Below are 288,358 nucleotides of genomic sequence, written 5' to 3'. Positions count from 1 at the left end.
AGTATAGAGCTAATTAAAGAGAATAAAATGGCTGAAGGTAAACCAATGTCAATCTTGATTCCAGGAGTCAGAAGAAAAAGGACAGAGAGAGTAAATAAGAACACACATGTGGTCGGTCAACTTTGAAGCCACTCATGAGTGGTCAATATTATAAGCCACTATAACAATAGTTTATAAGAGTTTACAATAAACTGTTTATAATATTCTGAGTTTACAATGCTCTATAGAGAAATGATGTGTGTGTGCGTGTGTGTGTGTTGTGTGAATTAATCATATTACAATCTTTGACAATCACATTTAGTATGGACAGAAAAAACAATCCAAATTAAATGGGCAAAAGAAAAGGGAGGGCTGTGTTACCATAACGCCTCTATGTGATTAGCAAGGCATGGATTTTACCTTTCTTGGGAAATGTGGATATTTGTAAATGTTATGGACAAAGTATAGAAGACAAAAATGAACCAAAAGAAACACAATGCTCCCCACATTGGCTGCCTGTGAGAATTGCAGAGACATAAAGCTCTAACAAATGAAGACAAGCAAGATAGGAGTATGGCCTTGGGGGAGATAGGAAGCATTATGTTTGTCTAGAGGATGATAGGTTTGCAGGCTGCGAAACGTGTGGGCAAAAACATCTGAAAGCTTAAAGTGTAGGTCCAGACAGGAGGAAGAGTAAGGTTGACTTAGAAAGGTGGATCTGGGAATGATTTGCAAAACGATGCTGTTGTAGCTGGAAGAGTGTAGGGGTCTGCCTGGGAGAGGGAGGTCTGGGAGCCATGTAATCCAGGAGCTAAGCCAACTTGGAGCTGGTCCCAGACACAGGGAGAGGAAGGCTAAGGTGGGAGTGCAGGCAGTACTTTCCTAGAGGCTGGAGTTTCAAGATTCCGCATCTGTAATAATCCTGCCTCTCCCTGTGGCTAGAAGTTTTGCAATTCAGAAGCTTAAAACTAGCAAAAATTTTTTTAAAAAATCTAAAAGCAAAGAGAAGACAAATCCCTGCGAGAATGAGGATAAGCAAACAGAAAATGGAGATGTTGTCATAGACCAAGCACGGGGAGGATGGGCAAATGGAATGTCCGTCAGATATGTTTAGGTTACTTTACTTTTTCTATTTTAGGTAGTTTTCTACCACATCTTACTGTGCCACCTGAAAACGTATGTTTCATTCAGGCATTAATTGTACTTGCTTTCATTGTCATTATGGATCAGCACTTCAGAATCTAATTCTCCTAGCCTGTGAGAACACCTTGCTAATTTCCTGGGTAGCACAGAAGACATGTTGAGGAATTGGCAGTCTGGCTGAGAAACTAAGACTGATGAAGAAACACTGCGCAGGGGTCAGAAATATGCATAGTTAAGGACTAAACTGTGAGTTATTAAGTCAATTGCGGTTACACGATTTCACAATTTGCAGGATCCTTGCAGGCTTGAAAAATACAAGGAGGGTTCCAGAAAGAGGATTCTGAACTGGGCTTTGAAGGATGGGTAGGATTTGACTTGACAGGGAAGGAGAAAGGCATTACTGGTATGAGAAATGACATAAGGTGGGGCTAAAAATGGCATATTTGAGGTCTGGTAAGATAACCAGGCTCTCAAAAATAAATGCTGTATGTTTAAAAGTTGTGGGAACTAAAGTTAGCTGGATGAAAGAGAAGCTGGAAAGCTGGGAGGAAGAGTTCAGATTTTAAGCTATGTCTAGGTAACTGGCCTTTGCATTTCGAAAGTGAGGTCAGTTTAAGGCTGCTAAAGTTCCTGATATAGAGGACCAATGGGGCCTGGAAGAGGTGGCAGGGGATGAGTGTCCCTTCCCACACCACAGCTAATGAAGAACCAGCTGTGCTGAAACTCCATTCTCTCCAGTGGAAATGTTCCACTGCACCAACAGCTGGTCCCAGCACTGAACACCGACCTGTATCTCTTCTTCTCCTCAAGAGGCTATTAGCTGCGATTCTAACACTCAGCCAACACTTATTGATATAAGCCAATATCAAAGCCTTATGCTTAAGACTTGGCAATTGTATAGTTTAAGTATGATAAATGAAAGCTGGAAATTTAGCTCTTAGCTCAGAATGCTGCCCCTAGTAAATGGATGATGTGCCCTCGTTTCCCTGCAACCAGCATACCCTAATTGCTCCAGCCCGCCTTGGATTTTCTTTCTATAATTTAAATGCTATCATGGTCTTTATTTTTTGAAACTGCTTCTGGCTCTCTATTAGCGACACCAGTGGTTTGCAAAGTGTGATCATCTGACCAGCAGCATCAGCATCACCTGGGAACTTATTGGAAATGCACATTTTTGTGCCCCACCCTAGACTTTCTGCAGGTGGAACTCAGCGATCACTATTTTAAACAGCCATCCAGGAGATTCTTATGTGTGCTACGGTAGAGAACTACTCACTTACAGGTTGCAGTGATGACTCCTTAGAATAGCATGTAAGGCTCTTTATGATCTATTTCCAAATTACTTCTCCAGCCATGTTCAGCCTTTGCCCCAGCCTGCAACCCAACCCCAACACTGAGCAGACGTGTATTAGATACACATGCACAATTTTCAGAGTCTCCCGACCACACCAACTCTTGAATACGTTCTTGCTTTTGTATTATCATTCCTAAGACCTTGTCTAGGTTGCACTTCACTCCTTGGTAAACCCTTACTTTTCAAGTCCACCCTCAATATTCCTTGGCCACGGCCAGCAGTTAGTCTCTCTGACGATTCCAAAGCCCTTTGTTTATCCGGCTAATACAATAATTGTCACAATGAATTGAATGCTCTGTTTATGTGTCTGTCTAGGTTGAGGACAGAAATTTTGTTGCATTCAACTCTGAATCCTTCCCCACCAGGATTCTACTCCCAGCTCTGCTGACCAGAGCACATGGCTTGGCCCTCTGCCTTCCCTGCCCCGTATCTGCATCTGTAAAATGAAGAGGTGGATTAAATAATCTTCAAGGGCTTGATACTAGAAATCTGCATTTCTAACCAGCAACCAGATGAATCTTATGCACTCTTTTGGCCTCCCTAGCCTATAAAAAATGAAAAAGCCCTCAGCTATGTATTTGGGAAAATTTTATCTTCTTTTGTTCTTGCCACTTTGTTCAAACTCCTAAATTCCTGCCCCCGCAGCAAACTGTAATGAGTAAACTAGCCCAGGCTTCCTCTCTGCCATTGACTGGGACTCACCTGCAGGAACTTTCTCCTGCTTCAAAACTCTGTGGAGGCCCAGCAAAGAGCTTAGCTGGAAGCTCCTTAAACTTATGGCTAACTTGGAGAAGCAGCTGAAGGCCTGGGAAGGAAGCAAGAAATTTTAAAAAATAATGTGTTGGGCCGGCCCGGTGGTGCAGTGGTTAAGTGCTTATGTTCCACTTCGGCGGCCCGGCATCCACCGGTTCGGATCCCGGTTGCGGACATGGCACCCCTTGGCACACCATGCTGTGGCAGGCGTCCCACGTATAAAGTAGAGGAAGATGGGCACGGATGTTAGCTCAGGGCCAGTCTTCCTCAGCAAAAAGAGGAGGATTGGCTGCAATTAGCTCAGGGCTAATCTTCCTCAAAATAATAATAATAATAATAATAATAATGTGTTGACATATTTGTTTGATCAAACAAATTAAAGAAATTATTGAACAAATCAATAATCATATATTCAAATAATCAAATTAGTCCCCAATTAGAGATAAAAAGGCATAGCCTCTCCAGCCTGAATTTCTCATAAGCTGGTTGTCACAGTTTCTGTAAAGTGGTAAACATCCAGGAATGTGTATATATGAGCTATAAGTATATTCTTTTTCTTATCGGCAGTGGCTGACTCAGTGGCAAAGGCAGGCCACCCACAGTACATTGGCTCAGCAGCAGTTTGCTACCAGCAATGATTTGGTTAACCTTTGATTAAACACAGGAATTTAAAGCATGAAAAGGTCTGGAACCTGACACAACCCTTTGACACTACGCTGTCTGTCATTAATGATAATCCACCATTAGATGTTCAGCTTTGAAAATGGAATGAGACGCCTTCAGTTTTCAGCCCTAACCCTGCGTACTGTAAACTGAACCCTGCTGTGTTTGGAGACTTCCTGATTCACTGCTTTGCCTTTTAACTATTTTCAGGCAAATGGGAGTTGGGGGCAGGGGAGGAGTCCAGGGATCAAGTGAGTACAAACAAGGCATCTCAACTACCACCGAGGGAAGCAACTCTCTGCTTAGATAAGTCAGCAGGTCAAAAGAGCTTTATTCCCACAGTTGATTTAATCTTTCTTTCTTTCTTTCTTTCTTTTTTTTTAAACTAGGTGTAAGAATTTCCTTGCTGGGACATCATGCCAGAAATATTCGGTATCCTTTTTCACTTCCTTTTAAAAATAAGAGCAATAATGTTAGAGTTCTCTCGGGTCCCTCTTAGGTCTCAAAGGTTCTTTTCCTTTTTAACCACAATATATCTGTGTGTCTGAAGGCTTCACATCTCATTTCACATGGAGAGTAGTATTCAGAGAAGGGCACAATATATGTCAAAATGTTTGTTGACTGAACAAATGACTGAATCTGCCTCTTAGTTCTGTGGCTGCGGTTTGTACATAAAAACAATTTTTAGACAACAATAAAATTACAGGCACTTGATCCAGACCTCTCCCTGTTAATAGCTGACTTGTTATTCTTATGTTCATTTTTTTGGCTCTTGAGTCCGTGGCTATCCGTCTCAACTCCCACCCCATAGATTTTGTCTAATTAGACTTGGGAATCTCTCTCAGCTCTTAGCTCAGCTGACTCCTGGGATTTCAACTTGAAGACCTCCTCCTTCAGTCTCCACCCTGTGGAACCCCTCAGGAGGACCACACTTTAACTTCCCCATTCTCTGAGAAAAGAGAGATTTGGGCGTCATTTTCCATCTAAGTGAATTTCTCCTATTATTTGAGGGTATAGTCCGTGTTCTTGTATGTATTATACCAGTCACAGTTTTGACATTTATTTTAAAATGAGATTATTATTTTTTACTATGATACATAGGCACTATAGTATTAGTATTTTTTCTTTTTATTGTGATAAAAAATATGTATATAAAACATAAAATTTGCCATTTTAACCACTTTTAAGTGTACAATTCAGCAGCATTAATTACGTTCACAAGGTGTGCAATTATGACCACTATCTTTCTCTAAAGTTTTTCCTTACTCCAAACGGATACTCTGTACCCATTAAGCAATAATTCCCTATTACTCCTATCTGTAACCGCGAATCTACTTTCTGTCTCTGTGAATTTGCCTTTTCTACATATTTCATATAAGTGGAAGCATATTATATTTGTCTTTTTGTGCCTGGCTTATTTCACTTAGCATAATATTTTCAAAGTTCATTCCATACTGTAGCAGGTATCAGAATTTCATTCCTTTTTATGGCTGAATAATATTCCATTATATGTATATATAGCACATTTTGTCTATTCATTCATCTGTTGATGGACACTCGAGCTGTGTCTACTTTTCGGCTATTGTGAATAATGACCCAATAAACACTGACATGCTTGTTTCTGCTAGAGTCATTGTTTTTAATTCTTTCAGAATTGCTAGGTTGTGTGGTAATCCTATGTTTAGCTTTTTGAGACTGTTTTCAACAGCAGCTGCACCATTTTACGTCCCCACCAGTACTGTATGAAGGTTCCAATTTCTCCATATCTTCAGCAACACTTGTTATTTTCTGGGAGGTTTTGATTGTTTGTTTGTTTAATTACAGCCATCCTAGTAGGTGTGAAGTGGTATCTCATTGTGGTTTTGATGTGCATTTCCCTAATGGCTAATGATGTTGAGAACAGTTCAAGTGCTTATTGGTCATTTATATATGTATCTTCTTTCAAGAAGTGTTTATTCAAGTCCTTCGCGTGTTTTTTTTTTAATTGCAGTAACATTGGATTATAACATTACATAGCTTTCGGATGTACATCATAGTATATCTTTAATTCTGTGTAGATTACATCATCTTCACCACCCAAAAACTAACTGTAGTTATAGTCCAACCCCTCACACTTGAGCCTGATCACCCCTTTTGCCCTCCCCCCTTCCCCTATGGTAACCACCAATCCAATCTCCAATGCTATCTGTTTGTTTGTTGTTGTTTTTATCTTCTTTGGGGAGTGAAAACTGGTGCAGCCACTATGGAAAGCAGTTTGGAGTATCCTCAGAAAATTAAGGATAGATCTGCCATATGATCCAGCTATCCCACTGCTGGGTATTTATCCAAAGAACTTGAAAACACAAAGGCATAAAGATACTTGCACCCCTATGTTCATTGAAGCATTATACACAATAGCCAAGACTTGGAAGCAACCTAGGTGCCCATCAAGGCACAAATGGATAAAGAAGATGTGGTATTTATACACGATGGACTACTACTCAGCCATAAGAAATGACGAAATCCGGCCATTTGTGACAACATGGATGGACCTTGAGGGTATCATGCTGAGTGAAATAAGTCGCATGTTTTTTAATTGGGTTGTCTTTCTGCTGTTGAATTGTATGAGTTCCTTATATATTCTAGGTTCCTTATATATTCTACCTTTGTCAGATTTATGATTTTCAAATATTTCTCTAATTCTGTTGGTTGTCTTTTCACTCTTCTGATAGTGTCTTTTTTATTTTGCTGAGGAAGATTTGCCCTGAGCTAACATCTGTTGCCAATCTTCCTCTATTCTGTATGTAGGTTGCCACCACAGCATGACAGTTGACAAATAATATAGGTCTGCACCCGGGAACCAAACCTGGGTTGCTGAAGTAGAGCACACTGAACTTAACCACTAGGCCACGGGGCTGGCCCCTTGATAGTGTCGTTTGATGCACAAAAGCTTTTAATTTTAATGAAGTCTAATTGATCTATTTTTTCTCTCATCACCTGTGCTTTGGCATCATATTTAAGAAACAATTGCCAAATCAAAGGTCTTGAAGATTTGTTCTATGTTTTATTCTAAGAGTTTTATAGTTTTACCTCTAAAATGTAGCTTTTAATCCATTCTGAACTAATTTTTGTATATGGTGTAAGGTGAGAGTCCAATTTCTTTCTTCTACATGTGGATATCAATTTTCCCAGCACTATTTACTGAAGAGACTACTCTTCCCCATTGAATGGTCTTGGCAAACTTTGTAAAAAAATCATTTGACCAAATATTCAAGGGTTTATTTCTGGGCTCTCCATTCTATTACATTGGTCTATATGTCTATCCTTATGCCAATATCACACTGTTTTTATTACTGTAGAAAGTTAATATTTATATTACTATATTCTAATCAGCCACTATAAGGTTTGAGGGTCAGCAGCTTTGCATAGGTAGGTAATTTGTGTTCCATAAAACACTGAGTTTAATTACCTAAAGTTAAGTATTCTAAACATATAATTCCAATATTAGAGAATTGGAGTTCACTAATAGCCAATTTCCTTCTCATTCTGGGTAGAACAAAGATTTTGGAGGTCTTATGACTAGTTCTGGCCAATAAGCTCTGAGCAGGCATGATGTGTGCCATTTCTAAGCCAAACATAAAAGAGTAGCTATGAGATTTCCAAGACTGTCTTTTGCTTTGGCGAACAAGGATGTGGTGGGTTCTAATGGTGCAGCTACAGAGATGGAGCTCAACCTATGTCCGTGAGTGACTATGTGGAGCAGAGACCTCCCACCTCCACCCCACCCCAGGTGGTCTGTGATGGACAGGTAGTATGTGTGACAAATGATCTTTTGTTGTGATAAACAACAGGGATTCCGTGGCATATTTGTTAAAATAGCACAGGTGTTCTCAAAGTGTGGCCCCTGGACCAAGAGCATCAGTTTCAGCAGGGAACTTATTAGAAATGAAGACTCTCAGGTCCCACCCTAGAATCCTGAGTCAGAATTTCTGAGGGCGGGGCCCAGCAATCTACACATTGAAAATCCCTCCAGGATATTCTCATGCAAGATAAAATTTAAACATCACTGCAGTAGCATAATCTAGCCTAAACTGTCTAACACTTGGTGATGGGTTTTTTTGACTTATTGAGTAATTAAGTCTAGTCTGTGCATAGCAAATGGAAAAAGGAAAACTGCAAGTGCGCATTTTTCATCATGATCTTCTTTACCATTCCTACTCTGATCACCTTAGTTAGAGGGGTATTGAGTTTAGCTGCAGTGTAGGACATGTGAAGAGGAGTAATGGAAAAGAAGATTATAAATAAAGGTTTGGGCCATATCAAGCATGATGTATGCACAATTCTTGCTCAATAAGAGATGATTATGTTCCTCTGCCTTTCAGCTCCTTGGTATTTCTTAATGTGAGTAATGCAGAAACCCACTAACTCTCTCCCCTGTGTTTAGTTTTTCTCCGCTCTAATCCCATCTACACTAAATTTGCATTAAACTTTCAGAAGTTCAGCTTTGATTACCTCATTCTTTTTTAACAGCTTTATTGCAACGTCATCCACATCAGGGAACGTGGATTTAAGGGAAGGTTTCCACCATTACTACAACTGGTTAGATCAGCTCACTGTGCCCACACTGTTTGCACAAAGAATGTGGTTTCTGATGAACTCCTGCTTTCCTGTTGAGATTCTGGAATTTTCACCTATGCTAGGCAGAGTGCCTAGGTGATCAGCCTCCAATAAAAAACTGCCTAATGAGCTTCTCTGTTAGACGGCTTTTCACAGTCTTATCACAACATGTGATGGAGGAATTACGCATCCTGTATACCTCCACCAGGAAATGACTCTTGGAAGCATGCACCTGGTTTCCTCTGCACCACACCTCATTCACCTCTTCTCTTTGCTGACTTTACTTTGTAGCCTTTCACTGCAACAAATCATAGACTTGAGTACAACTGTATGCTGAGTCCTCTGATTTGTCCTAGTGAACTGTGGGACAGAGGGGGGTCTTGAGGATCCCCAACATAACCTCCAACTGTTATCATGCACTAACTGATTGCTCTATTATTTTTGACAATGTCCTGGGGCATAAATTGCTCCACAGTCTCATCCAATGAGTGTCCAGCCCTTTGTAGGGTAATATATTGCCAGCCTTTGAGACTTGCTACACCCCAGCAGGGCTCCTCTTAGCTGTCTCTTTCCGTTTCTTTCTGTTTAACTTTTAGCTGGTCTACCATTTTGTTTGTTTCTACTAGCATCATGGAACTACAAGTTTCCCCTCAACTGCTCGTGACCAAGGTCATCGTTTGTGACAACACTTCCAGGCATGAGTTTCCCCACGCTTTTTTCCAAATGAAGTCTGTTTCCTTAGAGAAACAGAGAAATTCAGAGCTCTCTCATTTTTATGGCCCACCTAACCCAACCCATGGACAGAACTTCTGTTCCACTGCAATGGAGCTGGGACTGGGGACAGAACACCTACTTCTAGAAAGACACCTGCTCTACCAGTGGAGAGTACTGAGTGGGGAGGTTCTTTCAACTTGACACTCTGGCATGAATCCTTCACCCTATGAGTGAACTGGGGCAGGGACAGCTGAGGCCTAGTCTTCTTAGCCTACCACATCTGAGGTAGAGTTCCTGCCCTATGAGTGGGGGTTGGGTGGGGGAAGCAAGCCTCAGTCCTCCTAGCTGTGCCAGCTTGGAATAGCTTCTGCAAACAAGATGGAGGGGATGAGAGACGGCAACAGCCTGCCCCTCCTGGGGTGAAATCATAGTCCTAGACTAGGAGTTAGGGGATGAGGGAGCCCCATCTTCTTGGTGACACCTGTCTTAGGGTAGAGCTTCTGTTACACTGATCAAGGGAGAGGGTTGGGAGTCAGTTGTGATGAAGGTGCCATGGGCTCTCACTGGAGTTAGATTTCCTCAGTAAATATTTCCCCACTTAAAATTTCCAGAAACAAGGGTTTTTAAAAAAATGATTATTTAATTTATAATTTTTATTAGTTAAATTTCATCAGCTAAATGGAGAAAGAATTCTTCACTGGAGAAAGAATTCCCTGAGCTCCTCACACCACCATTATGGAAGTCTTGCTTTTGATCATATCATTATTATAATCTAAATTGTCAAAGACTCCATTTTCTGCTAAAATAAAATCTATACTTCTTATCTTGATTTTCAATGCCATGTACAGTTTGGCTCTGCATGGTATCACCACAATTGTGACAGAACAAGTCCAGTGTCTCTTGAACATATCTCATGCTGATCGCTTTGTCAAAATTTTCATCTCCTTTCACATCGTAACACATATCCATGTTCTTCATTACTTCAATATAAATACCTCTTTTTGTCTCTTTTGCTAATTTTCCAGCTCACAGTTGTCTCTCCCCATAAAATGTGTTGGAATTTAAAGATACCAATGACTATCTCATTTTCCAATTTTGTGCAAGTATTAACAGATGCTATCATTCACTGCACGTAGCACAACAGACGACACATAGTAGGCACTCTAGAAATATTTCTTGTTCCATCAACAAAAGGTTGGATGAGAATAAGTCATAGCAGAAAGCGTGTCAGAAATAAGGGCTTTGCCGTTTAAAGAGGACTTTCTCACACATGCGTCCCATTTGCTTGTGCCTGCAACAATGTTAGTCAAGGTTGTTTTTTATTGCTCCCATGAGGAAACTGAGGCTTTTAAGTTTGAGATTCCTATCTAAGATCATAGAGATACTGAGTTGCAGATCCGTTCACAGCTTGTGCTCTTTTCAGAAGCAAAGTCTACCTATACTAAGAAATATCAGGAAAAGAAAGTGCTTTCTACCACTAGGGCCTGCTCATTTTTTAATTAGAAAGGAATAAGGACAATTAAAAAATAAGAACAAAATAGATAAAGGAATTCCTTTCTGAAATTTTTGCTTAGGTATCTGAAATGTAAACTAAAGGCTTCAGTAATGAATGTTGGTTATATAAGAGAGAGGAACAAAGTAGGTCTATTCTTTACAAAAATGCTCTGTGCTAACCTAACCCCATGGCCATTTTATTACAGTGCCTATGTTGTTTTGAAAAATAACTCATTCCACTGGAGATGAAAGATAAGTGGCTGCAGTATGTGGAGCAAAAAGGGGAACTTTTGTTGTATGTATGAGTAAGGCTAAGGTTGGGTGAGAGCCTCTGAAGAAAAGGATTTGGGAAGGAATTAACTTCTGGGTGCTATTTCACTCCTTTCTTTTAGTCACCGAATCTCCTATGTAGTCATTTACTGAGGGCTACCATACTCCAAAAAAGTCCTGTTAATTGACACTCAGATTTTGTTCACAACCACACCTGGCATTGTGTCTGATTCCTCCACTTAGACAGGTAGTTATCAGCAAAGGGACCTTTCCTACAGGTATTGGTTAAGAGATTGAGAATATCTCTTTATCCAGTATGTTGGAGAGGCAGAATCAATACCATTACACTGTACTCCGTATCCTGAACCCGAAACCTTGGTCATCATTTTTCTCCATCTTTAAAACGGGCATAGTATTTCTACTTATGTGCTGCCCTAAAGATTAAAAAAAGTATATGTGGACATTTCTAGCAAAATGCCTGGCATAACATATGCTCAAGAAGGTTCTACTTGCCGGCCTTGCCTTTCCATCTCTGCTGCACTCTAGACATGGTTGTAGATCCCCTGATTAGTTTTACCAAAATGGATAAAAACATATACAAAAAGAATGTTGATGATGCAATACATTAAGGAGGATTGAATTTCCCCATTATTCACTTATTTTAATCATGCCATTATAGTGGTGGGGAGTGGATGACTAATGAAGGAAACTGTGAAAATGGCCTATTTAAAGGACATCATAAAAATAACAGATGATTTAACCTGTGTGCTTTCCAGTTTGAAAAATATTCTTATGTACATAATCTCGCCTGATTCTCCCCAAGCATGCTGATGTAGATGCACTTATCTTCACTCTACAAATGAAGAGACTGACATGCGCAGAGGATGGCTAATACATCAAAAATATAAGAATGAAAACATTAATGTGGGTTTCCAAGATTTTCCTGGAGAGGAAAAAAAGTCTTCATCTTATAATACGTTGTAGAAAGAAAGTATACAATAGACAGGTAATTGTAGATTAGGAGTGAGGTGTCACAGCTATATTTATGCTTGGGGGAGATGAACAAAATTTATTTGGGGACTGCATTTGCAATTGTGTAACTTCTCACCTCTGGTATCAGACATCTTCTGGAGAAGAATTTTCATCCTCCTTTCTTTGTTGTTCTTACAAAATTTCTGATGAATGCGCATCACATTTGATAGTGAAAACATATACACTTTCACTTATACATTCATCCACACAAAAAGCACTTATTGTATAACAACAAGGGATCTGGAACGATACAAAATAATTTGATTTTATTGACTATTGACTTCACTTTTAGTTCACTTTTAATGAATGGGTTGAAGAGTTCAATTAATGGTTGAAATGCCATATTTTGTCAATATATTTTTATTCTCTTTCTTTTAACTTTAAGTCCCTCTGAACATTCTGACTTCCTGCCACATTATTTTTAAATCCTAAGACGTCTCATTATTTTCTCTATCTACGATTTGATGAGGACCAATATTTATGTGGCTTGTTTCCAGTTAAAACAAGAGGTTTATAATAGTAAACACTTATTTTTAGTATTCGCTTTAATAAATATGGAAAGGTTTCAATAAGAAAACACTAAAGAACCAAAATAAGTGAGTTCAAGAAAAAAAGTTTGAAAGTAATTTAGGCAAACCTGAGTTTTGGGGAAATAAAATGAAATAATGTGAATATTTTTGGTTTATGGTCTTCTATACTAATAATTGAATTATTTGGAGAAATTATTTTCTTCACATTGTACAGTATTCCTATTATTTAATTAACATAAAAACATAATTTTGAAGTGCATTCCTATAGATAAAAGAGATTTAACATGAACTTAATAGAGTTTTATTCTTCTTTAAAAATATATACTAAATTGTGTTCCAGGTTCACCTAAAAAAAATTTAAAACTTGATTACTTTTAGTCTGACTTTTCCTAAAAGATTGAAATCCCTTTTTAAAAATTATCTCTGATAACATTGCCCAGAACACTTGCTGAAGAGAAACACAATGGAATCAACACAGTAATATGATATTTCCTCATGGAATACCAAGCTTATCCCCCATGGGACAAAAAACCCATAATCAACTGGCAGGGTTGTAAAGGCGTTTCTTACACACTAGATTGATCTGATAATCCATACCGTGTTTGGACATATTTTATGTATTACATCTTATATTCTTTTGCTTCTATGGCAACTGATAGCTTTGTAAACTTCTGAAGCACTAGGGAAAAAAATACATTAGCAGAATGCTTACGTTTTCATTTTTCCATAAGATGGAAAAAGCAAGATACTCAATGACTAGCTGTGATGATGTGACAAGAGATTATTTAATTATTCTTGACATGCTCCTATGTAGCCAAGAAGTAATCTTAACTTTGTTAAAGGCTTGCATTGATTTAAAAACAAACAAATAACAAAATTTATTTTTCTTATTTTAATAAAATAATATTTTTCAGCACAACAGCATGCATATGAGACATATGTACTATTTTGGTACAACCGTGAAAGCAAAACACTGCAATTTTGAGTGCTCAAGTGGATTTTAGTTTTTAGCCATTGCGTTTTAATAATACAAAATTAGATTTTTAAAAATCTCAAGTTTCTTAAGTGTACTTCCACATGAGAAAATTTTCTTAAATATTTGCAGTCTTTTGGTGAAAGCATTTTAGTTTTATTAACTGGCTTATGATTTCTATTATAGTAGGTAGGAAAATGGTAACTATTGCCTATGAGCCAGATCCAGTCCATTGATGTGTTTGTACATTTTATGAGCTAATAACGATATTTACATTTTTAAATGGTTGAAAAAACTTTTTAAAGAATATTTAATAACATATAAAAACAGTCTAAAATTCAAATTTTAGTGTTTATAAATAAAGTTTAATTGGATCATAGCCATGCCCATTCATTTATGTATAGTCTATAGCTGCTTTTGCACTATAACAGCAGAACTCACATGGTCTCAGTTGGGACAGAGACCATATGGCTCACAAAGCTGAAAATATTTACTATCTGGCCTTTTACAAATAAGCTTGCTGGCCCTTGAGATAGTTACCTCTAAATCCCAGGTGGCTACTAAAATGCACACACACAGACGCACATATACATGATGCATCCTGAGTGTGTGTCCTGTGAAAATGTTTTCATTCCAAACACTTTGATTCGTGGGAACTATCATCCCATATTTTGAATATTCTTTTCAAGTTTTAAAATTATTAAGAAAATAATCTCCTATCTTTATCATCAGTATCATGACAGTTAAAAAAAACTAAAGATAACATATTGTACAAATATAAATCCCATGGATTAAATATACTTACATCCTGTGGTAACAAATATATTGGGCTGATATGTGAAGCATCCATATTCTTGTTCCTTATTCCCCACCATTGGATTGAAATATTGATAAAGTCATTATAGGACATTTGTTGTCTGCATTGTTGACACTATTATTCAGAGTGTCATGTTGGATCATTACTGAAAAATGATGGAATCTAGAGTTAATTAGATTTTAACAATTTGTATTATCTTGACTGGAAATTCAACTATGTGTTACCTAACAGTCTGACGCCTAATTGACATTATATCTCTATGATTTGGTAAGACATATCTAACATTTTACACATTAATCTGTATTTTCCAGAGAAAGAGAGCTCAACTGAAAATAGCTTTCAAACTGTGCAGTCCTGGGGAAGAGAGAGCTTGTGGGAGAGATATAAGGAAGAAGCCAGACGGTTTACGCTCCTTGACCTTTGCCCTTTTCAGCTAGAATAGTTGTGCTTTTGTTTTCTGACATTGCAGGTCCCACATGAGGATTTTTAATGCTTCTACTGTTGCAAAATGCAGTGGTTTTGTATGTATCAACGTAGCCTAACTAGAACTGCATTTTCCAGACATCCCTTCTCTATGTGGTTCTAGATTAGGGTTGGCCACAGGGAAGTTTGCATTAGATTGAAGTTTAGTGTAGGGGTCAGCTTGAACACGTTGTCACTGATCTGCCAGAGCACTTTATTTGCGTGAGACAGCAACTAGTTCCACAGCTCCTCCAGCTTCTCCATGTCCTGAGCCAGTCAGGATGCAGCTCTGCTATGGTAAAGGATGTTTAGCTGCTTCTGCAGGTCATCCACATCATCACGATTGCAGCTGGTGAGGAGCGGAGGCACATTCCAGTTTGACCTCCTGGATTTCTCTTGTCCTTGAGAATTTCAGTTTGTCCATGCTCTCATTGCTTCATGTTCAGGATTTCTTGCCAGATGTTGATTCTGCTGACGTACAGCAACTTCAGGCCTCTACCAGGCATAGATGCAACAACCTTCCTTAGACATCTTCAGAGCCCCCACTTCTGTACATGGTATAAGACAAAAAGTCCCTTGTTCCAAATCAGTTAAAGAGATTCTGCTTCTCTAATGGAACCATAACAGGTATTCTAAAAGTGTTTGAAAGCTACACATCATCCATACACATTGTTTCATAAAGGAGGAAATTGCACTCTGGACAAAATAGCAGTAGTAGTCATCATCATTGTAGTAGTAGGAGGAGGAGTAGTAAATATTTACTGAATACTTACTCTGCAAATACTTTTACATGTAAAATCACCTAATCCGAATTATAACCCTACGAGTTGGCGTTACTGTTTTTCCCATTTTAAAGGCAAGGAAAGTGGAAGCAGAGAGAATGTAAGCTTAAGGCTTGAGGTCACAGTTATTTATCTATTCATTTTAATTTTTTTGTATTGAGGTGACATTGGTTCATAACATTATATAAATTTCAGGTGTACATTATCATATTTCAATTTCTGTGTAGACTCCATCATGTTCACCACCCAAAGACTGACCACCATCCATCACCGTTGTTTAAATGGTGGAGCTGGAATTTGAATCAAAGCAGTTTGACTCAGTTCAAGTTCTTGATCAAAGTTTATCTTTGATGGTAGAGTTTTATAGAGAAGTAATGAAAAAAAAATTTTTCCCAGCTCTCTATTTTCCCAGGCAACTGCTCAAACAATTCATAAATATTTATTGAGCACCTACTATATGGTCTGTGTTTGGCAAGCAAGACAAATATCGTCCTGCCCAGATGGAACCAGCATACATTTTGCTCTACCTGCATTTGTGAAAGGAGAACTCTGCTCCTGTTTTAGGATACGTCTCTCTCTCTCACTCTCTATCTCTCCATGTACTATATTTCATTGCATTCAAAACATAAATATATTAGAGGTGGTTTGAAGAAAGTTATTTAGGCCAAATATTTGGAATGTCATGGGTTAATAAAATTTTTATAATTTCCAAAATATTTAAAATAGCATTTGTATTTGTGTGTGTGTGAGGAAGATTCACCCTGAGCTAACATCTATTGCCAATCCTCTTCTTTTCGCTTGAGGAAGATTAGTCCTGAGCTAACATCTGTGCCAATCTTCCTATAGTTTTTGTATGCAAGTTGCCTCCACAGCGTGGCTCATGAGTGGAGTGGGTCCGCACCTGGGATCTGAACCTGAAAATCCAGGCCACTGAAACACAGCCTATGGAAATTTAACCTCTTGGCCACAGGGCCAGGCCACTAAAATAGTATTTGTATTTTTTAAAGTGTATTCATGTGTCATGAAAATCATGAAACACATAATTTGGGAAGAAAATTGGATAGGCATATTTTCTAATTCGCAAATGAATAGACAGGTTGAATATGTACTGAGGTTGACCATATAGTATCATGAATAATCCACAGTAGTAGACACTCTTCAGACACTTACAGCTTTTGGAGAACCCTGCTCATGCTCACTCTGAAGATTCTTGATAACATGTGTAATCGACTAAGAATTAGAGTCCACATTAACCCTGGCTGTAATGGGGAACTACAGTTATCCAAGAATTATGTTTTCAGAAAGCTCGCGCTTCTGTAACAAGATCTCACCTTTAAGTATTCTCCTAAAATGTGCCTTTCTTTGCTTGTGAAGAAGATGACCTAAATGGCAAAGAAAACCTGTGGAGCCCATCATTAGTCAGGTTGTTATGCAGAAGGTCGCTTTCTGTTGGCTGGTGCTGTCAATAAATGTCATTCTGCCATTCATTAATTGGGAAGTTTTTGAAAGAAGTGACAAGAGATGAATGAAGCAAGAAGAAGAAAAGAGAAGTTCAGACAAGGTAAGAAAGCAGTAGAATTAGATTCCACACAGAGGTGATTGCCATTAGAAGTAGCAATAAGAAGGGTGAATGGCAAACATTGACTCAGAGGAAGAAGCACAGATAGGAGGACGATGGGGGAGGGGATTCAGCACTTGTGTTTGATTAGCCTTTAAAGGCATAGAACACCGTTAAGTCTTAACTCTGTGTGTGTTGTTGGATGAAGGAATTGCCTTTCCCCTGCTTTCTGTTTCCATTTGTGTAGAATCTCATTCTCCCTCTGCTCCTTCACTCACTCTTCGCCTTGCCTGGTGTGGTGACTTATCTGAAGAATTTTCGAGAAGGACGGGCTCTCTGTGACATCCTTTCTGCTCCCTTTTCTCTCTGGGAATACCTCAGCTGTTGAGAGCATGCAGTCACCAGCAATGGGATAGGTTTAGAGGAGAAGCTTTCTGCCCCTGTTGTGGGGGAGTTCTGAGGTTGTCCAATACTGCCTATGACTGGAGGTAAACTTGCCTAATTCTGAGGTTCTCCGTTAGGAAGTCCACTGTTCCTTGCTCAGGTATCATTATGTCAGGTAATCCTGTAACTTGGATGGAAGTATATTCTGTTCTTTTACTGACAGGCCAAGAGATATGTGAGAGTTCTGAGGAGGTGTGGGAGATGTGGTTGTATCTAAGTAATTTATTCCCATGCACCTCACAGGAGGTAGAGTCTGCCCAGTCTATGATACATCCCCTGTCTGATGTCACATATTCATACCTCAGGGATCCCATCAGTGCTGGAGAGTGATGGTGGCATCATCTTGTCAATGGAAGGGGCCTCCCACTCTTCCATCTAACCCTTATAATATCCACGACAGGAAAGAAGGCATGTAAAGGAACTTGGACAGCTCTCTTCTAGGCTTTAGGAGAATATCTTCATTTTTCTTTGGGTGCATCTTTCTGTGTCTCTTACCATTTACAGTGATGGGACTATAAGGACTGAGTTTGGATTTGAGACAAAAGTGCTAGCAAGACTGCTTAGGCAAACCTTAGGCACGCATATCAAAAGGACACCATGTGTCTCTCATAGGAGCTAGCCTAGTTCATGGAATAGAAGATCAAAGAAGGACTTGGGGCTAAGGCCCATCAAGTAACAGAGAATTTTGCCCAGAATATCAAGTGGGCATCCCTCTCCAGACTAGCATAGGCAAAAGGAATCTAGTCTAGGATGGGGCATTTCTGGATTCTGGCTATATTTCCTGGTTTGTCTCAGAGATGGTTCTTATAAAACTGCTGCCTTATTCTCACAAATAAATTAGCAGAAGCCCTAGGTCAGTACATTTAAGAGAATAGACCCTGACCCAAAATGTGTTAATCTTTTAAATTCTGCTAAACCTTTTTTTGTGACATGTAACATTCTCAACTTGCAAAGTATCATCACCATCTAGGTTAACATTGTAACTTCTCTCTTTGGGACCCTTTATTTTCAGGCCTCATTTATATACTTGCAAAAAGTCCCTCAGTCTTTATCAATTTGTTTATTCAGACTGCTACATTGAAAATGTTCTGCAAAATGTTGGATTGTGCCAGTTAATCCTAGACATGGAAGTTGTCTGTTTGTATGGTTCTGTAGCTCTCTGTGGCCTGAGTTCTCTTTTTCCTCTTTTATTTTCTGGAGGTACTCTATTGACACAGGTTATGGTTCTCCTTTCTTAGATGGGAAGGGTTTCTCACTTCTTTCTCAGGGTCAGTGTTGAAAACTAAATCCCCTATTGCATAGCACCACACATAGATTTTTGTGTAACACCGTTACAGTCAGGTTGGGGTCACTGCTGCTAAGTGACTTCACACCCACTATAATGTAGGATTTGGGATTTGGGAACTTGGCTCTCTGTATTTCACTCCTGTGGCTGTTGAAGGCATTAGAAACATTAAGATACGCTAAAACATGGTTCACAGCACATCTATGAGCATCACAACATTGGTTGTGCTGTAGATGCTATATTCTACAATATGTAGTATTTTCTTAAATGTGTTCGAGGGAGCTTGAGTTTTGAGACTTTTGGATAATAGTTCAATGAGAAAAGAGTTTTGATACTGGAAAATGCTGCATATTATAATTACCCCATGGAAAATTACAACTATACCACCATATTAAAAGCAGGTAATTCTGCAATAAATTTACCTATTTAATTTTTTAATCCATTATTTATGAAATTTATTTGAGTATAGACTTTTCTTTGTTCTCGTCAAATCCCTTCTTCATTTGGAAGCTGATATTGAATGAGAAGCAGAACCATATTATTGGCTGTGCTTACATAAAGAAAGAAAATGGACATCTTTTTTTACCCAAAAATGTAAGAACAGGAAGAGTCAATGAGGTGATATAATATGGATTCATGCCCCCTGTTTAATACCAGGGTTAAGAAAGGACAGTTATTGAGTCTCTGTAGACCTCAAAGACTCAGAGACTACTTGAGTAGAAAGGATATGATTAAACACCTCATTGAGTGATGTGTTATAACTGTGCTCTGAGGATCCCTTCAGGTCACCTTGATATTTGTGGTGGACATTGCTGGATTTCATCAGTAATTGCTTCTCCTATTCTGCCAGACACATGAAACACTGTATTTCTCAGTCCTCTCATTGTTGGCTTGGCAATATGACTAGTACTGACCAATGAAACATGAGCAGAAGCGCCACATTTCACTTCCTAGTTAAGACAAAAAAAGACTCTATGCAATTATCCAGTCCCTCTCTTTCCCTGCCCTCATAACCAAGAAGCCCATGAGCTTCTGAAAGTAAAGCAATGAGATGGAGGCATCTCCTTTAACTTGGGGCCCGGAGTGACTGTGTGGAGCTGAATCCACCACTTCCACCTTTCACATCCCATCACCTCCCACTAATCTACTTTAGACATATAGCATGGGCAAGAAAGTCTCGTTGATCAAAGTGACTGAGAATTTGAGATTGCTTATTATTGCAGCATAACTAATCCTCCCCAAGTCTGTGTGTGTGTTGGGGGGGATTGTAGCCCAGGCATCTCTACTCTGTATTTCTCCTCTTTAAACCCTCCACCACTACAGTCAGAAAAGCTCTATGTTGGTTTGTTTACTAGATTGGACTTCTAAAATAAATTTTCTTAAAGAATTCCATTGTCCAAAATATTGAAAGTCACTGTGAAATATCATCTCTATTTTGTATTTAAGAATACTGAAGAACTACTCAGGTGAACACCTCAGTAACGTTACTTCTTACAGTGGTGGAAGCAGAAATAGAACTCAGATTCTTGATGTGTCTTTATCTTATTTTAAGTTTATTTTATTTTATTGCACTATAAAGTTGAGAGTTAATAATAAAAAATTTGAAAAATAATACAGAACCATAGAAGAATAAAAATAGTAACCGTAGGCCCACCACACAAAAACAAACACTCTATTTTCTCATGTGATTCTTTCTGATCTTTTTAATTAATAATAATAGCAATAATCCTCTGTATTTATTGAGTCTTCCCAGATGCCAGGTCCTCAGCAGCTAAAGGCAAGGCTTTTGGAGTTGGTCTGCCTGGTGAGCATTCATGTTCCCGCGCTTGTCAGCTCTGTGACCTTGCTAAAGTCTCTGTACATTAGATTCCTCATCTTTAAAAGGAGGATTTTACTATGGTTTTATGAAGATTAAATACATTTAGGATATGTGTAAAATATTAATGCTTGGAAGAGTGCCTGGATTATTGTAAGCACTCAATAAATGTTAACAATTTTACTTTTTGTTTTTCCTCAGCTAATGCTCACAGCAAGCCTATGCAGTAGGTATTACTATCCCTTATTTATAGATAATGTAAGGAAGGATTAGGGAAATTAGTAATTTCCCACAGTGACACAGCCACAGGCAGCCAAGATTTATTCCAGAATCTGTTCTTTTAATTACTGTAATATAAAAATATGCCATTTTTGTGAAGCTAATTAATATTAATTAATGCACAAATGACAAGTATTTCTCTTTCTGATTTTTTTCACTATTATAGATAATATCTTGAATATAGTGAATGTTACTGTGAATTAAATGTCCTTTTATTAAATGCTTTCATGTGTTTCTATAATTGTACCTTAGGAGAGATTACCAGAAATGATATTAATTAGTAAAATAATTTTGTCTTTTTAAATTGTTCATTCATACTGCTAAAATTCTGTCTCAAATTGTTTTACCAAGCCCATCAGTTGTAAATAAGGATGTGCTATCAGAAAAAAATGTTTGTTTTTCAGATTTAAAAGGAGAGGTGGTGCTAGTTAATCACAGAAGTTAAAGAAAAAAAGGAATCTCATTTTAATTTGCAGCGTTGCAATGTGCAATCTTCAACCAATAACTATTTACTGTGATACGTTATATGATTAGAAGCTCAAATTGAAGCATTATATGGCCCTGTGCTGTTCTTTGAAGCAGAAATTTAAAGCCGTGTTTTTGCATGGCTCTCTCCTCTGCCATCTTTTCTCCTCACCGCACACTTATTCCGGGGGAGTCGTCCTCTCCTGAGACTTGTCTATCATCGATATCCTGCTGATGTCCAGATTCTATCTCTCCAAGTCCCCAACCCAGATCTTTCTTCTGAGCCCCACCCCAGACATCCACACATGCTCTGAAAATGCCATCTGGCTGTTCCTTGTGCACTTTGAACTCAAATTGTCCAATGCCTCATTCATCTTCTTTACCTCCAGACAAGTTCCTCTTGTTTTGTTCTGTATGTGGTGACTTGATGAGTGGAAAAGCCATCTATCAGATTGCCCAAACCTGAAATGAGTTTTTTTTCTTGACTTTTCTCTTTCCCTCACACTCCCAGGCACATGGGTTCAGAGCCCCTAAATATCTCTCAAATCCATCCCCTCACTGCACCCCATTGGAGCATGTATCATCCCTTGACAGGAATCAATAAACTCTGGTCTCCCTGCTTCCTGTCTCGTTCCTGATCAATTCAACCTTAGCACTACCTGCAAAGTGACAGAATATGTCCATCCTACCATACTACCCCTCAGTTAAAAATTCCTAAAATCTTCTCTGCTTTGCTTACATGATGAGACCTAATTTTCATGATCTGAAAGGAGGATGCCCACCTCCAGGATCCCTCTCTGCTCTCTCTGCACCCTTTCCCCCTCCGCCACATATGCTATGCTGGAGCAATAGTTTTGAAGTCTGACTACATCAGAATCACCTTGGGAGCTTTTAACAAAGACCAATGCCAAGACCCCAGGCCTAGAGCCCATGATTTAATTGGGTCCAGGTGAAACCTGAACATTGGTATTTTTTTAAAAACCCATCAAGGGATTCTAAAGTACTGCCAGAATGAGACCCTTTCTTCTCACCAAATTAAACTATTGTAATTTCCCCAATTCTCTTTTTCTTTTCTTCCAGGGATGCCCTTACTCATCATTTCAATCTTGCAAACCTGTAGTCATCTTTAAGTAGTCAGCTGAAATTAGTTATGTCACAGAGGAGAGAGAGACTTGGAGCAACTCTGGCATGCCCTCATGTTTGTCATGTCCCATCCACATTTTCTCTCTTGTGAACAACTGACATTTTATCCGTCTTATATAAAGTGCCTTGCAAATCAACTTCAAGTCAGCCACTTGTGACCAGATTGCTGCCCCCTAGACTCTCTTAGGCAGTTATTCCAAAGCCACTGGTTCAAGTGTCACAACCTCAGCAAAACCTTTTCTGTCCCTTGGGGAGACTGGATTACCCCTTCCTGTAGGTGTACATGGCACCTTGCATTTTGGCAGCTCTTTGATACATCTTGTCTCCATGCTTACAGGCACTCCTCATTTGCATGTTTCTAGGGCCACTGGATGCTGTAGAATTCTAAGGTGACTGCAGTAGAAGCATCTTCGTCATCCTCGTGTCTCTACAGTCTGGCATAGTATCTGGCTACATAATAGATACTCAATAAATGTTTATCCAATGAATGTCTTTGATCACCAACCCAGCTGCTGCCGGTTGACTACTACAAGCTCTGCAGGTCCCTAAGGGACATAGGTAGGTGAGGAATCAAGTCATAAGGAAATAACTCTCTGACCTTGTGAATCTTGGCTTACCTACCAAGTTCACCTTAGGGTTGTGTTGCATTTCTGTGATCAATCTTTATTTTCAAGTCTTTGCAGTGTATCTGGAAAAAATTCTTTCCATGTGTTAGAGTTTAAGTGAAATAGTTTCAACCCTTAAAACGTTGATTTCTTCGTCTGGAGTATGGACTGTATGCTTACTCCATTCTTTCTGCAGTTCAGGAGTTTGAGATTTATAATAGGTCCAGGATGTGCATCTCTCCAGTTTCTTTACATCTAAATAAATCAAATTAATGAAAAGCCATTATTTACTCTGTTTTTAATAAGGCTTATAGTCTTTAAACTGGAATAGTCAAAAAAGTCCAATTTATTTCTGCTTTCCTTAAGGGAAAATATGATCCTTAATCTTAATTACTTTGTAGGAGTATGTTTCTTTGTTCTATAATTACAAGATGACTGAAAATGTCTGAGTTTGTTGGTTGACCATCCTTATCCGTGACTCTATGCACTCTGATCAGGCTCCATTAAGCAGCAATCTTCCCCTTGGGTTGCAGGGTTAATAAAAATAATAGCAATGCTACTACCACTATTACTACACTGATTGCCTACTATGGACCAGACAACGAGCTAAGTGCACGTAATGCATTATCTTATTTAATACTAACTACTGAAGTTCAAAGAGGTGAAGTTATTTTTCAGTGTCACATACTTACTAAGCCCTGGGGCTGGCATTGCACCAATGCGCTGAACACAGAGCTGGGCTCCCTGAAAGTTTGTCAGATGTATGACTAATGCATAGAAACATGGTGCTGCAGCACTCTAACGTATGCGTGTAAGCTGCTGAATACACCCAAGGGTGACTCTGGGGAGTTCTCACAGCCACCCCTACCCCCTGTAACCATGAATCACTCAATGTAAGAAGGTGTCTGAGCTTTTCTGGCACAAATGTTTACAACCAAAATATTTTCCTGTGTTTTGTATTGATTATTTACAAAGCATGTAATAAGATGATACAGAGATGTTTTTTAAGACATGATATGAATCATTGTACCTGGTAAACTTGACCTTTGTATGTTTGCATTCTGGAGAGGATTGTCCTTCAACTAAGAAACACAGATAGAGGGTTTGTGATTACCAATTTAGGACTGCGTTTGTTGAAAGTTCACCCCTTAAAGGCAGTACACAAGGTTTCAAGAAAAATTTGAAAGGAAATTTTAGTTTCAAGGCTGGTTGCTCTATAATGAATTACACTTTTAATTGTTTTGGATATATTAGTTAGTTAATTAGTTAAAAGAGGCTTACCGAGTGTTGTCTTAAGTCCACATAGCTGCCTGTTCTGTCATGTCCATGTCAACTTCTATTTTAGGAAGTCCAAGGAAAATCATTATTGACTAACTTTTTCAAGAAAACCTAAATTTTAGTGTTACTTATTCTGCAAAATAAAGAATCTCTCTTTGGCAGTCACATCTTCGGTGGTATTTACTTGCTCTAGCAAATAAAACGTCACACACTGTGTTAACACTTGGAGAGTTACGTATGATTAGGGATTTTCTGATCATGGCGTCGGGGGGTGTAAACACTATATATGGACTTATAGCATGCACTTTATTTTAATTAAAAGTGGACTCACTCTCCCAATGGAAATCATTTTATAGCACTGTATATAAGGAGATGAAATTGCTTTTCATTTATCAAAAAGTTTTCCCCCAAGACAGCTTGATTTCTGTAACCAGTGTAATAATTATCCTTTTGTTTAAGTTTCACACTATGAAAGAAACTGAACTACATTTCCCAAGGATGACTAATTCTTTGATAAAGATGTTAGTGAAGGATTTTTCTCTCTCCTCCCACTTTCCCTCCTTCCTTCCCTCTCTTTCTGTTTTTTGGGGGGCTACTATCTGAAATTCTCATTGAATGCATACAGTCTATGAGTCATCTCTGAATGTCTGTGAGCTCAACATATACCTAAAATCAGGCTTACTGTCTTATATCCCAAGGCTACAATTTGAAAGAAAATTTTAATTCAGCCCATATCAACAACAATAAGAGCAACAACAACAATAAGTAATTGTATTTTGCCAATAGAGTATCAGCAAATCCTTTATCTGTTTTATTAAACCACTTCAAATCATTCCATGTCTTGTGGCATTCCCTTCCTCTAAAATTAAATACACATGAAAGACACCTGGTTTCACATTGGAAATGAAATACAAACCAGACTGATTTTCTTGAAAATGTGGTCCTCAATTCTTATGATGAAATGGGAAGTTGATTTTTTAAAATGATATCTACAAATACACGCTTAAAAGGAAGGTTTCATTGTTCAGATTGTTCAGATATTAGGGCTCTTGGGGTTTGGCCTGCCCCAAGATGTTGTCCTGTAGAGAATTTGGCCTCTTGCATTGGAAGATAAGAAAACATAGCTTCTATTGATACACAGTATTTAAAGGTACAAAAAACATTACTTTTTTCCCCTAAATTTTGAGACAGCATAAGCATGCTAATTTAAGTCATAAAGTGGCAGGGAAATCTTAACCTTAATATTTTTTTCAAGTTAATGATATAATTAAAATGTTATAAATTATAATATAAACTTATTTTTGAGTGCTTACTTTGTGTGAAGCCCTGGATGCATAACGGTCAACAGCCAAATTTGGTTCTTACCCTCATGCAGCTTAGTTTTGTGAAACAATTTTGTTCATTGTTTAAAAACAAACAAAGAAATCAAAAATCAATTAGTTGAAGACAGGAAAACCAACATATAAGACAGTAGCTGGACTGAGCTGGGATTTTTCCCTCTCATTTAAACTTCCTAATAACCCTGCAGGGTAGTTTCCTTTATCCTTATCTAATAGATGGGAAAACTGAGGTTCAGAGAGGTGAAGTAACTTGCTTAAGGTCACACAGCTAGTACATTAGTAAATGGCAGAGTGGGCCCTTGAACCTAGGTCGGATTCCATAGTTAGATGCTTCTCCTGAGTTTAGTGCCATCTCCGCTTTACAGAATTCTGATGCAGCAGGGCAAATTGCCCTTTCCTCTGCCCCACCAAATGATTTAACTTTATCATAAGAAATAATATAAGATATTACACAATATACCAGACTGAAAACATGGAATTCTGCACTCCCAATATTGTCATTGGCCATTAGATCTTCAGTATTTTTTTCCTTGACTCTCCTCATAGGCTGAAGTGAGTAAATGTACCCAACAAATTTTAAAACTAAAAATCCATATACATAGGAGGAAATTTTTTTCTGTTAAGTCTAGAGAAGAGGCCAATACTTAACAATTGCATTTTGATTGTTTTGGTTATTTGGTGGTGTCGCCAAGCTGGGGTCTCTGCTGGGTAAGATGGGAGTTTGTGAAAACTGATTTCCACTCATTTCTATTTTTTCCTCCAGAACCTCAGTGCAGGCTCAGATCCTTCCAGGTTGGATAACATAAAACTTAAAGCTTATTTTTTTTCATATCTTTCCTGAATTCTCTCTGTACCCTACCTGTCAAGTATCTTCTAGCTTTTCTTCTGAGTAGCTCTAATGAGAAATCTCACTATCTTCTGAAAGCGCTCATTCCATCTTTTGCTTAGTTCTAGTAATCAGGTCATTTTTCCTCAAAGTATGTCAGTGTAGTTTCCAGATACAGAACGTGTTTATTTCCTATTCTGTGGGGCAATCATTTAAATCTATTCCATCCAAGACATGTCTAATCTGTCTTCTGTGTGGCAGCCATTCAAATTGATAACTACTTAAAGATAACTATCATGATCTCAGCCCGTTACTTCTGTTAAATATCCACAGTTCTTTCACCTCCTCCTGGAGTAACAGAACTTTGAGTTTCTTCACTTGGAACAAAGATGGTACCAGAATCAGCCCCACATATCTAATGTAATTTTATAAGTAAATAGAAGACCAATTCTAAACCCTTTCTCCTTATTCTAATATAGTCTCTATATTTCTATAAATAAGGTCTAAGTTCACGTTAGTTTACCTTGGAAGTCACTTCTTAATTTTGGCTGAAACTGAGTTTACTCTCAACTAAAAACCCTGGGCTTTTTCACTTGGGCTGTGTTTCAATCCTCAGCGTTGCCTTCAATGCTGCTCTTTGGGTGTTTACTGTGTGTCTAATTCCACTTTATTTTTATATTATCTATCTTTTCTCCCTACTTGCTTTTAAAATGTCTTAATTTTTACTGTTCTGTTATTTTATTATGATAGCCCCAGCCTAGATTTATTGTCTTTCCATAATCTAAGCATTTATATGTTTCATTGGTTCTGTAACTTTCTCAGCCATTTTCTCTTCAGATTTTGCCTCCCGTATTTTCTGAATTTTCTATTTCTATTTCCCTTATAAGATATATTAGACTATTTCATTATATCCTCTAGGTCTTACTACGTCTACTATATATTTGTGTTGTGTTGTATTCTGAGTACTTTATTCAGATCTATATTTGGTCTGTTGAATTTTTTTTTGAGCTGAGTTTGAATTTGGACATTTCTAGGGATTTCCTAGTCATTTACATGCTATTTTTAGCCTTGACCCAATATTTCCACTTTTGAAAGCTCATATAAATGCATAAAGATCTGTCTACAAGGATGTTTGTTTCAGCATTATATATAAACAACCTGAATTTCAATTTATAGGAAATTAGTTAAATAGATACTGCTTAATATAATATAATATATTTACATTGATATAAATATACTTAGTGCAATATAATACTTACATTTACATAGAAAATGTCTGAAAGGACAGGTAAGAAACTTTGAAGAGTGATTAAATTTAAGGAGTGGGCAGGAGTCTGGAAGGATGGGAAAGAATCCTATAATTTTTGCTTTATAGCCTTCTGTCCTGTTGGATATTTTTCTAAAGTTGTTTTTTACAGTGAGCATGCCCTTCTGTATTTAAAATATAATTTTAGAACATTCCATTAAATTCATCTCCTCACCACATTTATCTTTTTTTTCTTTTTGATGGGGAGAGCTCCTGACAGGTGGTCAATAGGTTAGATGGTCTCCTCTACTTCATGTCATCTGAAAATTGGTTAAACACGAATTCTATAACATCATCAGTCTTTGGTAAAACTTTGGAATGCCTTTCAGAAACCTCCTTCGAGGGAGGTCTTATGGACTGGTAACCCTGGCTTCTGAATCCTTATTTTCTTTCACCTTTCGTTTCTCTTTCTTTCTTTCATATATGTTTATTTGTGTGCGTATATAAAATATCAAGCCAAGAATATTTACTTCTTTTATAAGATAGAATATGAAAATATCGACATGTTCATTCCTTTTGTATCAGAAAATCTACCGTCATCTTTTCTCTATATCAAAATTACTTGGGATTACTGAATTGTAAAATTCATGTCTTGATCATTTCCCAAATCTTTTAAGCATCTCCTTTTATTACGTCAGCTACAAAAGCATTCTTGACCTACTTTTTCCTTCTTGACACTCATAAACTTCAAGATGTAAGTCTAAGAGAGGAGACCATCTTGAATTAAAAAGAATTGTTGCTACAGGCCACGTAGTCTTTGGTTTGAGTTCTTCCTTCCATCACACTTTCTCAATGTATCATCAAGTGAAGAGCTCAAATTAAAGATGAAATTTAAACTGAATTTTGCCAAATCTAAAGAGAGAAATGAAACTGCTTGGTAGGAAATAAGAGTTTTCTGTAGTGATTAAGTTTGATTTTTCTCTTGGGTAATGCTGCATCTGAATATATTTCTGTGAGGTATCAAAGAGGAGCTTCACACCTCCTAAGCTTTTCAACTAAATTCTTGAAGCAAAATGGGACTTTCTGCAGTCATTGTTTTGATTCTGTCCATTCCTAGATACTATGCAAGATGTCAGTTTGAAACCACACATCTTTGTGTTATTATAACTTGTTACCTTCGGGGTCACTTCTACTCCCCCTCCACGTTTTATGAAGACTAATCATTTTTCTCATCCCAACTGGATTCAACTATTTTCGAAGGTCTGGTGTGAGGATATTGTACTTTGGAGTCAGTCCCCTGGTTGACGTTCAGAGAACAGTGAGCATGTCATTTTAGGTCCCCTGTCGCTAGGAAGTCCAGAGAGTTTGCCTCTTCAGAAGTGTGTTTTTATTTCCTTCATGCCTTTTAATATATACAAATTTCTTAAGACATGGGAACTCTTTACAAATCAATTCACCATTTTTTTCTTGGGTGAGTAAACCAATCTGAAGAGAGAGAATTAATGAGGGGCCAAATAAAAATTAATGTTGTATTATTTTTCTTATGTTGGTAGGTCTTGGTTCCCTGACTGTTATTGAATTGAGATTCAGAAACAAACAACAAAATTATGTGATTTCAGAATCAAGTCGGCCTCAGGTACTATTTATCAACAAGATTGGTCCAGCCCTTTTCACTGATTTGAGTGCTGAAATACATACACTCCACAAATTAAAACTAAGTCATATTTGCTGGAAGGGATCAATTTTTTCCGGCTAAACTACCCTATGAAGAAATTAAAATTGTGGACCTGGTTGTATATCTAACCCAATGTGCATAAGTAAAAACAGCATTTTCTTTCTTCTAAACTGACAAGGCTGTAAAACAATACAATTGTGCCCACTGTGATTAAACATTTTACATGATTTATTTTATTTTATCCTTGGTATAACCCTAAATTGGAGGAATTAATCTTGTTAGTTCCATTTGCAGATGAGAAACTGAGGCTTGAAAAAGTTAACTGACAAGCCTGAGGTCACTCAGCTGATAAGTGAAAAGTTTGTTATTAAAATAGAAGTCTAGATCAGTGCTAGAGTCCAAGCTCAGAACCATTATCCCAAATAGCTTTTCAGGATTCTCGCCTTTCACACATTAGGTGCGTATGATATCCACTCCATATTACGGAAAAAGTCAAGTTTGCAATTCAATCCTAATCTATCTGATATAGGAAGGGTTCTTAAAAGGCAAGGGCCTGCAAAATAGCGGCCCACAGTAGAGATCATAAGTGTGCTACAGGTCAACAGTTACCGAGGAAAATTTCAGAGATGCTTATAGTGGGTCTGGTTCCAATTAGTAGTCATTGTGAAGAATACTAAACACAGACAGGCATTCAAGATTAAATGAGAAAAGAAAAGGCCATTTTATCCATTGGAAACCTTTGGAAAATTGTCCTGAATAAATTGTTGCATACCTAACAATTTTCTCCTGGTGTTTATTACAGGATGTTGCCAAAGCTTGCCTATTTGGTGCATAGCCAAAAGTTTTGCAATTTCCCTCTGATCTGAAAACATTCTTGTCAGATTTTCTTTTGAGTCATCAGCTTTTCCAGACATCACACAGTTGAGTCAATTAAAATAAAGTTAATTGGCATTTTTGTCCTTTGTCAAATTAAATCATTCCATATGGAGGAGTTTGCAGATTGCTGGAGATGTCTTTTGGGAAGGTGAGAGTTCAGAGGTGAAGGCCAAGAAACCGTTTTACTCCTTTGGAAAAAAATAAGTGATCCCTTTGTAAAAATAAGAAATGTCATTTAAAAATAATCTAGATGCCAACCCTTGGAAAAATAACCTCTTGATTTCTTAGGGTTTTACTTAAGTGTGCCCACAGAGGAATATGGGTAAAACTAATTGTCACAGCGAAATCACCCTGAGAGAATGTTCGTTTTCATAAACGTTTAATCATCCTATTTTACTCTTTACTTTACATTCTTTGTTTAACCTTAAAACATACATTTGGAAGTCAAGCTATTATGTAGTAAATTTATGTAAATTTTAGTTAAAAATATTCACATGTTAAATACCTTCTTGACCTTTCTTACAAGCCCTCTCACGTGGTTCTCTTGAATTTCTTAAGGTGGCTAAAGGACCAGAAATGGTTCTAGGTTCACTATGTTCTTTCTTTCAATCAAAATACTAGGCTGCACTGTCAATTGTTATTTTAACAACTCATTAATAATAAAAGATACCATTTATTATATCTACCATGTATATGGTGCTGGGATGTGAAATAAGTTTATTTTGGATGAAATAAGTTTATTATCTACCTTTTTTTCCTTATTATAATACCCTTATGAGGTAGAAATTAGTCCCATTAGGAAACTGAGGTCCAGACAGGTTAGGTAATTTGCTCAAGGTCACACAGCTATAAGTGTCAAGGATTCAACTCTTTCTCTGTGTGTGAAGTAGTTGTTTTCCAAAACCTGTCTATTTATCTTGAATATAATTCTTAGTATAAGCACAGAGGTGATCAGAAGATTATATTTATTGGTAGTGAGAACTAACTAGGAGTTTTGACAATACAGAGATACAGCCTAATGATTGACCTGAATGAAAAGGAAAAAAATATGTAGAATGGGACTTTTTAAACAAATAATTGTGCCTGTCTTAGTGGCAAATACATCCCTGGCTGCAATAGGAAATGTGCAATAGGAAATATGCAATAGGAAATGTACAATAGGAAATGTGCCAAAAAGAACGCGGCAGTCACTGAGAGAACACTGAGGAGCAGATCCGGAATCAGGAAGCATTCATCTCCTGCCAGAATTATGTTCCAATGAATTATTTTGATTCTGATCATCATTTAGGAATTTTTGGCACTAATTTTTTTTAAAGAGAAAAGTAGACTCCATTGTTACTAGATGCTGCACCAACAGAAGAACTTTACTCTCTTTGGGAACATTTTAAACCTGGAAAGTTTTGCTTCATGGAATCCATCTTTAAGGATTGTTTTTATTTATTACCTTCCTAAAATTTTCCTCAGTACAGATATCCTCTAAAGAATGTAAACCTCTAACTGGCAGACAATTCTGGAATAATGCTTAGGATAATATTTGGCCTGTGTGCTGTAGTAGTATCAGCGATAAGAAAGGGATGTTGGATATCACAAATCCAGCTGTAGAACTCGTCACGCAGCAAAAACATTGAGATGATTCTTAAGAATTAAATCAGATCACATTGCTCATTGCTCCAGACCCTCCACAGCATCTCACAGTAGCTGAAAGAAAACCTAAATCCTTCAAATACACTATAAAGACCTCCAGAACACAGTTGCTGCTGACCTCCACAATCTCCTTGACCACTCCCAGCACTGACTCCCTGGCACTGACCTTCTTTCTTTTCCACACCAAGTGCATGCCTGCCTCTGGAGCTTTTTATTTGCTGTTTCCTCTTCTAGAACATTCTGTCCTCAGAGCGTTTGCCTGTTCACTTCTTCACATTAAAGTCCCCTTGAAGTCTTCTTCTCACTATGGTCAGACCACTTTCCCTAAAATGGCCCCCTCATCTCCTGTCCCTTCATTCTCTTATCTTACCTGCTCTATTTTCTTATTACTGTCTTTAGTTATCTACAATTATATGGTTAAATTATTTATCTATTCATTAGTTCTCCCCCAGAAAAATACAAACTCAATGTAGAGAATATGTCAATCTTGCCCCCAGTCTAGGACTGTACATAATATTGACTCATTGTATTCACTCATAAACAAACAAATGTTGCAGGAGGTGGCTTCTAACTCCCTTTCCACACTCTCAGTAGGGCTCTAATGTCTCCATGTTTGAGAGTCAAGCCCCAGGAGAAAGGGGAAGACTTGCCTCATCTCAGCTTGATGTTTGCCTTCTAAATCAGCATTTTTCCAGGGGTTTTTTCCTTCTTCTCCTTCTTCACAGAGTCCCCCAAGTACATAGTTGTATATTCTAGTTGTAGGTCCTTCCGGTTGTGCAATGTGGGATGCCGCCTCAGCATGGCCTGATGAGTGGTGTTAGGTCTGTGCCCAGGATCCAAACTTCCAAAACCCTGGACCGCTGAAGTAGAGTGCATGAATGGGGTCAGCCCTTTCTCTAGGATTTTTGACATGATAATATCCTCTGCCTTCAGGGGAATCGCCAACCCCAATTATCCATTATTTATTATCCATGACCACTTCCTAAAACTACTTTTCTATCTTATTATTGGCTTCCCCAGCCTCACCCCCTACCCTTCTCTGGACTGAGCTTTGCTATTCTTCTGCCTTGTTTACAGTCAGACTTCCAAAATTAATTTGGGGTGGTTTACTATTTGTCCCAACTCCACCAAAATGTTAATATGGTTACCTCCTTCCCCCCAGGCCACAGATCAAAGAAGTTCCCTCAAACAGGCTTCCACACACCTACCTAGAAATATACTCATATTCAAGGTCTTCTTGGAACACTAGTGCAATTATTGATTCTGTTTTGGGATGTACATTTAATTAATGCTGGTTCTGTGACAACCTTGTCTTCCTAGACTGGGTCCTTCATTACTCCTAGCATCCTTGTTAGTGATATTTGCTGTTCAGTGATGCATATTAACATCCAGTTGGGGATGACCCTTTCACTTATCATTGGTTATTCCTTTTATTATTTTTATTTTTAATTTTTTTTTAATGATTGGCACCTGAGCTAACACCTGTTGCCAATCTTCTTTTTTTTTTCTTCTCCTTCTCCCCAAAGCCCACCAGCAAGTAGTTGTGTACTCTAGTTGTATATCCTTCTGGTTGTGCTATGTGGGATGCTGCCTCAGCATGGCCTGATGAGTGGTGCCAGGTCCGCACCAGGATCTGAACCCTGAGCTGCTGAATTGGAGCATGTAAACTTAACCACTCAGCCATGGGGCTGGCCCCTACTCCTTCTATTTTTGAGACACCCTACCAAAAATGTTGGAACAGCTCTCATTTACCACTCTTTGGTTGAAAGTTTCAAACTGCTATTTGAGAATCAGGACCTAGTTCCTGTTCACTGCTTTATCGTGGGGGGGGGGGGGGGGGGAGGGTTAGGGTTGGTACTTAGTGCCTTCATGCAAATAGAACCTGGGAAACTTGTCTTAGCATCCCAATGACCTGGGGAGCAAATGATGAACAAGTTTTTGGATGCTTAATATAATGCAGTCAGCATTCAGGGTGTGACAGAATCGTGGGCAAGACATTAGTGTTATAGAAAAATAAAAATAGTTGTGTGAATTCACTTATTGATGTTCTATTTAATTTCATATCAGAGTGACTAGTATGATATTGAGAGTTTAAACCAGTAGTATCCCTACCGAATTGTTCATTCCTTGTAATAAAAAGCTTACTTTGTTTTTAGCTATCTGTGGTGCCACTACAGCATTTTCCACACAGTGGGTGCTCTATAAATATTGACTGGTTGGAATTTGGAATTTCAAGGGTCATAACTTAGGGGGTTATTGGCTCCTTATAATTACATCTATGAACTCAAAATGGAGCTAGAATTGGATCTCTACCTTGAAGCATTTCCATTCAGCTTCTGGTCCATGTTACACAGCAAACCCTTAAGGTAGAAATTATACTTTTTTATAGCTCTATTATTTAAGGCCAATAAATAGTGGTTAATAATGGAGAAGTCTTAAATTTCAGGCATGTTTCTAGAGACTAAACCCAATAATATTATTAAGTGGAGGCAAAGAAATACTATTTGTTTTGGTTATAGTCATTAAGTATCCAGGAGAAGCACACATATCATGCCTCAGTAATGGCTTTGTGGTTTGACTTTTGCTTCCTTAAATGTAGGAAATGGCACTGAGAACGGTACCCAATTAAAAAAAATTTTTTTTTAATACCTTGAGTCTACCTTTTAAACATAGCAGATGCTTGTAACATTCTAAAACAGATTTCAGCTACTGGGGAGAACTTATTTTTAAAAACTGTGATAAAATATAGCCCACCTTAATAAAATTGCTGTTATTGTTAAACACTGATATATCTACAATCAACGTCATTAAAAGATGAGTGAAATGGACCTTTGATAATAAACTAAGTATAGTGAACTAGACGAAATTTCCTCCTCTGAAAGAATAAAAACATATATAACTTAAGACCTAACATTTCAATTCTTTTCATCTCCGTAAACATTATTTAGCTTGTCCCAAACACTGACGGTGGATCTAGGTTTATGAATATGAATAAAATCTACTCCCTACACAGGAGGAGCTTGTAAAAGAGTGCTTTCAAAGTGGGGTTGCTACATCAGGGGCAAGACAGGCATTTGATTACAGGAAGAAATGTGAAAACTTCTGTTTCTGTTTATAAAATTAAAAAATTAAGAAATAATAAAGAATTAATCAGTAAAATCCAAAGATTTCCAATACAAAGAAACTGAGACTTACTAATCATCACCCTGGCCCCTGTGCCTTGACTCTCTCACATTCAGTATGAGGAATTTTGAGGGAAGTAGCAAATATAAAAACAATAGCTATACCTTCATGTAATGTTTACAATCCTAAGTCACTCAACCAGACTTTACTACAAAATTCTACTAAATAAACAAGCAATGTTTAAAGGACCTTTTTGAGGTTTGTTACTTAATGATGAAAAACAGAAAGCCAAATGCTTTATGGGTGTGCATGTTCTTCCTGCCACAAGACAAATGGCTAAAGTAATACACAGAAAATAATATAAAAATATAGTTACATATTTAAATGCATGGCTTTGTCATAAAGTCATTGAAAGATGAACAAGCTGCATACAGACGGATAGACGTGAGCGTTTGAAAGAAGCCACCCAACTTGGGAACTTTTCACTGCAGTTGGAAGAAGGCACAAATGTCACTAAATGCCTCAGTTGATGGCATTTTCTCAGTTCTGTTTCAATAATGAAATACACAAAGAACTCCTTATTTTTATAAACCACCAAAGGAAACATGTAGCAGAGATGATGCACTCTCAGCAGAAAATTTACTTTCTTAATAAAACAACGTTTTGTGGAAACAACTATGAAGTGTAACCACTGATGAAGCAGTGGCTCTGCACTGGAATTTTTCAAAAGGATTCCAGGGAAATGTTGCGTGGAGAACGTCATTTCCTGAATCCTTCATAGGTAAGCTATTTAGGCAAAAAGGGTGCGTAAATCCAGAAATGCTTAGAGTGCGTAAACTCTTGAAGAATATCCTCTATGTAAAAACAAGGCATCTAAGATACAGGCGAATCTTTAAAATACTTTGTATTGAGATAGAGAATAGTCATGAAAATCTGTTGTATAAACATGTCACAATTGGAGAGACAAAATACTTCAAAGGAACTTTTAAAAAAGTGTTATTGGACTTAAAGCTAATCTACACACTTACTTTAATCCCCTGCATTAGGTGCTCCCATAGATGTTAAAAAATATTATGGACTCAGAGGCATGGGAACAAGGCCACTGTGGATCAAGGAAGATGTAATAGAAGAAATAATGTTTGAGCAAAGTCTTAAAGGCTATTTCAGAGATGTTCAACAGCCCTGCGCACAGGGTGGAAAATGAAAGGCATTCAGACAGTGGGACCGAAATGCACAAAGATGCAGGATGTGTGGGAGAAGGGAACTTTTGTATTTGAGGCATCACATTTAGAACAGTCTGGCTGGGATGTATATCTGGTCCAGTCACCAGCCCTCATCCCCACCGTGCGAGAGCCATCTTTCTGATAAGCAGATCCCTTCGCGCATACAATAGAGTAGGAATAGAACATCATTTGAGATAACTTCAAATGGTAAAACATGTAAGGTAAAATTACACCTTGCAAAGTAGCGGAACCTACCCAGATCATAAAACATAGTCATTCTGTATTATATATAAAAAAGGCTTTTGTTGTAAAAAATATTAATTACTTTTCCCAATTTTTGGTTTTTTAAGGTCATATGAATGTCTTCCAATCTTTGAGTAAACATTCAGTAGATTAAAACTATATGGTGATGTTGATATTTATTGACATTCACATGCAAAATTAGTATAGGAAAAGTGTTTCAACTTGTTTTTCAAAATCTGCACAGAGAATATAGGTGCTAAGAAATGAACCAGGAAGTCTGCACAGAGAGAAGAAATGGGTGGAGGCTTGTAAAACAATTGTGAATTGATCTGTGTTAAGCTTACAAAAGTAATTTATGAGTGATCTTGTAAAGCTATTCCTTTGGAAAACTGAATTGCTTTATCAAGGTTAGCTTGGAAAGCTAGAAAGCATGACATATTAAAAGCATCAAAGATCCCCTCCGGCATGGTTATAGGTTATAAGAATGTTGCATAAATGCAGAATAAAGAGCATTGGACCAGCAATCAGGAGACCAAAGTTTCTTCACTGCATGGTCTTTGACAACGACCTTAATGAATGCATCTCAATTTCTTTACTGGTAAAATGGGAACACTAATACTTTCCTTTAAGAGTTATTGGGAGCCTAAATGAACTAGTATGTACAGTGCATTTAGTGGTGTTGCTGATGCTACGCTAGAGAGTAATATTTAAAAGACTGCTTTCTGGAGCAGTGCCATTCAATAGAAACAGAATGCATGCCACATGTGTAATTTAAAATTTTCTAGTCACTGCATTAAAAAGAATAAAAGGAAAGAAGGAAAATTTATTTCAGTAATATATTTTATTTAACCCAACACATTCAAGAAACTAACATTTCAATATATAACCAATATACGATTATTAGTGAAATAGTTTACAATTTTACATCCTTTTTTAAAATACTAAGCGTTCTAAATCTGGGGAGTATTTTACATTACAGCACATCTCAATTTGGATGAGCCATATTTCAAGCACTCAGTAGCCACATGTGGCTGGTGGCTATTGAGATGGACAGTGCAACTTTGGGTCACACTGCTGTATTACCTTGGACAAGTCCTTTACCTTCTCTTGGACAAACCCCTCAGTTTTCTCATATATATAAAGGATATAATAATGATGATGATGATGATGAGGGACCCATCATGGTATCATAAGAATGAAATTGCATATAGTAAGTACTAGTAAATATTAGCTAAGATTAGTAGTAGTATTGCTAATAATAGTATCAGTATTCAAGATCAATGCCAACTATTACAACATGGTTATGATTGTTATATTATGACTATCATCACCAGCATCAGCACGATTGTCATCATCGTGCAAATGGTGCAGTCTGATGGGTAGAGCTCTGTAATACATATGTCAAGTCAGAGGCAAGTCATAAGATTTCCAAAGGTATGCAGGGGACCATCCTGTGAGAAGCAATATCTCAGCTAGTGTGTATGTGTGCACGAGGGCACAATTCAAACCTCAGGAAGAGGCAGCGGCAACCTTAGGCGTACTGTCAAGGCCTTAGCCAAATAGTTCAGGACAGGACCTTAGCCTCAATGGAAAAAATTTAGTGGAAATCAAACAATCATATTTGAAACCCAGGTTTATCAACCGGCATGACTGATCGAAGCTGGGGGACTTTGGGCTTGGTGGGCATACGAGTATTAAGGGACTCCCCCAGATGGGCCACCAAACTGGGAGCAATAAGGTTAGTTTCAGATCTCCTTGTTCTTTATATAGTCCTGGCTTGTCTGGAATTGACTCAGGAACAGAGTGAAGTCTACCTATTTGAAAAGCCTGATACAGGCATAGCATCCCCACCTCCGCCCCTAAAAGAGTTAAAGTTGTGAAAATTGAGTGTGTCAGGATAATTTTTGACATAGTAACGTGCATTTTTCTCCATATATTTTCCCCTTTTACTTTCCCCATTCAAGAGGTAGACAAGCTTTTTGTTCCTTTACCTTGGGTGATGTTTTTGTGAAAAGAAAAGTAGAAATTAATTCCCCAAATTTTTTCTTTCCAAGATATTGTGTAAGGCCCTAAGGCCATTGAGATTATGCGAGGTTTCCCGGAGAGCCATCCAACAGGGAGCGCCTCTGAGCAGATCTGCTCCTTAGGTACGGGAACTGGGGGAGCTGCCCTGGACGCCAGGGCTTCGAGTAGATGGGCTTTCAGCACACTGCTTTTTACTCTTTTCTTAACATCAGTAAAATGTAATATTTAAATTTCTGTTTTTAACAATATCTCAATGGCCTATGAAAAAGGTCTTCCTTCAAGAATGATTATCTTGGGCAGCTTTGCACTTGTTGAGTTGCCCGGGCAGCGTGCCCTTCCAGGGAGACCCAGGCCTGGAAGGAAACTCAAAGAGAGAGAAGGGAGGGATTTCCCCAGACTTACAAGTAGGGGTTCCTGGAGACTGAGAGTGGGCTAGAGGACCTTGAGTTCTTCAAATAGCAGAAACCCACACCCTATTTGCAGATAATGCCCCAAAGTGCTGGCAAGCCCAGGTATTAGGCTGGGTAAAGAGGCTCTGTGGTGCCTAGCCCAAAGTGTAGTATGGAATTGGCAGGGCCAGATGAAGAAGACTGGGATGCGAACAATGGATGTCTCAGGGGTCAATGATGTAGAGTGATGACTAGAGATGTGGGCTCCACAACCTGGACTCTGCATAAGACGCTAAGACTGTTACACAGTGCGGGGATAAGGAAGCTCCCAAAATGACTGAGGTGATTTCCTTACTAGCTTGATGTGGGTTTGAAGATAAAATTAAATTGATTTAAAACATACATATAATGTACTGTATAATTATATTGTTATAATATAAAGTACTATGATATTCCTTGCTTTTCTGGGCTTATAAAATTGAGGTTTATACTCACACTATGTACTTAAATTATCTCATTTAATTCGGACAACAGTACTGAAAAGAAGCAGGGGAAGCAGGTAAAGATTATTACTATCAATATTTAATAACTGAGGAAATAATAGCAGAGAGATTGAGAATTTTCCAAGGTAAATATCAGTGCTAACATTAAAAAACGTTTCACTAGACCCTTTTCCTGATATGCAGACTGTCAGTATGACCTTGGCTTGTCATCTATGGTAGGCAGAATTCTATCATGTCCCCCAAGATTCCCTAGCCCTGCTGTAGTTGCCCTGGATAATCCCCCAGTCTATGAATGTAATAGATTTTACTCTTATCTCTGACCTTTAGACCCCAGATTAAAAGGGCTCATGTGATTAGGTCAAACTCATTCAGATAATCTGCTCTGAGAGTGGCCAGGATATGAGTATGGCCCCCAGCTCACATGCACCAAGACAAAAGGACTTCACTTCTAAGACCTTGGGAACTTAATGCTGCCAACAATGAGCTTGGAAGAGGGTCCAGAGCTCCAGAGGAGAATGCAGCCTCTGAAGCCTTGATTCCAGCTTCACGAGACGCTGAGCAGAAAGCTCAGTACAATAAAACAGAAGGACATTGACAGTTTGAAATAAATATTTTGATAAAATGTTTTTTGGAGCCAACAAATAAGGTTTTTATGTCAGAAAACAATAAAACATGCTGAAATATTTTAAGGCAGATACATGTTTCTCACTGAAATTGTAATGCTGAAAAACAGCTTGAGTTTGCATTTATCACTTTTAAGAGCATGAATGACTGAGTTATATGGTCGATAGGACTAAAAATGGTGTGGGTCCACATAATCAGGAAGGAATGGGGTTGGAGTGGTAGAAAGAAGCAGGAAATGGAGATGGGCAGTGAGAGGCACACCGCAAGGGACGAGCAGAGGAACAGCATAGAAGTAGGCACTGGCTTGGGTCAGGGCCAGTGCAACCACTACACATAGGGGGCATTAAATGGGGGGCACTCTAAAGAAATCTGATGACTTCTTTAATCGGCACTGTTCCAAGATTACAATGGTGGAAGCATCTTCTCATGAGGAAGGACAGTGTGACTTGGCTGCTGTAATTCATATCACTTCAGGCTCACCTCCCCCTTGGAGAACTTCCCAGTCCCCATGGCTATCCCCCAAATTGCCTCAGGGATGATTCTTTTTAACCCTCCTGCTCTAGCACAGAGTATTCGCATTTGAGTGGGCACAAATCCCTCTCTCAATTATCCCTAGTATATTTGATTCTTGCCTGGCACAATTAACAAAACTTTATAAAGGGAGGCATAAGAGGAACAGAATAAAATGCAATTCACAACCGGTATTTAAATGACTGTATTAGAGACCACCGGCTCCATCTGTCCTCACGGAGTCTCCTCTGTGCCTGTTCTTATCCAAGTGGCCTTTATCTTACTGGAGGCATTTCTGTTTCTCAATAGTCAAGAACACACCTGACATGTATACATGTCTCTAGTTTGGATTCTGCCAGAAGTAGAGCATGAGAAAAGGGTTTAAGGGCAAGTAGTTTATTTGAGGGACAATTTCAGAAAACACTGGTAAAGGACTGGAGATAAGACATGTAAGAGAATAAGACATGGAGAGAATGAACAGTGTGCTACAAAACTAGCTGCCAATGTGAGCAACTGGAACTCATTTCTGCTGGGGAATCTGGAAGACAGCGTAGAACACACCTTGATCAAGGGGAAAAGAAGCTGAGGTGTTTGTCTACAGAGATCTGTCCTCTGCTGAAGACTATTTCTTGAGACTAACCGTCTAGCACCTCTAGCTCACCCTGTGCAGGAGCTAAGCATACTCTTCTGACTGAAAAAATAACATCACCTCTTGCTAGAGAATGGCAGGTTTTTCCTGATAAACAGCCTTTCCTATGTAGAGATAAATTCCCAGGGGCACCAACAGTATCTGCTGTGAGACTTCTCAGAATCTTGAGGCCTGGAGATAGTCAGTCAACAAACTTTGACTGATCCTTGTCTATACAACAGGCACTTTCTCCAAGCAGCTCATTCCTACTCTTAACCTACAGTCTCACATAAGCAATAATATCGGAACCTAATAGTCTAAGAGAGACTACAGCAGAGGCTTTTGTCTTTTTGTACAACAATGGAAATTTCCGTGTCTTTCTTCCCCTACTCCACTGCCCCAAGAAATGCCATCATCTGCTGTCCCGGTCTCCCCTCCTGCGGTGGGCTCAGACAGTGTTGCTGCTCTCTGAGTACTGGACTCACTGTTACTGGTTCCCAGTTTGGACGTAGGTAGCTCAAATATTATCAAAATAGTTTTGTTATGCTAGGATCCAGTGCTTGTTTCTGGTTTTTCCTTACACTTAAAAAAAAAATCTTTATTTTTGAAGATATGTAATCCACTTGATTCTCATTAGCATATAAATAATGTTCTTTTTCCATGAACTCTTTGATGTTTGGGAAAAAATGTGTCATTATAATCTTTTTGTTGAAAGCAGGAAGGCAGTTTTCCTAAATAATAAACTCTCAGAAAAAAGAAAAGACTTGGTAGATTATTTTGAGTTCCTGCTGTTTTCATTCATGTGTCATGTGTCCATCCATCCATCCACTTATCCACCCACCCACCCAACATTTACTTACCACCTAAGCTGTCTCAGTATTATTCTGGGTCCCAGAAACACAAAGTAAATTAAGACACAAAACAAGAACTCAGGGAGTTTATAGTCTGGAACAGAAAAGGACAGTGCAAATCACCTGACACTTATTTGAGACTTAAGAACATTTAGGCATATTGTTATGTTCTAATAACACAAAAACTAATTAAATTTGATCTCTGCCTCCAAATGCTCATTATCTAGAGAGAGAACAAGTATGTTAACGGCTGACTAGAACACAAGTCAAACTATGAAAATCCTGTAATGCAAGGAGAAGTAAAATACCATTGGAACACAGAAGAAGGGTGAGCAATTGAGTTTAGGGATATTGGGGAGGACTTCAAGGAGGAGGCAATTTTTCCTAGGTGTGAACATCCACAGGCATGAATGTTGTAGACTGAGCTAGGTACCAGATGTTGTGAAGTGACCCAGGGATCGTAGAGTGAAGCTTTTAAGCTAGGTGGTGCTATTCATTTCATTATTTTCACACGTATGAAAAACGCTGGATAAAGTGGATTTAGTCTGTTCACATTAGTAATTTCCAATCTCGATTAAACCTTTAATAGTACTTGGTAAAGTTGTAATTCCTCCGGACAGTTAGTTATCCCATTACCTTAAGTGCTATTCCAAACCTATTTCAAGCACTATTGAACTGCCTACACTCTCATACTCTCATACCCTTCCACTTCCACTATAAAATAGAGGCCATCAGCTAGCTGTTCCTCCTACGGCATTTCATTCCCTCATAGTCTCTTCTCTTAGAGGAAGAAGTGTTTCCCCTACTGGCCAAACTAAGCCTCCTCTCACTCCCTCTACTCTTAATCCCATGCTCTTAGCCACCTCGAAGTACTTGCTCCATCAAGGACCTTTCTCTTTCTTCTTCCAGCCTCAGCTCTTCTAAAGGCTCGTTTTCCTTAGCCTGCAAATACATTCACCCATCTCTCATCCTTAAAGAATCCCCATCCTTGTTTCTGTCCCTCTATTTCCCTTCCTGTCTCCTTCCAGTCCCAGCCATCTTCTTGAAAGTATAGTTTAAACCAAAGCCTCTTAAACATTAATGTCCCTAAGAGTTGCTTGAAGATCTTGTTAAAATGAAGAATCAATTCAGTACTCTGGGGTGGGCCCCTATATTCCGCATTTCTAACCAGTCCTTAGTCTATCATGCTGTTCTAGAAGTCATTCTAAATAGCAAAGTTCTGAGCTATTCTCCTCATTACCCGATGTCCCGTTTATTCATAATCCTCTTGCTATCTGGCTTCTACCCCTTCACTTCTAATGCTGATCTCATAAAAATCACCAATTGGCCCTTGAATGCCACATCCAATGGCCATTTTGCAGTCATAATGCCCCTGCCCTCTTCAGTGAGTGAGGCATTTCTGATTCTTGATGCTCTCTGCACACCCGACCTCTATGACTCCATTCTCTTTGGTTTTCCTCTTGTCTGTCTAGCCAAGACATCTCCCTTTTGAATTCTGTTTACCTGATCCTTAAAATTTTTATATTTCATGGAGTTTTTCACTAAGATCTATTTCTCTTGAAATAATCTCATCTAGTAATTTTAATTTCTGCTTAGATGCTATAGAGTCCAAAATCTTCCTCTTTCGTCCTGCTTGAGCTCAGACTCATATATCCAATTGCCAAACTTGAATTACTAGCATCTCAAAGTCAACATGCAAAACCTAACTCATTATCCTCTCCCCCAAACCTGTGTTCCCTATTTTGGACATTTGCACCTCCTTCTATCTAATTAACCAAGACAAAAATCTGCAATGACTTTGACCCCTTTCCCATCTTCCATCTAACAGACTTGTATAATAGTGTCCTCACTTATCCAAACTTCTCCAGTCTTATCCGCTTCCAATGCATCTACTAATTGCAGCAAGCAAAGTCTTTCTAAAGTGTACAAAACCCTTTATTGTCTCCCTTTAAAAGAAAATAAAGCTTAAGTTTAGGAACATGACATAAAATCCTTCATTATCTGGCCCTATCTCCAGCCTCATCTTCTGGTCCCCCTCCCTCAAATAAACTTTACAGTCCATTCATACTGAATGACTTAGAGTTCCCCATAACTCCATGCTCTCTGACATCTTTATGCCTTTGCAGTTCCTATTCTGGCTCTCTGCAAACTCCCAATAAACTTTCAAAATAAAGTTCAGGCGCCACCTTCTATGAAATGTATTGTGCAAAGTGAGGGAGGCCTATATGTTTCTTTAAATTTTCAAAACATGTACATATAAAATTTACTATTCAGCTGTAGTTACTCATTTTTTTCTTTACACACATTATTATTTTTATATAGAACTATACACAACAGAACCTCCAGTAGACTTAGTCACTCATCTCAGTATTCTCATTGCAGCTTAAACATACTTACATTAATTTTATTAATTTAAATTTTTTGTGCTGTTCCTTAATGTCTATTTGCTTATTTTTCTCACTAACTGTGAGATTCATTATGCCTTAATCCTCTGTATCCCTACTACCTTCCTAATGCTTCATCTGAATGCTAGTAATTGTCCACTATGTTTGTTAAAAATGACTCACACTCAGCCATTAAACCTATACAATAATTTCCCGAAGGGAGAGCTATGTAACTATATCCAGCATCCTATTATGACTATTATGTTTGTACCTTCCTCCTAATGGCAATATTTGAGTTAATTTAGAGCCTTAATGGTATTCTTCTCTAACCTTTTACATGTTTTAATGTTTAGACATTGTCTTAAAGTACACGCAAATGAATATTCCCTGCTTATAATATTTTCTTTTAAATTCATTTTTAATTTACAATGTTTTAGGACCTTCTTTTCAGTTGATTCTGGTTCCTTACAGCATATCTAGGGAGCAGATGCATATATTTTCTAAAATTTAATTTATGTAAGAGGAACTTAGGTAAGGTAGTCTCCGTTCTGTGGCAGAACTAGCTGGTAGCATTACTCTCCTGACTCCCACCATCACAACATGCACCTGGACTCCCCCTGAGGGCCAGATAGAGTGGATGGATGGGCAGGAGGTGGACAGGTCTTACAAGTGGGTGAAGTAGGCGCTTGCCTGTAGTGGACAGTATCAGCAGTCATTCTCTTCTCCACCAAAACAAAACAAAATAAAATATCCTTTCACATTTCGCTGAGAGTTGTCTGTCAGAATTTGAGACTGGATTTCCTTGGTTAAAAGGCAAAACCCTGGGAGTTATTCAACCTTAACCATTATCCGTCATTTGGGATGAGCCTACTGCTTTCTTCCTTGAAAGAATGCAAGAGATGTAATGACTTGTTTAATGTCAGTTTTCCCTAACAATCCTTTTATGTTCTCTATCTTAACGTGAAAGGCTGATATATTGTAAGTAATCGATAAAGTAATGATCAGATGAATACAGAAGAAAATATTGACCTTGAGTTAGAAGAGGCTAACTTTTATTAAAAGAGCCAAATCAACTAGAGAAAAGGCTGCAGGTGAACCTCAAATCCTAAGGCTGAAAATAAGCTGCCCAAATATATTTATCTAAATATAATACAAATATAAGACAAAGCTCAAGCAAAATGTGCTAAGAGCTGTAAGAGTATGTAAGTAAACAGAGTCAGCTAATAGAAGGCATCAGAAAAAGTGTTATGAAGTGCTAATATTTTGATGCACTATAGACGATTGTTAGAACTTTTGCCCATCTGAAGGAAGAGAACACCATTTTAGGGCGTGGTTCTGTAATCTTAGGATGCATAAGAATCTCACGTGTGTGTGGGGTGGGGGGCTGTATTACTTTGCGATTGCTATAATCATGATGTTTCACAAAACACCTCAAAATGTGGTGGCTTAAACAATAACTCATTGTTTCTCATGATTACACATGTTAGCTGGGCAATTCTGCTGGTCTGAGCCAGGCTCAGTTGATCTCAGGTGAGATCACTCCTGTATCTGGGGTCATCTGGTGGATCAGCTGAGGGCTTGCTGGACTACAGTGGCCGCATCTGGTAAACTCAGTCTTGCGTCCTGTGGTCTTTAATCCTCCATTAGGCTACCCTGTGCTTTTTATCCTGGCAGAGGTAGGGTGGAGCTGAACGCTCTTGAGACCTAGGCTCAGAAGTGGCACACAGGCACTTTTGCATTCTATTGGCTGGAGCAAGTCTCAAGCCGGCCCTTCCGGGCATGGGGAAAGACTCAACCTCTACATGGGATGAGCTGCAAAGTCACACTGTAAGGGCAGCACAGAGAAAGCAGAAGGACAGAGGTCATTTGTGCAATTAGTCTATCACAGGCTTCTTCATTTCTTCATTTGGATCGGAATTCTGAGTAGATGGAATGGAACTGTCTGGGAATGCAGGCTGGGGTTAACCTAACAAGTTTGTTTCAACTTCAGGCAGTAGTAAGGAAACACTGAAGGATTTTGAGCAGGGAAGAAACAGGTTCAGAAGTCTGGCTTTAGGAATAAGCTTGTGTGATTAGGGATGAATAGGAGCAGAGAGTAGCAGGAGAAAGAGTATCTTTTTCAGTGATATAGGTGGAAGTTAATGAAAATTCGGATCAATCTGGAGGCAATGGGAGCAGAATCAAGGGGAAAGGTAAAAAATTTCCTTCTAAGAACTGAACTGATAAGACAGCTGATAGACAGGAGGCCTGAGGGGCGAGGAGCATCTCCTTCATGCTCTTTCCCTTTGATAACTCAGATATTCAGCACACATCCTATTATTCCACATTCAGAGTCCTCAGGATTTATTGTCAACTGTCATATGCTAATACAACACTTAATAATTGGCAGGACATAACCAGCATACAGTAGAGATCTACCGTTCTAATAGAGCTAAGATATCTTACATCCCAGACTGAACATTTTCCAAAGATTGAGGCTTTAGTTCATTTAGTAGTCTTTTTTTCAGTGATTCTATACTCCCATAGATCTCTAATTTTAAATCTGTAAAACATTTATTTAAAATGAGATGAAGTTTCACAAATACATTGTTTTCAATTTTATTTATATCAAATAAAGCTGTGATTGATGTGAAGAAATTTGCATAGAAGCCACATGAATTTTATTGAAAGGAAAATTTAAAGACAAAATCCTAATACTTAGCTTACCACAAAATAATTAAATGCAAAGGATATACATGTTAAGTGGCCATAAACATGTAAGCATCACACAATGCACGTAATGGAGTCATAAAACATTTTATACTGCTTTATTATAAATAATTGGAAACAATATTTCATTTTTCAAACCCAGATAACAAACCAGTAAATGTCATGCTTTCTTTTTATTCATTATTTCATTTTATTTTTATAATATGAGTTGGGAAATAGTATTATTTATCAAAACACTGGTAAAAAGAATCTGTAGGAATACAAAAGAACAAAACACTCACTTTCATTCACTTAAATGAAAACAAGCAAGAAGATTTTTAGAGGGAGAGGCTAAATAGTGCTATGAAGGAGTCACCAAGAAGAGAAAAACTGCGGAATACCTGCAAATATCACTTGTAAGGCAAAACAGGTTGTATACAGATGCATAAATATAAAGACTTAATGGTAAACTTTAAAAAATATTTTCTTAAAAATGCAAATAGCTTTTACCTCTCAAATGGAGGAAAGCCACAAAGGGATAATAACAGATCAAGTCACCAGGTCTGAAATTGGTATTGTTGCTTTGAAAAAACATTTTTTTAAGAAAGGAAAGCCAATAAGCATTTCAATTTTCTTATCTCATAGAAACTCATGTTTTGATAAAAACTGTGCTCTATTGTAACCTTGAAGACGTAGAGGCAGAAAGTACTTCTTGATAAAATATTGTGCTAACTTCAAATTGCCACAAAAATCTGTGTCCCCAAATTTACTTAAAATAGATTATCCCATAGGAATATTTTCACTAAGAGATTTATAGCAGCTAACAGTCAGAATTTTCTTAGTGAGGTAACTATGATTAATTTTCTTTTTTGTGTGTTTCCTTTATGTATAACACAGAGTTTTGCCAATTTTCTCCACAAATAATAAGTTTTAAAAATGAGAAACTGCCTAAGAAAACAGAGCCTGCGTAGAAAAATGCGAAGAAATAATGTATTTCATAAAGTGGTATAGTGGATTTCTTTGAAAACTTGTGTTTATTTTCATCAATTAAGGACAACATTGTGTATTCCAGATGAAACAGCTATTAGGTTTACCATGGATATTAACATACTATGTACAATGGTATTTATAATTCCTTTTTTATTTTTCATAGACTTCAAAGTGTATCTTTTACAGAAACTGGAACAGAGTGAATCTGGAAAGCATGTTTTAGTTAATCAGCAAAAATTAAATTAGCATGAAATAGGGTGAAGAATTGAAGATCATTATTTTTAAAATAATGAAGTTACACTTAAGTATACACATGCAAGAAGATACTGTAAAATAAACTGTTCCAGTTTACTTGGTTTTACTTCAACTTAATACACTCTAAAACACTGCTTTAATGTATAATATCAAAGAAAATATTAAATGCATGTATATTATCTTAAGAGCTTGATGATATATTTCACATTCTTTAAACTTTACTCAGGCTATAAATATATTTATAGATCAGTCAGTCAGCTTTTAAAATAAATGAAAACTGTAGCATGGGGGATAAATTTTCACCTCATATGTCCATACTTGATTGTGTCCATTTTTTCTGAAAACTGTATCAAAAAATCAAAGAGTAATGGAGCGTGTTTCTACCTCACACGTTGTTCTTCATGCACTAAAATTCTTTATGGCTTCCCAAAATGAAATTTACATTTGAAGATGAGTTAACTGAAATCAACTAGTAAGTACGATTTAGGAGTTAGGCTTCTGAAATCCATTAACATTTAACCAATTCAGAGGGCGGTGCTGTTCTTCCTGAACTTTTATTAAAATTGTGCAACAGTATAAACTTACTGTTAGTAGGTTTGCATAGAAATAACACCATTTCACTGGTGTCATACATCTTTTCCAAAGGATTATGGCAGGCCTGTTTCTATTCTTCATGTATATTCTTTTGTTGTTGTTGTTGTTGTTAATTTTCTTCTTTTTTCAGTTTTACATGAATAAACCATATTTATCATCTGGCTACTATAGTTCCAAAATAAAATCCAGTAGTAATTTGAAGCACAGCGAACTGAGCAGTTTCTTCCCTTTTTAAAGCTTGATAGTGAGTGGCATTCTCTATAGCCAAGCCATATGAACATGGTAACCCCAAGAAGAGACTTTTGTGATCTCAAAAGGTTCCAAATCCACAGTCAAGAACCTTGATGACTTCACATAATTGCCACCTGTTGCTGGAAGGGAGATAATATTGTTTGCTTCAGAAGTTTTCAAGCAGTTTTTCATCTGGTAGCTTCTCCAGATTTCTTTGTTGCTTTTATAATTGCTTCTGATATTGTGCCTTCAAAAGTCTAAAGGTCGAATCATCATAGTTGTGGAACGTAAGGAGTAACTGGGCCCTTTGAAGTAGTGCCACTTTATCCCATTCAGTTTTCCATGGTTTTGTCCCGCTGTATAGAACATTCCGTTTAGATTGGATGGGCCACAAGCATCAAACCACCAGCCTGAAAAATTAGTTAACAATGAAAGAGAGAAGAGGAAGAAACAATTATAAATAAATTGAACACTTGGAAGCTAATAGCATTAACTGAAGGGGAAGTTATTCATACTTGTTATAATTATTTGCAAATAGGAGGCATTTAAGAAATATCTTCTCAGTACTGGAATTGTTTTGAATAACATCGATTCAGGCAGTGTACGAACAATCGGAGAAAGGAATGCTTTCATGAAAATTAGCTTTCAGTGTCACTCCATTCGGACTCATTTCACACTGTGAGGATGGGAAGCTTCTGGGTTTCAAGATGTGATCTAAATCAGCCTGGATTTATGTGTAGGGCAAGTAAAATGCAGATACCCAAAAGAGGCATCTACCTTAAGCCTGTTATTGGGAATAGAACCATTAATTATTAGTGATGAAGTTCAGAACATTAGACAACTGGCATTGAAATAGAAAGAAATGTTCCCTATTTACTCTATAATTTTGCCAAGAACTGGCTCTTCGCTGCTTCTGAAATTATTTGGATACTGGGCAATGACTGTGAATTTGAATTACCAGGCCCTCTCTGTAGTTTATAGCCATACGGGAAGTGTGCATCAACAGTAGCCACATAGTTCCTCTAGAGCAGTATGTTTTCTGTGATTGTCCAAAAAGAAAAACAACTTGATGAGTAACATGGAGCTCCTATGCTCCCTGTAAGGATAACTTAGTACTTTATTTTTTTTAATGAATCAAGTTCTTAGATTTTTAGATAAAACATAGTACTTTTTCTCTCTCTTCTGGAGTAACACTACTGAAATCTTTAGGGAGAGATTTATGCCAGAGACATTCTGGCATATTTGTATTTGGATACAGTTGACCTCCCTTTGATTACAGAGTTCTACCTAAGGGACTAATAGTTAAAGAAAAAGCTGTACAGCTGATGTTTGACTGTAACATGAGCATCATCTTGCAGAAACTTTAGAAAAAGTTATATGAAGAAAAGCTAGTTCTCACTTTTCAATTTTTGAAGATGAATACAGCTGGGTTGTGTTTGCAAAGTCAAACTAGAGGCATAGCAAGCTGTATTAATCACCGATTCATACTGGGGAACAGTAAGGTATGTCTTGATGAGTTTGGAAAGACACTGTGTTCGATGCTGTTTTACCAACTGTACGCAAACAACATAGATGTTAATGTAGTCAAAACACGAGGGACAAGAAGGTTCTTGTTTGGCGAGGGAAGAGGAACTGTAAAATTCCACCTTTTTTTCTTAAGATTAATTCTTTAAAAAATTTTTTGGTAAGTACAACTAGTAAAAATATGCTATTTATATTACAAAAGGCATTCTAACATTAGGAAATTTATTTACCCAGAAGACTCTCAAAGGACAAAATGATTGCTTTAGTGTTTTAACTCTTTCCTCCTTTTCTATGACCTTCTTGAGGCACTCTTCCATCATGTTAATGAGCCTTTCATACTCTTTCAAATATCCACCATGGTGTCTGAAGTAAACGCAGTTACTCTATTGTTGAGAAGTGCAAATTACAGAATGATCCTCCAAATTATCTTAAGGCACTCAGGGTAAAAGTGTGTGGTTTTGTCCGGTTTATAGAAAGTCACAAGAGTTCTGAAAGAGTGTGGGAAGGCAGAGGGCTGTAGCAACAGCAGCCTGGCCATAAAGGACACAGGCAGAAGGATACATTTATCGGGAAACTTATGATGAGCTTAAGAAAGAGAAACGGAACTAGCATCCAACTAGGGGCACATAACAGAATCAGATAAACGGATCTTGTGTATATTTTCCAATGAGTATGACAGGGTAATGTTTGTGGTGAGGAGAATGGCATTTTGGAGATACTGAAAGAAGAACAGTATGGCTGGGTCAGAGTTGACAAGAAAACCAGTAGCCCGAAGCCAAGAGAGTCTGAAGACCAAATCACATAGTCTTTTGTTCATTATCCCAAGGCATGGTCTATATACCAGCCCACCTCGCATACTTAGTGCTGCACAGTTTGCTTAACAAATAACTGGCCAGCAACTACAGGCTTATTGACAGAGCGATTGACTTAGTTTCTTCTTGAACAGCCTCTATGGTCTGAAATAGTTTAGCTTGCTAAAAAGCTACATTTGATAGACACCCGAAGACATAACATCCGTGCTTACTGTATTCAATTTTTCTTTCTTTATTCATTCAATATGTAATTATTCTGAAGTGTTGTCACACAATACTCAACAAGACAGATGCGGTCCCTGCCCTTATGGAACTTACTTCTAATGTGAGAAATAGGCAAAAAAGTAGCAAATAAATAAAATACCTACAAAGCATGACCAAAAAGAAAAGAAAAAAAGAGAAAAGAATCAGGGAGCCATGAAGGAAAATAACAGACTTACTTGACTTTTCATGTTCATGGAAGATGTTGACATTTAATGAGAGATGAAGGATGAGAGGGAGGCAGCCATGTGAAGATGGGGAAAGACTCTTTTAAGCAGAGTATAGCACATGACAAAGTTATTAGGAAGAAAGAGAGCTTGGTTTAAGGACTAAAAGAACATCAGTGTAGCTGGCACATAGTGAACAAAGGAGGGACTTGCAGAAAATGAAGGTGGAGAAGTAGGCAGTTTTGGTGGAAAGCTGAACAATGTTTGCGGAAAAATTTATAGTTTATCCAGCCTACTTGTCCATCATCAGGTGAACAAGTAAAACATTCCCTAGGAATGGGAACCAATATTTAGCAAGAGGAACCAGATCTTCCAGCTGAAATGTGTAATCAAATATTACTTAGAACCCTCATTCTATAACTATGGTCTGCCGAAGTTATCCTGAGCATCTGTGGTAGCGTGATAAAGAGGAGAAAAATGAATCTAGAATCAATTCAACGAATATTAACCAATAGAAGGACATAAAGGTCAGAGTTGAGTAAAATTAAATTCCTGACTTCAAGGAGTGCACAGTTTTGTGTAGGACACAACAAATTGTTAAAAAATGAGATGATAGCTGTTAAACAGAGATGAAAAAAATCCTTAGAAACATAAACAGAAAGTCCTGTTTGTGGGTCCATAAGGCTCACTCATTTACCTCCTGAGCTGGGTCCTGAAGGATGGCTGTGAGTTCACTGGGCAGAAAGAGATTCTAAAGACAGTATGTACTCTGAGAGAGCAGGAGAGAGTGTCTGCCAGCAGCTTGCTTGGCTGGAGTGCCAGTGGGTAAGGGGTTGGAGAATATAGGGCTAGCAAAATAAACAGGAGGGAGCACACAGAGGTTTTTATTACATTTTTAGAAATTTTCTTTTGGCCAATGAGGAGCCTGGAGAACACCAGACCAGAAATTAGAAAACCCAGACTTCAATGCTGACTTCACCAATTAATAACCAAGAAATCTTAGGCAATAACGTAAATAACATTGATATTTATTGAACAGTTAATATGTGTCAGGGACTCTGCTAAAACATTTATGTGCATTTTCTTATTTTATTCCCCAACAGCCTTATGTGGTATGGCAAGTACCATCATAAAGACACTGATGCTCAGATAGTTTAAGGAACATTTCCAAGGTCATACAGCCACTTACCTCTTCACTTATAAGATGTGGATTATAAATGTCCGAACAACCATTTTCATAGCACAGTTGCAAGGATCAAAGAAGATGATGCACTATTAGGGCCTGTAACACCCCATCTAAGTGCTTTGTATAAGTTATCTAGGAAGTGGGGCATGAGGGTTAGAGCAGGAACCAAAAGGATTAAATTTTGTGAGGCATCATAATGATTTAATAATGAAGACCAGGTCCTTGGTAACAACATATTTCCTTATTTGCTTGATAGAGTTTATTAGAGAAATATGAAAATGATTTGGCCCCAAATGAGTACAGTTGTACAGCGTTTGCCTTCTAAAGACATGGCATTTAAGCACCTAACATGTGTTTTGTTTTCAATGATTATCTCTTTATCTTAAGACCAGTGGGCCGTCTATACTATGGACTATCAGAGGGCAATTGATAATAATAAGATGATGAATTAAGATGGCAGAAAACTAAATGAAAGGGCAATTATTTCTCATGACAATTTTGGTTGTAGTTTCCTTTATAAAATACTCTGAACTTCAAGGTAGCAAAAATGGTTAGCTCTGTGCTAGTAAGTATTCTCTGACACATGTATTAAAGCAAACTAAGGAATTTCTTTGCATTACATATTTCAGTTTGTCCACTTTCTACCCCTCTCTGAAAAAATTAAGCATGACCAGGTCTTTTAAACATAAATCCTGAAAAGACAAGGTTTTAAAGCATATTTCCAGAAAGCGGGCAAAAGTATAGCAGACTCATGGTTATTCATATGTAATCCCTAGTATTCAGATAATCATATATACTCAACAGTGTGTGAGTTTACATATATAAGTAAGTTCCATGTAAGTTCCATGCAAATATAAGTTTGCATGGAACGAAGGTGTTCTGTGTGGGTATGCCTGAGTTTGCAGGTCCTCTCTGATAAAATACCAAATAGCTGAATTACATATCCTCTATAATCCTCGGGAAATATTAACTTTGTACTTTGTTCTGTATGTGCCTGGGCATAACAAATGAGCAATATGCTAAAGAAGTTAATCTAGGAAAGGCACTTTAAGCTTAAAAGAACTCACTGTTTCAAGCAAAGGATGGAAGAAAGCAGCAGCTTCCATCTGCTATTAGGACAACTGATAAAATGTCTCAAATGTTTTAAGATTGGCAACTGCCAAGATGCACTTTGCCAAGCATTTTTCTTCATAACCTGTAACCTCATGTATATTTTAATAAGAAATCTGAGATGCATGTTTCTAATTCATTTACACTTAACTCATTAAAATTTAGTTTTCTAATAACTATCCCGGGCTTCCCAGGCCTTTAAAAATCATTTAAGCCTGTTATCTTTGAAGCAGAAAATTCACATTTTATCACCAGTAAATGAAACTTTGCCCAGAAAATAGGAATTTGATTTTAAACGTTGTACTCAGGAAGTGCAAATTTGTTTGACAGTCAGGAAACCAAACCTTCAAATTCTTTTGATCCTAAACAAAATGTCTCTCAACACTTCTTTTCTAAGGTAAAAAGTACAGCAAAATGAAAAGATATATCTGTTTTTATGGATTTCTTTCATTTATTTTCAATGCATGCATTCTAATCAGCAATATGGAACAGAACTTGCATGGAGAATAAGATTTTCCTCTTTTATCGTTAAATAAGGATGAGGCTGAACTGAACCAATTGGTGCCCTTGTTATCAATGGGATCATCACAAAAAAATCACTCGCTGAGTTTATGTGCACAAAATTGGCGTTACCCATAGCTAGCCTCAAGGAGCAGCTGCATGGGTCTTGTGTGCAGGAGGCAGAGGACCTTTCCAGAGGTCTGCATTCTCTCTGTCATCTCGTACTACATCCCCTTCAGGCCAAGGACTTGGCTTTTTTTTCCTTTCTCTTTTTGTTCCAAAGATGAAAAGTTGTTTATCCTGGCCAGTAATCTTGAATTCGTTAAAAACCTCTAGGTATTCTCTTACTGTCTCTCCCCTCCCATGGACTTCATTTCACTTTTAACCCGGTTTAAGTGAGGAAATCCTCATGAAAATGTGCTGCAAACAGTCAAACAGAGCTAAACTGCTGTCTTTGAAGGCCATTCCTTTTAACAGAGGCAGTAAAAGGAGTGTATGAGGTGATGGCTTATCTGGAGGTTGCATTCAAATCCTACCTCTGACACTAATTCTGCGACCTTTGGCAAGTTATCTAACTTTTCTCTATCTCAGTTCTTGCCAACAGCGTTATTGTGGTCCTTACTTCAAAGAGTTTTTAGAAGCATCATGTAAGTTATTAACTATAAATCATTTAGGATAATGCAAAAATGTCTGTTAGACAGTAAGAGTGCAATAAATATTTGCTAAATTATTATTAGAGCAAACTACAAACAAAATTAAGCTTTTGATTATTTCTCGTCCGCTGTCAATTATTAACCTTTGGTGGCAACCTTGTGGTATAGGCCTATCAGTTCTGGTTCACCCTTTTCCAAACTTCTCTTTTGAAAAACATTTTCTGATATTCTTTCTTCTTTTTCCAGTAAGTAAAAATTTCCTCAAGAAAATAGAAATATAATCCTAAACTTTGCACTGAGGATGTTCAAATTTATTTGAAAGTCAGGAATCAAACACTCCAAATTTCCAATTCTAAAGTTTAGTCTTCTAGGTTTTAGTTATTCTTAAAATTTAGTTCCAGTCCTCAATATTCACCCCATTGTTCCATGTGTGTGCATGCAAATGCATACATGTGATTATGCATCTTAAATCTAAGTTCACGCAAGAGTCACATTCATACTCGCATTGATTTATTTTTATGTATTCTCACTGGGATCATTTGTAATTTTGCAAAGTCTTTTCAGAGATTCTGATAACATATTCATTTAACCAACATTTATCGAACACACGCAACGTGCCAGACACTGCTCTAGGCACTGAGGACACAGCAATAGATAGCCCAAAGTCCCTGCCTTCAAGGAATGTACATTTTTGTGGACTAGGCTTACAGTTATGTACTAAATAAGGAATTGCTTTGGAATAAAGTAATGCAATGTAGATTTCTGTGGTCAACCTTAAATTATCCCTATGGATCTTTTCTCTGAACATTTTTGCTTGAAAACCTAGGGAATGCCAGTTATCTGACAATGCTTAACTCATCCTTCCTGGGTTATTAAAAAACTCTAAGATGATTATATGTTCCCCAAAGATCTTGTCACTTCAGCATCATTCACCAGTTGGAGAAGCTACTAATTTCTTCCATTTTCTTTGTCTTCTTCAAGATTATATAGCAGGCAATATCAACTCTCTGCTGCAAGCATTTATCAGCTCTCTGCTCCTAGCATCTGGTAAGTTCTAGGGTGTACTAAGAAATTTATGTGTATGGCTTTATCCTCTCTTTTAGGACCGAATTGAGAAATATCCTTTGTTAGCTTTAGCAAAGTCCTGTCTGTCGGCTGACATAGTTTATGCGTGGGAAAAGAGATCGGAGTTTCTACCATAACAGATTCTTTCTGCAGAAGGTTAGGTCACATTTTTGCATAGCTTTTACGTTATATACTAAATATGGAAATTATGTTGAAAGAAAAGTAAGGTAAGGAAAGGAATGTAAAGCAATACCACACTTCGTTTTGTTTTTTCGTCAGCAACATTTAATAATTGTAGTTTCTAACAGACTTTTAGAAATATTTGCTTGAAGAATGCTAATTTAGTACCAAAGACCATGTTTTCCTTGAATGTAAGTTCACTTTGAGTGTGACAATCTAGTAATAAAAATTTTTCATTTTCACAGTTTTGGAGTCAGAGTTGTTTTGCGTATTTATTTTTTAGACTATAAATCCATATAAACAAAAGCACACATTGGATGAGACTTCATTTTCATTTTCTTAATGTTAAATATTAGATAAAATTCAAGTTGGTAATGAAATGGATTCCTCTCTCTGATCTCAGGAGGGCATAGTAGGAGCTCTCCTGTGGGACTAAGAAAATATTTCCTATAATGATCTCTTAAATTTATCCTCCCAGTACTGAAATATACAGATTTGTTGTTAACAGCCTACATAGAGGGGAGACCTAAAGAGAAAACTTACGAATTTTCCTAAAGCCAATGAAATCACAGACAAAGATATTTCTGACTTATAAGTCTATGCTGACAAATCACCTCTAGTTAATGATTAATTAAGGGGTCAATTCCAGAGAAAATGTGCCTGGCAACTTGATCTTGAAATATATGCTCTGGTCCCATATGAAATGTGTAATAAAACATAAAAATAACTCAATACATAAGTTGGGTGGAAGAATTGCTGGCTTTCTGGTAAGGAAGGAATAAGTCCATATACTTCTGGGAAAGGAGGTGTAAAACACTGTGCTATCTATTTCTATTGACGGCAAATGTGCTTTTGCAGCCCCTCATGCCTCCTTTCCACTCAACGATCCACTATGAATTACAACCCATGCATCGAAAGATAATATCACTTGTTTTTCCCTACTGTAGCCACAATGAGTACATGGAATAATAGAATCACAGAACTAGAAAAAAAATGTGACATTCTTATCTAGATCCACAACTACAGGAACATGCATAAGCAAACTCTTTCAGATGAATAGCTTTACGTTCTCTTCTTGAAGATGTTCATAACTAGACATGCACAATGCTCCCTGGCAACTCATTCCAGCATTTGACCCCCGGACACTCCATCTAAAGTCACTTCCCCCTTCCTCCAATAACTCTATTACATATTATATTTTGTCCCTAGAACTTGTTATGGTTTGAAATTGTGTTATTTATTGTTTACTTTTTTGTTGATGGCCTCCCTCCATAGATGCAAGCTCTATTCTGTCTTTCTTATTCCCTTAATAGTTACTTGTGAAAAATATGTTAAATTGATAGAAGGAATTTAAGAAGTTAAGATGTTAGGAAAGAAGGAAGAAAGATCAAAATGTTCTACCTTATGTCTAGCTGAAATACCTTTTGCTTTCAATTAAGCCCATCTCCTCTTGTTTAGTCTTTGACAGATAAGGGGAGCAACGATACTACATTCTCCAATTAAAATCCTTCCACGTACTTAAAGAAAACTATTTAGGATAGTTAGCGGGCAATAAATTTTACTTTACCCTTAATTCCTTTTCTAAGAAATAAAGAAAAAATATATAAATAAACAAGACAAAACAAAGCTTTAATTGATAATGATGGAGAAGTATGAGTTATTAATTTCAAAGAGTATGAAATTTCACTGCTTAAACGAGACTATTTTCAATAGGCAAAAAATTCAAATACAAATTTTAAAAAAGAAAGGAAAAATCATCAGATGAAGAAAATGTTTCTAAGGGAAAATATGACAGAGAATAAATAGTGGTGGTGGGGATCTGCTAATTAGGACGTAAGTTCCAGGCAATACTCAAGTTACCTGGACTGTCATCGACATTCATCCTTATGTTCTCCAGTTCTTAGCTATCTAAATTCCACATTTTAGCTTTGCAGAGTGAATAGCTTTGCAAGACCTGGATTCTTTCAAAAGGATATTTGATAGGGTAATGGCGTTTATTACAAAAACACATTTACTTAGACTATTTCAGCCCAAGCAATAAGTGGAAATTTTCTCTCCCCAACATATGCGTTTATTGGTGAGTAAGAAGCAAGTCCAAGAATGATTATGGATGAATGAACATGACAAAGTTCCATCATTTGCAGCAGAAATAAAGTCATAAATCTGAGCAATGAAGTTTTCTCATTGACAACCAAGAGGGGCATTCTCCTCTTTGGTCTATATTTTCATTATGATGACAGGAATATGAACATATTGGAACACTCTTCTAAGGAAACATTTGAAAGATTTTACTGTTGGTTCATGTGTTGTATTTATTTGGTAACAAAAATTATATGTAAAAATAGACATGGAGAAAATGAAGCATACTTATATTAAAATGGGCAGGAAACTGGGCAAAGTCATTTTGTCTTTGTATAAAGTTACTGACAATTTCATTTATGGGATCAAGAAGGCAATGAAAAGAAAAATTTTCTTTCAGAATAAAAGTTCAAAATCTTACCTGTGGGTACCAGTTTTTAAAAACATTCTAAATTTGTAACACCTGTTTGGGGGAGGGGGTCATAAAATTACATATAGAGGACATTTACCTATTTGAAGAGCTTGAATGTGATGCCAAAATGGCATATTTAAAGCTTAAGGAGAAAGACATGATAGAGGTGGAATCATAACAAGTTGGCTTTAACAATGCTAGGGCTCATCTCACGTTGAAAAGATGTTAACATAAGTGGAGTGGATGGGGGTAAAAGGGATGTGACTTGGTGGTGGTAGTAATAGAGGGCTCGGGGATGGGGATGAAGGTGGAAAGTTTTCTGCAAAACCTTCTCTCTATACTCTTCCAAGCTCTGTTAATTGATAAGAAAAACATCAACCTAATGTTTCATTTCATTGACTTCAAAATTTGAAAGTGATTTCAAGCGTTACAAGATGGTTATCCATTAATTCATGTACCATATTTTTTATTGAGTTCCTATGTGCCACAATCTACTGCGCTAGATGTTACGAATAAAATGGTGAACATTAACTTACTTTTGTTCTCCTTACGTACAAAGTGGAGATTAGAGTTTCCCTCTCTGCTTATCTCACAGAGTTGATTTGAAGTTCAAGTAAGATAGTATAACATATACAGTGACATATAATAACACGTAATAATAATGGTAGTAATATCATATTTGGGGAAGGAAAATACTAGATTTAGAGTTTTTTCCTTACTAGCATGAAAACATGTTTTGTTGTAGACTAACACAGAGAAAGGATCAGAACAGCTTAAGGTGGGAGTGGTTGCTATCCCAGTAAGAGAGAGAAGCAATGCTAAAACTGTGAGAGGAGAAACAGTGGGAAAAAAATTTCCTTTACAATTTTGTTTGGTGCAAACTCCTTCCTTGCCAGAGCCTATAACATTCTTGAGCTACATCATTTGCAACGGGTTTTAGCTTAGTGTTTCTCAAACTTCAATCTGTTGTGTATCAACTTTGCAGGTTTTGCCATATCCCTTTATAACATTTATTAATATTTTTCTTTAAATCTACGATTTTTTAAATATCAAATAGTGTGAATACATTTAAAACTGCATTCCTTTAAAGAAGAAACAAATACCACTTGCTATAATAAAAGACAGATATAAAACTCAATAAAATTAAAACAAAATCACTTTGATTCTAGGTAGGTGCCATTGCCTAACCAAGGTCCTGAGCCTCAGGCCAAAGGGTTTGCTGCCTTTGCTAAGAAGGGTCATTATTGAGTAAGTGCTAAGGAAGTGTTACAGACATGTTTGCACCAAATTAAGAATTTCTCTTTGACACAATCAGAAGGCTAGAAAATACTGCAAAAGTGCAAAAGGATTAACTTTCTTACTCAGTGATACAATATTATTCAATGATATCACCTATACCAGCGCAAATGTCTTGCAGAGGTCAATACTGTATAATACGAAACCCTGGCACAGCCGGTCTAAATTGTATGACTTTAGATCTAACTACACCTCTATATTCTTCTTATTCTATTTCATAGAAGATTAATGAACTCTATTACACAGTTGCAAAGCATTTTGTAAGAATTTTTTTTTTCTGTATGTTGAATTCTCAAATTGTTCATTCCATTATGGGCATTATTATGATTATTTAGAAGGTAGAATAACTGGGATTTTAAGAGGCTAAAGAATTTATTCAGAGCCAAGTTTAGCATGTCCCTTCTATAGATGTTGGGGGAGGAGGAAAAACTTCTAAATATGCTAGCGATGTCTTGCACAAGAACATATGGTAAATTAGTGGGCAGAACAAAATGATCTCTAGGGACTTGCTCTTAAGTTTCCTGACCAGAAGACCAGAGTCATTTCTCATAGATAAGAAACCTCAAGCCTCAAACCAATGAAACATAACTTAGAGAATGGCCCCATAGGACTTACCTCCTGTTAGCATGAGGGCACATTTGCACATACAGTTGTCATTATCAGCATCTTTAGTGCTGAAATCAGCACCGTGTAAGATCAGGCTGCTCTGTTTTCCTGCTGTCCCAGTGTGACCCTTTAAATACAACCTGAAGTTAAAAAAAAAAAAAAAAAAAAGATAAGCCATTCAACAGAATAACAGAACCCAGAAGACTGGCATGTTGAATGTTTGCCTTTTTCATTATTTTCTCTTTTCTTTGAACTCAGCCCTTCCAACAAACTGCTACAAGATCCAAGCTCTCTGAACGAAAAGCAAGAAAGACTAAATAGAGGAAGGAAGGAGAAAAGGATGGATGGAGGGAGGGAAAATGGGAGGAAGGAAGGAAGGAAAGACTCCAAATTACAGATAGACAAAATTCTCTATGGCTATGTGCTTGGTGTTTATTTCACTATGCACGTTCAAACTCATAGCTCCCTGATAATGCAAGATCCACAGAAGGAAAATATACAATTAAACTCCACTCAAGTTTTGTTGGTTTCAATGATTAACAGAACTTGTAGTTAATAGTAGGCTGAAGGAAACTTCTAATGCTGAATTATCACATACAAACATATTTTAAAACTCTGAGAGGCAGGCTAAAAGTCAATATTTCTCTACACTGTCTTTTGCAGGTAAACCGGAACGAATGTTGAGTTGACATTAAGTGAGTGACTGGTAAGTGCTGGATATAGTTTATACTTTTATCTTTTCACAAGAAGATTATAGTTTAAACCTCATAATTTACAATAATTTCTTCGTGTGACCAAGGCAATAGGAATAAACAATTATAAATTTAGGAAGTAGAGGAAAGCAAAAAGAAGAAAATAAAAAGCAACCCAAATCTCATCTCTGAATATAACTACTCTTAACATTATGGTTTATATACATTTAGCCTTTTCCCTGTTTTTCCCCTCTCCAAATAGAAAATATTATTTATTTTAATTTTAAGTAAACATGCAATTTCTGATCACATTCTCATAAAAATTTTGAACAATGGACATAAAGTGTTTGCCCACAGGCCTATCTCATCTACCTCTTCAGAAGTAATTGCTCATGTCAGTTTTGTACTCTTAAAAACAGCTTTTCCTCATGTATAAACACAAATGAAATCATACTTTACATTTTCTTTATAATATGCTTTTCATATATAATTTTATATCCATTTCTCCACGCCATTACATAGTCTTCTTCAACATCATTTGGAAGCTGTTGAATGACTATATCATCAATTGTCTCAAGTTTAAGGGTTCCTTCCTAAATCTCTAAATAAGTATGCAAGTATATATGTTAGGGTTAGAATAAAGTATAGAATAAACATCTACAGTGTATTTTGCTGAACTTCACCTCTATGGACCTCATCAACGATGTATATTAAGGTCTGTAAGTAAAAAGAGACATTTTTCTAGATCCACATAATCAAGATTTGAAGGTCAGCCTTCTAGTCCCGGCAGCTTTTCTCTGAATTATTGCAGAAGTCTTACGACTGGTCTCACTGCCTTGAGTCCTTGCTCCTTCCCTTTCCCTCTAAAATCCATGCTCCGTGTAGCTCATTCAAAAACATGCATCTCATCATTCCTCTGTCCTGGCTAAAATCTCTCAGTTGTTCTCCCAACATATGAAAGAGAAAGTCCAGACTTTCTTATTGTGGTTTACAAGGACTCTGAAGATCTAGCCCTCATCTACTTTCTCCCATACCACCCTCACACCTCTACACCTCCTATCTCTTGTTATTTTCTGCACATGTACGTAATGCTCCAGACTTACCAATCACTTGTTCTCTAAGAGCACTGCACTCTCATTTCTCTGTACATCTGCATATGCTTCCCCTCTTCCTGGAAGGCCTTTCCGGCTGCTAAACTACTCGTCCTTTAAGATTCATTTCAAGTATAAGCTCAAAGAACATCAGATGGATACCTTTATAGTGAAACTTACTGTGCTGTATTTACTTGTCTTTTTACCTGTCTTCTCCCATAATAAACTGTGAGCTCCTTGAGGCATAAGCTGTGTCTTACTCATCTTTGAATCACCAGAATCTAGAACAGTGTTTGATACAGAGGACACAGGCTCAATGTTCACTAAATAAATGAATGATGGGTGTGAATGAATGATTGGTGTAATTAATTTTCAGAAGGCTAAAGGCAGCAAGCAAAAGCAAACCCAAACATCAATAACCCTAATAACCAAAATATACCTGGCCCATGTTTTCAGAGGGATAACTTTTACATCTCATTTAGCTAAGTACTCAAGTTCCCACTTCCTTCCAATCAACTCAAATAATTTAAAAAAAATACATACACATACACACACGTACACCCTTATACACCCTTCTTGATCTTCTTCCCAGTTCTGTTTTTGTTCTTATTTTCTTGGAGACTCCAGGATGTGAAAACATGTTCGATATATTATGCAGACAAAATAAAGGAAGAAAGGCTATGTCTTAATTCTTATTAGTTCTTACGTCTTATTGAATGACTTATTTGTATTGTGTGCATAGCCAACGAATATTAGAGAATAAATTAAAAATAAAGACAGACTTGAGGCCGGCCCCATGGCCAAGTGGTTAAGTTTGTGCACTCTGCTTCGGTGGCCCAGGGTTTCGCCAGTACGGATCCTGGGTGCAGACGTGGCACCACTCATCAGGCCATGTTGAGGCAGCGTCCCACATGCCACAACTAGAATGACCTACAACTAGAGCACACATCTATGTACTGGGGGGCTTTGGGGAGGAGAAGAAGAAGGAGGAAAAAAAAAAGATTGGCAACAGATGCTAGCTCAGGTGCTAATCTTTAAAAAAACATAAGATAAAATAAAAATTCTTAAGGTAAATCCTTCAGCTAAAAATATTTTGAAAAAAAGGAAAAAGCCTAATAAGGTGTAAAATATTTCCTTAAGGCCCTGCCCATATTAGGAATCTTTAAATCAAAAATCAGAAGTGGAGAAGAGTCCCAAGATAGTGCAATGTAAATATTGGGACATATTGGTTGCAATAATTTAAAAGTAGAACTGAGGGGTGACAGAAACGGGTGAAGCTAGTCAAAAGGTACAAACTTTCAGTTATAAAACAAATAAGTCCTGGGGATGTAATGTACAGCATGGTGACTATAGTTAACAATACTGTATTGTATATTTGAAAGTTGCTAAAAGAGTAGAATTTAAAAGTTTTCATAACAAGAAAAAAATGTAACTGTGTGGTGATAGATGTTAACTAGACTTATTAAGGTGATCATTTTGCAATATATATATATGTGGGGACCTGGATTTGGCCACCCCAAGATATGTCTCTTTGTCATGGTGATTATTTGAGGCTAGTTTCTTTGCAGACAGGAAAGCAACTAAAAAGTAGAACTAAATCTCTATCTGTAAAGGTGCCTCCCTCTCTGTACCAGGAAGAAGAAAGGAGATGACCTTCTCTCTAGAAACTCTTAATCAATGCCAAAGGCAAGGGTTAAATCTGCATTTTATTGTGCTTGTCTGGTAACCTCCTGTAACTGACTTCCCTCCGCCTCCCAACACTGGCATTTCTTTAAGGATTAAGCATCTTTCCTTAGGCTAGGAACTGATTGCTGCGCTCACCTGTGACCACCCAGCTCAAGACAATAGCCTTGCCTCCTGCTACGCCCACTGAGATATCAGACCACTATCTGCTGTGTCCATCAAGCGCTGTGCGGACAGGACAATCTTGTGACTATTGTGGGAGGGACATTTCAATCACATGTGAAACACCCTGTTTGGGGGTATATAACCATTCTGTGCACCCCACTTCTTTGGTGCCGTTTCTTCCTTTGGGAAGAAAGGCCCCGGGCCATGGTTCCTCATAAATCTTTGTTTAATTTTCTCTTGCTATTCTGTCTCATGTGAATTTAATTCGTTCTCCGGCCAGACGAACCCACATTTAGGTAGAGGACAAGTCTTCCTCCCTACATATACATATTAAATCATTATGTTATACACCTGAAACTAGCATAATGTTATATGTCAATTATAGCTCAATAAAAAATAAAGTAGAAGACACCGATATTTCGAGGAACAGTGGATTTTTCACTGTACAAGACTGAGTAGAACTTGTAATTTATGTACGGTAGTGTTCCTCCCCCCATGTCTATATCCTTAGCTTGTCACAGGGGAGCTGCTTACACTCTTCTAAGGAAGAGACACCCCACTGACAGTTACCCTCTTGCACTTGGAAATAGAGATGGTGTTTCATAAAAATAATTTTTCTTAACACTATTTTAAGAAACTTACAAATGAGGATAACTATACTTCTGTCGACTCCTACAAGGATTCCACGAGCAACTGTGTAGTCAGGGATAGACCCTCTGCACAGTTAAGGGGCTCATTCTTTCTCAGCAGCTATTTAGCTGGCATAGAATACCAATTATTGACCCAAAGGCAACAAAGGTAGTTGATGATTTGATACAAGCAAATTAAGGGCTGGCCATTTCCTAATGCCAAATATATTTTCTAATTAGATAAGAAAACTAATGTGAATTGAGGCTCAAACAGAATACTTAGGTGGTTCTTTTTAATAGTGATTCTGGCTAACTTATGTATAATTAACTATTCACAGCTTTCTATATTCTGCTAATGGAATCTCACTTTCCAAAAAAAAAGCCAGTGAAAGAAGGGCCAAAATTAGCTTTGCATCTGACTATGGTAAAAGAGAACCTGAAGTGCGAGTCATTAGAGAGAATACTTTCCCCAAAATAATACCACGGGAATCCTGGACATTTATTTTTGAGTTCAGCCAGTGTAGATGTGGCTTACATGAAGGATGATGTGTTAGGAGATAAAAACCAAACGTTATTCCAGAGCAAAGTATTTGGCTTAGGGACAGAAATATGGAAGACGCCAGAAAAAAAAGAAAAAAGAAAAAAAGCAACAACACGAAAATAACACAAAATTCCAAAGAATATAGTTAGATGTGACAAAAAAAGGTAGCCACAAAGTAAAATCATGGTATTCATCCTTTTAAACCAACTTTTCCTAATTAAGGGGGAAAAATTTATGAGTACCATTTCTTTGGTGACTATGAAGAATGTTAGCATATTGATTTTTTTCAACTAGCATCTTAAGGGAAAACGAAACTGATAAAAGAACATTGAAATTGGTCATGAATCTATAGTCATCCTTGATGAAACTATAGTTACCCATTTTCTTTCACTTAAATTTCAATACCTAGAAAAACAAAATCATATTTCTTAACGAATGTAGGATAATAGTGTGTCCTAGTAAGGAGGAACCGACTTCAAAATACATCTATGTGTCATACAAGTGATTCTAGAGCTTACTTTTCTTTAAAATAGGCAGCCAGATCTCATGCATCCAGTTTCTCACTAATTTTGTCTACTTAAGAGATGTCTATACTTCTGACATTTTTATGTCTTCACTGTATTCAGGAGGGCAAGAGTCTCTTTCATTATCCAAGGCAGTGGGAGTTGTGTGTATGACAAATTGAAGTTTGGCCCTGGCTCTTTTAAACAGTAGACAGACTCTCAGATAACTGAACTTTAAGGTCTTACATACTGACAGGCTGTACACATTTTTATTTTGGCTCTGAGCTCTCTCCCTGCCACCATATGGAACTAGTTTGTCTTTCTCACAAGCACTTGAAGAAAATGCAAAATAACCCCCACAGTTCTCTTTCAGTGCCTTGTAGCAAGGACACAATCTGACAAGTGTTTCCCAACACCGATAGGTCTCCTGGTTGCTGCTCCAGGGGTGTCTGCTTTAGCCCCCCTTCCCACCCACCCTTGCTCTGTCGAGGAGGCTGGGCACCATCATCAGAGCATGTTTTTTTTAGCACTGAGTTTAAACGATCCAGGTGGCACTTATTTATGAAAATTATGAAATTAATTGTGAAAATAAATATTTCTCTTGTCAATCTATATATAGAGAAAACAGTGTTTGCCTTACTGTAGACTTTTAGCAAGATTAGGTATTTGTTTGGCATTATAAAGTCATTGGAAAGTATACAAATAATTAGTATTGTAGTAAACAGGGTAAGGGAGAAATTCAGGAGATGCTAACCTGCTCAAAAAGTTTAGTGGAAGAGATTAGCATTGGAGGCTGTGGAGGTCATGGACTTCGGAGAGAGATGAGGAGGAGATTTTCAAAAAAAGGGTTGTGAAATTCATGGCACAATTAAGTTTTGAGGTTATCTAACATCAAAAGAAGATAAGGAAGGGGCCAGCCTGGTGGCACAGTGGTGAAGTTTGCACATTCCATCTCGGCAGCCCAGGTTCGCTGGTTCAGATCCCAGGTGCGGACCTACACACCGCTTGTCAAGTCATACTGTGGCAGGTATCCCACATATAAAGTAGAGGAAGATGGGCATGGATGTTACCTCAACAAAGAGAGGAGGATTGGTGGTGGATGTTAGCTCAGGGCACATCTTCCTCAATAAATAAATAAATAAATAAATAAAAATGAAAAAAAAAAAGAAGATAAGAAAGAAAAGGGATTCCATCTTTCATTTGAATGTGCTGGGAGCATCAAGTGAAAAGGCAGACAATGATCTTATTTAGATACTAAGCATTTAAGATTTTTATTCCTCTTTTTTCTATTAGTATTTGAAGCTGAAGTTCTTTATGTTTTTCATTAAATGCCCTTTTTGTTAAGTATATAGTGTTCTACAGTGGAAAATACTTAAGGCTGGAAGCCTTGAGATAAAGGGAAGAACGTAAATTTATCTTAGCACAAGGGGAGACTTGAGCCCTATATTAGAGTGTTAATATAGTGAAATTATGTCTAGTTAAATAATATTTTCTAAGTTTTTTCAAAATAACATCTTTGAGACAAACATTTTATTCTCTTTAGTTCAGGATTTTCCAAGTGTATCCTGTGCTTTTAAATGACGAGTTTTACTAAACTGATTCCTTTCTCTCCATCTTTACAAGTCCAAAATCAACCGTTTTTCAAGACAAGCCCAAATATTATACAGGAAGCCTTCTCTCTTCTTTCTCCTCTAAATTGTTATTGCACTGATAAATTGCTTCTCTTGTGACCCATCTCATTTTGCCTATTGTAGTATTTTTATTTTTATATCTGCCTTTTCCTTCTTCCTAGACTGTAAGCTCCTAATGAGAAGTATTCATGTCTTAGTCATCTTTATAAACTCCATATACCGTACACATAAGAGGCATTCAATAAATATTTATTGAGTTGATTATTAACTAAGAGTTCAAGTTGTTTAAAATTAAGTTTCATTCATCTCAAGAGATGGTTTATATGTACTAACATTTTAACTCTAGTAATACAACTGTGTTTTACAATTCAAGCCCCATGGGCATTTTTCTTCTGATTTGAAATTTGTCCAATGATAATGACCTAATGGTCTGCTCAAGTCATAATGGGGCACTGCTGTAATGAGGATGGAATTAGTTTGTGACTGCCAATAGACATTTGAAGAAATAGCTCATGGAATAACCCATTAAATTATATATTAGAGTCCATATGAGAAATGAGATCATCAAGTTTTACAAAAGGACCTATATCTATACATGTGTCCATTCTATTGCATAACTCCCTCTGGAACCTGGGCATTCATCTAAAAATCTGTTTCAATAGCTTTATCTTCATTGTTAGAGGATCGAGGGTTTGTTTTCCAATGTTGAATCTTAGTACTGTGATCTCTGTTGAATGAGGCTCTATTAAGGCTGTGTCATTGTGTGCAACACTGTTTTTCACATGCTTGAGATGTATTTGTTACTCCATTGTCCATACGTGAGCAGAATTATTTACTTATTTGCAAGAGTCTCTAAATGAGTATCTGAGAAAAATGATAGAAAAATACACAAAGCAAAGTCAGTGCACCTGTGAAAAAATGAATGAATACACGCCTATGACAGACTTTGTATGACAATGATCTGCACACATAGACATAAATCTGCAAGTAGAAAGACAAGCTCAAAAGAAATTTCAAAAGAAAAGAGTGGTGTGAGTAGAAGGTTAAGAGACTTAATAATGTACAGTTTGATGAATCAAGACTTATGGATATGATAGAGATTTATAGATACCTAAAAAGACATAAAGATCAAGCAGGTATACGTAGTTTGGAACAAATTAAGTATGAATGAAAATAATAACTGACAATAAGTCATTAACCCCAATTTTTCCTTCTTTCCTTTCTGTCCCCACAAAAGATAAATAAATAAAACATTAGCTCCTGAAGAGTAAGACTGTGTCATGAACACTTGTGTCTTGAGAGAGCGTATAAAACTGAACAGAGTTTGGAGCCTAATAGTTATTTGTTTGGGTTTGCAACCTAGCTCCTATCCTTTCTGATCTCCAGTTGCCTCATCTGTAAAATGGGTCTAATAATAGTAATGTCCTTCTAATATTGTTGTGAAGATTAAATGTGGTAGTACACAGAAAGTCCTTAAAAGGATTGTCACATGTAGAGTAAGTACCTGATGAATATTAACAGAGCATTAAATCAAACTTCTCTAACCAATAACCATAAAATACACAGTAGCTCAGTAAATATGAGTTTTATAAGTTTAAATTGAACAAGTATAAATGGGTCTGATGTTAATAGCCATACATAAGCATACTGAGAGTCACAAAAATAACGAGAGAGACGCAGCTAATTAAGACATGCGTATAGGCAATACGCTGGAGAAATTAAAGATGAAAAGGATCAATTTTCTCAAATCCATAAGGACTCATTTCCTTTAAAATTTTTTCTCATTTTATAAAGAGCAAACAGGATACTAAGTACATAGCATAAGAAACCAAAGAGTTGCTTTGCTGACTAACAGCGTAGTTTAAGATCTACTTTATTTTGAACTCAGGTGCCTCAATAATAAGTCTTTAACTCAAATGTTTATTCCTTAATAAACTAAAATTCCAATCTTTTGCAAATCCTATGTTTTGTTGCCATATAATAAGGTGCTTTATTGCCTGAATCCAGCATATGTTTTTTCCTTTCTTTACCCATAATTGATACCAAGAAAAATTCCCAAAAAGATCACTCATGCCAACCTATCCTTTAATTCTCATCGCTACTTCCTGAAAGCTTTCTTTATCACATTCCATCTTCCTTAATTGGTGTCATTTGTTCTCAGATGGAATTGGATCGCTGGGGAATCACCAGAATTTATGTATATTAACCTAAGAATTATGCTAAGAAGGAATACATTGTCTCACTAGTTTCTTACACCTTAGAAGCCCTGAGGTAGATATGTTATTTACCTTTGAACATGTTTAGTGGAAGACATGCAAGGGTGAAAAATGGTTGAGATAGCAAGGGTCACGGGAATCTGTGCTGTGATTAAGAAAGATAAATTTCTAGAGTTACAGAAAACTTTAGCCCAAATAATGAGAAACTTCGGAAAATCCAGTTTCATTTATTTTCTAGTGTGATTGTTTTATATATTAGCTTTTATTATACATGCATAAATTGCAGGCTAATTTTTCATCTATTTAATTTTTCATAATATACATTTTAATGTCTCTCCCTTATCTTACAAATATTAATATAATGCAGAACTTTGATAAAAATGAGGTTATCAACCACCCACGTCTTCTCAAGCTCTTGACACAGGGGAACATTGTTCCCGGTGACTCCTGTTTTAAAACTCCAGTAAAATACAGTTCTCAGTGTTTCTCAATGAGATGAAGACCGAATATGTTCAAAACTCACGATAAATTCTTCCTCCAAAGAAAACAGCGAACTCACACACCGTTATCTCTGAGTGCCTTTGCATAGTGCTGGGAGAGTACACTCTATCCTGTACATTAAAAAAAAAAAGCTATTTTCATGAAATCTGTGACAATGAAACCATACTTCCCAAGTTCAGAAATACATACTGTAGTGATTCTGTTTTTCATTCAAAATAAAATGAAGTGTTCCCGTATTCCTCTTCTCTTCTAAGAATACATAAATAAAAACATTGAGTGCCAAAATGAACTACATGGCACGAAGACCCCTAAAAACTAAACTGAAAAACACAAGCTGTCCCTTAAACATATTTCAATTCCCTTGGCGTCAAATGTGGCTGATGGAGTCAGCTCCGAGTGAATGCCTCACTGACTGGACCCTCTTCTGGTGCCTGAAAGACCGGGCCAAGAGCCACCTCAGAGAGTTTATGGGTTTGCTTTTTTAGCAAAAATTAAGTCAGGACCTTGTAAAACTTGTGATCAAAATTGGTGACTTTTTAGTATAAACAAGTTCAAGGGAGGTAGGTTTGTTCTCATTTTTATTTCTGCTTAAAAAGCAGCAAGAAACTTTTCTTTCCAGCATCGCCTAAGGGAAGACAAAGGGAGAGGAAAGGGTGAGTAGAATGTTGAAAACCATTGAGGGGTATTATCTGAGGTTTTTTTGCAAAGAGGAAATACTTTCTCTTGTTGTACTTGGACAATGTGTCGCTATAAGTTCTGCAAATAAGGCTCCAGCGTGCATAAGCAGATTCTTCTGTTGACCAAAATCATCAGTGGGCTTATTTCTCTCTAGAATTAGTATAAGATAAAGCCCAAACTCCTTATCATGTAATATGGCCCTCCATTTTCTGTAGCACAGTGAACCCCTATGTACAAGATACTCGCTATTCTCTAACTTTTCTCCTTCTGCCAGCATCCTCCATACTTGCCTCATGAAAACTTGCTCATATTTCACAAATCATATTTCCTCTATGAAGGCTTTCTTGGTCCCCTTTAATCTCCTCCCACCTACCACATACATCCTCAATCCCAGGCAAATTGACCACTTTTCTTTAGTGTCCAGCTATACCTTAATTCCAAGGGTTCTTACTGTGGAGTTGAATCACACATAAATGTAAGCAAAATTTTGTGTTTGTTTATTTATTTAGGGAGAAGATCCATAGCTCCATCAGCTTTTTTTTTTTTTTTCGTGAGAAAGATTTGCCCTGGGCTAACACCTGTGGCCAATCTTCCTCTATCTTTGTATGTTAGTCACCACCACAGCATGGACACCAACAAGTGGTGTAGGTCTGCACCTGGGAACTTAACCCAGGTGGCCAAAGCAGAATGTGCTGAACTTAACCACTAGGTCACTGGGGCTGGCCCTCAAATTTTTTAAAAGGTCCATGATTCTTTGATGAAAAAAACAAAATAAGGCAAAACAAAAAACGGACAAACATGCTAAAACATACTGCAGCTGAAACTTTTGTTTTATACCAACTATCTTGTGGCTTCCTCCTTCTCCTAAACTATTAGCCCCAAAGACCAGCAAGAATGGTGTCTCCCTTTAGTGTCATTAAAGTGTTTTTTCTGCATCAGCATCAGCTGGTTGTACTCGGTAGGACTGAGGTACCTAGGTCCTGAATCCGAGGATCAGAAACTCTGGATGTGGGATTCAGAAAGCAACACTTTGAAACAAACGCCCTAGTTGTCTATCTGCACACTCAAGTTTGGAGACAACTGACTAGTACCGGGGAAATAATTGCAACATGATAAATGTTTGATGGCTGGCTGGCTGGATAAATGAATGAATGCAGACTCTGATTTCAAAAGAATTGTCATTACTTTTAAGAGTAAGTTTAGCAAAGTTACATAGATTAAAGCAAAACTATATCCAATTAAGAGATAAATAAAATAATTATGGATATTGGACAACTACATATTTAATTATTATTTCTTAAAAAGCCAAGAAAATACTGACAATGTCTCTAACCATCACTGTATCTTCTAGGTTAGGGGATGGTAAAGAAGCATACAATCTTAGCAGAAGAATTATATCTTGTACTAAGAACACAAGATGTACTTTAAAAATCAAATTATAAACAGGTACAAACCATTCATTTGATCTTTAATCACATCTATTATTTTTAAAGCATGACTTATTAAAATAACTGCTTTTATTTTTTTTAGGGCCAGCCTGGTGGTATAGTGGTTAAGTTTGTGTGCTCCACTTCGGCGGCCCGGTGTTCACAGGTTTGTATCCTGGGTGCAGACCTACACACGCCTCATCAAGCCTTTCTGTGGTGGCACCCCACACACAAAATGGAGGAAGATTGGCACAGCTGTTAGCTCAGGAACAATCTTCTTCACACACACACACACACACAAAAATAACAAAAAATAATTATTTTCTAACAATGATGTGACTTCCAATTGCTTGTATAATAACTTCTGATCTTCAGATCTAGAAAATTCTCTCTAGAATTGATAATGAGGGTGTGAAGGAGTCAGAAAGTTGCTTTTCATTTGCAGCCTAAAAATTAATAAGGCTAAAATTTTTCTTTTATCCAGCTGTTTAGTCGAGCTTCTAACTGAGGCAGGTAATAAAACAGCACTTTGCTTTTTTTTTGTTGTTGAGGAAGATTAGCCCTCAGCTAACATCTGCTGCCAATTCTCCTCTTTTTGCTGAGGAAGACTGGCCCTGAGCTAACATCTGTGCCCATCTTCCTCTACTTTATATGTGGGACGCCTACCACAGCATGACTTGCCAAGCAGTGCCATGTCTGTACCCGGGATCCAAACCGGCACACCCCGGGCTGCTGAAGCAGAATGTGTGCACTTAACCACTGTGCCACCGGGCCGGCCCCAATAAAACAGCACCTTTGATTCTTTTAATAGAGAATGAGCAGACCAACACAAACATTGGCATTTGTGGTGTTAGCACCCAAAGAGACATGTCTAAGCACTTTGAAATTATTTGGCACGGAGTAAATGCTCAATTTATATTAAAGTTGAATCTTATAATGCTACTATCAACATACAGTTTGTAGCTGATGCATTTAATGTTGATATATGTTGATACTTCGCATAATTATTAAAAATGGTTTTATGATGTTTATGGTTGAAATGAGTAAAGGCTCTTATAAAAGAAATAAGTCATCTAGAGAGAAAAAGGTATTGTATAAGTTACAGGGTAATTAATATATTATATCGTCATTTTCACAATTTTGAAATTTTTACTCAAAAAATATAATTAACTAAATCTTATACTTTCTGATAAGCTCTCAGTTATTCACCCATGATGAGTTCTATAAAATCAAAGTTTACTGTCACCTAATGGCACCTTCAAAATTGCGTGTAAAATTGGATGGCCTGGTGGCATAGTGGTTAAGTTCTCGTGCTCTGCTTCAGTGGCCCAGGGTTCACCGGTTCGGATCCTGGGTGTGGACCTACACACCACTAATCAAGCCATGCTGTGGCAGCATCCCACATACAAAACACAGGAAGATTGGCACAGATGTTAGGTCAGGCCAATCTTCCTCACCAAAAAGAAAATTGCAGACAAAGTACATAGTCGTTGTAATCCACAAACTGCTTACCAGTGACAGCAACATAGCATCCTTTTCCAGGATCAGTTGACCTTAGAAATAAGGTATGTTGTGTACCTATTTTATTAACATTTTATTTCATTTTCTTGGCATTGGGCAACATAGAATTTCTTGCCTATCTTTTGCAGGTAAAGAAAACAAACAGAAGAGCCCACAGTTGAATAGATCAGGCAAATGAATCTCAACCAAGCAACAATCCAAGAAACTAAAGGACATAGCATTTTATCAAAAATCTTACTGTCAAATGCTGCCTTTCTATACCATCAACCTCTGAGGGAAGGAATTTTGACTTCTTGATCTTTGAATTTCCAGCATCTAGATCAATAATTGCTATTTAGTAGTCAGCTGTGTTTGTTGAGTGGATAAAAAATATCTTTGTTTATATATCTTTCATATATTTATTAGAAAGTGCTTCCTTTGCAGACATATGCCAAGACTTGTGGAGAGGTCCCTGCCCACCTAGAGGTGGCAGCCTAATAGCAGGCAATAACCAAGTACAACCAAGTGTGATGAGGACTCTGATAAAGATATGCACAGCGCACAGGGAGAGCACGTCGAAGGAGCTCCTTACTCAGTCTACAAAGCAGAGTTCTACAGATGGCGCTGAGACTTAAAGAACAAAGAAAATCAAGTTGGCAAAGAGGTTAAACTCTTGAAGGACAGAGGTTGAGTTCTGTGGGTTTTGTTTCCCCCACAGCATCTTGCACATTGTTGTTGCTCGTATTTATTGAAGAGAATAATCAAAACACTGAGTGAAAAAAAAAATTGATTGGGTGTGAGAGAAGACTGTTTCAGATGGGCTGCCCTCAGAGGCCATCACTAGGGGCCAGTCCTAAGTGTCCCTCATATTACTAGTTGTGTGGCTCTCCTCTCTGCTCTTAGCATCATGCTTTGTCATTACACCTTTACACTCCTTGCTCAAGCCGTACCTAACTACTTGCAGCTCACTAACAAGACATGCTGAGTCTCCCTTCTGAGCCTTCGCATACGCTATTACCTCTTCGACCTCCAACTTTGAACTATTTCTCCAGCTAATTCCAATTTGCCACTTTTAGGCCACCCCTTGGAAGTTTTCCAAACCTCACTAAATTGATAAGGTCCCCTATTCATGCCATACTAGTGTTTATTAGTGAACTCCCTGTGTTAATGGCATTATAATTGCCTGTTTTTCTACTACCCACCCCTTACCCTATCTCCATCACACATGTGTATGCATATGTGTGAACATACACATATACAACTGCACTGAAATTTCTGTGACCAATTTATCCTAGGATAGCACATAATAGAAAATAACAAATATTTCATTCATTGAAGATAGAGCCTTCATCTTTTCAGTAGTGGACAACATTAGGAGGACCCCCAGCAGAGGGACCGCAGGACATCTCCCTAGACTATTTCCTGGAGGCAGCGCTAGCTGATTCTAGATACATTTGCCAATCTGTAAGTTTCTAGGACAGCAGTTTTCTGAGTCCCAGCATTACTCATTCTGGAGCAGGAATCCTCTGGGAATCCTTAGACCTAACAGCACTGGGGCATTTTTTTTGGTCAGCTTGGAAAAGTCCAAGACTCTAGAGACTGACATCAATCGGCCTTAAAGTCAAGAGATGTTCCTGCCCCTTCGAAGACCTGAAGAAGATACAAAGTATGTTGTAAGAGCGTGCCTTTTTCTTCTTGAGTATTTCATCTCCGTTAAGTACAAAGTACAAATTTTGTTGAATAAAACAATTCCTTCTCTGTTTTAGGAAGTAACCACAATGAAAATCACAGTCTAAAAAAAGTAATACATCTCCCAAGTTGGAGAAATTATTTGAAAAAATACAAACAAAACTACTTAAAGCCTTGAGTTTCATACCTAGACCAAAAATTCAACAGGGTAGAAACTACCAAGAGATTCCCTATATATCTTTTTCTACCTTGATCAGTCCAGAACTGCTGTAAAAAATAACTTTCCTCTCAGTATTTCAACACATCTGCTACCAGTTCCAGCCAGAACCATGTAAGCTCAGAGGATCAGAGAAATGAAAAACATTTCACAAAAAGGAGTGAAACGAGTTTTGCAATACTTACAAAAATGCAGGGTTTAAATTTTCGTGGGAGACTCAAGAGAATTCTTTTCAATCCACACTAATTTGTTTTGTCCTCGAAATGCACACACGACATGGGAGCACTTTAATGGTTGAATAAAAAAGAAGGATTTTGGAATTGGAAAGACTTCTTCCTTACCTCCTCATTTTGATTCTGAGGACCTGAGTCTTGGAAAAGTGAAGTAACTCGTCCAAGGTCATTCAGAAAAGTAGCTACAGATCCAAGTCCAGAGTTCCTGTCTTTTGATTCCCGATACAATGTTTTACCCATTACCTCAAACTGCTTCCCAATAACGATCTTGGCCAAAAATAAACTTTGTATAAACAGATATTTAATGGCCAAATTATTGTGAAGATTCTTTTTAGAAATTTTGTTTCAAATATTCTATTCATCCCTTCATGTGGAATCTCTTCCAGAACAAGGCTTTAACATAGCCACAGTCAGTTCAACCATGAAGGTATCATTCATCCCCAACAAATAATACGGACATAATAAAATATGAAGAATATTCCCACATAGTGCATCATAAATATTATAGTTAGATTATAATTGTAATATAAGATGTACATTATAAATGGTTAAACATTATCATTCAGACTTTACTAATACAAATTTTCTATTGGTTCAAAGAGGGGCTATCTTCAACCTTGCTATTATACCATCTGTGATAAAGGATTTACTAATTGAGTTAATACCATAAAAAGATAAAGGAATTAACTTCAGGGATAAAACTGCCAACTAAGAATGGAGAAAACTAACATGCAAAATCACTTGATCCAATAAAAAAAGTTTACTAAAACTATGCCTTTCTAACGAGACTGTAAATTTTTAATATAATTTTCTTTTTCTTTCTAAACTTGAAAGTAGTACAACTAAATTTATCTCCAATTGGTAAATCTTCACTTTTTTAGTTATAAAAATAATAATACGGGGGCTGGCCCAGTGGCGCAGCAGTTAAGTGCGCATGTTCCGTGTTGGCGGCTTGGGGTCCACCGGATTGGATCACAGGTGCTGACATGGTGCTGCTCATGAAACCATGCTGTGGCAGGTGTCCCACATATAAAGTAGAGGAAGATGGGCACGAATGTTAGCTCAGGGCTAGTCTTCCTCAGCAAAAAGGAGGATTGGCAGATGTTAGCTCAGGGCAGATCTTCCTCAAAAAAAATGAAAGAAAGAAAAAAAATAATACAATGGTTTTTAACCTGTGATCAACAAATGCCTAAGGCACTAGCAAGGGGAGGGCAAAGGGATACTGCAATAGGTCCCTACAGACTCTTCAACCAAAATAAATCAGCTTTATGTGTTTTAAACATTATGATATTTTGTAAAAATTTTCTTTAAGAGACTACATATTCCATTGCAAAAACAAAACCTTAAGCGAATTAAATAAACTTAGCCCAGCCAATAATGGGACTAATTGACCTTTTGTCGTTTCTGATGTGATAAAATGAAAAATACACAGTATCATTTATATAGCATCCTTGTCAAAAAAATTTAATTTGAATCTCATCAGAAAGAAATCAAATAAACCCAGAAAGAGACATTTCTGAGGAAAAGTGACCCTGGATTCTTTAAAAATATTAACGGTGGGTGTGTGTAGACTGTTTTAGGCAAAGACTAAAGAGACCACAGATGCAATGAGCAAACCTGGACTAGGTCCAGAATCCAAAGAAATAAATAGATAAATACCAACCAATAAAAGACGTTTTGGGGGGAGAGAGGGGGGTGGATTTCAACATAGAAATATAATTTAAATTTTTAATTAATTTAATCAATAATAAGTTTCTTGGTATGATAAAAATTGAATTAAAAATATCTAAATATCTTTCATAGTTTTGTGGCATTTAAGTTTGTCCAATATAAAATATGTTTGAATACTCTTTCTGATTGGATCCCTATAGCAAAATGGCAATTATGGTAGGAGAGGGGAGATTAGTCCCACTTAAAAATGAGAAAATTGAGGTATAATATAGTAGGTGATTTGCCCAAGGTATACTGGGCAACTTGGTTAATCCTACTGTCCTACTGTCAACTTGGTTAATCTGAGATCTATGTTTCCCAGAATCTCCTTCCTTGTATGGTCCCAAGTTAGAGTTGGCCAAAAGAAGATTGTGTGTGAGATTTGGAAGGTGGGAGTAAAGCATTGGCCCAACTCTCAGACCATCATTAGATATGGCGATATTCATGGGTAGAGCACCGGACAGTTCCCAGCTTGTCCTCTCTTCCACTCTGTGCCCAGCTTGCCTTCCCCATGCTGGCAACAGCTCCAGGCCTACCACCAGATGTTTAACTGCACACCCCCAGGTAACACAGCTACCCTGAAGCAACAGGTTTCCTTAGATCTCCCCCTTTGTGGTTCCACTGTGGGGGCTGGACGTGCTTGGTTTCTTGGATTTCCCCGTAAGCTCTGGCTTGTTCACCACCATACCAGGTTTCAAGCATATGTGTTAGTGACTTTCTCTGATTTTCCCACCTTCACCTTCCAGACCTTCACTTCCACAGCTCATCTCACATTTGTATAGGGTGTAGTTTGTATAACAAATCCCTTAATTTCATAACACTCATCATGACTGTGTTTCCCTGACTGAACACTGACTGATACAACCAAGTCGGTTTTATAGATAGTGAAGCCAGACTTCACTATTTAATATCTCCCATATCTTCTGATTCCTATTCTAGAGCTCTTTCCAGTAGATCATAGCATCTCTCCAACACCACATAATCTGTTATTTTTTTAAGCATTTGTTGTCATGGTGGTCGTTGTGTATTTGTTTTTTAATTCTATGTATTGGGATCAGCAAAGTTTTCATGAGAAGTAAAAGGTCACTGTAAGCCCTAAACTGATGGAAACCCTTATTGAAGTATTTATTAGAGAGATAAAAATTTGATCATTTATCAAAGAACTGAAAGGTCATAAAATAAAAAAGAAACATAAGCATGAAATTAATTCTATTTTGGAAAATAATTTTTGAGCTGTAAAGAGTTTTACAACTACTTTAATTTATATGACAGAAAACTGAGAACCAGAGAGATGAGAAAATATGTACATCCACATTCAGATTATTAAAGATAGAAATGGGATTAGAGGAAACATATTTTATCTCTTAGAATATGTACTTTGAGTGTATTTAATTCTAGAAATTAACTGATGGATTTCCCTTAATCAGGGATGGCCATATGAGGGGCAGTTATGAGATCAAAACTCACACCTTGACTTCTACTCATATTAGTCCTTGTGATCTTGTGCACAGTACCATTTCTCTCATATGAGAATAAGGTGTCTGGTGCATAGTATATATTCATCAAATATTAGCTATTAACTTTTAGTTAATAGTTTGGTATCTATCTTGAATCTTGACCAAATAGTTTCTGTACTCTAGAAGCTTAGAAATTAGTGGGAAAGCTCTACACACAATTATTCAATAAATACTTATTAATGACTTATAATAGAATGTGGATACTGGATAGTTATCCAGAGACCGTTATGGAGCTGTGAGAGCACAAAGCATCCAAATTGGCCTGAGTGAGGGTGAAGCATTTCTCTGCAAAAATCACTGTAGGGAGATGTGTAGGGAAGTGTTCTTAGGATCAATCCCTGTGGCAAAGTGAAGAAAGAGGTACTGAGCAGAGGGAGAAGTTTGGCTCATATGCAGTCACAGTGAAGATCTCAGCTAAGCTCAAGTGGAACTCTGGACCTTGGATGGCCCTTCAGAATTGTCCCTAACTGAGGCAAGGGGTACGTTACACCTTTATTGACCTGTCATTGGATGCAATCTGTCTGCAGGAAGGAACAGTGACCTTAGATGATGTGACTTTCTTCAGCCACAGGCAATACCCAATCAGGGGACCTTGGCTACAAGCTGTTAGCCACCAACATTCCTAGGAGGTGGGAGAAGGAGTGCTTCAGCTCTGAAGGAAGGCTATGGGTGAGTGCATCACAGCACATACCATAGAAGGTATCAGGGAAGACTCCCTGGGATAAAGTAGAATCTTGAAGATTTAGAAGATGTATCCAAATTTGGGTTTATATTTGTAGGGTAAGAGTATAGCATAAACAAAGGCATGGAAGGCTTAGGGAAATTGCAAGTAGTTTCGGGAACATAATCATAAAGAGGGGGTATCTAGTTGGGTGAGGCCGTGGGGAGAGTATGATAGCAGTAGCTGCATAAGTAGGTAGGGCCAGGCCATGAGGAATTTTAAGTGGAAGACGTTAACCTGTAGATATATGAACACTGTTGAAATATATGAAGGAGGGCAGAGACCAAGTCAGATTGTCTTTTAGGAAAACCATCCCAACAATAGTGCGGAAGATATACTTGAGAGCATCAGGACTGGAGGCAAGAAGACTCTATAATAGTCTGGGTGTTAGATGACAAGGGTCTGGATAACACTACCTCTCTAGAGGAAGTATTTAATAATTTCACGTTGATTGTGTGTTGTTTCACATGATGTGTTTATCATGACACTCACATTATTGTTTTTTCATATTTATATTCTCCTGGGTTCTGTAGATTTTATTTTCTATCTGAGAAAATCATTTGGAATTTCCTTAGAGGATAAAAGAAATATATGTGCTATATATGTACATTTGAAAGCTCATCTATCCATTCACAACACTTACTTTTAATCAATATGTGTCTAGAGCATAAAAAAGATGTTCTTTTAAAAATATTAGATTCATAAATTATGGCCACAGCTATTGCAAGAGTTTTCAGAATACAATTTCTATTAAAATAGAGTATTTTTAAAAAGAAAAGTCTTAAAAAAACTCTGAATTTAATTTGAAAGAAGAAAAATATAGAAAATGTAAAAATAGAAGGCAAAAATCTAGCAAAAATTCCATGGTTTTGATTTTAGTTACAATTTGGCTGAATTTGAGCAAGTCAATGGACCAAAGCCACAGTTTCTTCACCTTTGAAATGTAGCTAATAATACCTACCTCAAAAAGTCATTGTAAAGATTAAATTAAAAATCATTTCATAAATTATAAAATACCATACAAACGTTGGCATTAATACTTTTGATGATTTATCACAATGGTGTATTCAAATTCAGAGGGAAGAGAAAGGAGTGGAAGGAAAACACACGAAGGCAAAGCTGGACATCTGCAGTTCTAACTTCAGGCCACATGTGATGATACTGGGCCTGGGGAAACAGTGCTGGACATGAGTGAGTGATGATGCAGGTGAAGAAGGAAGTCACCAAGGTGTAGCTTCCCTTTTCAAGCTTGTGTTTGATTTTCTTTGAGAGAGTGAATAACACCATTTTATAGTGTGATTATTTTAACTAAGCTTTCACAAGAACAGGCGTTATGTTTAATGGGTCCTAATTTCCCATTTGATGCCAATATGAATCCTAATATTTACTTGCATGAGAAAGTGATGATTACAGACCTGTTTCCTGCTGAGTCTTGGCAGGAGAGAGGGTCAGAACTACCAACTTTATCACAGCTGCATGGTACAGTGAAAATCACACCCAGGTAGGTAGGAGTTAAATATCCCGTATTTAAGTCTTTCTCCCTCCTTGGGCAAAATATTGCATATTTCTGGACCTCAGCTTTCTTTTCTTTAAAACCATAGGTTTCCTTCTAGATTTATAATTCTTATTCTCAAGGTTCACAATTGTCTCAACAAAGAAAAATGGGGATACCAGAGGGTATGCCTCACTCTAGCTGGGAAGACAACGTTTTGCTCATAGATCTGCATCATATGGCTGAAGAATGGAATCACACAGATGTTGAAAGAATGGGAAATGCTCAATGAGGGCAGTAGGATACTCTAAGGTGAGGTAAATGCTCCTTCCTCATGGCTATGCCAGAATGACATTCATACCACGCACCCTGAAGCCAAATTCAGATGCCCACAATCCTCCTAAACCTGCCCAATCACTGTCCCTCTAATACCACTCCAGCCTCGCAACCACGTCTGTGTGCACACACATACACACACACAAATTGAGAGACATTTTGGAAAAGGAACCAAAGCAAATTCTTCAGGAGCCTAGAAAAGGACTAGACTAATTACTTGCTAGTCCTATTGTCAGGCTGTCTTACGTTAGCCAAGTTTCATGTAGTCTCAAGTTTCAGGTCAAAACATTTACATAAGAGTACCCCTGATGTTTTACAGTGGTTTTTCTTGTTATAAAATTCTCAAAATATTGACCTCCTTGGAAACACTTCTTCTTACACTCCATTGCATTTTATAAATGTCTCTTCTATGGTTTCTTGAGTTGCCATTATGTACACTCTCACTCCCTGCCATGGGACTATCAGCTCTTTAGATCTATTTCTCATCCTCTATTGTGGTGACATCATCATTGTTTGTTAAGAAAATGATTATTACGTCTCCAAGGATCCAATCCCATACATGATCCATTAAAATAACGTGAGACGTGTTCATGAAAAAGTTGTAGATTCGAACTCCTAAAGAATGGTATGTCTCAAAAAGACAAATAAGCAGCAGAAACAGTTGAACTATGAGCAGAGGGCCACACAGGTTGGAAAAAAACAGAAGTCTTTGGTTGCTGTCATTGCATTTTGCTTGAAGCAATGTGCCAACCCTATAATGGACACGATTGTTTTCCGTGATGGATGTAGAGTAGCCACAATATTGAGAGCTTAACATCACTGCAACTCTAACTTGCTGATTAGAAAACTGAGGCACATATACAATTATTAAATACCTGCTATGTGCCAGGCATGGCGTTAATGAGTAGTGATATAAAAGTAACTGAAATATATTCCCTGTTCTCAAGGAGTGCCAATCAATTGTTCAGTGACATAGTTAGTAACAAAGCTGGACTGTGAGGTCTGGGGAACTAGTGACTTCGTCACTGACTGCAAAATCATCAGTGTATAGTAGAGTTCCTGGAACACAGAAGGAAAAAAATAAGTGTTTGTGAAATGAATTTACCACACCACATTACTTGCTTCATCATTTCTTAATGTTTCTTTTTCTAGTGTACAAGCTGCTCATCAAAAAAAAAATCAGAGATGTTAACAATTAAGTGGATAGTTTGCCTATTTTTATACCTGCAATGATATATTGTGTGGATTGATGCCATTATTTGAGTTTGTTTTTGCCTTTTACATTATTTACCAAAAAATTCTAAATTAAGCCTCATTTACCTTACCTTTTATGTAAGTCATTCAAAAACATAAAATTTTACTCCTCTTTTGTCACCTTCAAGACGTGAAAAAATAATAATTTAAGAAAGGTTAATAAAGAAAGTATAAGTAGAAAATCTTTTGACAGAAGGAATGGAGTATTTATTTCAAGCCACTGAATTTGAGTCAGTTCTCTGTCATCAGTTTTATAAGTATGAATTCACTGCACCTTTGTAACAATAACAAAAACAATAATATTGTGCTTGACTAAATTCCCTATTGTCTAGAATTGAGCCAACATCAGTAAGTCTGTGAAACTTGAAGTTTAAATTTTTTAAGGAGTCTCTATAAGGCTTTTTGTATCTGTCATAGGCCTATACAAACAACTCGTTTTTACTTTGATGGATGACTTTCATAATTTCTTTTTTTCACATTTTTCCACTAAAACTATTAAGTGGCTAGACCCAAGGTAGTGGAGTGCTACACAGAAGAAGAACTTACCTGTAGTTTTGCTTTTCGTTTCCTATGTGGAATCTGTCATACTGTGAGTAGGCTCTGTTTCCTTCCCAGTCCATTAACTCAATTCTTAGTGTGTACTGTCTCTGACTGGTTATGGCAAAAATAAACTCATTCCCCAGCCAATATTCACCGGAGGGATTTCCAAAACCCTGTGAAAGAAGATAGAGATGCAGTTGTTACTTCAGAAATAAGCTCTTTTCATGATCAGCGTTTAACTGTTGTAAATAGTAATAAAACATTCTTTAAAAGTAAAGATATTTCTTCCGTGTTTTTACACCCTCTTATTCAATTACAGAATCAATACTTTTCTGATATGTTTCCCTCCATCGAGGCTTATGTCTAATTCTTATTACAGTAAAACCAGATATCCAAATCTGTATGGATGAGATGTTTTGGATTAAATGAATCTGATTAATAGGTTTAACCTGTAAATGCTTCTCAGTCATAGCTTGCTTTTGAAAATGTTTCTATAATACTAGTTAATGGAATATTTTAAACAATGAAAAATTTAAGCCTTTTCCAATGGATATTATCAGGATAGTATTGGACAAGTTATTTAACAATATTATTATTGTTTTTGTTATTGTTATTATTTAGGAGTCAAATTAGGCTCAGATTATAATTCAGACATATTACTAGACCCTTGATCTTTCTAGCTTTAACAATCTCAGTTTTAAATATTAGTAAGCAAACCTGTAAATCCGGGACTATAATCTTTTAAATGCTTCACTGACATGGGTTTGAATTTCAAGGTAGAAGGATGACAAGGAAGAGCTAGTGAGTGAACCTAGCTGGCTGCTCTGCACCTGATCTCAATATGGCTCCAGTGTTCTCTTTAAGGCAATCCTGGTCATGTTTGTTAAGTGTTCAAAATAATTTCTTTATGGGGAGAAACAGTGGTCCCCAAAAGAAAACTAACTGATAATGTTGGTGATAGGAAAATAAAGAACCCTAAGAAACCACTGGCATTCTAGACTTTTGGGTATTCACAATTGCCTCAGAAAGTATTCCCTGGAAATGCTTGAAATTCAATGTAGTTCTTGATCTATGTGTTTGTCTTTCTGAAGAGACTACGAGCTCCTTGAGGACAGATGCTGTGTAGTATATGCGAATCCTCAAAGACTACTGGAATGTTGGCATACACTGGGCCCTCCATATGTTTTATTGAAGTTCAAAGAAAAAGGAAGAAAAGAAAGGAAGAACGTGAGAAGGAATGGTATTCAGAGAAGTAGCCGTGAAACACTATTCTTTGTTGTAGGTAATGTGGTCGAGTCTCAGGGAAGTGTTTCTTAAAGTGCCCAACTGGATCATAATCACTGGAGCTCTGGTTGAAAAAAAATAATTCCTGGCTCCACACTGAATGAAAACATCTGAGAGCCAGCCCCACGAACCTGCATCTGAACAAGCTGCCCCTCTGTCCTGTGAGTGCTAATATCTGGAAGACACACCTCCGCTAATCACAGGATATAGTCTGATGTTTCAGAAGGAAACAGATTCTGGTTAATTCAGCTATTCATTAATAAAGGTTTCATTTTATCTACATTAAGAAGTATAAGGGAGGTACTAAAATAATCAAGGATTCCTTATTTTTGCAATACAGATGACAGAATTTGGAAAATCTTTGTTTCTTTTCAAATTTAATGCACATCAGCTTCATAGAATTATAACTACAGTAGAAGTCTTCTTAACTGTGCTCTCCGTTAACCAATTTAACACATGAATCAGTGTTCTCCACTCCTTCTTTAAGACATATTGATGCCCAGAGTATACCAAAAATATTAAACACATTTGTGCACTACTGTCTCTGCCAATGGAGTTACTTACCAAAGGTCAGTTGTGTTTGGTCCCAAGTCCATTTATGGCAGTTCTGTCATTATAATAATAAGACTAATAATATTAAGTAAATAAGTTAAATATTAGTGGGGAAAGAGGAGGCTTTGTTTTATTTTGTTTTTTTTAAAAAACTTAATTTAAATATTTGGGTTTTTTCAAAAATATTCATTAAAAAACACCTTTGGATTATGCATTGTAACAACTCTAAAAGACTGGGAAAAATAACACGTTAGAGGATTTTTAACTTACGTTGCTTTGCATGTGTCGTACTTGCTCTAGTTTAAAAAATGGAAGCTAGAAATCTGATATATCTCATTATGTGAAAGTTTTATGAAAGAACAACAAACCCAGAATTCCAGGCTTTGGCTCTATGTTTTAAAAAATGGGCAAATGAATGTATGTTTTAATATTTAAAGTTGAAATGAAATGTATTAGTATATGTAGGCACATTTTTAAAATTATTCCCCAAATTAACTTAGTTGTTGGTTAACTGAACACCCTTTGTCCAGATTGCACTGGATACATACCCTCTGAAGACTATCTACCTGTAGCTCTGAGCAAAGATAGGACCCACTGAAGTCACTGTTCCAAAGACAGTACTTTCCTCTCTGTTCCTAAGATGCTCAAGTCACACGCTGCAAAAGTTCCACAGTGGCAGGAAACTCTAGAGCAATTGAGGATGTGCTAAGAATTTTACATATTCTTATGGCAGCGGGTGCTACACAGTAGGGAGAAGAGTGAAGCTTACCTTCTCCAATGAATAAGCAAAGAGAGAAAGCTACAGGGGACTAACGTTAAAGAATTAGCACATTCTCAGTTGGAGCAGCCACTGGAAAGAAAAAAAAGACTGCTGGGATTTTCTTTGCATTTATTTTCGGCTCAGACGTGTCAAAACTCGCCCTCTAACCACTTGATGATCCTCTCTTCTGTGTAATCAGTTAGAAGGGATTCAGCAATTACACTAAATGTGAGTAAGGAGTCTGGGAATGATGAAGCATTAAGTTTTAGGTCACATATTTCCATGCTGTTGAAAGAGCTTCATGGATAAAACACTCCAGCTTCCCCAGGATAAGAGCAGTGATCTCCAGGGAGCCTCACAAATGGACGAGCCTTAGCGTCATTTCTACAAAAGCCTCCATTCCCATCTTGGCATGCAAGCTTGTACCTCCCTCTAAGTGGAGATTAATATCTGTTCCTAAACACTTTGCTTTTTCTGATTGAAAATAGAGGAAAAAGCAACTAAAAAGGAAGCAACGAAATTTGCTTTCAGAAACCAAAATTCTACTTCGTGCACCTTCCCCAAAAGCTATCTAATTATGCTCTATTGTGGCTACAATGTATCAAAATGGCTGTTTGATAGTGTAGGGAGGAGACCTTCTAACAGCTAAGCGCAGTGATGCAGAAACAACTGTTTCATCATAAAGATGAAAAATAAGCGAAAGAAAGGGACACGGGTTCCCACATTAGTAAACTGTCTATTGGATAGTTTATCAGGCAGACCACAAATATGATGTCTAGGAACAAAGGCTTGGCTTTGATTAAGTAACTTCTACTCCCTCTCTCTGCTCCAATTTGAAACCTTTTCCTGCCACATATTTGCTGTGGAACCTCCAACATTACTTCTGAGCCTCAGTTTCTTCATCTGCAAAACAGGGATTAAAAATGTCATTTCCATACAAAGTGTTGTGAGAAGGAAATAACATATCTAAAGTATTTAGCTCACTGCTGATGCACGAGAAGCACTTAAAAATCTAGTTGCTGTTGTTATTATAGTTAGAGGATATATCACAATACATAGTAATTTTACTTGCCTCTCTCCCCCAAGACTGTAAGTTACTTGAGGGTAAGCAGGTTCCTTTCTGCTATGTATGAGAAAGGGAACAAAAATAATCCAGGATCTTGTCTTAGCCTGAAAATTAATATGGAAATACTGAAACAATTATTTTAAATGTTTTCAGATGCGAGGAACTAATGTATTCTTAGGACAAGTTGAGTGTTTGTTTATACAAATGTTTGTTTATATAAAAGCCATTTTAATCCCAGACGTTAGTTATTAAATAACTAATTATTATTAAGTATTAAATAAGTAATTAAAAGAAGTTAATTATTAAATAAGAAATTTAAACCAACTGGTTGCAATTGGGACATAAACCAAAACGTAGACTATTTTCTTCTTCTTGCTTTTGCTTCCTAATGCTGAGAAGAAGTCGTCTCCTTCAACTCTCCTTGGTCCTACTTTTTAAAATCTCTTTCTCTCTACATATCATAGGTTTTAGGTTCTACAGAAGAGGTAAGTTTTGAGATCTTAAACCCATGCTACTAAATTGATAGTCCTGACAGCTGCTTTCATCTAGGAGTGCATATCAGAAAGAGCTGTGGAGCTTATTAAAAATATAGATGACTTGGTTCCTACATGGAGGTTCTGACCCACTATGTCTGGGGTGGGCTTAGAGATCTGTACACATAAAAGTTTCCACAAGTGAATCTGCTGTGTACCAAAGGTGGGGAATCATATAATTATGACGTGAAATAGCTGCTCCAAGTGAAATGAGAAAGAATATATTAATCAGATCAAATTATTTCAATGGTACATGGGGAAAATACAAGCACAAAACTTCATCTTCATACTGAGCTCCACATTAAGAGGCAAGTTTTGATTATGTATCATGGAACTGTCTTTGAAAAACATTTTATTTTCAGGCTGAAATAAAGAGATGGCCAATGCACATCTAAAAAATATAGGTTTACACGTTATTGCACACATAACAGCTTACCATAGGTCTATATTTTACTCCAAATAGTCTGTAACAGACACCAAAATAAAAATAAAACATAAAAAGTTCATTGCTGATACTGAAAAAGCAGCAAGTCCTTACTGAATGAATAAACAACAGTAATAAAAATAAAATCTCTTGATAAATAAAATCCAAGGATGCTATATCCTTTCATGAAAGCTATGTTTAGTTATGCCACTCACAGTCACACGAAAGATGTTGATATCATAATTCAGATAGATTGTTAATCAATTTTATTTCTCCCTTAGATCTTAAAAGGCAAAAGAGACATTAGAATTTTTTTTAAAGATTTTATTTTTTTCCTTTTTCTCCCCAAAGCCCCCCAGTACATAGTTGTATATTCTTCGTTGTGGGTCCTTCTAGTTGTGGCATGTGGGACGCTGCCTCAGCGTGGTTTGATGAGCAGTGCCACGTCCGCGCCCAGGATTCGAACCAATGAAACACTGGGCCGCTTGCAGGGGAGCGCGCGAACTTAACCACTCGGCCACGGGGCCAGCCCCGAGACATTAGAATTTAACCTAAACTAATGCTTACTTAAAATTGGCCTTAAAGACCAAATTGTGCTAAAAGAATGAACACAGAGGAAAGACCAATATTCATTAGTTTTTGCCAAAACCTACAGAAATGTTCAGTTTTAGTTTGTATTTTTCCAAGTTAATAAAATAATTGTCTCTGATACTTTATTTGTTTTGTCTGATAATGCTCATAGAAAGTGTTGACTTTTTATAGTTGAAGCAATTGAAACCAGACACAGTCCGTGTGTCCTACGGGTTTCATCTCCTTTTGTACAAATGATTAAAGAAAACAGATAAGAAGTCAGTGTTACTGCGCTGTGGCTTTCCAAAGGTGCTTTAATATACAATTCAATTGTGCATCTCCTCTAAATGTTGGCACACTCAGCCCAAGAAAGATGGAAAGAATGATTTATTTCAATTTTTTCAATCTCATATGTATTTTTCTCTTTTTAATGTGATGATGTTAAAATTGAAAATGTCCTCTTAATTTTTTCCAGAAACACAGAACTCCCAGAAGGTATGGTGCCCAGACTGACATATTTGTGTCCATAGGAAGCCCTGTTTATGGGGGCAATTGTTTTCAACACAAAGCCAGGTTGTCTCCAGGGCATTAGTCACCACCTTCTATAAAGTTAGGCCGCTAGGGTACTATTTGGAACTCTTAGCTTGATTGGGCTTTATATGCAAAAGTACTGCTGATAAGTGTTATTGCTAGAGGCCACTAAATGGTACCCTCATGGTTTGAAGGAGTTAGTGTAGTTCCCTAAGTGCCTCATTAAAAAGGCCCACTCTGGACTTTCCTCTTGGCAAACATCTTTACAAATCCATAAACCAGATTTTGCTGAATCTCCTCCTAAAGGAAGTTTAAGTGAAAACAAAGCTCAGGTGCTCAGGTCAAAGACTTTTGAAGGCTTACAACTACTGTTAAGAATCAAATAAACTGCAAATCTTCCATGTTGAGAGAGGTTGAAAAATAATAATTACAATATATAATCTATATTTGTAATTTCATGTGTTCATAATTTTAACATATTGTTCTGGAAACCATATGAAGCAAGAGGCAGCCCATAGATAGCAACCAGCAAGAAGGGAAGAAGAGAGGAAAAGCAGAAAGGAATGAGGAACGAAACCATGTCTGTACTCAGTGCCTGAGAAAGAAGTAAAGAGTCTCAGTGTGTATAATAGCAGATTAGTGAAGATTGAGGAGAAAGTGGTCCATGCCAAAAAGGTCTTGTCGTCCCAAAAGATGTATACTCTAGCAGTCAGTTCTTCTGATGTAGGAAGCAGAAATGGGTGTGAGTCATAAGAATTGGCATAAGGAGTCTACATCCATTCTTTGTGGAGTCATGTCACTTTGACTTTGGTGAAAGAAAAATTCTGGAGGAAACAACTGAAACACTTTCTACCTTGTGTTTTGGTAAAAGTTAACCAAGTTGTAATATATGACGATTTTTTTAAGTTAAAATTTAAAAAGTCATCAGACTCATTTTTTGCCAAAGTGTTTCAGAATTTTGGAGCTTATCTCATTTCCTGACCTTGTAGAATCGATCCTCAACTGATAAATTGTTCTAGTTTGATTAGAACATGATAGTCTTTCTATTTTAAAAAAGGGAGAAGGGTAGACTTCTTAAAAGCCATGATTAAAGAATAATTCAGTCTCATGCTAATAGTGAAAAAAACACTTGTTGCCTTTAGCCTACCTTTCCATCTTGAGTTTACGGTTTATTGAAGACATCAAAGTTCCAACTTTGTGTAACTCCAAACTTCATTAACTTACTTACAGAGTACTCAATAGCGTATCTGATAAAAATATTGTAGACACAGAGACAGCACTAGAGACCTCCCTTTATTTACTAAAACCTTTTGTTTAGTGTCTTTTGACCAACTATGAACCTATTATTGGGTAGACTGTGAATGTTGACCAACCACAGTTTTCACACATTTTCTACCAGAATATCAAGACAGAACTTAGGCTAGTACAACATCTCTCTTCATCTTTTTCTCTACCTTCTGAGAGGGGAATTTGTCAAAAATTTGACAAGAATTGTCCAGAAGATTTATACATAACATATGAGAATTAGTCCATAAATGGAAATCCTCTTCCATTACTGTGCCTTGACATTTTGTCAGCAGATTTTAATAGTTAACATTGTAAGCATTGACTATGTGATTATTTGATTGTGGATTATTTCAACCATCTACTATATTATCTTGGGAAAATTGATCTCCCAACTTGCTCAGTTTCCTTTTAAAATGGAGACAGTATTAGATAATAGATTTGATATAAAAATTAGATGAGAATTTATGTGGGGCTGTCACCCATTAAGCATTGAAAAAGTTAGCTATGATGATGGTGGTGATGATGATGATGATGATGATGTCTGCTGTTATTTTGGAGACCCCAATGGATCATTCTTCACAGTTCACACCCGTGTGTACTCCTCTCACGTTGAATCTGGACTGACCCTGTCATCAACTTTAACCAAAAGAATGTTGTGGAAGTGACATTGTGCCATTACTGGGTCTAATACGTCTTAAAAAGGCCTGGAAGCTTCTATTTTTGTGCTTAAGGATGCTAACTGCTACATGTGAAGTCTGATGACCTTGGATCACTGTACTGGGAGAAGCCCAACCTAGCCACATGGAGGTCTCAGTCAACAGCCAACAACAACTTGCTAGCCATGTGAGTGAGGCCATTGGTAGTACCCACCCATCCTGTTCCACAACCTGCAACGCTGCACGCCTCCCTCATCCTGGCTCATGTACTCAGTCTGGGTCTAAGTTTTAGCTTCCCCCACCAACATTCAATGAGAAATGAATCCAGACAATACATAATAGTCCATCAAATAATTTCAGTAATATCTTTTTCTTTCTGATGTACACGTGGAAATCATTTACTCAAAATGATTTATGAGTGTTTTGTGTTTAATGAAAATAAGGTCAGTAACGTATCATTTTATTTTTTAAATAACTGAAAACACCTAAAAATACAAGAATTTATCACATAGTTTGGTGAAGATAACTTCATGACAAAACATCAAAAACTACATAAGGGGCTGGCCCCGTGGCCCAGTGGTTAAATTCACGCGCTCTGCTTTGGCGGCCCAGGGTTTCACTGGTTCGAATCCTGGGCGTGGACATGGCACTGCTCACCAAGCCACGTTGAGGCAGCATCCCACATGCCACAACTAGAAGGACCCACAACTAAAAATACACAACTATGTACCGGGGGGGCTTTGGGAGAAAAAGGAGAAATAAAATCTTAAAAAAAAAAAAAAACCTACATAAATTCTTTCATCTTACCATTTTATATTCTTTCCAACCTCTTTGGAAATCCAGACTTCCATCTTCACGATGTTGTATTACAGTCCAACCTCCCCCATTAAGATCCATATTGCAAAATACCTGACAAAGAGAAAATAACGGCAAGTGAAAATTATGTCTGTTTTAAAGAAACATGTATCAGAAATGTTTCAAAATAGAAATAGGGCGGATTGGCCTATAGATAAGAGGAATAAAAACTGCTATGTTGAAAAATGTTGGACATCTTATTGGTTACATTGTCTTATATTTCAGTTGTTTCTAACTAAATTTCATCAAATGTGCATAAATTATTTGTAAAAAACTAAATCAGTCAGTTTAAAACTGTCTCAGACTACAAAAACTTTTTTAAAATCTTTGTCTTAAATGGTAATAGGCACTTGAGTTTCTTCAATTTTTAAAAATGCTACTAAAGTTTCCAAAATTATAGACCACGTTATTACCAAAACATAAAACTCAGAATTTTTAAATCTTCAATTAATTGAAATGGCAATATAATAATAATAAAGATTTTAGAAAAATAATTTTAAAAAAATCATAAAAATTTATCTTTTGCATAATACATTGCATATTAACTCCTATACACTTACATACTATAATAATTATCTTTAGTGGTTCAGTATTACATTAGAGGAAAAGTTTGGTCCTCAGCGTATGGAGAATACATTATTTGCTTGAATTTTCATCATGAACAATAAAGAGGAGAACACAATGTACTGTATTACTTTTGACTGCGAGAAGTGTTTCTTTCCCATGTGGAAAAGTTATCCAAAACTTTCAAAGACTTATGCTTATTTCAATTATTCTAAATACAATGGTATTTATTTAGGAATTGATTCATTTCCCCCAGAGTCCACCCAAGGAGAGAAACATATATGTAATGGGATTATCTTTGGAAAGCAATCACTGTAATTGATGTAGCAAGAATGTGGCAGCTCGATTATTTAAGGGCCCAGCTATGGGGATCATCGTTCCCCCGGCAATTGACTACTAAAGCATTTTGGAGGCTGGCTAAAGGTGTAGATATAATGCAACAGCAGCAGGCTGGCTGTATGGGCAAAGAGCTAAGCTCTGATTAAAGGAAAAACCTCAAGCAGTCTCCCTGAGGCATTAAATTTGGAACACAGATGCCTAAAGGGTATGAAAACAACGGCAAGAACTGTCATTCAAAGGACAAATTGTCCATGTACTTCCTCAGAGTGAAAGGAACTAAGAGATACATCCCGCTTTGTGAGCATATAAAATAGGCAAACTGCTCTCCTGAGGGCTCTCCCTCTAATTTGACAACAGCCACACATCAGCATGTCTTCATCATCCCTAGCAATTGACTCACCCCAAAGATTATAAATTTGAAATTCCCCTCCCTGGCCCACTGGTTCCTCACTAATCCCTTAACCTTTCCGTACCTGCTCTTTGTCCTCAACATAACCTCTAGCTAGTCTTTTGTCCTCCTTAATTCTAATTCTAATTCATATACTTATTTTTCACTCAACAAGAATTTTTGGGCATTGATTCTGTGTTACAACAGGGGATATTATGAGGAATAAAATATAAATCGTGTCCTCAAAACATCTAAACGTTTCAATAGTGACGGCTCCTATAGGATTAAGGAGATGTAGGGGTCCACAATTTTTGATTCCAGTAAGCTGACAAGTGATAGATAGTGATCTAAATAAGAAATTTAAGGAAGAGAGCTAACATATGAGAAAAGAAATGATGATCATTTCGGACTTCTAGAGTTTGAGGTAGCATAGTCATCCAAAAGGGGGAGTTCATTGATCAGTGAGAGATGATCTACTGGAGGTAGACCAAGGATAAGAATATGGATGAGAGGATAAGGGAATAAGAAAAATATAGCCGTTGACAATAGCATGCTTGTGAAGTGCCAGATAATTTAAACACTTTACATGCAGTTTTCTAACTTATTTCACAACAACGCTATAATATATATCATCTCCGTTTTATAGATGAGAAAAATCAAGGGCTTAGAGTATTTCTGCAACTTACCAATGGTTATTATTAATAACAAGTACTGAATCTGGGATATAAACCCTACATCTAACTAATTAAAAATTATATTGGAGTAATCTGCTTGAAAGCAATAGTTGATAGCATGGAAATGGATTATTTAAAGAAGCAAAGAAAAAAATGGTAAGAGATGTGTTTAGGGGGAGGGTGGTGGGTCCAAGGTTGGGCTTTTGTGAACAGCTGATGGAGATAAAATACAACAATATCCTTTAGGTAGGCAAAGGCTTCACTTTATTTGCTGCTGTCTCCAGTGCCTAGAGCAGTGCCCAGCTTAGTACATTTAGCAGGCACTGAATGAACATTTGTTGAATAACTAAAGATGCAATAAGGAAAGATAAAATAGAAAAACTTGATTAATGGAATGCAATGAAAGCTGGCGATAGATTTTGAGTTGAGGAAGCGATCAACTTAATGAAATATTCCAGAGAAGTCAAGACAAATAAAGATTATATTCCAGAGAAGTTAAGATAAACAAAGATTAAGAAAATACACACTTAATTTAAAATGAAAGAGGCATTAGTGACCTCGAGGAGAGAGAGAGAGAGAGAGAGAGAGAGACTGAGAATTCCCATGAGAATAAAATCCAGATGACCTAGTTTAAAGAGGGCATAGGTGGTGATTCAAGACAAGTGGCCATGGTGGAACTTTACTGGTGAAACTTAAATAAGAGTAAGTGAAAATGTCAAGAAAACATTTTGCTAGAGGAAACTAATGTCACTTGTTTCTTAATTAAATTTTACCCCGCTTTAACCAGTTAATCCAGAATTTTTTTCCAGATTTTTATTTCCTAATGGACATTGACTGCCTGAAAGTTTGCCAAACTCTGTTTGCAAAGCTATAAAGTCCACTTACACACTCAGGGAAAGGAATAACTACACTTATAAATATAGAGTGTGTAGAGAAAACTATTCTTCACAGTTTTTTAAATTACTATTATCTAGGTTATTAAAATTGTATGCACTTAAAGTTTTAAAATTACTCACAAATTTTAGAAAAGGGCAATTTTCCTTTTAAATAAAGGTTTCCAGTGACTTGGAAATGTTAAGGAGTGCTGAGAGCAGTTCTTAGATAAAGACCCAGAGAAAGTCAGAATTACATGGGGAGAAAGAAGTTACCCAGGCAGATTACTGCATTGGAAGCTGAGGTGCAGAGAAGTTAAGAGGTTGGACATATGCTCCACAATTCTTATTAGGACCCAATAATAACAGCAACGATAACAGCTGCCATTTGTGGAATATGGACACAATAGAGCTGAATGGCACATTGGTTAGGGGCGTGGAATTGGGTGCTAAATTTCCTGTGTTCAAATCCCACCTCTGCTCTTATAGCTTTTGCAAGGATTAAATGAGTCGATCCATAAAGAGTTTTTAGAATAGTGTTTGGCAGAAAATAGGCTTTGTCATTATTCTCATCTCTTAGATGTATTTTACATATGAGATAACATGTATTTGTATTATATATTATATATTCTGTATATATAATACCTCACATATTATATAGCTTACTATTATATATAACATTACATATAATTTATTATGAATAATACAGAATGTACAAAACCAAAAAATATAAAAGTTCAGTAAATTGTCCTTACGATTATGATTACCAGCTTCTTGTTAATAATACTGTCATCACTAATGTTTGAGCATGCTACTTTTTATTATATACATATATACTTAAGAAGCTGGACTCATGCTAGCAAAAAAAAAGAAATGCCATGTTATTTCTAGTCAGAAGAAAAATACAAAGCCTATGCTTAACAGATGAAGGAAGTTCAAGAAAATAGGTGGTTGGTTTCAAAAGATTTGAGACATAAAAGGACTTGAAACGTTCACTCGCCAATATTGTGTGGTCTGTGCTATCTGGCGGTGTCCTTCCTGTAGACGAGGGCCCTGCCACATTTACTATGCCTGTTGTATTTATTGGTCACATGACTTGGGCTTAACTCTATCCAAGAAAAGATTGAACTGGCTCCTATCCCAGGCAAGGTCAAAGCTTTCAAGCATTAAATACCTTTTAACATAATATGGAGATTTAAACCCAAACAGAAAAGGGAAATTTGATTCACATAGTTCTTATGCTTTTATGCTCCATACAAGTTGGAATGATTAGGCTTGTGGATGTTAATTATTTTTCCATAACCTTAAATAGAAAAGGCTCAACACATTTGTTATAGTCCTTTTCCAAGAATTAGGGGAATTATGAATTCAGAAACAATTTTTTAATATTTTACAATAAGCAGAGTTATGATTTAACGGTTTTCTTTTTGAATGAAACTAAGCAGGCTATGAGGCATTTGGTTCTAGAAACTTATAAAATACAATGGAAAGTCTTATTTCCTACTGCTATGCATAGAAGGGAATTCAGAGAGGAAAATAACAACAAGCCACTAATAATAAAAAAGTAAAAAATAAATACATAAATGATCTAATCTTCCTTTTCTATCTGCTTAAAAAATTTAATAGTTCTGGAAAACTGCCTTTGGCTTCCCCATCACATTTTACAAGGTAACACTTTTCTAACTTTTGAAGATAGTCTTTCTTGGCACGGAACGATGTCAGTCAAAACAATAACTGTAGAACAATTCTGTGTACACACAACTTTCACTCTGCCTAAAAGAGGAATAATTCCTGTTGATAGTTTTTGTCACTTGCCAAAATAGCCCAGTTATGTCGATTGATCCACATCCCACATATTTGAACTTTCTGTTTTGTTCTGTTTTTCTATAGGCTTCTCTTGAGTTTCTTACCCTTACTAGAACTTCTGCAAGCATTACAATGAGGAAAGCTTTTGCTAAGCATATTCAAACGTAGCACCAAACTTTATATCTACAAAGCACAATGCACTTGGGAGGGTGAAGCTCCTAAAGATGCATTTTGCAAGCACTTTTTGTAGGACTGAGATGATATTGATGATCTCTATCAAAATAGGAGAAGAAAATGAGATTACAGGCTAGAAGAAAAGCGGCGTGGCTTAAAATCTGAACACAATCAATTTTACATAATTTTCTGGTAACAAACGCTTATCTGTGTCACTCACACAGGTTCATATAAAAAATCATGAATAGTGCCACTTCAGCAATTACTCCAATAAATGATTATCTTACTTAGCCCCCTGTTAAGATGCTACAGTCTGGAACTGATTTCCTTTTTCACAAAGCCTGTGTTCAATATTTATTAACTACATGATTTGAGCAAGTTATTTTTCTAAAATAGGGATAATGGGAGCACCCATCTCATAGGCTTATTGGAAACAAGTGAGTACCTATATGTAAAGTGCTTAGAATAGCTCCTGGCAAATTGTAAATGCTCAGTACATTTGAACTATTGTATTAATTAGCTTCTAAATTACTCTGGGGAAATTCATACAATATTTTTCTTACTATGCCATGCTATGTGGCTATAACAAGCGATTTTTTTAAAAAAACTACTACCTACAAAAAAGCGAAGGCATATTAGTCAAAAGTATCCATAATAGAACACTATTACTACTTGTGAGACAATCCATGATCATAAAGGGAAAAGAATAAAACGAGGGAATGAACACCTAAGTCAAAAAAAAAGACCAAAGTCTTCCTTCTTTTTGCTCAGTTACCTCCCCCTATTGCCGCACTCTGCTACCATCTCCAATAAAACTAAATCTAATGATAGTCCTGACCAGATGAGGTGGAAATTCTCCTTCTTCCCTCTGAACAGCCATGAGGCCACTTCTACAGAGATAAAACTTGCCTCTTATAGGCTTGTACTGATGTTACCGCTAACCTGCTCAGGCTACTGTCTTTTCCTAAGCTCAAATTTTAGAAGTTTAGTCCAGCAGATATTTGACACTTGGGGATTTAATATTTTAAATTTCACTTATTCAAGAACGACCCTGAAGCTCTGTAATATGCAAAATCCATTATTTTGCACAATGTAAGTTTAAATCATGCCATCCTGATGAAGCCAACACAGGAGTCAGCCACTGATATAGTGAATTGGATCCTCCAACCCACTCTTTTCTGAAGATGTGAAAAGCAAATTTATTCAAGATTATGAGTTAAGATATGATACTTTTCTTTCACCCTAACAGTAACAGTGGTTCTGCAAATAGCCTGTGCATCATTTGCACCTCAAAATGTTTTGAAGTAAGAGTAGTTCAAAACACTAGTTGCAAGGGTGGCCCGGTGGTACAATGGTTAGGCTTGCATACTCTGCTTCAGTGGCCTGGGGTTCGCTGGTTCAGATCCCAGGGGCAGACCCACACTGCTCATCAAGCCATGCTGTGGTGGCATCCAACATACAAAAAAAGGAATATTGACATGGATGTTAGCTCAGGGACAATCTTCCTCAAGCAAAAAGAGAAAGCTTGGCAACAGATGTTAGCTCAGGGCCAGTCTTCCTCACAGAAAACAAAATAAAACAAAACAAAAATGCTAGTTGCAGTTATACATGAATTAAAGTTCATGGAATAATCAAAACTTTATTTGAACTGCCCCTCTGCCCCAGGGCCATTGGCAGTATTGGTGATGGGGTGAAAAGGATTCTAAAAGTGTGAAGGTTAATCCAAAACTTTAAAAGTTAATTTCATTTTTATATTTGTATGTATCATAGAACCGTTAGTAGTCTAAAGAGAAAGTCATTTAACGTTTTTAGCTAACTTTTATCTTTAGAGTCAAGGCATGTTGTAGTAGAACTGACAATAATTTAGGGGTTCTTTCAGGTCTTGGGCAGCACTGTAGGTAAATTACAGAGAGTTTTTATGTTAGCTCCACTCCGCCCCCCGGGACAGTTTCTGACACACTTTACACATCATGTGTAGGTGTGTCAGTGTGTGGGTGTATATACATGTGCATGTATGTATGAATTGAATTTAAGCTTAAGTATGATTTTAAGATATGGGCAAGTAGAGTCGGGAGGCTTCATATCACATGATCCAAAGAATCCAAAAGCCTCCTCCTTACGATAAGTTACCCTCTTCTCTTTACTCCTAGACTTGCCATTGTACCTTCAGAGTTTTTTGTTTTTCTGTTTTTTAATCAAATGGAGCACTTGATTCAGTGAAGTCTTGAACAGAAGCTCAAAATGAAAAACAAGTGAAACCAAACTTCTCTGGTAGGTGGCCCAGCTAGCAATGTATGGAACTGTGCTTCCTGCCTTTTTACCCTCTGTGCTTTCTTCCCTCCATCCCCATTATGGAACAGCATGGAAGGCCTCTTTTTAGAAGAAAATTTTGCCCTAGCCCGTGGAAAAAAAAACCCTCAAGCTAACTTAAACCCCTAATCCTTATTGAAATTAAAAGAGAGAGGATGCTGGTGGAGTCCAGACTCTCCCTCTCGACAATTGCATGACATCTGGCAAACTGGTCTCCAAGATTCATTTCCCTCACCATCAAAGGAGACTAACAATCAAGAAGACTAAGTAAGTTAGGTTTACTTACTATATAGTACATAGAAGTGTGACATTATCATCAGCAGGTCGTTTATCCATTCATTCGTTTGAGCATATATTTATTGAGGACCTACTATGCGCCAGAAGCCATGCCGGATCCCAGGAAATCAAGATAAGAAGGCACAATCCTTGCCTTGTAGAACTCTGGTAGTGAGAAAGTCATGCAGAGTTCCTGGAGGAGATTAGGGGAAGCCTTCCAAGAGCATTTGCACAGTACCCAGAGGAAATGGTGACATGGGACTGATAATTTAGGTGGGCAAAGAGAGGAAGAAAGTTATTTCATCCTTTGAGGATGGAGCACTGCAAGGGGGGCCATGGGCATCTAGCTAAAGCTTCTACGTACTGGAGAGCAGGGCTCTCCTCATGGCTCTCCATACACTCTGCTTTAAACAGACTGTCTCTATCACTACCCGTCTACAGTGTGTTATAATTATCTGTGAAATAGTGTGTTTTCATCACTACAGTGGGATCTGTTTGTTCTATATTGTGTCCCTAGCCCGTGACTGACAAATGAATGACATCCACTTAATATGTATTGAATGAAGGAATGGATGGACGATTTAATGAATAAATAGGGAGAAAGTATATAAAAGAGATGTGAGCAGGAAGACAGTGTTTGCTTACTTCAAAGTTTACTTTGGATCCTGTTCAACATACTGATAAACCCTATCTTCCAACCCACTCTTTTAGGTAAATATGAAAAGCAAATCATTTCAAGATTATGAGTTAAGATAGGCTTCTCTCACCCTAATAGGAGCAATGATTCTGCAAATAGCTATATGTCCCTGGCTTCCTCTCCACAGTATTTGGACTGTAGATGATATGTGCCATCTGGGTCTTTGGGACTTTGGAAGATGGCTCCTAATTCTTCCCCATGCACTTGAAGTACATGTGACCTCGACATGTAATCTGTACAAGGCAAGCATTTATGAGCAATGGAACATCCCAGGAATGAGCAGAGAATAAACAGAAAATTTTGTGTGAAAGAGGGATGGGAGGTGGGGGTTGGGGAAGTCTGTACAATAGGGTTTTCATCTTTTATGGACCTGGGAAACAGAGTATCTTTGGGAGAAAAAAGCTCAGGCATATATATTTTAGGTTTAACAAGCTCACAAATCAATCTGATTATTCAGCAATTCAACTAGGATCTGCTTTACATCTCGTAAACAAACACTTCTGGTTTTACCTTTTTGGGTTCTGGCATATTATTAATATAAATAGTGTAGATTCCACTTTTATTAAAACCAGCTTGATATACATCTGCACAGTCTCTAAATGGTTTCTCTTCCTCTTTTTTTCCTCCCTTTAGTAAAACTGCAAAAAAAAAAAAAAAAGATTGCAATTTGTGAATAAGAATATCAGTACCGTTAGTACCCAAATGGACTCCAAGTATAGCTAAGCAAGTCTTCATTTCCTCCAAATAAACGTCAATATTGCACTTACTAAAAAATCAATCATAAAGACAATACTAGATTTTGAGCTGACTCACAAAATTACAAAATTAAAGGAAAAAGCTGTAGAGCAATTTCTAACTGAATACTTCTTACATTTTGCTTAATTTCTTAAATCTCGTTTTTCTCTATATCTTTTCCAGAACAACAACTCAAGGGACAAATGACCTGATCGTGTAATACCTCCAATTGGTAACAATTATGTCAATGTTCCTGCAAAATTTCTAAAATGTTCTTACTTACATTTCATGGGAAAGTTTTTTAAAAAATGCTGAAACATTTTTGGAGGAAGAGGAGATGAAGATATCTAATTCAAGTATAAAAATATAGTATGGAGGTTTAAAATGCTAAAAGTAGGTAGTAATGTTTCTCCATAGCTTTATATTGAAGACCTCCTAGAAATCTTTATTTAAAAAAATTCTTAAAATAATTACATTTAGAAAGTAGAAAAGAACCTCTGACCCAATTTAACTACCTAGAAAGAAAAGGGAGGTAAACTTTGTTTTTTATTTAGTGACCTGAAGTTCAACTATCAGGCAGATGATACACGAAAAAACAAAAATGAATAAGATTTGAAATTAGGTTATATATGAGAGGAGCTCAGTAAAGGCTAGAAGTCACGGGGAAAAGTAAATTTAATTAGAGATAGTCTCTACTGAGAGCTTTATTCACTGAGCTTCACCCATTAAGTTCTTATTAATAAGATCAAAATACAAAAATGACCCATAATTAGTAGTCCTTAACTAAGGATATAAGTAGTATATTTATAAAATATTTATGATTTAGCATTTTCTAATAAACGTACGTTATTTTGGTAACTGGTCTCATTAGCCATTTTCTAGAAGTTTTTAAGATTAAGAATATTTTACCGTTTTGCCCTTAAAGTCTCATGTTATTTAATAAATATCTGCTTTCAATCACTTTGAGTCACAGTAGTCTCCATAATAAGAATACAAAAGGCAAACAATGAATCAATGCTTTTAAATTGATTTTAAATGCTCTGATAATCTAAAATACTAGCCTGACAAACTTAAAATGCATGATGTTACTAATTTATAGATAATTAAAAACAGTCCGATCTTGGTGGAAAGAATGACTATCTCAATATAAATATTTCAAATTTTCAAAAATAATTACATTTCAAGAAAGTGAAATATCCATGTCAGATATGTTCCCACAACAAAAATATAGAATTATAACATTTAATAGTATCATGGTTTTCTATGTAGCTCACGTTTGCACTAATGGTTTTGTCCACTTATATTAATAATTAAGTCTAAACACCACCATAACAATTGCAATATCAATGCAGAATAAGTAATCAGAGGACTGTGGGTTCATACAACAGGGGAGAAGCATTACACAGAATGTATGCAAATAGAAATTTAAAAATAAATATATGAATGCTTACTCAAAAACCATCTTTAATGGCATTGAACAGTCAATGGATTGTATAAAGGTATCGTTTTCAAAAACATCAATGCTGTTCACTTGTGCTTACTTATTTTAAGCTAATGGACTGTTACTTTTCTAAAACAAAACCTTTCTAAGTTCTAAATACTTGATGTTCTTTTGAAAAGTTGAAAATAACCAAATTAGATTTAAAAAATGGGGATGTAAAGAAATATCAACTAAAATTTATGATCCCTTGAGAGTATGAAGAACACAGGAAGATGTGGTCAACAGGAATTCACTGGTAAACCCATTTTCCTTTTCTGTGTGAGAGATGGAGAAAATCATTTATCTAAGGAGAAAATACTTCTCTTGTTGGATATACCACTTCCTGCCCTCCCTTATTTAGTTATGTAAGGAGAACACATTCCCTTCCCACTTCTCTGCCACCTTCCCTCCCCTTTTATTTTCCTCTTCAGGAAGATGTGGGTGAAGAGGCTGTTGTGTGGGAAGAGGGAAGCTATTTCACACATATTTTCAATAACAGAGAAAAAAGAAAAAGTTGGGTATCATCTTATTTTTATGGAAACTAATTGTATAAAAATGTTATCCAAGGTATGAATGTAAGTCCTATAACTGGAAAAGTCGTTTGAAGATCCTACCATAAAAGGTACAACTTATACTATGGATTTGTTGTTGTTATGGCAACATATCTGATGTAGATATTTCATTCTTTTGAAACATAGTTTGGTATTTTTGAAAAAATGAAATACGTTCTTTCCAGAAAAAAATAGTCATTTTTTCCAGAAAGATTAGACTGTTTGTTTTTAATTATTTATTAATTAGCAAACATTGTGCTTGAAAGTTTGATCCAGGCTACATTTTTGAGTATTATAGCATTTAAAATCAATTTTAAAGCTCCATTCAGAGCTTACCTTTGACATTTGTATTATATACTATGCTTTGAAGAAGGCCCCTTCTATAAGGGTAGATTGACCTTCAGAGTTTTTCTTTCTTTTTTTAATCTATAAAGTGAGCAGTTTTAATCTATAAGTGAGCATATCTCTGAGGTAAGTATGTGAATTACAAAACACAGAGCAGACTGACTGAATGATAATAAGTACTCAAGAAATGGTAGTTATTATTATTGTTGTTATGGTTAATAATAATATTATTAATGGCAACATTATATTACTATTCTTTCTTCTGGACAGGACACTAGCAGGCTGCAGAAGGCTAGCGAGTCCAGCCAATGGAGTGGTGAATCCTGCTGTCTGTCATCCTGAAGTCCAGATATTGTAGCTGACTAAATGCAGGGAAGTTACAATTGACTGGGTACATTTAGGATCATATTTAACCGGCCTCTACTTGTCAAAGTTGGCTAATTGGCTTATTTTATTCATTGATTCATGTATTAATCAGGTCATACCATTGTTGTTTAAGTCTAAAAGAACCCAGGTAATCTAATCTTGCTATATATTGTAAGCTTGTATCTGAATAGTTAAGTTTTAAAGACTATTTCAGATGAAATGATATATGATGTAAATACAACACGTTGATTGAGGTGTTAATCTCATAACTTTAATTTGCATGATGAATTACTTTCTTTGTTAAGTCCTGGAGAGTTCTGAAACTCAGTGTTATGATTAGATATTGTAAAACTGGACATGTAGTAAACATTTTTAAAACATAGGAAGACAATAACAAAAATGAATTTACTGAACATTACACGTGTCAGAACTAAGGATACATTTTTGTAGGAGCCCTTGAGATTGAATAAGATGGAAGATAATGCCTGCGGGAATGTATGGTAAATGAGAGACAGACATGGAAAGCCTAATGGAAGAGGACAAAAGAAGTATCAACTAGACAGAGCTGGAGGAGTGACCTGGAGACCTGATACAAGTGTTTATCTATCTGTCAAAGTGGTTTAAACTTCTTATAATAATAGACTGATTTAAAAGCATGAATTAAAAATTGATCTTTATAAAAGTTCTTTCTTTGACCACATACTCTTATCTTTTCCTCTCTCATTCTTACTTAATGAATTTGTCTTTCTGCTAATTCAGAATCTAGATCCCCACCATTTACCTTCAGCCCATTCCTAGCCTCCCATTTCTTTTGTCCTACTTCCACCTCAGAGTCAGTCATTAAAGAACAGTTTAGGGAGAATTCAAAGCTCTCTGTATCTACTGACTTTCATCCATGAACCCCTTGCATGGGTGGATTCTGACCCAAGGAAGGATGTTTATTCACTTTCTCACCCTCACTTCTAGATTGCAAATACTAAAGTGAGGTTATTTACTGCCATCCAAATGCATGTTTTTGAACTTCAGCTGTGCTCTCCATGCTGCTCAGACAAACCCTTGGTCATTTCTAATAGACTTTTGATTACATTTCGTGAAGAATGTATTTCAAATCTTTCCACTTTTTTCAAGACTAAATCTCACTGCTATCTTCTCTCACTCTTCACATATAACCTTGTTTTAAGGTTTACTATGAAGGTCAAAGCCATTTGACATGTCTTGACCTTCTTCCTCTTTTCTATAGAAGTTGTCTTTGCTGATCCTTCCCCTTGCTTTATGTGTTGAACTCTCTTAGTCCCTTTTCTACTTCTTTAATTGTGCTTTCTCTTTCATCTTCTTTAGGTTATCTTCCTCTCCTCACTTACCATATAGATGTCCACCAAAATTCTGTTCTTGGATGTCTATTCCTTATAAATCTACTCTTTTTGCAAACTATCTATCATGGCTTCAAACTTCTACAGAGAAGATTTCCAAGATGCAAGCATTTTTGACACTGTATTTGATTCATTCTTGACCTCTAGATCTGTATTTCTACTTGTCTATGGGGCAGTTCCTACTGCTACCTCAACTTTCCTTTGTTTAGTGTTGCCTAATCTTTCCAAATTCTATTCAATCTCTTTCTCTTACTGGTCCCACTATCCCCTTTTAGTTGTCATCAGTTAAAAATTAATGAAAGTCTAAATATAAGACAAATAGACTGAGTCTTTTCAATCAGTTTTTCAATTAAAAAGCCTGCCTTCCGACCCTCTTAGTTTAGTCCATTGCATATTAACTTAACAAATGTTGATAAAACATCTTCTATTTGCATGACTTTTCCTAGGCAATGGAGATATAGACATAAGAAAACCACAACCTGCTCTTAACGTGATCACATTAATGATCATGTTAAGATGATGGGAGAAAACCTACTATATTAGTGGGTCTTCTATGATAGCTCATGATAACTATATCCATGTTTAGTATCATCCATGATAGAGGAAAACCCAACTCAAGGTTGCTTAAGCAAAAAGATAATCCATTGAATCATATAATGTATGTTCATATATTAAATATGTTAGTATATATATGTTCATATATATTATATATGAACATAATTGAACAATCTAGGATAGAGTTTTAGGTAAAGCATGATCAGGTTTCAAACAACATGAATAGGAATTGGTTTATCTTTTTCCTGATTCACTTGTTATTGACTCTCTACCCGGTCACAAGATGGCTAGCAATATAATGTTTCCAGTTTAAATATAGCACCAGAGAGAGACAATGCACAAAATTGCTATCTTGGAGGTGTGGATCAAGTGCATCGGGAGTACGTAGGGAGCATACACTCTGTCTGCCAGGTAGACCTGCGGAAAGCTATTCAGGAAGAGATAACACCTGAATGAATAAAACATGTAAAAAAGCTTACCTGAACTAAATTATAAGAGGCTGCTATGCCAGTTCAAAGACTTTACCCACACCAACATCAGCAAATAGACCTAGTAAGCCTTAGGAAGGAATCATTATTCATTCTTTTCATTTAGCCTTATCTGTCCAACCAAATCTTTGTGATCTAAAAGGAAAGAATAGGGGCACGAGCAGGTGCACGTCTATCTGTCACCAGCCAACATTCAGTCAATAAGCAATTTGACTCCAGGAGCTGTTGACTTTATCTAGCTCTTCCTTTCAGTTGCCCCGCCAATTTCAATCCAGATGGTGTGTCTGCCACCAGGATGACTTCAAGGAAGAACCATGAAAGCTGCGGCAGAGGGTCACTTCAATTCAGATGAACCCTCAAGAGAAAACTTCCTGGAATGTGGAATTGGTAATTCTGAGTCTTAGCAAACTTAGCAGAGAACACGGAAGGCAATTAGCCCTGCAACCAGAGATAATGTAAAAAGCCAAAGTCCTTGATGCTACTCTTTTCCTAAAAAGTTGCTAAAAGGGATCAATTCTTCAAACATTCTTTTTAAATCTTATATGTGGCTAATGGTTCATACCTCTTGAGTATTTAAGAAACATCAGAATGTATGTGGATCAAGTGATTGGTTTAAGGATTATCCTTGTGGTACTTTTTCGGCCATCACTGTTAGGGAGATAATAGTACCAGGAATTGGCCTTAAATCTGTGATTTTCAATACAACAGGTCACTGAATTAATTGAGCATACAGATAAGTAAAATGGCATATCTGACAAAGTGCAAACAATTGATTGATTGTAATCTGTACTCTTCAGCCAGGTGTGTGGGCATTTTATGGAAAGACCATTTGAAGATACTCTTTGGAATCCTAATTTATCCGAAAGGCCTTTTAGAAGTGGAGAACGGTAATACCTTGCATTTCAGCGGTGTGGAAAAATTAAAAGAAGGCTTGCAGGCAATATTCAATATTTCAATATTTTGTAGGTAGATGTGAGGGTGAGAGAGACTTACCAATGATTTCATAAATGCATATCACATATGTATAGCTACATAAATACATAAAAGCTTTATGCTTCTACATTGAAAATTTCAAAGTTTGTATTTGATTTCATATAAACATATGCATACGAACCTAAATATCTGTGGGTTTATATCTCAACATGATTGTTTTTAACCTACAAAAATGGCAATTGTATATGATTTAATCTAATATATATACGTATAAATGTACGTATGCATATATAAAATATGAATTGCTATATCACAATATAACAAACGTGATATATTCTGTTTGTAAATAAATTTGAATTGTTGAGTTAAGTAGCTAAAAGCTCTCTTTTTTAAAACGTATTATTCGTTTTCTCCATAGTCCCCCCACCCCTGGCATAAGGGAACACAAGAACATCATTTACTTACTGCATTATTATTTTAATTAAATTTTTGCAAAAAGAACTATTTTTCCTCTCATTTAAATTCTTTAGGTGTATATATTTTGTAGGTAATCTGTAAAATCTTAACTACCCATCATCTTCTTGGTGGAACTATAATAATCATGATCATAACAAAATCAACTAGAATTAATGGAATACTTACTATGTGCTCAACTCTGAATTTCTCGTGCTAAGTATGTTTTATATGCTTCATTTCATTTAATGCTCATAAATATCTTGAGGTGGATTTATCAATATATGGTTTTATATATGAGGAAACTGGATCTCAGAGGTGCTATCTGACTTCACCAAAACTTATAGGTAGTGAAAGTCTTTAACTATAAAGCCAAGAATCTTAACTACTTTTTACTGACTTCTGGAGCAAAGTCAAATCCAAATAGAACTCCAATGAGTTATCTGTCACAGAGTCCCCAGCAATATTTAGCTGACTAGGTCACACCCAGGGTCTTGGGTGACTCAGGACAAGACTTAATTCTGAATGGATACAGGCTCTTCTCATGCAAGTAGGAAGTATGGGAAGAGTGACAGGAGGCAGAAATGAGAAGAAAGAAGAAAAACGTTGAGAAGAAGATAGAAGAGAGGCACAGGTAGCAGAATTATCTGTGAGATGGGAACTCTCAGCAGAAATGTGAAGCAGTGATGGCCCACAACTTCAAAAGCTAATGCAGAATTAGGAAGTAAGAGGTCCCTGAGCAGCCATACTGGATTTAATAATGTCCATACCCTAAAGCCATGCTGACCAGGATTTACCCCCATTAGTTTTAGATATTATTCTCACAAGCCTAATTGCTTGATTCCCAGCCTATGGACTATTTGCTAGAAGCCACAAGTTTAGAGAAAAGGCCAGTCTTGAAGGTGAGAGTAGGCATATGTGTATGTGTTTGTGTGGGAGTGTGTTTGCGTTCATCTTCTAGAATCAAGCACAAAGACAAAGAGAAAATGGATAATTTAAAGCTTTCTGTGTGTATAAGGGAAAGACAGTACATTTTTAAAAGTAGGCCAAAATAAGAAATGATAATGGTTTGGGCAAGTATATAATATAAGGGATAAATTATATGCTTTTCCAAAGGCATCGTGGTAGTATGATGTAAGTTAATTCTACTGATAATGAATTAAGTTATTAGAAAAAGCTTTAATTTTATTTAATCTTCTCTTAGAGGAAAAATAGGAGAGAGGATATAAACAATGCAGGATGTTTATCATCACAATATTTTTCAATTTTCTTAAAATGTTACTACTTAAAAAGATACATTTTAACTCTCTGGAGAATATATTACCCATTATGTATAACTGTAGGTAGATATATATATATATATATATATATATATATATACACACATTTTTTAATAACATCATGATACATGCATAAGTTAATAAACTGTTAAGTCTATGTGGACATGCAAAGCACTCTATGCCATAGGTGGATTTTTATGGTACTCTTTTTTTAGTTTAGAATATTGAAACATCAAATAATTCTACATATTTCTACTTTATTTTGATTCGTGTATTTAAATAAGTTTTCTAATGCTTCTCTAGTGTGAAATGACTTATGTACATGATTGAATGCATATTCAATGTAAAGCAACTAAGAATAAAAAAATTGACTAAATGTTGAAAATGGATTTATATACAACTTTTGTTTAATTGAATGACCATTCATTTTTCATAAAATTCATTTCTGTGTTTTCCCTTTGGGCCCCAGATGAGCAGTTATGAGTGCTACGTGACGCTTGCCATTTGTTCGGAAAGTCATTTTGTTAACAAAGATATTTCAGGTGTTTCATGTTTGTTAATTTCCCACGTAATGTTTTCAGCCTGACTGTAATATATTGATTTTGAACAAAGGATTTCCTATGCACATGAGAAAGCTTCAAGGGCATGTTTTGTGCCCTTTTATGAGTGGACAAATCATTGATTTCAGCAAAAGCCATTAAAAATGGAATGAAAGTCCTTGGGTTTTGCTGTAAACATAGAAAGTAGTTGCCAGATGCTTTTGAAAACTGACCAAAAAACCCCACAACATCTTCATTTTGAAGTTTTAAATAAATAAAGGCTGACTGTCACCATCGGTATGTCACTTTAATTCTTACTCTTGTAGTGAAATATACTTGAAGAATAGTGCTTAATTGCCAGCTGAGGCTCTACATGCGATTCTGGTCTGAACTTAGGGCTTCCTCAGTAATTATGATTGATGTCAAATCATGAGAATTTATGGAATGATGATGGAAGTCATACAATTTGCAGGTCTGTGTAGGACACCAGGCAAACCTAAGGTGTATGGTACTTTTATGTCAAGCAACCTGGCAGCAGCGCTGGGACTAGAACTCAGATGTCCAGATTCTTGTTCCTTCTAGACCACCATGTCCTGCCCTCTAGATGGTGTATGTCATAGCTGCTCCAAGACACTGGTGAGGAGACCATCTCGATCTAAGTCCTAGTTCTAGGGACGTGGGTAGGATTAATTACGGTTGAGATTCAGTTTATTTGTGCATTTGTAACTGTGTACATGAGGCTGAAACAACTGGCAAAACCTTTCTTTGGAACCAAATCTCCATTACAGTTAAACCCACAGTCCAATTTCGCTGTTCTACAGGAACTCATGCTGGTTGTGAAAACGCAATGTTCATACCTAAAAATAGTCATGAATACACGCAAAGACAGGATAAAATTAAAAGCGGTTTGACTTAATTGATATTGCATTTAATAATTTAAATTCATTGAAAATTTTCTGATTTACTTATCTGTTCTTGGTAGGTCACATATTAATGTGATTCCTTGTCAGAGACAGTGCCACTCAGAACATGGACATCCAAGCCAGAGGTGGGTGAGATGCCAATGCACGTAGAGTTAGTCATGATGCTGGTATTCTTTAGTTGAAAATAATGATAAACTCCCATAGGAAGCTAAAAATGTTTTTTTATCAATAGTTTTAAAGGTTCTTTGCATTTGTCTTTGAGAAAACTCTTATGCTAAAAATCAATATTTTGTTTATATATATTGAAGCCTAACTGTACAGTTGCACTATTTCTCATGGTTTATTTCTTTTTTCTCAGTTCCTAAAGCATAAGAAATTTCATGAAGGTTTCACTCTATGGTTTATGTGATGCAAACATTGAATTATGTTAATAACATGTTTTTCTCTTATTTTCTCTCTAAGTATAGGTGCTATTTGGCTCAGTGTAAAGCACCACAGCTTATCTGTAACTAATGTCCACTGCCCCATTATGATCCTGGACTTAGAAAATATCTGTTGAATTGGACTTAAATGTGGATGAGTCCAGGAAATGACTTAGTTAAAATTCTATTCAAAATATTTTGTGCTTCTTTGCTTTCGCCAATCAGGCCATGAAAAGCACAAGAGAAGACGGAACGGAGTTTGCTCATGGTAATGTTGGAACATCAAGGCAACACTTTTCTTTTGTGGCCTTTCACCCTGGTAACTTCCAGACCCAGCTGGAACCAGGAGATATCCCTTTTCAGATAGCCTAGTTTCTGAATTTGAAACTCTAATTCCAAAAGAGAATTAACCACAAAATTTCAAATCTCCCCCGAAAGATGTGGTTTAGAAATAGTTCATGGGAGAGGTCAAGGACTGTATTATTTTTATTTTGTTATCATTAGTTTGGCTATCTGCTATTCACACAATTTTTTTTATAGAAATTATGACTTTTCAAAAGGCAGATAACACGCTTCATCAAAAAGGAGAAATATACCATTTCCAAAAATAAATAGTTACTTTCCCCTTAAGCCATTGGGTTTTATGAAAGGAAGTGCTAGAAGTGTGGTTCATTTTAAGGAAATTGTAAATGTTTGACATATAATTTTCTGTCAAGATAAAGCATTTTCCTCATTAAATGGGAACAAGTGCTCTCTGTATCGTTCACCAGATGACTTCCTGTATTTTTCTTTCTTTTTCCACCTAATGTTAAATTGTGCATTACAAGTAGTCAACGAAAAACCAAATATTTTACTCACTCAATGAAAATGATATTTTCTATTTTTATCAATGTTTATATGAGTGACATTCAAGATGTTTTAATTTCCTCCCATCGCTTGTGATGTTTTTAGAGTGGTTCTTAACTCAAGGGACATGCAAGAGTTCAAAGTGTCTCATCCCTTGACTGAATGATTTACTTCACAAACTCAACAGACACTGCACGGGAGGTAAATTCCTTTCAGATGGTAGAATTGTTCTGAGAACAGAGCCAAATGTCTCCTCAGCACTGGGAAGGAAGCAAATGCCTCATTTCCCCTTTTCTGAAGGCCACAGGACTGAAAGTAATGATCAAACGTTCCATACTACTGCAATCAGCCTCTGGGAAAGACACTTTAAACCAAATAATTTAGATCACTTAAAAATTTGTAGTATCAGTCATTATGTCTTTCAGATGATGTGAAAGGAGTTTTTAAAATGAATTTCATGAGAAGCTCTTTATAATTTGAAATTTGAGCTTCATATTAGGGAACTAAGTACATAAATATGCTTGGGTCTCTTGCCATTTATTTTTAAGTTACTTTTATTCTTCTCTACCCTGTGTGCCTTTCTACCCAAAACTGCTGCCGGTCCTTTCACATTCAAGTTTCTTGGATGTGGGTAGATAACATTTTCCACTTTTACTTCCTCCTATTCATTTCAGTCTTTGACCTATGCAACTGAGCCATATACTTCACCCAAACTCTTCCTTCAGAAGGTCACTTCCCAGTTTCAAACTTCACTTTTCAGTCTTTTTTTTTTTTGTATTTGACCTTTCCGCTTATTTGCCACTAATCTAAGACCTTTCATAACAGTCTTTTCTCCCTGCCATAACACTGCTCACTACTGGTTTTTCCCCTAATTCTGTTTTCTTTTTGGTCGCTTTTTATCTATCCTTTAAAGAACTCCCAGTTTTCTGTCTTTGATTTTACATTCTTATTACTATAAAATGAATTCATAATCTTAGTATGTAAATTCTCTGAAATTGTACATAAACTTGTGCCTGGGTATTTGCACTAAGGGGGAAAGAAAGTTAGGCTAGTTTTTATTAGATTCTCAAACACATCTATAATCCCCTAAATGGTTGAGTCATTGCTTTATACGCACCTTCAAGGATTTCACTTGCTGCACGGCTTTCCCACTTGTCTCCTCTGAGGACAATCTGGTTATCCAGATTTCACTCGTGAATTCCAGATTCTTATTCCTCTGCCTTCCAGATTCTAATTGTCCTACAGTCACCTCAGCCAATACGCCCAAAACTAAACTCACTTCCCCCTTTAACCTGCTTCTCTTCACATGTTGTCGATTTTAAGGAATATCATCAACATCCTCTCAGCTACTCAACCCCAGAAATTTGGAAGCTCTATTTGACTCTACTTCTAGTAAGTTCTTATTTCTTGTTGATTCTAATTCTTCTTTGTTCACAGATTTCCCCTCCACCTGTGTTTCCATTTACCCCGTTTGATCTTGCCAAAGTTATTTCTCTCCTAGAAGATCCTTTTGAGAATCTGTTGAAAATCATTGTCAACTCTACTTTCGCTCACCATCCTAGAACAGTGGATAAAGTACAGATTCCAGAACCAGACTCTCTGGGCTCAAATTTCACCTTGCTCACTTGATAGCACTGTGAAATTTGGAAATTATTTACCTCTCTGTGCTTAGTTTCTTTATCTGTCATATAAGGTTAGTAATAGCACCTAGCTTATAGAGTTATCAGAATTAAATGAGTTGATATATGCAAAGAGCTCAGAATATTAGCTTGTACTCTTCTAAGTATTTGTTAATATTTTAATAATGGCAAGAACACCTCTATGGTCCCTCTGTTTCCAAGCTTGTCAACTTTCCAATATATTCTTCCTATATCATGACTGGGGTAACTTTTCTAAAATGCAAATGTCACCTTTGTCCTGATATATTGACAATGACTCCTTATTGCTTTCAGGTAAAAAAGGCAGCTTCTTTGCTCTCCTCAGTTCACCTCTCTAACCTCATCTTTCCCTGTTCTCCTGCCTTTGATTCTGAGATTCATGCTATTCATTTGGATGTACGCTCCCGCCCAACCCCCGTTCCCATGACTCCTGGCAAACAGACATGTTGTTTGAGCTCTCTGGAGTAAGATCTGTTTTCTTTATTTTGAAGACTCAATTATTATCTCCCCGTTAGAGCCATCCTGCCTATGTTTTAATCCTGGATCCACCTTTTCCAGCTATGTAACCTTGAGCAAATTATTCAAGTTCCCTGTAGAATTTATAAGATGAGGATAACCATAGCAGTTCCCTCATACTGTTGTGAAGACTAACTACTGTTGTGATATACAGCTTAAGCAATGCCTGAATCATAATAAGCGTTCAACAAAATCCTTAAAAAGACTCTGCAGATGCTGGATTCTGTGTTCATCCTTCTGTCTCTGCCATGATTTTAATATTTCTCCTGTGTGTTGTTAGTGCCCTGGCCTCACCTCTAGCAAACAATTATGAAATATCATTGTTTATCTGTCTCTTTCCCCACCAAATTCTAGTTACCTTGAAGCCACAGATTGAATTATATCTGTCCCCTCTTCCCTGATCTGAACAGTATCTGATATACTATAGGAACTCAGCAAATATTTGTTATCCTTATCCCCAGAAGAGAATCTCAAACAGAACAGTTGTTGCATAACTATTTTTTGAATGAATGGATAAATTTTATTAATCACATCTTGGTCTAGCAGGAGTATGCTCCAAGCTGATCTGGACAGTAAGACAATCAGCCCATGTAATTTTATGATGGAGCCTAAATCCTACTTTCTTTTAAACTTTTCTTTCTTCCCTTTTTTTATGCTTTGTTAGTAATTAAATTCTTGATCACATAATATGATGTTTACCTTGTGTATGCTGATCATGTGATGATGTTTTAATTACCTCTGAACATAGATGACTAGTGAAAGTTTGATAGTCACTGTGCCTGATTATCTTCCCCAAAAGAATTCTAAGCCTTGTTTCCATGCCATTATCAATGTAAACTATTTAATTCCTGCAATAACTGTGAATTACCAAAAACCTAAAGCAATCAGCTAAGCTCTGACACTATGAAAACATTGAGGGCAATATTTCTTTGGTGGGCAATGATTCTACAAATAAATGCGACCAAATGTTTGCAGACAAAGGTTAGACAAAAATGAATGTGTTACTCAGAAGTCTTACAATATGGATGCAATTTAGTATGAAATGACTATTTGCCTAAGACATCACTATTGCCTATTCAGAAAAAGAAGAAGAATGTTTGGTGAATTATTTCAGAAAATGTATTTATTAATTGTATTTAGCTTAAATGGATCTCATGACATTAGTAGGAAAAGTTCTGTGAAACTAAATAAAAATATTCCCTATATGCAAAGATTGATTTATAGTCCCTAGGCCAAATGCATGATTGGGGAAAGGATAAATTTCCTTTTCTTACTTTTACCATATAACTTTAGTGAGTTATAAGCACTTTAGAAAACATAAAAATAAAAATAACTACAATCTTTTGAGCATTTACTATGGATAGGCATCGATGCTATGTGTTTTACATAAACCTCTTTTAATTCTTGCTATAAAACCATCAAGTATGTATTATGATCCCATCTTAGAGATAAGAAAACTGAAGCTAAAAGAAGCTGCTTGGATGATTGTCAACAGTCACGCACCCTGGAGCATTATATTCAGACATTTTCTGTGAAAGAAATTTTATTTATAGATAGCACTTAATACATTTGTGTGTAGTTAAATCTTGTCACTTGGAGAAGGAACTAAAATTTAATGAGTCAGTTATGTCATGTGCTCTTTGCTTTTATATGCAGTATCTAATTTAATTCTTTCCTTATCACTGTGAAGTAGACACAATTATCTTGACTTTATAAATGATGAAGCAGCTTCCTAAAGGTTTAATTAGTTGCCAATGACAGAAAAAACCCACTAAAAATTTATTTTCTTGCCTTGTAGTATTATATTCAGGCTGTCACCATAAATGACTGAGTCAAGTTGGAACCAGAGGAAACTTAAGGTCTATTAACAGTTTTGGCTTTTTGGATTATAACACAGTTCATGATGATTTTGCAAAATCTTTTAGAAGACTACTCTTTGAGTTTTTGAAATATGCATTTTAGAAAATTGATGCATTTATTGTGGTGTATTGATTTTGGCAACTTTGTATATATCTAAATTTCAAAGTAGAATATTTACATGTAAGCTTTTGATAAGTAATAAATCCATTTGATAAATGAATTTTTGGTCATAAAATTAGGGAAAAGTTTTTACTTATGTGTTTTAGAATTAGAATGAAATAAAAGTTCGTTTTAGTAACTGGTATTTAATCCAGTATTGCCATTTAAAACTTTAAAGTCACCATAACTAAATACTATGGCACCAGTGAAAATGAAGATATGCAGAGAATTAAAATCTTAATCGATGCCTTAGTGAGAGGCATTTTGTGTCTCTTACGAGTCCTTAAATGACCAAATATTTAGTTAGAGTACTAAACTGTGGGATTAAAGAAAAAAATATTAACAAGAAGCAAATAAAATCTGTGGTTATGAGACCACAGAACATTGGAAAATAGGGCAATCGGCTTACGGTAGGATCATAAGTGCTGTAGTTAAATCAGGATTTATTTTAGGATTGTATCATTAAAAAGAAAATATTTATCTAGAGGCCTGAAGTATTAGGCAATTTCTGTCTCGAGTATTACTTTTTTTATTTTTGGATATGCTATATCATGGAACAGACAGAGGTACTTTTCTCACACCCTGAGTGGATGTTAAGGGTAGCATCTATCAGGAATGCCATCGAAATTGTTCAATAAATGTTTCTTGAATTTAACAAATGTTTGGTTGCCTTATGTTGCACCCAAACGCCAAACCTAGCCAGTAATTTTAATTCTGAAGTCACCCCCTCACCTCTAAAAGTTTACAGACATATTTATTAGATAAATACTCAGAAAAGAAGAGAAATTATGATAAGCAGGGAGACATATGAGCTCTGTGAGAATCACCAGAGCTTGATATTTCTAACATCATGAAAAAAAAGAACTACTCGACTCCATGTGCGTTAAGTCTCCTGATGATAAGAAAAACATGTTTTCAATCTTTCCCCAAATGTATTCAGTTCAATATGCGAATAGATATGTCTCATATTAATACTTAATTTCTAAATACTCATGAGCTCTATTAAAATTCTCTGGCAAAATCTTACCATGCTTTCCTTCCAGTGGACTCTAACTCAAGGTTTTGGCAGGCTCTGACTGATTAGCAGGTTTTTTCCTTCCCAATCACATTTTTGAGCACGCCCAAGTGGAGCTCTGGGAACTCACTGTTTAAAAAGTATTCTTTACAAAGTATATTAAGGCCTTGTTTAGACTATCTAAAGAAGATATAACTCAAGGTAATGGAGTGTAATAGAGAAATGTGAAATGTCTTTAAAACAAGATCACTTAATATGGAGTTATCCTTTATACTCATATCTATACATGAAAGTATGGAATTGAGCTAATTTTTCATATAGCTCAAGCCCACTATTAAATTAAAGGAATCTCCACATTTTGTATATTGCATTTGCACACAGAGCCTTTACATGAATGCTCATAAGTCACAGCTTAATGACAATCATAACTTTCAGATGTAAGTGGTGTTCTCTTTCACTCATCACCATTTACCATTCCATCTTCACTCAGAGAAAGGCTGATCAGTGAGCAGAACTACAGAAGATGACCTTAAGCTACAAGCTTTGAAGAGCTCTCCTGAGGCTCAGGAGAGGTTCTGCTTCAAGTGGACAAGTGCACACAGAGGCACTCATTCAATAATTGTTGGGTAGATGGATGGACAGATGGATGGACGTCTTCTAAAGAGACACAGGACTGCAATATTTCCAATGGTTAAATGGTTCCAGATATTCTAGTGATATTAAAAGTTTGTATTTCCACTGTCAAAAAGACACCACAGAATAGATGTGCCTAGACTCCTTAGTTAGGTCTCCTCTGCACAGAACTAAGCATAAGTGATCTTGATAAAGACTTTTAATAACAAAAATTCTTTCTCCCTCATAATAGTTATTGGGAACTTCTATATCTCCTTTTCTCTGCAGGCAATTCTTCCCTCTCACCTTCTGCAAAAGAAACAATTAATATTATTTTTAAAATGGGAATTCTCCTGAAACTTTCCCAGGTACTCTTAACTAATCTTTAGCATTGGCTAATTACTGTCCTGTATAATTGTGTCTAACACCACCACACCAAATAGTTATCGATGATAGTATAGATTTTATCTAAGGTTAAAAAGACTAAGAAAGAAAGAAGAAACTAGAAAGCCCTTTTAGAAAGATATTGTGAATTCAAGCTTATGAAGACACTCTGTGAAAAGTTAAAAACGTGAGAAAATTGTCAGTGAAAACATTATGAAATGCTTCTAAGAATAAAGTTCTTTTGCTGCTTTTACATAGCAATCAATGCAATGTAGAAAGTTATATGGAATATTTACTTGCTCCATATTAAACAAAATATTTACTGAAATGAGGAAGAAATTCTTACCACCTTCTTTAGTGCAAAGGTTGACGAGGTTATGCACTGTGTCCATCAGCTCCAATTGCTGCTTCTGAAGGACACTGTTGTTGGTGGTGGCCCTGTTCAATTGTTTCTCCAGTTCCTGGATTACAGATGTTTGACGAGTAACCAAGCTTTGAAGATTCTCTTTCTCTTCCTTTAAGGTGTCCAGCTCTTCCTTGTGCTTTCCTTCCATTTCCAAGATTTTATGTTCTAATATACTACAAGGAAATGAAGATAAGATAAAAATGCTATACAAAAAAATTGTACAACTAATTCCTGAGTTTATTTAAAGGTAGAAATTTTATTTAAATATTTCACCATGGAAATTGTTTTTAAGGGAGAGACTCAGGATATATATATAATATATAATATATTTTTTAAATCGGAGTGACATATACAACATGTCAAATGAATTATTAGACTAGTTGTTGTGAGAGTAGTGTTTATTTACTAAATATAATTTATTTCCTAGGGTTTATCTCCTATCCAGGGTAGCTGATTTGGACGCAAATAAGTATAGTCTGGAGAAGTTTCATTAAGGAAATGGAGCCGATAAAAAACAGAATAGTTCAGAAAAAGAATGTATGAACAGGGGCCGGTCCAGTGGCACAGTGGTTAGATTCACATGCTCTGCTTCGGTGGCCTGGAGTTTGCAGGTTCAGATCCCAGGTGCTGACCTAGCACCACTTGTCAAGCCACACTGCAGCAGCATCCCACATAAAAGAGAGGAAGACTAGCACATATGTTAGCTCAGCAACAATCTTCCTGAAGCAAAAAGAGGAAGATTGCCAATAGATGTTAGCTCAGGGCCAATCTTCCTCATAAAAAAAAAGAGCATGAACAAAATACAGAAACTATTTTTTATTTACTTTGCTTCATTCATTTGGGATTCTCAGAACATTAACAGTGATTAAATTTTGTAATAGTTCTGTGGGGTCAGGGAGTAGTATGTTGATGTAGAAAACACAGGACCAGAAAGTAAGCTATCTAAAGTCACAATGAACAGGATTTCTTGGGATTTTTGGTGCCTGGTCACATATCATAACCACTAGCTTACTTTATCTCTCAACCTAAGCTTCAAAATGAGGCTTAAAGTCATCACAAATTCCCAAATCACTGAATAATTGATTCTGAAAAGGAAGAAGATCACATTAGGCTGGTGGCATGGTCTCACAGTAGGATTTGGGGTGCTTTGCTCAGGGTGATGCGATCCTCAACTGAGAACCTTCTTTCTCTCAGAATGCTTCAAAGGATACTCCCCTTGCGCATTGCACATTAAAAATGATAGAGAATGCAGAAGCACTCTTGAATCCTAGCAACTGACTGGAAATAAAAGCATTTACATTTTATAGAGTGTGTAATATACTAGTATTCTTCAGAGAAAAGCCTTATCCAGTTTTCCCAGTTCCATTTTCAGAAGGTTCAAACAGTCCTTAGTTTACAAGGTGTTATTCAAATGTAACATACCAGACTAAGTACTTAATTTACCTTGGAGAGATATAACAGTGAATCATTCCTATAAGTTTTGAAAAAGGGGACACTAGGGAATGTTTTAAATTTAATACTTAAATCATAAAATAGAGTATGTTTGAAGAGCCAAACTTTTCAACTCCATGTACTGGGGAACAAGCTGGAATATCCAATTGTCCTTTAGATAGATTAAGAAATGTTGAAAGGGCCAGCCCTCATGACTCAGTGGTTAAGTTTAGTGCACTCCGCTGTGGTGGCCTGGGTCCACTTCCCGGGCACAGACTTACACCACTTGACTGTCAGTGGCCATGCTGTGGTGGCAGCTGGCAGACAAAAACAGGAACATTACAACAAATGTCAGCTCAGGGAGAATCTTCCTCAGGAAAAAAAAAAAAGCGTAGAAAGAACTGCCCATGGGCATTCCAGATCTTTGCCAACAAACCTGTCTCCCAAGAAAATGTGGCTTAGAATATGGCAGGAAAGTTGCCTGTTGAACCAAGCTTGAAAAATACTAGGATGCTTCTATGTATAAGACTCTACTGATTTACAACACCTTTGGTAGCATGACAAGATTCACATGTGAAAATTTCACATCGAGACCCATTAGGGGCAGCTCTGTGACGTCTGCAAGATAAGAAAAGCCATGTTTCTGTTTTATATATACATATATTTTTAATTGCAGTAATGTTGGTTTATAACAGAAATTTCAGGTATACACCATTGTATTTGACTTCTGTATAGACTACATTATGTTCACCACCAAAGGTCTAGTTTGAATTGCTTTCATTCTATGGGACACCAACAGTGAAATAAGACCTGACCTGACTGATCATTAAGCAAACTCATTTTTTTGGTGAGGAAGAGTGGCCCTGAGCTAACATCTGTGCCAATCTTCCTCTATTTTGTATGTGGGATGCCACCACATCATAGCTTGATGAGCAGTGTGTAGGTCCGCACCTGGGATCGAAACCCACAAACCCTGGGCCACTGAAGCAGAGCATACGAACTTAACCACTATGCCACAGGGCCAGCCCCAAGCAAATTCAATTTTGATAGGTCTTGGGTGCAGCGATTTGGGGAAAATGTGATGGTCATTTACAGTTTTTAAAATGTTTTTGCAAATGAAAAATTTAAGCAAGAAGGAGTAAGATGAAAGACTATCTCTAAGGAGTGGGTACGATTCATTGTCTTTCAGTGTTTTCTTCTGTATCAATAACTTGTTGTTGAAGTTGACAGTTAAAAGCAAACAAAACAAAATAAAACAAAAGTATCTCCCCTATTGGTTAAAAAGCTCATCCCACCCACTGGTTTAGTGATTAGCGTACTTGCCATGGATGTCAGAGGAGGTCTTCTTTGTGCCTATTGATTTTTGGCCTTTAGATCTGAGAATTAACAATGATCAATGCCTTAGCACACTTTCAGCTTACTTTTAATTATTTTTGTTCCTCCTCATAGAGTAATGATCAGATGCAAGATACCCATAATATAGTCAGTTAACTTATAAGAAAATTGTCTTTTAAATTTACGAGAGTTATATTTTGCTATCAAGAAATCTTAGAATTAACTGTTAAAACGACAATAATGTAAAGATTAAAATTTGAATGATATAGTCGTATAACACAGGATAAAAACTCTGAATTATCATTTTGTTCCTAAAATAAGATGAGCAGAGGCTTTTCAGTTTTTCTAATTGGTAGGCAACACTCTGGTTTGGAAAATATCATATTATACTTATAACTTGTATTTATTAGTTGCTAAGTACCAATAGTGGTCTCAGCACTATGTAAAATGTAAAATGACACTATTCCTATCCTAAGAATTTATTTTTAAAGAGAAAACTTCAAATAGAAAAATAGCAGCTATAAGAAACTTCTGTTTCACACATAATACTTCTTTTTTGCTTTTTGCATCAATGTTTTTCTACTTTTGATGCATACCTTGTTCAAGAGGACAGATACTTAAAGATGGCTACTACCTGAGATGTTGATAAAGGAGTTTTGTTTTGTTTGTTTGTTTTATTTTTTAGGATAATTTGGAAAAAGTTGAGAATGGAAAGTTGATCAAAGAAGTCCTGGTGCCAAAGGAAATAATTCCGGACACTGGCTTGTGGAAGAAAGGTCCTGCATTTCCTGAGTTAAAGGAATATACACTTGGCGTGTTGGAAATAACATTAATTTTCATAACTCACCAAACAACCTTTAATGCACCATCACTACCAAGTATCGAAAGACATCAACATAGCCTGTCACCTTAAAATAGATATTCATGCAAAGTAAAGAAAGGACTGCTCACAGAAGTAAGAAGCCTGTTCTGCATCACAGAGATTTCACAGGATTGAGAATGAAATACAAGCATGAAAAAATAATATGAAAATGATTTCAGGCAAATTGGAAACATCTCACACTGTTCCCCAAATGGCAGGTCTTACCAGTTAATTCTCTCTTCCAGTCATTTTCTCATTTCACTTCTTCATTTGGAGTTCCTTACAAAACTTCTGTACTCCAGTAATTCTCTATTAACTTTATTTATTAGGGCTATCTTTTATATTAATGATCACATTTTAGACTTCTTCAGGCAAGACTGATCTCTTTTTGACCGTTACATTTGACTCTGCTCACCCCTCCTTTGCATCTCCTCTTCATATTTGGCTTCAAAAAAACTATTCTCTTTTCTTTGCTACTTCTCATCCATTGGTTGATATCTACTTGGGAAGTCAGCTCGTCCTCCTCACTATTTCCAAACTGGTTTAAGTCAAAAACTTTCTTGCCAGAAAAATTCATAGACTATCTCTAGTTATTAATCACGATGTTGTAATATATCATTATGGTTGTGTAGCATTTTAAAACTCTTATCTCCTTTGATTCTTAAAGCAATATAGTGATATAGACTGAGTAGATGTTACAACCCTCAGTTTATAGGTAAGAATCTAAATATCGTGCCCCAAATTGTGCATATATTGTGCCAGAATCAAGATAAAAACCCATGTCTTCTAACTTGTCAGATTAGAAATCTAACATCCCAGCACTGTGAAAACTAGCATTAGAGTCTCATCTCTTTGACTTAGTGTAATACAATCTCTGCCTATTTCAACCCCTTTATACTTTACCAGGAATCAAGGCATAAGCTTAACATCTCCTTAATATTTGCTGCTCTCTATCTGGTTATTTTGGGAGCTTGTCTTTCACAATATTCCAAACTATCAATCTTTTCCATGTACAAAAACAAAATTTCTTTGCCAAGCCAGTTTTTTTTTTTAATCTGAACTGAGATTTACTTAACTCCACTCTGCCTTAACCCTTCTGCCATCAAGTTTAATTTTCTTACTCATTATATTATTAATCATAATCCATTTTGTCCTCAATCTTTTCATTGCTTGTCTTACATTTTCCCTATCCCAGGGGCGTTGGGAGAGGCCATCTCAGCTAGGCACAGAGACCTCTATATATAAAGGTTGATCTGAAGGACAACATTACAGATCCAATGTTCTAAAATCAGATGAGAAAAGTAGCCATATTTTCCCTTCAGTGATAAGTGTAGCTTAGGTTTAAATGCATAATCCAAAACCTGGATGTTGATTCCAAAATTCAGTGCACTGTTTTCTAGAATGCACTCAGTATATTTTTATTAGGCATTCCATTGTTAAGAGTTCTATTATCAAGTTTTGGGGAAGCCTCAATTAAATAAACAGTTTTTATTATGATGCATCCTTTAGGGTTAGTGTTTTATGGAACAACAATTTATGAAACAATGCACCTAAATCTATTCAAATAGACCTAGAAATCCAAGGACAGAGTTTCTCACAGAATTCTCACTACTTCCTGTTTCCCATCTTTCTGGAAACACTCTGAGAAGAGACATGCATCGAATTTTGGCACTTAGCTTCTAGTTTGAAGCAGAGGTGCACTTAAATGAAGAATAAAATAAACAAAATAATCTAGGCCTTGAACTTCAGTAAGAGGTTCTCACTGAGTGTATACAAAGCCCTATTTGAATTTTTTGGTTGACTTTTCCCCCTCATTTCCAGTCTGCCTGCTCCATCAAATCTTATTGGAAATATTTCAAATCATTGAACACATTTTGAAACTTTCACAGAAAAAGCTTTCTCTTTCAAACTGTTTCCCACAATAGAGTTCTTAACATAGCAGCCAATGAATTCACGGCAGTGACAGTTGCCTAAGCTCTATGTGTGTAAACACAGCCCTTAGACAAGGAAGAAGATGTTGAAAATATAGAAAACTCCTCAATTTTATCTATTTGAACCTACTTACAGATGGTTCCATTTTTTAATTATTTTTAATATGCATGTGTCAATATGTGTAGCAATTTGGGTTTTAAACAGCAATTTTTTCCCCATTCAAACAAGAGTGTACTAAGTTCATGTTAAATTTATACTTTAAGTTTCTAATTTCAGCACATAAATTTTCCTTTAAAATATGAAGTTAAATATTTTTGCAATTCAGATAGGGAGCAGAAGCATAAATTACCACAAGTAAATATTGGCAAATAAATTTTTTAAAGTTTAGGGTAAACAAGAATGAGCAAAATATGCTGTGAAAGCCAGAAATCAAGAAGAAAAAAGTATATACATTTAATGACATAAAAATGTAATAACTCTATAAAAAATAGGCTGAACAAAAAATGATAAACTAGAGAAAATATTTGAAACATACATGAATAAGTTTTAACATCCATTAAAGAGCTTATGCGAGTTAATAAAGCAAAGATAAACATTTAATAGAAAAATGAGAAATATACATGAATGAGCCAGTCACAAAGAAGAAATGCAAGTGGTCAATAAACATGAAAAGATGCACAAGTTAACCTCTCAGGTAGACAAGACAATAGCTAGCAAAGTTTGGGGAAATTAGAAAGTTCATGCACACAAGGGGAGAATGTAAAATTTAGAGATAATTTGTCAATATCTATGAAAATTTTAAATAATCTCATAACAATTCTAATAAATTGTAAATTATAGTGCATCTATAAAAATTAATGAGGTATATCTGTAATTACATGTACAATACATCCATGATAAATTGTTATGAAGTAAAAAAATGCAGCATTTAAAAAATGGGTACAATCTATACACATACACATATATCACATAAATGTCTACTTTTGCATTTGTATGATTGCATATGGGTATGTGTCTGAGTAAACACACACATAACTATGCACACTCTATACACATGTATATCTTAGTATATTCATAGAAAAAGTCTGGAAGAATAAGCACCAAACTCTTAATCTGCTAATGATGATTCTCTGCAGGGGTTGATGGTAGTGGAGGAGCAAGGAATTAGGGAGACTTTGACTTTCAGTTGTATAAACATCTATATAACTTAATGTTTAGGTGGGTTTTTTTTTTTTTTTTTTTTTGGTAAAGATTGGCACCTGAGCTAACATCTGTTGCCAATCTTCTTTTTCTTTTTCTTTTTCTTTTTCTTCTTCTTCTTCGTCTCCTCCCCAAAGCACCCCAGTACATAGCTGTACATTCTAGTTGTAGGTCCTTTTGGTTATGCTATGTGGGATGCCACCTCAGCATGGCCCAATGAGCAGTGCCATGTTGGCACCCAGGATCCAAACTGGTGAAACCCTGGGCCACCAAAGCAGAGCATGCAAACTCAACCACTTGGATATGGGGCCAGCCCCAGATCAAGTTTATGTTGCATTTTTTATTAATCAGAGAGGTGTGGTAAGCAGTCATGGGTCTATAATGGTCTGGGAAGATACCATCTTAGAGATTAAAAATTGGGCTGAATTAATGGACCTCAGAACATGGACTGATAAACTTGGGTGCCATGCAATGGGCTTTTGGGTGCAGAATAGCAGAATAAACACCATCTGTATTTTATTTATACTGAGAATAATTAGGAGTGACATCAGCAACACAGCAAAGTGAGCTGTTCGCTTTATCTCTTCCCCTTTGAACTACAACTAAGTGGACATTCATTGATCAATGGAAGATACCCACACAGCACAAGAGGAAATCTGAGAGATCCATACAACCATACAACTGAAGGTGGATGGACTGGGCCTTTGGGAAGTAGTGGAGATAGGTGAGCATTCTGTGATTCTTCCCCAGCAGCCAAGATATGAAGAGCATAATGAATAAGATAAAAAACAATCTAGAATCCTTAAAAAATAGAGCTGATGTTATGGAGGAAAGAATTAGGGATGATTTAAAGGATAGAAATCCTTCAGCTAGAGGAGGAGAGAGAGCTAAGAGTTTAAAAGAATGAAGGAATTCTTCAAGAAATATCCGACTCAACTAGGAAAAGCAACATAAGGATTATAGGTATTACAGAAGAAGAAGAAAGGAGCAGAGAGCTTGTTCGAGGAAATAATAGCTGAGAACTTCCCAAACCTGGTGAGGGAACCAGACTTGCAAATACATGCACCCAACAGAACTCCTAATTACATCAATGCTAAAAGACCTTCTACAAATCATATAGCAGTAAAACTGGTAAAAGTAAATGACAAAGAATAAACATTAAGGGCAGCAAGCCAGAAGAAAATAACCTGAAAAGGAGCCCCTATCAGGCTTTCAGGGGATTTCTCACAGGCAAGGAGACTGGAATGAGATATTCAAAATACTGAAAGACAAAAACTTTCAGCCAAGAATACACTATCCTTCAGATATGAAGGAGGAATAAAAGCTTTCCCAGATAAACAAATGTTGAGAGAGTTCATCACCACTAGACTTCCTCTACAAGAAATGATCAAGGATGCCCTCATATCTGAAACAAAAAGGCAAAGGTCTACAAAGCTTTGAGAAAGGAAATAAATAGACAGAGAAAATCAGAAACCTATATTTGTCTTTCAGAACAGGGAAGCAAATGCTTAATTATAACTTAAAACACTTAGGGAAGAAAAGCATCAAGAGTAACTATAAACACTTCAACTTAGTCACAAGCTCACAACACAAAACAGAATAATTTGTGACAACAATAACTCATAAGGGGAACAGGAAAGGAATGGAACATCCTTAGGCTAATAGAGATAAGAGGCTATCAGAAAATGGACTATCTCATCTATGAGATCTTTTATACAAACCTCACAGTAACCACTAAATAAAAAATCAGAGCAGAGCCACAATTCACTAAAAAAGAGAAAACTGAGAAAACCAACAAAATGAAATGGCAGTCAAGAACACAAAGGAAGAGAAACAATGGAAATATAGAACAATTGGAAAACAATAGATAAAATGGCAGTATTAAGCCCTCATATATCAATAGTCACTCTAAAAGCAAGTGGATTGAATTTTCCAATCAAAAGACACAGAGTAGTTGGATGGATTGAAAAACAGGACCCAACAATATGCTGCCTCCAGGCAACACATCTCAGCTCTAAACACAAACACAGGCTCAGAATGAAGGGATGGAAGATGATACTCCAAGCTAATGGAAACCAAAAAAAAAAGCAGATGTTGACATACTTCTGTGAGGCAAAGTAGACGTCAAGATAAAAAAGACAATGAGAGACAAAGAGGGCCAGTACACAATGATGAAAGGGACTTTCCTCCAAGAGGAACACATGAACATATATGCACCCAACACAGGAGCACCAAACTATATAAAACAACTATTAACAGACCTAAAGGGAGAAATTAACAGCAACACAGTAATAGTAAGGGACTTCAATACCCCACTTACATCAATGGATAGATCATCAGAAAGTCAACAAGGAAATAGTGAATTTAAACAAAACACTTGATCAGATGGATGTAATAGATATTTACACAGCATTCCATCCAAAAACAACAGAATACACACTCTTCTCAAGTGCACATGGAAAATTCTCAAAGACAGACCATATGGGAAACAAGGCAAGCCTCAATAAATTTAAGAAGATTGAAATCATATCAAGCATCTTTACTGACCACAATGCTATGAAACTAGAAATCAACTGCAAGAAAAATGCTGGAAAAGTCATAAATATGTGGAGACTAAACGACACACTACTGAACAACCATTGAATCAATGAAGAAATCAAAGGAGAAATTCAAAAATACCTGGAGACAAATGAAAATGAATATACAACATACCAACTCATGGGATGCAGCAAAAGCAGTTATAAGAGGGAAATTCATAACAATGCAGACCCACCTCAACAAACAAGAAAGATCTCAAATAAGTAACTTTAAACTATACCTAATAGAAAAAGAAAAGCAAACAAAGCCCAAAGTCAGCAGAAGAAGAGAAATAATAAAAATCAGAGCAGAAATAAATGAAACAGAAAGCAAAAAAAATGTAGAAAAGATCAATGAAACTAAGAGCTGGTTCTTTGAGAAGATAAAATTGACAAGCCCTTAGCCAGACTCACTAAGAAAAAAGAAAGAAGGCTCAAATAAACAAAATTGGAAATGAAAGAGGAAAAATTACAATGGATACCACAGAAATACAGAAGATTATAGGATAATACTATGAAAAATTATATGCCCACAAAGTGAATAACCTAGAAGAAATGGATAAATTATTAGACTCATACAACCTCTCCAAGGTGAATCAAGAAGAAATAGAGAATATGAATAGGTCAGTTACAACTAAAGAGAATTAAATAGTAATAAAAAATTCCCCCAAAATAAAAGTCCAGGACCAGATGGCTTCTCCATTCAAAGAAGATTTAGTACCTATCCTTCTCGAACTATTCCAAAAAATTGATGAAGATGAAACACTTCCTAACACATTCTACAAGGCCAACACCACCCTGAGCCCAAAGCCAGACAAGGACAACACAAAGGAGGAAAATTACAGGCCAAATATTGCTGAAGAACATAGATTCAAAAATCCTCAACACAATATTGGCAAACTGAATACTGCAATATATTAAAAGGATCATGCACCATGATCAAGTGGGATTTATGCCAGGGATACAGAGATTGTTCAACATCTGCAAATCAATCAGTGTGATACACCACATTAACAAAATGAGGAACAAAACCCACATGATCATCTCAATAGATGCAGAGAAAGCATTTGACAAGATCCAACATCCATTTACAACAAAAACTCTCAATATAATGGGTATAGAAGGAAAGTAACAACATAACAAAAGCCATATATGACAAACCCACAGCCAATATCATACTCAATGGGGAAAAGCTGAAAGCCATCCCTCTGAGAACAGGAAAAAGACAAGGATGCCACTCTCTCTAATCTCATTTAACATAGTACTAGAGATTTTGGCCAGAGAAATTAGGCAAGAAAAAGAAATAAAACATATCCAAATTGACAAGCAAGAAGTGAAACTCTTGCTGTTTGTAGATGACATGACTTTATATATAGAAAACCCTAAAGAATCCATCAGAAAATTATTAGAAATAGTCAAAAACTACAGCAAATTTGCAAGGTACAAAATCAACTTACAAAAATTAGTTGCATTTCTATATACTAATAATGAACTAGCAGAAAGAGAAGTCAAGAATACAATCCCATTTACAATCGCAACAAAAAGAATAAAATATCTAGGAATAACTTTAACCAAAGTAGTGAAAGATCTATACAATGAAAACTATAAGACGTTGAAAGAAATTGAAGAAGATATAAAGAAATGGAAAGATATTCCACATGCATTGATTGGAAGAATTAACATAGTTAAAATGTCCATATTACCTAAAGGATTCTACAGATTCAATGCAATCCCAATCAGAATCCTAATGATGTTCTTCACAGAAATAGAACAAAGAATCCTAAAATTTCTATGGAACAGCAAAAGACCTTGAATAACCAAAGCAATCCTGAGTAAAAGAACAAAGCCAGAAGCATTATAATGACTGATTTCAAAATATATTACAAAGCTATAGTGATCAAAATAGCATGGGACTGGCACAAAAACAGACACACAGATCAGTGGAACAGAATTGAAGGCCAAGAAATAAAACCACGCATCTATAGACAGCTAACCTTTGACAAAGGAGCCAAGAGCATATGATGGAGAGAGGAAAGTTTCTTCAATGAATGGTGTTGGGAAAACTGGACATTCACAGGCAAAAGAATGAAAGTAGATCATTATCTTTTGCCAAACATAAAAATCAGTTCAAAATGGATTAAAGACTTGAATGTAAGACCTGAAGCCATAAAACTCCTAGAAGAAATTATAGGCAGTTTACTCTTTGACATGGATCTTAGCAGTGTTTTTTCAAATACCATGTCTACTCAGGCAAGAGAAACAAAAGAAAAAATTAACAAATGGGACTACATCAGGCTAAAAATGTTCTGCAAGGCAAAGGAAACCACGAACAAAAACAAAAGATAATCCACCAACTGGAAGAAAATATTTGAAATCAAATATCTGACAAGGGGTTAATTTCCAAAATATGAAAAGAACTTACACAACTCAACACCCAAAAAATAAACAATGATCAAAAAATAGGCAGAAGATATGAACAGACATTTTTCCAAAGAAGATATACAGATGGTCAACAGATACATGAAAAGATGTTCAACACCACTAATTATTAGCGAAATGCAAATCAAAACTACAATGAAATATTACCCTGTATTAGTCAGAATGGCTATAATTACCAAGACAAAAAACACAAATGTTAGAGAGGATGTGGAGAAAAAGCAGCCCTCATACACTGCTGGTGGGAATGCAAGCGGGTGCAGCCACTATGGAAAATAGTATGGAGATTTCCCTACAAATTAAAAATAGAAATACCATACAATTTAGATATTCCACTACTGGGTATTTATCCAAAGAGCTTGAAATCAACAATCCAAAGAGACTTATGCACCCCTATGTTCATTGCATCATTATCCTCAATAGCCAAGATGTGGTAGCAACCCAAGTGCCCTGCTATGGATGAATGGATAAAGAAGATTTGGTACATATACAATGGAATACTACTCACCCATACAAAAGACAAAACAGTCCAGTTTGCAACAGCATTGATGGACCTTGAGAGTATGATGTTAAACAAAATAAGCCAGACAGAGAAAGACAAATACTGCATGATTTCACTCATATATGGAAGATAAACAAACACATGGACAAAGAGAACAGATTAGTGGTTACCAGAGGGGAATGGGGCTGGTGGGTAAGCAAAAGGGGTAAAGGGGCACATATATATGGTGACGGATAAAAATTAGACTAGAGGTGGTTAGTACCACGTAGTCTGTATAGAAATTGATAAATAAAAAGGTACACCTGAAATTACACAGTTATAAACCATTATGATCTCAATAAAATAAAAAGAACAATATATTTATAATATTAAATGTAAATACTATGTAATTTGTGTTTTCTATTCTATTAAAAATATTTTTTAGTTGTGTGTGTGTGCGTGTTCACAGATAAATGACATTTGTTGAGATAGAGCTACTGGGATGTTTGCCAGTTCATCCTTCATTCAACATTCAAAAAGCATTTAATGCTATATAGACCACCTGTAGAGAATTGTGCCTGGGAGCATAAAGACAAAGATAAATAAAACGCAATCTCTGTGTCCCAGAAGGTCATAGCCTAATAGTAGAGAGATAGATACACACACACACACACACACACACACACAAGTGCACACACGCATATATTACAATGTGATGGGATAATTGAAATAATGGGTGAAAAAACAAGGTGCAGTGTTATCACATAAGTTGTAGTGAGCAAATCTATTTGGCAGAGTCAGAGAAGAGGTCTTGAAGGGGGTAACATTTGCAGTGAGTAGGGTATTACTCAGGGTAATTGTATTGAAGGGTAGACAGGAGTTTTATAAATTGAATAAAGAACTACAGGGCATTCTTGATAAGTCAAACATGAAACACATCTGAAATAATATCAAGTCTTCAGTGTGATACTCACAAGTAACATGATTAAATACTTACTGTGTGTGTCAGGCACTGGTCTCAGTGCTTTATATGCATTAACTCAATTATCCCACATCAACTCCATGCACTGCTATTATCATCATTCCTGTGTTACAAATTAGGAAACCAAAGCACAGAGAGTTTAAGTAACTTGCCGAAAGTCACACAAATAATTTGTGGCAGAGTTGGTTACAGCAGGATGAAGGAAAAGTGGAAACCCAGGCTGTCTGGCCTCAGGACTCATGCTCTTCACTAGTAGACCATACTTTCTAAAATATAAGACTTGAGGAAGTACAGGTATAAAATTAAGCTTATAATGATCATGGATGGTGCTCTATGCTAAAGAACTTGAACTTTCTTCAGTTGGTTACAGAGAATCATTAGGAGGTTGGGCAGATGGCTGTCTAGAGATTAAAAAATTGGGCTGAATTCGTGTGTGGGGGAACCTAAACAAAAGCAAAGAATAACCTGACTTGCATTTGAGAGAGACTTTGGCAGAGCTCTGGATGAGAGGTCTGAGAGGCCTGAGGCTTAAAGCACAGAGGTCACTGCAAAGGCCGACACGAGAATTAATGGAAGTTTGATCTAAAACATAGACAGTGGAGACAGAAAAACAGGAGAGACTGTAAAAACATTTAGGAGATGGAACTGATTGCATCAACAGTGATCAGTGAGTTGCGAGGAACCAGGGAAAGGAAAGAATGAAGGTGACCCTTGTATTTCCCGTTTGATTCAGAATTCTCTTCCACTCTAAGATCCTATGGTTAATAAAATTCAAGTGAAAAAAATGCTATATGCCATTAAATTCATTTTTAAAAAATGTGAGAGGGGAAAAAAACATTTTATTCAATCGGTGTCTGTAGGTCTTCAATTTACAAGGTATAGAATAGAGTAGAATAAATTCAAATACTTTTCCTTGATCCTTTCTATATATAACTAACATAATTCAACTTAACTTATTGCTAGAAGTTGGCAAGATTTTATTTTAGTAGAACTTATCAAATGGAGGATAGCTTTAATTTAAAAGACTGTGACAACTTTTTTTAGTCATATTAAGTTATTAAAAATCAATATTTTATTGTGCCACTAAAATACTTTACTTGTAAGGTACAATTTAGTATACTGAAACTGCACACACTTCGATCACTTAAAATTAATTAACTTCATCACTTCCCATAAACTCCAGCTAGAAGATAGATGAGGCTTGTCAAAGAAGTTCAGAGAATTCCCAAGGTAAAATGGTTTATATTTCATACTCCAGTATTGGGGGAAGAAATAATGATCTATACAGGAATAGGCCAAAAACAACTAGCCTGACCCTTTCTTCAAATTTGTTTGTGTTAGGAGGATAACTTGACAACCACATCCATTAATCTGGAGGCTGCATCATGTTGAAAAAATATTTTTATAATAATTAAGACACAGAACCATCATGGACTTAAACCCTAATTTTGCCATACGCTAGCTGTTTAGTCAAGGGCAAGCTACTCGATCTCTGTAAACTTCTTTATATACAAAATGGGAATAATAATAGGTTCTTCGCAGAATTATTTGGAGGATTAGCAACAGTGTATGTAAAGCACCTCACACAGATATCCACCTGATACTAGATAGCTAGGCAGCAGACGGTTTTGCTAACACTACGTAGGAATGGCCATCATATGTGTAGTTCCACTTCACTCTGAATGTCTTACTGAATATTTCCCTAACCTTTGCTCTGCATATTCAATACCAGCATCAAGAAAACCTAAGGGCTCCATCTTTGTGTACAAGGAATGGTGATCTCCCTTCCTGTATACCCTGGTGAGACAAAAGAATTTCTTCTGGAATATTTTTTCACCTGGCTGTGCTCGCACGTTGGAAAAAGTTGAGGTTAAGTTAGAGATGGGCAGGTGCCTTGACACCCAGTCAGTTGACCAAAGCTTTAGACTAAAAGATCCAGTTATATATTTGGTTTAGCTGAAGGAATTTGCATTTTGACATCTTTCCTTGTCTACCTCTGTTTTCTATCGTTTTGAGCGGAAGTGGCAGGAAACATACTGGAGAAATCTAATAAAAGTTGACAATTACTTGTCCCACTTTGTGGTCACAGCAAACCCCTATGTGCAAAGTAAATGTTAACGCTTCTCATTTCTTGGGTTCTTGGTTGTGAAATTTCAATCATATGGGCCAGTTACTGATCCCTTGCTTGCAAGTGCTGTTTCTTTGAGGCAAAAAACAAAACCAAGTTTTGAGATTAGGATAGCATCCAATAAAAGAAAAAAAAATTCCCTAAGAAAACAAACCAGAAGCTTCTTGGAGTCAGCCCCCACTAGACTGTTAGGAAAGCAAGTGGTAGAGCAAATGTTGTTAATCCTATTCCTGCTTTGTATCTTTGACCATTTAGGGGATAAAGAAGTGAATCTAATGAGGTTAAAAATCCATTTTCAACCCTACAAGTGATGCATTTAATTTGTCAGGATGTAAACCAGCAGGACCTCTCAGCATGATTAGTAGTATAATCCTGTCCATAAAATATTCTTCCTTATTCTGCCAAAGAAGTGATGGACCTTCCTAAGGTCCAGCTCACCAACTTGGCAGCCGAGGCCCCATCCTGCTCAAAGTTGGTAAGTCACACACCCAGACACAACCCCTGACATTCCTTGGGGAGGAAGCAAAGCTTAATTTAGATAATCCCCCTTGCAAAGTGTATTAGCTGATCCAAACCAGACCTGGCCGACTAAAGGCATGTTGCTTCTACATTTCAGAGATGCTTCAACGTAGAAATAGCTTCTTGTCGCATTTGGAGGATTAAGATTCATTTAAGGAATAGGTAGGGATGATCAATAAACTATTTTAAAATATACAAACAGCTTCATGTTTGCCTTTGACCTTTTATCTACTTAAATAGTGGGGGGAGTACATTTCTTTGTTATTCTAGAAAGTGCTTGGCAGAGTTCCTCTGATTCCATTTCACATATGAAAATAAACAATAACAATAAACAGAATAGGGAAAGTATGCTGTGTATCACAAATGGATACTTTTGGTTTATAGAAAGAAAAACACTTTTTTCTAAGTGGTTCATGGAAGAATATGCCTGGGTTAAGCATAGATGTTCCACCACCACTCTATTACACACATTAGACCCTTCAACGGAAGACACTCTATAGTCTAGAGATACGGCAATGGAGGGAGATAGAGCACATTGATAGAAAGACACCCCCAGGAACCACATGTGAGGTAATGTCAAACTTGAGGGTCAAAAGAAGAAAGGGGTGTAGAGTAGGAGTGAAAAATGCATGTAAGTTTTTGTCAGTATGAGCAGAGAAATAAATTTCAAATTAAAACTGAACTCCCTGAATTGATTGTGAAATACCTATATTGCTGTAGAAGAGAATTGTTATAATCCTGAAAAAATTATGACTAGCAATAAATGAGATGATTTATATTTTTAAGAAAAGCTGAATTTTCCTTAGAAATTAGAATTCAATGAGAAAAAAATTCATCAACTAAAGCATGTATGTACTTATGATCAGGAGTCAGCTTCCTCTGAGAGGTTGTGGCACGTGCAGAAGCCCCTTCTACTGACCTACAGCCCTTTTGAGAGCTCAAGCCTTGACTCAGCTTTACTGATGGAATAGAGAAAACTTTTAAGCAATTTCCCTTAAAAAAAATCCCAGCATTTCATGGTGAGAATCCCATGGTAAAAAATGATGCCAGGTGCCATATCAAGAATCATGATGGAAAGTCAAAAAACCCCCAAATAATATGAAACTAAGGTAGAAAGGATATATTTTTTAGAAAAGAAGAAGAGAGAAAAAAAGAAGCAAAGAAAGAATGAATATGAGAAGGAGGGAGGGCAAAGGAGACAGAGACAAGGAGAGATGAAGAGAGCTGAGTATAGGTGACACTTAAGAACAGCATTTATTTCCATAGTTAAGAGCGAGCCCTCTCAGGTCTCCCAGTTTTTTTATGGTATCTTGACAGCTAAAGTGTCAGATGTAGACCAAGAGATAACACATATCAGCTGAGGAAGAATTGAAGAGTGTAAATTCGTGCTGACAATTTTTTAAAAGATAAAACTTATGTGGTAACATATCTAGCAAGAGATGGATTAAAACCATCCTAGGTTACACCTATAAAATGAAATACCTTGCAGTTATTAAGAATGATATTTGAGAGATATTTTTTGATTAGAAAAGATATCTATCACCAAAAAAAGCAGGCTTCAAAACAGTATGTATAGCGTAACACAACTTTTTGTGAAAAATATATTTATATATAATATAGACGGACATATGTAGCTCTCTCAATGTTCTGGGATTGTGTTTTTTAATTATCTTTTGTGTACATTCTCCTTTTTCTACAGTTAATGTGTGTTATTTATATAATTATAAAAACAGCCTAAAAAACAAGGCAAAATTGTCTTTGTTTTATTTATTCATTCCTAGACAAAGCTTTTACCATATCATCTTGAAATACATGACTATAAACAGGGTTCATTTTTATCAACAAAGATAAAGCATGGTGGGACCCTAAATCAAGGGATGGTTGAAAAAAAGTACACCTGTTATGTGTATGTGATGGTTACTGTGAAACTGCAGTAGGATAACGGGTACTTTTCAACAGAATTCTCAATTCCAGAATATTTCATCATGCAACCAGTTCAGGGTCAAGTCCTGTCAAGTTTATTTATAGCTCTACAGTTTACCCCATGACACAGGACAAAGAAAATAAATGCAAACTTAGAAACACAAGTCATAGAGCATGAGTGACTCCTTTCAGAATCGAAACCAACAGCCAGGTTTATCTTCTTCATGATGTAAAACCTTACTATAATTGTTGTCACTAAGGTCTACTTCTAGCATGAAGTTTGGGAAATCCTTCTAGGTTGCAGATAATGTGCTACACTGAAAAGAGCAGGACTAAGAATGTAGAAACCTGGATTATATTCCCCATTCTGCCACTAGCTAGCTGTGTGACCTTGGACAGGTCACTCATTTCCACTGAGTCTGTTCCCTCATCTGTAAAGTAAGAGGAGAACTAGCAGTCCTCTTAGGTGCCTTCCTGGTTTGGAATATGGTGGAAACTCTAGTTCCACCAACACAACGGTATTTAACTAGTATCTAGCAACACAATGGTCTTTAACTCAATATAATGTATAAGAACTGAAAGTTCTTCAAGTCATCCAAATATCCAGAAGAAAGTGCAGTTAATATATACTATACTTGTCCTACAGAGGTTACTGCTTTGATTGAATTGTTCATCATGAATGTCAATGCCTTCAAAATAATATAGTCTATATGCCATCCCAGCTTTCAAGAACTCTAAGTCTCATATCACTTACTTGAGATGATTCATAGTTTATAAAACACATCTATAAAGCTAACCAAAGAAATTTATCATGTCCAGAATAAATGGCTTTAAACTGGGGGGAGCAAAAGAACATCTTGAACCAACTTTGCAAGTAAATGATTTTCTGGAAAAATATAAATTGCCTTTTTCTCTAGTGCAAGATCTCTGAATTCAACAATCCTGTAGCTTTGCTCAAGCTTAAGGGCCAGTAGAGTGATGATTCAAGCTACAGAGTTTCAGAGGCTCTATTCTCTATTCCTATATATTTTGATCCTGCTGAAAACTGTCAATATTTTGTGTCAGTGAATTAAATCATAGAATCAAATACAAGCATGCTTCATTTTATTGTGTTTCACTTTATTTTGCTTTGCAGATATTGCGTTTTTTTACAAATTGAAGGTTTGTGGCAACTCTGCATCAAGCAAGTTTATTGGCGCCATTTTCCCAAATTGGCTCATTTCATATCTGTCACATTTTGGTAATTCTTGCAATGTTTCAAACTTTTTCATTATCATTATATTTGTGATTATATTTGGTGAGCTATGATCAGTGATCTTTGATGCTACTCTTGTAATTGTTTTGGGGCACCACGAATCATGCCCATATAAGACAGAGAACTTAATCAATAAATGTATGTGTTCTGACTCCTCCAACAGCCGGTTGTTCCCCCATCTCTCTCCCTCTACTCAGGCCTCCCTATTCCCTGAGACACAACAATATTGAAATTAGGCCAATTAATAACCGTATAATGGTATCTAAGTGTTCAGTTGAAAGGATGGGTCGCATGTCTCTCACTTTAAATCAAAAGCTAGAAATGATTGAGCTTAGTGAGGAAGGCGTGTCAAAAGCTGAGACAGGCCAAAAGCTAGGCCACTTGTGATAAACTGCTGGCCAAGTTGTGAATACAAAGGAAAAGTTCTTGAAGAAAATTAAAAATGCTATCCAATGAACACCTGAATGATAAGGAAGTGAAGCAGGCTTTTTGCTAATATGGAGAAAGTTGAGTGATCTGGATAGAAGATCAAAGCAGCCACAACATTCTCTGAATCCAAAGCCTAATCCAAAGCAAGGCCCAACTCTCTTCAATTCTGTGAAGGCTGAGAGAGGTGAAGAAGCTGCAGAAGAAAAGTTTGAAGCTAGCAGATGTTGGTTCATGGGGTTTAAGAAAGCAGCCATCTCCATAAGATAAAAGTGCAAGGTGAAGCAGCAAGTGCTGATGTAGAAGCTGAAGCAAGTTACCCAGAAGATCTAGCTAAGCTCATTAATGAGGTTGGATACACTAAACAACTGATTTTCAATGGAAATGAAACAGCTTTCTATTGGAAGATGCCATCTAAGACTTTAATAGCTGGAGAGGAGAAGTCAGTGCCTGGTTTCCAAGCTTCAAAGGACAGGCTGACTCTCTTGTTAGAGGCTAATGCTTCTGGTGACTGTAAGTTGAAGCCAATGCTCATTTACCATTTCAGAAATCCTAGGTTCCTTAAGATATGCTAAATCTACTCTGCCTGTGCTCTATAAATGCAACGCCAAAGCCTGAGTGACAGCACATCTCTTTGCAACATGGTTTACTGAATATTTTAAGCCCACTGTTGAGACCTACTGTTCAGAAAAAAAGATTGCCTTCAAAATATTGTTGCTCATTGACAATGCCCCTGGTCAACCAAGAGCTCTGATTATGTACAACAAGATTAATTTTGTTTTCATGCTTGTTAACACAACATCCATTCTGCAGCCCATGGATCAAGGAGTAATTTCGACTTTCAAGTCTTATTATTTAAAGAATACATTTCATAAGACGATAGCTGCCATAGATAGTGATTCCTTTGATGGATCTGAGCAAAGTAAATTGAAAATCTTCTGTAAAGGATTCACCATTCCAGATAATGTTAAGAAAATTCATGATTCATGGGAAGAGGTCCAAATATCAACATTAATAGGAGTTTGGAAGAAGTTGATTCCAACTCTTCTGCATGACTTTGAGGGGTTCAAGACTTCAGTGGAGGAAATAACTGCGTAGGTGGTGGAAGTAGCAAGAGAACTAGAATTAGAAGTGGAGCCTGAAGATGTGGCTCAATTGCTGCAATCTCATGATAAAACTTTAATGGATGAGGAGTGGCTTCTTATGGACTAGCAAAGAAAGTGGTTTCTTGAGATGGAATCTACTCCTGGTGAAGATGCTGTGAAGATTGTCTAAATGACAACAAATAATTTAGAATATTACATGAACTTAGTTGATAAAGCAGTGGCAGGGTTTGAGAGAATCGACTCCCACTTTGACAGAAGTTCTACTATAGGTAAAACACTACCAAAGCATCACATGCTACAGAGAAACCACTTGTAAAAAGTCAATCAATGTGGCAAACTTCACTGTCATCTTACTCTAAGAAACAGCCACAGCCATCTCAACCATCAGTAATCACCACCTTCATCCATCAGCAGCCATCAACATTGACGCAAGACCTTCCACCAGCAAAAAGATTACAACTCACTGAAGGGTCAGATGATCATTAGCATATTTTAGCAATAAAGTATTTTTAAGTTAAAGTCCTTACATTGTTAGACCTGATGCTATTGCACACTTAATAGACTACACTATGGTGTAACCATAATTTTCATGTGCACTGGGAAACCAAAAACGTCATGATACTCGCTTTACTGCGATACTCGCTTTACTGCAGTGGAATGGAATGGAACCACAGTATCTCCAAGGTATGCTTTGTAATTTTTGTAGATATGGTGGGATTTGAACAACTGAACATTAGATAAGTTAGCGTTAAAAGTTATAATAAGCAAATATTTCAACAGTGTAAGCCACAGTATTAATCTTGTTGACATACTTGCTGTATTCACCTTTTGCTCTCCTTTCTTTTTATGTTAAAAATTAATTTGGCTCTATATTTCCTTTTTCTTGCAAATCACTTCAATTTTTTTTAAGAGTTGGCAGAGAGGTGAAGGATAGAAATAAGTGCATACATAACTATTTTTGGAATACAACAATCCTCACCTGTTTTTCTCATGAATCTTTAGGATTTCATTTGTCTGTTGAAGAAGTTGCTTCTCTAGTTTGTATGTTGATAATGAATTCTCCAGCAGTTGTATTTCAAGTCGAGAAGTTTGATTCAGTACCTTACGATAAAAGATAAAAACATTTCAAACTTCAATCACAAAGAGTAGAAAACAATTATTTGAGTTTTTTTATTTAGCTGTGTTTTCTTCTTAAATTACATTTCTTCCACACATTATTAAAGTAATTAATTAAATGGTCTACATTCTATTAATTAAATGGCATACATTCTATTAATTAGTGCTTTACAAGTCTCTTAAACATATTTGTTTGAAATTGAGGTTGCGGTTGAACGAGAAAATTGAGTTGTTAAATCCACTTTCATATCTAAATTTTCGTGTCCCAAATCCCTAAGATATTCCACTGTACTAGTTGCTTTATATATATTATCTCCAATATTTACAAGTCCAAGATGAGTATTAGTACAAGGTCTTAGATATCGTGTATAGTTAAGAATAACTAGTAGGCAGGTAAAAATATGCCTGCCTCAATCTATTGCCTTAGAAAAACCAACTAGAAATGTGCAAATAACTCTTGACAGTTTAAACAGATTCATGATCATACATTTATTGAATATCTATCATGTTAGGTCATGTAAGCCTTTCCAGATGTCATATCATAGACATGGGCACCTGTTGAAGAAGGAATTGTTGTCGTCACTTTACAAATGAGGAAATTGAGGCTCAGAGAGAGGCCCAAATCCACACAGGAAACAAGGCAAGAATTAGGTTTCAAACTCAGACAGTGTGACTCTAATTCTGATGCTCTACACAGAAAGCTAAGAAGAGGGAGAGTCAAACCATCCTGGGTCTTAACCTGAGGAGATGGAGTGACCAGGAGCCCAGATTGCACTGAAGGCAGATTGTAGTTATCCTTTCAACTGCACTACACTGGGTCCTCTAGAAGCTGTAAATGTTCGACTCATCTTGAATCACGAAGACTCATGATGCTAGTTAAGCTTTAATAGGACATGAATCTGTGAGCCATGAACCCAAACCTACACATCCTCCAAGCCAACGTCACACACTCCATTCATAGAAGATGCCTTCAAACTGGGCTATTGCCCTTGTCTATCCCTGCCTCTGTCCTGTCCCCAACCCAGCTTCTTCCCTAAGGGAGGTACAAAGGGCAAAGGAGAAGGTATAATTAGTTTTAAAAACTCCTTCTGTCATTTGAAAACTTTTACAACCAACACAGCTTTCTTAGAATTACATACTGAAAGGGACCTGGGAAAACTTCTGGAAAGTCAATATCAGTCTAAAGGTCCTCCTCTAAAACGACACCATTAGCGCTGTCTTCCTTTTCTATAGCAGGTCTAAACTTGGGATTATATCAGATGCACACAGAAAACCTTTTCAAAATGTACTGACATGGCCAGGGCTGGGCTGGGGCTGGAGGAGATTGCTGGGGGAGGGGGTGTATTTGCAGGGGAGCAGGACAGGCACTAGGGTGAGATGGGACAGGAAATTGCCTCAGTTGCAAAATTTAAAGAAGTGCCAAAAACTCAGTAATCAAGAAAAATGATATTTTAATGCAACATTTTAAAAGATCAAAATTAATACCAGAAAAAATCCATGTTGAACAGAATATCATTTTAAAATAAAGAGCAGTATCTGTTCCTGCACATGTATAATTCAGTCTTGCACAACTTTATCTCACTCCCTTCACCCTAGTCCCAGCCCTGTTGGGGGGTTTGGTGGGTAGGGCTGGGGGAGGCGGGTGGAGAAGAGAATGTTGAGATGGGGCATTTGTGCTTTAAAAATGTTTTAAGCTGCTATGACTCATTTACACAATTGTCATGAATATGGATCTAAAAGCCAGTCTCAAAGTTACTACTACTAATCAAACCTTATACTTGTGGACTATTTCAGAGTTTTAAAAAATATTTTCCTGTTCTGAGTTGTTTCATTTGAGGAAAAACAGGAACAAGAGAACTTGGGATTTGAAGATAGAGTTAGGAGCCGCCCAGAGGAAAAGATGTTAGAGAATGTAAAGATTGGGGATACACAGATAGCACTTTCAACTATTAAATGTATTTTTGTCCAGGGAAGTTTTCTGTTTGTTTTTCTATTAACTAGAATAACAATTCATAAAATAAATTATTATTAAAAACTACAAAATAAAATAGCTAAATAGGGGATGAGCCATCTGTATCTTTTGGTGACACTTAGAACAGTGCTTGGTACAGAGAAGACACTCGATATTTATTGAATGAACGAAAGGTACATTGTCTCGCTGAATCAAGTGTATCATATGCCATTCAAGAAAACAGATTTTCTCCCTTATCCATGACACTCCCTAATCAAACTTCCTGATATTCTCAAATACCAAAATTTTATTTTATAAAAAACAGAAATTGTTCTTCTCCATGTCACAGAAGAACATGAGAGAACAATGAGAACACAATGGAACTGTCCAAAATTAAAAACAAAGCTGCCTATATATGTCTAGAAACTACTATGGCTCCTAAATTTCTCTACTTTATTTCTCTACTTTGCTACATAGCAACCAGAGTGATATTCTTAAAAACATAATGATTCAGGGTGGTGTTTATCAGTGGGAAACCTCTACGTTGATAGGAACCAACATTTTGAAACATGCTGTCTCAGTAGAAAGGGCCTAATAAATAAGATAATGTCATCTCTTACGTTAAATATGCTAATGGCTTCCCTTTGCAATTAGAATAAATTCTAAAGTTCTTAGCTTGATCTAAGAGGTCCCATGTGATCAGGACCCTGCTTACTTCTCAGATCTCATTTCCTGCCACTCTCTTCTTGTTCATTATGCGTCAACAATATTGATCTTATTTCTTCCACTCTAACATGCCAGATTCATTTCCACCTCAGGGCCTTTGCACTTGCAGTTTCCTCTGCCTGGAATGCCCACCCCTTACCAAATGAATAGCTGATTTCTTCTCATCATTCAAGTCTTGCTAAAGGAGGCCCTCCCTTGCTACTCTCTGTAAAGTAATTGCCCCATCATCTTCCATCAGGTCATCCTGTTTTATTTTTTTATGGAACCATCACTATCAGAAATCATCCTATCCATTCTCTCATTTGCTGTCTCTCTGTCCCATGAGGATGTCAGTTGCACAGAGGCAGAACTACTCCCTCTGGACCCTGCCAAATCTCCAGAGCCCAGTATAGGGCCAAGCACACTGAGCACTCAGAGCTATTTGCTGGGTGATAAGCTAGACAGTGGACAGTGAGTTGTTTTTCAGTTTGGGTAATGGTCAGAAAGAAGGTAAGAGGCCACATGAGTATCCAGCTGGACTTCAATTATTACAGCCCAAATCTAAAGCAGCATCTGAATGTGGGAGAAGGAGGGGGACAAATCTCAGAAGTCCAGGCTAAGTGTAGGGTTTCTCAGGCCAGTTTGAGCACAAATGCCAATCCCTTCTCTTCTCTCCCCATCACCTTGACTCAATAGCTGCTTTATTTCAACTCTCTCCACCGAAGTATTAAAATAGGCCTGAAGTTCAAAAGCAGGCAACTGAGAGAATGGCACAGGAAACCATGATAAATTGACCACTCTCTTGCCATGTGTCTATGAAACTTGCTGCTTAGCAATAATCTAAGTGTTCCATTAAAATGACAAAAGACATTTCCTTCTTTAGCTTAAACACATTCCAAAAGCACATCTCTGCAAAAAAGAAAGAAAGAAGAGAAAAGAAAAGAAAAAAGGAGAGTTAAGGGTATGTGAAGCAAGACCCCAAGGAACAATTTCAAATTTAAGTTTTCCAGAATATACCACAGAGTAAGGAATACATAAGGCTTGAAACCGAGGATTTATGGACTACAAAATTTTAATTCTTTCTTTAAAAAAATAAACAAAAATTTTAAAATAAAAACTAGTTCCTCAAAAAAGGAAGTTAGAGAATTTCAGCCAGTTCCCCTTTAATACTTTTGAGGGTGCCTCTGATGTTCCTTAAGAGGGAAATCTCCCACAAAAGAAAGTTTCTTTCATTGGCATATTAACTTTGAAATCAGCCTTGTTTGTAAGTTTCTATTCCCTTTTATTTTAATTATGTTTTCCAAGTGAAAAATACAACACAATGTATGATACCTTGGCAATTAGATTTTTACAGAAGAATAAAAGCTGATAGATGTACAAGGAATGAGAGTTAGAAGATCACCATTTTACAAAATAAATGAAATAATTTATTTGGTCAGTGATGGGCAATGTGATAGGTCACTTGTTAATTTGCAAGGGGAAACAGACCACTGGAATGGAAAGCTAAGGAGGCGCCTACTCTAACCAAGTTAATACAGCATCACTGAGAGTGTGGCAAGCTGGCATTTGTGCCTCCTAATCAGATGCAATAGGAAGAAAGCAGTAATTTTACAAAGCACTGCTACCGCAATGTTTAACTCAATCTAATTGAGCCTTTAGAGTTAACTTCCAATTTAAAGAAACCATGGAGTATGGAACAGTAAATTAAAACACACTATAAAGAAATATTCAGACAAATTCAGAATATGTGACAGTTTTCAAAACAATTGACTCAGTTTATTAAAAGTCTCAAGAAAAAAAAGCAAAAGAATGCTCGAAATTAAAAGGGACTATTAAGTCTTGAAAAAGAAAATGCCTATAAAATTTTCAGTAGAATAACCAAGGAAATTTGAATGTGAAAATTAGATAATCTTAGAGAATTATGGTTAATCTTAGTTGTGATAATATAATACAATAATATATAATGAATATTATGTAATCATTTTATACAATATTTTATATTTTTATTATATACACATATATTATATATTTAATATAACGATAACCTCATTGGTTTATGGAGTTTAGTAGAGACGGAACTTATATTACAGATGTAGAAATTGCAGGTAGAAGTAACTTGCCCAACAGAGACAAAACACAGTAGTGTGAGAACGCAAGCCAGACAGATAGCCTGTCTCTGGAGTCTGGGTTCTTTCCTGCAGGCTCATGTAGCTGTGCACAAGCAGCTTCTCTCTGGCCAGGAAAGGTACCTCCTCTTAGTCACTACCAACTGCCATCAAAGTGGTTTCTTTCAAATTACCACGAGTGCTTCTGCTTGTGCAGCTGATGGCTCCAATTTCTCCCCTCTCCCCACCCCAACACTAAACTAGCACTATGAGGCAGGAAAGTGACCAAATTTCTCATGCTCCTCAGAGTACAGAGAAAAATAAATTCAGCCAACGTTCTTAGTAGGTCAAAACATCTTTGCAGTAGACTGCTTCTGTTCCAAGTCCTATTCTGACCCATTAGCAATTTGTGGATATATATTACTATCAACACACAACCCTTAGGACATTGCCCTTGGGTTTGGGAGCATTGGGCTGAAATCTACAGAAATTAAGAGAGCAATATTAATTATTGTAATCATTTGACAAGTGTTGATTGAGAGCCTACTGTGTACTAAGTACTGTTCTAAATCCTAAGTATAGAGCAGTGAACAAGACAGATAAAATTCTTGTTCTCTAGGAGTTTGTATCCTAGTGCGAGGCTTGGCTAGCTTTTTGGTAAAGGGCCAGATAGTAAATATCTTAGTCTTGGAGGACCATATGGTCTCTGGTGCAAATACTCAACTCTGCCGTTGTATTGAGAAAGCAGCCATATACAATGTATAAATGAATGAGTGTAGCTGCGTTCAATAAAACTTTACTTACAAAAAGAGATGGCAGTTCAATTTGACCCATGGGTCATAGTTCACCAAGCCCTCTCCTAATGGGCTATCAAACATTTTTTTCAGAGCTTGTGAGAAAATTAATTACTAGGTTATTTTCCTTGGATTATCCATTAGCAAATTTATTTTACTGCCATTTCAATTAGGGTAAAGTTAAATGATGATTCAACTATTCTCTCATCGAATTAAGGAGATCCAGTAGTTCAACATTGAGAGCTGCCTTTTCAAACCTATTTCTGCCTAGAGATTCATGCTCATTGATTCAACTGTTCCAAAACAGCCTTAAATCTGTAATTGTATGACTAAAGTCCAAACAACAGGTGTGATAGTTTGTGACCTCTGAGCAGCAAATGATAAAATGAGTTTAGACATGCAGGAAATTTATTAAGGGAAATGCCTGGGAGAAAAAATTGGGAAGAAGCCAAAGTTAGCTAGGAGTGCCTTCCGATTAGGATGCAGGGCTAACCACAGTGAAGAAGAGAGGGAAGGAAGGGAGATTGAGTGGAAGTCCTCGACTGCAGGGCAGTTGTGAGAAAGTTTGGCAAAGCTGGTAGAGAGCCCTTAGCCAAAGTCATGTGTCAGCGGAGTCCTGTTGCTCCCAGGAGCAAGTCTGACTAAGCATGGCTGTCACAAAGTGTCTTGGCTGGAAATGGCCACTGATAATTGTGGCCTCTGCACCAATACAGTGATGGATTTCAGAGCACAGCAGCTGGGCCATTGGCCAATTATATCCCCCACAGTAGGAGACTGGAAAGGCGCACTTTTCTAGCTGTAAGGAAAGGCTCCATTGCTAATTAATTTGATGGAAAGTTAAGAAAGAAATGGTTTAGAAAAATTTCGCTACATTAACTCAACTAAGCTCACTGAGGATAAGGACTGCTTTACTTATTGTTGTATTCTATATGGTAACTATTAAAATATCTTGCATTAAGGAGGTACTCAAAATACAACTTTTTAAATTTGATTAATTTCTAACATTATGGTTCCCACATAAATGATTGAAAATTGGAAGAAATTTAGGATCAGTGTCTAAGGGACTGCTCTATAGTTACACAACAAGCAAGTGGCAAAGACAACACTGGATCCTGGGATTACATGAGATGATGTGTAGAAACACAGTAAAATGGCAACAATTGGTGGTACCATCAACAGCCGCAGAACAGCAGCAACATCTTCATCATTTAGAGAAAACCCTCAGCTGCTACTATTAGGTTCACATCACTTTTGCTTTATCTGGTTTCCATCTTATCCTCTGCTTGGACCCATTTAGTGTCCACAATCTTAGAGAGAGAAAGGAATCACAAGAGAGACGTCGTATAGATAAAGAGCTGGTAGAGCATTTAGACTCTGGTGCCAGACTGCCTGGGTTCAAATCTTTGCTTTAACATTTCCTAGTTCTTTCATCTGGGGAAAGTTTCTTCATCTTTCTGGGTTTCAATTCCACATCTTTGAACAAGGGATGGTACTTGCACCCACTCCATAGGATTTTTAAAAAATTATTAAATAGCTAATATATGTACAATTGCTTAGAACAGAGCTGAGCACAGATTATTAGAGGTGAATTTTAATGTAGTTTGTCTTTTAGTGTGCCTTTAAATAACATTGGCCTGAGGAAGAAGTCAGAAATAGACTCACACTACAGGAAGGGACATGAATAATGCCTGACTTTAACCTCTTCATACTGCGCCCTTGGAAAGAGGAACTGGAAGAAGGGGAGATATTGGTACAAACTGATAACGGAGTGAGAAAAACACTGCAAGCTAGACTAAGGAGGAAGGACTGGGCACGGTGTTGGTTCCTGATTCTCACCACCATGGCCAGCTGGGTTGTTTAGATGTGCTCATTATCTGTCTCTTTTCTGACCATGATGCTTATTGAGCATGAGTATTTTTAAATGCCATTGCAGTAAAACTGTGGCTCTACCAACTTTTGTTAAGTGTCAGTTTGGAAGGTCAGTGGAGGACTAGAAAGTACTGAATTACTTATAACATTATCACGTGAAAGCTAGGGCACTAAAATATATTGCAAAACTATTGGCATGAATTCCTAAAATGACTGAGGACCTGAAACCAGTTTAGGAAAGCAGCATTTACCAACGTAAAACAAAGTACAGCGAATATGGGAGCAAAAACCTGAGAGCATACCTGGATAACTCGAAAGTATCTATTGTTTCATAAATGCTTATTACAAAAGAATAAAGTGTATTGAGATGAAGGAATAACTCGGGAGTCATTCTGTAAACTTGGCCCTGCATCGGGACTTGAGTGCACTCGAATGCTTATGTCTAAGTAGAACATGGCCTATTGCAAAGCTTCAAAAAAGCACCACGTGGGTACATGGTCACGAGAAAAACTTTTGGAGCATCACACCTACACATAGAGTAGATAATCAGAAGACACTAAAATGAAGATGTAATGAACGCTAAAGATTCACTTCTTCGGGTCAGACATAGTTTGTCTGGGCTATTGTCTTCCTTCTTCACCTTTCTCTCATTGCCAGTTCTGGTGGATTTGTGATTTTTGAGATGTTTTCCAGGTTTCAGCTATCTTAAAATCCTTCTTGATTCATCTAATAAACTTTCGTTGGCCTTTAGTGTCTATTTAGGTTTACCTGCTCCACACAGGGAATTATTTTCTTTCTATGACTTTTCTGTACTATTTTCCATATTTTCCAAGGTACGTATCTCTCAACCTTAAGAATGAAGAACGTGTTATCTCTTAAAATCTTACTTGGCATTCATCTTAACAGTCTGGAGACTAATATGATGACAATGGAAACTTTTTCCCCCCACAACTCCAATTCCCAGGTGGAAAGAGGACAAAAACAACTCAAGAGACTTTTGGGGATGGGAAAAATAAAACAAAACCCTGCTACGTATATCATAAAACTTATTATAACAAAAATGCATAAAAATTTTAAATGTTCAATCAAGTAGGGTAATATTAATTGTGTATTTCAGTTTTTGAATATATATACAGCTTTGTAGGAGACGGTAAACATTCTGTTTTGTTTTTTTTTTTTTTAAGATTGGCACCTGAGCTAACAGCTGTTGCCAATCTTTTTTTTTTCTCCCTGCTTTTTCTTCCCAAATCCCCCCAGTACATAGTTGCATATTTTAGTTGTGGGTCCTTCTAGTTGTGGCATGTGGGACGCCACCTCAATGTGGCCTGATGAGCAGTGCCATGTCCGCGCCCAGGATGTGAACCAGCGAAACCCTGGGCTGCCGAAGCGGAGCATGCAAACTTAACCACTCGGCCACGGGGTCGGCCCCTAAACGTTCTGTTCTAATAAAAATAAAAGGAAATACACTCAGATTATTTATACCACAAGAAGCCAATGCTCATAGATCACCAAGCTTGCTTAGTGTGATGATAAATGATTATATAAAATATCATAATTTTTAGGGGCTGGCCCGGTGGCATAGTGGTTGAGTTCGTGCATTCCACTTCAGCGGCCCAGGGTTTGCTGGCTCAGATCCCAGGTGCGGACATGGCACCGCTCACCAAGCCATGCTGAGGCGGTGTCCCACATAGCACAAATAGAAGCACTCACAACTAGAATGTGCAACTGTGTACTGGGGTGAGGGGTGGCACTTTGGGGAGAAGAAGAACAAAGAAAAGAAAAAGAAAAAAAGAAGATTGGCAACAGAGGTTAGCTCAGGTGCCAATCTTTAAAAAAAAAATGCTCTATCCATATAAATTATCATTGTTATTTCTCTTTAAATACCAACATATGATCTGTGATGCCATTAACACAAATGAAATAAAACAGAAATAAAGTTGCATCTTTCTTTTGAATTTGTGTTGTTAAAATAATTAACAAGGAGGCCATTACAAAGTGGCTGTAATGCCTTGGTAACCCACATAAGCAAACTAAAGCCTAAGCCAGAGTCAATGCACTTGAATTCAAGATAATGAAACTTAAGAACAATCAATCACAAACAGCCATGGAGGCTTTCCTAAATAAGGCAGCCACTGAAGCTATAGCCAATCGAATAATTGTCTTGCTTTGCTTCTGCGTCTTCTCTGTTGAAACCTTTCCCTTAGCTCCTGCAGTAGAATGCTCATAATTACTTCTCATTAGGCACCGCCCACTTTGAATCGATGCTTGCTCAAATAAACTCTTGGAAATGTTAATGTGCCTCAGTTTATCTTTTGACAATATATTTCGTTTTGATTCCAGAAATCAACTGTATTGAGATAGAATCATTCTCTGGGTTTCTAAATGGTAACTGGAATAACTATTTCCATGGTTAAAAGGGGACCAAGAGATCATCTTCTTGTCATCAAAAATGATATTTTCACTGAACTGTAATGGTAGTTTTGTGCCAGTGATGACTGAAGGGAAATTTACTGGTTTGTACATAAATAACTACAACTGCACATAAATAAGTATGTCATTGTCCCTGGTAGGGTAATAAACATATATATGAAGATATATGTATATATATGGATAAAGTTTTAATTGACTTCTTATTATAAAATCATGCTGAAGAAAAAAAAATCTACACATTCCTGATCAGTTTATTTGGGGTTTTCCTTCCTACCCACTGAATGCACAAAACCTGTGCAGGTGCAATTCTGGCTGGAATACTACCAGGGACAAAAAAGGACGGATCAAAAACGTACATCAAAGGTGTCGATTTGACCCAAATGGTTATTTTGGTTGACACATATCATATCACAGTTGGTAGCTGCAGTGTTTATTTGAATTTAAACGCTGATTAAGTCTTTTGCCAGTCCTGTTTTTGCAAACACATACAAAGCTAAATATGCCAACCCTCATTAAGTCAAAAGAAACACGCATAGCATGTCAGGCAGTCATTGTTGTTATTATCAATAAACAAAAATGTATATGTTTCACCAATCCCAGTGCTGCAATGTGCTCTGTGTTTATGTAGTAAGCAAAAGGAAAAATATCTTCCTGGTTAAGAGTTTGTCGACTCTGGCCCAGCGGAGTACCTGGGTCTCAACATCTGTCAGCTTTCTGGTCTGTTCTGCTGTCTGAGAGAGGAGGCTGGTTCCTATCTCGAGCATGGTGGCCGTGTGGTTCTGAACTGCGTTCTGCTGTATCTGGGCCATCTCCGACTTCATATTTTCCACAATGTAATTCTCAATCTGCAAGAGATAAAGGACAAAATACAGTACATTATAAGCAAAGCCTCTCAGTTGGAACACATCATATTTACAATGACAAAATAAGACACAGCTGGCAAATCTGCCATCTGCCAGGGATCCTCTGCATCTTCGGGAGTTGGGGAAATGGGAGCAGAGCACACAGGGATCCAGTTGCTAACAAAGTCCCAATATACTGATGCATATATGTTCCAAATCACAATCATCATGAAAATTTGCACGTGGATGGTGCTCTCTTGTTTTCAATGTCATCTCATTTAACCCTCACAGCAAAGATGTGAGAGTTAGGCACAGATGGCCTCATTGTTCTTTTTATTTTACAGCTGAGGAAACAGAATCAGAGAAGGTCGATTGTGAGCCCAAGGTCACTCAGCAAGAATACAGCAGAGTTAGCACGATAATTTAAATCTAAATCTTGGTTCTCTGGTCTTTCCAATACATGATATTGATCACTCATCTCTGAGAAAAATTCAGCTTCCTGCTCCCATTTCTGTAATGATAAATAAAAGACCATGCTGGGTTAGGGGATGGGACAAGGAATGTGAGGAGGGCACATGCCCCAAAACAAGCCTTTAAGGGAATATTAAAGTATAGGCAACAGCATATGAAGTGAGCTGCAGAGCCTCAGAGCTAGCTAAAACCATTCTCCAGTGCTCCTTTGCAAGCTCCAAAATGGTATTGTAAATATAAGCCCATAAAGCAGCATTTGCCCTTCTCACCGTGGGTAACATTTAGTCCTTTATGGTGCCATCTTAGCAAATACTGTGATTGTAAAACAAATGGTACCACAGGGGCCAAGAAGAATTATTAAGTGACTTACTACAAGGGAGTCTGTTAGGTACCTGGCAGAATAAAGCTAAGCATATGCAGTGTTTGAAAAATATGGAGGAAGCCTGCACCTCCCTGTCAGTGCACTTAATTCTCCCCCACCACTGCGTGGTGACTACATTTTATTACTCAATTACACATATGAGGAAATCGCATCCCAGGGAAGTCAGGTCCAAGGCCACACACCACAAAAACAACTAGGCTTGGATTTGAGTGCTGAAGTCCTTAACTTTCATACCAACACTCTTAACCACTCGATAGCTCTGCCAAGTCGTGCTTCACAAGCTGGGTTCCAAATCATTAAAGGCTACGTGATTTTTACTGATGCTAGTGAACCATAATACATCCAGTATTTTCTAAATCATAGTAACATTATTATCTTGTAATCAATATAGCCTCAAACGAAATTCTCCTTTGTGAAACTTTGGCAGTTCACTTTCTAACACCATCTCTTGTTTATTTCTATTTATCAAACATGACTCTTCCCCAAGCTCAAGAAAACTAAAGGTTAAAATCAAACTTACATTGTTACTGATAAATTCTGACTTTGTTCTTTGTCAATATAAGGAACACCCTTTCATTGTCTATTCCCAAATTAGACGTAGGGGGAAAAATTCAACCTATAAAAATGTATTATAAAACAAATGCAAAACAGATTAGAATGAATATCTGGAAATTATCTTAACAAATTTTAAGGTCTCTAGGCCAGATTTGGGCTTTATTCCAATTGAACTAACATATTTAAACAACGATGGGAGAGTGGGGGGAAGGATGGTAGTCAGAGTATGAGACTCTTGTTTTGGATTCTGCCTCCTATGTTCCCCCTTCTCTTAATAACATCCCTTAACTTTCTTCTGGGAAATCACCTTTTTCCCTGCGGAACAAATGACTCAGGCGAAGTTATCTCACCCTAGCTTCAGGAGTGGGTACATGTTTGAGCCTGACAGATCAGAATGTTCCGTTCTTATTTAGAGAGAGGGAATTGTTCAAGAATGGAAAGATACTGTAAGCAAGACCATTAAGTCTCCGTTCTGGAATTTTGTCCAACTATTTTACAAAAGAACTTCTTTTTCCTCTGTGGTTAGTAAGCTGGTAATATATATGCCTGATACCATTGAAGCCCCATTTTGCCATCACAAAACCAGAGCCAGCCTAAGAATGAGACCAACTCAGAAAGATAGATAAGTAGATAGATAAACAGATGATAGATAGCTGGCTGATACAGACAGAAGCATACCTTTAGAGCACCTTGATCCAGTCGTGTTTTTAGCCAGATCTACCCTTGGACATTCAATTGTAAATTGTGTGATCTAATAATCTCCCCTGAAACAGCTCGCCTTTTTTTTTAACACAGAAAGAGTCTTGACTAATAGATTTGATGGATGTTTAGCAAAGGAAGCCTCAGAAGGCAAATATTAGCAGTATGTTCCTTGCTTGTCCAGGGAATTTGGGGTTGTATACAAACATGTGTATTCTCAAAAATGGGAGGTAAGTCTCCATCATGGAGGTGATATCCGCCATTTACAGCTGGCATTTATCAACTGTAACTCTGTGGCGGGCACTGAGCTATGTGCGTTCCTTTTACAACGGCACTTAAACCTCACAACAACTTTATGTGGTAGGTATTATCATGGCCACTTTGTAGGTGAGACTACTGAGGCTTAGAAAATAAATAACTTGCTCAAGAACAAACAAGAACTCAACTCTCAATGCCAAAACCCATGTTCTTAAACTCTAACCTATTCAGTTAGCACCACTTAACTACTTTATGCATTTTCTTATGCAGCTCCTAAACCTTGTCTATTCATCAAAACTTCATGGAGGAAATTTTATAAATGTGGATGGAGGTACAATACACGAAAGAACTCTGAATTGGAATTTTCAAAGTGTATACTAGGAAACTCTATGTTTTAAAAAACTTCCCAATATAATTCCAATTGAGGCAAAGGCCAGTAGTTCACAAAATGTGGTCCATAGAATAACTGCCTGTATGAGAACTATTTGTGAACAGTCTGCCATGAGACGAGGACATCGTGCCAGAATGCAAATCATCTATGTCACTAAGCACACTGTTTAGTTCACTTATACAATATATATAAATAGGAGCAAGACTTTCCATGAAGACAGTGATGCTCTAATGCTTCAATTTACATTCTGGTGCAAGTTTCTTACCTTGCTTGTGAAACGACAACAGTTTCCCTGAGTAGCAGTGATTTAGATCATTACATTTACCTTGTACGTCAGGTTCCCTTTTGCCTAGAAATTTCAAATAACAACTTGGTTTCCTATGCAGATTTCTCTCCTGAGAGAAAATCCACTAATCAGTGAGTTCCAATACAGATCTGCTTGATAATGACACATCAGTTTATTATGCAGTTGGTAAGTGGGAGTCAGTTCCCCGACCTTGACTTGCTCTGCATGTAATAGGAACCATGTGCCACAGTCTCCACAGAGGAGGACACCCTCTGGCACAGGGTGACTACATCAACGTTCAGCTCCTTTGTGATTCTATCTATGTTAGAGCCTATCTCTCTATTCTGTATTACCGTGCTTTTTTTTTTAATTTTAAAATTTAATGCCAGCAAAGCAAAATAAGTGCCTTAGGACAGCATTCATCACAAAGAGCCTCCCAATTCTGCTGACGCTGTTGTAGAAATAAAGTAGGTCTCCAACCTATACTAAAACTCTTAGTTGGGCTGCCATGATGAGTTACATGAATACAACTCTAGTTAATTATTTTTTAATCAAATGGAACTGCTTTCTCTAGGAGGAACTGCCTTTTAATGCAAAAGGTAATGGCACACTTAAGTAGCGAAAACCAGATGTAGTTGATTTAAAGGCTGAGGAGGGAGGCAGAAGTCAAATATACAATGTGTGATTAATATGGAGGGCTACTTTCATCTTATCTGTAAACATTCCTCCGTAGATGGATAACTGTGAAATTCATCTTGATGTGCCATATCAGCCAGGTTCAGGAAAGACTTGTGGCAAATTTGATTGTCTTCATATATTCCCCACTGATTTTAAAAATATGTTACAGAATATGATGGCTTCCTTAACTTTCAATATTTTATAAACACCTAAGATGTAAATTTTAAGCTTAGAAGTTGCTGACCACAAGAGCTGATGAATTATAACGTAGGGTACTCCCAACCTGAATTGTAAAATTATTTGACTATACTGCCACTCTCAGCATCTGACTCGAATTTCATAAAGCACTGTCCAAAAGACTAGCAAGAGGATGTAGGATGTGGTTTGAAATGAGATAAGGGACAATAATTGATGATTTTTAAGCAAGGAAAAAATGTGACGTTTGTAAAGTGATTTAGTGTTTACAAAGAGCTTTCATATATATTGTTTGACTTGATTCTTATACGAGCCCTACAAGGGGAGTACTGACTCCACTTTCTGATTTAAGAAACAGAGGCTCAGAGGCCTTAGGCAACTTGATAGAAATGAAAGAAAGAACTCAAATCTATCTTCTGATGTTCCACTAGCCTCAGAGTTGTATGAACAGCTCTGTTGTTGGAAAGGTTGGATGGTTGGTTGACTGATTAATTGACTTCATTTTTAGCCAGCTCATTGAGAAGTCTTTTACTTATTCCTTTGAGAAAATCATGCATCATTAGAGGGTAGTTACTTTCACTTTGCTTCACCATATTGGAGACCAAGTTAATTCGAGGTGAGGTGAGAGGCTCTAGGGCCAGGTATATGGAAAGTTGACTGTGCCAGCATTTTTACTACAAGGGGTCACTGAAAATGCCCTTGTCAGTTCTTACTGGTTTTTTTTTTAGTATGTAGTTCATAGCATGTTTGCTTTCTTCCACTTATTCTATTTCTCACAAACCATTGTAAAATACAACAAAGGGAATAACAACAACAACACCTCTACTAAGGCAAGGTACATACCAGGTTTTACAAATATGTAGCTCATTGGCTCCTCATAACGATCTAGGCACTGTATTATTTTTCCTCATTTCACTGATAAGGAAACAGGCTCAGGGAAGTTGTCAATTGTCTATTATCACACAATGAGTCAGTGGATGAGCTTGTATGTCACTTTGAAAGAGGCTAGATGGTCCTGCAGGTTGTGCTCCATTCTAAAGGGTAGTCACCCATCAAGCACAAGCACACCACCACCAATGTCATAGACACATTCTGATAACACACAATATTCATGCAAGGAATACATAAAATGAAGGCTACAGAACTGATGAGATGAAACACAGTCAAAGATAGGTAATTTTTTCATTTTTTATTTTTATTAAATTTTTTATTTATGTTTTAAAGATTGGCACCTGAGCTAACTGTTGCCAATCATTTTTTTTTTCTTCTCTCAAAAGCCCCCCAGTACATAGCTGTATATTCTAGTTGTGAGTGCCTCTGATTGTGCTATGAGGGACACTGCCTCAACATGGCCTGACAAGTGGTGCCATGTCCGCGCCTACCATCTGAACCAGCGAAACCCTGGGCTGCAGAAGCAGAGTGTGTGAACGTAACCACTCTGCCACGGGGCTGGCCCCTCATTTTTTTATTTAATCATTTTCACACTGATTGATGGGTTATAAAATCCGGGGAAATGTTATAGGTGGTGAGAAAGCAAATATACAGTTAACTGTATGATTAAGTAGCATTATTAAATAGACAAAAATATTGTTAAGAAGTCAAAATTATCAGCCATTTGTAGTTCACTCGTTTGCCCATATCTTTTGCCCAATGACTCGGAGAGAATTAATGCTTCCATTTTCCATTACAAGAGAGTTCTGGGAGAGCTCGCTTACTGGTCTCTCAAAATTCTTGCTGCTTCATGTTCATGAGGACCAAAATCTGTGTAAGATTATGACATGTCTTGCATGTGAAATGTATTCTCTGTCATTTCACTTCAAGAGATCATTTCAAGGGGATCTTTTAAATGAGAGCATATCTTAAAGCACAGAGAATACTTTCTCCATGTAATCCTTAAGAAAATAACATTTTAAGCCCTATAAAAACGGACAAAGGCATTGTTCACTTAAAATATGTTGTAGATTAAGTGGATTCTCACTGAATGTTGATGCATATGGTATTACTCAGTTATAGCAAAACAACCATGAAACAAAGTAAAAGGGTAAATATGGGAAAGCAATAAAAAGGTAAAACAATGCAAAAAATGCCTTAAATGTTAACAGTTTTATCTAATATCATTGTTTCATAAATCAGCAGCAATATTGAAAATGCAACTCTATCTAGGTTTATGGTTTATAAAAAAAGATGGCAGAGGCCAAATATATTATTTGCAGGAATTTCTATTATTAGGTCTCTCAGTATACTGCTTCTTTTACCAAATGGAGAAGTATAATTGTCTTTTTAGACAATCGATCTACTTAGCTGACATTTGAAACAGTTTCTGTACTGATAGGCATGACATACATCCCATTTCTCATTTTGGTATCTGAAGGAACACTCGCTATTTATGGAAGAAAGAAAACCATTAGAAGAAGCAAGCTGGAGGAGACATTAAATATTATGAGCTCCCAGGATCTCGTTTTATAGACGTGGTGACTCAGGTTCAGGGATGTTATAGAAAGCAAGGTGAAACAACTAATTAACGTCAGATGCCGGGTTGTAGCCACTCAGTGTGTGGGAAATAGACTTACATCGGCAGGCTGAGCCAACAATAATGGCTGCCGGTATTGTTGGCCCACTCCACATTTCTTTCCCAATTCCTTGTTTCCTGCTACTTGCTTTACTGCTGCTGGCTCCTAATTTGAGGTTCCCCTTTCACAATATTGATTCATGCCCCTTCAGTTTTTGGGGTCTTGACTTTGCTTTCTGGACTCTATCTTTGCTTCCCAGAACTGACGCCCAGCAACTGCTCCTCAGCCATAGACCTCAACATCTCCCGGATTTTATTCTTCCTATGCATTACCCCAAAAATGGCAAAAATCAGGACCAGACCCTAAAATTAGTTCAAACTTATTAACCCTGCATCAGTTCGATTTTGTTCTAGCAAGTATGTGATAAACGGATCCTATGTATTAAGCCTAGTGCCAGATATTACGAGTACAAAGAGTTGAGTTTTGTCAGAATTAGACACATATTGATGGGTTATTTCACTAGAGTTGTGAATATTCTGATAAGGTTTACCTCTGACTATATGTCTTCCTGTAAGTATTATTATCTCTGATAGGGAGAAGCGCTCAGCTATTGACATTAATAATATGAGTGGATGTTTGTTATATCACCTCCATTGGAGTGGTAGCAAGACCCCCTTTGAGGCATATGGAGAAGCTAAGCTATCAAGATATCCCAGAAAATCCCATATGAACAATTCTTCTGCAATCATTTTTCTTGGTTATGACTCTTTTAAGACCTTATTTTTGCGGCTGCTGAAAGTTGCCAGTCATGTATAGTGCCCCAGACTTGGGTCAGGACCCAGGAAAGTCATTCTCTTTTCATATTAACAAATGAGATGTTTCCTGTGCCAAAACACATTTCACCAGCTTGGCACCTCTCTTTCACCCCATTTTCTCATGCCCAGAAAAAGACAGAATCATGAAACTTTAAAAATATTTATGTGTCTGATTAATTTTTCCCTTTACATTTTTAAAAGGCAGATGGTATATAAAAAGCACACTCAGCAAGGAGCCAGTTATTTGGATTTTAATCTAGATACTATTGTTGACTGACTTTGTGAACATGTGCAAGTCGCTGAAGCAATTTGGGTTTCAGATCTTCATCTACAACTTAGAGGGCTGGGTTACATTATTTGTAATGTCTCTTGAAGCTCTCAAATCACTTGATTTAAAACTTCCTTTATAAGGAACAGGATTCTGCAAGATTTTAATTTTTATTTATTACAGAAAATTGAATATAGATGTATATATCTGCGTCTATAAAATATTTAGTACATATTCTTAATGGCACTTAGGAAACAATGATACTGGAACACGATAGACGAGTCCTGGATCAAGTCTTTCCAGCAAGCACATCTGTTTTAAGAAAAACAGCTAGAATGTCTGATTCCCTTAATCCCCAGGCACCATTCTGTCCAAAATCTGTTCCTTGTCTTTCTCCAATACAATCTGGTTTTCTTCCCCTGTTTCTTTTATCAATGAATGGTACCGCCGCTACCCACCCATTCATCCAAGCCACGGGGAGTCATCTTGACTATTCCTTGCCTTCATTTTCTACATTCAATTAGCACAACATGTGTTGTTTTTGTCTCTTGAAGGATGCCTAGGTCCATCCCTCTCCTTGCTTCCCTTTCTCCCTACCACATCTCTTTATCTTCACTGGCAGTGACTTCGGTCAGACTCTCATCATTTTTCTTCTGGATTTGTTAATGGCCCTATAACTGGTCTCCTGACTCCAGACTTGCTTCCTCCAATCCATCATCCATGGTGCAACCAGAGGGATCTATCTAAAACACAAATTTGGGCTTGTCACGCCGCTGCTTAAACTGTTTCAGTGGTTTTCACTACCTGCAGATAAAGTCATAACTTCTTAATCAGCTTGGAAGACTCTTTATGATCTGGACTCAGCTTCCCTACTTGTACCTCATGCTCCAGACACACCAAGTTATTTGCATTTTTTCCAAACATACATTATTTTCTTTTGCTTCCATGCCTTTGCACATGCCTTTGCTCTGATTGGAATATTCCTTTTCCTCCTCATTTTCCCTTATCCTGTTTTTGAAACCTCAGTTCAAGTTTTTCCTCCACAAGGAAACTTTCTGTGATTCTCCTCTCTGTAAGACCCCTCCTTTGTACGTTTAGAGGATCCTGTACGTTTTTTCATAATAACATTGCCCACCACCCCAGTACACCATTAACTCCTTGAGGGCAAGCACTGTCTTGTTCAGCTTGGTATCGCTTAGTGCCTGTCACAGAGTGAGTCCTCAATAATATTTAGATAAACAAATTAACGCACGAATGAATGAACTTGCATATGAAAATACTGACAACTTCTAATTGTGAGCTTAGCCTAGTTACAGTTCTTCCTGAAAGTATGAAATATCCTATTACCAATTATTAAATGATGCCTTTTTGAATGTCAACGGACCAGTGTAAAATGACGTAAAAGTAGATAAGTCTGAAGACAAATATCCTCACTTATTGAACCACATAATCCTATCTTGTCTTCCTGTTTCTTCCCTACTTTTCTTTTCCCAATCATCTTTATTATTTAAATTAAGTAAAATCCAGCAAACACATTGAAAAACAACCATGAGCTAATCACTGTGCTATACAATGAAAGCAAAAGAACGAGGAAAACTTGATTCTGATGATGAACACTACTTATAATGCAAGTGTGTTACAAGTGCTGGAATAAAGGTACAAACGTCCTGCCTGCCTACCTAATGAGGTAGGATAAAGGAAGTTTTGAATCCTCTAAATGAAGGAATTGAGGAAGTCTTCCCAGAGGCAGTCCCAAATGAATATGGCAGGGAGGGCATAAATTTCTTATATCTGCCTTAATACACAAATATGTGACTTGGAAAACTTGGAGGATGAAGGGATAAAGAAGGAAGCCAGAAAGACTATGACAGCATGCAAGGAGCTGTGCTCATGTAGGCAAGATGACTCTCCTGACCACCTCCTGGAATGTGCTGTTCAGGAAATCAAGAGATAAATCAGTCAGAAGCAAGGGCATGCCATCGAGGCCACACACAGGGCAAGAGCATGCTATCAAATTTTCAATGTGAGATTCATACAGAAGGCTTAGGCAGATAATTTCTTTGATCTTTATGATATTTTCAAGCACACTAATCATAAAGTTTACCTCTTTAATAACACATATAAGTGCACATATGTGTGTACGTGTGTGTGTGCATGTGTGTATACTTGCACACATATACTCTCACACACATGTATTACCATACTCCCAACCGATGTGTCAGGTTCTATATTCATACTTTGTAGTTCTGTTCATTTCATTGTAGTTTATTTCATTAAAGATGCATTTAAAATAACCAGTGCATCACCTTCTTTTGGATGAGGTATATTTCATATCAAAATAATCACTATAGATAATGCATGTTAAACAGTCATGGACAGCTCCAGGATTCTGCCTAACAACCGAGAAAGCTTTTTCTCGAGTTCTGAATATACAAATGAAAGAAAAAATGGAAAAACCACAAGGCAACTTCATACACATTGTTTTTATGTTGATAAAAGTGATAGTTTTTAAAATAAAGAAGATATTGCTTCAAACAGAAAATTCCAAACCTATCTTTCTTTAACTTAATGCATTTTAGTTTCTTGCTTATCTGGAATGAAATTTAACGCTTTTGCATGCTACATGAAATACATTCTGGTTCATTCCAAAAAAGGAAGCTTTGGCATTTGAACTAGAGACCACCCCAGTAGACAGGAGGTTGTTGGGAAGCGATGGGGTAAAAGAGACTCTCCACAGGATACTTCTAAGAAACACCTTCTGCAAACTACCTTTTTTTCCTCCTATGACAAATAATGACTGTGATGCAAAAAGGTAGCTTATTATGTTCACTTTTTGAAGGAAACCCCCTGTATTAAATGCAACACTGTAGGATTATGTAATTTAAATACTCAGTAGATGATATAAGATACACAATAACAGAAGTTCAAAAGCCTTAATAATTAAGGGATTTATACATTTTTCAGGAATACCACTACCAGGTAGAAAATTGCCGTCATTTTACTCTGGCATTTCATATGAAATAGCAAGGTATTAGTACTTAAAATCTTACCTCATTCCAATAAAACCCCTCTGTTCAATATTCTGAATTTTTTAGGCTGTTACATTTCCATATATGCTGCTTCTTTTCTAGAAATAAAGTTATTCTATTCATCTTCCTTCTCTTCTGTAATATCTGTTAAGTTTATGGTTGCTTATTTAAAATTAACTTTCATCTGCTTAAACAAGGCAAAATTAATGGTAAGAGTGTGTGTGTGTGTGTTTCTTCTCCAATATGGGATTACTCAATGGAACGTACAGTAAGGTTGTACAGGCATAAAACTGTCAAAGTCATTGTATAACAAACATTCCAAAGCATTATGCGTGAGGTCTAAGTAATTTTTCCTGAATAATAGTTCTTATTTAAATTACCCTTGGTTCAAGTACTGGAAAGATTATTAGGATGGAAATAGTCATTCAAAGCATAAGAAAGGAACAATGATTGCTGACATCTTACAAATGAAATAAAATCCATATTTTTCCTCACTTTGATCAAAGGACTACAGACACGCCGCGTTGTTTCTTCTTTCACAAAGACCATTTTGGTGCTCTGGTGATGCTTGTTACATCTCAAGTGCTATTGGAAAGGAATACAAATTACCATTACAATGAATTAGTCTCTCTCAGAATTAACCACAGAGCACAAGAGAGAATGAAACTATGCATGAGTAACTGTTAAGATACCTGTTCCTATTACCACATGTATTGCCAGAAGAATTTTGTAAGAGAACATTTTAAACATTCTCTAATCTAGTTTTGCGAGATAAAGATCACTTCACAGTGTTGCTCTTGATTTCCCCCCCATCCCCAACAAGCTATGACTACTTAAAATCTTAGATTTTTCAATTGAAAGAAGGCTAGTCTAACTTATTGGAAAGACTAAATCTTGGAATCTTAGAAATATTTTTAAAATCATGAAATGTTGGGAATAGACACCATGAAACTCTGGTTAAGATTTAGCAGTTGTCACAATCTGACATATTTACTTTGAATTTGTTTCTGTTTTAGTAAGAAATAACATGTACAGACAACCAAAGTCCCGCCTCCACACACATTCTCCTGAAGCCCACGTGGACTTGTACTACATAGGTGTATACCCAAATGATAAGCCATGCCATCTAGTATATTTTCAAGATTTACAAAAACATTACCTTATCGTATGGCTCCTTCAACTCTGTGAATTTTTAATCAACCTCGTGTTTGTGAGACTTAGGCATATTAGCAGGGTAATTCTATTATGAATTACAAGACTGAATCAGCTTTAGTAATGTTAACTGCCAATGAAATAGTCTTGTACTGAAAGGGCTGAGTTACTCTGAAGACAAGATACAAACTCTAATTAGATCTGTAACTCTGAGTTCTAGCTCTGTCACAAGATGGAACAAATTGTTTCTCAGCCTCTCACAAAGCCCCTAGGATTTCTTCTCTAAAGAGCAGAAGGAAAGCTGCGTGATGGATCTTCCCCCAGTTATAGAATGTATCTCAAGAATCTGTATGAAGAATTTTTATCTTTGGCAAATAGTTATTTCCCAGAGAGAGCAATTATGGGGTTGAAAAAGAAAGGGAAACAAGGAAATAAGTTACCAGAACTAAAAATTGATTCTATAGTCCTTCTCAAACATAAATTACTACATTAAGATTTTAAAATAACTAGGACCACAATTATAAAGACAGCCCTTCCAATTTCCTAGGCAGCCTTCCATTGAATAGATCATGTAGGCTAGATTTTAAGGTACAAAACGACTAAAAATTATCAGCTTTCCATGGCTTTAAAAAGCACACAAAAACAACCTTTCTGCTCAATATAAGTAGTATATGAAATGATATATTTAGCATGTTCTCAGTTATGGTAAGTGTATTCAGACACACATTTGTATGTATTGGAAAAAGAAAAGAAACACTGGATTGTGATCAGTGCCTATCTCTGGCTGATGGGAATACAAGTGAATTTTATTTTCTTCTTGAAATGGTTTGATATTTTCCACTTTGTTTAAGAAAATGAGAATTTAATTTTATATTCAGAAAAAACATAAAGAATGAGAGAAAGATGGAAATGTGCTTAGAATGCATTCACTCAGTGGGAAACATAAACATCTGGCAGTTTGGTGGTGGCCTGGTCAGAGCAAACCTGGAGAACACCATGGTGATCAGTAGACATACCCCAAGGCTTTGTTGAGGTTTCTCCCCTAGTGCTGTCCCCTACCCTCCCAATGCCCTGGCTTTATGAGAACTAAAGAAAACAAACAAATCAAGGAAAACAAAAGAGCAGAAACAGCCCCAGGTAATTTCTGAAGGGGAAGGGTTTTGCGGACAGCCTATAACAATAGCCATTATTTATTGAGCACTTCTCCTGTGTCAGCCAATGAGTTATGGTCTTTACGTGCTTCCTTTGACTATTCCTCATAGCACTCCTTTGGAATAATACTGTTACTGTCTCATACCCATGAGATGGTAGAAGTTAAGTAACATAACCAGGGTCACAGAGCCCAAATGCTGGAGCTGGTATTCAAACTTAAGTCAGTCTGATGCCCAAGTCCATTCTTTCCACTTAAGTTGGCCTCAGCTCCTTGGTTAGTGCAAGGATCACAAATAGGCCATTTCTTGCCCACATCTGTCCAGTTGAAGTGTTTTGTTTGGCTAGCACATTATTGTTTAAGTACGATTTTAAGCCTTTAGCCAGGAGGCATAGTCTCCAATTAGCCACCACTCTTACCTCTCTCAGAGATAACACTCCTGGCCCTTTTAGCTATTTATGGTAAGCTGCCCTGATCCTAAAGGCATTTGAGTTGCCACCAACTTGGGGGGGGGGGGGGGGGTGGAATTAAAGGCACCTACCATTTGACTATGACCTTCCAATGATTAAAAACAAAAAAACCCAAACTCTTCATTCACTTGTTCTCCCTTTTAAAATACAATGCAAAAACCCCTTCACCACTATTATGCTCAGGACGATTGAAAGAATAACTGGGTCAATATGTAATGGGCCCTTTGAGGCCTTCCTAAACTGAGGATAAAATAATTATTTTATATGACAAGCTGACTTATTCTTTCCTCAGCTCCATGATGCTATGCTATTTATGGCCTCATTAATTATCCTTGCTGAAAAGCACTAGTATTTTCTTTCATTTACTCAACCGAAACAGATACCATCTTCACACAGCATGTGGATTAGTATCATGCTTGTTCTCCTGTTCGTTACACTATCATTCCTTCAAATAAACACAAATGTCAAGTAAATATTTATTCTAATGCTCATATACATGCATTGAAAACTTATTGCCATAGAGTGTACTCTAATGTTATGATTTACAAAAAGTTTCCCAACAAAATTTCATCAATACTCTTCACACAAGCCTTTTTCCTTTTGGAAATAAATGTTTTCTAGGTTACTAAATTAAAACATGCTGAACTATATCTAAATTGAAATTGCTGAACTGAAATAACTTTTGCTCAAAGATTTTTTAGTTGTTAAGTAAAACTACTTAAAGCTAAATATATTTACAGAATTTTTGCAGATACATATGTTTATATAGAATATTGAATTAGATTATATATATGTGTGTATATATATACATATATATATAATATATGGGATAAAGTAGTAGGCTGTGATTATCTCTCTTTGAAAATGCCATGTCTTATCAAGCAGGTGTAAGATTATAACATAGCAGATCAGATATGAACAAAGACACATAGGCACACACAGATGTGGGTGTGTAAATAAGTATGTTTATATAATATATACATTTATATACTTTCTTGTATGAGATAAACACAGTTCAATAAACATCTACTGAGTAACCTTTATATGTTTTCTACGTTAACAGGCCTTGTGACCCTAGAGATATAAAGATGCAAAAGATATAGTTCTTGCCTAGTCCCTCTCTAGTGAGAAAGACCAGTACATAAACAGACAATATCATTATAATATGGTAACTGTTAGAAATAGCCTGTACAAGATTGTGAAGTGTAATACCCCAAGTTTATGAAATCCATGACAATCTATTCCACACACTCAGAGAGAAGAAATGATGAGTTTGGTCGACTTCTCAGTTACCTCAACATGACTGAGCACAAACATAATTTGGAGAAAGCACACGCTTCATCAACCTCTTTTCTGTCCTGATGTGCATTCCCACGCAGGGCTGGTTGCTCTCAGCATTCACAGCTTCATCATGACCGCTTTTATATTAAAATTATATCAGCATCATTATTTCCAGGAAACCATGAAGCCCCAACATTATATATCCTATGATGTCACTGAGACCTTATATATTGACTTCTTAAAGCCAAGGTTCTCGGGCCACAATGAGATATGTTATACTAAAAAGTCAGGTAGGGGCTGGAAAATCACCATCATATCAGGAAATCATGCATTTGTTTTCCCATAACTTTTAATCTGTAAAAAATGGAGAGTCAGAGAAGATAGGTAATTTCCCCAAAGACACACAGTTAAATAGAGCTCACAGCAGAACTAGAATTCTCACCTTGCCTTGTCTAAATCCAGAATCCATGGTTGTGCTAATACACAACATGCCTATTAGCCCAGATGTAAGGATCTCTCATATCAAAAGTTAAGATTTGTTATGGTCTACCTGATTTCTTCCAAAGTGGGAGGAAAGTCTTAGGGAACTCACATAAGCAGGGGGAATCTGGGATGCTGGGCTATCTTTAGCATGGTGCTGTGGAGAGCTCCCAGGACGTGTCATCAGGAGACCTGAGTAATTTGTTCATTTTCTCTTATCAGCCATATGAACTTCACAATCTTTTACTTGCCAAAGATAGATAATTTTCATCAGTAAAATCGTCATGCTACTTTTACCTGTACTAACTATCTCATAAATTTGTTGTACAGATCAAATGAAGTAAGTGTGTGCAAACACCTGGTCAGCTATAAGATGCTATGCAAATGGCAGATACTTATGCTTTGGTCTGAAGCCAAGTTGGGAGAAGAAATTTGAAGATCTATTAGAAAAAGTGTGAATTCTCTGGTATAACTTTATATATATATATTTTTTTTTCAATGAGATGACAACAGTTAAAATTAGCCATCATATTATTTCTTTTACCAAATTCAGATTTAAAGCCACATGAAAAGCAGCATATAAGAAGCAGTGTATGAGAAAGAAGAGGAAGCTTTAGACTTTGACAGCTTTATTTTATTTATTTATTTATTTATTTTTGGAGGAAGATTAGCCCTGAGCTAACTGCTGCTAATCCTCCTCTTTTTTTCTGAGGAAGACGGGGCCTGAGCTAACATCCGTGCCCATCTTCCTCTACTTTATATGTGGGACGCCCACCATAGCATGGCTTGCCAAGCAGTGCCATGTCTGCACACGGGATCCGAACCGGAGAACCCCGGGCCGCCAAAGCAGAACATGCGCACTTAACTGCTGAGCCACCAGGCTGGCCCCAAAGACTTTGATAGCTTTAGACTGGCAACTGTTTTGCTGTGTGACTTTGAGCAAGTTGCTTTCCTTCTCTGTGCTTCAGCATCTAGAAAATGGGAATAATAATGTACCTACATCATAGTATTGTTTGGAGATTAAACAAGAAAAATCATGAGCATACCTACACTGAAAAATAAAATAACAAGCTTCTAATGGAAACAAATGAGTTTAAACTTGCTTAGCAGGTGGATATAAGAAATGATGTGAGAGAGTGAAGAAAAACATTTCCGAGAGATTTGTTCTTGGAGGCCTAGCTTCTGAACGCTTATTAGCATTGTGATTATAAAGAAGTCACTTAACTATTCTGTGCCTTGCTTTCCTCATTTGTAAAGTAAATGTAATAATACTTATGTTAAAGCAGTTCTGTAACGTTAAAATGAAAATATTTTGTAAACTAGAATCACACAAAGACACAAGATTTCTTACAGCATGTTGTCATCCCTGATACTACCGCCTGTCAATGCTAAAGGGTTTTGCAAATCTTCATCCTTAAATAATTAAGTATCTTTCCTGTTTACACTATCTCAGGAATCTATGTACTCCGGGCTGGCCAAAATGTCTTGGAACAGATAATAATATTTTACTATATTTTAATGTAATGTCAGAAAGCCATTTATTATATATATTCACTAATTCTTCCAGATTTTATGGTCAAAGGGTATAAAGAAACCTCTTGTACAACATGTGCTAGTTGTTTCAAACCTTTTGAGAGAACTTTCTCCTTGAGCAATTTTAACCCAGAAATATCTATAATTATGATTTTGATAATGAGTCGACTCTGAATTGCTAGGCCAGTAATGAATAAAGTGCGAGACTGCAGTGAATAAAGTTCCCAGATGTCTTTCATAAAAATATTGTCGGGGAAGGAGTGGGTGGTGGGATTGGGGGAAGATTGTAAAAGGGAAAAAAAGAAACATTTAACATTTTAAACATTACAGTTAACACAACTATCTGAACATCTGACTTAAAAGCAGATAAAGTACAAAATTATTCACATTATAAAAATATTCATCTCTTTACTTAGGATAAGAGGAACCTGTAAAGTAAAAATATTGCAAGTGCTGATGGTTTGTTTTGCTTTGTTTTCTGATAAATTGACTGATAAACTGAAGATGAAGCATTTCAAGCCACTGATGATAACTATCAATAAAAATTTCAGACAAAGCAAATATGACATTAAACAATAAAAAGAGCATTTACTTGTATGGTTCACTACTGGGCATTTGGCAAACTTGACAATGAAAGGCCTCAAATGGTTCTTTGCTCCATGAGAAGCAGTGCCTCCTTTAAGATAGATTGATGTTTAGAATTTCATAAACCTCAGGGGCTTAGCACTTCTTTATTTAATCACACAACTAAAAAAGCCCTTGTGGGTGCTTGCTACATGAAACATTCCAAATGAGTAAGTCCACTGAGATTTCTGAGTTTCCTGTGACGCTTACCATTATTGCATCTGCAACCCCCTGCTGTTGGGCATGAAGCAATGAGCCTTGTCCTTGCCTGGGGCTCATCTCATGGTGTAACATGTGAAGGTCATGGCACTATGCACTTTGGGATTTTATCTTTAAATGGATTCTAAACAGGAAGAGACTCTCTAACAAAGAGCCATTAAAATACTCCAACTTTTGAAACATTCACAGAGACACAATCACTAGAACAGAATAAGGTTGGTTCTTCTCGGGAAAAAACACAAATATAACAAAGTCAGATTAGAGTAGAGGCTTTCTCATTTTTTTTCACTGTGACTCATACTAAGAGGAATAGTTTTAATCGGGACAAGGAACGAATACAAAACACACACACACACACACACATACGCACACAAGCTTGCACGTGCACACAAGTAAGAAACAAAAGTTTCGGGAAACAATATTTACTCCAATGACACAGTACATAGAACCCAGGTCTCTGACCCTCTGAGACTTTGATATTTTATTTCGTTTGTACAAGAAGATTTGACTCAACCAATTTTTTAGTTTTACAACCTATTAATGGTCATGATGTTCAGCTGAAAAACACTGGATTGGAAGCTGATATTCATAACTACTATTTATGATGTTCTCACTACGTGTGAGGCAACGTGCTGAATAGCTTACTTAAATCATAGCATTTAGTCCTCAAACAACCATTAGGGATGAATGCTATTATATCTTTTTCATAGACAAGGCATCTGAGATTACGACTTGGCTCTGGTTATGCAGCCAGGAAATTCAAGAGGCGGGACTAGAAGTCAATCCTTTCTAACTCAGAATTATACTCATTACACCACCAAAAAGCCAAAAGTTGATATTTCAGGTCAGACTAGACAGAATTCTGACTAGATTAGTAGGAAAAACTATTTCTATACAATAAAGAAACTGGCAGAGCCTAACATAATTTTTTAAGATCATTGTGTGTGTGTGTATATATATATATATATATACCCAATGCAGTTCTTCTTAGAATAGAGATTCACTATTTTTTTTACACAAAGCTTGTTGTCATTATTTTAAGTGACCAATTGTAGAGCTTCTGTGCATTGCTATATAGAAACTTCAATAGGATAGATTCCAGCTATTGAATTTAAACACAAGTTTAGTAGGGTAATCAGCCTCTAAGATGGTCCAATGAGCCTCTCCTTCTGGTATTTATATTCTTCCGTAGTCTCCTTCTGCATTCTACCAGAGTTGTCTGTGTGATCAAGAGAATATGACAGAAGAGATGATATGCCATTTCAGAAAAAGATACCATGGCTTCCATCTTGGTCTCTCTCTCTCTCTCTGTCTCTCGCCCATCACTCCCTCTGGGGGAGGCCATGTTATAAGCAGCTCCATGGAGAGGTCCACATGGTGAGGAATTGAAGCTCCAGCAAAAGCCAGGTGAATAAGCTTGGAATAGATCCTCCAGCCCCAGTCTTGTCTTCAGAGACTGTAGCCCAAGCCAACAGATTGCCTGTACCCGCCAAGGGACCCAGAGCCAGAACCACCCAGCTAAGCTGTCCTCAGAACTCTGATTCTCAGAAACTGTGAGATAAGTGTCTGATATTTTAAGTTATTATATTTTAGTATAATTTTTTAGGCAATAATAGATAATAAATGCAAACAGTTACAGCTTAAACTTGGCAGGATGCTATCTCAAAAGAGGTTTTGTCTGCATGTGTTACACAACACCTTTCATAGCAAAAATGGAGTCCAAAAGTAACAGAATACTCAGGTTGGAAAAAATAAGAGAAAAGAAAAGAAAACTAAATCATGAATGGTGCGGGAAATCTGATAGTTTATTATTAGGTTTTCAAGTCAAACTACACAGTCTAGACTAGAGGCTGGTGATACAATTTATGAATCATTGAGACTCCTAATCCTAAGCAGTTAATAACAATTTGTCAGCCAATCAATTAATCAGCATCTCCTTTGTTCTTATTCTCCCCAATCATTGGCTATTTTAAACATCACTGGCACGTCCCACTTGAAGCTGAATAAGAAAAGAGAAGAGAATCGAAACTCACATATGTGAGTTCTGCTACTCTTTGCAGTTTATGCTGGGGCTAGTCTTTGAAAAGTGGGCAAAACTAGGCACCATCAACCATCTTGAATCCCTCTCTCCTAGTACCTAGGATTCTCATGCTATCTTCCAGCTCCCTAACCCCTTCCACCATGGCATTTACTCAGGTCTGCCTTTCCCCACAATACCCTCCCTTTGCATTAATTCAGAGAAATCACAAATGAATGATTTCTAACTTGTTGCTCTTCTGGCTATTTTAATTTTCTAAAAGACACTTGTTTACTCAATTAAATTCTGACTTTTTAGATTTCAGGGAGGATTAGAAGCTGAAATGAAGATTTCATAATTGAAAATATACATATCTTATCTGTGTCATTTGGACCAAAACTGAAATTCCTAGAAAAAAAATTTAACTTGTTTTACAATGTTAGGATTGTCATTAAATTATTTATAAATTTAAATAAGTTTTCTCAGCTCCAACACTATTCACATTTAGGGCAGGATAATGTTTCATTGTGTGTGAGTATATGGGAGGATGTCCTATGTATTATAGGATATTTGGCAGCATCATTGGTCTCTACCCACCAGATGCTGGTAGCACTCCTAGCTATGGCAACCAAAAATGTCTCCAGACATTGCTGATGTCCGCTGGGAGTCAAGATCATGTGGAGTTGCGAATCACTAATATAAATAATTGCTACGTTTTTGAGCAAGTACGTGTATGTGTTCACTAAGAGGATATAAGAAAATAATTTCAGGAAATGTGGGGTTATTTAGGAGGTGACCCCTCTCCTGGTACTTCTAAAATTACAGTCATATCATGGAACCAAAATGTGTCTGTCTAATTTTTATCCTGCATTTTAACAAAAGGTAGAGATTGAAACTACTAATTTTATCTTAATTATATTATTTAACTTATCAGATAAAAATTTGGCCATATTTACAAAACGCAAACAGATATTCACACAATGTGAGGGCTAGAAAGCATCATGGGTGCTGTCTCCTCAAATTTGCTCTCTTTAAAAACTATGGCCCAGAGAAATGGTCTGACAGAGATTCAATCATGCGGTAAGGACTGGAACTCAAGTCTCTGATGCTCATCTGTTCTTGAGGAAGGTGGAAACAAGAAAACATACTTCGCTTTTGGTTAGGAGTTCACCAACACTACATATAATACACTTTTCCCTGGGTTTATGTGTTATATATGTTACATACCTGGGGCACCGGGCAGAAGACACCAGCTTGATTGTGGACTCTGCCAGGTATTTGCATGACCTAGGGGTAAGGCTTGATTCTCCGCCTCAGTTTCCTATCTTTAACATGAGGATAACACCTATTGTGAAGGTTTTGTAAACTATCACATGTGATTAAAATGTGAATTAGCTTGTTGTCACACTAAAACTTTTGAGATATTTATAAAAATAATGAATACATACTAAAGTTTACCTCAGATAGAAAAAGCGATAATCCCAGTGCTGTCAAAACTAAATTTACAAAGAGCTTATGTTCTAGCTGTGCTAAGGTGCTAAAAATGGCCTATTTGACAAAGTGTAAATCCCTTTCCATTTCCTAACTGTTCTTTTCAGAATCTCCATTCTCTACTCTCTTAAGTGAGAATTAACTTCAATGCTATTTTTAGTCAAGTACGAAATAGATTTATCTTCAGGAATAGGAGAATGCATTTTGAAAGATCTGGAGAAAATCTACAAATTTTGAAGGAACACTGTCTTTTTGCTCATGCATTTGTAAGTCACATGATATTTAAGATTGAGAGGTTGAATTTTGAAATATGCTAAAACTTGAAAAGTAGGCAATTGACCACTCAGAGAATTAGACAGCAGATACAGTGATAGTATGTCTAAGTATGATCATGTTGGCTGTGTTGGAAGATGAAATGAGATGTAGATTTAATGGGTGAAATGATGTCATCCATGAGAGATCATTCATAGAAGCATTTCCTCTCCAAAAAGATACTATTTACCACTGAAAGAAAAAGTGCTATACTCTATCCTGATGGGAATTTTTCTTTCCTGAGGTTCTCCTGGACATTTTTAGTGCATCACTAATTTCTGATGGACTGAATGACTTATTAGATTTCCCTAAATGCCTTACTTTGCCCTTGGGAAAAGCCAAGGCTTTGAGGAAAAATCTGACTTATTGTATCTTATAATGGAGTATAGGGACCTAATTAAGAATAAAGAATTAAATAGATGAACACAGTGACGATTTTTTTTTATGGTCTCTCATTATTCTCTTAAAAGAGATGACCTAGTTAAGGAAAAGTGACTTGGAACGACGTGGCCAGTGCTTAGCACCCAAGTCTTAAAATGCCTTTTTCTCAAGTAAAAGTCAGCTGTTTCATTCTCTTTCCAAAAAAGTTCTGAACTTAGCGCCACTTCAGTTGACTGCTTTAAGAATGCTGACCTTCATTCCCATTTAAGAGAGTGAAGGATTAGGATTAATGTTTCTTTCTTATATACTCTGCCTTGCAAAACCCTTTCCATTTACTCATAAAAGAAGTTTGCCAATCTTTTTTTATTGAAAGGATTAAGATCAGGTTATTGTCATCCTAATAGTGTGATCAAATACAGTTGTGGTAAGCAAACAAGAGACCAGGAGAGCCAACAGCAACAGGCTGTAATATAATGCCACAGACTAGTTTATCGAGTATATTATCAGGAAATCATTGTAAGATTAGAAAGTATAATATTTACATTTAATTATAATTTACACAATGGCAGTTCTCATGAGAAAATATACTTTAAAAAAAGACAAACCAATTAAACCAACATGCTCGTAAGCACTGTATATTCTGGCTCGAGGTCACCACGGTAGTGGGGCAGGTTCTGTCCTGTTCAAGGGCACGAGTAAGGGCTGGAATCAGTCCACTTTTAGCTCTCTAAACCTCAGTGCTTGATGCAGGACTGGGGTATTTTTCAATTCTCTCAAAAGCATTATACAGGTTAGTGGAGGTCCCAAATTGCCTTTCATCTAATGGTCCAGATGCAATCTTTTTTTTACTAACACTCCATCAGAGAAAAGAGAAGCACATGGTTATAGGCCAAAGAATTGACTTACATTTTCCAACCTGACATGATCACACACTCAGTCTTCGAAAGAGACTAGGGAAACCTACTCTTCACTATTAGAAATTCTGGTGGAAATTGGGGTGGTAGCAGATGGTATTTAGCTAGGGGAATAAGAAATGCTTAAACTCTTTTTTTGTCCAGTCAAAACCCTGTCCCCTTGAGGTACCCTAGGAAAATATAAGCGAAGGGACAGTGCAAAAAGAAAGCTAAATTTCACATTATTATTAGTTGGGCTTTTGTGCCAAATTCCAATCCAGAGCTCTCTGATAAACTGTACTGGAGCATAAAGCCTAGCACAGAAGTGTAGGAAGGCTAGCCTATCCTCCAGGGAAACTGAAACTCAAATGTTATATGCCATACGACCTGAAGACATGGAGCACAGCACCAGAATGCTCCCTCCTGCCACGCCTCACACTCTGTGCCTATGTTTCTGCATACAACCATGCTAAATATATCGATAAAAGCTAAATTCACACTTCTTGCCCCAACTTGCACAGCATGCGTTTGGAATGACAGGATCTACGTACGTGGTAAAGTTTAGCAAAATCTTAAGAAATAATTTCAATTTACATTATGTGAATCCTATAAGTCTATTATAGGACAGAATGTTGCAATTCAGAGGACAGAGGAAAATTTTCATGGGAAATGTAGAAGTTAAACTCAAACTTGATGATTGTCTAGGGAAGAACAGAGGGACAATTGTTAGTAGAAAGAAGAGCTCTTACAATGGCACAGAAGCCATAAAAATGCATACTTCATTTAGGTGCAGAAAGGAGGGAATAGTACACATTCTTCTCCAGCCATAGGAGAGGATTTAGAAGGGAAAGAAGGAAGAAACAAGGGGAGGCCCAGACAAATTGTGGTGGGTATTTAGTGTTAAGCTAAAGAGAATTTAAATTTTGTCCCACTGAAAAAGGAGAAAATCCAAGGATATAGGCCTTCAAGTCTGACTTTGGGTTCTCACTAAATTCCAAAATTTTTAAAAATCTGTTATAACTGGAAACTTTATTTCCAAGCTACCAACATGTGATTTGCGGGTCGCTGCCTTTGGGAAATATAGAATTTCTAAGATTTTTGAACTTGGAGTTTAGGAAATTTCCAATTTTGAAGCAACTACTCTCTGATGTTCCAGAAGATCAAGTACCATTTTCTCTTTTCCTTCCTTCTAATGCTTAATCTGCAGCACTCCATTCAAAGCACAGCTCATCACTGATTAGACAAATACTTACAAGCAGGGCTCATTTCTAGTAGGTAATGAAGTGTAAGGACGAAGCTTAAATGATGCAATATACCCAATGTCCAGCCTTACATAAATAAATAAAGGACCATTTGTTTCATTTCACTTCAATACACACTTGTGAAAGGGGATGTTCTATTTCTTTTGGCACACACAAAAAATTCTAAGTATACATCAACATCTTTTTAATGTTGAAATATAGCTTTCGTTTGTCTTTTATTCCAAAATAACTATATAATAAACATACTGGAAATTTTTTGGTGCCTTGTTCAAAAATGAACGGGCTGAATTTCCTCCCCAGATGCCTCGTGACATTGGCATGAGCACAGCAGGAAATTTACAGCCTTCCAGTCATAATCCCATCTGGATGAATCTGCTATGTGTGCTAGCCAGGCCAGAGCTCACCTGCAGATACTGAAATTTAATCCATCTTCAAACGTTATCTGGAGACTTCCTAAAGACAGCAACCCATTGGAGGAGAAGTCTGAAGATTGTCACTTTATGGGACTATTTGAAGATATTTTGGTCTTTGGACAAGTGGAAGAAAGTAGAAAGATATGAGGGAAGAAACTAACATTTTTGAGCATGGATCATATAAACAGGGCAAAGCTATGCTTTATCAACTTATTCCATCTACTCTTCGGTGCACACCTTGTGATGTAAGTGTTGTTCCACCTGTTTCCACAGTAGGAAACTGAAGCTGACATGTGTGAGAGCCAGTGTTACACAACAAGTGGTGGAGGTGAGATTTGAACCTGAAGGATCCTGATCCCAAGTTCAAAGCTTTCAATTATATAATCTTGTCAAGAATATAAAAACAGATAAGTGGATTTCATAGAAGAAAAGATGACCCAAGGATTAATATTTGTAAACCCGAACTAATATTTTTGTTAAATTGACGTAATCCTTAGAGGGTACATCCATCTAAAATAAGCTTTGATATTGTCATTTAAAAAAATCACATCAGTTGCCAAAATTGCCTCTGTTTCGTTGGTCTACATTGCTGCTTAAGATGTCCCAGGTGACCCAGCGGCTTGGCCAAGTGGATAACTGAAAAATTATCCATTGCAATTCTAACTGTAATCAGTCAATCTTGATAATTTGCACTACAAAATATAACTTTCCATATGAAGTTTGAAGCTGAGTTGAGATCGATTCACTACTCAATTAGATCAGCTTTTACAGGCCTTAAATATCCTTGAAGTTTTTAGCTTAAAAAGCAATGGAAGGAAGTGTTCCTCAATTGTTTTTGTAGTTGCTATTATTACTATTATTAGTGTTATTTTAGGGACTATATATTTTAACCTGCAACTTCCTCTGAAAATGTCTATTCACATTGTTTGGAAAGGAAGTGAGGAAAGTGCAGTTGAAAATTTTACCAAACTCTAATCTCCAGTGAACATCGTGTGTATAGTATAAAAGCAAAATGCAGATGCCACTGATCTGTTAATTATCCTAAGAGAAAAAAGGTATACATATGTATGTGTATACATGTAGACGTGTATAGATACTATATATACATACACAAGACTGTCTGTAATCCTAGAATCTATTCATATTTTTGTTAAATTTTCAAAAATTCTATAAGGCTTTGTAACTATATTTTTCTTATTTTAATTATAAAAGTGATGTTACAAATATTGAAGACAATGGGTATTTAGGGATGAGGGATGGAAGTTATCTGTCTTGAGGAGAATAATATTTTATCACTGACATTGTTTAGAATTGCTGTTGCCTGCTGATGATAAAAGGCAGACCAACTTTCAGTTGCTTTTGTTATTAATTTTAAAATATCTACTAAAAGGCACCTGGAGTGGACCACTTCAACTGCCCTTATCTTGGCATGCCACTGACTGAGGGCCTTCTGGGTGAAAATTGCCATGTTTAAATGTCTTGTTTCATTATTTTTAAAATGAAACTAGAAGTGTTTACTCCATAAGGCTGCTATGAAAATTAAATAAACGACAATTTGGAGAGTGCTTAGAAGAGAGCCTGGCATAGAGTAAGCATTATAGCACTGTTTGTTTAAATAAATAAATAATATTTATGAAAAGCCTGAGGTGTGAGCCCACCAATTTTACAGATTAGGAAACCGAGTCTCAGCGGGGGTTAAAAAAATTTATCAAATGTCAAAATGGTGAAATCAGCATTTAAATTCAGGTTTATAGGCACCAAACCTGTACCTACTCTTTCTCTTCCACACACAACAGGTGTTTCATGTTGTCCATTCTCCTAGCACTAGATCATTTCTTTAGCTTTTTTTGAGTATTCTAAATATTTCCATATTTTTTTTTAAGATTTTATTATTTCCTTTTTCTCCCCAAAGCCCCCCGGTACATAGTTGTATATTCTTCGTTGTGGGTCCTTCTAGTTGTGGCATGTGGGACGCTGCCTCAGCGTGGTCTGACGAGCAGTGCCATGTCCGCGCCCAGGATTCGAACCAACGAAACACTGGGCTGCCTGCAGCAGAGCGCGCGAACTTAACCACTCGGCCACGGGGCCAGCCCCTAAATATTTCCATATTTTGCATATTAACTTCCCAAATTATTTACGTGCATACATGTTTTTAACCTAAAGTTTCATGTTATTTCCGAACAGGTGCATTGAGGCATGATAAGGTAAGAGCTGATATTTATTAAGAAAGAGTGAATTTTATTCGATCTTTTAAGTTTCTAAAAGCACGCAAATTAGGTTGTTATTGTTATTTTAAGAAAAAGAACATTTTGTATTGAAAAAGTATGCCTTTCCAAGAAAGCACTAACCAGATGTTAGGGTCTTGAGATATCCCAAAGGAGTACTGGTAAAAAAAAAAATACAATGAGCAAAGAACTCCTTCTACACACAAATCTAAGAGGTACACACATTTTATAACTATGAATAGTTTGCAATAAATTTAGCAAATGTGCTTTATCATCAGACACCAGAGCCCAGGGATATCCTAGTTTTGAAAACGTGGTTTAAGAGAGAAGGAAAACACAAATAGCTAAGAAAAATTCCTAGGAAAATGTAATACAATAATTAAGTGGAATATAGAGAAGGAATGCCAAAAACCCAGTTTTTTACACACGTGTGCCAGGGACCTAAAGTCTGTGCGTGCTAATGAACTGCTCAGCCTTTGATTCTATTTACAAAGGCAGCATTTAAAGACTAAGTGATATATTCATCAGCCAATTATTTGTCATCAAATGTTTATTGAGTGTTTATGCTATGCATAGCACTTTATTATATACATACTTGTATGTATGTTTGAAGGGAGAGAAGAAATGCACACACACACACTACAAACTAATTGCCATTTTAACTCTTGATTTTGTCTTCACTCAACTTACCTTTTTGTTTTTTATTTCATTTCTTAAAGTCATTGTTCTTGTTTATTGGAGGTTTATTTTAATTTTTTTTTTTAAGATTTTATTTTTCCTTTTTCTCCCCAAAGCCCCCAGGTACACAGTTGTGTATTTTTTTTTTAGTTGTGGGTCCTTCTAGTTGTGGCATGTGGGATGATGTCTCAGCATGGCTTGATGAGCGGTGCCATGTCCATGGCCAGGATTTGAACCCGTGAAACCCTGGGTCGCTGAAGCAGAGCACGAACTTAACCACTCAGCCACAGGGTCGGCCCCTGGTTGTTTGGTTTTGTTTGCTGTACATTAAACCTCCAGAACTTGTTCAGTGATTAGGTTTTTTTAAATTGGTGATATAGATACAGCCAGTGTGAGCTGACCCTCTGTGACCTGTAGATCCCTTTATTAAGCAGATTGTTTTTTTAACCATTATTTTTTAACTCATCTGGTGACATGCCAATCCTTTCTCATTTTGCCAAATAGGAAATGTATCTCAAAAATGGACATAGCATTATTCTGAAAGAAAAAACCCTTTCCACAGCATATGATTCTCACCTTGTCCATGTATCTCTTCTAGTAATGTGGGGCAGAGCCAGAGAGTACAAAACACTGAGTTGTACTCATCTTGGTGATCACTGTGTGGGGCAGAGTGCCTTGCAGGACTCCACCATCCACTCAATCGTGTTTGTTTTGGGGGGTTTTGCTTGCGTGTATTTGTTTAATACTCTGTCGTTGGCAAAATAAAAGCAAGTTTCTCTATGTTGAGAAGTGTATTGAGTACTCTTCCAGATGGATTTCGCTAATTCTTGGGAAAGCCTGAAGTCTAGATAAGCAGAGACAGTAGAAAGTTGGATTCTTCCTGTTCCTGGTTTCCTTAGTGTTTTAATTTCGTCTCCTAGTGGGCAGCTTTTTGTTTTATGTCACTGGGCAGATGGCCATTGGCTCTCTCTCTGGTTTTATTGGAAGTTTCTTCAAATGGTCGTGGTAAATTTCAATGAACTTTTTTTATCATGCTCATTTCATTTAATTTGGTGGTTGGGGAGTTCCAAGTCAAACAGAAATTTCAGGCGAAATGTTAAAAGGGAAAAACTTGAATCCAAATCAGCAGGACTTAAAAGCAACACTGTGTGTGCCGGGAACTTGCCCAGAGATCAACCCTGTTGGATAGTGACAGGCAGCTGTGACATTACCTGTCAATGTTTGTTTCTCCAGAGGATCCCAAGAACCACTTCATGCTTACTGAAGCCCTATTTCAGAGCTTCGAGCCTGAGTAACTGGATATCTCTGAAAGAGAAGACTAGGTGCCCTCATGAAGGCTCCTTGCTGGGTCTTGGCAGAAGCATGAGGGCAGCTTGAGGAGGAACCACTCTCACGAAGTCCCCTGAATTCTCTCTTTGTGAAACCCATGCCCTTTGTTGCTTGCTTCTGGCAAACTGAGAGCATCCTGAGAATGGGTCAAGGATCTTTCAAAGGAATCCCTGCCAGCAAGATTGAATCGCATTTCCAAAAGCAAAGTGGAACATTTTTCCATGTCAGACTGGGACGTTATGACAACTGGGTACCGAGACTGTGGGCGTGATAGGAATGGGAGATGGACGGTATTTTTCCAAAAGACAAAATATGTCCTACAGGATATTAATTTTTAAAACTGGCGGAAGTTTCTTGGTTGTTCAGAATAATGCTGCTTCTCTGTCTGTTCCACCACTTTCTCCTGCTCTTTGCCTATTCTTTTTCTATATCTGGGCAGTCAAAAATAATTTTTCTTAATACATAGAGGATAGACATTTAGGAGTCCTGGTAAGAGGGACAGACTTGATTTATATGAGGGCTTGTCACTCTAAATTAGTGACTCCATTATTTATTTCTGCCTCTATATTCTGAGTTGGCCCAAATGGTAGGTCAGTTATTATTTCAGACAGACCAAAGGAACTTAATTTTTAAATTGTATAAAGTGGGAGAAATACATCAGTAGGTCATAAATCTGAGAAATAAAAAGAAGAAATAAAAAGGAATTTTGACATATGTTTATAAAACTTTCACTTCCCTATTGTAGTTTTATTCTTTTCTTTCAACAAAGTAGACTACAAGAACAAAGAATAGTTTAGATAAACCACATACGATGGTTAGGAAAGAACATCCAAGTCAAGCTGAAGCATGTGTGAATTCTATACTTGTCACAAGATCTGCTGTGCGTTTCCTGAGTTGGGCGCTGAAGCAAGTTCCCAGTTATCAGGTCTGTGCTCCACAGCACAAGGCTATTATAGATATATATCAGTGCTGTGCTGGTAAATTGGCTCCTGAAAAAAATGTGCCCCTATTTTTTAAGGTGTTTGCCATTTTCTGTGGTGCAAATACTCCTACCACATCAGATTTCAAGCTACCAACTGAGGTCACTAAACAGAGAGTTGAGAATGATGTGCATCTGATGTGCATAATTGACTCCTGTGAGCCTGTACCAGCCAGCTTCAGCATGTTATATATAGACATACTTGGAGCCAAGAGTCAACTTAGAAATCCTCTACCACAAACCCCGAATTTTTTAAAGGAGAAGATGAGTCTTAGAGTTGGAGCGATTTATTTATCTCAAGCAGAGCAAGAGTGGCTAAGTTGGGAATAGATACCCTACATTATTCCTAGCTCAGGGCCCTTTCTACTGCACTAAAATACAATAAATGAATTGCTTGTGTATGTTTATATTTCAATCTGAACACTGATATAAGAAAAGCAGTAAGTAGTTATATTTTTTAAAATAGAGATAATAATAGAACCTAATATACTGAGGCAGGAACTGGTGCCTACTGAAAAGCTCTCCTTTCTTCTTTCCATTGTATGCCCCTCCCACATCTTCTGCCATGGCCGTGTCATTTGGAAATTTCTGGGTTCAAGTCCATATTACACAGGAACTGATTGCTGCTCAGGAGAACTAAACTTCTGACTCCTCTCTGTCTGACCACAGTATACCACCAAGACTTTTTGATGCGTCTTCCCTCGTATCAGTGTAATGCAGCTCTATTTCAGTGACAATAGAGATATGGCCCCCTCAGACTTGATCTAGATCAGGGGCTCTCAAAACATGATCCGTAGATTCCTGAAAATTCTTTGAGACACTTTCAGAGGCTCTGCAGGGTCAAAACTATTTTTATAATAATATTAAAATGTTGTTGGCCTTTTTCATTGTGTTGAGATTTGCCTTGGTACAAAAGTGATGTGGATGAAACTGCTGGCACCTTACAGCAAATCGATGCATTGTTACCCATCAATACTAGTCATCATCGCATTCTCCACAACCAAAAACTTACATTAAAAAAAAAATCCAGTTTCTCGTAACAATGCACTCAGTGAAGCAGTAAAGGTTATCAACTTTATTAAATCTTAACTTTTAAATGCACATTTTTAAAAATTCGGTGGGAATGCATGGAAATATGCATAAAGCACTTATGCTGCATACTTCAGTAAAAGCACTCATGAATTGCGTGATTTTCAGGCTGAATCTGCCTTTTTGTTCCTGGAGCATCAAGCTCACTTGACTGAATGACTGACAGATAAGCCATGGTTATTTAAACTTGCATATTTGGCAGACATTTTCTCAAAATGAATGAAGTCTTTCAGTTAAAGGAAAGCAACTAACAATATTTGTTTCGAAAGATGAAATTCAAGCTTTCAAGAGAAACTTAGAAGATTGAAAACCTTGTGTAAGCCAGACTTCTTTCCTAAATTTAAAAATGCTTCTGATGTAATAGTTGTTGATAGTAACAAAGTTGATCTTTTAGTATTGTACAATGAAGTATATCATAATTGGATGATGTGTTTAATTCAGTGAACCAATATCTTCCAAATGACCAATGCCTAATAGTACAAAATCAGACACTAATGAAAGATCTATTCGGAGTGCAAGACACACCAATGGATTTCAATGTAACAAAGTAAAAAATTTGTTGACATGGATTCAGATTCCACATTTGAATGAACATTAAAGAAATTTCCACAAGATTCGGTGTAGTATCAAAGAAGAATATTCATAATTATCTGAAGAAGTTACTAAAATATTCTTTCCTTTTCCAACATACCTCTCTAAGGCTGTATTTTCTTTATATACCTCAACCAAAACAATAAACTGCAGGAGATATGGGACGTCAGCTGTTTACAATTAAAAAGATTTGCAAAAATGTAAAATAATGCTGCTCCTCTCACCAAAACCTTTTGTTTTAGAAAATATAGTTATTTTCATTGAAATATGTTATTTATGTTAACAAGTAGTAGGTTTATCATTGTTATTTTTAAACAAATCAATAAATATTTTAACATCTCCATTTTAATTTCTAATATAGTGGGAAAAGTAACTTCTAACTCCCAGGAGTATACAGAAGAGCTCCCCAGACATGGCACATGAAAGGTCTTCATAATCAGGAATGATATTACACATACATTTATTATCTATGTTAATTGTAAAGACTAGAAAAATGAGAAGCAGTATAATGTTTTTACTTATAATAGTAAGATTTCTTGATCAATAAATACATAGTTCTACCCCATAGATAATTTTTTCTTCTTTAGTAGTGGCAAGTCTCAATGTTTTCTTGTATTTTGCTGAGAATTTATGACAGGAAAAGTGGTAATGAGAAGACATACTGCCTTGAAATTTAAGGTTATTCACAAGCTCCTGTTATCCATTAAGTGGAGCATCCAATAGGCAGTGTTTCAGAAGTCTATTTGTTAAAAATCAGCTTAGCCTAATAGTCAAGAACAAAGACTCTGGAGACAGCTTGCCTGGCATTGAATCTCACTCAAACACACAACTTCAGATGAGGTATTAATACTGTTAATAATAATTATATCCTAGAATTTGGGAGAGGATCAATACATGTAAGGTATTCTTAATAGTACCTGGCATGTAGGAAGTTCTCAGCCCATGTCAGCTATTATTATACAGTAACACAGTCTTAGAAGTCAATATCTGGTTAATATGCATGTGCAGAGTGCCTTTTTCTGGTAGACTATGATGCAGTGTCTTTTGGAATTAATATATAGTAGAAACTGACTAAGCTAAGAGCCACATGATAATATTCTATTGTTTTGGGGTGGAAATTAATTCATTTTAAAATCACTTACTAGACACTAACTGCATGCCAGGTATTGTGCTAAAAGGTCGGTTACAAAAATGAATAAGATTCCTTTAAGAATTCATAGTTTAGTGGACTGCATAGACATGTAAAATATAAGGGCTCATAATTGCAATGCGCACATAGTACTATGGAAACAGATGAAAGAAGACACCATGAGTTGTTGGGGAAGGCTCCACAAAAAGGATGATTTTTGAGGCAAGCCTTGAACAAGATGGTAGAAGACAGAGAAAGGAGTACACTATGGATTGAAGGGGCCGAGTATCAGCAACATTGATGTAATGACCTAAAGATACTCTCCAAGTTCAGATTTCTTTGTTTGTACCCATCTCTGCTTTATTGAGAATGACTTGGGAATTGCTAACATCTTACCATGAATTCCTTCTCTGTTGAGCCCATTATTAAGGCATTATTGACAAATAATATTGCACCAAAATGCTAGTAAGCACTTCCCTCTGTGCACTGCAAAATCCTAGGGGCAACAGAACTTTCAAATAGAGAGTTCTTAAACTGAAATGACGTTTTATGCCTGATGATCATTTGAGGGAACTGTAACATTATCAATAATAAATTATTCACAATCTTTAGCAAAGTTAAATTTTGAAAAGAACTTTGACATAGAAAAAAATGGTAGAAAAAGTTGAAAGATTTCAGATCCTGGCTAGGGTACTATTTAAAAAGACTTGTTTCCAATACTGTAATCTCTACATAGGTTAGGTTTTTATAGGTTAAATTTTGTCTGTATGAGGAACTATTGCAACCTACTTTTTACCATTGCTAAAAAAATAAACGTCTAGTTTTCAAATAATTTATTAAAATGCCTGGATCCTTTCCAAATTTCCTTTCCAATTCCTTTCCAAATTTCCAGTGTCTTAAAGAATATTTTGGAAATATCTTATATATTTCTTGTTTTTGAACTGCCATTTAACAGTATGAATAACTTGGACAACAATTACTAGTGATATTTCTAATTATTTCTCCGCAGGCTTGCTCAATTTATAATGACAAATTAAAGGTTTTCTATGAAAGAATTAATTTTATTTTTATAAGCTGATTTCTAACAGAGACTGCATGAAAATTATAATTGTGTTTTTTTAATTTTTTAATCTTTTTTATTTAATTTTAATTTTAATTTTTTTCCCACGAAAATCATAATTGTGAAGAAGGCATGGTGAACTCTACAACTCTGGCAAATGTTCTTGAAAGAAAATATTGTACAAAATACTTTGACCAATGACTAATATATCCAAAAGGAGTCAAGTTCCATTTTGTAAACAGAAATTTTTTCTAAGCCTTCCTTCCCAAAGCATCCTAGTCCATTGTCATTTGAATAAACAAAACCGCCTGATTGCACCATTCCCGTACACCACCCCAATGGACTTCACAAAGCATCGTCTCTAGAGTGGGCCTCCTTTATTGCAGCATTTTCAGTGCACATCGTTGAATCTGTAAAGAGACTGAGGCAGTAACCTTCTGTGTTCTGGCGGGAGGTGGAGGTACACCTGAGTTGACTGGCTGAGAGTGTGAGGCACTTCCTGCTGCCAAGAACTCTTTCTACATCACATGGATCATATTAATACTTGAAAGTACTCTTTTAATTGCTGTGATGTGAAATACGGAAGCATTATCTGGTAGAGCATCTTCAAAGGTCATTATAGACTTTGGTTCAGAGGAGGCTGCAATATTTTGTTGTTTAGTTTGCAGATATATGGCTAAATAGCTGCACACACAGTAGGAATACATTCATTCACACAATTAAGATAGTCTCTGGGTTTCTGATAGACCAAATGCACCTAATATTTAAATGCCATATAGTTTATAGTCATGATGACCTAGTATTAATATGATTTCCTAGAATAAAAATGTGGTGATGTGAAAATGGAGAATTATTGAACCTGGAAAGCTAAATGCTAATCATGACTGCCTCTACCTAGCACCGTGACTTTAGGACCTTTAGTTTTCTCATGTATAAAATGGGAAAACACATCTTCTGCCTACCTCAGGAGTTTTTTCTGAACATGGCAAGGGCTATATGCTGTGTTTGAATGCCCAGCATCCAGTCCTTGGTTTTCTTTGGGAATATCTAAATCCACCATGCATAACATGTTGGAGTTCTGTTATCCAACGTCAGCTTAGCCTGGGAGTTGAAGAGAAGCATAATTCTGCAACGGTCTGGGAGAGGTAAATTTGATATGGAAAGCAATTACGCTGCATAATAATGAATGTGGCAGAACTTTGACAGGAGAGCAAATTAAAGAGGATCCTTAGTCTCTGTTAGTTCCAGCGCCAGTCCTCCCCTGAGGTCTCTTCTGTGTCCAGATTTGAGAATTGGCTTAATTTTCCTGGACATCTTTTGTCTGCTTTAGCTTACGGTAAGGCCAAACAGAGGATAACATATAATAAAAACAATTACATACTGCCAAAGTAAACCTCTGTGCAAAAGAGGGGATTTGTAGCTCTTCAGAAACATTTAAAATATAATTAGGAATATATATATAATGCACAGAGTAAATCCAAACAACAGAGCTGTAGAAAATGGTTGTGGCTACTTCCTCCATCTAAAAATAATATCGACCCAGGCAATGTGGTAAGGCTGCTGTAATATCCTTCTGCTCATTCTTACATGCCAGAAATATTGAAACAGATTTTTTTTTCCCTAAAAAAAAAGAAATCATGTTGCAGCAAGCACTTGGAGAATACAAAATCGGCATCTCATGGTTCCTACTTCCTTTCCAAAATGTGTGGTAAATTACAAATTTCAAAGGCTTTAAACCTAAACTCAATAAGTGCATTCCTTTCAAGGCCAACAGGCCAAATATACCATAAGGTAAACTACCCATGGTAATTTTTACCACATCATCTACTCTTCACTGATTTCAAGAGTTCCTTATTTTCATCTCATGATCAGAAAACTTATTTTCTTTATCAACCCACCCATTTAATTTATATATGCTATTGGAGAGAGGCCTGTAAGTATAGACTTGAGTTCTATGAAACTGAGCACGGTGGAACCTAACATTGGCCATACAGTAAACAAGAATATACTCTTGCTTATGATGGGAAAGTAAGACCTAATTCATTGTGATCAAAAGGGTTTGATCATTCAGTTCAGTTTGCGTCATAACACTGAACCGAATGCTCTGAAGCTTGCTCTGTGTTTAGTACAGAGATATTTAGATTAATGATACCAGTTCCTTACCCCCAGGAAGCTCACAAAACGGTTGATATCGTTGTTATTGTACAAAGCGAATAATCAAAATCATGATGCAGGATTAAATCATAGGAGAATCTATAATTTGAAGATCCTGAAGAGGATTCAGAATAAATCCCCAAAAGATTGCTTGGAAAATGATACAGAATGGTCAGAAAAATAAAAAGAAGTCATTACTATTCATTTAATGAATAAACACATATACAGCACGTCCTGTTTGTCTAGCTTTATTTCAAATGTTTTACAAATAATTACTCATGTAATTCTTAGAACAATCCTCTGAGGTAGGTGCAATTATTATGCCTGTTTTTCAGATGGAGGAACTGAGCCACAGAGAGGTTTAGTAATTTGCCCAAGGTCACAGTAAGAGACCAAGCTAGGTTCTGAATCCAGGATGTCTGGCTCCAGAATGCAAGCTCTGCTGCCTCTGCTATTTATTCCCTCTACTATTAAAACAGATGGACATAACAAAAAGCCCTTTTGACTCAGAGTTCTAAGGCCTAATATTGGCAATCATTAAAAATTTTGTTAAAAGGTTGCATTTTCAAATCAGCATATGAGTTACCTGGTATCATTGCAATAAAAATTTTCTCATCAAAAAATTAACTACTAGGGGCCAGCCTGTTGGCTTAGTGGTTAAGTTCATGCACTCTGCTTCTGCAGCCCAGGGTTCACTGGTTGGGATCCCAGGCGCGGACCTACACACTGCTCGTGAAGCCATGCTGTGGCAGTGTCCCACATACAAAATAGAGGAAGATTGGCACAGATGTTAGCTCAGGGTCAATCTTCCTTACAAAAAAAAAAAAAGAAATTAACTACTAAACAAGAATTACTTTAACTCACAAATGTAGTTGCCCAAGGCAAGCCCAAACCCAGATTTCTGTCTGTGTCTATGACTTCAGATGATGTGTGCCTTTATAGCTCTGGCTCCCATTATGATGTGGGCTGGGTCTCTTGAGCACAGTATATGTAACAGTCTAGTTATTGCCTCTGGCCCCAGCTTACCTGGAAGCCTGGCTCAGTCTTTTTATTTTCCCATATATTTTTTATTAATTTCAAAATTTGTATATGTTCATTATAATAGGTACAATAAGCTAAAAGTATATTTTCTAAAAATAATAATCCCCTCCACTCTGACATTCCTGGGTTAACAGCCTGACATTCTGGTGTGCATAACTCCAAACTTTCTCTATGTTCATACATATAAACATCTGCATATGTATTTGTTTTAAAACATATGCATACTGTTTTACAAAAGTGGGATCACACTATACACATTATTGTGCAATGTGCTTTCTCAAAAATACACAGCAAATATTCATGAGTCAACTGATAAATATAATACACTTGTTTTAATAGCCACATGATATTTTAAAATGTAGATGTAACATAATTTATTAAACTATTTTACTCTTGAAAGAACTTTGGCTTGTCTCTTGCCCTTTAAACAATGATGGAACAAATAACCTTGAAAATAGTCTTGGATATAATTGTATGAGTACTGGCGCTTTTATTTCAATGGGACAGAGTCCCAAAATGGCATGTAAAATTTCAATTTTGCCGTTTCCTTTAGAAACGATGGAAATAATTTCTACCGCCCCCAGTTTGTTAGAATATGTTTCCCCACATCCTCAAAAGCCTTAGGCATTACTCCTCTTTAAAATTTTCCAATCTGATGGAAGAAAAAAATACATTTTATTGTCATTTTAATTTATATTTTGACTAAAAATGAGGATGAATACCATTTTATTCATCAGTCATTGGGGTTGCAAATTTACTGAGATAATGCTGTTCTTATCTTTGGATTACTTTTTTCCTATCAGTTTTCAGGTAATTTTTGTATATGAAAGATATTAACTGTTTGTCATAAATCAATCTTTATTTTTTTTAGCTCCCTTGTGTTATCTTTTGCCATGCAAATATGTCTATGTTCGATGTCTGTGGTTTTGGGGTTTCCCACTTCTCCTCGAATATCTCCTCCATTGCTATTCTTCTCCTAAATTATTTTCTAATATTTTAATGCTATTTTTTAAATTTAAATTTTCAATCTATCTGGAATTAATTTCATGTGTGGTGTGAGGTAATTTTATTCCCTTCCAGAAGGACAGCTGGTTTTGCCAAACTGTCTACTTAATAAATGATATTTTTCTCATTGAATTGAAATGCCACCTTGCCATATATTAAGTTCCCATATATGCGTGGATCTATTTCTGGTCTCTTTATTCTGCTTTTTTGATCTCTTTGTCTATTCCTAAGCCAAAGTGTATTGTTTTGATTATGATGGCAGCTTCACTGTTATTGCTCATTAAGTAGGGCCTACTAATGGGTAATACTAAAGGTTTGAACAAGAAGTGCACGGTCCAGAAGGAAAAAAGTTAGTGTTCAAGTCAGAAACTATAAACTGAAATTTTCATAGTAATCTATTTCCCACATCATATGTTTCTTTTTAAATTATTTCTTCCATCAGTGCTTGCTGATGTCTTTTTACCTATAAGTATGTACTATTAGTATTAGTTTTTTCATCTAACTGTGAACATTCTGCAAAAGACAAAACTATAAGGACTAAAAATAGGTCAGTGGATGCCCAGGGTTTAGAGTGGGGAGGGGGGATAGGCTGCAAACGGTCATGGGGGTACTTCTTCAGACCACAGAAATGTTCTATATCTTGATAATGGTGATGGTTAAAAGAGTACATACATTTGTTGGAGCTCATCAAACAGCACACTTAAAAAGTATGAATTTAATTGTACACTAGTTATATCTCAATAAATTTGATTTAAAATGTATAAGTGTGAAATATGGTCATTTTTTCTACATTTTGGGAATGAAACCGGATCTACTTTCTGCAATAGACAAAGTTGGAATCTAGTCTCGCATTTGTTTGAATCCCCTGTAACAAAACAAGAGCTGAATCTTAAGTGAAAATCTGTGGGGACTCCTGCCCCTGATATATTTTGACTTTCTATCTTTGGAAGTAATCTACGTTTGACCTATTTTAACTCCACAGCAATTTGTGGAGACCATTCATCCTGGGGAAACAATTGACTCTCTTACACAGATTCATAGATTTTATTACATTTTCCAAGAAGCATTCTATGAATTGTGAAAGATACTGATATTTTCTTAAAGCTAAGGGTTAGAGCTGGAGGTCTAGTCCTCAGTAGCACCTAAGCAGTAATTTTTCACTTAAGGAATCTGAGGCTGAATGAGGTTAAGATTAGCGGAGCCACAGAGCAACAGTGTTCTCATTCCCACTTTGTCTATTTTTGTCAGTGCATTTTAGGCAAAACTCTTCTCCTATTGACTCTTACTAGAATACACAAGCAAGAAACTAGACCATCTCTCAGAGAACAGAGACCAAAGGCAAGAGAAGATTGATGAGCATTTCTGCAGAGAGCCAGCCCCAGTCTCAGTCCCAGACAGAAGGCCAGGAGGTTCAACATGGTAATCTGTTGAAACAACCCTGATGGTAGCTCCAGATTTAATGTTATCAGGATTTATCCTAGAGGAGTTAGTTTTCAGAGTCAGAACAAGAAGGGCAGGGAGGGGTTAGGTTTAAGAGATATCATGACAATGTGCCTGCTTTTTCTCACATGTGAAAATGTAGGCTATCTAGAGGTAAACGGATAGGAGCCATCTTGAATTAACAGATTATCACTAATACCTTTTAGCCACTTATAATAAACTGTAGAATAAACTAATGCGATTTTTATTCCTAATACCTTTCTAGCCTTCCGATGATTTTGCTAAGGTTTCCCTTCTATATTTATAGTTACATTATACTATGTTAATTTTCGTATCATTATTTGGATAGGATAATTCGGCATATTAAAACAATATGGGAATATTAGTAACCCATTGCAAATAACATGGCTTTTCCTAGAACTTTCTTATGGATTTTTTTTTCCCCTTAAAAAGCCCAAGGATGATAAAGTTTGGCATAATGGCTGGTATTTCTTTCAAGTGGGGTCTCTCTTTCTATATATTGGAGACTATTAAGAGGATATTAATAATAATAAAGTAATAAATGCCATCAAGCAATATAGAAAAGAGCACTTTAAATGTTGAAACTGTTCAAAATAGGGTAGGCTGCCTTCAGAAAGGCATCCCTAGAAATGTCCAGGCTGATCCTGGATGCTTGCTTCCCTTTGTTCATTCACCTTAGCTTTATTGAGCGCCTGAGGACTCCTGCCAGGTATGCGGTTAAAAGATTTCACGGTAGGGGCTGAGACTGGACACAATGGCCTTTAAGGTTTCTTCCATTTCTATGTTTTTTGATTCCATGTTTCCACATTTTTATTAAGAATTTCCAGAGGAGGGCACTAAGCCATGTATAATTCACTGGTTTCACAATTTCATCTTCCATTGCTAAATAATTTACCACCATATCTTTGCCAATTAAAGATGACAGTAAACACCTCTACAAATTTGCATTGATTTATGGAAGTCATGACAAAATGACAAATGTAAAAACTTCTCATAATGTGTTTCACTTTGACCTGAACTATAAATCAGGATACTTCATAATATCTACAACAAAAATATATTGTCACTTCTATACATTAGGAAATAAGTAAAAAAAATGGATAATTATTTATGTATATGTTTCTTTGAAACATATCTTATAGATTTAACTCTGTGTCAGAGTATACCACTAAAAGGCATATAGAATCGAGATTTCTCAGTAGCCAGAGAAATGTCAGATTTGCCAAGAGAAAGCCAGGATGTACTTCTTAATCATTGTGTGCCCAGAGTTAAAAACTGGATATAAAATAATTTGTCTCAACGAGGATATCAAAGTCATTTTTTATCCTCATTGTTTAGTGGAACACTTCATTCTCTGATTTTAGAACAGAAGCTTATGTGCTATTATGCTGTTAGGGAAAGTGTTTGGTTATTGGGATAGAAAGAACTTCAGGACCTGAATACTACAAAGAAAAGCTTGACTCTGTAGTGACTATTTGAAAGAGACCAGGATCTGTTTGTGCCTGAGGTAGTGCTAGAACAAATATATAATGATATATTGATGACAGTGTCAGGCAGGAGCTAAGGCTCTTGTTCACTTTGGCAATATTACAAGAGGATCAGAGATTGCCGAAACGTCAGGCTAGGAAATTGAGGACAGGCATACTCTGCCTTCAGTATGGCTACTTATCCTATCCAATTAGCTGAATTATCTTTCATTCATCTCTGCATTTTGCTCCTTGTAGGTATGACCTTAAACACCAACAGACATGAAAGTCCAGATTGTCAACTACCAAATAATAAAAAATTATTATATTAGGCAAGCCACCTTTATCTTTAGAAATAGATGATAATGGAGTATGTAAGAAAATTAAATTCAAACTTAACTAAACATGACCCTTTTTAGTTAGATTTTTTCCAAACACTGACTAAAAATAGTCAGGGCTCACAGTTTTATTTCCTTCTGAATAATTTTATGAGATGAACTAAGAGGGGGTTGACTGGCAAGTTCAGTAACTCTCCTTTTGACTGTCTAGTGAGGGCTGTCAGCAAGGGAAGTGGACAAATGCTGATAACAGAAAGAAGAGAGGGATGGTGGGCAGGGAACTACAGTGTCCTCAGAAACTACCATGTTGCTGTACTTTAAAGGGATACTTAAAAGCTCAGTTAGGTAACTTTCATCGTTTGCTTTCAACTTCTTTAACAATGACATTAGTTTCTTGTAGAAGGAATATATTATTATTATTATTTTTTAATTTGGCAGGAGATTACTACCAAAGCATCTTTCCTAGAGGAAATGCATATGTATTTATTTAAGTATTTCTCACCTCCTTCTCCTCCTGGAAATGCCCATAAGGGCAATGGGCCAGGGACATCTGAGAGGGCTATGGTAGGCAATATGAAAACGATGCCAACTGGAACATTTTAGGCTCAAACAAAATAAATCCAGATGCTTCTGACTCATACAAACATTTCCTTTATCTTATGGTGACATGAGGGTTTCCCCCTTCCCTCAAAAATGAGTCTCTTTATTTCCCTCTTTATATGAGTCACAAGTCTGATAACTCACAAAAATACTAGGTGTTTCATGAACATAACTTTATCATTAAAATTGTTCCCAAGGACCACTTCTTTTACAGCTTCCAGATCATGGAAGCTATAGTCTAGAGTCAGGCAGTACTACCTTCTTCAAACCTAAAGTTGGGTAGGAAATACTGAGGAAAGTCATCAAAAGAAGTAGTCAAGACTCAGAACAAACCATTCACATTGGAAGGATTTTCTCATTTGCCTCCATTTTCTCTACCCCATTCCACTCCCATAATCTTGCTTTGGGTTCTGTTGAGGTCATATTATTAGTCCTCAATGAACACATGAAAACCTAGTTAGCAGACATATATTTTCACACTCAAAACATTCATTCTTTTCAACAAAACCACCAAATGCCCCAAAACACCAACTTGCCTATGCATGGAAGGGCTTTAGTTTCCTACAAATCAAATACCAAAGTTGGAATGAAACTAAATCGACTTATCAGATTATCAGGGTTTGGCTGACTCTTTGCCCTTCATCACAAGGCAGAGAAATTCTCCTGAATTGGCTTCCTCCCAAGTACTGACAATACCTCTGATGGTATTATGGGAGGGATCGAAGTGTTAAGTACCCCTGGAGGCCCTGTATGTATTTTAAGCATGCAGCTACCTGAATAGCCAGTCTATTAATATGCCCAAAGGAGAAGAAATAGTCTTCACAAATTTAGTTCTTATTTTATGACGAGACTTTGATTCCATTGAAGATCGTAAGTTTTACAATTGTTAATTGATTGTAAAACATGTAGAACATCAAAACACCACCTAACATACTAATAACTTGTGACAATTTTAACAATCCATTTCATTTTCTTGTGAACTGCCTGAATTTGAAATAGTGATGGAAACTTCTTACTTTATTCAAATAAATAGTTTTAAACTGCCTACTCATAGCGCTACAAAGTGTCACTTAGCTTGTTTTAATAGTTGTTGAAACTTGGTAAGTGGTACAGGAAGATTCCTTAGGCTATGTCTTCTACTTTTGTGTATGTTTGAAAATTTCTATCAAGTAAACTTTCAAAATATAATTTAAATTTAAATTGTATTAAAATTGCTTTTAAGGCCAATTATTTCAAGGGAAGCATCAGGACTTCACTCAAAGATTTGCTTGATTGCAAAGGCAAACTATCTACAAGCTTTAAAATACTTTACAAGTTTTAAATTTCCTACAAAGTGTAAAAATGCCCTGTGAGTTAAAGGGTCAAAGATTTTGTATTGTTTGCAATACTCACAAGCATGAAAGATCCGTTGATGGTTCATATAATCTATTTTCTGGTCGTAAAGCACACTTAAATCAAAATTGCTCTGGACAGAGTGATACCTAGCTTTTAATTTTTTTTTAAATCCAGAGAAAGCTAAATATATAATTCACATATTATTATAAAAATCAATGTTTTTATTCTGATTTTCAAGGCTACTTCTACAGGGGTGGGATGGGAAAAGGAGGAGAGGAGAGGAGATTACTATTAGGAGGAAGAGTAACCATTATTCCGCTGGTTATTCCACTTAGGAAAGGGCCTAAGAAGGCACTGGGACATTTTCAGTATTTCATAATTCTAGTTCTTCTGGGAAAATTATGAGAAAGATTCTTTCAGAGTTATTTCAGGAGCTGTAGTACTTAACCAAATTAGGAAGTAACAAGATCAGATAAAATGTAAAAGAAATTAGAATATGTATTTAAAACACATAAACAAAATTTAAAAACCACCACTTTCCAAAGCCTCCATTGGTGTTCCAAAACATCCAAGTAGGTTTTAGTTTGGATTAAATTAATTTAAATGTTTTGACAAATATATAACAGTATATTAATATTACATTCAGTGGCTGTAACTAGGGACCAACATTTAGACAGAACAGTAATTACTGGAAAGGAAGCAGGACAACTTCATGGGTGAAACTCTCACTCCACTTTCTGTCCCAAAAGCTTCTCTTCGTGCTCTCTGACTTTCTTTCTGACCTGTACCTTCTCCATGACCAGTGTCAGCCTTTTCTAAGGTCAGTGAGGGTAAGTCAAGGACTCTAATAGTCTTGGGGGAAAGAGTTAAAAAGAGGGAGATAGTTGGCAATTTTTTTGATTTTCCCTGAAAACAGGATTTGATTCCAAGAGTGTTACAATGTGCCAAACAAAAAAGCTATCAAACAAGTGGCTGTAATTTTTAGTGTACTATCAAAAACTATTTGCTGCTTTAATATTAATCAGCATGAAGGAATATGCACTTTTCTCTCCAAACTGTTTGTGTTTATCAGACTCTTAATTTTGCCTCTCTAAAAAGTATTCCATCTTAAATATAGGTGATTCATTGACTTATAGGGATGAAACAGTAAAGGTCTTTCAAGATCCTTTGCGGACAAGGAGGTTATGGCTGGCCCGAGAGCCTTCTGCAGGTTAGTGGCTGAGCCGGGCTCTAGCCTCACAGAGTCTCCCTTCCCAGAATGTCCAGGGGTTCCAGCTCCACACCCTTTCCACTCCATCAACACAAGAACGTGAATCCTGATAACTCACATGACAAAATGACATGACTTGAAAGAGTGGACACAGTGGTCCGACGCACCAAAAAACACCACCATTGCTTTCAGATGCAATCTCACTGACAGGTTAAGGAGTCAGGTGCCTTAATTTCTAAACATGTGGGCTAGAATGGGGTTAGAAAATGTTGGAGTAGCTGAAACGTTGCCATACCAAAACTGGCCTCATCAGAGGAGAGATCAGCATAAGAAGTAGGAATTTGAATAGCAGGTCTTCTCTCTCCTTCCAGACCCCGCTTTGCCAGAAACACAGTAGAGGCAGCTGGACATGATTAGAAGGAGGATGGGGGCTTCTTATAAAACATGTAAATATTTACTAAACACATACTAACTACTGTTCATCTGTTACTCTTATGGGTTATCTATACTTTGTTCCAAGCTCCTTTCTGATGCAGGGCATTGATCTTCTAACCCCCATCTGTAGGAGGTGAGATCAGGAAAGAGGGGAGTTGGTCCCTTTCAAATCATTTGTGCAAACACATTTCAAAATATATTTCATAATTTCGGGGCTGGCCCGGTAGCGCAGCAGTTGGGTTTGCACATTTCGCTTCAGCAGCCCAGGGTTCGCTGGTTGGGATCCTGGGTGCAGACATGGCACCGCTTGACAAGCCATGCTGTGGTAGGTGTCCCACATATAAAGTGGAGGAAGATGGGCACTGATGTTAGCTCAGGGCCAGTCTTCCTCAGCAAAAAAGAGGAGGATTGGCAGCAGATGTTAGCTCAGGACTAATCTTCGTCAAAAAAACCCCACATAAATATATATATTTCATAATTTAAGTCCCCATCCCAAAAAGCATGCTCCATGAGTATTACTAAATACATCCTGATCCCTCAGCTAAACTGATGACTTCAATAGTACTCTTTTTGGTAATGCTCCATGAGAGCAAGATGTTCTGTCCAATTTGTTCCCTGCTATAGTCTGAATGCCTAGAACAGTGCATGGTACACTGTAGTCCTCCACAAACAGCTGATGAATAAATGAGAGACAGTGTTTTACAGCAGTAGACATCAGGCCTCACAGCCATCTGGAAAACAGTAACTGTCAACTAGAAAATACAGGAACACCAAGGGTCAAATCAGAGCTTTTCCAAGCAGGTAACAGTATTAATGTGCTCTTCTAACTTGAAATTTCTTTTAGAAATAACTTGAAAGCGTGCAGAGTTAGTCTAGATCCTGCTAGAAAATGGTTGATTTGTTTCAAAAGCATGTGAACGTCCACCCCCTCCAACACACCAAGGATTGATTTTAACATCATAAAGTTTCTAACCTGTAATCCTGCTGTAAAATGTTACTTTTTGAAATGCATTTCTGGTGCTCCTGCAAACTGTTTTGTAGCTTGCTGACTCTTTTGAGTCCATAAACTTCACTTTGGGGGACCAAAACCAGGACAGTATACCCACAACAGTCGTTATTTTAAGCCCCTGTGGTTTGCGTGCAATTTTTCCACTGTTCGGCAGCTCATTGTGGGAGATCCATTAACATTGACTGGTCCTCGGTCACTAGACTAAATGTGCAATATGCGTTTCCTTACCTTTGCTTGTCATCAATTATACTTTAAAAAACATAATATTCACATAAAACATTTCTCTTCCTTTTTCTTTTCTTTTTCCAAATAAAAATACTCTTTCAGAACCACTAAAATGCAAGTCATCAAAGAAGCACTGTAACAATGTTGGCTGTTTCTACAGGTTAGAACAGTCATTTCATTTTGGTAGCCTTATCCACTGTTAAGCAGATTAGAGAGAGGAGATAATGTCCTAAAGATCTGAAGCAACCTGCTTTTAAATCCTCAAAAGGATAAAACATAATTGAGGGCAATGAGTGGGTTGAGCGATAGTCATTTGCCAAAGGGTAAGAGAGTTGGACTTCACATAAAACTTCCATTAGGTTCAACAGTCCTTTGATGCAGGATTATTCTATTTGCACTTAACAATATGGTGAAATTCACCATAGAATTCAGATTTGTGTGTGCACATACACCGTAACTAACATATGTTTGTATGTATATAAAATATGTCATTGTTCATTTTACAGATTCTATTTCTTGGAAAAATCAGTGTGGAAAGACCTGAAAAAAAAAAAAACCTACAATTAATACTTAAAACTACAATATCTCAGTGATGTTATGTCCTTGTTTTGCCTTCATGCTGATGTTGAATAAAACAACCTTCTATCAATGGCATCCTAATTTTGCTTCTCCTCTATCCACCTCCAGGATTTTAAAATACTAATGAAAAGATTTAATCAGACACTGGGTGATTATCTATCTGGGATGTTATGGAGAGCAAGCTGCTTCATCGGCTGAAGGGCGAGACTACATAAACTATAAGAACCAGTCTCTTGAAGATGCAATACTTCCCCATTGTGTTGATTTTCAAAAAAGCAGGTTGGTGAAGCACATTTGGGTGGAGCAGACTCATTTTTTGTAACTCAGTATGTCAATCATAAGGAAGTTTCATATTTGAGCATCTTCTGTGTTAAAAATCTGCTCTGACTCCGAACTGTAATATTAGAATCCAGCTCAATTTATGGTCCCAGCAAACAAGACAAATAACAGAGGCAAAAGCAAACCAAGAGAATTCTAGAAACCTTGATATGAAAAAACAGTAGTCCAGATAATAACTTCAGACTTATCATTCTTTCCTTCACTTGTTTGATAAATATTTATTAAGCAAATAATATGTATCAATTTACTGGGATAAGATGTGAGGCTACACAGAGGAATAAACACTTACACTGATCTATACAGTTCTAACAGCTTAAAAGGTATTAATTCATCTAAATCTCACAAAAATCAAATGAAGTAGGTACTTTTTTATCCCCATATTACAGATGAGCAACTAAGGAAGAGACAAGTTAAGTAACATGCCTAAAAATCATCCTGGGTAGTAAGTAATGTGGGCAGGAACCCAATCAGTGCCATTTGTGTCCTTAGTCCATGATCTTACTCTCGAAATTAAACCACTACCAAAATTAAGAAATATAAGAATAAGAAATAGAGTTAATCAATTATAGCTGCAATATCCTTAAAATAATTTTGAATTTATATTTAAAGTGAGCCTAACCTTTAGCCAAGAGTCCCACTACTAAGAATCTCTCTCAGGAAAACACGTGGACAGATTGACCAAATTGTACATTTAACAACAAACATTTAAGCTTTGTTTGAGATAGTGACCAACTGGAAACAATCCTATATCAATTGGTTTGCTTTTGGCTGCAAGTAACAGAATACTTGACTAAGGTGGATTAAACAATAGTAGTTTATTAGCCCATAAGAAATCCTGGAAAGAAGGTTCTAGTGTTAGTTCAGCAGCTCAAGAATGTCATCAAAGATTCAAAAGCTTAACCTTCACACTCTATAATCCTTGGCATAATTTTATTCTTAAGTTTCATTCCTCATGGTCACAAGAAAGCTCCTGCAGCTCCAGGCATCACACCTCACACAATCACATCCAAAGCCAGAAAGAAGGCAGTTTCTCCAAGCATGTCTATTGTTATCTAGGAGGAAAACCTAGTCCAGAAACTTTATTTGGCCTCTTTGGCCAGATTTAGGCTTCATATTCTAGTCCTTAGCTGCAAGGGAGACTGAAAAAGTGAGTAACTGGCATTTTCAGCCTATAACATAGGAGGTATTTGTATTTCAGATATCATTTAATATTTTTAAATTAACATAAATTACTTTTATAACAGAAAAGACTGTTTTCAGTTTTGAAAAACAATAAAATTCAAAGAGAAAAATTATCTCCTATCAAAATATTAATGTTCTTTGGCTCAGCTTGGAGGCAGAGAGTTGAGCCGTCAAAAAATGAACAAGACATCCTAATCAAAATTTGTTTTGCATTACTGTCATGAAGAAATAAGAGAAAGACAAAAGAGAAATCAAGCAAAATGGTCACTGGAGGCTTTTAAAACTGGAAAAATAAAAATGTTTTGTTAAGAGATGATGATACAACCCAAAGCCTTAAAGAAAGGGCTGTTGCAACTTAATATATTGGAGGGCTTGCTCTATGGGCTTTTCCTCTTGTGAGAACGCCTTTCAGTCCTGCCAAGATCAGCTTTATGCTGGCCACGAAAATTAAAATACTTTAAGGGAAGAAGAAAAATACTCTTATTTTGGGGAAAGTAATTCACAGTTTTAACAGCATGAAGTTATCTGCCAATATATTCCTGTTTGGTTAAAACAAATGGCTTACACTTTTCTTGGTTCACTGAATATTTTAAATCATTTTAATTATACAAGTTATACATAAATACTTCTCATTGCAAAAACTTCAAACACCATCGAAGAATAAAAGTGAAAAATGAAATTCCCGTCTTATTGCCTCCAACAATCCTTGGCTCATTTCCCTTCAAAGAGATAACCACTGTTCTTTTGTTTTTTTTTTTTTTGAGGAAGATTAGCCCTGAGCTAACATCTGCTGCCAATCCTCCTCTTTTTGCTGAGGAAGACTGGCCCAGAGCTAACATCCCTGCCCATCTTCCTCTACTTTATACGTGGGACGCCTACCACAGCATGGCATGCCAAGCAGTGCCACGTCCGCACCTGGGATCTAGGCCGGTGAACCCCAGGCCACCAAAGCAGAACGTGCGCACTTAACTGCTGCACCACCGGGCTGGCCTCTAATTGTAGCAAATTTTTAAATGTAGAAATATATAAAGAACAAAGCAAACATCACCTGTAATTCCACCACCTTTAGATAATTGATATTTTTTCATAGTCTATTACGCACAATTAAATATGTATATAGTATGTATATGTGGTACAGCTATATTACACATATACATATATAGAAAACATTTGTTTTTAAGATTGAGATCATACTGCATATATTCATTCATATGCTTTTTCTCTTAACAGTATATTGTAAATATTATATTACTGTTCTATATTGATTAATCTTCAAAACATGGCTATCAATGGCTATACTGTAAATTTATTAGCCAGGCCTTTATTCTGTGTTGGACTTATAAATTATTTAATATTTTTAAATTTAAAATAAGATTTGCTAAATATCCTTGGAGGTAAAATTTTATATTCCTCTCTTTTCTTCATCTAAATTCTATAAGGAAAATGATTGGCTAAAATAGTGCAAACATTTTTAAGTCTTGGGATTTTCACTTACATTTTAAACTATGTGACTGTGTATGTATCTTCTAATAATTTATACTGATGTTTGAGAGTGCTCGTATTTCTATGTCCTTGGAATAATAGGCATGAAACAGAGTTTTTAATCTTTTATACTTTAATAGATTAAAATATTATCATATTGCTTAATAGGTATTTCTATAATTACAGTTGATATTGAATGTTTTATCATATGTGTTTGAGTTCAATCCTTTGTATTTATTCTTCATTGAATTTCCTAGACATATTCTCTGCCCATTTTTCAATCCAGTGGTCTACATTTTCATATTGATTTATAAAAACTCTTTATATACAAAGACATTAATATTTTTCTCTAGTTTCTTTGATTTTTTAACATTCACTTTTTTAATAAATCTGCCATACATATAAGGCACAGATTTAACTTGATCAAAACTATGTGACGATCGATATAAATGGAAAACAAATATTGAAAAAAGTTGGCCTAGGTTTAGAAACCTTGGAATATACATGGGCAATGTTCATGCTTCTAATGCAACATTTTCAAGTTATTAAAAATCACTGTCAATAGCCAAAACTATATGAAATCCCTTTTTGAGTGTCCCAGAATTGAACTACACCAGCATTAGTGGACTCTTTAAGAAAGTTTTCAGTATCCTTTTTTTTCCCTCTGAATGGAGATTTGTTTTTCAGTTTTATTGAGAAATAATTCAGATACATCACTGTATAAGTTTAAGGCATACAGGATGATGGTTTGATTTACATACATTATGGGAAAGTTTTCAGTATCTTAATGAAATATATGTCTACATTCTTTCAAGACTAATGTTTAGGTTTTGAACTAAGACTAAGATAAAGGAAATTCAAATCCTCATGCTTTGTGACCTTTGGCACGATATTTAACTTCTCTGTGCTTCCTTTTTCTCACTTATAATAATACAAATGAGCAATAATACTAGCTATCTTATAGGGTTTTTAAAAATAATTAAATTACATAATTTTATGTAAAGCACTTAGCATTATGCTAAGTTGGAACAAAATTGTTACTCCATAGATCATAATAATGACTATTCTAGAATTGTTTGTATTACTTACAAATAAATTCCCCTTACCATTAAATTCTACGGCAAACAAAAAGCAGTTTTACATAAAGTCTATCTGCTTTGGGAAACTCGTTTAAGTCAGTTTATGTCTCATGAAAGCCTGTAGTGTGTTGGTCTTTCAAGAAATTGTGAGCATCTTTGAAGTGTTGGTGACTCAGATTGATGTGTTCCTTCCTCTTTGGTGTTCATTCTTAGCCCTTGGACCATTGAAACAGAAAAGACATGGCTGGAGGGCATTCTTTTCCACAATGGCGCTTCCACAGATTTGACCCAGGCCATGCATATGGCTCTCAGTAGGCGGATTTTATTTAAATGAATGAGATTGCCCTATGCTTTATTCATGACACAAGAATTTAAAAGCACTGATAGAGAGGTTACAGCAAAACAGAACTCGATGGGGATCATATTTTTATAAACTGCAGATTGCTCCTTACAAAGCAGATATACAAAATACCAAACTGCATAATTCAAGAAATAGCCTCATATTTAGAGCTGTATGTAAATACCAAAGATGGATGAACTGCTTTTGAATTTCCACCACTACTTTGTGACTTTCATTTCTCTTCCTCACTAACAAGGCTTCATGTAGAATTTAAAAGCCTGTTTTCAGAAGAAAGAGGATGGAAACATTGTTCTTGAGCATCCCAGAAATCTGGCAGCCTACCTGGACCTCATTCAAGTGCTCTACTCCCCAGCCCCTTGCATGGAAAAAGGTAGCTAGTTCTAAACGAAAAAAAACATGAAAGTCTTCTCAAAAAAACACATCTAAGAAAGCTCAAACAAGCGAATAATAGAAACAGCCAAAACTCAGCCCTTGTGATTGGTCACTCAATTTGTTTTTCTTTCCTCTCCTTCCTACTGGCTGACTTTTGGTCACTTCACTGCTCCTTGGCACCTCTAAGAGAGGGGGTGTGCATGTAGGGGTCAGACAGGGGAAGGGAGAAGATCATTAGTCAATTTTGCATCTTGCTAGTTGTTCTAGAGAAAGGTTGCGCTGAAACAGAAGACGACAATGAGGATTAGGGATTATCTGTGACTTTCAAAGACCATTGTTCCTCCATTATTATGAAAACAGCAGCAGCAGCGGGCTGCAGGCTCACTCTCATTTATTCCTGCACATGGAGAAAGTGAACTCAGCATTCGCATATAGTCCAGAACTCACAGCTCTGAAAGTAAGAGTAATGTACAGAAATACCATTCTCTTAAAAAAGAAAAAAAAAAGCAATTTTGAGTCAGACACAATTAGAGAAAGCCAAAGTCCAGCTGTTTTCAGAATTTAGCCAATATTAGTAAGATTGTGGTTTTGCAATAGCAATATAAAATGTGCTTTTGGAGGTGTTTTTCCATTTAATTCACTGACTTCTAAATGTTTGCTATTTTAGCCATATGTTCCTAGTTTCTGTACATCGAATATTTAAAAAATGTCATTTTGCAAGAGCTATTTGATGTTCCAGAAGGCTTTTTTGTTATTGTTAGAAAGCAGAAATCATGATTTGTAGAGGGAAATTTTACAAGTTTAAAACGATTGCTTTTGAGGTTTCGCTTCACTTCATTTCCCTTGATGTCTTTTAGAGAGAAAAGTGTATTCCTCCGTCTGACACTGAAAAGTCTTCATGATGAAAACAGACAGACAGAGCAGGAGACAGGGCTGGAGGTGAGGGCTCTGCTGTCTTTATGAACTGCTACTGTTCAAAATCAACCCATCCAACTTCTTGAAAATACGGCTTCAGCAATGAAACATGTTTAAACAGTGATAATGGATTGCAAATAAAGGAACTCTTATCTTTGGAATTTTGAAGTAGACACCAGAAAGCAGTGCAAATTTAGTTTTAGGCTTACCCCCAAAGCTGAACTTTCTTCTTTTATGTCAGCCTGCGCTTATGTGTTACAGGAATATGTAATGGAGCTTTAGAAGCCTGACTAATCACATATAAAAATAAAACGTATAGCACTTTATAAAAAAACCAGGAATTTGAGGTAAGATTATTTGTTATTTTCACAGGAGCACAGTACCAGGTGAATGAGGGAAAGTTGTGAGAATAACATATAAAAGTGTCATGGACAGCAGAATAGTAAATCTTACTCTATCATTCATTCCTTCATCCTCTCATCAATCATTCATTTATTCATTCATTCAATTATTACTCCACTATCAGTAGATGCTCCTGAAACGAGGAAAGATAAAGTATCATTATAGATAAAGCTCGTTTTTTTAATAATTCATGGATCTCCATTCTCTGATTAATCCAAAGGCAATTGATAAATAGAAAATCAAATGGCTACAGAAGTGGCAAGAAAGATTCTAACCTAGAGCAAAAAAATGTTTCTTTAAAATAGCCCCAGGCCTTCCTCTTAACCATTACTAAACCAGTCACCCCAAGGCTAATTCTTTCATCTCTGATTGATAGAATATTCTTCCCTTTTCATCAAAAAAAAAAAAAATCTCTCATGGACTTCTCACCATTTTTCACAGTCAGACTTTGTTCCTGCAGCCCATCTGTTGAGCTTGGATTTTTGGGATGCATTGTCCCATCGGGTTTGCCAGTGGGACTCTGGTTGGTTCTGAAGAGCCTCCTCCTGGCTCCTTGGTCCCATGGCCTGGGCATTGGCTCAGAGACACTGTCCTGGTCTGCCCAGGCCCTCGTCCTTCCAGTCTCCACTCAGCCCAGTGTTGCATGGACCGCAGTCTGGACACTCAGTTTTTTTTTCCTTCCTCAAAATGGTTGTCCTCCATCAGTTCCTGATTTTCTTAGCGCTCTACTTTTACTCTTCCATGGGCAAATTCTCTAATCACATAACCGGGGCTGGTGCGATTACAATATTTCTTCCTGCCAATATCTTTGCATTTCAACTACGGTCATATTTTGTATCAGAAGTGCCTCCCTTTGAAAACTTTCTAATGTCCGCTTCCTTTAGCACCTTCTAAACTTTCTCTTCTAAACTTTCAGAACCTCCACTTATAATTGTATTTACTTGACCTTCTTTTTTGTCAAACTAAATTTTGAGCCTCATGAAAAGTGGGAACATATTGATTGTATCTACTTTGGGAGCCTCTGCATTTTGCATAGTACCTGGCATGAAAAAAACTACTAAATACATATGTGCTGAATAAATTCATTCATTTATCCATCCATCCATCCATCCATCCATCCATCCATCCATCAATCTATCCATCCATCCATCCAAGATTTACTGGGCCAAATGCTGGAAAGTTATGACAGACCCAGGGGAAAATAATTAGGGCCAAGTGGGCCTCTTGATGCCCTTCAAATCACACTCCACTGGCAGCTGCTTACACCACTCGTGCAGGCCAGCCCTGGACAAAGGTCAGAGGGGTGAAGCAGGAGCAAGGACAGAGCTCACAAATCATTGGCTCCTGACACTTGAAACAACTTTGAAAACATTTAAAACTGTTACCTTCAACTTCAAGGCTCTAGTACTCACCCTACTAAGATGCTTTTGACACTCTAACTCCATCACTGCCTTCCCCACCACTGACTCACAGCAATTGGCAGATCTCAGGATTGATGGTCTGGGAAGTAGGAAGAAAGTCCCTAGGTCAGGGTCCTAAGGCTCTGGAATTCCCTCTCAAGCTTTGCCTTCTTCTACACAGGGCAATGTGCCAAAAGGGCCCCTTTAACTCCTGCAGTCTGCAAGTGACAAAGGAATATCTAAACCTTCACCATTTTCTGAACCTCTCTTTCCCTCATTCTGCAACTGGGCCCTAATTGTTTAGCTAACTGTCCTGTCTAAAAAAGCTAGATGATTATTTGAACCTCAGAACTAACTAGAAAAAGGAGATTACATTTACTAAAATCTTCTCATGCTATGTTAATTATACACAACAGCAATTTTCAGCTTACGCCTAAAGTGCAAGAATATCAAGTGACTTGACACAATGAACAAATAGAAAATGCAGTGGTTTCTCCTACTGTTACAAATATACAGTCAGTATAAAATAAGTTTAACCACTACATATTAATCAAAATGACACCTTAGTTGATTTTTTTAATGAAACTTGAGTGATTTGTGGTTATATTTCTCAAAAACTTCACCCAATTATCATTTATCTCTCATATAGTACTATTAAGCTTTTATGTTTCATGAAATGTTATGTAGTTGTTTTTACTGATTAATTCTCATTTTAATTTTTTGTAGGACTCTACAATCATTCCATTTTAGAGACATAATGAGAGAAACAAAACTGTTTCAATATATTCTGACAAAATTACAGAATATAAACTTTCTAAACAAGGGTTAAGAACTCAAAATCCTGGAGTCTCAATTCAACTATTCAGTGACTATTTAAAGATCTATTTTACAAAACACCTAACGTAAGAAAACTCACATAATTCTACTCCTTTGTTTTTGCCCAAGGAGAAAATGGCTGGACATGCCAGTGTTGAGGAAGAAAAGAGGTTAATCTATAGGTTTCAATTTCTTAAAACAATGGCTTAGAGATGAAGGGTTTTTTTAAGTATACTTTTTTATTTATTTGTTTATTTTATTTACTTATTTATTTATTGGTGAGGAAGATTGGCCCTGAGCTAACATCTGTTGACAATCTTCCTCCTTTTGCTTGAGGAGGATTGTTGCTGAGCTAACATCTGTGCCAGTCTTCCTCTATTTATTTGGGGATGCTGCCACATCGTGGCTTGATGACTGGTGTGTAGGTCCGTGCCTGGGATTCACACCTGCGAACCCTGGGTCACCGAAGCAGACTGTGAGAACTTAACCACTACACCACCAGGCTGACCCTCAGAAGAAGTTTGACTCCTATATTGTCTCCAAGTTATTAAAAGTGCAGTTGTATAATATTGAAAGACCAGAAAAGCCAGCTAAGTATAAGAAATTATATCGAAAAAAACATTGTTTGGTACACATTTATTCTTAATTCAACAAATATCTCTTTAGTCCTTTATTATATATTATCAGTCAATAAAATCTATGTCTTTCAATGAAGTTGATGAGGCTTTCAAAAATATATATATACTGTACATGTTCAGTGTAAAAATATATAAATCTAACTGAAGTAAAAGACTATGTAGAAAATTTGAAAAAAAAATCCTATAGTTATTAAGATTAGAACAATCTTTTGGTTGAAAACCATAGCAAAATGGAATTAGCAACTGCATTCCTATTGTTTAATGAAGAAATATGTACCTGTTTACATAGGTTAGGATGCTTTTAATGGCTATTAAAAATAATCTGGCTCAAATTGGCATAAGCAATTAGGACATACATTGGCTCAGGTAACTGAAAGTCCAAAGACAAGACCAGCTTCCAGATTAGTTGCTACAACTACCTGAAGATGTAATTAAGAACCCATCTTTCTTTGTAACATCTACATTATTGAGCTTCATCCTAAAGTTTGTTTTCCTGCGGTTGTCTGGTGGTAGAAGCTATCAGAGAGAGTTACATGCTTCTTAATTTATGTTGGATCAGGGTTTCTCCACCTCAACACTACTGACGCTAATGATATTTGGGGCCAAATAATTATTGTGCTGTCCTGTGAACTGAAGGATGCTTAGCATCATCCTTGGCCTCTACTCACTAGATGCAGTAGCATCTCGAGTTATGACAATCAAAAATGTTTCTAGACATTGCCAAATGTCTCCTGGGAGGCAAAATCACCCACAGTTGAAAACCACTGATATGAAAAGGCCCTCTAGGCAAATGAGAAATTTTCTCAGAAGCCTGTGGAAAACATTTTCTCAGATTGAACTGACCTAAATTGCATGGCCATACCTAAACCAATCAGAGCCAAAAAGATCAGAAATACTTTCATTAGGACTAAGTGAGTCAAATTCCTGGCAGTAGAAAAAGAGTCAGAATCTCTCGAATCTTAGGGGCTACATAGGGGAGGGCGGATTCCTGAACAAAATCAGGGTTCTATTAGGAAGAAACAAAGGGACAATGGATTCAGAGTAGGCAACCAACAACATTCACAAAACAGTTCCTCAGAACAAACAAGATTGACACTGACATATATATTCAAAAGAAACTACTCAGGTAAGTCTTCATAGAAGAAATACTGAGAAATGTGGTTGACTCATTGATTTAAATCTTCATTGAGTATATTCTATGCACCAGGCTACTAGGTGCTATTGACAAGGTGGTGAACAAGCTAGATACATGGAAGATACACTTGAAAGAGATCACTACAAAAAGTATGGTGAATGTTATGTTGTCAGATGTCATGAATAAGAATAAAGGAATGCCTCTCTAGGGTTTGCCTGCCTTGTTCACTCTCTATTCCCAGCAGATGGAAAAATGGATGGCTTATAGTAGGCTCTTACAAACATTTATTGCATGAGTGAGTAAATGGAAGCCAAAATAGTAAACTCTTACTATGTGTCAGTCATTGTTTTAGGTTTTAAGAATAAAGCAATGAACTAATAAATGAGAAGAAGCAGACAAAATCAAATAAATAGATGTGGTGAATATATAAAACAAGCCTAGCTTATAATATAACTAAGAACTTCAGTATATTTCTGTCTCATCCTCTCCCTTTGTTTAGTTGAAAGAGTTTACTTAGTCCTGGATGAAAAAGTAGCAGGCACATGACTGTTCCATTTACTCTTACATAATTCAGCCTATGGTGACTTTCAATAGCACATATAGTCTTAATCCAGAAATTGAGTGACCAGGCCAAGGTAATTATTAAAACTTCACATTTCACCTAGGGCTAAGTCTTCTTCCCTGCCTCCCTCGGATCAGCTTTAGTCTGGAAGGCAAAGTCCTGATCCCTCTGCTCTCCCTGCCTCCCATCCTCTAATCCTTTGCAGCTATTCTGTTCCTGATTCAGGCAAAAGTGAAAACTAGCAAAGCCAAGAAATGGAGGTCTGGAGAACATTGTTGGGACTGGAGTGAGGTACATGCTTCAGGCCAAAAATTTAACCAAAAAATTCAAGAACCAAGATAAATAGCATTTACTAAAATATTTATTATAGAATTGATGTTAAAATATTAATCAATGTTGATATTAATGTGAAAATATTTTTAAACCAAAATTAATCTTTAAAAATCCATGATGAAGAAAATATCCAAATTTTTAAGAAAGACAGCATCAGTGACAGTGTCTTGGTGAGCCAATTGGAGCCTGAAGCAAAAGAAAAATGATCAGTAATACTAACTCAGGGCAGTGCGTCTTGTGAAAGGTGGGTAGGTTTTAGAGATATCTTGGAGGTAGAATGGTAAAGATCGTGATTGACTAGATCTGATGAGATATACGGTCACTCCAATTATTGGGAAAGGGAGTATAGGAAGACAAGCAGGTTTGGTGATGAAAGTAAATTCAGGAAAAATAATGATCATGGCACCTGAAAGTCTTTCGTCTCATCACGATGTCCAAAGGGCCCTTGATACATGGGTGTAGGGTTTATGATAGTATCCTTAACAGTGTTAACTGCTCTGTCGGGAACACTCAGTAGACCCTGAAGAGAGAATGCTCAATGGAGGCAATTCTTTGGGATCTGGTGGGATGAAGTGGGGCCCCCAAAACAATGGAATCCAAGTACACAGCTTCTGGGAGTCCATCTTGATTCAGACTAAAAAGTAGATTAAAATTCAGATTAAAAAGCAGACTAGCTAAAGGAATGAATGTACTCCATGTACTCCCAATTATTTCACATTCACATTGTTTCATTTAATCAACCTTTTGATAAAAATCAAACAGCAGCTAGATTGAGGCTACCACCTTTGGAACAGGCTGAGAGTTCAGGCATTTGTGTTTCAGATTAAGGACGAATAAAAATCAACTGACTAGATAGTTTTTTTTAACATTACAGGAGTCTAACTGAACTTTTTGCCAAGGCTGTCCTATGAATAGATACTGCGATGGCCGTGGCTGTGATATATTTTGCCGTAAAATTTTTAAACAAGATTTCTCTCTCATGACTACAGAAAAATCTCAATATTCTAACAACAAAATACCTGATTATAAACAACGCTAATGGGGGCATAGCTTTCAGGAAAGTTAGTTGCAATGTGTCATAGTAAAGTACTAAGTGAATTTACCTAATATATGGACAAGATAGAGGATAATAAATTAAATTCATGGAAATAATGTAGAGAATGCTGTCTTAGAGAAGTCGATCTTAAGACATTCTACCTAATAACTGTTAGGTAACAGAAGCTTTCATTCGTTGAAGCCACTCCTAGTAAATTAATAACAAAAATTAATGTATAAATCATGTATTAGGGTGTATGGGGAAAGAAACACAAATTTCAAAATGTGACAACATCAACATTTTAAAACATAAGGAATCAGTTTCAGAAATTATTTGTATTTTGATTATCCAATTTGCAATTTTTATAGATTATATAAATTAACCTATAATTGAGCACAAATTTAATTTGAGGTGTAATGTGAAATACACAGTGAAAAAATTATGTACCTAATTAATAATTCTATGAAGAGATAATATTGATCATGTCTTCTTTACATTCTCATAATAATTGGGAAGCGGAGACTAAGGAACAACTCAGTTTTCTGCTCTATGCCTTTAGGAATATAAACTCTCAAAATAATTAAAACAAGCAAATAAAGTTTTCTTACATATTTTAATTGGTCTTATTAACATTTTATGATGAACCATAGCTATTAATTAACCATATACAGTAATTAATAAACCATACAAATGAATTCACTGATGAATTGTTTCCTTGGAAAGTCACTGTTTTGCTTGGATTTCTTGTATCAGCATTAAAGACAATTTTCCAAGAGAACTGTTAGCCTCTTTGAACAATTTTCTTTGTTAATCTCTGTGCCAAAATGTTTTTTAGATTATCTTTTCTATTTAAACAGTTTCATGCTATGAATAATAAACACTATGTGAGTCAATCAAAATGGATTCTAATTGATTCAAAAGCAATTTGTTTCCAGAAATATATAAAGTATCTATTGTGGAGGGTAGGGAGGAAGAGGTTTTAGGAATGGAAAATTTTCAACTCATGATAGATATAGCTAAGATAAAGTAATGATTATCACAAGATTTTAGTAAATCTTTGAACTTGAAAAATCTAACACAATCAGGTAAAATTTACAGAAAAATATTAGCATTTAGGAAAATATTCAGCTCAAGCATTAACACTCTCCTCAAAAGGAGAATGTGCTAGAAACCCCTTTTTTAAACAGAAAAGTGAAAACCAAAATCCAGACTGTCTTAGACGTTCTGGCCAGTGAAGTAAGACGTGAAATAGAACTAGGAAGTAGAACTCTTGAATGGGCGGAGACAAAATTACTATTTGTAGACTGTTCACATATTCATTCATTCAATAGCTTTGTATTGATTGCCACAGGCACTCTTCTAGGTGCTGGGCATACAGTGATAAGCCAGACAGATAAGTTCTAAGTTCCTTGCCAGCTTTAAGTTTCTCTATTTGTTCTCCACTAAGTGTCATACTGCTCTACGAGACATCAGGATGACTAAAGATAACAGAGACCAAAAGCAACAGGGCATCAACAACATAGAGCGTTATTTCTCTTACACATAAAAGTCCGAACACAGCTGTTTAGATCCGTAAAGCAAGCTCTGTTCAACAAAGTCCTAAGAACCCAGATTGTTTCCAGTTTTCTGCCTGGTCATTCCTGGAAATAACTCTCTTTCTCCATGGTCCCTTAGAAGTCTAGCTATTACATATAAATTCCAAAGATTAAGATGGAGAAGACGGGAAGAAGAAACAGAAAGCACAAGTCTGCAATCTTTAAAGGAAGTTTGCCAAAAGCTGCTACATCATGTTTCTGCTAGCATCCCATTCATCAGAATTTAGCCTCATGGCTTTGCTTGTCTGTAAAGGAGACTGGAAAATGTCAATTTTTGTTTTGTTTTGTATTTTCTTATGAGGCAGCCATAGGCACCGCAAAAAAAAAAAAAAAAAAAAAAAAATGAGGGTTGTAATTCAGAAAGAGCAGGTATCAGGGTGGAAAACTAATGGCCTCATCCAAACCAGGCAACCATGAAATCATCTGAATTCACATCAACCTCTGAGATCTGGTACAACTCTTTCCACTTCCAAGTGCCTGTCTGAGTGCTAAATTCCAAATGTAGCATAATCCAACTACAAATATAGCCTTAAATTTTTAAAGTTTCTGGAAATCCCATTTGTCTGTTAAAGGAATAGAAATCTATGAACAGCCAGTAGATATGAAAGGAGGTTTGAAGAAAGAAAGGGCATGATCAACTTCCACAGAGTTGCCACTCTGAATTTTGTCACCCTGGTTACAATATTAGTTCCATAAACTGCTTTGAACACACTAAACAGATAATAATAGAAAGCAAGCCTAAAATACACTTCTTACTGGAACTTGAATTCTGCCTGGTTACTGAAGTCAAATCCAGTTTTCACTGCCCTGATAAGGAATGTGGGTTGCATCATTCCAAACCAGCATAATTTAAAGATATCTTGTACAAAAGCAGTCGTGCTAAGAATAGTTGCTTGTCTGTGATTCTGTTCACCATGATTATACGGTAAAGTACATGTGAACATGTCCCACGGGAGGGGTTATGTCTAAGTGGAAGGGTTTTCTCTTGGAGTAAAACCTTAGAGCAAGACTATTCATTTTGGATGATCGGGAATGAAAGAACCGAATAACTTCTAACGTTATCTAAGCTTGTGTTTAGGGTCAGCTAAGATTTCTTTTAGTGACATTCTAGCCTAAGAAAAAAACATTGATAATTTTATAAAATGAACCCGAAACCTTTCAATGATGATACTCAAGTTTCCCATCATAGAGCTTTGTATGTCAAACCAAGTGTGTGAGTTTATTAAGGTATTCTCCATTGTCAGAAAAGGCTTACTTTACCCATTAAAATCTCACTCAAATGGATATCAAGTATCTCTTGTGTCTTGTTACATGATGTAATTTAAGTCTGAAAATGTCCATGCTTTGCTTTAACCAGAAAGTTAAAATCTTTCTCAATGGAAGCAATAGAGTATATCACTGATAATGTGAAGGTGATCCAGCAAAGGGTCATGACTTAGCCCTTTCTGGACAAACAACGAAAAGAAACTTGTCTGCTCCCATGTTATGTGGCATCAATAATCCAGCCTATTTTAACACACCAATCCCCTCCATGCTTTGAAGCCAACCCTTTCCGATATACCATAGTAGGTGACTGTGGTTGCTTCCCCCTAACAATAAAATAATGACAGAGCTATTGAACAGTTATGTGCAACCATGTACTAGCCACTGAAGGAAACAAATAAATGAATAAGATATAATCTCTATTTTTTTTTATTTGGTGAGGAAGATTGGCCCTGAGCTAACATCTGCTGCCAATCTTCCTCTTTTTGCTTGAGGAAGATTATCCCTGAGCTAACAGCTATGCCAATCTTCCTCTACTTTTTGTATGTGGGATGCTGCCACAGCACGGCTTGATGAGCAGTGTGGAGGTCCGCATCCTGGATCCGAACCCACAAACCCCAGGCTGCCAAAGCAGAGCTGCCATACTTAGCTGCTATGTCACCAGGCCGGCCCCATATAATCCCTATATTTAAAGAGCTAACAGTTTAGTAGGAGAGGAAATCTGACTAGAAAATATAGGAATTCTGACTCAAGATCTCTATGACTGATGTTATAAGAGAAACAAAAAGCTGAATGAGGGAAAGATCACATTGGTCTGAAGGAATAAGAAAACCCTTAAAGTGAATGTGGCATTTGAGAAACATCTTGAACAGTAGGTAGAAACAGAAAGAAGGGCTTTGAGGAGCTGCTGTGAGATGGGGAAATGAGGATTTTGTTTAAGATATAGTAAGTAGTCAATTGGTTGGCACATACAGTAGGAGTAGGAGCAAAGTGAAGAAAGAATGGACAGATGAGCAATTACCATATTGTGAAGGGCACTGACCAGGGAGTGAGGAATGTTACTGAATTTATAATCATGTGGTAGCTATTAAAGATTTTTGCAAGAGGAAGTCATGATAGAGCTATACTTGGGAGAACCATCTGACAGCAGGGTGTCAGGCAGAATGGATGGAAAGGCCAATTAGAGGCCATTGCCATTGTTATCACACACTACAACATCAGGAACATCCTGGTTATTTATATGGAACTCTGAGACAAGGGAGAAAAGAGCAGGATTAGCATTTGCCAAATCTCTTCTCTTTGGAAGGATGGCTTCCAAGCTTGGCATTCTCATTCAAGTCTTCTTCAAACAAGAAACCTCTCCAGGTCAATCTTGTCCAGCCCCCATTATTTTCACTCCTGGAAAGAGAATTTAGCATCTGCCTACATTTAAATGTTCCATTTCCCTCAGATAGATCATGAACACCCTAGGAGCAGCTAAGATAAAGGGGGCTGCTGGTAGCAAGAGTACATCTTATCTCATTAAAGAAAGTTGCAAGTTCATCTGGGGAAATCAAATCTGGCCAGGAACTATCTGAAAGGCATGTTATTTTCTCTCTTCAACAAAGAAGGATGTTAGGAGATGGGGCAGAAATGTTACATGACTGTGAATCTGATCAGTCGGTTTCAATCCCAAACTACTTAAACAGAAGCTATGGAAACAACAGCAGCATTTCTAAATTATGTAATTCTACAGGGAGAAAGGAGGGTCTTAGAGGACAGTTTTCCCTAGAGTCTTGTAAAATGATGAATACATCAAGCAAGGCAAATAGAATTGTTCTGTCTTTGCAAATTGGCATGCAGATGTTTACCTTCTGTAACTTGTTACGACCTCACATCCTTTACTAAAAATTACAACTTCGTAGCATCTTCAAGAGACTGAAGCACCATAAGACATTTTTCCTTTCTATGTGAAATGTATATGAAACTGATATTTGTTTCTAATATAAGAAGGAAGGTTTAGACTTGTTTTTAAAGTCATAGAACATAAGGCAAAATATGTGGCAAATATTATTGAATCAAATCTGATGGAAAATAGTGATTTACTTTATCTTCTCTAGACAACTCTCTTCCACAATTTTATCACTTTCCATGACAATTGTATTTAACTGAGCATAATGCAAGCTTTTCAAGCCAAAAGCATTACAGCTGCTTTTCTTTAGACAACATCAACAAAATCTGATGAAAGAACTTTAGAAAAATGGGCACATGAGTGTCTGTGTTCTCTTGTTTGTGATGATACCAAGTTGCTTAGTAATTACACGACATTCCACTGAATTTGGTATTGGCCTGGGATGAACCAACAGATTTAGTGAGACACTGAGCTAATCTGGGCTGGCAGATTCCATGCTTCTCTATTTAGTTATCTGAAGAAAATCATAAGAATATAGTGCAATATTTGCTGAAATAGGTCAAAACTACTTGAAAAATCCAGCAAGAAAGACAGTGAAATTAAAAAGGCTGATGGCTTTTGAAGGTGTAAGTAGAGTAGCAGTTCACATATAAACGACAGGAAAGAAAAAGGTGACACAACATCTGGCTCATACATAATAGGAACTTTGGATCCAGTCTAGAAGCTTGCATTTTGTTCACATAATGAGAGCCAGCTGAGGCCAGGCAGAGATAATATATCGGACTCTGTCACCAGTCATAAAGTACTCGAGCTCTTCCTTCAGTGTTCCTGAATTAATAGAGGTTTGTTTCTATTCAGACAAAGTTGTAAAACTGCCTGAAGATAATAGTTCTCTCAAAATAAAAAAGAATCCTGCCTCTGGAATTACTTGATGTATTCGGTTCTTTGTACAAAAGGCAAATACACATCTTTCACTTCTGTTCTGATCTAGAAAGTTAGATAAGTATCCTAAGCCGAGAATTAATTCATAAATTTATCAATAATATCTTTTCTAGGTCTAAAATCATTCACAACCTCCCTCATCCTGTCATGCACACAATTGAAGAAAGAGAGAGAGAAAATATGCAAATTGACCTAGTAGGACAAACTTCAACCCATCCAAAGTTTTGTGTTATTTCAAAGCTTTTCTTGTGAGTGGAAAAGATTAGATATCGAGGTTTAACTAATTTCATAGAGTTTCATAGGATAATGCTTCTTAGTTGCACTATAAATCTGCCATGTATTGTACTCCTTCTATTCTATCCCAACCACTGTGCTAAATACTTTACATTCATGATTTCATTTAATCTCTGCAAGAACCTTATGAGTTAACGTGTACCCATTTTACAAACTAAGAGGAATCTGAGGCTTAGAGAAGATAAGGGCAGGAAGCAAGATTTCAGCTCGGGTTTATTTGACTCAGACTCCAAAGGCCACTAACCACAAAGCTTTCACAGAATGCACACCATAATTGGTTTTGCACATTGATTGCTGCTCATGTTTATTTGATAAGCAATCAATTATTTATCTAAGTTGCCATCTGAAATTATTTGTCTATAATTATTTACACATGAAAAAAGAAGGACTTGCTGCTGTGACTGCTAATGTTGGACATAATACCTCTGACCAGCAGTCAAAGAAAAACACCTGGGCTTTTGTTCAGCCCCAGTTCAAATGTAAAAAATGTTTTTAATCCTTGGTCGTATTAATCATGAACTATAAATGCCATAGCCCATGAGTTCTTTAAAAAGAAAAAAAGCTGCCATTATTTCACTCTGAGAAGGAATCCACAAGATTTACACATTACAGTTTCACTCTAAGTCGTTAGTGTCTCCTCCATTTACTTGATGTTTCCATTCATAAACTTAGGAGAATATGTTGTTAAATCTGCATATACTCCCAATCAAGTAGAAAAGAACAGCCTCAGGTTTCACACCTCTCAGACATATAATACTCTTCTTGCCAACCCTAGAGGAATAAGGAATTGTCCCAAAACTTTTGCTATCAATCTGTCACTTAGATCATCATTCATATGTGGTCCATTGAGAATGAATCGCTAGATGCTTGCTTTAGAAATGTCCTCTCATTACATAAGAATACACAAGTAGTTCAAAAAATTAAAAATAAAATGCTTCTTAGCTCTGAAATACACTCCTCAATGTAAAACATACAGATATGTACCACGTCGCTACTGTACCCATCATTAAAAGAACTTCTCTTATGTGAAAATTGTATTTATTCATTAATATTTTGTCTAACATTTATATTTTCTGATAAATACATAAAATTAAAACGTGTGAGAAAATGATCCTTGAATGCTTAATTCTTTACATTCCACTAGAATATTTCTTCCACTTGGAATTTTTCTAAAGATAGTCGTAAACTCTGACACTTCAGTCTTAATAGTTCTTGTAAAAATAGCAAGACAATCTTTTATTTTACTTTGACAGGGACAATACAATAGTATGTATTACTGAACATAATGTTTTTAAACTTTCTATTACATATCAAGAATCTTGGAAATGCATGGAAAGGTAGAGTACATCCTTTATTTATCTAGTAGCTGCCAGCATTTCTCATCGTGAGTGAAAAATTGTCTTTTCTTCTCTTGTCAAATAACAATGGATGCAGTATTAGTCACAGTTTGCATGGAAATCTGCCAATAAAAGAAAGGTAAGTAATATTTCTCTCCAAGCCTAATAAAAATGTCCTGTGGCCTTTTGTGAGGATATAAAGTATGACTCAAGATACCAGCCAAAACAAAATAAAAATGGAGGGAAGAAAAGGAAAAGACAGTAAAGTCTCACTTTTCTGTACCATCTACAAGTATCCTAAAGCCGTGCCAAAGAATAAGAGAAATGTGACTTTGCTGTGTCTGTCAAGCCTTTCCTGAGCTACAAAAAGAAAAGAAAACCTTCTTCCCCATCACAAGTGTACAAAAGAGGAGTCTTGCTGGTAAGGTTAGCATCTGTCAATATCAGGCCTGGTACAAAAGCAAAGCCGCTCTTTGAATTGTTTGCTTAATGAGATCTCCCAGTGAATGGAGTGTATCTGCAGCCTGGGGTTTCACAAGGAACACAATATTGTGTATGGATGATTTTAGATAGAAAGGTGGTTCGTTTCAGTAAAGCAAGTGAGAAAGAATAAACTTGTCATTTTATTCTAATTTGAGTATTTGCATTGAAAATGATTAAAATAGTTTTTCTGTACATTATCCATAAGCGGGATAATTTCTATCTTTTATCCCAGCCATCTGATTTTTCTCTGGGACATTCTTATACGTACTGGCTTCCACTCATTGTTTGTGTTCCATTCGTGGACCACTGCTATAGAATTTTAATGAGTTTCATGTTAAACACCTATTAGAATTCATTCTTTCAGAATCATTCTGCCAGGAGCAAGCCCATACATACTCCTCCAGTTTACTACTATCTTCTACTACAAATTAAAATAATTTATTCCAATTTTTAAGGGTAATTCCAAGAAACATAAAACAATTACTTTGGTCTACTGAAAACTCCACACTGAGTTCCAAATACTCAGATTCCAATATTAATTACATCTGCTATAATTTATCATGCACTTGTATGGCAGGCAATCTGATGCCCCATTTAAACTTGTCAACGACCTGCAAGAGAGGTATTACTTTCTTTTATAAAGATGAGAAAACTGGGGATCAGAGAACTTGAGCATTTTCCCAAGGATATGTGGTTATAATTCCAACCTGAATCTCGATAAAACTCAGGCTCTCGCATTATACTACATTGTTGTTGCTCCACAGCGTTCACAAAATAACTTTAGCTTTTTCTTCCTTAAAGATTTTATTTTTTAGAACATTTTTAGGTTCATAGCAAAATTGAGAGGAAGGTACAGAGATTTTCCATATCTTCCCTCCCCCCACATGAACAGCCTCCCTCATTATCAATATCACCGACCGTTATACCGAGTAGTATGTTTGCTACAAGTGATGACCCTGCATTGCCACATCATGATCACCCAAGGTCCATTGTTTACATTAGGGTTCACTCTTGATGTCATATGTTCTGGGGGCTTGGACAAATATATAACGACATATATCTATCATTATAGTATCATACAGAGTATTTTCACTGCCCTAAAACCTACTTTAGCTTTTTAAAAATAACCTTGTACAAAAGAATAAATATGTTTCTAGAGCCCGTTAAACCTATTATGGCTAAATTCAGAGCACAGCTGATACTGATCTTGTTTTCTTGGTCAGGGCTCAGGTATCTTGATTCGCTGCTCCAGAGTGTTTTCCAGTATCTTCTTATAAAAGTTTTTAACATGATCACCCGCATTTGTTAACTTGCTTTGAGTCTCAAACATTCAGAAACCTTTAACTATCACATTTGGAACATAAAAAGGCCTGAACTTTATGACATAAATTTTACATCTAAAGTTTCCTTAGTATTCAATCTAATTTAAACTTTTTATTTAACCTAAAGAAATCACCAGATTAACTCCCAAAATCAATATTTAGATGTTACCAGGAAAATTTAAAAAATTTTAAAAATTTTAAAATTTACTCAAATACATATACCTAAGAAACTGAATATGTACAGGCAAGTTTTAAACATCACTGCAAAAAGTTCTATAGTAAATGCTTTTGCAGGAAAGTTTGCAGCTTGTATATAGAGAGAGAAGAATTGAGCAACGTATTTCTTATATGCTCTCCCTTTTCACAAAAGGAAATAATAATATTATTTGTACCAAAGGCTTATTGATGATTAAAGTGGATGTTCTGGTGCCTATCCTCCTTCTGGGAGCTGACTGTGCACACCTCTTCTCAACTCCATATTCACTATCAACAAATTGACATCTTGAAATTGGCCATGGCGGGAGTATTTACACTATAGAAATTGACAAAGACTACAAATCAATTCTGCCTCTGCTTGCCCCTATTGGAGCCAGCTGGTAAACATGTATCAGCATAACACTGATGAAGTGAGATAATACATTAGAGTGGATATGAAATGTGCCTTCATTCCTCCAGGTGCAGGGGGTGTTGGCTGTTGATGGCTCTCAGATGTACCCTTCTGTGACTTGCCCTTAGCTGAAGGCAGTTGCCCTCCCCAAGATTATGCCCTTTCTTCTTTGAACAGCCTGGTTGATGTGGGGTACAAAGATCTGGGCCCCAAAAAAGCCATTCTAGCTCCAAAGCCTCTTGTGAGATCAGTCGAAGTCTCTGTTTCAATTGCATCATAGTTTCATGCTACTTTTGGCCTGTCTTGCTTCAATCTCTCCTTTATAGATGTTGCTCCTGAAAGCAGGCCCCCAAAACTACACAAAAATCTCTCAGTGTCTGTTTCCCTGGGAAGCTGACCTAAGACACACATGTAAGATTTCCTGGCACAGAGTAAGTGCTCAATAAACGTCAGTTGTTAATATATTTGTAACCATTTGTTCACTGTACTTTGTTGTGAGAGAAAGAGGAAAATGGTTTTAAGTCTCTTTTCCTCTTTTTAAGTTGAAAAAAAGATTCTGCTATAGATAATACAACAACAAAATAATGGTTGTCTTTAACCATTAGCTCTTCAAAATGCTGGATCTGAATGAAACATATATTTGGGCCAAGTAAACACCTGCAAATTGAATGGATTCCTTGAGATTTTATGCAGTAAAAATGCCTTTGAGAGTCAGAAAAAGTGGTAAAATTTGACCAAAAAGGTAACAAAAGAATTTTAAGAGTTCATCAAATTTTGGTTGTTGAACTTTAGACATGTGTAAGATCTAAGACACTGCACTCAGGAATCGTTAATTTTAACATGAATGCAAGTTTGATAACACCACAGTTCCGAGAAGGATGACTAAGAGGCTTCTTTCCTCAGTAATCTGAAGAACTGATAAAAACCTTCTTTGGTCAATTTCAGAAGAAAATTGAATGTGAGATCACATTATTCCCTTCCTTAGACTGCACAGGATCTAAACATAACGCATCCCTGGGGGGAAGGATTCGACGCAAACCACAGCAGAAAAACACTGGGCCGCCATTTACAGTTATCCAGTAAAATAATATTCTGTGTACATTCTGGGTTATGCATGAATATCATGATGACTACTAAGGGATTAATTATTTTATTTGGAATCATAATATTTCTTAGAACCCTGTGAGGAACTCAACAAAATTAAATCATAATAATTCATGTACTGGTCATATATTAAAATAAAATATCTCTGACACATTAGAAAGACATTTTTAAAACTTCCCACTCATTGGAAAATCACATTAAAGAAAGATTGTTCAGTATCTGATTTCTAGTATGGAATTCAGGCTCAGTTAATAATATAATGGCTATATGCTATTACAGGAGGATGCTACCTTGATTTTTTCCTGCTCATTTGCTGATGACTTAGTTTACCCAGACATTCTGGACAAGATATTTACAGAAGGCACTGAGGACAATGAGAGAAAAGAGGAAGGTTATTCCTCTTACAGAACCTATAGTTTATGGAAGAGATACACACATAAAGAAATAAATTCAGTTCCAAGTAGAGGTAATTTAGTAGCTACCCTCTGAGCATGTTTTACTTGCTTTTGTACCACACTGCTCCTCAAGATCCGTTATCTCCATTATCCTTTCCATGTGGCACTTTTGGGGGCTACCAGTCACAGAAACTAAATCTCTGAACATATCAGTCTCAAGCCGAGTCTACCAGAGGCCTATCCTGGGATTGTCCTAACCAAGGTTTCCTGCCATTTGGATGAGGAAAGATGTGAAGGGGAGGCTGCAGGCAGTTATTTTCCCAGTTTGTTTGAATAATAAAGCCAAGCTAAAAAGAGCTGAAATGGGTCCAAAGCTCTCATCCATAAGACACCAAGAGTTGGTTTGTATCACTGATCCTGGAAGCAATCTGGGTATACTTTCAGAATAAGCTTGGATTGAGTTTCTCCAACTCTCAACACAAAGTGCTCACTATGCAGGTACCAGGAGTGGCTTCAGGTTTTGTGGGGTCTGAAGCTTATATCATTTGAGAGTCCTCTTAGAAAAAGAAAAATACAAAATTATAAATGAACAGCCAAGTACAAATGTGATTGATTATTTCAAAGAAAAAAGGAAAATACAAGTTCCTAGATCCTTGGAGGGTTATAGCTTTGGTAATTTACTAGACCTTGCTTACACAGAATTGCTTCTTAGTTGCAAACTGACCTACCTTCCCACACAGAACTCTCTACAACAACCAGCAACTCCTAGGACACAAGGAGGCATGTGCAAGTGAGGGGCTCTGAAGCTCAGGCTTCACTCACTCAAGGTAATTCTGCCTCCAGCAGCTCATATGTCCAAAGTACACGGGACAATAAAGAGAGAAGGGGCAACCCTGATCCCAGGAAAGCTTTCTCAGCGGCGTGAGCACTCACCTGGTGGTTAATCAGTATTCTAAGGCAAAGAAAGTGTGGGGCCCAAGACTGTGTGGGTTCTTTGCACTATGTTATGGTGTCAAGGAATAAAACATGTTAGAGAAAGCTTATCCTATTTAAATGTGAAGAAAAGGTGATTTCGCGGTGGCAAGTTGGAAAATCCCTCTCCATGCATCATAGAACATGACTGTTAAGTATGTAGTTCTCCTCCCCTCTCTGCTCTTCCTCCATCTTTTTACTTCATTGGCCTTTGGGCTTCTCGGAGGGAGAATAGGTCAAAGCCCTGCTTCCGGGATTTTTATGTACAGCATATGCTTTCCATCTTTGGGATTATTTCCCCAAATCCCAATATTTTGTCCTTGTCCTTAAAATAAACATGGCACTCAAAAAAAGGAGAGGAAAAAAGGAGCTGAACAATAACAAATGACAAGGCTTTTCCCTTTTACACCAAGACCCTTAAGACACTGAGAAGCTTAACAAGAATAGCAAACACTATCCTTTTGCATATAGGAAGTATGTCACCAAAAGTTCACCAATACGGTGCTGGATGCAGTAGGGTGGAAAAACAGAGGACATTTTTTAAGTAGAGGAAAATGACAGCCCATATTTTTAAAAAATTAAAACCAAGTTCAACTTTTCACAGAACTTACACAAGAATTCTAATATGGAAAAAGAATGTGGGTCCAAACTCAGCTCCCCATACACTCCTTTTTCCCGATTCAGATACAAAACCCTGGATAAGGTGAACTTGGTGAGTCCTGCCAACTGTAGTCAGGACCAGCCCACTTTAGTCAGTAATACAGTTAAAACTAAAGAGAAAATCTCGGTCCTTGATTGCTAGAATTGTGAAGGGCACTTTTGTGTGTGTTCTGGAGGAACAGCAGTTTGGGGAGGCAGTCTGTGTAAGGTCCAGGGCAGAGCTTTGTTTTGAAATTTCTATAGCAGGAGGATTTAGGATCCTGTAAAGATTCCTGTACCAACCCAGTGTTAGACTGTAAGGACCCTACCAGACGTCTTGCCCAATCAAACTGTGATACCAACTCAAGCATTAGAAAGCCAGCTTTGAGCCATTTGTGAAGCAGATGCTGATGTTTGCAGAAGCTTCTCATCTGTTCTGTCCTATACCAGCTAATTGTTGAGGCACTTCTTCCTCCCTCCAGTGGTAGACACCATCCTGAAGATGCTCCTGGCTACTCAGGACATATGGTCACATCTGGGCCTGTCCTTCAGGTCATTGTTCAATGTTCAGCATTCTGTACCTTTCCCAATTCCCTTGTCCATAACATTTCTCTGTTTGAGTCTCCCTTTGCCAAAATAATTATAATCACTAAGGGAAGACCTCTCTGCTATTATATGTTTGAAAGTTGTATGAATGTTGATTTATTTTAGAGTCTCTTCCAGTATAGTATACAAGTGTGGCCTATGGTAAGGGCAAATTATTATGGGTAGGGGTCAGCATCTTCTTCCAACAAGAGAAGGAGGGAAAATGAATTATTATTCCCAGTGTCATGTATGGGAAAGATGCACCTCCCAAGACAGGACACTGGAATTGGGAGGACAGACAAAGCAAGGCATGACAGGAGGCTAGGTTGCCTGAAAGGGTCTACCCAGCAAGTAGATCAAAGCAAAGGGATCCACATGTTGCACATTGAAGAAGCCATATTATGAAAGTCAATTTGTCCAGTAGGTGAATTTTCAGGCACCAGGCAGGACTGTACTTTCTGTTTGGCCTTTCATGTGGTCCTTCTCCAATTATTACCAACCATGAAGCACCTGGACTTGATGTTTAGAGAGCAGGAATATTTTCCTGCAACTACAAATAATGAAATATGGTATACAGGTTTCCTGCCCAGATGACATTCATCTTTTATGTGGCCATCTGCTAACTGCATCTCATTATACATGAATTCAGTTAGCGTGGAATGTCTCCTATGTGTCTAGCCCATGCTAGGGCACCTTGAAAGATTACAAAGGATATAAAAGGTCCAGGGCCTGCCATGTGGGAAATAGGATTAACTCCCATGAGACTTTTTAATACAACAATAGGCTTTTCAAAGTGTAATATCCTATATTAGAAGACTAATCAAAACCAAAACAAACAGAGTGGTGCTATTATCACATGTCTCAGAGAAAATGAAGGTTTTTCCAAGGTTCCATCTTCAACCCTTCTTTTTGGATCACCCCACACACTCTTTTTTAATGATGCCATAGTTTCTAGTTCAGGTCTCTCTTAGTCTTTCTGCCGTGCTGATATTGGCAGTTGTTTAGTTTTCTTTTCCTAGTGCTGAGCTTGAACAAGAACAATCACAGACACCTGCCAGGTGCTTTTTTAAGCAAGGGCACATATTTTGACAGTGACTGGTGATAGCCACGTCACCAGTAGTAACTAACCTCTATAGGAATCACACTTGTTATTTTGACCTCTTAGCTCATTCTCTAATCATGTTGGCAAAATTCCTAACCCACATAAAGGCATTTTAAAAAGCATCCATATTATTGAATGTCGTCCCCTAAACCCTCCAGTAAAGTGAAGGAAAAGCTACTCATTCAATATTGCCTTTTAAGCAATTTGAAATCTGAATTCATTTCCAAATATGCTAAAACAAATTCTGATATAATAGAATTCTGCCATTTTAAATCGTAAGCATCATGTCATGTTACATGGTCTGAGACTTGTTAAAAAACAAAAACAAAGAAAAGGCAAAAAACAAATGGTGGTATTAAAGCTGTTGAAAATGGATAACAAGATGAATTAAAGATAACTGGCTATATATCACTCTAATTAATAGATGCTTGTATGGTACGACTATAAGCTGTGAGATGATACGATACCCCTTGCAAGGTCGTGAGAGAAAGTGGGGAAGAATCATTTAAAGCGTGGAGGAGCACAGCGAGCCACACATAGGGTGCGACAGGTTACTGCAGTGAGTGCAACCAGGACTCCCCAGAGAGGCTCTCTAATCAGCATGTCATCACTTAACAGTTCAGTTAACAAATTTGGACAAAAAAGCAACTAAAAACTTCATCTCTAATTATCAAACCCCCTTGAAGCTTAAGTTTCCAAAGGCTTTGCTAAGAGAATGGGTGTCGCTAATCAATAATGACACTGAGTGAGACACTCCTAAGGAGCTGTCTTTCTTAGAGATGTTTGTTAACCCAGCAGGAAGAGTCTGCAATGAAATGCTTCTTACTTCAGGGTTAATTATTCGTCTTTTCTCCCCAAAGCCAATGGGAGTTTGAAGAAAGTATGAAAGCCTATTGCTAAATTCCAGGAGGGCAAAAAAAAATCAACTCTGCTGGACTTCTAGCAACTAGCTGGCTTTTGGATTGCTTTTGTCTTGGTGAGGGAGAAATTCCTGGAGCATGATCAAAGGCTAGTCACTGTTTTATAGTGTATATAAAGGAGTTTTTTATAAACTAATATTATTTTGAAAGGCAGGCCTTCACAAATCTTTTGTTTTAGGACACTGACAATATAGTGGTTTGTTATGATTTACATAAAAGTAAAAGCAATAAAGAGATAATCTCAAAAAATACACACCTGGGTCAATAACTGTATTACATTTCATTTCTGAGGGAAAAAAGTCCATTTCTCATGTGGGTTCTTTTTCATTTAAAGTAAAAGGCGAGGTAGTCACATACATATGAATCAACTTCTTGGTTAGAATCTTACTTCTGGAATGTACTGGAAGGATCTGGGTTCCTTTTTTTTTTCCTCAGAATTAAAATTTTTAACTTCAGTATATAGAAAAAAATCCTGGAAGCATTTTAACTCCTAAGGTAATACTTGATGTTTTGGGAATTTCACAAAAATTGTGAACATGGTAATAAGTTAAAATTGTTTACTATTTTCTCAATAGAAAATTAATTTGAGACAATAGTCTTTATGGGGTCCTGATAATATTTCAAATTCAGGAGAATGCTGTGTGGCCCTCTGTGTAACATCCTTCAGCTAATTGTTAAGTACTTACTGTATACCCTCTAGCACCTTGCCCCATTTTACTGTCATTTTTGGTTGACAGGCCTGAGTTCCCACTGGACTGTGAATACCTCGAAAGCAGAGTTCGTGCCTGTTTACTCTTCCTTACCAAGAAGAACTTAAACAAATATTTTTCCTAGATTGCATCAGTCTCTGCGGTAGGCTAAATAATGGCTTCCCCAAAGATGTCCAAATCCTCAACCTCAGGACCTGTAAATATAACTAGGTTACCCTACAAGGTAAAATGGACTTTGTAAATGCAATTAAATTAAGGCTCTTGGGATGGAGCAGTTATCCTGGATTATCAGGGTTGGCCAATGTAATCACAGGGACTTTAGAAGAGGGAGGCCAGAGGCTCAGTGTCAGTAGGAAACCATGTGACCACAGAAGCAAGAGGTTGGAATGATGACAGGAAGTGGCCAGCAAGCCAAGGATTGCAGTTGGCCTCTAAAAACTGAAAAAGGCAAGAAAATGGATTCTTCCCTCAGGGCCTCCAGAAGGAACCAGACCTGCCAAAATATTGACTATGTTTGAAGTAATCTGTTATAGCAGCAATATACAACTCATACCATCTGTTATTATTTGGTGTACTAAAATCATCTCTTCTCCTTGAGTTCCCCTCTGATGAACCTCATGGTGTCATGTGTTCTTCGAAAAGGCAGTATGTGAAAGGTGAAAACTCTTGGGCTCTTAAGTCAAACTTCCCATGTTCGAATCTCAGCTCTGTGCGAATTGGCTGATGATGTCCATGTCCTTTAACTTCCCAAAATCTGTCTCCTCACTGGTAAGATGGAGAAAATAGTAGTTCTTACATCATAGCCTTTTTCCCTCTGAAGAATAAGGTAGAATGTATGTGTGTTTAGCACATTATTAACAGATGGTAATTGGTCAGTGATTTTGTTTTTAATAAAAAATATAAATATAAAAATATTGACTGTGTATAAATAAATCACCTTAGGAAAACATAGATTCTGGTTAGAAGTCACTTGTTGCTTTGTCCATTACAGATATCCCACGTGCAGGTTATCACAAAGCATACGTGAGTAGGAAGTTTCTGTGTTCTATTTTCTGAGAGGCTTGGTAACTGAGGACAGATCCAAGAAACAGCATGAGTTAGGCCAAGATGAATCCAGCTGTGTTCTGGCTGTTAGAGTATATGTAATTTTCTTCACATAGCGTGGTCTCCCAGGCCTCCAGAGACTTGCACATGCCACCTGCCCTCTGCCAGGAATGTCCTCCTCCTTCTTACAATTACCAACCCCTTTCTCCCTTAGTAAGAACCCGCAATCTCTGTGAAGTCTTCCCTGCCTTCTCAAGCTTCCAATGATGAACTCTTCAACTCTCCTGATACACTTTCACGAGAATCCCCTTAAGGTTTGCATCCACCTCCCTATCAGTGCTTCAGGAAAATGGCTGTTTCTTTTTTATCTCAGAGTACTATGCTAGGCACTAAAGATATAATTCAAGGAAGTCAAAGACTAGATTATCTGATAAATCAGTCTTTGCGGGTGATCTAATGGTTTAAGTTACTTTAAACATATATACCCCTCCACAATCACACACAATTATCTCATAATAAATTTACATCTTGAAATAAGCTTTCTTGGCCCCAACATTTTAATCTAGAAGAATAATTATATTAGTACATATTTCAGCAAACTCTGGCAAATCAGTTGAACATAGATGTTGACATGAGAAAGATTCTCGGTGCCTTTCAAATAACACAGTGAATTACAATAACAGCACAAATGTGAAAACATTTTTACAGTGTGATAGAGGTAATGATGTTTAAAATTTTCATTTATTAAAAAAATGTATAATACATTATACAATTAAAACAATAATTGAACTATAAAATCCTTCAAAAATAGAAATCAATTTTACTTTCCCCCAAAGACATTGTAAGATATAAATAAACCTTATTCTAAATAAATTTTGGGAGTATGCTCATCCTATAATGATGCTATAATGAAAGTCAAGTGAGACAACAGGATTCACTTTCCTGCTAAATTTTCTGAAATACAGCTTTCTAAGGAAAACAAGGGGTATGGGCATGAGCGTTTAACCCAACTGTCAGATTTTAAACTGTTTAATATGTATTAGACATTTCCTAAGGCTGTTAATGATAGTTATTTGTTTCAAGAGAAATATATATCTAGACATGTAGATATGAGAATTGCTATGTCCCACTGTCTATGAGCTTTATAGAATCTCCTGCTTTAATTATGCTTTTTTACTTAGGCATTTATTTCTGTAGGCATTCCTTCCAAATCGCAATTTATAAGTCTTGTGCTTACAAATAAAACACATAATGTCTTTGTTCATAAAAAGCCTCAATTTAATAAACATTCATAGTTCACATTCATGTGGAAGAGTTATTTTTTCTCTCTCTCTCCTTTTTTTCTTAAGATACTTCTTAAGCATTGAACTAAATAGTGATTGAGATTATTGTCCATTTGGTCAGGGTGTAGGAGAAACAGAATTTTTTTTATGATTCCCAAAATAGAGAGTTGACACGTAGGGGGGAAAATAGCCAGAAGTGAATTTCAGACCTTTCATTTGGTGCCACATGATTCTTTTTCATTACACACAAAACCCAATGGCTACCATGTGCAAATAAATGTTGAAGAAGGAACATTCTATTGCCTGTGGGTTGGAGTAGTGAGTTCTTCCCCAGAAAACCAGGTCTGCCTCATGAAATAGTTCTGTGGCTTTCAAAATCTTGTGCAGAGAAAGAACACTTAAAGGCGTTGTGTCTAACTAGGTTATCAATAAAGAGACAAAGAGTAAAGGATTAAAAATGAAAGGATTGCCCCAATCCCCTGCCATGTAAGACGAAACAGAAAATTGTACAAATAAAGACACTGGGCAATATTTTTCTCATCAGGAAAATTAGTGGATTGAAAAAATTATCCTTCAATTTCTTTCAGCTATTAGAGTCTATGATTTTAAATGGATGAAACAGGACATTAACCTCCATCATAAGCCAGGCTTCTAGCACCAATTCAACACAAATCTCATCTTGTTAATGCTTTTCCTTTTCTTAAATAAGAAGTTTAAAGTTTTCAATACATACCTTTGTACAAAAGGGACATAAAGCAAAAAGTGCAAAATATTTCTAACTGGAGAGTTGGAAGTGTATGTCTCATCCAGATGTCAGAGCAGTTCCAGGTCCAAAAATCTTCAAAGGCACGATTTCAAAGATTCCGTCATCCATTCACAAATTTATACATTCTTTATTAAGCTCCTACTATATTCCAGATACTATGAAAGGTGGCAGGAACAAATAATTAACTATAGCATAGTCCTCATCCTTCTATATAACAAATTTGAGTTAAAAATGAAATATTAAGGGGCCGGCCTGTTGGCGTAGTGGTTAAGTTGCTTGCTCAGCTTTGGTGGCCCGGGGTTCACAGGTTGGGATTCAGGTGTGGACCTAGCACCACTCGTCAAGCCATGCTGCGGTAGCACCCCGAACAAAATAGAGGAAGATTGGTACAGATGTTAGCTCAGTGACAATCTTCCTCAAGCAAAAAGAGGAAGATTGGCAATAGATGTTAGCTCAGAGCCAATTTTCCTCATACGCACACACACACAAAATTCAATATAAGAGAGCACAGACAGAAATAGAGGCCATTCTGATTGAAGAAAGGAGTGAATATAGGCGAAGTGGTCATAGACACATTTGAGTTGTTGTCCAAATACTATTTCAATGTCTAAGTAGGGAGAAAAAGAGATAGCATTACACAGTGAGGGAACAGCTTAGCAAAGACAAGGATGTGTAATATGCTTGGCAAGTTTTAAGAACAGCGAGAAGTGTAGCATGTCTAACAGACCGGGTGGGAATGTGAGAGTGGCAAGCAATGACACAGGAAAAATAGGCTGGACTAAATTTGTGCTAGGGAGTTTGGACTTCATTATGTGGGCAATGTGAAATCATGGAAGATATTTAAGCAGAGGACTTGAAATAACTCCTCTTGGAGTTGGGAAGAGAGAGTGCAGGGGATAAGGCTAGAATCACTGGGGTCAACAAGATCATTTATTTGCCTACTCAGAAAGTCAGGGAGAAAGATGTTAAGGATCCGAACTCAGTGGAGGAGATGAAGGAGTAAAGAGACTTTTCCTGAAGAAAATCAGTCTCAGCTAACACAGACTTCTAAAGAAATACAAAACTTCAAATAGCAACCTAAGTTAAAGGTTGTAGGCTGGCCTGACAGTGGCCCTGATTAGATAGCAATGATTTGTAATTAACGTATTAAAGGAAAAGCCTAAACTCTTATGGCTTCTGCTTTTGTTAGACTGATAAAGTTTGCTTGTAAATGTGTGCCCAATAAGTTTAGAAAATAAACTGTTTGAAAATATTTTGTTCCCTGAAAGTGGTAAACATTCTCCTTAAATCACATTTGAACTCTTAGTTGTTTAGCAAATCCATTTAGATGTGGTTAGTGCCAAATTAAATCACAGTGAAACTCATTTAAGAATTACTTTTATTTATTGAAGTGTGAATGAAAGAGATATTTGTTCACCCTTTAGTTATTCTCTTTCTAAAATGGGTACTGGCAGGTAGACATTAAAATAATGTTACTATATAGTTGCGCTTGGGGTTGAAATGAGAATGATTAGAAGTGGACACAAGGGATCTTTGTGGACTGATGGAAATATTCTGAAATTAGACTGTGGTGCTAGTTGCACAACTCTGTAAATTTACTAAAAGTCATGGGACTGTACACTTAAAATGTGTGAATTTTATGGTATGTAAATTGAATATACTTCATTAAATCTATTAAAAAACATTCATGTATATTTATTAGGGATTTTAAATCTACTAAATGTGGTGGTAACTTATTCAATAACAGTCATTTATCCAATAACTATTTATAGAGAAATTACTAGGGACAGGTATGTTCTAGGCCAGTGCTTCTCAAAATTTAACGTGTTTAAGAATTATCAGTGAATAGTAAATACAGATTCTAACTCAGTAGGTCTGGATCCAGGTCCATAATTCTGTCATTTTAACAAACTTCCTGGTGATGCCATGAGCTGGCTGGAAAATTGGGTGCCAAGGCTCTAGGCCCTGGGAATGCAGCAGGGAACAGAAGATAATTTTCTTGCTCCCACAGAGCTGGCTTCCTAGGAGGAGAAGCAGGTGATAACCAAGAAAATAAATAAAAGCTCAGGATAGCTTCTCCTATATACTACACAACCTTTAAGACAACCCTAAGATTCAACAATCTTTCAAAATACTTGTATTTGCTGCCTCCCACGTGTCAAGCATCAAGATAGGCGATGGAGACAGAGTTGTGAGCAAACCACAGTTTCTGATCTCAGGGAATTTACAATCTATTGCTAGACTCATTTCACCCTCAAAACATCCTTATGAGGTGCGTCATATAATTCTCTTTATTTTCCAGGAGCAGAAGCCCACACAGCTCATATCAGTGCTGGGTCTCAAACCCAAGACTTCATCTCAACACTATGCTAAACTACACTGTCCTCAATTTCATGGTTAAATTTAAGAACTGAGAAATTTAGATTGCATTTACTGTCAGAGAATACTACAGTTGTTTTGGCTTTGGTGCCCTTGGCAAGTTGTATTGTGTTTGTACAGTTTATTAGCCTGGCTCTTTCCTCCCTCTGGGTCTCACGCTATTAAAGCACTCTTGTGCTTATATGGAAGATTGTTATTGAGGTCCACATTTCTGTCTCCTCTTTGCTACCAATTTCAGCAACCTTCTGAGGATCTATATATTCTCTCTCCTCTTCTGGGAATTTGAAGTTCATCTTCATTTATCGTCTGCACATGTACTTCTTATGCTACTTCCCTCCTTTTTTCGGTTCACTAATGATGTCGTTAAACAAAATAGAACTCAACACTGACCCATGAGGACAGCTCCTTGGATTCTGAGCTCATTTTATGTCAATCATCCATTCCTTCAATGGAATGTTTCAGCCCAAAGTTCTCATACTGGGACAAGAACAAACCACTGTAGTTTACATAAGAATAGAAATTCCTAGATACTTATGAGAGAAACATTTGAAAATCAACTTATTTGCAGGAATATGAACAATGATGGAAATAGAAAGTGGGAAATTATATGCTAGCATATTTGAACAATTAATAATAGCTAATATTTATTGAACATGAACATGTCAATCACTTAATTATATTATTAGTATCTCTAATTTTAAAAATCATCTTCCAATATAGTTTCATTTCTTATCACCACCACCACTTCTACTTTGCAGGCCTGAAACTGAGAGCCAGTGAGGTGAGATGGCATCTCTAGGACCTGTGTCTCCAAGGTTCGCATATTTTTCTAATACTATATATTGCTATTACATATTTCTTTGAGTATTACTTAGGTTTTTGGTTGTAATTTTAACTGGCCTGTTAAGAAACTAACCATGCTACCTTTTTAATTTGGGATAGGAAACTTCTCAGTATTCTTCCCAAAAATACTTGATTTGTAGAATTTTAATAAAAGTATGTCTCCCCCAGGAACAGTTGACTCTATGAGAACCAGTAATTTGGTCTGGCATGTTATAGAGTTGTTACTACTACCTTGAAAGAAGTTTTGTGAAACAAATTTCAGTTTTTATAAAGCTGAAGGAGAAAAGAGAATTAAAAAAAGGAGTCAAGTATGTAAATGGCCTATAGCATTTGAACAGTCATGGTTTCAAGACAATTATATTAAATAGACAAATCTGGTTTTAATGGTCATGTTTAGAAGATGGACAGAGTGCTAAATGTGTAAGTAATTACGAACTTGGCACAGTAGCTCTGTTTATTTTAAGCTCTCTTTTGCTGCTTTGGTTGAGGATGTTTACTTAACCAGACTCTATTAAACATGTTAAAAACATTATTGCAGATATTGTCTTTGTGAGCACTTTAAATTGACAAGCTGCAGAGGCGATAAATCATCAGGCATAGTAGATGCTGGCAGACGGGCTAGAGCAGACCCAAAGAGGACAAGCAGGTATCTTTTTATCTTGGACCAAAAAAATTTCCGCTGAATTAAGTGTTTCTGAAGAGCAAAGGACTGACAGCATTGGAGACTGACGTCTTCTATTTACCAGACATGGGCCCTATGTAGGGAACTGCAGGAACTAGATGATGAGTCCTCTCTGGTGTCAGGAAACTCTCATGCTGGCAGCTATTGTATGGAATTCAGCCTCTAAATCCAAACTTAAATCAGTTACTCTGAAAGTGAATAGGTACATAACACATTAACCATCCACAATGCTATCTAAGCCTAGGAAACTAGAAAACTCTTAGGTGTGTTTCACAACGCAGGGACAAGGAGCTGAGAAATGACAGAAACTTGTGTCGATAATGATCCATGTGGAAACCCATTTTTCAGCTTTATTATTACTTTCCCTTCTTCCTCCTTCTCTTCTTACTCTCCCTCCTTCTTCTTCCTTTTCCTCTTTTTCATCATCTTTGTTGTCTCTATATTTATTGATCTTTTCCGGGGAGTCAATTTCATTTTAAATAATTGCAGTGGTATTTCCTGATAACGATTGTTTAGCCCCATGTAAACATATTTAAAATACTCATCGAAAATAATTTGATGATTTCTACAGAAAATTATAAAATGTCATGTTCTCACAAAATAAGTTCACAGTAAAGGAGCAGTGGTTTTATTCTAAACAAGGGAACTGAAGAATTTTTACCATGCGCTGTAATTATTTATCAAAGTAATCTAGAAAGGCAGTGAGTTGGCAGGCAGGAGAAAAAAACTTATGTTTATCTTTACTATTTACATAAATCTCAACCTGATAGAGATTTTAGGCCATGGCTATCACAGAAATTATCTGATATGTTCTTTTGAAGTTTGTTGACAAAAACCACTCCAGACGCAAATCCATTTCATGTGGTGTGTGGTCTTGGGGAAAAAAAGTATTAGCCTTCTTTAGCTGAAAAATGGCCATCTTAAATTGCCAAGGTTTATAGAAAGACAGGATTAATGAATAAAATAACATGAGAGAATGGTTATATGCTACACCCTTTTTAAAAAGTAGCATATGATAGTTAACAAACAAAATGTACATTTTTAAATGAATTCAAAAGTGAAATAAATGAATTTTTTTGAGATTCGAATACAATATATTATTATTGTATAAGGTTGTCCACATATACAGGGCTTCTTGTGTACCACGGGATACTGCTTACAATAGTGTTTATGATCGAAATAACAAAGTTTTTATGTCAGTAACCACAGCACCGCTATTTATAAGAAAAAAGAAAGTCTAGATGCATATTAATTCTTGGACTTATAGAAAACCATTTAGAAAAAGGCTGGCTATTATAATACCAGAATTAATGTCATTAATTTAGGAACCGTTAAATGTAGATTCCAGTACAGGCCAGTGGAGCTAAGAACTACGGCTTCAGAGTCATATAAACATTGGAGTAAGATAACCTCTTCTAACTTTATCGTCCTCATCTACAAAATGGGCATGATAATTCCATTGTAAAAAGTTTCCAGGAAGACTGTAGTTGACAACATTGTGTTGTATAATTGAAAGTTGCTAAGAGAGTAGATCTTAAAAATTCTCACCACAAAAAACCAAAACATTATAATTATGTGAGGTGACAGATGTGTTAACTAATCTTATTGTGGTAATCATTTCACAACATAGACATACATCAAATCATTATGTTGTACACCTTAAACTTACACAATGTTATATGTCAATTACATCTCAATAAAGCTGAAAAAAAAAGTTTTCAGGAAGACTTAAATGAGATAATTTATGTCATGACCTAAGCCCAGCACCTAAATGTGTTCAACATCTTTTAGTTTCCTTTACTTTAGGAAGTTGGCATGCTCTTCCTAAGGAAAAGAGCTGTGTTTCATCCATATTTATAGCTGTCAGAGTGCTAAGCAGAGTATCTTACACAAGTAGATACTCAATAAAATCTGTGGAAAGAAGAAAGAAGAGAGGGAAGGACCTGATTCCAATCCTAAACCAACTCCTAATCTAGTATGATAGACAGTACTTACATAAACAAACATTTATGTTTGAAATTTATAAATAAAAATAAATACCACCCTAAAGGCACATACCAGCTGCTAAATTATTTGAGTCAGGAAAGAAGTTTGTTTTGCTGCTCAAAAGGCATTTGAATAAAAGGGTTCTATGGCTATTCACAGTGTCCATGAAAATAAGGAAAGGATCCAGACAGGCAGACAGGCTCATCAGGAGGCCCTCAAAATATAAAATAGGTGCACAGGGCATGGGCCAGGTTGAGACTGTGGAAATACAGAAGAACGGAAATGAAAAAACAAGTCCCCCAGAATTTGGGACTAGTCTGGGGATGGTGAGGGAACGGAATGGGCAAGGGAAGCCCAGGGGCCCTGCCTGGAATCAGGATGCACGGAAAGCAGAATAAATAGGCTAAGGGGAGACCACGAGTTCCCTTTTTCTTTTTTCCCCCTATGTTTAGATTTAGGTGATGGCAGAACATCTAAGTAAAGATGTTCCATAAACAGAAAGAAATCTGTGACTGGGGAGAATATAAAAGGTCAGGGCAGAAGAGGAAGATCTGGAAATTGTCTGCATAGAGGTGGGTGGTAAATAAAAATGGGAGATCAAGCATCCTTACTTGCTCAGAGGACATGAATGGCAAACCACAGAAAATTGTAAAAAACACTTTCTATTTTAATTACATTTAATTTTTAGGTATTTCTGGCTCCTCTCTGGGGGTTAACATATTACCAAATTTTACGTACCCGTTTAGAGCTAGAAGACACTTCAGAGATTTCTGATCCAATTCTTTCATTTTCTAGGCAGGCAGAAGCCCAGAGGTGTGAAGCGACATGCTCAAGGTTATTGAGCAAACAACTTTCCATTTGTTCATTCATTCAATAAGTACAAATATGCAGATATAGATGAGTGCAAATATGGGATGATTTAAAATTCTATATTGATGTACATATCTATTTACAAATCACCAATCCCTTTGTGACTGTAATTTAGTCATACTTGAGCTAAGTTAAAATATATATACTCTAAATGATTCACCCGGAGCCACATATGATATCATAATTGGGAAACAAAAGATTTTCTACAAACATTAATATGTCCTTTAAAAAACAATAGGCTAATGATATAGAAACATATTCACATTCAGAAATACTTCTTCAGTTAGTCGGTGCATCAAAATAATCAATAGGTAATGTAGGGTGTTTTCCAAACTTCAATTTGAGGGCACGTAAGATTCCTATAGTTGATCCCAGTCATGTTATATGCTTAGCTTGAACTGTATAATGTGAACATTTAAAACTAGAGAAATGAAGTATACTTTCCAAGTTACCCATTATGCACGTGGGTAAAGACAAAGGAAAAAAATAAATAAATCTAGCAGAAACCCAGCATGGCTATAATCTAGGCTGTCAGCTTTCAGTTGTTTATTTGGAAAAATCATTCAATCACTTTCTTGGTACTTATCCTAACTGCACAGTTTACTCAACTGACAGTAGCCAGAATTAAAAAAAAAGGCAAATTCATTAAACTACAAGGTTTACATTTGATTGTTTTTTGGTAATAGACTATCACACAGCTACAAAGCCTATGACTGAATGTGTCCAATGACAGAAAATTGATTACATTTGAAGCAAGTGTGTCTATCTTTATAGCTTTGGAAACTTCTTTCATATGTAATGATGTTTCCCTGCAATTTACACATACATATTGGTTCATATTCTACCCCCAGGGATCATGCAAAGCAATAATCCTTTCAGCATTTGAAGAAAGCTGCCAGGCTCTGTCTGAGTTTCTTTGTACCCTGGTCATTCCTCCTAAAAATTGTCTTAAGCACCTTGCTCCATTGGTTTTTCTCCACAGAATTTGCTTCTGTTCGCTCTGGACTTTATTGCGGTAGTGCCTAGTAGAGGAGACAAAGTCAACTCCGGAGTTCAACAGATCTTTATTTGAATCTTTCCTTCATCACTAACAGTATGTTTGATCTTCCACAATTTATTTATCCTCCCTGAGCTTCAGTTTTCTTACCTGTCAAATTTACAATAAGAATAATGACCTCAGAGTCCTGTTATGATGACAAGATGAGATCATACATGGTCCAGTGCCTGGTCCAGCACTCTTCAAACCCACACCCCTAAAAGGAGTCAGATCTTTGCAGGTAAAAAGAGGATTCCCATCACCACTTAGACCCAGATATCATCTATTAGCTAAAAACCAAGGAGAATTGAAAAGTCTACTGAAATATTTGCATATTTCACATGTACGCATGCACACACATCCTCCGTAAAGAGATCTTGAGTACAACTTTAAAAAATGTATTCACACTGAGTACCCTTGGCAATGTAAATGGGTGAAAATACAAAAGGAAAAAGAAAAAGAGTACATTTTGGCAAAAGGTAATATAGACCAATAAAAACCAATAGCTGTTATGTTGCACTCAAATTTTTTTGTGTTACCATCTAACCTAGTTTCAGGTTGTACTTTTCTTCCTATTCTAACTCATGTTTACTTTAAAGGTTTTACAAATGCCATACCTATCATTGCATATCTCATTAACAGGTAACATATTTGTCAAGAAAGAAGTGGAAGAATAAGCAAACTAAACCCCTTAAAATATCGTCAGAGTGTGAGCTGCTTCTCTTCTGAAAGGATTTCCTTCCGTAAGACAACGGGCAGACTTTCTTATATGATTACCCTCACTCCATAGCAATGATTTCATTTCAACACACACACACACACACACACTAAATTGTGCAGTATAGAAGTACTCCTGAAACTGTGTCTAAATTTCGCTATGTCCCATGAGTCTTAGTAACCCCAAGCCTGCTAAGCATCTGCTTGTAAGAAGGTGCCACATTTTTTCTGTATAGGGCAAATAAGAAAACATTCTGTCAGCTACACTCATATTTCTGGTAATGTCTGCACAATGTCTTCATGTCAGAGACCAGAATTAAATGTTCTTCCCCTAATGTGGAATGCCCAGCTAGTCTCTCTTTCAAAATCCTCAAGACTCATTCTCTATTAAGCATGTTCGAATCACCTACCAGTACAATAGATAATTTCTTTTTTGTGCTCCCATTTTCTACTTTATATACTTCTATCACAGTATCTATAAAACTTAAAAGGTCTAATTTGTTTACTTAGCTGTCTCCCTCTTTAGACCATAAGCTTTCTGAGGGCAGGGGATGTGACCTAGTCATCCCAAGGGTCTGGAATAGTACCCAGCTCAACATATTTTCCCCTCTCCAGTGAATATCTTTGGCTCAATTATTAAGGAAAAATTACATGGTGGAACGACTTGGACTGGACTTCAGGAGGCCTGGGTTTCAGTCCTGGTTCTAGCTTTCAGTTATTAATCAATGTCTTTGGGAAAGTTAATTAACTTCTAGAGGCACCTAAAATAAGGAGGTTGAGCTAAGTCATCTTTAACATTTTGCTTGGATTGAAAATTCTGATTCTCAGTACTCAAGCATCCATGTTGTACTTTATAATGTGTGGGAGTAATGAAAGATTTTAAAAAGTACATTAGTATACCATTCTAGCCAAAAAGATAAAATGAGATTGGGTCATCAGTATGACTGAACATGAAGTGACCATGCTGATGAACACAAAATGACCTCTGGTTAAAGTGTTCTCTCAAATTTTAAGTACAGATTCAGACTATTTGGGTATGATTTACTATGCTTGATGGCAATGACATTAGGAGCGCCCAAGAAAAGTCAACATCCTTCCAAATTTGTCTAAATTGTTGTCAGAATATCTCCTGTGAGGAGAGAATCTGACTCAACATGTCTGTGGGTTATATGTGGCTGTATCATGTTTGAATTACTTGCATCAGTGCCTAAAGCCAAATACAAAACTCCTAAACCCCAAACTATTAAGTGTTGAGCAAGATATTTAGTAACACTGGGAGTTTTGAAAGTATTTCTTACTTTGGCTTAGGATACCTAGGAGAAGAGACAGGTTTTAGCACTAAATTGAACCTTGAGCATCTTTATCTTTCACATGGAAACCAGACACAGTTAATGAGGAAAAAGTAAATCACTCGCTTTTCAAGGATTCATTTATATGCCAAGATAACAAGCCAACCTTCTTCTGTTTTTGTCAATTGGTCCAAGTATTTGTTGAACAATATTAGTGAGTACCCAAATGAGGCCAACATTCTAGCATAAGGCCTTACCCCTTGTTCTCAGTGAAATGAAAGTTCTGTAAACTTACAAGAAGATTTTGCATACAGAGGTAAAACTTTATGAAAGTGTCATCAATAAAATCTAGAAGAATCCTAAAAATTTGGTTAAGTCAAGCTGATATACAATTGAAGGAGACATACAGATTGGCAGACTATACTTATGTAGGGTTTCCTAAATATTTTAGAGTTTTATCAGGGACTCCCTTTAGTTTCACACTCAGGCATCAGTTTCATTACTTTACAACAGTTATGAGAGTGAAAAATTATTTAGCCCAACCAAGCACATAAGACAATGATTTGTAGATCAGATGATGGCTATTAATTTATCATGGAAGATAAATTATGCCTCTACTCCTTTTCTGAAGGGCAGAGCACTCCTGAGACCAAATAACAAATCAAAACTCTGTTGAATGAACCATAAAGGGGAAATTCAGCATGCTACAGGGAGATTTACATCAAATTTACATATTTTGAGATGTTATTCTTCTTCCCTGCAGGAGTATTTCTGTCTAGACACCTAGGACTGGTCATTAGAATCAATGTACTTCACCCTGAACAAGACTGACAATACACACTAATTTGCACTCTCTAACTTTATTTTTTCTGCAGCAGTGTTCTCTCTGCACCGGCTCCCTACAGTGAGTTACATCACTTCCCCATCATATCAGAATCTTTTTTTTTTCAGAGGCAGAGAGCTTCAGGAAGCATTTTACTGTCTTCCTTACTGGATTATCCACTTCTGATGGATCCTGGTCTCATCAGAATCTCATTGCTCAGTGGATATTTTTTATTTTAATTTTATTTCTAAAATCAGAAGGGCTATTTGGACACAATGGAGAAAGAGAGAGAATGAAAGTGAAGAGAAGAAACTTACACTCTTACTTATCCTTATTTTTATCCCTTGGAAATGCTCCTGGGTCCCTAAAATTCCTTCATAATTTATAATTTTTAGTTTATATAAAGTATGTATTACTACATTTTACTTCTTTCACAATATATCAAGCGAATAATTGAGTATGATTCTCTTAATGTGTAAATGCCATTAAAATAAAATATAATAAGAATTTACTTATAAATTTGAAGTCAGAAAAAACCTAGAATTCAAATGTCTTTGTAAAAATTGTCAAAGAATTTAACTATAAAAGTATGTGACACTATTAATCTTTACTACAAACAATACAATATTTTGATTTGTAATTTGATCCTGAATGCACTAATTTCAGGAAACAGGTTGAAATAGTGATATAAATATGTAATCAGCTAAAATTTTCGCTGACTTTAGCAAAGTACTCGGATTTCTTAAAAATATACTATGGACCTCCTATAGTTGATTCTATTTCAAATTCTATTTATGTTTGTATTATGGGCAATCTGCCCACAGACCAGTGTCTGAGGACAATCATCAATCAGAAACCAATAAACTTTCAATTAGTTTTATTACGCATCTGGTCAAAATCCTACAGGGTCTTGGATGGAGGAATCAAACATAGTTTCTGTTTTCGAAAACTCAGAATCTTTCAGAAAAACAGATATGATGTCACTAACAGATATGTAATCACATAGGGTATGCATACTCTAAGGCAGCATTACTCAATGAAAATAAATCTCAAGCCATATGTAATGAGAAGCCACATATGTGATTTTAAAGTTTTTGGCAGACCACATTTAAAAAGTAAAAATTAAACAAGTGAAATTAATTTTAATAAATATTTTGTTTAATCTAATGTATCCAGGAGATTAGCATTTCACAAGTGTGTAAAATCACAGAAGGTATATTTTATACATTTTTTTATTGTCTTTAAATGAGATATGGATTTTACATTTGCAGCATATCTGAATTTGGACTAGCCACATTTCAAGTGTACAATAGCTATATGTGGCTTGTGGCTATGGTATTAGACAATGCAGGAAGGAGCATACAAGTTCTGAGGGAACAGGGAGGAAAAAAAGATTAATTCTCCCCGGGCCATAAGGAAAACTAAACAAAAAAGTTGACATTTGGGTTTGGCCTGTAGAGGATTTTATTAGGTAAAGTGAGACTAGATTGTGACCAGATTGTGCAGCTCTACATTAAGTTTGAATTTTATCTTTTAAGCTGTGGCTAGGTTTTTAAGGCAGAGGGTAAGAGGATCAGAGTCTTGCTTTCAAAACATAAATGTTGGCACAATGGAAGATGCATTGGAAAATGAGAAGAGTAGAACCAAATAGACAACTTACGTGGCTATTGCAGAGTATGCGACATAGATTTAAATAAAATCTGTTTGCTTAAGACTCCCCAATTTAACTCCTAAACCCAGATCTCTGTTTTAAACTTCAGCCTGAGAGTTTCACACTTAACCTCTCCACTTGGCTACAAAGTAGGCAACTTTGGCATAAAATAACAAAAACTCAGCTCCTAATCACTAAGACTTGCTCTACACCAGCTTTCCCCATTGCAGTGGATGCACCTCTTTCCTTCTAGTCTAGCTGCTTAGACTGAAAATTTTAAACATATCTTTCATGCCTCTTTTTCTTTTCATCTCCCATATCCAATCCCTTAGGAAATCCCATTGACTCTACTTTCAAAACATACCACAATCTGACCACTTCTCTCTACTTCTACTGCTACCACCCTGCTCTGAGCCACCAGCAGCCCTCATTGAATTGTGACAGCTCATACCTGGTCTCCTTGCTTTTTACCCTTGCCTATAAAGTATATTTTCAGCACAGAAACCTGATTGGCGCTTTTGAAATGTAAATCAGATTATCTCCTAAAACCCTGCAAGGGCTCCCATTTTACTCTGAGGCAAAGTACCTATGTAGCAGATTAGACTGTTCCCAACTCATCATTTCCTCTCTGTAACAGAATTATGCATTCACACTCATTGCCATGTGAATTTTTAGTATTTCTCACAAGAGCAAACAGAGTATACATCCCTCTCCCACTGGCTTTGGGCTTTGGCAAATGACTTTCTTTGGCCAATGAAATAGATAAAAGAGATGGTGTTTCAGTTATGAGTCAAAGCTTTAAGAAACTTCTTGTGTCTTCACTCACTCTTCTTGCACTATGCCATCCATTATGAGAGGAGTACAGCCCAGATAACTACTGCACCCAGAATGAGGAGACATATGGAACAGACTTGATCCCAACTTGCAACCTGGACCCAAGCCCAGCCAATTCAAACCAAACTTAGTAGAGTCACAACTGACCTGCTGACCCCTGAGTGAGAAATAAATTCTTGTTGTTGAAGATATTAAGTTTTGGGGTTGTTTGTTATGTATCATTATTACAGCAACAGCTGCCTAATATACACAACAATGGCCTATAAAACCCCTCATGATCCACACACATCCCTTCCCTCCCTCTTTCTTTCCTCTTTATCTACTATTCTCTGTATCATTTACTCCACTTCCACTGCTACAGCCTCCTTATTGTTTCTCAAATACACCAAGCATGCTCCCCCCTTAGGGTCTTTGCACAGGCTGATCCCTCTGCCTAGACTACTCCTCTAGTTACCTGTGTGGATCCCTCTCTTATTTCCTTCAAGTTAAATATCACCTTCTCAATGAGACCTATCCTGACAGCCCATTTAAAATCGCACGTCCACCTCTCACCCCAAGGATTGATGGAGAAAGGGCATGAGGGAATTTTCTGGGGTCATGCAAATGTTCCATACAGGGTGATTTATTATATGAGTGTACATATGTGATACAGTTCAGCAATTTGTACATTTAAGATGTGTGTATATCACTGTATATAAATTTACTACAAAAAGGAAAATCATAAACAAAAATTGAACTCTAGTTAGAAGGTTTGCTTTTTTACAGTGGTATCAATTATCAATTCTGAAACCATCTTTTTTATGTTTTATTCATAAGCAAATGAGTAAATATGTTGTGGATAATGAAAACCAAGTTTCTTCCTTTGGAGAAGACAGTTCGATACGTGGAAAGAAGGAAGACTAGATGGAAAATACTTTCTAGTGTTGTAAAAGAATTGGAGATAGAAATATGAACTAACGGTTTACACACACTCACACATCTTATATAGACAGATTTAGATGTAGATATCGTAATAAAGATATAAAGACAGAGATATATATCTTAACTGTTCATTGAGAGGGCCTACAAGCAATGTGGCACCAGTAACAATAAGTTAGTGCCCAGAGCTTGGTTTCCACATACCATTCTCTACTAAAAGAAACCACAGCTCCTTGGATAAACAGCTCCCTTGCAGGGGCAAGGAAAGTACAAGATGAACTGGAATACCTTGGTACAACAGAAAGTAACAAAGTGCTCGAGGCATCATGCGGATGTCTCAAAAGGTCACAGTCGCTAGCTTGGAGGAAATCCTACTGGCCAAATCTGGGACCAGTTGTGCATCAAAATAAAGACAAATGTAGATCATAACACATTGAATACAATAAGAACCCATGAGTCCATCTGGTACAAATAAATGAATGAAAAAATAAAGAAGGAAATGAAGAAGGGAAATGTCTTCCTTATGGTAGAATGCCAATCGATAAATGCAGACGTAATAATGGATTGAGATAATCATCAATGGATGGAAAAGTAGGGATTGAAAATGTGATGAAGAACAAATACTTAACTATTCTCAAAGTATCTCCCTACAAATTGCTTACTAATTACAAGGTGAGAGTGTAGACTTTACAGTGGAGAAACCTGGTCGATCCCCACCAGATCAAAGCTAGCATCACCGAAACTGGAACAAGCCAACACCTTTCAACGCTTGATATGAAGTGCTGAGAAAGACTGAATATCATTTTAGTGCTTTTCCTGTAAAACATGCATCATCTTATTCAATTCAAGAAGAAACAAAGCAAATTCAAATCAAATGTCACTGGCCTGAACTTTTCAAAAATGTCAAGATCAAGAAACAGAAGTAAAACAAATAAAATTTGACAATAAAATTCAACACATGATCCTGGACTGAATTCTGTGCCAGGAAAAAAAAAAAGGCTATAAAGGACATTCAATATTAAATATCCTGATTTTGATAACTGTGATGCAACTATGTTTTAAAATGTCTTTATTCTTAGGAAATATATGGAAGCAAAGGGACACAATGTCGTCAACGCCCTCCCAAAAGTTGGGGTGGAAAATCTGAATATATGTGTATGTTTGTAGACAGATGAATGGATGGATAGATAGACTAACAAAACAAACAGAGCAAAATGTAATCAATTGGTGTATCTCAGTGAAAGGTATGTGGATGTTCTTTGTACAATTCTTGCAACTCTTCTGTAAGTCTGGAATAATATCAATTTTTTAAATGCTTCCCACTGCTCATAATCTATCAACTTACCTTATTCTACTTTTCGCTTTTCCATAGCACTTACCTCCCTTTAAGATGCTATATGTCTATCATTTATTCTCTATCTGATCTAACTGGAACAACTAAAACACAAATCTATGAGGGCAGGGATCCTTGTCATTTTGGGTTCACAGTATATTCTAAGCTCCTAGAAAGTGCTTGGCACAAAGTAGGTGCTCAATAAATCTTTGTTCCATGAAAAGAGGGAGATAGCAAAGAATAAACTACGAAAGTGGTGATGGTAATAGAGAGGAGGTTACTGAGTTGATGATAGCTAACATCATAATAAAACAGGCTTACTGAGCATTTATTATATATGCAATGTAATTGTAAGTGCTTTACACATATTGCTTATTTAATCCACTAACATTTCTGAGATAGATACTATCATTATCTGCACTTTACAAATGAGAAATCTGAAGCACAGAGAGAAGAAGTAGCTTTCCCAAGGTCATCCAGCTAGTAAGTAGTGGGGAAACAAACCCAGACGTTCTGGTGCCTACAGTCCATTATTCTGCTTTCTGAGGCAAAGGGAGAGGCAGTGTGGAACCATGCAAAGGCAAACCATTCAGAATCAGACCCCCTTGGGGGTGAGTCCTGAGTCTATCACAAATTAGCTGTGTCGCTTTGAGACAGTAACTTAATTACTCTGTCACCAAGTTTCCTCATTTAAGAAGATGCAGATGACATCTACTACATAAAAATGTAAGGCTTAAGTGAGATAAACAAGATAAAGTGCCTGAAAAATCATACTCAATCATTATTAGTTTTACCCTCCTTCAAGTGAGTGACTAATTTTTGTTGCTGCTTGTTGTCTTTTTTCTTTTCTTTTTTTTTTTTTGAGGAAGATTAGCCTTGAGCTAACTGCTCCCAATCCTCCTCTTTTTGCTGAGGAAGCCTGGCCCTGAGCTAACATCCATGCCCAGCTTCCTCTACTTTCTATGTGGGACGCCTACCACAGCATGGCTTGCCAAGCGGTGCCATGTCCGCACCTAGGATCCGAAACACCAAACCCAAGGCCACCGAAGCAGAATGTGCGCACTTAACCACTGTGCCACCAGGCCGGCCCCTGTTGCTTGTTTTCTCAGTTGCTCACTAGATAGTGATATTGTTTAATAAGCTAGAGAGCAGTTGTTATATGTGGTCAATTCCCATTTCAGGTATCATTCATTCTTTAGTCTCTAGCATTAATAGACACACTTTCTCCCCCATTGTCTGACCTAATAGTCCATGTACATCATCCCTTCATATGCAAGTCTGAGGATGGTATACACTGGAACCAAAATATTCAGGTGCAGCATAAATTGACTTTGCATATATGTTATAAAGTAGTTACCTACTTAGTAAACTATATACTTGAATCTATGGTGTAGATAGAAATTTTCACTGGCTTTATAAATCTCTTATTAATAAAGCAAAAGAAAACAAAACTTCTTATGTTCTTAAGGAAAAAATGTCTCAGAAGAATAAGAGACCAAATGAACAGTTTCATTTGAGATTCTGGGGCCCAAAGATGACAGAACAGGTAAGCAGGAGTGTTTAAAGATTGGTGCTCAAACAAAATTTTTTCATATGGGGATGTACTCTATCTGTTACATAATATAAATGAGTCCTGTTTCTCTACCTCTGCGTCAAATCACGTAACCAGATGGAGCTTCGCTTGGAATCAACATGTTTTCAACTCTAGCATGACTTTTTGCATTAGGCAACATGCATTTTGAATTTAGGCCATGTTGTAATATTTATTAATTTCTTGGTTTGTACAAAGCACTTTTTTTAGTTCTTTATATGCATTAGCTCTCCTAAGTCCAGTGACATTAGGTATTATCTCTTTGCATATTTACCCTGGATGATGAGTAGAGACATGAAATTTATCCATGAAGTAATTTTCTTTGGGTTGGGTTTCCCTTGTTTTGATTTGTTATAATGTGGATACACTTACAAAGTTTAGAAGTAGCTAAATATCTGATTTTTAAATTTAGACTTTAGGAGTGAACCCAATAGTCAGCAATTGTTAAAATCTTTAAAATGCGAAAATGCATTATATTAATTAGTGTTTTGATTAAAAGCACAAAATGAAACAAGAGAGTGTGGCAAAAGTGTCCTATTTGAATCCAAGTGGTATTGATACAAAACTAAAAATGATTTGAGTTCTTGGAGGAACCCAATGGAATATTAGATACTTTTTGAAAGATTTCAGGTTTTTTAAAGTGATTTTAAAGCCACTGCACTTGATAAACCATCTGTGTTACTTCTTGTTAGTATCCACATTTCATGGTTTCTACAGCTAGTTACACATTCTAAGCATCTGCTAAAGCTCAAATTCTGCTCTAGCTTCCTGTTGAGGAGTTAAGGATTATTTGCTTTTATATGGTTCATTTCTGTCTGTGGTATGTGATAAAGGTGGTGATTTCTTGACACAGCAATATAAATGGGTTTTCCCCATTAAAAGCTCTATTGGGGGCAGGGAGGGAACCCTTATAAATCACTGTGTGGTCTTGTAAATCATGTGTTGTAGGATATTTTCCTCCCAGGTTCGGATCAGAATAACAAGCACCCGTGAAATTGCCAAGAGCATCCAAAAAGACAGCAAAATCACCCAAGACAAACGAAACAAAGTTTAATATTATTTTAAGAAAACAATCCTGAAAAATTCTTTGACCCAAATGAAATATTTCTAAGCGTGTTGCCAAAAATAAGAAAATGAGAATAGGTATATTATGTATTCCTATTTTAACTCAGGAAATTATAGAACAATAATAAAGCTATAGTAATATCCGTAACAGTAGAATAAATCATATTTATTGAGCACGAACTCTACTTGACACTCTGCTAATTGCTTTCCCTTAATTTACTTTAATTCCCATAATCATACCATACAGTTAGTATCATGTTATAGATGAGGAAATTTATGACCGCCTTCTGTATATTTACTAGAATATTCTGTAAATGCGCCATGATACTTTTATTTTTAGTCACATCTCATTTAAATAAAAATTATTTGAGAGGATGTAATCTCCCTCCTTACTCTTTATGGTCATACCTCTAATGAGGGCCAGAGAAAGTATCTTCAAAAGTGCATTTCTTAAATTAAAAAATACTTACACTTCTAGGATTTGTATTAACTCTTTCCTATCATCTGTTTCCTAAATAACGGTTACCAACAGTAGACACAATTGAGCACTGACTGCACATGAAGTACAGGTGTAGGGAAGAGATTAAAAACGAGAGACACTGCTCTTCCAAAATTTACACTTACGCACAAATACACACACACACGTTTTTTAACCTTATGATACTAGGTGCAATACCTTCCAAAGAACACCCTGGCACTAAAAAAGTTAAGCTTTAACAGATATTGACCTTTATTTATAATGGAGGAGATCTTTTATCAGCAGAAGATTTTGGCTCATTGTTAACAATGTTGTAAATATCTTAGTACTATAGAACAGACCTATACCTAAATGGTGACATTTATTCATTTTACATTTTCTCAAAGTTACTGAAATGGATGACCCTTTGAAACACGGAACTTGTTATTTTCTAAGTCATTTGGACAATGATTTGTGAGAGATTCTGACTAGGGCATTCTAAGGGGGAAATAGACATGAAAGTCTCATAACAGGGATGCTATCGTGGAAGTCATCCTATGCCCATGGTGATCCCTTGTTGAGCAACAAAGGAAGATCTTTCTTTTTAGAGCAAAGACTTGCGAGTATCAGGGAAAATGTATTAATCTTGAATTCCTAAATTCTTATACCTCATGTGTTTACCTTTTCCTTTGTCAGAAAATTTAATTGTTGATTCACCACTAGCAATTTTACAGGACAATATAGTATGTATTTCACTATGCTGATTCTATTTTCCTATCTTTATTTTCTGTTTACCTAATTCCCAAATGTTTATTCTATACTTCATATGTGTATGTATGTGTATATTTACATATCTACATATATACATGTGTGTGACTGTGTGTACCTTTGCTCCATCAAGTTCTTTATAGAATAAAACAAGACATTAACATTTAGAAATATAAAATCAACAAGCATTCTGACATAGTACTTACCATAATACATCATATTTTATAAAATATATTCTACGATTTTCCATAGGTAGAGATGTATACCAAATTTTCTTGCCTCTAAGTAAAAGATGAAATTAAAGACAATGTAAGCAATGAAACTTGCTCCTATCCTTCATAATTAAGGTCTTGTGGCTAGACTATGGCCCATCAAGCCAAACAGGCGTGGATTCCCATTCCATCTTGGCTTGGGCTATCTGTGTGAACTTGCAAGAACTGCCCAACCTCCAAGAGCTTTAGCTTCCTCATCTCAAAACTGGAGAGAATATTTTTTATTTGCCAGATGTTTCTAAGGATTAAATGAGATTAAGTAAATTTGATATACAGTACAGGCTCAGTAAATGCTGGATCTATTCTTAGTCTTCCTCATGGAAATCTCTATTCACTAGATCTTCACTAAACACACATTAGACATTCTGAAAATATTTAATAAATGAATTACGATGAAGAATTTATAGTGGTCTATTTTCCCTTACTAAAATTAGCTCCATAAGGAGAAATTTACTGTAACTTTACATCCAAAAAAGACAAACATTAATGAATTTTTTAAATGATCGTGCGCAATGCTCATAAAAAGGTGTGCGTGTGCGTGCGTGTATGTGTGTGCGTGCTTCTGCTTTTTGAGGAGTGGTCACTTTCTCACTCACAAATAATGTGAGTATACGTTAATTTGATCACAGATTGTCTGAAAATGTCTTTGAACTTCTGTATATTACCTTTGATCCAGAAATTTGACTTCCAAAATTTTGACAAAAAGTAATTAAGAATAGGTACGGAAATTTATTTACAAAGATGTTCATTGCAATACTATTTGTCATATTAAAAATTGGTTAGAAATCTATATGTTCAACAGTAGATGACTGGATACAGTACATTTAAATAATTGAATTCTAACTGGCTATTATAATGAGATTAAAAAGTACATTTCTTCTTTTTTTTTGAGAAAGATTAGCCCTAAGATAACATCTGCTGCCAATCATCCTCTTTTTGCTGAGGAAGATTGGCCCTGAGCTAACATCTGTGCCCATCTTCCTCTAATTTATGTGGGATGCCTACCACAGCATGGCTTGATAGCAGTGCATAGGTCTGCACCTGGGATCCAAACCAGCAAACCCTGGGCCACTGAAGTGGAACTTAACCACTGTGCCACTGGGCTGGCCCCATACATTTCTTGATATGAATAGATGTACATAGTATATTGTTGCAATAAAAACAAATCTTGAAACACCATATATAGAGTGACTCTACTTTGGGAATGAATTTATACTTCTCTAAAGAAAAAACCCTAAAAGAGTTTGCCAAAAAAGATGTGAAGAATGTCTCTGCAACATGGCAGGTGATTTGTATGTCTTTTAGCCTATCCGTATTTTCTAATTTTTCAGTGATGAACACCTACTTCTTAGGTAATTAGAGTAATTAAGTGAAAAGCAAAGAACAGCCACCTAAAGTTCAACCCCTCTTCATTTCCCTTCTGCGTTTCGCTTCACTGGTGGTACATTCCAAAGCAAATGGTTTAGAAAAGAACTGAGCATAGCATGTTACTTACACGGTGTGGTGTGGTCCCCAATAGTGGTTTTTTTTAATAGCTGTACTTGAGTGACCTTAAACAGCTTAAATATACAATAGTTGAGAAGGAGTTCTGTGAGGACGGGGAGGATGACCAGGCTTGTGAGATATCATCAGCACTGTTTAGATTCTATCTCTTTTCTATTACTCAGGACATGTTGCTATTGGACAAGACTGACTATTCTGTTTATTTATAACAATAGAAATCAATTTCCAGACAAGTCATTTAGAGCAAGTTTTGAGCCAGTTTTCCCTCACTTTTGAGTATCTGGTAGTACTATAGGCACCTTGATATAAACCTTCAACTGCTTATTTTTGTAGTCATTAGAGTAAACCTACACGTCTTCCTACACGTACAGAAATACACTACAGACGTAGACTCTAAGTAAGAAATAGTACACTTTCTACTCAAAAGAACTATCACATATATTGTTAGCCAATTTAAACAACTTATAGGTAGAGATATAATATACAACCCGAGTATCTAGTTTACTACTCTGCGAGGCCTTGAATTCAGGATGGGCATGTCAGATTTCTCCGACAGATCTCACCTGCCTAACGTTATTTCTGGCTCTTTAGTTCCATGTAATATTTATTTTCCTGTCTTTTTAATAAATAAATAAATACATCTACACTGATGTAAAGTGGTCTATAAAATATTTTTGTATGTTCTTGTTGAGAAGGCAAAGGACATACAGTGGGAGGACCATCTCAGAGGTGTAAATGTCTAGGATGTACTTTCCTAAATCATTGCCTGTGTCTATAAAACGAAGTGGTTTGGAAAAAGGTTCCATCCTCTTCCACTGACTGTTGGCTCCCATATGTCTTCCTCTCTACCCACCTTCTCAAAATACTCCCTCAGAAGCATCTTAGTCAACCTAAGAATAGCTCCCAGATGTCTTGCTGCCTCACTGTGTAGCCTCTCTCCCCTTTACTGAGATTGTATGATCAGGAAAGATAGCAGGAAGAGTTTAACAACAGGACCTTTTTTTGGTTCAAAATAAGTTCATTGCATAGCAGGTCCTTTCTTTGTCTCTATGTGAATAGTTCAGAAATGTAGAAAACTGTTTTCTGTAACTTTACGTACAAATAATGTTTGGAAGTTATAACACACTGCTTTGCTTTATAGTTTAAATTTACATACCAATGTTTCTCTAATTTTAGACAAAGTTGTCTCATATAGTAAGCTAATAAGTGACTTAGATGCCATATGTCATCTGCTAAATGTCTTAATTGAATTCTCCACTTAGATCCAGCAAGTGTCTCCTGTTTTCCTACATCCTGTGATTAATAACCATCCCCGAATTCTCTGGTAATGTGGTAGGTAAGCGGTTTAACCCTGGCCTTCCATTCTAGGAATGAAAGTCAGGTAAATACAAAAGCCTTTGCATCATGCCCCTTGATGAACCAACTTATGTTTTGAATGAGGCACAATGTTTCAAAACGAGAGTTTATTAATAAGAAAATAGATATTTATGGTAATTCCTGCCCTCTCCTCATAAGTCATTGTGGGAAAGTTTGTAATTTTGCTGCGGTTGTTTTAAATATCCCTTACCTGTGGCCAAACTTGCAATAAAACATCTCAAATAAGAGAGGCAGAGGAGCCTAGTAAACTCACAATCAAGGCTTCTGTCTTCAAGAAAGAATCTGGTTGGAGAACCTCCTTCCTCATTACTCTCTTTTGTCAACATTTTCAAGCATAGAAACGGCCTTAGAAAGACCCAAAGTACATGACTTTGGGATTGGAATGAAGCCGTAAAAAAAGCATGTTTTTATAAGAACAAGAAGTCAGAAAGTTGATCTTCATTGGTTTTCTGCCTACCATGTGAAATGTACCCCTGAGACATGGTGTGTTCATCAGCACATCAGCTGATGAAGAGAGCAGCAGCATCGTATTAAAAATGGGATTCACCGTGCTTTCCTTTCAAATGAACAAAATTAAAAAAAAAAAATTTTATTACAGGTTCAAAAATGCTCTTTGTGCTGTTATAATTAGGTCAACCAAACATTATTTGGTCAACATTAAAACAGAAAGCTGGGTAGCAGTTGAAGTTACAAATAGTTTTCTGTGAACTTGGAGGTCTTGAGCAAAGCTGAGATGTTTGCATAATCTTTTCTGTAGCAACAACATTCCACACGCATATTTCTCTTTAAAAAGAACTCCATGGTCAATGGTATTCTGGGTTCAAGGCCTAAATAAAAAGCATCTCAAGTCAAAAGTCCTGTTCTAAAAATTGAGATGTAGAGAAGGTCATAAGTCATTTGACTTCTCTTTTAAATCATTATGGATGACTAGAAGTCACATTGATTCAAAGTACAAATTTACTTAAACCTCTGAACTTGAACTTTAAGCTATCTAGCCCAATTTCTTCCCCAAAACCTTCTCAAACTTTTGAGGTTTCTACAAACAAGATAAATCACTACACACAACAGTGAGCAGAGGAAAAGGTGAAATGCACAATAAACGTGCTTGCATAATTTTTTTCAAGGCCTGGAAAGAAAAATGTTAAATGTGGCCTACCACTTTTATGGCAGTTTTCCAAAATACAAATCTCAAAGTGTATATGATATAACATTTATTTTTAAAAAATGAAAATATAAAACCTAGAGATCCATACGTAAAAAATAAAAAGCAAATCTCTGAATTATAGTTATCTTGAACATCTTACTTTCCCAGGAGTTTGATCAAAACAGCACTTAATAAGGAAATATTTTTATGATGAAAATTACTTTGCTTTCTGCTTTGAGCCAATGGAAGATGCACCCCAAATTGTAACTTTTCCTCAATACAATAGAGCTGTATCATATTCTCTTTTAATTTCATGAATCCAACTATGTGGTTAGTATCATAACTTTACTAGTATGACAGATAAAAATTCTACACAATAATATTTATCACACATATCCTTTATTATAGGTTGTACATTCGTTAGATTTTTACACATTAATAAATACATATCACTGCATAGAGTTGTATACGCAAGTCTGAAACTCTTGAGTAAGATGCTCCCAATAATCTAAGGTAGAGATGAGAGAAGAAAATAATTGCCACATGCTTGTGTTTTAGTCTTATTTGGAAATAATGATAATCACCATAATAATGATTATGCTGTTAGCCAACAAAGTCATGCTAAGGGGTGAGACAGTCAACCAACTAACCAAGCTGCCATTTTTAAGGGGAATTAAACATCACTGGAATAAACTGTAATATGGTTAACAGTTAATTCAGATGATTTCCACATGAGACTTCTTTGTGGCTATTGAGGTGAAAATTGATCCTAATCACTCCACATTAGTCCAGTAAGCAAAATTTAAAATAATAAATAGTTCTTTGCCGACTCCAACTTCTCTTTTCTGAGAGGTAAGTTGCAAAACACAACTGCCAGCTCTACCACTAAAGTTGAAACCAACCAGCTGAGTTGTTTATATCTCACAGTCTTAGTCAACTGAAACTATTAATATGTGGGTAAGGCTCTTTACCAGAAGCAAGTAATCCATTTCCCTGTCTGAAGTTTAAACCATTCACTATGCCTCCCAAGAAGTTTATGTTTTAGGAAATCACACACACACACAACACACATACACACAACACACACACACCAAAGAGGAAAAAAATATCTAATGGAATATTTTTAGGACAATGACTCTGTAGATGGAAGTGAATTAGTAAGTAAATCTATTTCAGTTCCTTCTTTATCCATGAAAGCTATTTTTTACAGACAGTTATATTCATACTGAATATGAAACCAAAAATAAAACAGAAGAGCATCTGATTTTTGTTCTGTCCAATAATTACTTTTAGGTTTCTGCAACTGAAGGCCAAGTTGGGATTAGAACAGTTCTTGTCCATATGTAGCTGAAATTCCAGTACATACTAATAAACAAGGTTTGACTGATGTTTCTGACATTAATTACAATGGTCTGCTAACTGGTTTTTTGATCGTATTTTATGATCGTATTGTAACATGCAGGATGTATACAAGAATAAACAATATCCTTTATTATAAATATAAAGAAAGAAGGTGAATTCCTTTTTATAAAATATCAGTTTCTCTGTCCTCTCACTAAATAAATATTAAATACATTGACATGGGTACAGGAGGTCTGATATCATATAAACTACCTCACATATATTACCTCATTTAATCTTCCCAAGAACTCTATCAAATAAATTATATTATCCTCCCTTTACATTTGACATATGACAAAATTAAGGCCCAAAAGCGTTAAGTAACTAGCAGAAAATCACATGGCTGGCACGTCCTAACCCAGAATAACCAAACTTGAAAGCAAGTCCTCACAGTACCACCTAAGACAATTTGAGCTCTGTTCAGTAAATTCCTACTTTTTGGAATGCTCAGTTTACTCTAAGCTCTGGAGATGTATACCTCTGTGTCCCTATTTTTTGCTATCTCTCTCTTTTTTAAATCTTCTATGGAGTAATCTTTGGTTTCATTTTATATTCAAGGTGCAAACTTGTCCATGTGCCCAGCAACTATATGGGAATACAGTATAAAACGCTTTACTTAAGTAAAGAAATTTCTGTCAATAAAACAAAATGAGAAGTTGATTAAAATTCTTATGTGGGAACTGGGCAGGAATAAGAAAACTCACTGTGCCCTACTACCAATGTTTACAACAGTTTCATTGTTCATAACTCAAAGATGACCACTTTCACTTTATATTAACCAATACAAGTTTTAGGCTATTTGGTTGCATGGTCAAACCAGTTTGCATAAAATAAGATATTTCTTGTATATGGTCCTAGACTTTTCAAAACATGTTCGATTGCCTTTCCAGAATGTCATTGTAGTAAGGGGAAAAAAAATGCAGGCTTCAAAGACACATCAAATAAACAGTACAGGGAACTGAATGAAAATGTAAATCTACTCTAAAACTCACTTTCAATTTTCTGCCCTATGCTTTAGAAATAAATGAAAAGAACAAAGGATTGCTGGTGCTAAAAACTTCTGTCATAAATTTCATGGACTCCAAGTGACTTCCAGCAAATTTGACCTGCCCTATGAAAACATGCAAAAGCATCACCATAATTTCACTACTTTGGTTTGGACATTCATGTCTCCATGCTATGCTTCCATTCAAGGGACAAGGACATATCTGAGTCTTTCACAGTAAGAAGCTGGTGAAACACTCCAGGGATCCTCCAGGTAGAATTGTTCAACAATTCCAAAATGTGGTGGAGTGTGAAGTGTTTATTTTTTAACTGTATCTATAAGCATATTCTATAGCATGTAGAGATTCCCAATCCTTCGGGGGGAGGAGGGGAAGGCTGAGGAATGGGGATCAGAAGAGGGGTGGGATCAGGGGTGAGAAAGTTTAAGCAGGACATGTATGTACAGACCATGTCTTTGGATGCATAAAAAAGGGCTACTCACTGCTTATTTGGATGTTGTAAATAAAGCTGAAGATGAAATGGGATTAATATGTCATAAAATAGATTGAAGCAGTGAATTATAACTCAAACATTTGTACATGCATGAGAAAGCACTTCTCTGCTTTTGGACAAATGAACAACTGCAGATTTTAATGTAACTCGTCCACTGGTTTTACCTAGGGTCAATTTAAATCCTTGCTAGAAAATGAAAGACTTTCTAAAGAAATAGTTTTGCAACGTACATACACAAAAGATATGCAGACAACACTATGCGTCAATCAACTTGCTACCTGATTCTTGCACATGACGGGTAAGGAGGAAAACTAACGTTCAATTCAATTATAGGAGATTTTTATGATCAAGCAAGGCAATTTCAGTTTTCTCTCATTTAGATATAATTCTCAGTTAAATCCTAACAGACATAACTCTTCTCAAGAAGGCGTTGCCTGGATGGAGTCCAATGTAGAATACTTATGTTAATACTCTTTAATAAGACTCAGCAATTTATTTTTGGCCTTTCTTTGGAATTTTGGGGTAATAAAACTCATGAAGATCCTTCGCTAATTCTATATATCGCCTCTGGTTGCCTGGGTCTCCAAGGGCGCTCGAACCTCAGAGGCACACTGCAGTAGACCTAGGAGACACAGAGACGCAGGAAAAACATGGAACATCTTTTTGGAAGCTAATTTTACTTAAAAACGTGTAAATGAAAGCACTATTTTATATTAAAAGAAATTGACAATTTAGCATATTTCTCACTATCTCATTAACATTTATAAATTTTGTGTTGGACTAGATCATTTCAGGCTATACCTGAAAACTCAGGGTTTCATCCTCTCTCTCTCCTCGGGACCATTTCAGTGGGAAAGTTTGAGAAGCTTGGGAGACTAATTATACTAGGACAAACCTAAATTAAATTTTAGTGAAAGGCACCATACTATTAAAAACTCTGAGCCATAGGCCACTTGGGAGTATTCACAGTAGATACTTAAACACAGCAACTTACTGTTTCCTCATCTCTAAATTATTGCTGTGGATCAGCTTGAGATTCAATCCTATCACGTTTTAACTTTTTCGAGTCAGGATACCCTTACACTCAAAGTGATAAGAAATTACTGTGTCATAGTTAAATTGGCATTATTTTTATTTTTTTTACCTAAAATAATGATGGTGCTTAAAATCATTGGTGTCTTAGAGTCAATATAATGTGTTTAAAAAAAATCAATGCACAGCCGGCCCTGTGGCTGAGTGGTTAAAGTTCTGCATGCCCCGCTTCGGCGGCCTGGGATTCATGGGTTCAAATCCTGGATGTGGACCTACTCCACTCATCAGCCATGCTGTGGAGCCATCCCATATACAAGGTAGAGGAAGATTTGCATGGATGTTAGCTTAGGGCTAATCTTCCTTAAGCCGAAAATTAAAAAAAAAAGAGGAGGATGGGTGACAGATGTTAGCTCAGAGCAAATATTCCTCACCAAAAAAAAAAAAAGATCATTGCACAACCCCACTACACCATGGGCTTAATGTTACGAAGCCTGCCCTTCAAAATCCAGTTATTTTTAACCTATATTCAAAATGGACTCATGTCATAGTCAAAGTATATCATAAAATGTAATTTATTAATTCTGTATGCTAACTATATTTTGCTTGTTAATAGTTCTATTTTCACAAATAAATGAACAAATAAATACATAAAGAAAATGCACATTGGTGATATGTGGGGCTTTCTCTATATACTGAAACATGTAAAATGTTTTAGACAGCATTCTATTTTCAAAATAAGTCAATAGATGTATTATTTATATTCATTTTTATATTGAAGAACACAGCAAACTTGCAGGAAGTATCAGTTCAATAAACAAACCACTAGTTAAGAACACTTACGGGTCAAAGTTTTATTCCTTCACTGTATAATGGCCATATGAGAACATTGCCTTGGGCTATAAACCTTGAGCAGGACAGATGGTGCAGACTAAGTTTAGTTTCATTTTCTGGGGGTTGAGTAAACTATCAGGACTTTATTGATTAACTGAAAAACAAGCACATGCTTTTAGATGGTAATGACAATGACGATGATCTTGGCAATGATAATGTTAAGAGAGAGAGGAAACAGACAAAGCTGAGGGCCCAGACTGAAATTGGTCCTATTAGGACTTCTCAATGCCGCCTCTAAAGCAGCAGCACAGATTGGCTCTAGGCAGCATGAACGTGACTTAAGCCTCCCATGGAAGAACCAGCGGGGACTAGAGCACGTGGTTCAGTCACGCTAAAAAGAGTGGGTCCTAGTGTTAGTATGAGAAGGATACATTCATAGATGGAGTCTTTAGAGCTGACAGCAGAGGGGATTTTAGAAATCGAGGTGTTAAATGTACAAGGTCTTTACAGCTGAGGTTGCTGGCATACATGCCCCATCTCACAGGTGATTATCAGGCTTTCACAGCTGGGGCTCCACAGATAGGGGAAGAAAATGTGACTCAGGTTGGGAGGGTCATTTAGCAGTAAATGACTTACAAATCACAAATTAGGACACACAAAAATAATTTCTTACTGCCATTCAACTATATATTCAATACAACCCCAATAAAAGGTAAAAACTTTTAAAGGTGTTGTCATTTTTTACAATCTGTAAACTAATAGCAAGCATAAAACAATCAAATAACCAATCAAGTAATCCCCTCCAAAAAAAGATCTTACAAAGAGGAAGGAAATTATAAATGGAATGCTAAAAGAAACATTAAAATTAAGCTACATTCCCCTCTCAGTCCTTCTTACTCATAACGGAAAGCACCTGTGGTAGGCAGACTTCCAAAATGGCCACCAATCTTCCCCGCATTCTAAAATTCACACACCTGTGTCATTTCTTCCCCTAGAGCATGGGCCGGATTGAATGACTTGCTTCTAATCAATAAACTATTGCAAAACTGATGGGATGTCACTTGTGTGACCAGGTTGCACAAGACTCTGACTTCCAGCTTCGCAGCAGACTCTCTCCATTGCCTTTTCAGCATCCATGCCTTGATTTAGTAAGCTCCATGCTGGAGAGGTCCATGTGACAAGGAACTGGCCCTCAGTTTAACCTTACCCACGAGGAACGGAATCCAAGTGAATTTGGAAGAAAATCTTTCCCTAGTCAAACATTCAGATAAGACCAGAGCCCTCGCCAAGATCTGGATTTCAGCCTCGTGAGGAACCATGAAGCAGAGGACTCATCTAAGATGTACCTAGATTCTCTCTTTTTTTTTTTTTTTTTTTTTGAGGAAGATTAGCCCTGAGCTAACATCTGGCACCAATCCTCCTCTTTTTGCTGAGAAAGACTGGCCCTGAGCTAACATCCATGCCCATATTCCTCTACTTTATACGTGGGATGCCTACCACAGCATGGCTTGCCAAGCGGTGCCATGTCCGCACCCGGGATCCAAACCTGTGAACCCCGGGCTGCCGAAGTGGAACGTGCGAACTTAACCGCTGCACCACTGGGCCGGCCCCCCAGATTCCTGAATCACAAAAATTGTCAGGTAACAAGTGTGTGTCGGAATAAGCTGCTAAATTCTGAATAATTTATTATGCAGCATTAAAAAACTAATGCAGTCCCCAAATGTCCTCCTGAGAGTTAGAATGTATTCCAGTTCATCTAGGACCAACAAGAATTCTGTTAACAACATATTTTCAATAACAACTGTCTGCAGAGCAAATTTCCTAAGTCTATCTTGAATAAGCCAATCTTTAAAGATAAGATTACATATATATGTATGCATACATGTATACACACATATTTCAACTCGTATGTACAGCTGCTGACAATTGTAGGGTATTCGTAAATAACCTTTTCAAAAGTGAAAGTTCTCCAGGACAAGTTAAAGGATTGCTTTAAAAGCTGCATAAAGATTTCTCTTAGTAACATTTGTTGACATGTACAATATATTCTGAAGATCACAAGACTTTAAAAGCTCAAATAAAATAAAACATAGGTGCATTATAAAATTTAGAAAATGTAAAGATTGAGATAAAGTTAAGCGTATTGTTTGAAATATATGGACAGGATATGGAAAGACTCTTGGAATTAGCATTCACCTGGGGCTGGATCTGGCAGTAATTAGATGCATGAGAGCCAATTTAGTGTGGTGGATAAGAACAGGAATTCTGAAGCCAGTCAACCTGGCTTCTTTTTCTTGCTCTGCCATCTAATAACTATGAGACATTAGACAATCTCTTCATGCCTCAGTTTCCTCATCTCTAACATGGAGAAAATAAGAATACCCACACAGATGAGGATTAGATGGGATAATACTAGTAAAGCATTTGGAATAATTTCTGGCATATGCTAAAAGGTAAAAAACCGAAACGTTAACTAAACTACAAAAGTGATCTTATGCATACGACTTACCTCCACACATCATGGTTTTTCCAGGTACAAAATAAGAGCTTGAATAAGACGAGTTTTTAAAGTCCTTTACAGTCTTACAATCTTGATGCTTTTGTCTTCTATCACTCAAAATACTTAAAATAGTAGAAAGCATTCATTCATTCATTCATTCATTCATTTTATATTTATTTATCAAGTCCCTACTACGTTCCCGCTCCTGACTTCCGGGAAGTGATCTAGAGAAGCAGTAAAGGGTAATGTTATGAGCCCAAGCTCTGGAATCAGACTCTCTGGGACTTAGGGCTTCTGATATCGGGCAATTTCCTTAACTTTCAGAGCCCAATTTCCTCTCTTTTGAAATGGGAGTGATAATAGCTACACTCTCATAAGTTTGTTGTGAGGATTAACTGAGTTAATACAGATAAGCCTCATAGACAGAACTTGGAATATAGTAAGTGCTCAATAAAGACCACTACTGGGGACAGCCCAGTGGCGCGGCAGTGAAGTGTGCACGTTCCGCTTCGGCGGCCCGAGGTTTGCCAGTTGGGAAACCGGGTGCAGACATGGCACCGCTTGGCAAGCCATGCTGTGGTAGGCGTCCCACATATAAAAGTAGAAGAAGATGGGCATGGATGTTAGCTCAGAGCCAGTCTTCCTCAGCAAAAGGAGGAGGATTGGCACTAATCTTCCTCCAAAAAAAAAAAAAAAAAAGACCATTATTGTCAGGAGGAGAGTCAGAAAGGAAAACACACACATTGTGGTAAGTACCGTGATGGGACAGGGGGCGAGGGACAGCGCCCAGGGAGGTAGAACACTAAGTCAAAGAGGATGCACAGCAGTATGGAGGGCTCAAGAAAGTTTCGCAGAAGAATCAATATTTGATGTCACATGAAAGAATTAAGAGAAGTAGGTAAAGAAGGTATAATATGGTTAAATATTTCACTGTGAAATATTTAAAAAGTATAAAAGAATTTCACCAAAAGATAACCAAGTAACTAAAGACTTACTCCATATCAATACACACTGACTGATGAGTCTAGGTTCACACTTACATCTCCATTTCCAAATAAATGCAATATAGCATCCACTGAGGTTGCCAATAGCTGTCATATGCAAAGAAAAACAACCCAGATAACAATATTATTTTCCTAGGGAGACCTGGTCCTAAACACAAATGCCTCCCCAACTGGTAGCATTTCAAACGCAATTTGGGGCAAGGGTCCATTGTGATACTCCTGCCATGACATCATTCACCTAACTCTTTCCACATGATAACGCTCTTCAAATAGTTGGGCAGCTGCCAAGTGGACCCTAATTTAACTTACATAATGCCAGGAGGTGCATTACTAGGAACAAGTTCCAGGAAGGACTTCTACCCAGGAGAACTGCCTAATGCTTAGGACTGCTGTTAAAACCTCCGGGAGCCTTTTCCCCATCCCTCCAGATAGTGCCATTCCTGGCACTAAAAGCATTTGAGCAGACTAAATACATCACCTCCCCAGGAGTGCTATAACATGGATTGTGAAATGTTGGGCTGAATGATAAGTTTTCTGTATGAAGGAAGAAGGTGGACAAAATGACTTTGAAATTTCCACTCAGTCCCAAAGTGAAATTCAATTACTCATGTGTCATCTTACTGAGTATAAAATATGAGTCAGGAATACGAGGACTTCCTTCACAATCTTGTTTATGCGTATTGTCTTGGTAAAATTATTAATAGAACACGCTTTGAATCTCAAAAGGGTGCCCTGCCACTAGAGAATATTAAGTCCTTATTAAAGTGCCGTGCTTCCAGGAGTCTGTCATGTAGCCCACAAAGATTGACAAGATGGATTCTAGGGCTGGAAAGAATAATCTCTTTGGTTTTCCTACTAAAGCAGGGTTCTACTCTACTAAGGGCTAGCGTCACTTACCGCTCCTCTCAGCTCAAACCCTAAATCTGCCGGGCCTGACATGCCCCACGCCTTCTGTGCAGGTGAGAGTGAGAAAATAATTAAGAAAAGGGAACCGTTTCTAAAACCAAGGAAAATCAAAGGATTTCAGCATTTACCTGAAGACTGGTTGTCAAAGACTGTAATTGAGGAAACACATCCAAATTCTACCCTTTACCCTCCAGCCCACCATTACTACCCTAAATTAAGACTTCATTTCCTCTTGCTGGGTTATAAGTACAATGTTGAAATGCTAATCTTCGTGCATGTCTTAGTCAACATCATGGCTTGACTAAAGATTTAGAACATAGACTTATCAAATGTTCAGATAGCCAAAAGTTAGGATTAAAATATAATTTGTTGGACAAGAGGCTGAAGATTCTTAAAGGGCTGAAAAAATAAACCCACCCAAAGAAAAATACAATTTAATATAGATAAATTCAAAGTCCTACCTTTAGCTTAAAATCAAACAAACAAAAGAAGATATATGAGGAAGGACAGGTATAAAAGTTGTTCACATAAAGAAACCTGGAGGGGGCCAGGACCATGGCTGAGTGGTTAAGTTCAAGTGCTCCACTTCGGTGGCCCAGGGTTTTGCTGGCTCGGATCCTGGGCACAGACATGGCGCCGCTCGTCAGGCCATGCTGAGGCAGCGTCCCACATAGAACAACCAGAGGCAGTCACAACTGGAATATACAACCATGTACTGGGGGGCTTTGGGGAGAAGAAGGGGGAAAAAAAAAGATTGATAACAGCTGTTAGATCAGAAGCCAATCAAAAACAAGAAACAACCTGGGTACTTTGGGAGAGTATGATCCAATGTCCAATGGCGTGATAAAGCTACGAAGAATGGGTAATGTCTAGGTTGAAATATAAGAAGTACAATGTCCGGACCAATGAACAAAACAGTCCCATGGTTTCCTGCATTGTTAGGACCACCTGTGGATATTGTGTTCAGCTCTATAACTAAGGTGAAATTGACCAAAGTCTATTAACAGATGAAGAGACAGGAATGCCTAACTGAGCAGAAAAGAAACGTTAGGGAGGTAAAATAATCATAAACAACAACAATGCTACTATAATTACTATAGAAACCGCAACATCAATAAAGTGGTGCTTTCTAAGTGCTGGAGTCTGCTGGAGACACTTGAAACAAATTGTTGGCTTTGACTCCTGCATAAATCCTAGAAGGTAATAGTATTAGCTCCCTTTATTCAGATGAGGAATCTGATGCTCAGAAAAAGTAAGTTGTCGCAGATTACTTTCATACTAAATATTTGAAGTCATTGTGTAGAAGAAAGATTTGTTCTTTCCAGGGGAAATGAGTGGAAGCTACAACTTGATACAAAAGAAAAATTCCTAGTGTTCATAACTGCATTAGGGTGGAATTGCCTACCGGCCTAGTGGCCAGTTCTCCTTTGCTACATGTGGTCAAGCTGAGGTGAATTGTCTGGAATAGACAGAAAAAAAGCATTCCTGTGTTGGTTGGGAGGTGGGGTTAGGTAACCTTCAGGTTTCCCTCCAACATTAAAGTCTATGATTCTGATTCTGAGAAATGGGGTACTTTCGTCGCTTTGGTATTATGCACTACTTAGGTCAAACAAAAAATGTCATTCAAACCAGTTGTTATACTGAACTGACAGGTCTCTTCAATGAAAACAGTCATTTCTATTAATCTCTGTAGACATATCCTTTAACTTAGTTCTGTGATTAATCACATTTCATTTGGATTTGCTATTTTTTAAAAGCAATTTTATGATTATGACCTATACATCATATTAGCAGCAAGAATAATAAGAGAGTCTTTATCCACAAGGCTATAGAACACAGTTACTTCAGAATCTCTCACTGCCCATGCTAGACATGTGCAGAAGCTTGATGCTGCTGAATGGAGCGAGCCTCTCACAAGCTACTTCTGAATACGGATTAATGTCATAACTGAAGGAACATTTCAGCCAAAATTTGGCAGTGGAAAACAAAAGTCCTTTACCACTTCTTGAACCAGCATCCTCCCTGAAATGTAAACTCCTCAAATATTATATAAGGCCCATTGTAAGTAGAAAGAAACCCTCTGAGATCAAATTACAAGGTATTCATGAGAGAATGTTACCTATCAAATTGACACACGTGGGCTATATGTACATAACCAGTTTCCTCTCCCTTCCCCCAGTTCTTTTCGGTTGTTTGAGAGTTATATTCAAGTGGTTAAAAAAATATATCAAGCAACAATAGAGAAATTGGAAGAACCTAGGTCAAATACTTGTTACTTTGGGGAGTGGAACCACAAAACTCTAGGGTTACCCTTACATAAACACAGAGACAGACGCAGAGTATAGACAAATTGGGCTCATTCACTTAGTTATTTTCTTTCTTTCTATTTTTTTAGAAGTTTTTCTAGTGTCTATAGAGTGTCAGTAGCTGAATCCTTCAAAACCTGACCAATTCTAATCCTTCGCTTTATACTCTCTGTCCCATGTATCTCTTCTTTATTTTGTTAACTTAAAGTCATTTGTGGGACCATTTGATTAATATCCATTTCCTTACCAGACTGCACACCCTATGAGGGTAGAAATAATGTCTGTTTTTGCTCACCTTTGTCCCCAGTGTTTCAGCACAATGCCTGGCACACATGCTACCAGTTAATAAATATTTAGTGAGCGAACAAATTAATGAAGGCAATCTTGGAGAACACATTTTGATTAACCATTTGCACAAGCTCCAGGACAGACTTTATTATATTCAAGGAAAGTCTTTGCAGAAAAGTTCAAGCCAAAACCATTCTCATACTGTTGGAGAACACTACCATTAACTGTGTCACCTCTGAAAACTAAAAAGGGCAATAAATATAGCCCACAAATCAGCTTTAAATTGGCCAAAGTCTAGAATATGTTTCCATCCCTAATTTATGTAATTTTGTCACTGCAATCTGTTTTTTTGTTGTTGTTTTTTGGAAAGCCAAGACAGATTTCTGGCTTTTCAAAATGTACTTTTTCAGCTCCTAGCTCACACACACAACAGGTTTGTCAAGAGTTTTCAAGCAATGAGATATGACATCAGACAATATGGTTAACACCATACCGCATCTTAAAAATACCTTTTCATGAGGCATACAAAAGAATAACATGATGTAGATTTTGCCAGCTTGTTTGAGTGATGTCTTTATCCACTTTCTGCAAGCTAAAATGAGCATAGGATATTTCATAATTGATCTCTGTACAATCTGTGTAATGCTCGCTACAGCTGTTCCAGAATAGAGGAGTCAAAACCATATCCATATTCATCAACTAGAATACTTTATAGATCCGATGTTATATAATAAAAATCTGAGGATATTTTATTTTACAGTAAATATTTCAATAAATTGGTATAGGTCTAATTTCTTGTTCTGTTACAACTTGTAGCCTTTTTAATGATAGGCAAAAGAAATTAATGTGCTTTTTGAAAGAAAATTATATCCTAAGATCTTTTACTCAAGGCATAAGCTTGTAGCCTCAAGGGCCTGGAAGAAAGACATTTATAAAGGCTGTAATGTTATGTTAAGTGTGTGCTATTAGCAAATTTACATATTTTTGTTCATTTGCATTATTGTAGAAGGGAAATAAATACATCAGGTTGCACCTAATGCATCCTCAGTGACCCGGCAAATTCATTTTTGTATGCTCATGTAGGACTCTGTTTTTCAAAGAATACAATCTTTTCTACATATAACTATCACTTCACCCATAAACATTAGGATGTGTCCCAGGTTTTTCTGCCAGGTAGGAAAAGCCTTCTCTCTCTTATTTCAGGAAGCTTTTAAAGGATTGTTCAGATCTGAGAAGTTGAAATCTATTCTTTTGCAGGTCTTTTCCTTTTGAAATATCTTTCTATAAGGAGCAAGCACTGCCAAAAGGACTGTTCTCAGATTCTCATTGAGAGAATTATTCATGTTCCAACAGAATTAGCTGTTCTGTCTTCTTAACATCTGGAGAAATCTATTGTAGAACAACATAATCACGCATGTCTTTCAAATCCACGGCAGTGCGCATTTTCACTAGGATTTGTTTGTGTTTGTTTGTTTGTCCATTTTATTAACTAAAGTCCATACTTTGTTCATATTTCCTTAGTTCTACCTAATGTTCTTTTTTCTGTCCAGGATCCCACCCAGGATACGACATGATATTTACTCATCCTGTCTCCTTAGGCTTCTCTTGCTTTTTTAATGACCTTGACATTTTTGAAGAGTGCTTGTCAGATATTTTGTAGAATGGCTCTAAATTGAGATTTTTCTGAGGTTTTTGTTATGATTAGACTGCAGTTATAGGGTTTGAGCAGGAGACCGCAGAAGAAGGTGCCATTCTGTGCTCTTCTCATAACACTGGTAAGCGGACATACTATCAGACATGACTTATCACTGTTAATATTGACTTTCGTCACCTGGCTGAGGTACTGTTTGTCAGGTTTCTCCAGTGTAAAGTTACACTCTTTCCCCTTGTCAATACTGTTCTCTTTAGAAAGAAGACACTACGCGTAGCCCACACTTAAGGAGTGGGTAGTTACACCCCACCTCCCTGAGGGCGGAGCATCTATACAAATTATTTTAAATTCTTCTGCCCAGGAGATTTGTTCACTAGGATTTGAACTAGGGAATCTTAAGGCATTCTTTATCTGATTACCATATGTCATGTAGCCCTAAGAAAGTCACTTAGCTTTGTTGGGTACAATTTGTAAAGAAAATGTTCAAACATTTTAAAAACAACTGTAATTTGTTAAACACATACTGTGTAACAGACTTTGTCATCAGGCGCTTAGAGAATCTTGTCTCACATAATCGCTATAACAACCTTATGCAGAAGGCATTATTATCCTCATTTCATAGATGCAGAAATTTGAAGTTCGGAGAGGTAAGGTAACCTGTCCAATCCATGCTTACAATTCATCACATGTTGAAAGCTAAACTATATATGTGTACACACATACACGACACACATATATATGAGTCTTATATATTATGAAATAACACCTTCTGATATATAACAAAGGCAGGAAGCACGTCAAAGATGCTGCTTTGTCTTTTTTTAAAGACGGAAAGACGTGGCTAATTGGATTTCTAATTTTGCCCCATTCATTTTCCAACATAAAGAATATAAATGACTTTCTCATCCCCACAGCCACAAGAACTGGTCATCACTTGGTTTGGGGTGTCCAATTCTCTAGGGGTTGCAGTCATTTCAGTGAATAAGATTCCATGATATGAAGTCATGAGAATATGAGAGGAATGTGTATTTTTAAGAGGATGTGAATTTCCCAGTGAGCATATTTTATTTCTAGGCATAAATATGCGTTTGCTTAAAAATCCACATGTTCCATGTTACAAGACCATTATTCTTGCTCAGCAAACATGGAATTTCTGTGTTTTCACAGAACCAGATTTCTACCCTAACATTTTATCTGAAACTTGCATGACTACCAGGGCACACGTATTCCTATTATTAACCAGGAATCTCTCTGTGCTGTACAAAGTCACAAAATGCATCATAATGCATGATCTACTTGGCAAATGCTGAAGAGCATTTCACATTTCATTATTACAAATGGCCATGCTTACAAATGTATGATGACAATTGAAAACACAAAGTCGGATTCAGGTCATTTAAAAAACGGAAAAAAAATGCCACATGAGACATATAGGTCAGCAAATATCACTAATATACTTTAATACCTCGCTGAAGAGAGATGGCTCTTGGTAATCAACCAGTTCTTCACTGGAATGGTCAATGCGTTTATTTTCAGAATGGAACATGGAGCTTTATTTTTTCAGTGGGATTCACTTAATTTGCAAGGATCAAACAGATTTAAAAGAATCAAATCATTCCTTTATGTAAGTGTTTATATAACACAAAAAGAATAGTGCAGTATATATCTTGCCAGATTGTACAATTGCGTGTTTTTAAGTGGTGGGAAGCTTCAGTATATGAGGCTTATTACCCTTAGACTTAATAAGTAACTCGACTCAATTCCCTAACACATTCTGTGCTGTATAGTCTGTAAGTGCATGGGGTACACCAAGGAAGGGAAGACTGATTGGGCCTCTTTACCTTTATCTGAATTAAGAAATTATAAAGCACCTTGGTATAGCCCTTTCTTCCTCTCATCTGAAAAGATGAGAATGGAGTCAATCTTATCTCATGTAATGTTGCAAATTACTCTCAAAGTCATCTGAAATTAACAACTCCATAGGACTCAAACCCAGAAACATTTTCAGTCATAATTTTACATTTTTTCACAGTGCTTATTACCTGAGTAAAGTACTCCTGTAATGTTCCCAGTTCTAAAATGTCAGTGTTATCTTCAACAAAGACTTGTGTTTTATTTTTATTTACCTAAATGCTATTATGATTTTCCCCTCAGAATTTCCCCTATTACCTAGTTCTCTACCTCTTTTCCCACCCTGTCATCTCTTTACCTTATTACTCTATTACTTTAGGTGAGTGTCAGAGCTGTGTGGGCCACTCTCCCTACCTACCATCCCAGCTTCTGGTTATTCACCTTTCATAATGCAACTGCAGAATGCAAAATCATTTTTTCACGATTATTACTATTTATGTCCATGTCCTTTAAAAATTTGATGGTAAGCTTCTATCATCTTGTTAGTCACCTTTCCTATCAAATTCCATTGCCTAAGGGTGAGTTGCAGGCCCTGTATCACACTTACTTATTAATTTAGCCCTTCAATCATCCATCTTTCCATCCATCCATTATTTAATACTATATGGAAAATGAGGGAGAAGAGACGCAAGGAATTTGCTGCAGCACAGAATGCACAAAGTTCAGGGAGAAGAATAAAGCATGATATTCTAATAAAATTGCTAAGATTTAGATACGGCTGGAACAGAGAACCATGGAGTAAATTCAGAAAGATGAGACTAGAGAGCTGAACAAGGATCAGTTTAAGTAAGACACGGAGTTTGAACTTACTTTGGGGCCATTGATGCATTTTAACTAGAAGAATGGTATGATTAAATTTCGGAAAAGCTCTCACTGCCCAATGTAAATTGAACTGGAATAGATATTAAGAACTTGCAAAGTAATTTCATATATAATACAATTATAACTTCCTTAATCTCTCTCTCATACACCTTCCTGCTCTCTTTGCTACATCAAATCCTGAAGGATTTAATCCTGGTGTTATATTCTACAAACCTAGGTCGCCCACTCACCTTGTGTTTTATAACTTACCTTTCCATAAGTTTTAAATAAAATTCTTTAAATGTATTTCTTCCTTTGGATAAAAAGAATAAAATCAGCTAAGTTTTGTGGACTACCCTAAGCCAATTTCCACCTGTAATTCACCATTTCCAGAGCTTTCAACATCAACTTATCCATAAAAGTAGTGAAAGAGGGAAGTCAGAAACAAAAATTGGTGTGAAATGAATAAATGACTACCACATGATAAAACTGGATTCAGAACTGGTCTTATAAGAAGGTAGCTGCTGGGTGGTAAAATGTGAAGTTACCAAAGGAAAAAATCCCCGGTCCAAAATATTTCTCCTAGGTTTCCTTTACCTACAGATCCTGTTACTATTTCTAAAGGCCCATCCATATTTATCTTTCCCTGAAAGCAGTTATTTTGAAACGTGATGGAAATTTTAACATGGCCAAGTCTCCATCATCTCCACCTTACTCCGACTTATTTCAATTTGGCCTCAGTTTAAATGTACTTGATTTTCCTAAAAAAAAAAGCTTATATTACTTTGATGATAAAAGTGGCACATGCTCATATTGTACAATAAATACAATAGGCATAAAAGAGAAAGTGCAAAAAATATTCTTGAATTCCACCATTAAAAATGAATCATTGTGAATGTTTTGGATGTGCTTCCTCTCAATGGTTTTATGCATATGCTTACAAATACACACCCACGTCTCCACCGCCCACTCTTCCCACACAAAGTCAGGGGTGTAAAATGTGCAGAGCTTCTCTAAAATGAGGGCAATGTCAGTATCGATGTACAGAGTTGTAAGGATCAAATAAATTAACACCTTTAAAGTGTCTGTCCCAGGCTTGGTATGTAATAAATGCTTAAAATATTAGCTATTATTTTTTTATTGATATAATTATTCAGGTATATAAACTTGTTCACGCCACATTTTGTGGGTATTTTCTCTTGCCAAATATGATTTTTAACAGCTGCAGTTGCGGTGCCACTGAAGACATGGCCTTTCATCAGATGATCCTGGGTTGCAGTGTCTGCCAGTTGAGCCATTTACTGCTTGTGGGAGCTTGTGCGTGGTTTCCTCATTTGAAGGTATGGATACCGCTGTTTATCTTTCAGAATTTTTTTTTTTTTTAGGATTAGAGATCACGTGTGCAAGGTATCATAGTAAATAACCAATAAATAATAATATCTATTGTTTTTTAACGTTGCTGCTATGGTAGCTGCAATGAACATATTCATGCATATTGCTTTTTCCTTCTTTTGAATTATTTCCTTGGAAGTGAGTCCCAGAAGTAAGATTACTGAGTCAAGGGGATAAAAAATAGTTATGTTCTTTGTATTTATTGTTATGTTGTTTTCCAATAAGTTTCAACCAAGATATAATGAAATAAGCAAAGCATCTCCTCTATTTAAAGAATGTTCCTATACCTGTTTCATTCCAGTCCAAATCCTATCTTCGTCAGTTAAGAAGGGGAGGATCTGGAATGGATTGTATTGCAGGAATTCCAACCTGCTGGGAATTGAACAGATGCTGCTAACTCATTTTGCATTTGGGAGACCAGCAGTCAACCGTGCTCAATAACAGCTTTCAGAAACATCTGGATTTAAACTTACAGCCTAAACAGGACAGGGTAAGTAGCATACAGTTATAAAATAGCTTCATGCCTTGATTCTCAAAAATCTGAATTCACTGAGATTTTTACAATTTTAAATGATCAGAAAGATTGCAAACAATGTAAGCATTAAGATTCACATAAACTATACAGTATATCATTTTGGCATTGTGTACTTCTGGTCAACCTGAAGTTTAGGAAGGCTCACAGGATTTTTCCAAATACTATTTTGAAGGTAGAAAAATTCTTATTAATAACTATTTTACTCAAAGGAGAGCAAAGATACATGCAGTCTTCAAGTTACATTTATTGAATCTTAATTTACATGAAACTGAAATCGTTAACATAAGAGTACAGAAAGGTAGTAAAACTATTGGCTTAAAACCAACAGTTATGACATTCCACCCATGTCATGAGACTTACTGGAATGCTAGCTTCTGGAAGGCAGAGCTCATGTCTAATGTATGGCTCTTCAATGATTATCACACACCCTGCACAGGTGCTCAAGTAAATGGTGACTGTTCCACCCATACTATTGCATTCATGTATTATCCCCAAATGTAGTGGCTTGTAACGACCATTCAATTATGCTACTAGGTTCCCAGGCTGTATGGGTCAGGATTTCAGGCCAGGCACAGTGGGGATGGGGTGTTTCTACTCCATGATGTCTGGGATTTTAACTCTACATCTGGAGGTAATAGAGTGAGCGGGGGCTGGAAGCATCTGCAGGTTCATTCACTCATGTCTAGAGCCTGGGCTGGAATGACAAAAATGGGGACACACTAACCAGAGCACCTACACATGTCCTCTCCAAGTGGCTTGACTTCCTCACAACATGGTGGCCTCAAAGTAGATGGACTTCTAACATGGCGGCTTGGGGCTCCAGGCATGAGTATTGTAATGAACAAAATGAAAACTGAATTGCCTTTTATGATCCAACCAGATTCAAAGGGAAGAGAATTCTTTATGGGATGATGGCATGTAAGGCATAATACTATTTATGATATAATCCTATTATAATCATCTTTGAAAAATACAACCAACAATTACCCTCTAGTCCTGTTTTCTATTTAACATATACTCTTTCTACCTGTTAAATTAAAAAATTATATTTTCTTTGCATAGTTTTAGTTCCCAAAAATGGCAGAGTTTTTTTGTTCTAAATTTTAAAACTATGTATAATTTTTCAAACTTTAACTTCCTAAAAGATTCTGATACCCAACCCCTAAGTGGACAGGTAGGACTGGTGTGTCTTTCCGATACAAAATCACCTCCTTGCCATTGATTTCTCAATTGCCCAGTAGTCAGAGAAGGACCAAGCACAACATTAATCTCATTTTCCATGGGAAATATTTTGTATTTAAACAGAAGAGAAATTTTCAAACTATTTGGTGAATTATTTGAAACATAAACAATTAAAATATATGCTTCTAGAGTTTATTTGAGATTTTTGGTTGCCTATGATATCTTTTTGGCCATAACTTTCAAAATTAGATCCAGTGGAAGACATTTCAGAATAATAGAATAATATATAGGAATATTTTATGCTTAGGATAATTAATTTTCATAGTGATCTTTTCCCCTGAAAATTGCACAAGTTTGGTTTGTGAACTCAAAGTATGTAAGCTTTGGGGCTGGACCCATGCCTTAGTGGTTGGGTTCACGCACTCCACTTTGGTGGCTCAGGGTTCACAGGTTCGTATCCCGGGCATGGACCTACACACTGCTCATCAAGCCAATGCTGTGGCAGTGGCCCACATACAAAAACAATAGAGGAAGATTGGCACAAATGTTAGCTCAGCAACAATCTTCCTCAAGCAATAAGAGGAAGATTGACAACAGATGTTAACTCAGGGCCAATCTTCCTCACCAAAAATAAAAAAAAAGTATTTAAGCTTTAGTTTAGCTATGAAACATAATGGTCACAAAAAGAATTCCCTCTCTCTCTGCCATGGGGACCTCTTAGTTCCTATATGTACTCAATTCTTGGTTAAGAGCTTTGTTGAGGGCTGAGTGCAGAATTTCCACTTCTACTGTCAACTTTGATCATTCATTTGACCCAAAGTCTCTTTAGTTCATTAGTTATCTTGACTTTCAATAAGAGATAATGATAGTTTTACTTTTACAAGTGTTTATTAATTTGCTGTTCTTTTTTCTAAGCATAAACCTGGGATCAAAGATTACTTTTATATACTAAAGAAACAAAATAAAATAAAATAAAAATACATAGCATGTGACCCTTTTCTCCAAAATACTACAAACGGGACCCTAATTCATTAATGTTGAAATAATAAACAATCTCCTCTATGGATTATACTGTATCCCTATTTGGTCTTATACACCCCAGCACTACAATATAGTGTTTATAAGCAAAAATGCAGATAAACTAGTTTAAAATATTATCTTTATTTGTATACTTACATCAGGGTAACCTCAACTGAGGCAATTTGTGTAAGCAACTCGCTGATTTGAAAAAATGCAAAAACAGCAATTAATTATTTGCCTCTGACATATTTTTAAATTTAAATAAAAATTGGTAGCCAGATAGGAATGGTGCTAGAAAGTAGCTCTCCTAAGAGCAGTTGCTTTCTTACAGCAATTTGTATACATGTATGGCACATTATTCTGACCTGCAAAGAAGGTTATTTATTTATTTTGGATATATTCTCTCAAACTTAGAAGAAAGACTCATTCATTTGAACCTCTTCCCCACTCTCCATCAATCAAAATTTGTTTTAATTTGTGAAGGAAAAGTGAAAGTGGTATGAACAAAGAAGAGCTTATGATTTAACCACTCAGAATGCCTGGGTTCAAGTTCCATATCCGTCTCAAAGTTAATATGTAACCTTTTAAAAGCCAGTTGATCTCATTGGTCCTCAGTCTGCTTATCTATGAAATCGATATGATAATACCTACTATGTATAAAAAATGTACGTGCTTATCTATTTGGATGATGATACTGCTTAACCAAGGTAAACTTTAATACCCTACTTGTTACTAAACACCTTTCTTAAAATAGAATGTCATTTTCGTGCTTGCTTTGGTGACAGAACATCCAACATCCATTGCCCTCTTTGCAGATAAATTGATTTATTCCATATACAATGCAATAGCAATTTCATTGGCAGGAAATGTGATTATGTTATATGGACAAAATAAATCACACCATAATTATACGTCCACACAAAGTACAAACTATACAACTAAATATGGGAGGTCGCTTCTCAGCTTCTTTTAACATGTATTTGCTATTTTGTCAGCTAACTCTTGAGAGGAGATGAAAAGTACCAGACATGATAGATGAAAGATGAAAAATATGGAGGAGATGAAGAAAGAAACCCTTAAAATTGAGAAAGTTGCTCTCCTTAATAGTTTCCTGAAAACTGAGAAAAGGTCCTTGTTATTCAGCATTAGCACCAGAATCCTCCTGACCACTTCACTGAGCAAAAAGTTGCCCCCAGATAATGAGTATCACACAATGCATTTAAGTATATATCCTACCAGTAGCTATGGGGCACCTACGACATCAATGTGCCACACACTGCTGACCTTAGCATTCCACGGAGAACTCAGGTCAAGCAAGTGGATACACATTGCATTGTTGTTGTTGTTTTCTCAGCTCCACTCCGCAAAGGTGGATGAACAGCATGCCTGAATTCTATTTGGTCCCCATCCTGTTTTGCCCTCTCTCTCCTCTGGGACTCTATGAAGAAGTACGGACAGAGGGAAGTTAGGGGAGCCTGAAGTCTTTCCACCTCATACGATTGATACTTATCAGCTATAAGGGCAGCAACCTTCAAGCCCAGGCATCTCCATGGTCAGGCCTCTGAGATCAGGAAAAACAGAGGAAAAGCCAACACAATTGTCTGCAAGTAGCAGTGTTTTGGCCTTGGATCAAAATACCAGAGATATTTTAATTAGTAGGGACATGATAAATAAAATAGGAAGTGAGATAAGAGGTCATTGCCTGAGAAAACAAGGCTTTTCTTCTCATTTTTACAACTCTCTGAATGACCCACAAAAGAAAGTGCATGCAAATAATATTTTAAGTTCCAGGATGTGCTTTTGCTTTTCCAAGAAGGATTGCCCACAGATAGATCCAAGAGGGAGGTCATTAAATTGAACGGAAGATATTTCGAATAGGCAGCTTCGCCCCATGTAAAGACATTGTAAGCCTTTCTTTGCGTTCTAGAAATTTTTAGGTAAATAGTCAGATTCAGTTAAGCTCTGTAACTTCAAGAGATGGCGCTTCTAAGGAGACAGGCGGGAGGGACTGCAGACGCGGGATTCCTAGGTCTGTTAACAGGCCTGTGGGAGGGCAGAGAGAACTGGGCTACTGTACTTCCCTCAGCAGCGTAACCTACGTGTCATAGCCAGTTTCACCGTGCGGCTTTAGAGTTGGGAGAGGGACAAATGGTTGTCTGAAACAGAACTTGGGAAAGGGGCAACTCATTTAGTATGAAAGAATTAAGGGTTTAGATGCAAAGACTACCACCGAAAATTTTTTTCAAATAGACTTAAGGTTTGAAGACTGACAAGAGGAGAAGTGGTAAAAGTTGCTGTAGCTAATCCCACAGTTGGTTAAGAGCAGAGGTCATGGAGCCAGACAGCCTCGGCATTGGGTGCTGGCCCTGCCACTCAGCCACTGGGCGATCCTGGGCAAGCTACTTGCCCTCTCTGTGCCTCAGTTGTTTCATGTGCTTTGTGAAAGGTTATAGTACTATTCACCTTATGTTGGCTTCTGAAAGTATTCAATAAATTAATATATGCAAAGTTCCTCCAAAAGGCCTTAAATAGGTGTTAAAAGTGCTCAACATTTAACTATTACTGTAACTCAGACCTGCCCCAAAGAATAACCAATATTTACTTAACACTTACTATGTGCTAGAATTTATGCAAAGTAATTTACATGAATTATACTCACTCAACTACACCCTGTGACATAGGTACTATTATTACATCAATTTTACCGGTAATGAAAGTGAGGTAGAGAGAAGTTAAGGAACTTGCCCAAGGTCACACAGCAAGGAAGTGACGCGTTGAGATTCAAACCCAGGCAGTCTGGCTCTAGGTACAACACACTTCATTTCTGTGTGGTACTGCATTTACACTTGACATAGGAAATACTGGACACAAACAATGCATTTGCTTTCAGGTCTGTTTTTTTCAGTGGGTTTAGGCTTCTCAACAACAGGGGCCATGGTGAATTCATTGCCACCTCCCAGTACCTAGCAGTGCATATTCTATTAGATAACTGGCTAAGCAGCTGCCTGTCCTTTATTAATGGCAGGTGCTTAGCTCCATGACTTGTGCCTGTATTCTAAAATCCCATGACAGAACTCATTACCATCTCTCATGGAGCAGTCCTCCTGTCACTGCTCTGGTCCCAAGCCCCCTCACTGTGCCTCTCTGCCCCCAGTAAAAGGACAGTCACTAGTCTCCCTGTTCATTCAGCCTCCCACCTTCCTTCTAGCACTTCCACTTTAGAGTGAGTAGAAGGAGGATCACATAGGACTTTACTGAAAACAATAGCAGAGGAGAGAAGAGTAATGAAAAGCAGAGACAGGCCAGGAATAGGTTCCATGCACCCATGAACGAGAAATGGGTAACTTTTTTCTCTCCAGCTCTGCAGCCTGCCTCATCACCTCTCTTTTCTGGTTTTCGAGTCTCAGAAGTCTCCAAAGTAGGGAAAGCACAGCCTGGCATTTGAAAAAGGCAGGCCACTGGGAAGCCAGAAAAAATATTATAACTGTCATTTCTAAAATAATAAGAAAGTTAATAACAACTTCTGATAAGCCTTGACCCTGGAGCCTTCACTCCATCAGTATATCAAAGGGCCGTGCATTATTTATCTCCTGAAGAAAGAGGAAACGCTCCACAGAGCCAGTGGAATTGAAGGTGCTGCCTTCGCATGATTGGCCTCTTCCAGCATACTGTGATATGTAGCAGCTTAGGTGCATTTGGGAAAGTGGATTCAAGGATGATTTTATCTAGAATTAACTAAATTAACCTTCACAGTCTGAACAAGTGTCTTTTAAAAAAATACTAAATAACCAGCACATATGAACAAGAAAAGGGCAATTCTGAGATTCCCCTTCCCGGTAAATGTCACATACTAGAAGTGAAAACAAAGATTAGCTAAGAATTTTATAAATTTTGAAAACAAAATTTTCAGCCAGAAAATTTCAAAAATATCAAAATGTCTACTTAAAATTCAGATTTCCATTCACTATCCTTAACAATGAATTCTGTTCTAAGTGAATACTGTACCTTGAGATATTAGATAATCAACATAATTCATGTTCCTATACTTAAAAATAGAGAACTATAAACCATTATGCAACTGGATAATTTAGGAAATAGGTATGTTATATAATTTGCCACTAATTATCCAAGACTTGTCTATTATCTTAACATGTTTGGGTCATGTTAAATATGGGTGGACATCAACATTTTTAGGAATCTAGAACAACCTGTACTTTTGTAATTTACATATTAATATTCTTAAACTGCCTTGTGTCTTCTTATATTCGCTTGCCAACAAATGTTCAAACTCTCAAGAGTTATGTTTCTTCTTGCCTGCCAATAGATTGGTTTTGGCAGCTTTACCTACCTAATAGTTGATTATTTGAAAGCATATTGCACTCCTTCACACATAAAGCATCCCTCGAATGATGCCTCTGGGAGACGGGCTGAGGAAGAGTCGTGGCGGGGCCTCACTCCAGTTCTCCTCTAGCCCCTCCGTTTTCATCTGGATTACATATTAAGCTTCTGCCTAATAATTTGCTTGGAAATAGGGTTCCATTGCTAAGAAATATTTAATATTCATCAGTTCATTTGTTCAAAAATATTAAACCTTCACTATATTAGTAGAGTTTTAAAGTTATAAAATATTCAATTCATTCAATAAATTATTCATTTGTTCAATAAATTTTAAACTACTGCTTATTATAACTCTCTTATTATTATTTAAAAACTGAGTAAAATTGGAAAATAAAGAAAAGACTGGTGATAGTAATAAAAATACAAGTCTCATCTCTTCTATCTGTGTAATTGAGATGAGGTGGATGCAAGTTCTGCTGGGTACAGCAATCCTTTAGCTGCAATAAATACTCATTAGACTTTACTCTAGTCAATTGTATATTAATAGTGAAGACAAGAATACTGTTAAAACGTTTTACAGGGGCTAGCCCCATGGCCGAGTGGTTAAGTTCGCACACTCTGCTTCGGCGGCCCAGTGTTTCACAGGTTTAGATCCTGGGCGCAGACATGGCACCACTCACCAGGCCGCGCTGAGGCAGCATCTCACATGCCACAACTAGAAGGATCCACAATTAAAAATACACAACTATGTACCGGGGGGCTTTGGCGAGAAAAAAGAAAAATAAACTCTTTAAAAAATAAAAATAAATAAATAAAGATATAAAAAAATTTTTTAAATAGGTTTTACAAAATCTTGGGACTGTCTTTAATAAAAGTTTAGAAATGAAACGTAATTTGGGATTTTAAAGTATTAATCTGTTCGCTGGAACTGGAAACCCTCCAATAATCTTTAGAGTCTGGTATTATAATTCAACTCATTCAGTTTCCATAAACAAAATAGAGCGTATCTATGAAGTATACACCTTCTTAATGAGTTAAACTACATATGTAACTAAATGTTAAAATACACCATCTTCCAAATTATCATCAGTCATTCCACAGAAATGTGCATTAAGTTTACCTGTTTGATGCCAGTGAATTTGGTGGCTTACGTCTATATATTACTAATGATTCAAGATATTCACATTTCACTTGTATTTCGTTAATACTTTAGCCACTGATTTACTTTAGACACAGCTTGGTGTTTGATCTAATTTGCACGCTCTTTCACAGTACAACACAAACTTAGGAAATACATGCCAATGTAGACCTATATAGTCACGGGGTATATGTAAGCAAGTAACATTTACTACATTTACTTTATTCTATATTCTCCAATACTCACTGCCAGAAGAAAAGATCTGCATATACCCAAATACATTATTGATAAAATTATTAGCTACTAGAGGGTTATATCTGGCTTTATATGCTCTACATCACTTGCTCTGTTAAATATTACCTTTTCATTTGTTTGAAGGAAGAAATCAGATCATTGGGATAGGCAACTAAGACCATATAAGCTTGAAAACTTCTCACTTCTATTTTTCTCCGTAAGAATTAGAGAGGAGTGTTTAGGTACAGAGCATCCAAACATAAAGAAAAGACAATTCATGGAGCACTTCCTTCTTTAGAAAGCTCTTTGATAGGGGAGGGGGCACATCTTTTGTACACTTTGTAAAGAGATTTAAACACTAAGAGGCCCTCCCTTCCTCAGACCACGGGGCCAGAACCGAAGGGGTTTGGAACTTCCCAACTTCACAGTGAAGGATAATCTTGTATTGCAACAAAAGGCGAGGATGACTCAGAATGTAATTAGGGTTGTGCGTCTAAGCAAACGACACAATATAGCTTGTGGTATTAAAAAAAAGAAAAGAAAAGAAGAAGAAGAGGCCCAGGAAAAGGCTGCTAGTGTTTCCACACACAGACAAGGCCATGGCAAAATGAAAACAAAATCCTCTTAATTAGCAAATTATAGCATAGAGGCTGATAAACCTCTGTATTTTGTAGCTGAGCCACCCACTTGTTGCTCCTCCCCTCTCATCATCTACACAAGTGGGAACACTAGTAAATGTTTATCTAAAACAAATGGTAGAGGGAGGAAAGGTTTCTAAATACACTGAATGTAAGAGACAGAGCTGAAGTCCCATTTCTATGAAAATAGAATGCCTCCGATATTTTGTCAACATTATTGTTAATGCCACAACCAACAGGATGAAACAGACACATAAAGCAGAAGACCCTAGAATCCAGACTTGTTTCTGCAGAGGCTGCTGATCTGTACTGTTATTCAGGTGCCTTTTCTTTTTAACACATATCTGCTTTTGGAATATTTCTCTGTTCGCATCATGGTGGGCAGAGAAAAGAAAAGACATGAAATTTCCCTGCCTCTACTCCTCTAAAATGTCACCTCACAGCATGTCTCAATACCAAGCCAAGAAATGACTTAGTCAGGCTCTCTGCCAACTGGCATGGACCTGAAGACTACTTGACCTCCTGGAGGGTGATCTTTTTCCCACACAACAAACCTTAAAATTTACTTTGCAATGGTCTCAATATTATTACTATATTCCTCTTGTAATATAGGACAAAGGTCAACAAACTTTTTCTGTAAAAAGCTGGATATTAAATTTTAGGCTCTGTGGGCCATTTGGTCTCTGTTGCAACTCCTCAACTCTGCCTCTGTAAGAAGAAAGCAGCCATAGACAATACATAAGCAAATGGGTATGGCTCTGTTCCAATAAAACTTTATTTAAAAAAGCATAGACAATATATTAAGGAATGAGTGTGGTTGTAATACAATAAAACTACTTACAAACACAGGTGGCTGGCAAGATTTAGGCCAAGGGCCATAGTTTGCTGATCCTTGATATAGAAGATGGAAACTCGCAAGATTAATTAAAATTTTTCCTATTACATAGTTAGCAGGGTAATGTATGGAATATCAGTGAGTATCATTGCCATACATTTATTTAATTATAATCCAAATCTACCCATTGAATTCATTCATTTCTCTATTCGTTAAAAAAAAATTATTCTTCCCAACTGTGTTCCAGGCACCGTGCTGGAAAAGCAGATCTTTTATCAAAAATAATAAATAAAAACTGGTGAACAAGACAAGTACAGTCTTTACCTCATAGAGCGTAGGGTCTGGGAGAATATATTCTGCAAATATTTACTGATGTCCTGCTGTGTGTCAAGTACTCTTCTAGGAGTGAGGTATATGCAGGGAACAAGTTAGACAAGGACCTCTTGTGGCGTTTACATTTTTAGTAGAGGGAGATAGAATAAATAAAGTGACAAGCAATACGCAATACAAGGTCACACAGTGATAAATTACATGAAGAAATAATAAAGTATAATACACTTAGGAGAGTGGGGTAAGGAGGTAGGTAATGCTGCTCAGAGAAGACTTGCTGAGAAGACTGCTGAGCAAAGACATGAAAGAAGAGAAAGAGCCATCCATGCCAAGTTCTGGGGGAAGAATTCTCCAAGCTAAGTAAACAGTATGTAAAGTCTCTGAGACAGGAAGGAGTTGGTCTGTTGGAGAAATAATAAGGCAGCTAATGTCTTTGAGTGTCTGGAATGAGGGAAAGGTGGTAAGTGATGAAACCAGAGAGGAGTGTTGGGGCAAATCATATGGGCCTCTTGGTAAGAAACTTGGATTTTATGCTTACAGAATGAAAAATTGGGGGAGGATTTCATGGAAGAGAATGACACATTCTTATTCATTTTTAAACTACATTGAACCAGTAATTATATACGAGGTGAATGCTACTAATAAGAAATGGCACAGTCAAGGGTAAGAAAGGGCTGAAGTCACCCATAGCAAAGGACCTACTTGCCATGGTCCTGAAACCTGAGATCCATCGGTGGAGACAGTTTGGGGATGAGGCTTGCTCCTTCCCACAGAAAAATCCAAAAGGTTCTAATAGCTCCAACTGCCCAGCTTCTGGAGCCCAGAAAGGTTTCTAAAATATAACAAGCAAACAATAAAAGCTACCTATTTGTCAAAAAGTTAATACAGGTGTATTAACTAAAGGTTTCCTACTTGGGCTGAAAATCAGGGGTTATTCTTCAAATGAAGTTGATGGGGACATTTCTACAACTGGATTTAAAAGACAATTATTCCTATTAATCTTTCTTGGCAACTGCCATTTTTTTCCTATCTATGCATAAATCATATATGTGTGTTTTCTTCTAGTGTCAAATTTTTAAAAACATATTTAACAACTGTCTGCTCATTTCACATGTCAGGAAGTTCCCCCACATGTGCAAATAAAACATAGTGCATCCTCTCTGGCTTAGTATTGCACAGTTACCAGCCACCAAAATAATGCACAGATGAGAAGACAGTTCTAGCTACTTAGCTTTACAGGTGCACACATTATATGTAAATATATGCCATTATTGTATGCATAAATGGTTGCCTACTGGTCTGGAAGTACAAAATTCTTTTTCCTTCCAAAGGAAGATCTAGCTGACCCTCATATAACCCAACACTAAGGATTGAAACAAACTTTAACATCTGAAAGCCGTTACAAGGTCCCTTAACTTGCATTATTTTATACCTAGCACCACACACTTGAGCACTTGACATTTTTTATTTTTATATTATGATGATAGAGATATTGTTCAAACACTTGATAAACATCTTTGGAGACATAAAGATGGATAAAGAGACACTCCAGGGACCCTTAGTCCAAGTAGAAAAACAGGCCTCAAAACAAATAATGAAAATGACAACAATCACACAATATGGACGTGCACTGCTAACATGATACATGCAATATACTAAGATAACATTAGAGAACCCAGCCTGGGAGGGGAATTGGAGTGTGGGTACATTTCCCGGAGAAACTGTCAACAAAGTTGACTCTTACAGAATAATGAAGAGGACAAAAGAGAGTGACTATATAAGTTTTTGAGATCCTAGATCATTGGCTAAATACAATTTGGATAATTAATAACCACCTACTCTAGACACAATATTGTTTTAATTAATACTAGGGCAAAAATAATTGTGGGATGTACCTGAAGGGGAACAGAATATGTCATCCCAAAATATGGCTTTTTAGCCTAAGGATTATTTTAGGATGATTAATTTTAAGAAGCAGTAGACATAAGAAAAGCTCTGCTCAGAAGTAGAAGTTTACTTTTGTAAGAGAAATTTACATTTTAAGGGAAATCTCCATTTCTAAGGGTGTCTCCCTCTCTGTACCAGAAGAGGAGGATGACTAAATCTGTAGAAACTCTATCAATGGAGAAGCCATGGTCTTAAATCTGTATAGCAACCACACCCTTGTTTACTGTGTTCTGCCTGAACACCTGGCTCCCACCTCAACCCTGCAATATCTTCTTTGTCTTTAACCAGAGAGGGTATTTAAGGTAATGACTTGGGCCATTTTGGGGAGTTACTGAGTTTTCCTGGGTATCTTCGAAGTATACAGGAGATATACATGTTATTAAACTTCTGACTGTTCTTCTGTTAATCTTTTATTAAAGAGGGGTGTCAACCATGAACCTGGAAGGGTAGAGGGAAAATTATTTTTCCTCCTCCACATAGTCCTTGCCTAAATGACAACGTACAATGTATTTAGAGAGGTACAGTGCATATCCAAAACCAGATGTTAATAGTACATAGTAAAGTGTGGATTGCAATGCATAGACAATGCATCCATTTGTTCATTCAACAAATATTTATTGTCTATCTGCTATGGACCATCTACTAGTCTAGGCCCAGGGGATACAGCAGTGGACAAACATACAAGGTCACTGGCATCATGGAAGTCACATTCTAGTGGCTAGTAATATGGATTAATATGTGTATATATGGGTTTAAAAGATTATCATCATCATCAATGTGTTTCAGGTAATAGTATTCTAAATCCTAACTCTCTGAAGCAAAGAATACAATATACAAGTAAAGGATGTTGTTAGTCAAAAAATGCTGTCAATAGAAAAATTGAGCCAAGAAATCTAGCAAAAGCTTTTCATTTATTAAAATATTCTGGATGACAATTCACAACTACATTTTCCACTAATAATCATCAATTTATCAATTTTATCTAGTATGAAATATTTATAGTAGATAGACTCTTGTTTTCTGCTACACGGTATGTTTTTAACTCAATTTATTTATACTTTCAACCAAAAAAAGAGACATCATTTGGCAAAGCCAAAACAGACTTTCTAAACATTTCCCCCAATTCTAAAACATATATTTTAAATCTAAATATTTTAAATATACATATTTATGAACTTTTGGAATATGGGAGAAAGAAAACAATAATTCAAGAAGCACAGGATGTGGAGTAGACCTTAAACATTAGACATTTCTCTGTCATAGAAAGGTGGGAAGGAATGGTCAGAAAGAGGAAAAAGCACAAAGGTCATTTGTACTTATTGTTACTATCCCAAGATCTGGTCATTCTCAGGTATCGGGTATGGCTTGCTAATAATGCTGAAAAGAGCTATATGATAGAAGAGAGTCAAATCCAGACATACAGCCCAGGTGTTTCACCCAATAAAATTGTGATTTTGAGCGTATTATTTATATTGCTCTTCCCCATCTGACAAGTGAGGATAATGCTATGCACCTACCTCATGCTGGTGTTAATAGACAAGTTTTCGTGGAAAGTTGATCTCCTTGAATTAAATCCATCACATCAAGAGACGAGTGCCATAACAGTTTCAGCACTTATGGTGACAAACACAGCCTTCGCCCCTTGCTTACCTTGCTTCTCATCTTGTTCAGTTCCAAGACCAGAAAAGTTGAGGAATGAGATTCGAGAGTATAAATCTCCTAAGTGACTTTCAGTGACAGCCAGTGTCTTATAAAGAATATTTTAAAAATCCAATTTACCAAACTTTAAGGAAGGTAACAGATTAACATAAATTACCATCTAGCTGCATCTAGCATTGGTAATACACATTCTGCATCAGAAACTTTCCTGATAGTGATGCCATGAGCTGCATAATAATCACCGTGTTTTGATTAACTATTTTGTTGAATAAATGGATGAATTAATTGCACTTACACTGACAGCCTTAGTTTCTGCAGTGCATTGCTTCTTATCCTACAACTAGTTGGAATCCAAATAGAAGTAGTACAAATTGCAGTGTTAAGCATCCCAAACGGTTACAGTAAAAGATTTCCATTTGAATTATCAAAATAAATACATGAAATTTAGAACTTGAAGTGAAGAAAAACTCTAATTAAGGGAAACATGAGAACCTTTAGCAAGTTCTTTGCTGAATGCATTTATTTGGTTTCTTGATCCTCCGACCAATCGCATTAACAATGACAAAAGATATGCAAATTTAAAGAGACAATAGTCAAGCCAAACTGCTCTGACTCATACCAACTGGGACATTTTCAGCATATATTCAGCTTGATTCGTGCTAGCAAGGGTCAATGTAATCAAAAGATATTTTCATAGCTATGTCTGGCTATAATCTGAAAACTATGCCATAACCATTGACCAAGAACAATGCAAACAAAAATCAAATTCATTTCACACAATAATTAACATATGAAACATGCGCATGATTTAAGCCCAGTAGAATCATGTGTTTACCCTGTCACAGCTGAATAATTGCATAGCAACAAAAAATATGCATTACTATGCTTGAATCACCATTTTGGTTGTATGTTTCAAGCAAACAAAATATTACATTTTTGGTAGAATAGCTCATTCAGGACAGTTTGGGATGAAATTTCCCTCCCCAATCCCCTCAAAACATCCAGTCTAATTTATAATGATTGAATTCCCATTAAAAACTATATGGACAGTATACTGAGAATAGTAACAAGCTATTCAACCAAATTCATTTGTTTACCATGGAAATAAGTTTTGCCAAAGAAAAAACAGATGTCCTATTATACACTGCTGCTGTAATCGGTGCCTGAAATTTAAGCTACAATTATCAAAAGACTGCAGAATTCTGTTTGCTTTCTGTTCTTCTGCCCATCTATTGATTTTTTTCACCTACTGTAGTCTACAATAGAATGATTAACTACAATTCAGGTTTGGAAACCAAAACTACTGAGTTTAGTTAACTTGTCAAATAAAATAACAGTGATCTTAGTTCAGTCCCTAGTGGACAAAAGTAGAATAACCGTTGCTTGGCATGATTCAGCTGGCGGTGATGAGTGAGTGTGACCACACAGGAATAAAGGAGAGTGTTCGTCCCTTCCCATCTTCTACCTCCTTAAAGGGTTTGCTCTATTCACAGACCAACTTAAAGAAGATTGGACTGGTTCTGTTCCTACCTATATGCACCTGGTGAATTTTTAGCAAAGATCCTGGGGGAGAAGCTTTTCACAAATAGAGACATTGTCGCCTTTCTAGTGACACAGTTGAATACACTTGTTATCTGCTGCTTACCTGTTACACAAAGAAACGGAGAGCAAAGAGAGAATGAACCGCGGAAAATAACACTTGTTCATATTTTAAAAGGCATATTTTCAACAAAAACTTTCAAGTGGTTTATAGAGATATAACTGAAGAAAATGTTCAATTTGATTTCTAGAAACTGAGATGAAATGCATACTCAACAGTAACATCCATCCGAATACTTAGACTCCCACATGGCACTGTCTGTAAAAACAATGTCCTGAGAAAACAGGTACTTCAGGAATATAGCAAAGCCTACGTGTGGTGTTCAGCCCAAATCTGCAGGTGCAAGTGCGTCTTCGGGACAGCCACCACTGGCTCCCTTTCTCCTTTCATAGTGGGCAAACAACCTCTTCCTGGTGAGTTCACATTAAAATTTATCTTCTTGATCTTTTTCTCAAGGATAGAAGAAACATTTGACAGAAATCAATCCTCTATTTTACTACTTGCTGAAATTTTTTCCTTTACCTGCCTATATAATTTCTCCAACCAAATATCAAACTTTACATTTACTCTCATTTCATGTTAACCTGACAAGAGGTTGAAAACAAAAATATTTGGCGATGATTTCCTATCCTATCTGCACAAAATTTACTGGTGTAAAATCTATTTGATCCTAAATTAGCATGATCATTATTATTTTCTTTTTTCACCAACTTGCTCAAGACATACATGCTTTCTTTAAAAAAAAAAAGAAAAAAGGTTTTGACAGACAACTTAAGCTAAATTTTAAATAAGAGAAAACCAGAAATGTCATAAATTGTGCCATTGCTAGACACACAAATGGGGTGCCACCATACCTTCATAGGCTTTCAGAAGCCTAAAAACCTCGGCTCACTCCAGGGAAGTCACAAGGAGAGAGCCAGCAGTCTTGCATTTGCAAACACTGCCCCTCTGGAGCCAAAGGTAAACACACAAATGCCCCCCTAAGGAACTCTAAGTTAGCTGCAGTGCAAGAACGGAAAAGGCTCCGTGCAACTAGAAACTGAAAGCAATCACTTACTTTTTGCAGCCACTGAGTATAATTTTCCATCACATGCTCCAGATGTTGAAGTTTCTGGGAAGAGAAATCCGGTTCCACGTGTGGAGCATCTCTCTGCAGAGCGTTTGTGTTGTACTGGTCTGTCGTACTCTCACGACAGTTCCCGTCGTGTTCTGGAAGAATGAAAGTGTAGGCACACTGCCCGTGTTGAATCCGGTTATATCTTCTCCCACCGTTTTCTGGACTTCGGCGCTGGTTGCTGCACCCTAAGTGAGTCAGAATGGCAGCGAGGAAAGCAAAGGAAAGGAAAACTGTCATTGTACTGCGAGCGCTCTCTCTCCGTGCCTCTCGCAAAACTTGCTCCTTTCTTCTGACCTTTAAACTAGTTCTTTATTTCAGGTAAAATTGCTTGTTTGTTTAACTTTTTCCCCCTCAGAGAAAGCTTTTGAAGAAGAATCACAGAAAACTAGCCATTTGTTAGCTTTGTTCTAAAATGTTATTTTTTATTTCACTGTAATGATAGTTTCCTTAGTTAAAACTTGAGATATTTATTGCATAGTAGCTGAGATTTATTGTTTCCTCTCTGTGTAACCGTTCAGCGTGGAGCCTGCCTGAGTCAGCTGCGTGTACATATTCTAGACCCTTTCCTCTACCCTATCTGCTGCAGATCTGCTATTTTCTCCCGGACCTCAGTGAGTTTTATTAAGGTTGCACATCCAAGCCAAGCTGGAAGCAGGCAGCCTTTCACAAGATGACTTGACAGGAATGCATGAGTGTGCCCCTATGCTAAGGATTGCTGATGGCTTGGAGCGGCAGGATCGTCTTACAAATTGGCTAGATGCGCATGACCTCAATCATGTATGGCCCTCCCGCCCCTTCCGCAGACAATTGCTTCGAGCCTGTAGCAGATTCACTGCGAATCAATAAATAGAGCAGTCCACCTTAATACACTTTTGCTGTGTATGCTGACCTACTAAAATCTAGCAAACTAGCAGTATGTTTTTAAAGTGACTAATTGGGAAACCCTAAGAAGAAAAGTGGCATAGTGTCCCGTGAAATTATTTTTGATGGGGAATGATAATTCTGTACAATTATTAATTTTTAAAAAAAAAATTATTCTTGACTCTGGAGAAAAATATATTAAAAAATATTTTTAGAGATGGTATTCTGTCATTGTATTCACTTATACTTCAGGAGTTGGAGAAAATTATCAGGGAGGGTCAAATTTGCAAAAAATTTGCGTAACTTGTCACTCAAAGGAATATGGCATTTGCATATTAAGTAAAATAATCTGAGTGCTTTCAGAGATAAGGATTTTACATAAAACTAGTTCCCCAATTAGAATGCAGCCTGGTGTGTTCTGTGTATACAAACTGAGAAACTTCCTTACAAAAACAGTGTGGTTACAACTTAAGACAGTGACCTGAGAATTATCAATTCCTGTGATGCATCCTAATCATATACTTCACAAGGACCTCTTTGGTGTGGCTATGGCTATCTTTAGTACTGGGATGGAAGTTCCACATAAGTTCTCCTGTGGCTGCATAGAAAAAAATATCTGAGAACAAACATACATCAGGTGTATCAATGGGCCAGCAAAGAGCTGTATGAGGGAAATCCCTGTGCTTCTACTAAGTGAGAAACAAACATTATCAGAGTAATTTCCCAGATGTAGGGTGTAAACGTTTGAACAAAGGGATCAGTAAAACATCAAGAATAGATGATAATTATAGAATTAAGGTTAGGGCACTGAGATCTCTCCTAAGTGTGTGCAGAAAACTCGAATTATGAGCAGGGGCTTTCATCAAGAACTGGGAGGGATTCTCAGGAATGGAGCTTCCCCACTGCAGTCATGGTGTAAAAACAGAAGCCACAGATGTTGACTTTCCTGTCCTGGAATGGGGGGCGGGGCAGTGGGTGACAGGCAGTAGAGGTTAGAGACTGGTGTGTAGGGAGAAATTAGAGGAGAGGGCAAAACAAATTCCAGAAAGAATGTGATTTACTTGGGAAAATTGTGCAGAGATGTATCAGTCCTTTCCACATCAAATAACAAATTTCTGATCTGACAGAGGCGGAAGGAAGTAATACCTAACACAGTGATAAAGTCTTTGAACCATCTTGGCAGTCTCCTCTTAATGTTGCGTGTCTCCCTGTTGGCTGATATGTCACTCATGTGCAATAATAGTAATGACATTTATTAAGAGCTTACTATTTTCCAGACCTGTGCTAAGCACTCCTTACACTTGATCTCATTTAATTATCCCAACAAACCTAAGACAAGGATATTATGTTTAACTCCATTTTATTGAT

General features: G+C 36.7%; 1 protein-coding gene across 6 annotated transcripts; it reads right to left on the bottom strand.

The window, feature by feature from the left end:
• Window positions 1-47,188: 47,188 nt before the first annotated feature.
• ANGPT1 (angiopoietin 1) lies at window positions 47,189-286,956 on the bottom strand. 6 transcript variants are annotated; one of them, XM_046641601.1, is made up of 9 exons: window positions 286,070-286,949; window positions 150,887-151,042; window positions 140,207-140,328; window positions 118,576-118,808; window positions 101,250-101,377; window positions 92,592-92,693; window positions 84,128-84,294; window positions 61,165-61,295; window positions 47,189-49,713 (listed from the first exon to the last, which is right to left on the bottom strand). In XM_046641601.1, exons 1-9 carry the CDS (start codon window positions 286,364-286,366, stop codon window positions 49,553-49,555), a joined length of 1,497 nt encoding a protein of 498 aa, XP_046497557.1. In that variant the 5' UTR covers window positions 286,367-286,949; the 3' UTR covers window positions 47,189-49,552. The 6 variants fall into 6 exon arrangements, with proteins under 6 accessions (XP_046497557.1, XP_046497558.1, XP_046497562.1 ...); XM_046641602.1 differs by having other exon boundaries at window positions 118,579-118,808; window positions 286,070-286,948; XM_046641606.1 differs by having other exon boundaries at window positions 286,066-286,189.
• Between the last annotated feature and the right edge of the window lie 1,402 nt (window positions 286,957-288,358).

Source organism: Equus quagga, chromosome 16 (assembly GCF_021613505.1).
Source record: "Equus quagga isolate Etosha38 chromosome 16, UCLA_HA_Equagga_1.0, whole genome shotgun sequence".
Lineage (NCBI taxonomy): Eukaryota > Metazoa > Chordata > Mammalia > Perissodactyla > Equidae > Equus > Equus quagga.
The sequence above is the reverse complement of the archived record's forward strand: the minus strand, read 5'-3'. Positions and strand labels throughout refer to the sequence as shown.

Coding starts and splice junctions, on each gene's coding strand:
- ANGPT1 (XM_046641601.1), bottom strand. CDS start 286,366: ATGACAGTTTTCCTTTCCTTTGCTTTCCTCGCTGCCATTCTGACTCAC. Junction 151,043..286,069: donor ATACTCAGTGGCTGCAAAAA/GTAAGTGATTGC, acceptor TATCTCTTGCAG/ATTGAGAATTACATTGTGGA. Junction 101,378..118,575: donor CCTTTGCACTAAAGAAGGTG/GTAAGAATTTCT, acceptor TTTTTTTTGCAG/TTTTACTAAAGGGAGGAAAA.